The sequence below is a fragment of the Mesoplodon bidens genome (assembly GCF_964165515.1).
Source record: "Mesoplodon bidens genome assembly, chromosome: 5".
Lineage (NCBI taxonomy): Eukaryota > Metazoa > Chordata > Mammalia > Artiodactyla > Ziphiidae > Mesoplodon > Mesoplodon bidens.
In genome coordinates, this window is record NC_138161.1 from 115,714,431 (window position 1) to 115,918,826 (window position 204,396).

General features: G+C 38.8%; 1 protein-coding gene across 4 annotated transcripts; it reads right to left on the minus strand.

Moving 5' to 3' along the window:
- Window positions 1-581: 581 nt before the first annotated feature.
- ANKRD28 (ankyrin repeat domain 28) lies at window positions 582-170,703 on the minus strand. 4 transcript variants are annotated; one of them, XM_081235947.1, is made up of 28 exons: window positions 170,364-170,703; window positions 103,675-103,758; window positions 73,042-73,120; window positions 58,004-58,074; window positions 52,170-52,370; window positions 50,396-50,483; window positions 44,406-44,548; window positions 41,608-41,820; window positions 37,766-37,844; window positions 36,504-36,618; window positions 35,472-35,554; window positions 33,980-34,043; window positions 33,701-33,769; window positions 31,441-31,581; window positions 24,335-24,446; window positions 23,373-23,399; window positions 22,876-22,950; window positions 19,808-20,009; window positions 17,945-18,032; window positions 17,595-17,712; window positions 16,470-16,689; window positions 11,525-11,612; window positions 11,352-11,435; window positions 10,652-10,797; window positions 9,941-10,023; window positions 9,424-9,506; window positions 8,352-8,443; window positions 582-3,928 (listed from the first exon to the last, which is right to left on the minus strand). In XM_081235947.1, exons 1-28 carry the CDS (start codon window positions 170,388-170,390, stop codon window positions 3,642-3,644), a joined length of 3,162 nt encoding a protein of 1,053 aa, XP_081092073.1. In that variant the 5' UTR covers window positions 170,391-170,703; the 3' UTR covers window positions 582-3,641. The 4 variants fall into 4 exon arrangements, with proteins under 4 accessions (XP_081092073.1, XP_081092072.1, XP_081092074.1 ...); XM_081235946.1 differs by lacking the exon at window positions 170,364-170,703 and adding an exon at window positions 104,886-106,440; XM_081235948.1 differs by lacking the exon at window positions 103,675-103,758.
- Window positions 170,704-204,396: the final 33,693 nt, after the last annotated feature.

Genomic DNA, 204,396 nt, shown 5'->3' on the forward strand with positions numbered 1-204,396 from the left:
CACCTATTTATATCTCCTGTTCTCACTTCTAGCTAATCTCTGTACATGTTTATAATAAGCTTTTTTTTAGCTCGGGAATGCTAAGTGCTGATGTCTATTCCGTCCACCTCCCCTCCACCAACCATTTTAAGAACTGCTGATTTTGTTCTTTTCCTCCAAGATATCATTTGCCCCTTCTCCACCTGCTCAGATCATATCTGTTCCTCAATGTCCAGCCTAAACGCCACCTCTTCCAAGAAACCTGTTCTGATCACCCTTCCCAGAGTGAACTTGTTGTTCACTGACCTTCCATAGTTAGCAGTTCATCTCTACCTCAATTACACTTTCACACTTTCCACTTTTAGGTACGTACCTTTCCATGATGAAATTTGAGCTCCGAGAGGACAAGATCCCAATTTCTAGGCTCGCTTTCTGCCCATTCCCATCCCCAAGTATATAGCGGGCAAGCAGTAAGTATTTGTTGAATAACTGTATTTGAAAAGCCCATTTAGAAAGGTTCATCTAAACTGTAAAACAGCTTTATTGAAAATTCAATAAGTTTCTAAAGAAAGGTAAAAACCAGTTACAACTGAACACTAATCAGATATTTTAAGGGAAAAGAAGTTTGCACATGAAAGACATTTGATTTATTGCATTAAAAAACTTTATTTCATTTAAAAGGTCCAATATAAGCCAAATTAAACCCCAAATCGACAGCTACCCTTAGAGATATCCTGAACTAAATGGCACTGTTTTGAGTTGTGTGTCTTATTAAAGGAGATCATTTGCTATTACCACCACTGCCCTAAAAGTAGTTCTACAACAGAAGCTGGTATTATAATACATAGCAGATACTTCAGATGTCATCTTTCATGCAGAAGTTAAAAAAGCAAACAGGCTTTTCTATTCTGTGCAGGTATAAAAACCACTACAGAACAGGGCCTGAATGCCTCTGACACACAAGGTGTAACTATAAAGGAACTCACTGGCGCTGTGTCCCTTCATTCAAGCAGTCCATGTGCTTCCCCCAACAATACTAGTGCCATTAAAATACTGTTTGGGACAGTACTTTGGGATTTCCCCTCATCAGGTGCCGACCAAAGGAAGTGGTTGATCAAGCTGGGGAATAGACTATCACAAAATGGGATCACAGAGTAATGGAATAGCTTTCCTAGTGGGCAAGTGATTTGGAAGACCCACCTCACCAGTATTTCCAGTCATGGCATCATTAACGTAAAATGATGCAAGATCTAAATTCTGGTATGTGTGAGGATAAATTAAAAACAGCTTGTTACTTTATAGCTACACCTTGGGTTTCATTAGAGGCGGTAAATCTAACAGTGTGTCTAATGAGTCCTTCTGGAAATCACTTCAGCAGACAAATAGCCTGCAAAAGAGAAGACACGGCAGAGGGCATAAGTCATCCTGCCTAGGTTCTCAGCCTTCTCTTGGAGGACAGACCAGGGCCCAAGGACAGAAGTTCCCAGGAGGGAAGGAGGCTTCAGCTCCACCTAAGGAAGACCTTTCTAACAGAGCTGCTCAACAACTGAATGGACTGCTTGGTGAGGTAGAGTCACTGGAAGTATGCAAGGTGGAAAGATCACCCTTGTAGAAGAGACTCCTGTATTTGTTAAGAGGTTAGACTGGATGAACCTCAGGTCTCTTTCAATTCTGAGATTCTAGAAAATTCCCTCAGGGAATTCAGAAGAGAATTCCTAAAAGGAAAGAGAAAGCACACATATGTATACTTTTAGAATCCTCTTGAGTTTTTTCTTTTTTTCAAAAGGTACAATAGAAAATGTAGTCTGCTGTCTTCAAAATGCATATTCACCTTCCTACCACTAATAATTAGGAAGGGTCCATTATGACTTCTTTATATTATAAAGAAAAGATGGATGATTACATTTATAATTTCTGTAAATACTTTAGAAAAAAATGCTTAAAATCTAGTAGTCAATGCCCTAGAAACTTTATAGATTTTTAGGTAATATGCACAGATACAAATACATTATTAAATACAACTCACATCTGTGTTTTATTATACTCTAAAATATACAGGAATCTTGATGTACTGAAAGAGTGCAAGTAAATACAGTATTCAAGCAGTCACTATTTCTATTTACATGCTCATTAATTCTTCAAAAACCCACAAAATTATCAAATAGATCAAAATACTGTTCTGTGTTTTCACACTTTATATTCAGAAAAACCAGCTGATAATTTACAATGTCATAAAGTTTCCAGTTTCACAATACAAAAAGAATAAAATGAAATTGGGTATCATTTTGTGAAAATTTATGGAACTCTACCCAGACCTGGAAGACCCCCTACATATATGAAATCATTTTCACTGGGAAAGTGACAGTTACAGTAAAAGCAGACCCATATAAATTGTTATTTAAAAGCCTAAACATCAGCCTTTCCCCCCTCTTTTTGTTACTTAAAAGGCAGTCTTCCAATTCGGCAGGCAATTGCTTCCTTCCCTAAACAGTAGCATGTTATAAACACCCTACTTTAAATGTCAACAAGACCTAAAGGCTTTAGTATTTTAAACCTTGCCCAATATAGAAATGCCTTCCGAGAGAAACCTGATGGCGTTAACTTATGAATAACAAGGGAGTTTCTCTTTTTGATTCTTCACTAAACAATGACAACAAAAATCCCCCAATCCACTGTGGAGGCACAAGGGTGACACAGGCGATGAAGGTGTACCATCCAAAGTAGTGAGATTGAAAACTCCACTCCCCAGGACCACTTGGCTGCAATAGGGTGAAAATCATCTACTTTCTGATTTCATGAAATTTCCTTCTTCTAGGAAATTCTTTACATTTTCAAACAAAAATAGTTCAATTTTAAACCTAAACCATTCAAAACTGGGCAACAGTAGCCCGACCCCAATCTACCTCATGTCTACATCACAAATATTTTCACCCTGACTACACCCAATCAGCTGGTTTTCAATTCTAATATTATAAAAGTTGGAATTTTAAAATTTTTATGTAAAAGAAAAAAAAATGTAAAAATACATCTGCTTTCTCTCATGGTTTAATACAGTATTAGAAGGCTTTCAGATGTTTTCTTAAAAAAAATCAACATTTAAAACCAAATCTCAGCTTCATTTTCAGAAATATTGAAGTTTGGTTTAGATAATGTCTCATTTCACCCGCTCCAGCTTCCGCAAAGTGGCATTCTATTAAAACCTTTGAGTTATTTGGTCCTTTGGCAATTTGCTGTGCAATCATGCCTACTGTACCAAACTTTTATTGCCCTTAAATTTAGTTGTAGTTTTACTGATAAAACTGAAATCTAGTGTCCTTATCTCTTCTTTCACGATAGTGTTGCTTGTGTGAGCAGATTAGGGTACACAGTGTCCCAAGTAATTCCTGGCACTGCAAAACCAAATTACATAATTCCACAAAGCCATGTGCCATCAAAGTGTTTTCCTCTGGTCAAGTCTATTTCAAGTTTCTAGAAGTCTCTTTTGCAAAACTTGCCTTTAAAACTCTTCTTCCTAATGTTACCTCATTTCTTCTATTCGCCCACTCGGTCATCTTTCCTCTTAGGCTGAATTTGTACGTGAATGAGAAAGTGCCTTCTTCCTGAAAAGCACAGTCTGAAGCATCAGTGCCAGAACTCCCTCCCTGGACCTCTGGCTCAGCCGGTCAGTAGGTCTCGGAATCGGAGTCGTTGAGCTCGTCCACATCAGTGTATAAGTACTCCTGTTCCCCGCTGACGTTGTTGAAGCTGCAGTAGGAGCTGGGCTCATTCCTCATGATGGGCAAGGCTTCGAAGCTCACTGTTTTTGAGGTGTTTGTATAACGGTTAATGGCATTGAATGTCAGAGATGATAAAGGACTACTTGATGAGACAGGCATCATGGTGGCCAAAATGAGAGCGAGGCAATCAGCCACATCCTTGTTGGGAGCACAGGCCAAAGCTGGGGTATAGCCTAGAATTAAAGATAAAATTTAAAAATTACTCATCCTAAGACTCACTTCACGAATACAAGGAAATAAGCCTAAAGGCCTTCAACTTTACACATACTTTAAATTACCTAGCTTATATAATAAATTGGTTTTACTGGAATGACTCAGAACTTTCCAGTAAGTAGAGAAAGAGGAAAGTCATAGAAATTTAGGGTGGGAGGAGACCTAACAGACTACATTATAGCAGAGGAAACTGAGGCCCACGATGGATGATTCCTCCACTATCTCACAATTTATCTCTATCCATCCAGATTCATAGACAATATCAGACTAGAATAAGGGGAAAAAAACAGACTGATCAATCTTTGTTCAGAATGGTGGGAGAGTCTTACTGTTAATTTGTCGTTCTGTAAGTGCTTACAGGCTGAGAAACCTAAATGTGCACAGATTCATGAATGAGGCTCTGAGAAGGTGCTCAAAAGATGCTTGTTCAATGAATGACACATGGCCATCAATTAACTTTTCTTTTAGGGTCATAGTCCACTGAAGAAAAACAGATAAAGTAAACAGGTTTAAAGCTCCTAAGTCAAAACAAATGTTTCCTTTGTATATGTTCCCTTCTTTAGCAGAAGAAGACTGACTTTAGCCCTAAGGCACCAGAGTATCAATACAACAGAGTAAGGAAACACTTGGTTGGGTAGGGAGAGAAGATGGTGAGAACATACAGCCTAATTTAATCATCAACCTCTGTTGTTACTGGAGCAATTTATAACTGGATCATTAATTTGAAGGTTAGAATTGATTGTAAAATAAGATGGGTACTTACTATGACTTGCCAGCTTTGGACTGTGATTACTATTTAACATTGCAAAGTATGTCAGAAGACATCAGGTCACAGGCGACCTTCATTATCATCTGCTATACTATCCCTTCCATCTCTTTATAAGGAAAAGCTATATAAAACCTTGAAAATGATCAACAAAGATTGCCTACTGGCTACTGATTTAGAGCCTCACAGTGTGACCAAATATCTTATACAAGTTAGCGATTTACGCTCCTGATTTTAATCTATATAGTTGCTGTATTTCCAGAAATGTAATTTACTGATAATGAAAGTGTCTTTTATAGCTAGGAGAGTCTGAACTTATCTTAGTGGGTGATACCACTCACTTCTATGGATTTCATGACTACATTTTACTAAGGATTCCCGAATCTCTATGTCCAACCTAGATCTTGCTGACTTTGGGCTCCAGATCCATATATCTACATCCAGTTACCCACTTGGAGTTTCCAGTGAACTTTTCTCATGTCCCTAACTGAACCCAGCTCTTCCTCCTACATTCTCATCTTAAACAATGGCACTTCCCCCACACATCACCCCACGCCAGGCTGCAGGCGACTTCTTCCCTCCCCGAGTTCCATCAAAAGGGCTCTAGAAACATCAACGTCCTTTCATCTCCAATGTCTCTGCCTTAATTCTGCCCACCCCCTCCTTCCACCCCTAACCGTGAACTTGTTTCCTAGTCTAGGCTTGCTCCCCTGCAGACGAGCTGCTGACTCCCTGATACACAGATCCTTTGCCACTTGACCTGAGAGACTCTGGCGTAACTCAGTACTCAAGTTGCCTTGCGTTGTATCTCTAAATACGTCAACGCTCTCTCCTTAAAAAGTTTTCTCCCCACTTTTTACTTGTCCTTTGGATTTTGGCTCAGAACGCACTTTTGGGGGATGCCTTCCCCGATATCTCTCATGGCATTCTAGGGTTATTCTAACTGAACTGCTTCAAGGGCCTTGTGACAGCCTGTTTATATGCTCTGCCATTCAAGGAAGTAGGCTGTCTTACTCTATACTGTATCTGCAGGATTTAGCACGGTTCTCGGCACATCATCACCTAACATGTGGGGCCATTGAGCCCCACATGGCCGGGCGCTCTTCTAACTGCTTAGAGTAGATCTGTGAGTGCAGCTGACAAAGACTCCTGCCCTCATATGTTAGAAGATAAACTCTATGGAAAAAAGAATGAGGAAGGAGTAGAGCAGGTTAAACAAGAACTGAGAATGCCATGGGGGGTGTGCAGCAGGCTGCAGTATAAAAAGGGTGGTCAGGATGGGATTCACTGAACAGATGACATTTGAGTTAAGACTGGAAACAGGTGAAGGGTTTAGTCAGAGACTGTTGGGGGCAGAGTGCTCCAAGCAGAGGAAGCAGCCAGAACAAAGATGACAATGCATGTACATCCCTGGTGTGAGGCGCCGCCACAGCGGAATGCGACGACGGAGGAAGAGTAGGAGGTGAGGTGGGAGAGGTAATGGGGAGCGGGATGACCCAGTAGGGCCTTGGAGATCATTTAAGGATTCTCAGTAAACTGAGATTCAGAGGGAAGCATCTTCCCATGTATTCTAAAAGGATCCTGGCCAGGGTGGTAAATGAGGGAAAAAAGTGGGCATATTTTGAACATACTCTGGAGGTGGGTCAGTAGTACACGCTGGTGGACGGTGCCCTGGGTGTGAGAGGGGTCGAGGAGCAGCTGTAAGGATGGGACCGGCCACCAGCTGAGCCAAGGGTGGCTGTAGGCACAGCAGGCTTGGCAGAGGGGGAGAGAAAGGCCCATCAGTTCAGTTCTGGACGTGTGCATTAGACATCCACTGTCTATTAGGCAGCTGGAGACAGAAATTTAGGAATTCTCAGCACAGAGGTAGTGTTTAGAACCAAAGGACTGGATGAGGTCACCCAGGGAGTGAATGTAGGTAGGGAAAGCAAAAAGAACTGAGTACTGAGTCCGAGAGCCCTCCAATATTAACAAGCTGTGGATAGTGCAAGAAATTATAACTAGTACTGTAGGAGGAAAACTAAGAAAACGTGGAGTCCTGAAAGCCAAGTAAAGAAAGTTTATCCAGAAAAAGGGATACACCTAAAACTAATATAATACTGTATGTCAGTTATACCTCAATAAGAAATGAGTAAAATAAAAAATAAACAAAAAATTTTCAGTTCCAGTAAATATGGTTATTTAATCTAACCAACAAAGTAGTGAGTTATAAATCCTCACCCAGTTATCAATTCAAGGAACCAGGCATTTGTGAATGAAGAATGTCCTAGGGACCTCCCTGGTGGCGCAGTGTTAAGAATCTGCCTGCCAATGCAGGGGACATGGGTTCAAGCCGTGGTCTGGGAAGATCCCACATGCTGCGGAGCAACTACGGAGCCTGCGCTCTAGAGCCCGCAAGCCACAACTACTGAGACAGTGTGCCACAACTACTGAAGCCCCCGTGCCTAGAGCCCGTGCTCCGCATCAAGAGACGCCACCGCAATGAGAAGCCCACACACCACAACGAAGAGTAGCCCCCGCTCGCCGCAACTAGAGAAAGCCTGTGCACGGCAACGAAGACCCAACATAGCCAAAAATAAAATGAATAAAATAAAATAAACAAACAAACAAAAGAATATCCTAAAGAAGGATATCAAATCGTATGTATTCTCTCCGACTCTCCCTCTTATCCTGCCCTGAAGTGATCTGTACCTACTGGTCCCGGGAACAGTGTGCAGCACAATGGAAAGTATGGAGATTTCTGGGGGGAATAGTGGACACTAGCTATGGTAAACTGCAGCCTTCACATCCCTTATTCACATATGTTTTCAATTCCACATTAAAAGCCTTTTCTTATTTTTAAAGAAGGAATAATCAGTTGTGTCAAATTCTAATGTGTCAAGTGAAAGGAGAGGTGACTCTTAGCATTGCAGTGGTCACTGGTGACCTTGCTGAGAACCGTTCTGTAGTGCGGTGGGGGTAAAAGCCTGACCAGGGGGGATGCACGAGAGCAAGAAAAAGGAGAAGTGGAGAGAGGTGGAGAGCCAACTTTTGAGTAACTGCTGCAAAGGGGAACAGAGAAATATGGCAACAGCTGGTAGGAGCAGTGGGAGTAATGAAAGATTTTTTAAGATGAGAGAAATAACGTTTTTATGCTGATAGGAATAATCTAGAAAGATTCCTACAAAAAAAGTCATTATTACAGGACACGAAAGCAAAGAATCGCTAAAGTGACAGTCTCAAGTATGCAGAAGAGGATAGGACCTAGTGCATAAGTGGGAAGATTAGCTTTAGACAAAACCTGGCATTTAAGTAAGGGCCTTGATATATATTTGTTGACAGAACAAATTCTTTGAATACTAAGATAAACAAAAGTGGTATCACTAAACCAAAGTTAGTAAACCCCAACTCTGATTTAATAAATACATGAAACTCAGAAGTTCACCTGTTAGATGGACTTTTCCTGCTTCTCTTGCCCTTATTCCCTTTGCCACAAAGTATAAGTCCTAGTCAGTATTAACTTCAGCTCTTCTCTTTGACCAATAAAAAATATCCAAGTCTACTTTACTTCAAATATGGATCATCGAAAGACGAAAGCTTCTAACAGGTTAAGGAAAGAGAACACAGAAGCTACTTACCATTTTCATCTACTGCAAGCACACTTGCTCCTTTCCCCAAAAGTTCTTGAACCACCATTGTTAGCCCATTTCGGGCAGCAACATGCAGAGGTCTGGAGGGAGAAAAATATGTGTACACGTACATGTGTGCATGCCCATGTGTGTGTGTGCTCGTTCACTCTCTCCATCCTGGTTGGTGAAGACCATTTTTGCTTGGCTGTGCAGATCTAGAGATGCAAACTGGAGGCCCGTGGTCCTGACAGCAATGAAGATGGGAGCAGGGCACGGCAGAGCCAGCATGCAGTGCACTGTCAGGCCTTGTCATGCACCTGAGCTCAGCACTGGGCCCATCAACAGGTTTCCACCTTCACCAAACTCTTTTGTGAGTTTCCTTCAAAACTCAATGTTTGAAGAGATTTTACTAACTGAACTGCCTTCTTAAGTTGTTTTAAGAAATGTGGTTGGCAAACACGTATAATAGAATATACAATAAAAACTGTAAATTGCAACAGCACAAATTCCAACAGGCTCTGAAAACAGTTTACAGGTTCCATGACTCATTTTTGGACCCTTAAGGGATCTGACTGATACATGAATGGGAACCAGTATTATAAGGTTTTTCCCTTTACTAAGTCTCAAAGTAGAACAGCAAATGAAAATGGAGAGAGGACAATGGGAGACACTGATCCAGGATTTAAGGAGTCACCTGGAGGCTGGCGGTTCACAATTAGAACTTGATTATTTCTGAAATCTCTCTAGCTTACAGACACGTATAAAACTTTTTGCCTCATTTACTGCTAGTGTCAAATAATGTATTATTCCAGTTGGTTGCCATAAAACACACAGAACAGTATTACTTTCCTCCATAAAACTGGATTGAGAACACATTTCAATTCAAAAGCTTTTTTAGTAATATGCCTTTTAATTATGCTGATTTTAGAAATGAGTTTTGTCACTTATAAGAACTGTTCCTTATTTTTTAACTGATTCTGTGACAGACTGATTCCAATGGTCCCATGTTAAAAAAGAACCCCATTAATCATTTTTATAATTATAGATCACAAGGTTTACACTAGACACTGAAAGTACTCACGTTTGCAAAGCTGCATTGGTTGCATTGATGAGGTTTCTATCTGTTATCTTTTCCAGTATTAACAAGGCACTAGTTTCATGACCCTAAAATTATGGCAAATAACTCTTAAAAACTTCAGCACCATTAAAAATAAATGTATACACTCAATACACCCCAACCCTAGTCCATGTAACATACACATCACCATACATATGCCATGCATTTTCTTGGCTAATGCCTTAAATATTTGCCCGAACATGTGTTGGTGTAATGGGGTTACAGAAGAGGACAGGAATATTTAAGGTCAGAGAAAGACAATCATTACGTTTAGGCTTGTGGTCCAAAACTTACTTGGCTTACTGGAAACTTTCATATACTACGGTGCTTAACACATCAGTATTTTTTCCCAAGAAATCTGATGTCAGTGATTATTAGAGAGGTTTGGTCCCTAGCTCTGTTCATTTTAGTTAAGTGGAAAAACTTTAAATGCCACTGTTAATATTAACAATGAAAATATATCCTTAAGATGTGTACCTACCTTGCTGCAAGCCAAATGGAGGGCGGTGTTTTTACTGTTATCTTGTAAAGTCAGATCTGCACTAGCACTGCTAACCAGCATCTCTGGGAGGAAAAATTGTATCAACTCTTTTGCTTATGAACATACACCTCAGATTACTAATAACTCACTGTAGAGAAATGAAGACAGAAAGGAAAAATATCCCTCTAGCAAAATCTTAAGTGCAAAAAACACACTGTAACATAAAGGTCTATACCATATTGTTATACTGTTGTATAAGTAACAGACAAGAAAAACAGCAACTAACATTCCTTTTGTGAGGCCTTACTAAATTTCAAAGACTGTTTTAAGTGCTCTGGATTTATAGTAACTTATTTACCCCTCAAAACAACCCTACAAAGTAGATACTGTATTTTTCTCACTTTATACATGAAAAAATTGAGGCAGGAGGTTGCTTAGTTGGCAGATCTAGAACCACATTCGATCTGACTCCAGAGCCAGGGTTCTTAACTACTATCCTAACACTGCCTGCTAACGTCACTATTCAATCAGTAAGGGCAAATGGAAATACTGTGGGCCTAAATGAAAACGTGGGTGTAAGCAAGGTTTTAAATCTCAGAAGCGGTGAGATAACTAATGCAAAATTCAGTGAACTAGAGTCAGATGGGAGCTACATTATACATAAGCAATATCCACACTTAGAGTAGTAAAAGCCTTAAGCAGTTTCTTTACCAACTGTATTTGTCTGTCCGTTTTCTGCAGCCATCATGAGAGGTGTTTTCCCAGAGGAGTCCACAGAGTTAACATGAGCATTATGGCTGAGCAGCAGCTGCAAACACTCTACATGGTCTGTGAAGGCGGCCGCGTGAAGAGGAGTTCTGCACACGGAGAAATGGGAAGACTGGACTAAATCTGTGCACTGTATACTCTTAATTTATGAAAGCAGTTTTCAAGGGTTTACATACTAGGCATTGCTTGGATACAAATAGGCTTAATGGGGGGAGCTTACTAACTCCTGCCACAAAAATTTGTGTTTCTGATAATACAGAAGTCCCTTAATTAAACTAGTATAAATAAATTATGAAATTGCCCAAAAAATTACATCATTAAAGGAAATTCTGAAAGAAATAAATCCTGACCCAAATACAGACATCTATTACAAATGCTGGACTCTTCCTATTTAGAAATCTGTTAACTTTACTAAAAAGAGTCTTTGGGTAACACACATCTTTTTTAAAAAGGGAAATCTTTTAGCCAGGAAGACTGGCTAAAAGTCATGGTAGAAAAGCCTTTTATAATGAGTATGTAATTAAGGTTTTATAACAATTTATACTTGTAAATATAAAATCAACTTTTAGTTAATAATGGGGTCTCTTTAAATTCTTCCACACTAATCTAGTAGTTAAAATTTCCTACATGGTTGACTTCCTACCTTCCTTTGGAATCTGTGGCGTTCACGCTGCTGGCGCCTAACGTGTCAATTAACATCTCAGCAGCACCTTCGTTGTCGTTTATCCTGTGAAGGTAACAAGGTGATCACTCTCACAGCCATGGTGTATTTCTCAACCACTCAAACCAAATCCGATTCATTCTGCCTTTACTTACACAGCACAATGCAATGGACTGAAAGCATTTCCTTCCGTTTTCTGGAAAACGTCCTGTTCTAAAAGGAGTTCTACACATGTCTCGTGACCTAAATAAGTAAATGAGGATCAGATATTAAAATCCAAAAAGGATACTGAGGTGCCCATGCACACCAACATATCCCTACAGATAAGGCTTTACATGGACTACAAGTCATCAGTTCCCTGAACCCATTAAACATCACATTTTTAGGCACTTTGGAATTCAATGTACAACCTCAGGACCTAAAGTACAGTAGCTTCTTACAATAATTTAATATCAGTTTATTATTATTTGTGTGTGCGTGTGTGTGTGTTTTGGCTGTGTTGGGTCTTTGTTGCTGCGCATGGGCTTTCTCTAGTTGGGGCGAGCAGTGGCTACTCTTCATTGTGGTTGGTGCATGGGCTTCTCATTGCAGTGGCTTCTCTTGTTGCAGAGCACGGGCTCTAGGCTCGCTGGCTTCAGTAGTTACGGTGCATGGGCTCAGTAGTTGTGGCACATGGGCTTAGCTGCTCCATAGTATGTGGGGTCTTCCCGGACCAGGGCTCGAACCCATGTCCCCTGCACTGGCAGGTGCATTCTTAACCACTGCGCCACCAGGGAAGTCCAATATCAGTTTATTATGGACATGACAAATATTTACTTTGTGGGGAAAAAAAATTAGTCTCATTATTCTTTTCTATGGTGACCAGTTAGAGCTATTTGGGCTTTATTTTTTAAAATGTCCTATTTATATAGCATAGTATAACTTTCAAAATAATATATGTTTATGCAGCATAATTAATTTCAAAATTTGAATATTTTCTGGCTCTACTAAGGAGTTAATGGTAAAATCTTAAATTCTATCGAAGTGTTCAGAAGAAGTACATGTCCCTGTCCCCACCCCATTCCCCAGTTCCACTCTCTAGTGACCACTAGTGACCATTATTACCTTACAGTTCCAGAAAAATTTCAGGCATATACAACTGCATGCACATAAACACTTCCTTTTTAAAAAATTTTTACACAATTGGGATGTTCTGTTCTGCAACTTGTTTTTTACTTTAAAAACTATATATCTTCCCACAGTAGCATATACAGATATCCTATTGTTGAATGTTTGGAAGAACTTCACAGTATCAGAATGTATGATAAAGGATTTAATCTCTAATTATCGGTTTTGAGGTGATTGCTGGTTTTTCTTTGTGATATTATCAACAACGTTGTAAATGTTCCAGTACTTAAAAAGTATTTATTTCTAGGAACAATTTTCTAGAAATGATCTTGCTGGGTTAAAGGTCAAGTATATTGATTACTAATAGGTATCAGGCCCACAGTTTTTAATAGCAACTTTGAAAACAGGGAAAAACCTCATATTTCAAACCTCATATTTTCAAACCTGAGATTTTCAAACCTCAGATTTTCTTAATCCAATTTTCAAAGCCAGGGTTTTAGTAAAAGTACCCCCACTGCTGTATTAATGGCAGAAAATGAAATGTTGCTTCTTTTATTTCATTAGTCATTTGGGATGTGCGTTAGGAATAAATTAGATTCTTAAACAGCCTCTTTGCTTCCAGGGCTTAACATCTGACTAACAAAGTGATGCTCTATTTCTTTTCTTTTTTAATTACTCTAACATTCTCAAACAATTGTTCATCTTAATCTTTATCCTATAATTGTTTTTACAAGGAAAAGAAAGTATGTTTTAGGAAACCTATGGTTATGTTCCATCATCTGTCAGTTGTTTCATCCAGTGATTCTCAACTGGAGCAATTTTAGCCCTCAGGGGACATTTGGCCATGTCTAGAGACATTTTTGCTTGTCACAGCTGGGGACGGGGTAGGGAAGGACTATGGCATCTAGTGGGTAGAAGCCGGGGCTGCTGTTAAACCTCTTGCATGCACACGACAGTCACTCACAACGAAGGATTATCTGGCCTCAAAGGTCAACAGTGCTGAGGGTGGGAAACCCTGCTTCAATTCTCCTTCTCCAAATGTTAACTCATGGCCAAGAAGTAACCAAGGAAAGTTGTCCAGTATTGATTTGAGAGTCTCTTATTTTCCTGGGATAGCAGTTCTCAAGGTGTGGTCTGGGGAGCTGCAGGGTGATACTGCAAATTATTCTTTTCTTTAACGAGCCATCAAATAAATGTGCCACTCTATTAATATTTTTTTGAAAAATAGTTGTTTTTCATAAAAATGCTATTTTTATTAACATGTAATGGATTTATTATTATTTTAAAATAAATTAATAAATATCCTTAAATTTCTCAGTCCTAATTTCCAATACAGTAAATACTAACAGCTATAAGCCACAGGTCCTGAGACTGAAAGATGTGAGAATCACTGCGTAGACTGTGGATGGCAAAAGGGAGTCCCGGGGCTCTGGATTCAGCAGTCATTACTGGGGTCATGTCAAGCTGAAAAATTCTTCACTTTGTGTCCTGGTTTATAAAAGTACATAGGATAAAACTGGTCTCTTCATGTTTTAGAGGGATATTCTGAAGATGCTTATAGCTTCATAAAAATTGATACATTTTTAAAAGGAACACATGAGATCATGGAAGTATTCTTAGTTCTGTGACTGAATGACTATATAAACTGGAAATCTGAACTTTAAAGTTGGGTATGCATAACCAGTTCCCTTCTAAAGCTCTGTCATCATTCCATTTTAATTTTGAGAGAAAGGTTGTTTTCTATCCTGTTGGAGTGCTTCCAATTTTTTTTTTAGCTGTACAATAATTACTAGTCAAAGTAAAACTATTTTACATATTCTACTCTCAGAATGCCAAATTATAAAATAGGCTTTTGGCTGTAAATATGGTATTAATTTTACACTGCCTGTACAGTCTTTGTACATATAGCCAACACACATCTAATTCCTTTCAGCTCAATTCAGAATCATCACCAATTCTGCTACAGTCTGGAAATTAGACACATCTGTTATGATCTTTAAATGGCAACCAGGCATGTAGTTTGTGCAAAATTTTGTGTCTTGTACACAGCGTGCTCAGAGAGTCTAAATTCAGCAGTGATAGAGTACGAAACTCACTTTAGGAAAACCGTGTTCTCCGGAAAGACGTGGTAGGAATGTTATAATAAATAGCAACTCTCCAAAGAACAGTTACAGCAGTATTTTTACAACTAAATGCTCTACCTGAGGAAAAATACCTTACTGTGTGATTTTTCCAATGGTTAATTCTCACTGACTTAAAAAAAAAAAAAAGAACCAATAAAAGTCTGTTTCAAAATAGTTTTATCTGTGGATGTTTTCCTACTATTTGGTTTTCCTTATACTTGTAAGATGTCAAGTTACATTATAAAGACAAACCAATTTCAATGGCAAAATACAGTATCTTCTTTGACTTAGGATTTATCTTGGACAACTTTGCTATATTCATTAAATACCAACTTTAGTGAGTTGAAAAAGGAAGAAGAGTTGAAATCCAAAGGTTTTATAGTTTTCAAAACTATTCTGGCTAAGGATCTGAGGTAGTAAAATATGAAACTGACTAAACCAAGCTTTTGAATTAGCAATATATTTAACTATTCAAGTTTTCTATGGCACCATCAGTACTCAGAGTTGCAAAATGACCAAATGTAGCTACAGGTCAATCCTCAAGAAGAGATCAAAGCTTTCTCAGAGCAAAAGAATAGAGCTCTCAATTCTGATACAAGAATTAATATGAAAGTCAAACTACTGTATCTAGAAAATGTTTATGAAAATGTTTAAATTATAATTTTGCAAGATTCAGATTTCTCCTCTTTTACCACAACTCAACAATTATTTGTCAAAATGGCTCCCAGTAAAAGAACCACATCAAACAGTGTATTACAGAAAGATAGGAACCTCCTCTCTGGCAAGGCAGTCAGCTGAATTTTATAACAGCCACTATGCTTATTTTTTTAAGCAAGTGGATATTATATAAAGAGGCAATTTCTATCTTCTGTACATTTTGAGGGAAAGTTGTTAGAACTGTCAACTAGTTTTGTAGATGTGCTATTACAGCTAACAATAACCTGAATGCTACATTGAAATTCAAAACAAATAAAAAAACCCCTCTCATCCCTGATAAAACCCTAAGCATACACTTAGGCAGGACTGATGTTTTACACTGCATATAACGTACCCAAATGTTTTCTAAGATGATCAAATCTCAGTATGCTCTGTTACTTACATTATTTTAGTGACACTTCAAAAGCCAAATCCCATTTTTCACATCTATCCTTTAAAAATAGCTTTATACTTCTCTGATTGACCTTTAATGAGTCTACCTGTAAAAGGACTTAACTGTGATGGTTAGTCTCCAGGAAGCTAAAAGTAAGTCTGTTATAATCATGCAGCCAAGTTTACTTAACCACAAACGTGTCCAAGTTTCTAGTTTCTACTTCCGTGATTTATTCTACTAGGATTTTATTCCCTTAAAATGTTGAACATACATGTTACTGTTGATATAAGGATCTTAACTTGCAACGTGCTCAGAAAACATACACAGATTTCAGCCTAGAATATGATACATTTTCAGTTTCTCTTACTTTTGTCATTTTTTCCCTAATAACAAGTACATTTAGAAAGAAAAATATAATAAAAATACAAACATAACTATATAAAAGACATTGGAAATATTATAAAAGTATATTAATATTAATAACAAATAATATTAATATTATTAATAATGTTATAAAAGTAATATTATAAAAGTATCTTAAAAATGCAAAATACTTATTGAAGCAAAAGTCTAAAAAACTTTTAAACTTAGTGACTGCTTATCTCAAAACATCTGTGACAACCAGCATCTTGGCTTTGGCACGACAAGGCACTGGAGTAAGCCATAACTACATGGTAGGTCATTCTTAATATATCATTCTCATGAAAGTCAGAATGTGTTAGTTGTCTCTCTGTGGTACATAACGGGCAGGTAACGTGGGTCTATGTCTGTGTACTTAACCGTTGTAGCAAGCCCAGTGAAGCGCCGTGTATCCATGATTGTCAGCCATGGCTGGATTTGCATCCATAGATGCTGCTGACTGCAGAAGAGCTCCGAGAACACCGATGTGTCCACAGGCAGCTGACAAGTGTATTGGTGTCCGGCCCCTGCTATCTCGTAATAAGCACTTAGCACCATGTTGAAGCAATGCATCTACACACTCTTCATGGCCTGTGACTGCCTGAAAGAAAAATTATTTGCATGTAGCTGAATACACTAGGTTGGGCACTCCATGCTAATTATTGCTAATTACGAATTTTAAAGTCCATATTCCCCATGTCCTCCCACCAATCAAGGCATTTATCATATTTTGAGTAACCCAGTATTTTTACTGAAAGTGGCTTAAAATTTAAAGCAGTGACTTTGTCAAAATAAAAGTAAATATGAAAACCAGGAATAATGGGACTTCTAGTTCAACAAAAAAAATATTTCAAAGGTGAAAAAATTAAGACAAAAACATATAAGAAAATAGTTGTGATAATGGAAAAAAGTAAAACTGACATCAATTCTACTCAAGGCTTTAGGGTTATAAAAATTCTTTTAAATAAATAAATTAATTAATTAATTAATTTTTGGCTGCGCGGGGTCCTCTTCACGCCCTCCAGCCATGGTGAGTGAGGGTCACTCCTTGCTGCGGTGCGCGGGCTTCTCATTGAGGAAAACAAGCCCCAGGCACCCAGGCCCCAGCAGCCGCGGCACACAGGCTCAGTATTTGTGGCTCGTGGGCTCTAGAGTGCAGGCTCAGCAGTTGTGGCGCACGGGCTTAGCTGCTCTGCGGCACGTGGGATCCTCCCGGACCAGGGTTCAAACCCGTGACCCCTGCACTGGCAGGCGATTCCCAACCACAGCACCACCAGGGAAGTCCCCTAAGATTTTAAAATTCTGTTCCAACATTATTCTTCTCTGGATTAAGTTGTGTTTTGTGGTTGTTAAAAATTAGAGTTCAAAAACTAAGACAGTGAAAGAAACAGTAAAGATTATTTGGTAAAAATTAAATGAAGAAAAATATAAACACAGCCTAGTTCAGTTTTAGGTAAAATGAGGTCATAAAAACTTTCAGAAAGGAAGTGAGAACACTCTGCTTACCCCTCTGTGCAGTGCCGTCCTTCCCCATTTATCTTTGGCATCTACGTTTGCTCCTTTGTTCAGCAGTGAGTAGACACAGTCCGTGTGCCCGTTGAGCACAGACAGCATCAGAGGAGTCCTGGGTAACAAAAGGAGCAGCTCCGTCACCACCGAGACTTCGTCCATGAAAATACACTGTGCTGGCCTGCCTTCTAAACATGTCTTTCTGTGATGCAACTTTAAAGTATACTTAAAAAACTGTATTTGATGTTACTCAGTTACACACTATGACAGACTTACTAAAATAGGGAGGCAAAGGTATGAAGATTAACAAACATCCTAAAACTAATTTAAAAATTAGTAAAACTTACTGTCCATTTCCATCTTGAATATCTACTGCATTCTGTGGTTCTGCATTTCCTATTAGTAGCCGTAAGCATTCCGAATGACCATTTGTTGCTGTAAAGTGATATTCAAAAATTTCAGCAATTATATATCTATAAAATGATAAAATAGAAAATGTCCATCTTAAACCACATTTGCTAGATATAATTTTGGAATATTCACTGAATCTAACAGGCAAGAAAGAAAATGCTCATTTTATTTAGCTCTCTGGTGGTACCAATGTGGTCAGGAAGGGCTGCCTGCCTCCAGCCAAGGGATGAAATCATGATCAGACAAGTCAATCACATCAACCCCATTCTCCTTTGCCAATGATTGGTTTCAAGTTCTGCCCACTGAGATGTGAAGAAGTCTGGAGGACGTCTAGGAAATATTTTTATTCTCGATAGTGAAGGTCCTCCTTCTTTCCCGATTTTAGATGTGATCCTTGGGAATGCTTCAAGGAAATTGTTTGGTCCATCATTTTTTTTTAAACTGGATTCACAGATACTCAGTACACAGCAGCTACTGATGAGTGTTTGTATCGTCTAAGCTCAACACCCAAAGCATCAGGCATAAGATCCCTGTGGGAAAGGACTGGCTCACATCCAGAACCAATGTCCTTTCCATGATTTAAGAGTAAGATGCTCCCCAGCAGGTCTCCAAATTTCAAAGGCATCCTGGTTCTAACCAAGGCTTGCATTTATTGAAGAGGTGGGTGCTAACAGTAACCTGTAACTCTTTCAGTGGGTAGGACTTATGAATTACATGGCATTGGTCAGCCACTTCTGAGGGACGTACTAGTGTCTTGGTTCAATATTTATCTATTAAGAGTGCAAACACTCCATGAAAGCTTTAAATTAGCTCTGCAAATAACGTGCTTACAATATAATTTTTCAAGTTGCAGAATAATATACAACTTCACTCTTTTTCAGAATAAGGTAACAGAAAATGATAGCATTTTGACTTCTTATTTTTACCATATAGCAGTTTATATACATATCCTTATTAGGACTTTTAATCCATGATTAAAATTTATGTCTTTGAGCCCTGCTTGATTATCTGATAGTTCCTGAAAGGCTTCTCTGGAGCAACAGTGGGTGTTACCTATAGTCTTCTAAAATGCAAGTTTTCCAAATGACCAGAAGCAAAGTCCCAGACCTACATTCAAATGGATCCACTTTAAGGATCACCCTATAAAAACAGACTAAGTGAAATGAATCTAATCATATGAAGATGGCCTATGGGGGATGAGACAAATACTTGGCTAGGATTTCTTCACATATACCAGTCTTGAATTCATTATTTAAAATTAATACTGCCTTGTAGTAATTCCTGTAGAGAGTTGTGAATCTGCATCTGCCAGTGGCACAGCGGGTACTGAGTCATCACAGTGGCATTGTTATGTAGTTTTGCATTTTCACACATCTACAACATCACAAAACACTCCATGGAGTAGTTCTTGCATAGCAGGCACTCTGTATTCCTGTCTGATTAATGTTTAATGCAGTATTCTGGTACAGTAAGTAAAATGTTTATCAGTTATTAAATGAAAGCACATACCAATCCAAAATAATTTCCATCAAAAAGCAGTAAAAAAAAAAAATTGTATTTGTTTTTGTTGATAAAGTACTTCAGAAGTTAGACTATTATATAAATCCAATTTCTAAGGTAGATATTTTTTTAAAGTGATTATAATCTTGCTGTTGGTTTTTCCCTGACAGTAGAATCATTAGAATTGTTAAAGTCAAAATTGTTAAAACAATTACCAGGAGTATAATATACAAGAAATTGGAAAAGAAGAGCATTAGATGGAACATGGTAAATAAAATCATTCATAGTCTTTGACATACCTGCTGCATGTATAGGTGTTCTCTTCAAAATGTAATCTTTGACTAAGATTGAGGCTCCCTGATTAATGAGAACATCCACACATTCTACATGGCCCTTAAATGCTGCAAGGTCCAAGGGTGTTCTTCCACTACTGTTTCTCACATCAAGATCTAACAAAGACTGTACTAACACTTCTAGTGCTTGATGGTGACCATGATAGGCCTGGGAATAAATAAAAATATAAATTAAAAAAATACATATTTAGACTGACTTCTTAGAAACCCTAGAAAACATAAAGGGAGTAGTAAGCCAACTTGCCTTACATCATTATATTTGAGATAATCTAAAACTTCTGTATTGATAATTCAGAAAGTTACCTACAAATTTTTCTAATAATCAATTAGTAGGCTACAGTGTTAGGGAATGGGTATTCCACAAATAATAGAAGTTCAAATGACAGGTGATCTTTTCATGAGTATACAATGTCTGGTTCATGGCAGACATTCAACGACGTGTGACATGGGTTCAATGAAAGCTTTCATTCTAAGTCTATGATTCCAGAGCCCGTGTTCTTCGTCACAGTTCAGTGCCCCCACTTCACTCCCCGATAAAATGTTACTACACTTAAATCATAGAGACAGTTGCAACTGAAGTTCAGCTAGTACTTGAGTCTTCTGATTTCTCAAATTAAAATGACTACTCCATCCCATAACGTGCCATCTCAAAAATAAACGTCTTTTCAAAAATATTTAGGCTGAGCCCTGCTTGAAAAACTGCCATGTGCTACGCACTGTCCTAGCAGTACAGCAGAGCAAGAAGATTGAGAGATTTGTCTGAAACCCGACTGACTGAAATCCCCTTCTTTACACAGTCTGCTTTCCAGAGAATTCATTTCAAAAACCAACATGTCAACTGAACATCTGTTACTCTTACTGGACTAGATGCTGAGCAGGACATAAGGCAATAATGACACAGCTCTGATGGGGAAGGAATATCTCCTCTGGTTCACTCACGCCACCCCTTTTAGCTAAGGGACAAGTCATTTTCTGATACTGTTCAAATCTGCAGCTTAGCACATACAGGCAAACTGTAAATGATCACATAACTTTTCATTAGGGAATTGAAAAATACAAAATTCTACCATATTTGTGCTAAATGTCACCTGCTTCTAAAAAGAGATACTTAGCTAGAAAGAGGGCCCCACAATGTACCAAAGGGCTGTAAAACCACTTCTTGTGGGAAATGTCAGAAAGTACCAGCAGGAGGTGAAGGAAGCTGCTCTGGGCCTTACTGACCTCTTGATGTTTCTGACTCCCTCAAAGGTTAAAGTGACTGGAGATCTCTGAGCTCTACTGTCTGAGGATCACATCTAACCTTGTCCCTCAATACCAGGTCAACAAAACTATGCTATTAAAATGAACTGTGAGAGGCACAGTATATGCAGAAGGTGGTATAAAAGGCAGCAGAGGGAAAATAAGGATGGCTAGAGCCAGGGTAATCTGCCACAGGAGTCTTCCCCTCACGATGGCTCTGACTGCACTGGGACAAGAGGCTTAGAAGTCTAGTATGTGCGAAGGCAGGACCAAGGCCAGTTTCCTGAGTCCTCAAGCCAGCGTGTTTTTACTGCATCAAGTTGTCCTGGACTAGGAGAGTTTGGAAGGAGAAAAATCACTTCAGTAATTTCTGAAAAACCTCCTAGAGATGGATACAAAATGCAACAGTGGTGGTATAACCACATTTCATTGAGCCTAATTATGAAATCACAAAATTGTTTCCATTTCAGCTTAAAAACACTATTTAGCACACCCATGTTAATAACAGCACTATTCTCAATGGCCATGGAGTAAAATAACTAGTTAAAAAAACCGAAGTTTTTGAGATAATGCTTCAAAAACTTGGCAAAGTGCTTAGTCTGGCACCTAGTAAGTGTTCAAGAGATGAGGCGCTATTATTATAAGAATGATGATAATGATGCAGGAAGAACTGCCTAGTCATCTGCTCAGACGTCATTTCTTGCCACCCATAGTAAAATAGCTATTTTCTCCACGCTAGCTTTGCACTTCCAGATGACTTATTATGCAAGTCTGGGAAAGTAGATAGTATGTCCAAAGACCCAAAGGGCAAGGAGAAAGGAAGCTTCAGCATGTCTTCTTAGTTATTTAGACCATGGTAGGAAGTACTGCTGGGGAGAAAGGGGGAGAAAGACAAAGCAGAAAATTCAGTGTACATGTGTCAGTGTTAGAAAATATGCCAGGAGAATATTAAAATAAAAAATAATAGTATATGTGAGAAGAAACAATTAAGTGGATCATTGAACTTGTGATACACATTAACCTAAGTAGAGACCCTTATAAGCATTTTACTCTACTTAAAATCAGAGGTCTCACAAATAGTGACAGTACCCAATTCTCCTGATTCTCAAAGTCCCCCAGCTCCCCACAACATACTTTATTTCAAAGATAAGTTCTTCTTTCAGCACAGAAAGAACTAGATTGGGCTCTGCTTGAAATTTCCTAAGGTAATTCATTTCCATATTTGACTTAAAGAATTGTCACACTCTCTTCTAATCTCCTCCTAGTGATGGACATTAAGAGGAAAACTTCAGTGGCATCTGAAGCTAGAAGGAACATTACAGACCATGTAGCTAAATCCTATAGCATGAGTAAGTGAAGGACCAGTGAACACAAACTTAGCGCCCCAAAATCACAAAGTAAGCAAAAAGTTGTAGAAATACCACAGAAATTACAGTTCTTATATCATCTGCTTAAGGAGTCAGAAGCCATTCCACTAGGGTGGGTCATTTTAAAATTCACATCTCAGGCGTATTCTCTCCTTAGGGCAGGCCTTGGGGGAAGCTCAAACCCCCTCCCCCCTACCCCCCACCCTTTTTTTTTTTTTAAGACAAACAAACAAACGAAACAAAAGTACATTCAAGAATTCTCTGAGTTAAGAAAGTTCTTACAGTTTTAACTCCATGATGATCATTATATGGACCAAAAGTTCTGGGTACTAGTTTGAGTCAACACAAACAGGTATGAGACATTTTCAGTAAACCAGCCATCAAGTTGGCTGTGAAGGCAATACTCACAGCCAAGTGTAAAGGGCTTATTGTTGCTCTATTGTCTGAATCACTCAGCATGTCTGTTCCGGAGGTTTCCATTAACTGAGAAAGAAAAGAATTTTAAGTGTCAGAAATGGTACTTTTAGACATACCACAGCAGTTATTCCTCGTCCCCCTCCCCCAAGTTCAAATCCATTTTAGAGTATAAACTGATACTTGAATATGAATTTTAAAATTCCAGACCATTATATTATGAAAACTAAATTCAGCAACCTTATGGAATGGATTATCCTGAAAATGCGGTAAGGACCACATACTAAGAGCTTTGAAAGAGGGCTATAAACTTAAGAGTTTGAGAGAAATGCCATTTAATTACCACCAAGTAAGAACCTTCCCTCCCCATGCAAACATGATTTCTGTCACTATCTTTGTTCCCAGCAATGTGTAAGACAGGCTCCGGCTCTAGTGAGAGCAAATATGTAAATACTCAGTATTAGGGGGAAAACTGACTAATTAATACTTACAACATCTAAAGGAGTTTCACTTGCAATCTGAAATAGAATTTAAAATAAAAATACTTAGTTGAGGAAGCAGTCATATACAGTAAAGAGATAAATGTTAACTACATGTCTCTATTTACATAGGGCCTTGTTAAATTCTATTCTGAACCTGTGCTTCCTTTGCCTCCAAAAATGAAGTCTTTTAAATAAACAATTGTACAATATAATAGACCACAAATCTATACACATGGGTCTCAGATTTTAGTCTAAAGCTACCATAATAAACTAAGGAAATATTACTTCTGTAGCAGGGTTCTAAATGCTATATTAAGTATGTCAACCTCTTTTTTCTATCTTTTATACCCACCCTCCTTGAATTTTGTTTCCCCTTTAAGGGAAGCAATGTTAATATAATTTATATGTAGGTCTAAATGAAGAAACCTCTAACGTGAAGCATGTGCTACACACTTCAGAATCATTTAACTTGTCTTTTACTCTCCCTTTGGTTTGGCAAAGAGGGGTGAATGGTGTATACATTCAGGAATGAGACCACAGTTGAAATAAAAAGTTCCTTTGCAGAAGATGAATCTCCCTTGTCAGGAGAGACTGACAGAAGACTGGGTCTTTCGGAATTCCTGAATACACAGGGGGAAGCTTCCTCTCACAGGAACATGTATTTCTCACATATGACACAGTTACAGTTCTTTAAAACGTTCTGGAAAACATTTAAAGGGGCAGGAGCAGTGAATGCTACATGGACATGGGGGGCTCTAAGGGAGCCCCCTCTCCAGAGATCTAATTTCCTCCTTTCTCTATGAAAGGGAAAAGGGAATGAGAGAAAGCTTAGTGAGGCAAGTATGAATTTAGGAGGGACAGGGATTCTAAAAATGTTAAAAGGCATTTGTTTCTTGGTTCATTTATTCTGTCATTACATTATTAGAATATAAACTTACATTGGTCTTTCCACAAGAAATCAGGAATCTTACCAGCTGAAGACACAGACGGTGACCATATGCAGCTGAATAATGAACTGCATTGTATCCTTGCTTGTCCCGGATCCCTGGATTTGCATCATTTCTTAATAAGTATTCCAGGCACCTATTATAGTAAGACATATTCACATTCTAAATTCTGCATTTTAACCAATGATAAAAACAGAGACAAACTCAAAACTGGAAATTTTTCTTACATTTGAGTAATGTAAAAATCATAAACACATCTACACTACATACATTTGTCATTTAAATGATATTGACTCTAAGTATCATAAAAGCACAAACAAAACGTTCGTAAGAGAATCTTCTTTATCCACAGTCTGTCAGCAAGCTCAGTATACCTGAAGACTGTTTCGTACACAGTCTATATTTATGGCACCAGCTAGTCGACTCAAACAACGTTTGACAGGATTAAACCCTTAGTGGTGGGGAGCATCCAATCTTTCTGGAATACATAGTTAGTGTGATATCTCATTAGGAAGCTCAAGAAAGGAGGTAAAAATATCTCCCAAAACCACTGTCAGAATTCAAGGATCTTGCATTAGAGACCTGAAAAGTGTGGGAACGATGTAAAAGTGGTATGTAGGTAACACGAAAGACCTTCCCATGGGAAATACACTTCATTCCTGTGCTATTAAAATATGAGGAAAGTAATTTTAAAAGGACTGTAAGATCTTTTGATGATGGCCATTCTGACTGGTGTGAGGTGATACTTCATTGTAGAAAGAGAAAAACAAATACCGTATGCTAACACATATATATGGAATCTAAAAAAAAAAAAAATGGTTCTCATGAACCTAGGGGCAGGACAGGAATAAAGACACAGACATAGAGAATGGACTTGAGGACACGGGGAGGGGGAAGGGGAAGCTGGGACGAAGTGAGAGAGTAACACTGACATATATACACTACCAAATGTAAAACAGCTAGTGGGAAGCAGCCACTCAGCACAGGGAGATCAGCTCGGTGCTTTGCGACCACTTAGAGGGGTGGGATAGGGAGGGTGGGATAGGGAGGGTGGGAGGGAGACGCAAGAGGGAAGAGATATGGGGATATATGTATACGTATAGCTGATTCACTTTGTTATACAGCAGAAACTAACCATTGTAAAGCAATTATACTCCAATAAAGATGTTAAAAAATTTTTTTTCAATAAAAGGACTATAAGGTTCACAATTTGTTATAATTCTGATGTTACTGTAGCAAAAAAAAAAGAGTACTGAATTAGAAATTAAAAGATTTATCGCGAGAGTTAGTTTGATACCAGTGATCTTGGGCAAATCGTTTCACCTTTATGGTGAAATGGCTTCTGTTTATTCATTTGATAGATGGGAGTAGGAATTCAACTAAATAATCTAAAATCCATTCATGTTCAAATTCCAAGTCCATAATTATTCAGTGATAATTTGTCTAATACTGCAGTATGTCTAACTAACTACTAGCTCTACCACTAGGGGGGGAATCTATAATCAGATACTACTTGTCAAGTTTCCAAAAGCATACTGAAGTTATAAGAACAAGTAGAAAGGAACAATGGAGTGATGTAACTGGGAGTAACTCTATCATATATGTATGAGGACCATTCTTTGCAATGCCAACCCTTATTTCTTTAATGCTAATTGCTGAAAGTACTTTAGATCTCTTAGGAATTACTTACAGAATCTACATTTATTATAATATCCTTAATGATAGCAAATGTTCATCCTTTTAAGCGGGATTTTGATATTTATATGCAGTGAAAATTATGATGAAATGCATATCACTATGATAGAACAACAACATCACCCGAATCTGACTCTAAGGAACAAGCCTGGTGTTTCTCGGTATTCCTAAACTAGCTCTGAGGGCACTCCAGGAAGTATTTCAGGCAGTGTGTAGACTCTGTACACAGTCTGCCTAGGTACCAGCTCACAGGTCAATCTTCACTGGGATGAAGGAAAAACCTGCTGGCCTGGAAGGACAGTCTCACTGCTTTAAAGGCAGAAACATTTCACCCAAGGGCATATCTTTTTACCTTTAATCAAGTTCTCTAGATGTGAATGATAAACAGAAATAGTTCTCCCTACTGAGACCTGAATACAAGGCAGATTCTGTCAGTGGAACAAACTATTTTAAGATAACTTGCTGATACATGAGTACTGGGGGGAAAAAAAACCTGACTTATTTAAGGAAAGCAAAACAAGTAGGTAAGTTCATGTTTACTTTCTGCAGTAGGAGAGCATGTCTCAAAGCACTACTTATATTCACTAGTTGCAAGTGTACAACATTAAATGGTTTGAAATAATTCAACCATAATACATGCAGTAGTTCTTATCAAATCATTATTTCTTTGTCTACCTTCATAGTACTAGGTGATTGGTCTCCTATAACAAAACAAAGACTAAGAGTTGATTTATAATTATAAAATTACTTCTATTGCCATGCCTTTCAAATTTTGCTAAGCAATATGAATTTTCATGACTACTTTGTAAGCATTACCTTTAACAAATGAAAAAAATTACTGACATTCAGGAAAATTAAATGACTTGCTCCTAATCTTTTGGCTAGAATATGGCAAAGCAAGGACTAGGCCTTGGGTCTTTTCTTCAAGTGTTCTTTCTATGCTACAAATGCTTCAGCACAGGGGTTAATGAGTTAGTGACACTTTAACCTGGGTGTTTATAAAATTCTGAACCACAAAATTGCTTGATCTTGAAAATCTGAACCTCACTTTTGATTTGCAAATGAGGTGCAGGGGAGAGAGTCAATCCTAAGTTTTTTTTCTCATTGTAAGTTAACACGCTCATTTTATAAAACTCAGAAAATTAAGAAATGAAGATTTTCTACAATTTCTCTTATTTCCCTAAAATAAACCATGTATGCAAAATCTGGAGGAATATTTATGGCTAAATAGCTAAGTAATAAACCAAACTTACTGTTAAATATTTTGTTTTCTTCATTTGTTAGACAAATATCCTCATCCCAATTAAGCATGTAATTCAAATCAGAGTGATTTTCAAACTATTTTAAATTCTCCTACTCTTCCCCTACCACCCATGAACTCCTACCACTTTTTCTGGTGCAGGTTCAGACTGAGTCAAATCCATGTGTCCCACGGCTGGTCAGAGCCCTGGGAGAGGACCACTCGGCCCAGGGCAGAGGATGTGGCATTGTCACCAGAGGCCCTCCTAACTCTACTCTCCCCCATCACGGTATATGAGTGTCTGACTGACAAAAAAAGATATTAAGCATAGCTTTAAAAAATACAACTAATCCTTACAGGAAGATTACAATGTGTCAGGTATTGTTCTAAGCAATTCAGATATTCTGTACCACATATGGCCATGAGTTAAGGTCAGACTATTATTCCCACTTGACAGATGAAATGTGCAGAGAGGTTAAGTAACCTGCCCAAGGTCTCACAGCAAGTGGCAGAGCCAGAATCAAACCCAGTTCTGTCTTACATGCATACATAAAACAGGTTTAACAAGGCTGCTGAATGCAAAGTTGTATACAAAAGTCAAATATATTTCTCTATTTCACAACAAAGGAAATTTAAAGATAGATTTATTTTGGCAATCAAAATATCAAATACTTAGGAATAAACCTAAGGATTATAAAAGTTCCAAACAAAAGACTGTATGATTCCATTTATATAAAGTTCAAAACAGACAAAAATAAACAATGCTATTAGAAGTCAAAATATGATCCCATTTTTGTGAACATCTATCTCCATAAAAGTGTATCTTGGTGAAATATATCTATGCATTCATAAACACATGTACATATAACCCTACAAACACAGAAAAGCCTATGGACAGACATTTACCAGGTTCATAACTCTGATTACACTGTGATGGATGTGAAATGATCTACATAAACGTATAGAAACACTTCTGTTAATGGTAGTTATCACAGAAGAAAAGGCATGAGCAGGATTTCTTCCTTATATGTAATCACAATAAATAACCCCAGCCTTCCCCTTCTCTTATACACAACACACAGGCGTGGGGTAGGTCCTCACCATCATGCTTATAGCCAGTCCTATTTTTCTTCAAATGGCAAAGAGGATTTTATTTGTTAATATTTAATACATTTAGTACGTTTCTCCCGTGAAAATAACTATATATTTGTTTGCTGAGTCACGACTGTCTAGAGTGAATGTGGGCATCAGGATGATGGGGGTGACTAGCAGGATGAGTAGAATGAGTAGGAACGATTTCACGTATTTTTCCAACATTTACTGAAAGTAAAGACAGGCACACAAGGCAGAGTAGAATTGTAATTACTTATGTCACTTCTGAACAGCAGAAAACCAGTGGCAGAGTGTCAAAAATCCCAAAGTATATACAACTTACCCTGGGGATGCTGACAGGATATTATTAAACCATCATTAAAGAAACAAACCAACAAACACACATTACTGAATAACAGTATTTGAAGTCATGGGGAATTTGTTTCTTCTTTTAGAAAATATTTCACTCTGGCTTTGGCAGCAGAAAGAATTATTCCAGATTCTCTTATTATCCAACCTATTCCTGGGAATTAAATCCTTGGAGTTCAGAAAAATAAACCAACTCTTTAATTCTACTATTTAAGCCTCCAAAACAATCACTTACTGAAAGGATGCCTATGGTATCCTAAAATGGTTACTGTAGTGAATAGTTTCCAGAAGGTTCCCAGGGAACAAACCACTGAGTCAATAAATGATGGCAGGGAAGGGATGTGGGAACAGATGTATATGTATGACTGATTCACTTTGTTATAAAGCAGAAACTAATATAAATGAATGAATGAATGAATGAATGAATGAATGATGGCATCAGACAAGACCTCTGGGACTTTGATATTTCAAAGGTAAGAAAGAGGCTCCAAAAAACAGTGCTAGATTCTTTTATACACATGCCCTCAGTTTTCCCCACAATTCTAAGAAGTACGCTTCATTCTAATTTTACAGATAAAGAAGATTTTGCCTAACAATTATTTGCTCAGGCTCAAAAAGGTATAATATGAAGCCCCCATGATTTCAGCTGGGTCTTTTGGATAAAGCTCATGTTCTTTCTGGTACATCAGGTTGCTTGTGGACATACTGAGAATTAAGTGTTTAAGTAATAAATATCTCTAGACCAGCGGTCCCCAACCTTTTTGGCACCAGGAACCGGTTTTGTGAAAGACAATTTTTCCACGGATTGGGGGGCGCGTGGGTGGCGGGGATGGTCCAGGCGGTAATGCGAGCGGTGGGGAGCGGCAGATGAGTTTCACTAGCTCGCCACTCACCTCCTGCTCTGCGGCCTGGCTCCTAACAGGCCATGGACCAGTACTAGTTCACAGCCCAGGGTTTAGGGACCCCTGCTCTAGACTATTGCTCAAAACAGTTTATATTAGGTGAGAAAACTAACAATTTAATTCACTCTAGTACTAAGTATACTTCTAAAGAAAAAGTAGACTGGCTTAAAATAAAACCACAAATCTCAAACAGTATAGGTTGAACATTGTTATTCTTTTGTTCCTGCGTAAGAATTCAGATTTAATGTAATTGTATAAGGGCAGGAGGACCATGGGGTAATCTCTGTCTGTGTGTACGTGAACTCAGTGGAATTTACTTAGATCATGCTGGGCAGTACCCAATAAACAGTTTATGGGAACAGTGGTAAAGGACTTCTGATGGTGACAGTCATTTTGGGTATAATCTATTTTAGGAAAATCTATAAATCAAATCCTGAAATTATAAAATTTATAAATCAGAGGATAATCTACTTACCCAAGTTTACCAAAATATTTTCTGATTTACAAAGTCTCTATCAGAGATTTTCTTTAAAGCTCTACTATCCAAAAACATACTTCAAATAATTTAGCTCCTCCCAAAACCTATTTATATCTAACTATTCTGGTATATATGAAATTGTATGAAGTGATATATTCCTCCGAACAGAAAATACGGTCATCCTTCGGTATCTAAGGGGGACTGATTCCAAGAGTACTCGAGGATACCAAAGACCGGAGACTTGGACCCTTAAGTCCCTTATAAAAAATGAACACAGCCCTACAATGAATACAGTCGACCCTCTGAATCTGTAGATGCAAAACCAGTAGATACAAAGGGCTGAGAGTATATTTTACTAATGCTTTCAAGATTAGGGTTTTAGCCACAAATCCAACATAACAAAGTGTTACTTATAGAAATGGATTTGAAATTAGTTACAGAATTTATAATAAATTAATATTTGTGAGTAATACCATCAAATTATGCTTTTTATTTTGAAGGTAAAAAAGTAAACATTAAAAACCAAGGAAATAGTTCTGTGTTAAATGCAACTTCCTTGAAGTATATTTTATAAAATCTTTCCCCAGAAACCATTATTTGTTTTTCCTACCCTTCACTGACCCAGACTCATGGGGAATACCACAGACATTGAAGATTTCTTCTCTGTCTCTAATGAGTTCATTTCCTTCCAAGAAGGCAATATACATTAAGGTACTATAAATGGGTCTGATCAACTTTGGGTGAACATTAATTATGAAATAATTTATAAATATCTCATTCTTTTGATTTTATTAAGTCATTCTTGGATAACATTTACTCACTACTCCATTATCTATATAATTTACTTATTTAAGCACTATTTAGTACTAACTATGTGCCAGATTCTGCCAGTTCAATTATTCCCTATTTGAATACCAATTTACAGGGATCCCTTAGAAATATGAACTTTCTACCTCTGAAGAATACTGGCATTCCAATCTCCTCTCAGTCTTCTGATGGCATTGTCTGTGTACCTCCTGCCTTTCCCTTTCCCTATGATATACTCAAGACTGCTGCCTCTAAGAAGCCAGGTGGAAAAAACATGGAGGTGATAGATATTAAGATGTGTTTTTGGAAGGGAGGACAAAAAGGGACCTTGATCTTTCTTCTACCTGATTAGTTCATAACGCAGGCTACCGAGTAGAAGTAGGTGGTAAAAACTATGACTAGGAATAATTATGAAAACAACTTATTTTCCCTACTAGAGCATCAGGGAAAGATAATCAGTAATAAAAAGTACAAAAAAGGAAATATAAATTTGCTATAAAAACTGCCAGATAGAAACAATCCTTCATTCTCACCACATGATACTTACTTGCCATCTGTGTCTGATGTAGCTGCATAGTGCAAGGGTGTGCATCCTCTTTCATCAAGGTCATTCACACTTGCTCCTGAGCCCACAAGAGCAAACAGGCACTGGTAGTTGCAGTTGGCAGCAGCATAGTGCAGTGGAGATCTTTTTGCCCAAGTTAATTAAAAAAAAAAAAGTCACGGACACAAACCAGTAAACAAGAGCACAGTTGATCCACCCAGTTATAAATATTTATAGAAAGCCTGAGATTGATTTCTGCCATATACCTAAGTCTTTTGGAGGGCCAGACAGAAAGCTTGGAGGAGAAACTAAGATGGCAAAGAGCCTCTAAGAATACAAAATAAGATAGGAACACAATTAAATCATTTCATGGTCCCCAGACAGTAACAATTCCAGTCTTTTGAGTGAACTACATACATCCTTCATATTCTGCTCCAAAACTTGAAAACTTATTTTTTTTCCTCCCTAATGCCATCAGCAATTTGAGAAAACTTTCATTTAACAAAGCTTCCCCTATACTAATAGAGATGTTTCATAGGTAGCAGCTTCTGTTCCTGTCTCAGTAAAGGAATAAAGAGTAAGAAAAATACAGAAGCATTAAAAAGAATGCTGTTATATCAACTGTATGGTAGAGCTGCACAGCAATATCAGATTCCTCAAGCAAAAAATGCATAGTTTGGAAGACTGTTCATCATTTTGAAGAGTTTAGAGCACTGTTAATTTCTAGAGATGGAATATTTGTAGCTTATTTCTTCTCAGTTACTGAAATGAAAAAGAATATTACTAAATTTAGGAGTTTCTGTCTTTAGATTAAAAAACTATGATGATCCATGACCTTTCATTAAAAAAAAAAAAAAAAAACAGAAGAAGAAGAAAACAGAAAAGTGAAGGTAAATTTAGTCCAGAGTCTTCATGGTATAATTTTTTCTAAAATATTTACCTGGTGAAAGGACAGTGAAGCATTATTTTACTTTATTGGATAATAGTATAATATAGTAATAGTATTTTTGAAAATGCATTAACCCTGAATTACTTTCAAGCTTCTAAATTCAGAATGTGCCCGAATTGTAGTACAGAATGTGTCAAGTGCTACAGATTAACTAATATAGGCTGGATTAAAGTACACTTATAAAAATAAATTAGTTATAAATTGCACTCCAAAGTCAAAGAAAGTGATTTTTGATTTTGTGGGTCATTAGTTCCTTCAATTAGCAGGCTTAGAAGAACAGTCTGTTCCTCAAAATAATTATGGGGTCAGATAGTCATTTTTCCTTTTCTTTTCTTATATGCACTTCTGATTCCCTACCACATGTAATTCTACTGTGCACTGGCCCAATCCCATGCACTGACACAGATTCACACACACCCTCTCTTGTCATATACTCTGATAAAATTCTCAAACTCCTGATACACAATTTTGCTCATATTGCCACCTCTATTTTTTTTAATTGAGGTAACACTAGATTATAACATTATAAGTTTCATGTGTACATTATATTTAGATTTCTGTATACACTACAGCATGCTTGCCTCTATTTTTCAAATTGCCTTCTGTCCTTTCCTATGTGGTTCTAACAGACTCTGGGTCAATTCCTACTCTAAGTAACTTAGTAGATCATGGTGGCTTTAAGTACTGCAATCACAGATGCAAGTAACAATGAGGCCTGGGGCTGAACAGTGAGACTGCAGATTGGCTGGGTGACTACAAAGGGACTCTGCATTCACAGGTGCTTTCCTGTGGGTCACGCTCACGGTGTGTGCGGAGAGTCAGAGAAGAGGAGAAAGAAAAATTACACATAAATTTGTAACCTGTTTCCTCCCTCTTTCTAGTGCTCTGGAACCAAATATAGGCAGCAGAGTCTCTAACAAAAGAATGACTTGAAGGAATGGAGAACTACCACTGAGTTCCAGCTCTTTTGAGTTTTTTGAGGGAGCACAGGTACCATGCAGTTTTATATTTTCATGGCTATAATTATGGGAGGAGGAGGAGGAATGACATCACAAGAGGTATAGAAGTGCTTATAAAGTAAAGCTGTGGCTGGTAGCCTGAGGCTATGGCAGGGGCCCAGCTGGAAGAAGACTGTGGGTGAGAATGAATATTCAGAAGTTATCTACTTATTGGGGCCTCTCAACGAATCATGATCACAATGCAAAAGTCGTAGAATTATTCAGTTACCTCTCAGAAGCCACATTAGAAGGTCAAGAAAGTCATTAGGTAAGTAACGTTAAGTAGGCTCTATAGAGGAACTGTACTACACCCTACCTTCCAAACTTATCCTTTTTGTTGAAGTCTGCACCAGTGTTCAGCAGAAGGTTTAGGCACTCCAAATTCCTACCCAGGAAAAATACATTGAGAAGATGTAATTGTAATGAAATTGTAATTATAATGAAATCGGTAGGTTTAAATAAGTATAAAAGCATGTTTTCAAATGAGGGCAGAGTGAATAAAACGCTATGATTTATACTTTATGAAACAAACAAACAAAAACTGCCATGATCAACTACCTTTTTCTTAAAAAAAGTAAAAATTTTGTTAACATACCCTCCAGCTGCAGCTGCATGTAGACAGGTCCTGCCAAAATCATCTGGGGTATCTATATCAAATCCTACAAGAATGAATACATCTTATATAATAGTATAGGTATGTTACTTTATATTAGAGTATTACATTAAAAAAATGTAAAATCACACACCCCCAATCTTAAACAAAACTATGAATTACAAATAGGTAAAAATTAATTGAAAATAGATTAATAATGTACAGTATTTAAAAAAAATTACCACTAAAGGATTGGTGGTTTTAGAACAAATGCTAGAGTACTTGTTTAAAAGTCATAGGATACAATGGAATATTATTCAGCAATAAAAAGAAATAAAGTACTGATACATGTTTGTAACACTGGATGACCTTTCAGAACATTTCTAAGTGAAAAAAATCAGTCACAAAACCGCATCTTGGGTGATTCCATTTCTATGAAATGTCCAGAATAGGTAAATTTATAGAGGTGGAAAGTAGATTAATGACTGCTTAGGGCTGGGGGGAGGGAGGAAATGGGGAACTGACTGAAAATGAGGGGTTTTTTTTTGGGAGGGGAATGAAAATGTTCTAGAACCCATTGTAGTCATGGTTACATACCTCTGTGAATATACTTAAAAAAACCACTGAATTGTAAATTTTAAACAGGTGAATTGTATGATACATGAATTATTTCTTAATAAAACTTTTTTTTTAAACCCATAGGTGCTTTGGTACTTGCAGATTAACACTAACACTGAGAAGAGGTTTTTAGAATTCTCCTTCATAGATAAATGGGTATGTGATTACTTGTGGACACACATACACTTAAAACATTCAAAACAATTACCTCATTTAAAAGATATCATTAAGAAAAACTCAGAAGTGTCTGTCTCACAATATGTTAATTTTCACTGAAACTTTCCCATAATTCTTTTAGCAATCAAGTGTATTAATATACAAAATCTGTTCAACTTTCCTAACACGCTAATAGAATATCATTAAAAATTAAATCTTATATATTTAGTAATTCTATGCATTTAATAAGGATCATAATTTTGTAGTAATATTTATAGAAAGCTATTGATCCTGTTTTGCTTCAAACTGACTATGTGGTATTTTAAGACAGTAATTAGATATGGCATAAATAATTTCACAAACCTAGAAGATATTGTAAACTGGCCATTGGCTCTTAAAAAGGAAGCATGCAAATGAAGATATTTTACTTCTAGACACAAACGGACTGCTCTAGAAATATTCCACACCCCATTCCCCAACTAAGAGAGAGAGGAGGAAATCACTGGAAAAATAAAACCTTTCCCAGAGCTGAAGAGAAAATCAAATCTTAAAATTAAAGGGTCCAAAATCTTCTAAGAGGGGTTAATAAATGATCCACACATGGACATATCTATATGTGATTCTGGAAAAGCAGGATAAAGAGACTGTATTAAAATGGGAGATGGCGGGGGGCGGATGGGGAGGTAAAAGGGGTTAATCTGTCTGTGAAGGTTCCACTTACCAGAAGAAAGAAGTTTCCTACAGCAATCTGAAAAACCACTTAAGGCTGCCAAATGGAGGGGGAACATTCCATGTATGCCACGCCTAAAGTGAACAGGACAGTGTCCTCATCACAATGCAATCACTTAAATAAATTAAAAAGAAACTATTCAATACTTAACTTATCCAGCAACTTTCCTCTTAGCGCAGGACTTGTCAACCTCAGCACTACTGTCATTATGGATTTTCTGTGGGGCTGGGGGGCTGGGTTATCCTGTGCCTGTAGGATGTCATCAGTGCCCCCTGGTTCTACCTACACTGGATGACAGTAACACTCTCCTCCCCAAATTATGACAACGAAAAATGTCTCTAGACACTTGCCTCAGGAGCAAAACCCATTCCCCCTGCCCCGATGTTGAGAATCATGACCACAAGGCAAAATGTTTAAGAATGTTCACTGCAGTAATTTTTGTAATAGTAAAAACTTGGAAGCAACCTGTGTTTGTAAATGAGAATGAATAAACTGTGAAATCTTTACACAAGAATTAAATTTTATAAAATGAATGAACTAGAGTTATGTATAGAGGTGAGAAAAAAAAGCCCAAATTTATATCTACATGGCTAAACCAACAACTTCATGTAAAAAAAAAAAAAAGTTAAAAAGTGTACAGTAGCACACCATTTACAGAAAGTTTAATAGAAGATTTAAAACATGTTAATAAACATATAAAAAGGTAATAAAAATTTAAAAACATACATAAGAATGATAAACATCAACTTAAAAGTAGGGTGTTTCTTTCTGCAGAGCATGCAAGAGAATCCATCCTTCAAACAAAATCTTACATGGAAACTTTAATGTTACTCATAATCTAGAAAGAACTGGGGTAAAAAAATATAAAAATACCCTATGCTGGTTTACCAATGAAATCACATTAAACATTCTATTCTATTACATCGCCAATACAAAGAGGGAAAAGCTCAAGCAATTAGTACTACATTGAGGACAAAATCCACGTTTCCCTGACAAGGCATCAACACCTTGGGAAGTACTTACTTTGCAGTGTCAGCACCACTTGTAATTAGAGTGTTGATTAGCAGCTCATGGCCGTACCTCGCTGCTATGTGCAAAGGGGTGTTCCCATTCTTATCCTCACAGTCGATTACTGCTCCTGCAATAAAGGACATACTATCAGACACTGGACTATATAACGATCAAGTCAAATCTATTACATGGAAAGTGATATAAAATGCAATTCAAGCACAAACTAATGGGTATAGCAATTTAACCATAGATTTCATCCACAGCACATTTACTGGGCCAGGCACTGGGGTTACAGATTTCACACTTAAAGCAATTTTGTGAACAAGCATAAGATTTTAACAGATTTAAAAATTACAAAAGGGTTCTGCGCATCCAGTGTTTGGAATCCACTGTATTTAAACAAAATTAAACACATTTCTTTAGAGTGAGACTTTCCAAAGCTTTAATGTGCACACTCTGTGTCACCAAGAAGACAGCATGCAATATTTTATGAATTATTTGATCATGAGCTTATTTCTACCCTTTCCCTGCAAAATCAGAACAGCTATTGTCTTGAGCACTACTAATAAACAGTTCCTCAGAACATGGCTTGTGAAAACACTACTTTAATGTACCCAAAAGTTCTTTTTATTTAAAAGTTTAGCCTGTCTAGTACTAATTCAAATGCAAAAGAATACAAGTTCAGAAAATAAATGAAAATGCTAAAAACAGTTCAAGATAGTCAGAAGGGAAAAGAGAAATGCAACCGAGTTTTCTTAATATATAATACAGTTTGCAGTAGAAAGGCAGAGTTTTCTATCTAGCATGTTTTTAAAAAGCCAACACTAACTGCTAGAGAAATTATATTTATAATCTAAGGGAAACAATACAAAAATAAATGAAAAACATAATTACAAAAGATACATGGGGCTTCCCTGGTGGCGCAGTGGTTGGGAGTCCGCCTGCTGATGCAGGGGACACGGAATCGTGCCCCGGTCTGGGAGGATCCCACATGCCGCGGAGCGGCTGGGCCCGTGAGCCATGGCTGCTGGGCCTGCGCGTCTGGAGCCTGTGCTCCGCAGCGAGAGAGGCCACAGAAGTGAGAGGCCTGCGTACTGCTAAAAAAAAAAAGATACATGTACATGGCATTTAAAATTCTTCATTATCTGATTTTCATGAGCTCTGATATCAAATGTCAAAAATGTGTATACTGCTATGACAATTCCTCAATACCATTCATTATGTGGATGCTTTTACTACACTTAAGAAAAAAAACAAACAGAAATACTTTTTACCACTCTGGATAATGGTTTGTGATCTGGAGAATCTACCGTGGAGGGCAGTCATGTGCAGTGGGGTTTTTCCATCTTTGCTCTGAAATAAACACACAGGAGATTTAAAATCCTTGTTATATCTGTAACATGTAATTGTTAGTTTTATTTTGAATATCCTCTTGCAACTTTACTCTGTAGAACTATTATTCAAGCGTTAAGTTTAACTGAAGCCTGTAGCAGTAAAACAGCTGTTTGAAATTATGAACTAATTTTTTAGTACATATATCATAAAGCACAAATATACAGAAACCTCAATGCCCACAGTTTTAAAAAGGCCCAGAGTGGTGGGTATGGTGTAATCTTAATATCACTCCTATTTCAGGTGGGGGAACTGATGCACAAAGGATATTAATGATTCGACCAAGGTCACATCACTGGAAGTGGTATTGCCAGGATGTGCTGCCCAGAGTTCAAAAATTTCACACTGCTACAATTCTTTTTTTCTAAGAAATGCTGAATCCCTCCTTGACCAAGGAAAAGTGAATGTTAGAATTAACTTCAGAAACTATAATTCACTTAAAAACTTTATACATTATTTTGTTTATAGTTATTTGTAACAAATAATGTTAGCTATTTTCTCAAATTACTTAAAATAATAAACCAGACTGGCCTTGCATGTGTGTTTGATGTAGAAATTCTGAAATTCTAGAGGAATTCCAAATATGAAGAAAAACAATGCCTGAGTTAGGTGATATCTTTTATTGTGAGTTAGGTAAAGTCTTTTCTTCCCTAAAATTATTTTGTTAATCAAAACATACATGTGACCATCACAAAGGAAAGAAGTATTTGGGGTATTTTGTTTATCTGACCAAAATTTAAAGTACACGGTGGGGTGGGAAAAGGTGTGACAGCTATCTGGGTTGACAACTGGATATATTGTGAGAAATTGTATACTTCTTGCTTTCAACCTATATACAATTGGGTTCCTGTCCTCTACAGTAACTGATTATGGAATAAACACTTGAAGAGTGGGAAAAAAAAAAATCGGTAAGTGACACAATCAATGAGGCATGGTTCATAAGCAAGGTTATGAAAAAACAGAGGTATACTGCTTTTTAAAAACCATTCATTTTACGTCTATGTAGTATTCTGTAGGACAACCAATTAAAAAACTTATAAACTGAATAATTACAAACCTAAATTCACATTCCAATTCTAGTCATCCACAAGGACAGAAACATCAAAATAGAGAATGGGATGGGAGGAAAAGATGAAGGAGAAAGGTGCCTTGATAAGGAGAACTTGAGGGTCAGCAAATATAATTTTTTTCTTGCAAGGCAAATGTCAAAGCCTTAACTCCTTAGTCAACCAATAATTCGATAAGCATCAATTTGACAAATACAGGAAACATAGGTGTCAGGAATGAAGATATATTCTTGAATGAACGCACATTCTTATGCGTTGAAAACTCACTGCTATCAACAATTTTTACATAATGTCAGTTGGACGGTACCTCAGAAGTCATCAACAACTTGGGGAGTGTGTTTCATTGGAACTTGGCGGTAAGAAAACTGGGCAACTGCACATCAGCAGGATGTCATACGTCCTTAGACAAGATTAAAGCAACTTTTATGAAATCTATTTTTAAACCAGCATCATGGTCTGTTGTCTTCAAACTTAACCACTACATCTTAACTGTTTTGCTAAAACATTCCCTTGTCATGTGTAAAATCTACCACTGAATTTTCTAAATCATTAAGGAGGTAACTTCAAATAGGACCACTGCTAAGCATTATACTACAAGTGACCCTCTTGTAGAATTGATTCTCATCTCAACATTTCAAAAGAAAATACAGGCTTAAAAATAATCATAGGTACTAGAGTCAGCTACGTAGGCAATGACATGAAGCAAGTGATTAATTATCTTCAAATTATAGTAAACAGTCATGTCTAAATGGCACTGTATAAAATAGAAAGCCTAATTTTTACCCAGCCCCATATAAACTAAAAAATGCGTAATAGTTAATGATATAGGTAAGCCTCTTATTCCATGATACTTAATATTTAACAAAGATAATTTTAACTACAGCCACTTTATCATAAAGGGGTCTCACAGAGACTAAAACTACTTGATGAGATTTTTTCGTTTGAAGAATATGAAGATAATTTCAAAATTTTTATTTTGAAAAACTCTTCATTAAAAAATATTACTAGGCTTTTGAGGAAACAAGTAACAAATTTCCCACCCCCACAAGAATTCTGATACTTTTTCTAGGCACTGATTATCCAAACAGCAGGAATTCTTCAAATCAAAATAAGCAGTTTGAACTTATCAGTAAATATTTAGAAGTTATTTAAATTATTAAAAATAAAACTTTAGTTTAGTAGGTGATCTGATTGAGAACTGAAAGCTTTAAATATATATTCTTAAAAGAGACATTTTAACCAGAAAGGGGTTCTTTATGATATCTCATGCCCTTTCCTTCCATATGTATAAGCTTTGTCCTTTAGCTGGCAGGGGGGCAATTTAGAGCAATGACCTAATTATAGATGGGCTTGCTGCTGCTACAGCTGTCAGAGTGGGTCAGTGGCATCATTAAAGGATTTTCTACAGTTAGAGAGGTAAGAAAATAGACTCCTTTCTCTACCAGTCTGAAAGACACTGGCTCATCACACCTACAAAAGGAGCTGAAATTTTATGCAATGAAAGCTCTGAAAACATTTGAAGCTTAAATGTTTTTACTAATCCTAAACGGTTCAATTTTGTTTGTGGTTTTGTTTTCTTTACACCACAGACATGGTTTGGCAAGTGCTCAAAGAATGAATTAATAAATTAATACAGAAGCAATCAGTGAAAGCATCTTGGAAAATATAAAATGATGATTATACATTATGAAGTAGTTATGTTCAAAACTGTGGTTGCATGTGCATTTCCAAAGAATTATGCAGTAAAGGTACATATATTTTGGCTCCAGAATTTTCACATATTTCTAAAATTCAAATGTTCACTCTTGAAAGCAAATGACCAAGAAACCAAAAAGCAACTATTCTTATATGTAAAACACTGTATCAGTCTTCTAACTTTTCTAACACTGTGAAAAATTTCAGAACAGAAAAGTTGAAAGAATATTACAGTGAGCACCCATATACATATCACCTAGAGTCTACCACTAACATTTTACTATGTGAGCATTATCATACATCCATCTCTCTACCCACCCGTGCAATTAAGTGATGCTTTTTTTTGGGGGCGGGCACACCGCGTGGCATGCAAGACTAGGGATCAAACCCATGTCCCCTGCAGTGGAAGTGTGCGGTCTTAACCACTGGACTGCCAGGGAAGTCCCTAAATGATGCTTTTTAAAGTCAGCTGCTGATATCACTACCTATTACCTCTAAACACTTTGGTATGCGTATCATTAACTAGGGTTCAGTATTTGTTTGATTTGTAACCTACTACGGGAACATTTACATGCAATGAGACATATAAAAAATGTACCATCTGATGAGTTTTGACTAACACTTATTTATATAACACAAAGCTGTCAAAATACAGGACATTACCACCACAGAGAAAGTTCCCCCACGCCCCCTTTTCATCAATCCCTCCTCCCAGAGGCAACAACTGTTCTCTTTCCCCCCCTGCAACTATAGAGTCTGGAACCCCATATAACTGGAATTTTGTCTGTTCTAAAACCTTATATAAATGGAAATAGTGAATATATTCTTGTGTAACGCTTTCACTCAGCATAGTATTTTTAAGATTCATCTGTGTGTTATCAGTAATTCACTCCTTTTTAGTAGCTACTGATACTATGGTGAACTCCTAAATACTAGATAGGGATTCTGATCTTACTTCATACCTTCATATTGACATCGGCCCCATTGCCTACTAGAAGCTCTAAACACAATGCTCCATGTGTTGATGCAGCAGCAAAGTGCAAAGGAGTAAACCCTTTTTCATTCTTTTGATTTACATTAGCACCACAGTCTATAAGTTCATTCACGACAACATCTTGTCCATTGTAGCAGGCTACATGAAGAGGTGTATTTCCATAGGCATTTGGTTCATTCATCTATTGGAAGAAAAAAATTGTCAATCTTAAAGCAGTCTTCCTGATTATTGTTGTGAGCTATTTTAGCAACACTGTGGTTGAAATCTAATTATTAAAGTGAGAAACAAACAGGGATAAATACACAGATATGGCTTATAATTTTAAACTTCTTTAAAAATAACGAACATAACAACATTTTGGCGTCAAACGATTTTGTAGCTTCAGGGAATATAACTCATATATACAATGTCTACTTCATGACAAAACTGAATGATTCCAAGAGATATTTTAGGAAAATGAAAACAAATAATATATTTTTTAAAGCATTCTAGGTAAGGGACAATCAGAATTAATTCTAAGAATCATGAAAAATGAACACAAACGGAAAATTCTGACATATATTGAAAAACATGCATATTTTCTGCTATTTACAGTGACAAAAGATTAAAATTGGTGATTAGTAGAGAAAGATTTTTTTAAAAATGACTGACATCCTTTTCTATTTAATTCATTTCTGCAACAAACTTGGGCTTTAGATATTTTCCAGCCTACATACTGACATTTTACCAAAATGAATGTGCTCAAAAAATACAGTCAACATTGAGAAATAATTCATGTAACTGAAGTTTCTTTATCTTTCTATTTCTTAAAAAATATATTGGATGAATATTTTAAAGTTTACATAACTTTTCTGTGGTAAAGAATTGTACTTTCGCTCCTGTCTTCTGGGAGGTTAGCTATGGCACACCTGACAGCTGTGTCCTTGTCCAGGGTGGGAGCTGGCTACCCTGGACCTGAGAGTAGGAACAGGCACAGCGGGTCTTTAGGGTAGGGCCAACCACACCACATAAACCAACCATGTGATGGAGGGGAGGGGCTTCGGGTCCACTGCTATCAGTGGACTTGGAGACTGAAATCAACCATATGAGCAATTTTGATGAATCAATCATGCCTATGTAGTGGAGGGCCAATAAAACGCTGAAAACAAAGCTCAGGAGGGCTTCTCTGGTTAGCAATACTATGTGCATATGTCACGTTCAGATGCTGGGAGAGTAAGGGGTCCTAACTCTGTAAGGAGAGGCCAATGGAAGCTTTGCGTTTAGAATACTCTTAAGACCCTGCCTTGTGTGTCTCTTCCTTTGGCCGATGTTAATTTGTATCTTTTCTGCATAATAAACCATAACTGTGAGTATAATAGCTTGCAGTGAGTTTCTGGAGTCCTTGTAGTGAATCATCAAAACTGAAGTCAGTCCTGTGTGGAGACTGTGCCCTCTAACCTTGTGGTTGGCCCCAACTTATCACAACTTTATTTAACATTTTCTTTTCTCCCATCTCCGGTAACAGAAATTAGAGGAAGTGAAAAAGCAACACTTAACTTTAGTCAAGTTATCTAGATTTCATCACCAAAAGCTGGTGGACACAGAAAAGATTCTCCCTCGGAGCTTCCAAAACTTTGAGAGATTAAATTTATTGTTTTAAGTCACTCACTTCAGCTCTAGGAAACTAAGTCATGCAATTGGAGGCCACATGTCACTAAATGGCTCTAAGTCTGACCACTTTTTCTGAAGAACACTCTCACCAGAGTTTATAATTTTGCTGTCAATAACATAAGCTTTAAAAATTGCACCAGAATGGACTTGAAACAGTGATCAGAAACAAGGCTATCTCATTTATCTAGATCAAGGGTCTCTTAAGGCATTATGTCACTCTGTTGAAACAGAGCTATAGGAAGTGCTGAGTTGAAATAAAACTTTCATCTGTTTGCACTCTACAAGCTTCTACCTAACAATGTGGTTGAATTTTTGATCCCAACATTTTCAGTAACTAAGTGCTTCATAAAGTCCTTAAATTAAATTAATAGGCTATCCTGCTCCACAGTTCTGCCACGTGTTCTTTGTCCAATCAGATTACCACCTATCTTTCTGTCTTTGCAGCTGATCTAAACTACCTCCCTCTCCCCTTCTACTTGGCTGCTTTTCATCTGTGTTTTAAAGACCAGATGAGTTTGTCAGAACTGTGCCTAAAGGATGGACTGTGGGAGCTACAGGTATTCTTAGCTATCCCAGTTCCGTAATCAAATACATTCAGATGAAAGAGCAACCCCTCTAAACCAAACAGATCATACAGTAAGGAACACTTGCAGCTAATGGGCCAGAAGCCTCTAGTTTTCCTGCCTGCCTCTGGCCAATATCCTGTAATGTGAACAGCTACGGTCATTTAAAGGAAATATTAGACAAACTGGGCAAATAATACTAACAATAACCCAGCCACTTAGGAAAATAATCCAAATATGTCTGATCTGCTGGTTTCCATAGCTGAAATGAAGCTACAGGGCCTAGAATGTGATGGAAAAGAAAAACTTCTGTCAATCAACCATTCACCTTTGGAATATATTTCACCTCTTAATACATTTGACTAACTTCATGACTTGGTCAGACATCAGTGCACTGTATATTATGTAAAGGACTATAAACATAAAACTATTAAAAGACAAAAATGTTATTATAAGAAATCATCTTTTAAATTTGAAATAACTTCTGCCAACAACAAAATCATAAACACACAAAATGCTCCATTCTTCTGTACTGCTTAGTCTGTACACCTACATCAACCCCAAGATCAAGAAGGTACTTGACTATGCTGATCATCCCACTAGAGGCTGCTGCGTGGAGAGGTGTATAAGACTTCTTGTCCTTGCATGTCACTTCAGCTCCGTGTGCCACAAGTAATTTCACTACTTCAATGTGACCTGAAAATGTGTTTATGAAGAAAAAACAAGATGAGTGTATGGAAAATATGAAATACAATCCTGAATACCTTTAAAGACAGGTAAAAATATAATACAAATTAACTAGATAATGCATGACAAGTCACCAATTAATCACATTATAACCAGAGAGAGGATAGAAGAAAAAAATAAGAATTCAGGATAATTTTGATAAATGCTGATGGAGGTAACTAATAACCGAAAATAATACATTTAATTATTTTATCCAATGATAACCCTGCAATCTTCCTTTTACCTAGATCTTGTTTCCAAGGTTGTTTTAATACATTCTCCAGTTCTTAAGTTAGCTTTTCATGTCTAATGTAAGACATTAGTTTATGTTGTGGAATCTTCTTCTACGTCGAAATCTGGGAGTGACTTGGGCTTATTTTTCTTAAAAATGTCAGGTCTTTAGAACACGCAGCTAAAAACTTCTTTTCCCTTATTATTTCCACCAGATGCCTTAACAATCAGGATAGGCTAGGTCAGCAGTCCGCAAGCTTTTTGGCAACAGGGACCGGTTTCATGGGAGATAATTTTTCCACGTGGCGGGGGTGGAGCGGGAATGGTTCAGGCGGTAATGTGAGTGATGGGGGGGATGGTTCAGCCCTATGGGGGGGATGCGGAGTGGCAGATGAAACTTGGCTGGCTTGCCTGCCACTCACCTTTTGCTGTGCGGCCCGGTTCTGGGGGATGGGGACCCCTGGGCTAGGTTATACATGCTGCGGTTAACAACCAACTCCCAAATCTCAGCAGCTTAAACAATTAGTGTTTTATTTCTCATTAGCATTATGATAGCTTGGCCAGAGGGCTCTGCTTAGTCACGCAAGGATCCAGATTCATGGAGCTGACACATGATTTAAAGGCAGCTTGGTCACTGTGCCAGAAAGGGGAACAGACTACAGTCTCACACCAGCAATTAAATGCTCTGGTCCACAGGGGATGCTACTTTCATTAGGCGGAACTAGTCTCAGGCCCCACCCAACCACATAAGGAGGCCAGGAAGGGGGACATGTATCTGGAAGGTGGGAGAACCACTGTTCTCCTTTCTTATCTCCTCACTTCTTGTCACATTAGATTATACAGTGCTTTCTCCTCCTCCCAAAAGCCTTTCCACCTCTGTGCCTTTGTTCATGGGGCTGATTCCTACATTGTACAGAATGTTCTGCTTGGACATTTCTTTCTAATCGTTGTTACTAATCCTCGAAGAAGGTCATGTCAGTTCCTATCTTCCCTAGAAGTCTTTTTAAGGCTTCTAGTTGCCTAGAATTACGTGGCCAAAAGCACAATGTACCTGTAAATACTATCTAATAAGCATACATAATAATACTTTGTGATATAACTTAATCTTGAATCATTATCTAACAAACTCTTTAAATACTTTTATGTATTAAGTTCCCAAATATATATATCTTTAAAGGCAAATATCATAGGCTCTTATGTTCTACTTCTTGGTGTATTTCAAACAAAATAGGTAGCTAATAAATATGTTACATTAAACGAGTTGCTAATGATGCCATTTTTAATACCCGTAATAGGGAAGGAGTATATAAAGTAAATAACTATAAAAATGAGACTTTCAAACACAGTGCCTTGCCCCCTTGAAAAAAGGAGTCTACAAGATGCATAAAGAATCAAGTAAATATAGTTGTTCATATATATAAATTATCAATTAAAGCGGATACATTCAGCTACTTTTTTCCCCATTTCAATATGAAAAATATCTACTATATGTTTAGGAAAAAATCAAAAGAATAACTGTCAAATCATTAGGTGCCAAATTAAATGGGACTATCATATTAGAGCACTAACTGGTACAAAAGATCTCTCACTACACAGTACTCTCTGATCTATGGCTCTAGAAAGACAACTACTTGGGTTGACTGTAATGTATTAAAAACCAGGACTGATAATGCCCAGGAGGCTCACGCATAAATATAGCTTTTTTAAACCAGGCAAATGCATATTATTCACTAAATATGCCAGAAAGAAACAAATTCTCCTGACTTTTAAGACTAGAAGGCCCATTATACAAACATAATGGAAAAACTGTCCAAAACCAACACATCATTCTAAGTAAATAACTTAGATCATATTAATTATGTAGATTCCAGGAAGTGTGAACTTTTCCTGAGACAGATAAAGCCCTATTTTTAAAAGGTGCTATGCACAGGGAACAATCTTAAAATTGACAAATATTTGTTTAAGCACATTTCTGAAATATGTAAAAATTCCTTTAACGGACCACTGAAACCATGAAGAAGGGGCCTTTCCATAGCCAGTTTGGGGTGACCTATTTAAAAGAAAAAAGGGAAGAAAGTTCTAGAGTGAAATAAATGATATTGTTCTAGCAAGGCGGAACCTAGTCAGAATACATATGTGTTTTCCTTATCAATTTATAGAACGATGCTACCAAGGAGACTAGATTTCATTCAATTCATCTGGGTGTATTTTTAGAAGACAGCATCCAGCAGACATGCATGGCATACATAATTCTGTAGTCAATAACTCCTTTAAAAAAATTATATCCATGCAATGTGAATTTGATAAATGTAATCATTATCCGTTGGGAATTTGGAAAATTCCCTACATTTTTCTTTTGTTTATGAATGTATTAATAAAAGTAAAATGAGCTATGCTCACAAGTTTTTATGGAAAGGAAAGTAAGAAGAAAAAATACCATTTCACATCAACTCAAATTATGCATTGCTTTAAGAAGAAATAATGTAATGAGTTGCTTATCAAGGTAATTAATATTTATTTAGTACCCTCTATGTCAAAGTCATCACAGTAAGTAAGGTACTCTGAGGCAAAAAGTGACTGGATACTGCTAAAAGCACTGAAGGCAACAGAAAAGATGAATGAGTAAATGGATTTTTTTTTTTAAACAGATCTTTACTGGAGTATAATTGCTTCACAATACTGTGTTAGTTTCTGTTGCACAACAAAGCAAATCAGCCATATGCATACCCATGTTCCCGTATCCCCTCCCTCTTGCGTCTCCCTCCCACCCTCCCTATCCCACCCCTCTAGGTGGTCACAAAGCACCAAGCTGATCTCCCTGTGCTATGCTGCTGCTTCCCACCAGCCAACTATTTTACATTTGGTAGTGTATATATGTCGATGCTACTCTTACTTCGCCCCAGCCTCGCCCTCCCGCCCCATGTCCTCAAGTCCATTTTCTATGTCTACCTCTTTATTCCTGCCCTGCAACTAGGTTCATCAGTACCAGTAAGTGGATTCTTAATGAAGGTTCATGGTAGGAGCAAACAGGGCAGGGAGGGAAAAATGATCAGTTCATTTGGGGACAGAGGTGGGGCTGGGGAACATAAACAGAGGATTCAATCATAGCGTAGGGATAAGAGGTAGAACCTAACAGAAAAGTAAGGGTAGCCTGAACCACGGGACAGAAGGCCAGGGCAAATACAGAAGCCTGTGAGAAATAAATTACAAGAAGACATGTAATGCAATTATGTAATGTCTCTTAGGCTAATACTGGCAGATTCTCTAGAGGTGTCAATGACCTGGACTTAAGGCCTGTCTAACAGACCAGGCAATCCCTACTTTCATATACTTAGCTCCTTTTTAATCCTGAACACCTAAAACAACCGAATGGTTTTAGAAACTATGTGTCAATACTCCTCTTTTTCCAAGCTTAAAGGAAGGAAGAGACACGGAAAGGAAAATTACGAATCTCTGAATGTTTATGCTCAAAAATTAAATGGACTATGAGGTCCAAGAAATACAGAATATCTTTTACAATCCACAATCGGCCTGAAAAATGACATTTAGTAGATCAAGGAAAACAAAGCCATCCAAGGGCCTCTGAGATACACACACGCAGCTACTCTGGGAGCTCAATTACAGGCAACCCACAAAATTCCTTGGCCTTCAATTTTATGAAAACAGCTGTTTAGCCAAGTTTAATTCTTTGGAGATAAAAGGCCTGACACCCTCTGCTTAATGTGTGAACCTTTTAATATAAGGTATATAGTTTAAAATCACAGACTATCTGTTTCTGAACTGTCAAGAATAAGCTACTCCAGAATATTCAGAAAAATCCCCAAGACTTAAAATACAGAAAACCTACAGGCTGTGAGGAGGGCACTTTAGGACACCACAGGAGACTTGCTTCTGGATGTTTTACCTTCAATTAACAGAAGAAAAGTGCCCATGACATAACTAGAGGCACAAACCTTTGGTGTGAGAGAAACACCAAGAGCCCAAGAGTTATTTCCATGATGGGCAAAGGATTTTCCTGGACCTTGGGGTTACTGTCAACTGGTTTGAGTTCATTTGGTTTCTTACATTTTTGTATTTTACAATTTTATATAGTTTTAAAAATTAATAATCTTTTATCAACCTTCGAATTTTAAGTGAGAGCTAGGAAAAGACAAAAGCAAAGGCAGGGAGTAGTGAGGATAAGCTATGCCTGTGAGAAGAGGGGCTAGACTGTCTTTGTAGTCAGTATGAGAGGCACATGGGAATGAGACCAGGACTACATGGCAGGTCCGTCAGTCCATGTAATTTTTCCTAAGTCAGAGGAGCAAGAACAGCAGAAGCAGAATGGACTGTTGGGAGGAAAAGAAAAAGCCCTGAGCTCCATGGCTTCAAAGAAAGGAGTTCTTCAGCTCTATTGTAAGACGCCCCACCCACGGCTTCCTTCCAGAGGCACAGCCTAGCCCTACCGGACTTGCAAGGTTTGCAGCAGGTTGAGATCCACTTCGACCTGCGACCTGCGTGGTCTTAGCGCCCGCAGGCCAGCATCTCTGCTCTGCTCTTTCTGTGCGTTTTAAAGTATCCTGAGGAAGGCTGACCTTTCTCCTCGCTGGCTGTCCCAGTTACCTCAAAAACCCATTAATGCTTTCGTTAGTGCTCTCCTCATGGAGCTGCGTAGGTTTTAAGCAGTCTGCCCCAGGACCATTTTCCCATGAGCTCTGTTAGTTTCAAACTGCAACTGTGCACATCCTAAAACTTTTCAAGAATCCTTTTTTTTCTCTGTTTGGTCGCACTGCGCAGCTTGTGGGATCTTAGTTCCCCAACCAGGGATAGAACCCACACCCTCAGCAGTGAAAGCGAGAAGTCCTAACCACTGGACTGCCAGGGAATTCCCTCAAGAATGTTAAAAGCAGAAAAGCTGATATCTAAACCTCAGTTTCTTACTGTGAAATTACTGTGGTAGAAATCAAACGTGATATGCCTATTTAACACAGTGCTTGGCACAAGATAACAGGCTTCTTCACAACTTCTGCCTTAATATTCCCATACAAACAAGGATGGGTTCACGATGGGTATGAGAATGGGCTTTTAGTAAACACCAATCTAAACTCTGTATCCCAAACTTGTGTCTAGGACATCTCTCCCTTTAAAAGTAAACAGAATTAATTTTAAACAGCTTTCAGGAGAATTGGACCTAATGTACTCCTGTCCTGGCAAACCTCCCCGGACTGCCAGGCTGGTTCCACTTGGGCAGCAAACTCAGATATGGTGCAACTTTTCACTATCCCAAAAGACATGTTATACCAAATGCAAGAACGAAATGTCCAACTTTTCCTTAATACTTAATGTCAAAAAATAAATTTAGGGCTTCCCTGGTGGCGCAGTGGTCGAGAGTACGCCTGCTGATACAGGGGACGTGGGTTTGTACCCCGGTCCGGGAAGATCCCACATGCCACGGAGCGGTTAGGCCCGTGAGCCATGGCTGCTGAGCCTGCGCGTCCGGAGCCTGTGCTCCGCAACAGGAGAGGCCACAACAGTGAGAGGCCCGCGTACCGCAAAAAAATAAAAAATAAAAAATAAAATAAATAAATAAACTTAAAACACACATACCCATATATGCTGCCCAGTGGATAGCACGTCTATCTTTCTTGTCAAAAGCATTAATATTGGCACCTCTAGACAAGAGTAGTTTGACCATCTGGAATAAAAATAAACACAGTTTCATCAACATTCAGAAGCAGAACTGTTCACGAATATCCATCGTGAAGACTACTCATCTCAAGCTCTCTGGCACCGAATTTCTGCATTTGTAGAAAGGAAAGACAAGACTATATACTGAAGATGCTTTAACATAATTTAATAAACAACAGGACAATATACGAAAAAAGGTTTCACTATGGTGGTTACTGAAGTCAGGCATCAGCATCTTTTTAAAGATGCCACTTTGTGTCCTGGTATTTTATGAACAACTAAACACAAATCTGGAAGTCTAAAGGGAGAGTATTTAACAATAGGCTTTATTCCTTTTTATAGCCCAAAGTGTTATTAAAATTCAAAGTGCATTCTGATCCCAGAAATGTCTTAAATTTAATTCAAACACAGATGCAGTGTCCGTAATATGATTAGACCTGAAGGTCACTGCACAGTCTACTTACCTCATAATGTACCAAAAAAAGTCATTTGCATTATGTCCAAGCATATTTACAATAGTTTCCCCATTAGAAAGGGCATTCCAGATGTCAAAAAGGGACTCATCTAGTGACCTGAACTGCAGTAGAGACAAGAATTCTTTACGTTGCAAAAGCCGAGAAGAACAGTGAAAACAGCACTGCAGTGACTAGCCCTCAGCCATGGAATCTTGGGAATGTCACTTTACCTCTTTTTTAAAAAAAAAATTGAAGTATAGTTGATTTACAATGTTTCAGGTACATAGCAAAGTGATTCAGTTTTATATATACATATATTTCTTCCAGATTCTTTTCTACTACAGGAAAAGAATTGATATTGAATATAGTTCCCTCTGCTATACAGTAGGACCACCATTTTTACCTCTTTGAGTATCTGTGTCTGCAACAAAAATGAAGGACTGGACAAGCTGCCCTCAAAGGTTCTTCTAACTCTGAGTCTCATTCTTTCCTAAGTCTTCCATGTACATACACAAACCCCACTCTTTGCTATGGCACACCTAACATTAACCAATACTCCTTGTATAAGATAACTAAATACTAATTTTCTTAAATTGTTTTCTTTTGATGGTCTGTCATCGAAGAATTCTTGACTAAATGTTCAAAATAAACTATAAGAAAATGTTTTCGGGCTTCCCTGGTGGCGCAGTGGTTCAGAGTCCGCCTGCCGATGCAGGGGACACGGGTTCGTGCCCCAGTCCGGGAGGATCCCACATGCCGCGGAGAGGCTGGGCCCGTGAGCCATGGCCGCTGAGCCTGCGCGTCCGGAGCCTGTGCTCCGCAACGGGAGAGGCCACAACAGTGAGAGGCCCGCGTACCGCAAAAAAACAAAAAAAGAAAATGTTTTCTACACTCCCCTTCCTTTGCTACCATCTTTCTGGGAGAACAATGAAACTGTTCTGCCTTCTTAGACACTTTTTCCTGCAATGACAGAACATACTTTTCACATTGTATTACAGTTGGCAGTGTTGTCCTTTGTCTCCCGAGGTTGACCATGAAATTCAAGTGCAGGGGCTGTATCTGATAAATAAATTTCTAAATTTGAGAAAGTTATATCATGAATTATCATGAAAAGAAGTCTGAGGGTTTGAAAAAGGTAAAATTAGATAAAAATGAGCAAAATAGGCAAGTTCATTAATAATGGGGGGCGGGCACACACACACACACAGAGAATCACTGTCTAACTAAATACCACTTACCTCCCCGTGTCCACTGAAAGCTGCATGATGCAGTGCAGTTCTCCCTGCTCGATCGGACACGTTTACATTACTCAGCAGAGGCACCAAAGCTTCCGCACACTTTACAGCTTTATTAGCAGCCGCTATGTGTAAAGGGGTTTGCCAGTTTTTGTCTCGAGCATTAACATCTGCAGAATGCTTCAAAAGTACCTGAACTGCTTCCTAAAACATATGAAGATATACAAGACAAATGAGTTAACAGCTTTAGAAATGGTACACACATGAAGGAAATAAAATTTCTTGAGAAACTAAAAATAGTTCTGGCAGAACCTGCTATAAACAAGCCAGAAAACAAAATAGCTTGAACTAAAGGCAGTACTCAGAGCCATGCAAGATACATCAAAATAAAACATTCCCTTTCTCTATCCTCAAATTAAAGGCACAACAATCAGTCTCTATCAAAATGTACAAGAAATACTGACAAATATTCTTCAAATACATTCATTACTAATCTTGCTTTTCTAGATGGTGAGATACAATTAATTTATATTTTCAAAGCTTTAAAAAGTAGATTTATCACTTTGCCATTAAATATATAAAAATTTAAACATACTATTTCCCAAAGTATTCCACATGCTATATTTTACAAAATGAAAAATCACTAGGATCTAATTCATTAGAGAGAGAGAGAGTGAAAGAGAGGGAGGGAGGGGAGGGGAGGGGAGGGGAGGGAGGGAGGGAAGGAAGAAGGCTTTGTTGTGATGCTACCTGGTGGGAAAGTTGGTGTTAACAAGGCAAATTAAGAGTTTACTATTCAAAGGGATTGGTCTCCCAGAAGCACAAGAAAAATGTCACAAAACATCCATAAACTGGACTCATGGCAAAATCAAAAGGAATCCAGTATGCCATCAATATTAAGCAATATAATCAGAACTAAACGTAGCAAATTTTTTCTCCTTACAGTGATAATCCTATTTTTGGCAGATGAACAACAAACTACATACGAAATGAAAAGGACCAGAACCAAATCACCTCAGTTCTGTCATTTACAAGGTATAACTATTCAAGTCTAGTAAAACTGACCCTTGGTTTTCTTATCAGTAAAGAGGGGAAAGAGCACCTGTACATCACTCATCTCAAGTCTGCTATGAAGCAAAAAAACCTAATGTACATAAGATTGTTCAAAAGACTAAAATAACTGTAACTATGCAAAGTAGCAAGGAAGACCAAGCAAAACACTATTATTCATGATTTTCACATAGCCTTTGAAATAAAAAGTAATCAGAACTGCTGAAATATGGGAACCAGCACAAGGCTGGCAAAAGACTGGAGAGACGCCCATCAATCTATCGACCTGCTGAGTAGCTAAGTAAAGACATGTGGAGGCCTGCCCTGTGACCCCACAATTCCAATCCAGCTATTTACCCAAGAGAAATTTTAACAAGACCCATCTAAGAATGTTTTTATTTATTTATTTTATTTTTATTTTATTTATTCATAAGAGCCAAAAACAAGAAATGTAAGTGTCCACCTACAGGAAAATAGATAAACTGTTGTACATCCATACAGGAAACACTACTCGGCAATAAAAAGAAATGAACCACTAATGTACACAACAATATGACTGATCTCAAAAGAAGTCAAGACATTAAGAGTACATACTGTATGATTCCATTTTTATAAAATTCTAGAACAGGCAATTCTAGAACAGGCAATTGAGAGGTGCCTCTGGGGACAGGAGGGACTGACTGAAAAGGGACATGAGGGAACTTGCTGGAGTGATGGAATCTTCTAAATCTAGATCGGGAGAAAGGTTACATGGGTGTATACATTTGCCAAAACTCAACACTATACACTTAAAGTCTGTGCATTTTACTGTAAATTAATTTCAATTAAGAAAAAGGAATATAGGGAAAAAGATACACAGAGGAATATATACTCAGAATCATGGAGAACAAAGTACAAATACTGTCAGGATTCTCAATCTTTATCCTCAAGAAGGGTATTTTGTGACTTAGGGAGTAAAACTAATACCATCCTGGGAAATAGATATACTAGAAAATAATTAAAAACAAAATGAAGAATTTATAATTGGATAAACTGGGCAAATACAGCATACTATAGATGCCAGGCTTGCCTTAATTATTTCCAACTGGAATTCACAACGCATACCTTTAAGTTTCTAAAAAGTGTGTGGAATACTTACGTTCCATCAGCAAGAACAGAAAAATCAAAGCTATACTTTCGTTTCACAGAAAAACAAGAATAAATCCAGTTTATGGTTGAGGGTGGGTAAGATGGCACCTAAAGAAGGCTATAAACACAACGACTAAGACTGTTTGAACCCTGGGTCCACTGCTGGGGACACTTAATTGTGTACCCCACAATCATGTCGAAGCTCTAACCAACCCCCACCACAAAGCAGTAAAGTTAAATGAGATGATAAGGGAGAGACCCTAACCTGATCAGACTGATGGCATTCTAAGATGAGGAAGAGGGAGAGAGAGATTCCCCCCTCCCTGACCAAATGTGAGGACACAGTGAGAAGGCAGCCATCTGCAAGCCAGGAAGAGAGTCCTCATCAGAAACTGACTCTGCTGGACCTTCATCTGAGACTTCTAGCCTCCAGACTGTGAGAAAAAAACATTTCTGTTGTTTAAGCCACCCAGTCTATGGTATTTTGTTATGGCAGCCGAGCTGACTAATATATCCATCATTTACTACTCAGAATAATATACGTCAGTGCCATATCACAACAGCAGTGATCTTTGAAAACTTAGAGAAAACTAAAGAACTCTCTAAAGACAGGAGATTCAAAAACAAAAACAAAAACAAAATTTTTAAGGGTAAATTTCTGGAAATTACAAACCAATGAGCCTGATGTCTTACCCTAGTAAAATTCTAGATTTTATTAGCAACACATTACAAGCATTTAGAAAAAAAATGTAGGGATAACCAAGGATATACATAGTTTACTAATGACAGAATTACCATAGTAACCTTGATCCCAATTTTTCCATTATTAGAGGGTATGCATGTGTAAGAAATGCTGCAGGTGTGCCTTCTCTTCAAACAAACAAGTAATATCCTATGACACTGATTTAAATAAGATTAAGAAATATGGGGGTGGGGTGATAACAAAAGGTTAACTAATTATATCCAAAGAGTATTTATTTATTCATAGCTTAGGGTCAGGCACAGGGAAAAGAAGGGCTAACGCATTCCAAATAAACACAATGTTTGGGTGAACCACTAATATCTCACATGATAATATATTTTAAACTCAGTTATCCTGATAGAACTAAAATGTTAATTCCTGGAGTTAGGTTAAAAAAATAAATGCATATCCTTCAGAGGATCCAGTGTGATGTGGATGGATAGACAGATAGATAGATAAATAAATAAATAACACACACACACACACACACACACTCTCACTCACAAAGCCCTAATACTCAGAAATTGATTTATTCAGAAGAATACTCAGCATTTATGGAGAGCTAGATTATATGCTACTCTTCAAGATTGACAGTCACAAACCAGTGGTGGAGAAAAGATGAGGCAGCCAGGCAGTACGACCAGGTGCATGGAAACCATGTCCCGGAAGGAGAGTTGGGGAACTTGGTATAGTTAACCCGAAGCAGTCTTTCTACACCCAAGTTCAGTGAGGGAATTAAGCCTTAAGACATCATCCACTATCTGTGAGGAGTTAACTTCCTTACTATGCATCTTCTGCGATGCTAGTCATCTCTGTCCTTGGGAGAAGTGAGAAAACAGTCACTCTAATCATCTTCTGTAGAGCTTACTTCTCTCATGGTATCTCAAAAACATAAACCAAAAGCTACCTAAAATTTTGCCTTTTTATATACCCCTTTGTGGTTATGTTTTCTATTAAATGAAGTAAGTAATGTAAGTATAGCCTTCTTTTGCTGGTAGGATATGACAGGAATAATTAAAAGAACACCAGTGAAACTGATAATCTTGACTAGGTTTCCTAGCAGTTTTCCTAATCATGGCATTCTCCTTTTAAAAGAAAAATAATCCTTAGGGCTTGGGGTTTACAGAAGTTATATTTTTATGGAATGGTTACATTTTATAGCTGTTTCCCATACTCCTGCAGAAGAGTAGTAATACTACATAGCCTAGTAGTTTTTAGGATGAAAAGCCTAAACCTTTTTTAGGTTGACAAGATTAAACTTAAACTTATTAGGATCTGCTGCTTTCTAACCTACAGCTTGCCCTTAAGTTCAAGCCACGTACACAGTTTTAAAAAATCAGCAGTTAGGTCTCTGGGTGGAACCTGCAATCTACCTTTAACATTAATTATTTTTTTAAAGAATCTTTGGCCTGTTTTACAATCTCTACAAATATACAAAGTGTTATTTCTGATTATTTGACAAAACTCCACTAAATTTAATAGTCATATTTCCAAGAGTCATACCAAAAAATAGGTAAGTATGACTAATTTATCAATAGGTTGCCATGATGGCAATGTTTATCTTCCTTAACTGCCTTTATTTAAAGAAACTTCACTGCAAGAGGGCTAACCACAAACTTAAAAACATTACCATGAATTTCAGAGTTCAAAGTATTTTGGTTTAATAGGTCTTAGCTTTCAGAATTCCCAGATTTGCCCAAGATCACACAGCTAGAAAGTGGCAGGTGATATCTGAAGCCAGTGTCACCTGATCCAAGTCCCACAGTTCACCAGCTGTAGCCACCAAGGATCACCGTTCCCTCCCTATCCAGAGGCTTATGGTCAACAGACCGCCTCTGTCACACCGCAGCATTTACAGTACCTCCCTTCCAGCCACCTTCTCCTCCACTCCTCTTCACTCACCCAACTCTCGTTTTGGGTTCAAGGTGTACTTCGAAATGAGGAATACAAAGAAGAATGAACAGAAAGGAGCACCCCCAGTTTCTCTTGGGGAAACATCCTCCCAAGGCATGTGTTCCCCTTATCTCTCCAGAACTATCTGGCCCCATGATGGGGAGAAGCAGCAGTAGCCACCCTCCCTCGTCTCCCACAATTTGAATAACTGAAGAAAACATTAATTTATACAGTCCCACCCTTTATTTAAAAAATGTTTTCAACTATCGTAAGATAGGTAAAAGGGGTGCTTTGGGCACAATGCATTTGTAAAAAGTACCCAATCCTTTTTAGAAAGGCAGTAAAATGACAGAAAAAAAGAGGGTCCAGGTATTTGTGTCATCTCTGCTACTCAACAGCTGAGTGGTTTCTGGCAAATTATTAACTGCACAGGTCCTTAAAGTATCTATCCTACAAGGATGTTATGAGGACTAGAAGATATGACAAATATAAAAATGAACTTTCTCCAAAAATGTCAGTTATCTTGAAGGTCAAACAATACACAGGATTATAAATAAAAAGGAATTGTTCTTCCTCATAAGACACCTAACATATTTTAAGATTGTATTTAGAACTGGCAACATGTGAGATCAAGTAATGTTTCTGAAACTAATTTCAGTGTTTACCTAAACAATATTTCATTTAGTCATTACACACTGCTGAGATTATTTCTTGAGCACAACCAGCAGAACCTCTGCAACACGTCTATTAGGCTATTGTGAACCAGTCAGCAGAGAAAAGCCTTGAGGAGGAATTTGTAAGATAGAAAAACAACTGCTCTCTTGTAAGAAGTACAGAAGGAGGGTTTTCCCTGCCACTTCAGACTCTCCAACTTGGTTTGAACAAATTCCAAAGTAAAGTGACCAGTCTAGGTATTTTCAGTTGCTTTTTCCTTTTTTGAAAATACAGAATTTGAATATGGACTCATAGGCAGGCCTACTTAATGATTTTATATACAAAATATTTACTAAGAGAAATTTCATACCTCACTACAAGATGCAACTGCTCTGTGTAAAGGTGTCAACCATTTGTTGTCTTTGGCATTAACTCTAGCTCCTGCAACAAGAAGAAAAAAATAGATTGAAATATTTTGCATAAAATATTTTAAATAAATGTCCTGAAATACTAGTTACATATAGTCCAAATTGGATAAATAACAATTGAAAATGTAGTACTTCATTTTTATACTTTCTACTAATAAATCACCCTTAAATTACAAAACAAAACTATCCTTTTTAATTGATATAATTATCCAGTAAGGTATTAGCTCTTTATATTAAAAATCAAAGAAACATCATTTTATATATAGTCTAGAAAAGCCACCTTTATACAGAGCATATCCAAAATGAAAATCAGACCCCAATGTAGAATGTGTGTTAAAAACCTCAAATACTTAAATACATGAATAAGAATACTAAGACATAAAATGTAGACCATTACAAAGTCTTCATTATAATTCTTTACTAATGAATGTATCATGTTATAATGCAATACAGTAATATCAAAACAGTTCTCCAGTAATGATTACAAATGCTTTAGTATTATAAAGTTATTTTATAAATGGATACAATGGCTATAAACTTAGGGGAAAATACTGAGAAAGGAAATGAACCAACCCACATCTTTCCATGTTATACCTAAAGTTCTAAGTAGTAATACTTAAAACAAATCAACTATGTCTTTTTTAAAAGTCATTAAGTCAATGGACACAAATTTTCCTTAATAGAATGGAAATACCATTTAGTAAGACAATAAGTGTATTATGTAATTTGAGGGGAAAAAAAGTCTATCACCTATGTAAAATCCACTGATTTGGTGCTTAAATACCCACCAAACAGAAGCAGCACACCGTGGGATCGCTCTACGTAGAGAGAAACAACCCTGACTCTCAGGACTAGAGGAACTTGCAACAGGTCCTGCACTATGAGCAATCCTAGATTTACATCTAGAATAATAACCAGCTAAGTGAGAAGAGGCTTTAGGAACCTAGTCCAACCTCCATACTTTCTAGATGATGAAATGCTGGTACAAGCAAGCAGCTCACCGCCAGAGTCAACTACAGCAGAACCAAGGAGAGAACTCAGACATCCTAATGTTTACATTCTGTTTTGAGTGTGAGGTTCCAAGTAATAATCAAGCACAGTGACTCCAAGTTACAGCCCGAATAACCTCTAGCTATAGGTTCCTAACTAGCTGTATGATCCCTCTGAACCGACATTTCTTCATCTATAAACCAGATCCCCTAATACCTTGTTACAAAAATTAACAGGGGAGTTCCCTGGTGGTCCAGTGGTTAGCACTCCAAGCTTCCAATGCAGGGGGGCACGGGTTCAATCCCTGGTCAAGGAACTGAGATCTCACATGCAGCACAGCACGGTCAAAAGACAAACAAACAAACAAACAAAAACCAACAAAAAAGATTAACATACAAACCAATGTACCTAGTACATGTAGTACGGATACATTAGAGGTAGATTTTATAAGTCTGAATGTGAGAGGAAATGAATTAAAGGCAGGTGTAGGAAATCATCCACAAGTGCAGCAGTTGAAGCTGAACTCTGTGTGGGCAGGGCCAGTGAATCATGAACCAGCAGGAGAGCTTTCAAGATTGCTTAAAGCTGTGGGAGAAAGAAAGGGAGTCAGCAAAATAAAGAACCAGCCAGAGGGACTTCCCTGGTGGCACAGTGGTTAAGAATCCACCTGCCAATGTAGGGGACACGGGTTCGAGCCCTGGTCTGGGAAGATGCCACATGCCACAGAGCAACTAAGCCCGCGAGCCACAACTACTGAGCCCGCGTGCCTAGAGCCCATGCTCCACAACAAGAGAAGCCACCACAATGGGAAGCCTGCACACCGCAACAAAGAGTAGCCCCCGCTCGTCACAACTAGCGAAAGCCCACGTGCAGCAACGAAGACCCAACACAGCCAATAAAAAAAAAAAAAAAAAAACCCAGCCAGAGACAGTGATATATTCATGTAATAAGCATCTGAACAACTACTGGCCAGGTTCTGTGGAGACCAAAATGGTGAAAAGAGGCTTTTCTGACCACAATAAAGTCAGCATTTGTTTTGGGTAAGAGCACAAACACTTGAAATGTTCACGGGTCAGAAAGTTGGAGCCCTAGAGACAGTGAACAGGCTCCTTCCTTCTCCCCATTTATCACTTGGAACTTCAATGGTTCTCTATAATCCCTGTACCTCTTTCTATGATTTTGGATTTATGTGCACAGTAGGAGGGCAGGTCCTGGCATTAAGGCCTGAAGGGTAGTGACACAGACACTCAAAAGACACAAGTACCCTGGAAAGACAGAAGTAGAGAAGAATGAGGCCTGAAAATGGGCCTCCAACAAATGGGAAGGGTCAGAACTCTGATTCAAGGCATTAACCGACAAGGAAATATAATGTGGCTGTCACAAAAAAGAGGATGATCTCTACGTGCTGATAAAGATCTGAGAAATAAAAAGTAAAAATAGGGCTTCCTTAGTGGCGCAGTGGTTGAGAGTCCGCCTGCAGATGCAGGGAACGCGGGTTCATGCCCTGGTCCAGGAAGATCCCACATGCCGCGGAGCGGCTGGGCCCGTGAGCCATGGCCGCTGAGCCTGTGCTCCGCAACGGGAGAGGCCACAACAGTGAGAGGCCCGCATAACGCAAAAAAAAAAAAAAAAAAAGTAAAAACAGCAGTAAGTAAGAGCTGTATGAATAATATTATTTACTTTTACATAGAAAAAGGAAGAGTTAAGTATCTATATTTACATTTGCAAAAGGAAACCCTGGAGGAAAGCTAAGACATTAAGAACAGCGGGTGCCTATGTGTTTGCACTGGTGATGAGGGGCAATGAGAATTAGATGACGTGATGGGGAACTAGGGTAGAAAGGCAACTGCGCTGTAAGCTGTATACCTTTAAAGGTGTGTATATTTTAATTCGGAAATGAAACTGAAATAGTACATATTCAAAAAGTGAAATGTACTGAAGAGGAAATGAAAGGAGTGGTCATGAAAAAACACTCCAAGAATTTGGCTTCAAGTGCAAAGAAAAAATTGGAAAGCAGGAAGAGGGTGAAGACAGTCTGTCTTTCTTTTGGAAATGGGTTATCAGATATACAACTGAAGGAAGAAAATCTAATATTTATGGTGCATTTGGCAGCCCAAAGTAAAAAACCCTGCTTGCTTCATTCTTCCATTTTAAGTTACAATAATTAACTAATTAATTAAATCGTCTTTCTTTCTCTTTACTTTTAATAACAAAATCAAAGTTAATTTTATCAAAAACATGAGTGACTATAACAAATAATCCACTAGTGGCTTAATGAGGACACATCATGCTGCCACTTGCAACTAGCAGACAACTTGATAAAAAATTTGGCTTGCTCTTTTTAAAGATTCTAAAGATACTTAACTGCAGGAAGATCAGCACAATGGGATTTTAGACATCTAATCATATCCTATCTCAGAAGACACTCATTGTGTTAAGGCATCTTTCTTCTAGTAACACTAATCAGATATTTTAATTCCTTGGAAATTAAAGGTCAAGTATGTGAGTCATGGTTGAGCTATCTCTAAGGGCACAATACAACAAATATCTCCCCTGACCACATGGGTAAATTAGTATGTGCTTTATATATTAACAGACAAACATGGCATAGCAAGGTCCATTATAAGAGCAGCAGTTGGCTGCACAATGAAAAATGGCTTAAGAACAATAAACATGGCAGTGCACATCAGACGTCCAGGCTACCAGAGCTCATCTCATGTGAGCTCTCTGAAGGTAACCAGACTTCTGTTCCACACAGAGCTCCAAAATTAGCTACATAGTCATATACACACGACAAAGTAATTCCAGTAATGGAAAAGACATTTCCAGAGTAAAGTGACTAATCCAACAGCTGAAAACTAGCCACAAAGAAGATGAAGACAGGAAAAAGAGAAGGAGAGGGGAGGGACAGAGAGAAGGAGATGGGGAGGGGAGAGGGAGAGGGAGACAGAGGCGGGGATGGAGGGAGACAGAGAGGAGGAAGAGGGGGAGGAGAACAGACCTAGGGGGAAGGGAGAGAGTGGGAAAGGGGAAGATGGGGAGGGAGAGAAGGGAAGAGGGAGAGAGGGAGGGCAGGAAAAGAAAGAAATCCTATCCACTGAAAACACAAAATAGTTTTCCTAGAGAGAAATAAAACCAAATGTAACAGCTCCAGTGGCATCATCACAGGCTCTCTACCTGGCAGAGCAGAGTATTTGTGATTCCAAAGGAAGATCTTAAGTCACCAAGAAAAGATTAATTTCTTTACTATTTCCTAATCATTAAAACAGGAAAGAACATAAAAAAGCAGTGCCATCTCAATTGCTGCAGTCAGGCTACCGGGAGACCCTGTGCTGTGGAAGCCGAAGACAAGACAGCAATTTGAGGATGATGTCACTGATGACCACTGCAAACTGACACCCAAAGAAAGCCTCCTGAGTGCTAGCAGCATATCTAGGAAAACCCAAGGTCGTTATGCCCAACTGTATAAATCAAAGACTGTCTTTACTAGACTCCCTTTCCCCCACAAATCCATCAAATGTACATCAACTGAGCTTTCCCTTAAGAAGAACAAGCAGCCAGAACCTACGTCACATCAAATATCTGAATTTGGATTCACCTTTCCAGAACAGAGATGTGATCAGGTTTCCAATACGTTAAAAGCAAAAAGAAAACAAGCAAGCAAAAATCAACTGCAGGGTCATCCAAACAGCTTGGTTGTATCCATTTGATACCACAGTTAAATTACACAGAAAAATCCAGATAACCTTCTTCCTTTCACCCAATCTTTTCATTTACTAATTCACACATATAAAATTTATTCTGAAACAATAGTTTTTTAAAAGAAAAAACATATTTAAGGTAAAATTTCTTCCAAAATTAGATAAATGTCTACTACATTTAGAGATAAAACAGAAAGTAATTTTAAAAAATAAAAAATCTGGTTCACTTTTATCAGTCTACCCTGGGCTCTAGCCAGCAATGCAGCTAAGAGAGGTCTGGACATATGAGGAGGCAGTCAGGGGTCAGTGGACGGAGCCCAGGAGTAAGACCTGTGATCTAATAATGGCTCTGTAACCAGCAGGCTGTGTGACCTGGGACTGCTCCTCACATGCCTAGCCTTCATTTTGGTAATAATAAGCCTTGTGTGTGTGCGCCCATGTGCGTCTCTGTCTGTCTCTCTCACAAGGGAGGCTAGGCCCCAGGTTAAAACAACACAGGGAGCGCCTGTTTCTGAGCTCTACAAAGTCAGGAATCCAAATCACAAGTGTCCCACGTGACTCTAGGTCTCACTCCGCAAGAAGACTAATTCACCTGCTTTCTCCCTCATCTGATCACTCACCAAGATCTGCCAATTCTTTGATTTTTGAACCTCAGTTATCAGTAAAATAAGAGCTGTGGTAAATGATCTCTACGATCCATTTCCAGTGATAATATTCTACCCTATTTCGAAATACTCAGAATAAGTTATTTCATGCTTATTAAATAGCTTGCCTTACTTTAACATTAAATAGATAATATCTTTATAATCAATGCCAGGGATCTTCAAATTACAGCCCACAGATTGCCAGCCACCTATTTTATAAATAAAGTTTTACTGCAACAGAGCTATACCTATTCACTTACGTGTTAATTAAGTAGCTTTCGCGTTACAGGAGTAGAGATGAGTAGTGGCCAGTGTGTCTGTATGACCCTTCACATAAAGTCTATCAGCCTCTGATCTAGGCGAAGTACCTGAGAGTTGATGCTATTAAAATTATTTCTATTTTCCTATGTGTTTGTAATAATTATAGTCCCACTAATAATTTTCTAAAACTTCTGTTTGCAGAGTATAGTTTTTTTTCTCTGCTCTTAAGCCACAGAGGAGATAGTCCTTATACAGTGAGCTGGGCCAGGAGCCAAGTACTTTTAGCACTCTTCCCAAACTGGAAGTAATGCTTTCCTTTGGCTGTCTACCAAAAGCAGTGGCAAAAGCTTCAGATTCCGTTTTCAGGTTGGGAGAAGAATGAGCAAAAAGCAAGTACATTTCCACTTTTCCACCTGTGATGCTAGACCACCCCCCCTACCACCAAGCTAGTGCACTGTACCATTTAACAGGGTGTTATGGATATATAGATATTGTGGGTTGAACTGTGTCCCCACCACCAAATTCATATGCTGAAGTCCTAACCCCAGCACCTCAGGGTCTTCACAGAGGTAATTAAGTTAAAATGAGGTGTTTTGTTTTTTTTTTAGCACGGGCCCTAATGCAATATGACTGGATCCTTATAAGCAGAAGAAATTTGGACATAGACTTGTACCGATGGAAGACATAAGAAGAAGGCGGTCATCTACAAGCCAAGGAGAAAGTCCTAGAACAGATCCTTCTCTCACAGCTTTCAGAAGAAACTGACTCTGCCAACACCTTGATCTTGTACTTCCAGCTTCCAGAACTGTGAGAATATAAATTTTGTTGTTTAAGCCACTCATCTTGTAGTAATTTGTGATGGCAGCCCTAGTAAACTAATACACCAACACTGCAGTCTTTCAAAGGTCACACGCTTTAGGTCTAATTCTTAATACCAGAAACACAGTATACATATTTCCTTATTAAGAACTTTATTTTCTATAAAAGGCCAATTAAATGATTAACTAATATAACACATTATTTAACCACCTAACACATGCTAGAAACAGCCTGAGGTACTGGTAAACCTATGTTTGAAAAATATAAGCATTACATGAATAGCTCCCATAAAAATATCTATATTTAGGCAGCCAGTAAATTTAGTCCTTAAAACAGAAGTTCTTCAACAAAAGTTATTTCCTATAGAAATTTTAGTAAATGCTAAGTAGATGGGGGTGGGTAGAGTGTAGAGGGGGAGCACAGTTCAGACTGCAGCAGAGTTAAGAGTCAGACAGCCTGAACTCCACAGTCAGATAGCCTGGGTCTGACTTACTATGCTGGCTCTAGCTTTTATTAGCAGTATAACTTTCAGCCAGTTATCACATCTCCAAATGCTTTCATTTCCTTTATCTATAATAATACCTTCAGAGTTGAGGATAAAATGAGGTCATAAATGAAAAAGCTAAATTTAACACAGTACTTGAGATATAGTAAGCACTCACTGCTTCCAATTACTTCGTTCCATTCAATAATAATTGTGAGAGTAATTCTCCTAGACTCTAGTGTTACTGTATAGATTCCATGGAAGGATTCACTTGTTTGATTACATATAACATGTCAACAGTTATACCCCTCACCCATGAATCTTAAAAATGCATCATGGACATCAAGTGAAGTTTCTTCAGGAAGGCTACCAATTCGACTAAAAGAGCATGTTTGTGTGCATGTCCTTTTGCCCCCTTCTCTCCACTGTGTGTCCTAGAATCCCTATCTAACACCCTTTTAGATGATCTAGAGGTCATCCACAGGAGAATCTCCCTTTATAACACAGAAGAACAAGGTAAGGCTGTGCTACAGAAGAGATCAAGCAAGAATCTTCATTATTTATTTTTTAAAGGGTTTCTTTTTTAAGTTTATGTGTAACACAAAGTTATTTAAGTCAATGAATTTTTAAGGAATTTCGCATGTTCTGATTCTTTCCACTGCCAATCACCTTAGTTCCTCCAAACTCATAATCTTCAAGATAAAACAGCCCTTTCAAAAAGAAGCTATCATGTGAGTCAGCCCACAATTCTTTTAGTTAGGCTTCTTTGATCTCCAATGAAATATGGACACACTTCAATAATTCCCCACCTGTAATCTTTGGGATCCAATTTCCTCAAGCGATTTACTTTAGGACCATGTTTAGGGTCAGGCGATGGATCTGCCTGGTTCTGAATTTGACACCCTCTAAAAATTTATTAGGTTCAAATCACATTCACTCCTAAGCTGTCACACCCTAGAACAGTACAGATCATTGGGATATGCCAATACCTAAGATAAAAAGTTAGTTAGGCTTTTCATAGTTTACTTGGCAGCTCTGTCTTGTAGTTCTTTCCCACAGATCTAAAAGGTAGTTCTATGAGTAAAGAAAACCACACAGTTAATCTATGAGGCGTTTCCAACGATGTAGGTTTACAGAAAAAGCCCCATCGGGATAGACCTCAACAATCTTCATTATTTTTGACAGAGCTGCTGGAGATGGAGGGTAAGAGCCAATCACCATCGATCACAATCTAAGAACCTGTGATCCAAGGAGCTGCCGGGTCATCCCAACTATCTGTAGTACATCAAGAATAAAGAAAGCTATGCTACTAGGACTCAAAGAAAACACATTTGGTTTGAGAGCTATGTGAAGAAACAAACGTTAAGTGATGCTAACTTTTTGCCCCTCCCTACTCCAAGCAGATATTCTGGAAAAAGCATATTCCTCAATGATATATAATGGCAGTCCAGCGGTTAGGACTCCAAGCTTTCACTGCTAACAGCCCGGGTTCAGTCCCTGGTAGGGGAACTAAGATCCCACAAGCTGCATGGTGTGGTCAAAAAAAAAAAAAAAAAAAAAAAAAAAACCTTAAAGGATTCAGCACAGGACTAGAGCAAAAATATACCAAAGCAGAGTAAACTGAGCAAAGTACAGTTAATAGGTAAATATATTCGAAAGATATTATCCCAAGATAGGAGAGGAAGAATTTGTGAACTACTCTTTATACACAACTCCAGAGAAATTAAGTTCTGAACAGAGACCTCAAAGAAAAGCTCCAAGAAAGAGGTAAGACAATGCAAAGAGATGAGAGCTGGCAGATCAGGAAAGAGAAAAGGAAAATAAAAGCAATCAAAGATAAAAGCCTAGAAACAACAAAAAACAGAGCAGACATGTCTTACAACAGTCAAGAATTTGAAGCCACAGCCAGAGTGAATCTTTAAAAAACTAGGTCAGCCTCTGTCCCTCCACCTAAAACTCCCCATTGGTTTTCCATAACACTTTAAGGGCCAAAGCAAGTCTTTACCTGGAACACCCTCAACCTCTGCTTTACCTCCTACTGCTTTTTTCACTTGCCTCCAAACATGCTACACCTGGCAGTGTTTGTTCTTGCTAATCTCTTAATTTCCACTAAACATCTGCACCCGTATGCAAGGCTCGCTTCCTTATTTGCTTATCTCCTGCAAGGCTTGCTTCCTTATTTGCTTATCTCCTCGAATGTCACTGAATCCTTTCCTGATAACCCAACACAAAATAGCAAGTGATCCCCACCCAACATACCATTCCTTTAATTTTTCCATAGCAACTATCAACACATGACAAACTATATACTAACTTGCTACTATCTCCCCCATTAAAACATAAACTCCATAAAGGCTGGGACTTCATTTATTTTATTCACTGCTCTACCACAGCACCTAGAATGGTACCTGCTATGCAGCCAGGCTCATTAAGTTTTTGTTGAATGAATGAAGGATAGGTAAAAGGAAATAACTTAAAACTAAATGTAAAGACAAAATTACAATCAGAAAAAAGCTGATAAAGACAGATGAAGGATATCCATTTTAGTAGCAAAACACTGCAGAAAAATTTACTGATAGAAAAACACACGGAAATAAAACATGCAAAGATGCAATGAAAGATATAAATGAAATAAAAGTCCAAATTTCAAAACTAAAAGTGTACATTCACATAATGCCCTAGCAAAAAGAATCAATAGATTTAGCCTAGGAAAGTTAGCATGAATTTCAGGGCTAAAGAATTGAATCCTACAGGCATCCAGGCAGAAGAGAATGGACTATGGTGCTGGAAAGTGTAATGGGGGGATGGAATGTAAGCAGAGAGGAACTCAATTTCAAGACTTTCACTCAACGCTAGAAGACAGTGGAGTAACATCTACAACACTGAAAGGAAAAAGCATAAATTGAGAATTTTATAACTAGCTAATCTACCCTTCAGCTAAATAAAAAAAGGAAACGGTCCAAAATAAATAAGATACCACAGAATACAATATCCATGAGCTCTTACAGAAAATATAAAAACAAAAACTACTTGATGATGATGTCTATTCAACCAAGAGACATGAAAATTTTAAAACCTGGGAATAGAGAAGCTATGAATAAGGACAGAATGTGTGTGTGATAAAACAGTGGGAATTATGATTACAAAATAAACTGTAACGTCGTAATTCTTGACAATGGAAACACAAGAGTGAAACAAATTACAGAACGTTACTTCCTAATTTCTCATCATAGTAAATCAGAAAACAACCAAAACCTGAAACATAAACATCCATGAACATCAAAGTACACAGCTCTAAGGAATGATCAATTTCTTTATATTCTTCACTTTTCATTTTAGAGAAATATTTTAGGAACTATTCATTCTTTGCCATGGATACCAAAGTAGTTTTTATAATATGAAATTATAGTAATTTACTTTATTGTGTGTTCTTATTGGAGCATACCATGACTTCTGTATAATGCAAGAGCTAAATGGAGATTATTATTTCACATTGCTTTATTTTCTTAAGATTACACTAAAGTTAACCTAATTACTATTGTAACATGTCATTGGTAACTAACATGAAGGGTAAGAACAGTCTACCCAAACTTTTCAGTAACAATTGTCATTACTAATTACAAACAAATTAGCCTAATCTTGTTGTCTACTTTCCCCTTCATGTATTTAATTCTCTTCTTTAGGGAATTATCAGGTCAAACACTTAGTTTCAATTCTAATTTATAACTTATTAAAAATCCATTCAATACAATTATAAGGCTATTTTGAAATCGGGGTATGTAAATTAGTGTATAACTTGGGCCTCAACAACCATGGCATTCAAACCAAATTTAAGCAGAACCCGTGAAGCACCACTACAGAACCTCAAGAGTGTACATATACTGTTTGAAGACTACTGTTCTGGGTGAGAATTATTTTTCCCCCAGTTTTATTATATAATTGACATATAACATTATATTAGTTTAAGATGTAGAACAAAATGATATGACATATAATATAGAAATGATTACTACAATAAGTTAACATCCATCACCTCACATAGTTAAATTTTTTTTCTTGTGATGAGAACTTTTAAGCTTGCATCCCCAGAACTATCTTATAACTAGAAGTTTGTACCATTTGACCACCTTTACTCATTTCCTCCACCCCCCCAACTCGTCTACCTCTGGCAACAACCAATCTATTCTCTGTTTCTATCAATTTGGTTTGTGTAGATTCCACATATAAGTGACATCATGAATTATTTGTCTTTCTCTGACTTATTTCATTTAGCATAATGCCCTCAAGGTCCATCCATATTGCTGCAAATGGCAGGATTTGCTTCTCTTTTTACAGCCAAACAATATTTCAATGTATGCATTTACCACATCATCTTTATTCATCCATTGACAGACATTTAGGTTGTTTCCATGTCTTGGCTATTGTGAATAATGCTGCAATGAACATGCCTGTATCTCTGAGATGGTAATTTTGTTTCCTTTGCATATACACACAGAAGTGGGTTTGCTGGATCATATGGCAGTTCTATTTTTAATTTTTTGAGGAACCTCCATACTGTTTTCCACGGTGGCTATACCAATTTATATTCCCACCAACAACAGAGGTTTTCCTTTTCTCCACATCCCTGCTAATACTTGTTAATGCTTGTTTTTTTTGTTTTTTTAAATGATAGTCATTCTAACAAGTATGAGGTGGTATCTCATTGTGGTTTTGCTTTGCACTTCCCTGATGATTAGTGATGTTGAGCACTTTTTCATGTACCTTTGGCCATATCTCTGTCTTCTTTGGAAAAATGTGTATTCAGTCCCTCTGGCTGACTTTTAACCAGATTGGTTTGTCTGTTTTTTGCTACTGAGTTGTATGAGTTCTTTATATATTCTGGATATCAATCCCTTATTAGATATATAATTTGCACATTACTTTCTCCTATTCTGTAGGTTGCCTTTTCATTTTGTTGGTTTCCTTTGCTATGCAGAAAGAAGCTTTGTAGTTTGATATAGTCCCACTTGTTATATCTGATTTTGTTTTTAGTGTCAAATCTAAAATATCATCGCCAAGACTGATTCCAAGGAGCTTACCCTGTATGTTTTCTTCTATGAGTTTTATGATTTGGGGTCTTATGTTCAAGTCTTTAACCCATTTTGAGTTGATTTTTGTGTATGGTGTAAGATAGTTGCCCAGTTTTCCCACCACCATTTATTGAAGAGATGGTCCTTTCCCCATTGTCTATTCTTAGCTCCTTTGCCTTAATCGATCACAATACGCACAAGTTTATTTTGGGGCTCTCTTTTGTTCCACTAATCTCTGTGTCTGTTTTTATGCCAATACTATACTGTTTTGATTATTACAGCTCTGTAATACAGTTTAAAAATCAGGAAGTTCCAGTTTTATTGTTCTTTCTCAAGACTGCTTTGGCTACTTGGGTCTTTGTGGTTCCATATATATTTTAGGATTGTTTTATTCTACTTCTGTGAAAAATGCCACTGGAATTATGATAGGGATTACACTGAACCTGTAGATTGCTTTGGGTAGTATGGACATTTTAACAATATTAATTCTTCCAATCCACGAGCACAGAATATCTTTCCATTTCTTTGTGCCTTCCTCGATTTCTTTCATCAATGTCTTATAGTTTTCAGTGTACAGCTCTTTCACTTCCTTAGTTAAATTTATTCCTAGGTATTCTACTCTTTTTGATGCAATCATAAATGGGACTATTTCATTAATTTCTCTTTCTGATAGTTATCAGTATATACAAGCACACAGATTTTTGTATATTGATTTTGGATCCTGCAACTTTGCTAAATTTGTTTATTATTTCGAATAGTTTTTTGATGGAGTCTTTATAGTTTTCTGTATGTAATATGTCACTTGCAAAAAGAGACAGTTTACTTCTTCCTTTCCAATTTGAACACTTTTAATTTCTTTTTCTTGCCTAACTGCTATGGCTAGGACTTCTACGACTGTTGAAAAAGTGGTAAGACTGGGTATTCTCACCATGCCCCTGATTTTAGAGGAAAAGGTTTCAGCTTTTCAACTTTAAGTATGTTCGCAGTGGGCTTGCCATATATGGACTTTATTATGTTGAGGTATAGTCCCTCTATACTTTGTTCAAAGTTTTTACCATGAGTAGGTGTTGAATTTTGTCAAATGCTCTTTCTGCATCTATTGAGATGATCATATGATTTTTAGCCTCATTTTGTTAAGGCGTGTATCACATTGATTGATTTGTGGAAGCTGAACCATCCTTGCATCCCTGTAATAAATTCCACTTGATTATGGTGAATGATCCTTTTAATGTATTGTTGAATTTGGTTTACTAATATTTTATTAAAGATTTTTGCATCTATGTCCACCTGGGAAATTGGGGTATAACTTCCTTTTTTTGTAGTGTCTTTTTCTGATTTTGGTATCAGGGTAATGCTGACCTCAAATGAGGTTGGAAGCATTCCTTCCTCTTCAAATTTTTGAACAGTTTGAGAAAGATAGGTATTAACTCTTCTTTAAATGTTTGGTAGAATTCACCTGTGAAGCCATCTGGTCCTGGATATATTATTAAAGCAGAATATGCCTCAATTAAGAGGAAGCATTATTGTTCTCTTGAACCTCCTCAGTTCTTACCTCTAGTAAATTTCAGCTGAAAACTAGTGAGTTAGCATCCATAGAGGAACAGACATCTTCAAGGAAGTACGTCAGTGATAAAGTTATTCATAAAGAAACTAATATAAGAATATTAGCTTGGTCCATAAGTGACTGTAATTCTATAAGATCATGCAATTTGTTATAAAAACCACATTTAAAAAACTTTATTAATTTATAATGGCAAAATTCTATTCAGGCTACTATTTAAGAGGATTTTCACTCAAAATTTCTCTCACTGCTCCTTCTCCCAAATATCAAAGGAATGATACTATCTCTCCAATTGCATCATGCATATATCTGTGCAATCTGGCAACACAAGCACAATTCAAACACAGGCATCCTTTTTCAATAAATATCACTTACGATCATCTGGATACAACAAAAATATTTCTAAGCTCTCTTTGATTGCCTGTTTTAGGACTGCAAAAAGTCTGACCACCATAGGTGCTATTCTATAGGACACAGTTTTACCATTACTTCATACTGTAAGGTCTTGAACAGGTTAGAAGAAATTTAAAAATAAAGTACAATTTCCTCAAATATATTTTACAGACCCTCAAAAAGAATTAGACACAAGCTATTTAAAGACATAAATCTTGCTGGCATCATTTTCAAAATGTATCTACAATCACATCTTGTCTAATCCCCTCCAATGCTGTACTAGCTCCAAGCTACTACCACCTCCTCGTTGGAGAACTATTATCATCTCCCAGCAACTCTGTGGTCAATGAGGCCTTGTATGACTACTCCATATAATACCCAACTTATATAATGCTCATCCCACTCCATTACAGCTGTCCCTCAGCATTCGCAGGGGATTGGTTCCAGGACCCACTGTGGATATCAGAATCTACAGATGCTCAAAGCTCTTATATAAAATGGCATAGTATTTGCATATAACCTATGCATATTCTTCTGTATACTTTAAATTATCTCTAGATTACTTATAATACCTAATACAATGTAAATGCTATATAAATAGCTGTAAATACAATGTAATGCTATGTAAATAGTTGCCAGTGCATGGTAAATTCAAATTCTGCCTTCTGGAACATTCTGGAATTTTTTCCAAATATTTTTGATCTGTGGCTGTTTGAATCCATGGATTCAAAACCCATGAAAACAGAGGGCTGACTGTATCCTGATCTACTTTTTCATTTTTCCATAGCACTTATCTCCTTCTAACATACTATAAAATTTACTTGTATTTGTAGCCTGTTTTTCTTTAGAGTATATGCTCCACAAGGAAGTGACTTGTTTTCCATTGTACTCTAAGCACCAAAACAGTACCTGGGACATGGTATGAGATCATTACTTCTAGAATGAACAAATAAGTTTCAGGTTGTTTAACATATATGAAGAAATAGTCAATGAGGTTTAATAAATATTAAATATGACCAAAATGTGCATGATGTGCTCTTATACAGAGCTTACCATACCAGATAAAATAAGCAATTCAATGATTTCTGCATCTCCGAGATAGGCAGCAGCATGCAGTGGAGTTCTCTTTTCATTGTCCTGTGATAAGAAGGAAAGATGGAACATAAGTTTTAATATAAAGTTAATTTTAATATACTTTAAATGAAGAAAAGCCATTATTAACTACAGCTTACTACTTCCACAACTCTAGTGTAGTCTGCAAGTCCCATTATCAGAGTATTTCTCTGCAAGAAGAAAAGCCTAAAAAATATATTTTGGCCTTAAAAGAATGGTATAAAATGCAGCAAAGAATAAAAGAAAAATCTAAGATGACAAAGAAATAACTTAAGACTTTCTTTGAATAAAGATGCCTATGCTGCTTGTATACACAAGAAAATTTCCTTTACTTCATACTACTCGCCCACCACCCCCAATATATTTCCACAACTTTACATAGTTTAGAATTGTTGATCTAACTAAATAAAACAAACCCTAACAAACAAAAAAGTTTGCTTATCAAAATGTTTCCACAGGACTATAGTGGCAAAAATAGAAAATATCTCTGGGGATCTGAAATTATCCCTTAAAATAATCCTAAGCTTTTTCTTAAAGGTCCTGCCAATTTCGTTTTTAGCTCTAAAATATATTCCTATCCTATGCATAGTCTTCTAAATCTTCCTCCAGGAAGAGAAGCTACATCTAAGTACATGGCTGTGTGTACTTCCCCCCTCAAACAACAATGTCCTCCAGTTTGAGAAGCAAGATCTTAGAGTAATGTCACATTCAGGGATTCAATTCACATTACACTTCATCTAAAGTTACAACAGAGTGTTGCTGACTTGGCTGTATCTGAGAAAGCTATTCATTTAGAAATATTTAGTTTGAAATTTACATCCAATTTTTTAGATACTGGCTTTTGAGCCAGATTATTAGTTGTTTTCCATTATCCATTTTCCCCTTTGTCCATAGGAATAAAGTTTTACCTGATTATTTACCCACCAGCAAGAGAATAGACTCCTAGAATGTCTTGAAGTTTTGTTACTTAGTGTGGACCAGTGGTACGTGAGTGGAAGTAAAGGCACAACTTTCAGGGCATCTTCAACCTAAAAGACACCAATCCAGAGCTAGACTGAAACTTTCCCACTGCCCTCAGGCTAGAAGGCACATGTGCAACTGTACCGGCTTTGACCATGCAGAGGCAGGCCAATATCCTACAAGTCTGTTAAGCAAAACATACTGAATCATCTTGTAGAGCACAGTTGCCCCACCAACAAAGAGCTGGACCACTAACTTCTAGACTATTAAGAGAAATAAAATTCTTATTTAAATAGGTATTGTATTTTGGGGTCTCTTGTATTAAGATAACATTATAACTTTCAAGATTAAAAAAATGAAAAATTTCACATCATAATAATTTTCCAGTTTGTCAATCAAAACCCCATTTATGCAAAGAAAAGATAGTTAGGCCAATGAGAATAAATTAGGAAAAAAACTGCTAGTCAAAAGAGGGGTTAGGGCTTCCCTGGTGGCGCAGTGGTTGAGAGTCCGCCTGCCGAAGCAGGGGACATGGGTTCGTGCCCCGGTCCGGGAGGATCCCACATGCCGCAGAGTGGCTAGGCCCATGAGCCATGGCCGCTAGGCCTGCGCGTCTGGAGCCTGTGCTCCGCAACAGGAGAGGACCGCGTACCGCAAAAAAAAAAAAAAAAAAAAAAAAGAGGGGTTAAAAATATTCATAGGCAATTCCAAAAAGGTTTAGCTGTAGTATATAAAGGAAATAGAAAGATGTGTGTAACACAATTATAATTGGCTCTACATACATTTCTTCATATAATTTTAATATATTTGAGATACGGTTTTTGTTCTTAAAATAGTTGGTATACTGGTTATTAATGTTTTTAATAAGCGAAGAGTTCCTGTCTCTCAAACCCCAATTAATTTCCACAAGACCATGTTTTTTATTCCAATACATACCCCATCAAACAAATGGTTTGCATTGAAATTACTGAACAAACTGTCATTGAAACAGTTAACACAGAACCACTAAAATATCAGGCTTTATTCAAAGCTGAGTCCTAACTTAGTCAATTTAATAAAAAGATCCTTGGCTTAAGGCTTTTCACTGTTAATCACTAACACATCAAACTTCCCTAGTGTTTAAATATGAACAGACCCACTCAAACTGAGGAACACATCTATTTCACAGTATAAACCACATACACGGCACACACAGAAAGTGAATCATTTATGTGTGAGAGATGTCTGGAATTCTATGACTCAATGCCTTAAATCCTATTTATGTATTATTTTATGACTCATGAACTTTCTTTTTTCTTTAATTTGATTTGGAGAGAGGAAAAACTAAGGAATAAATTGGTCTTTTTTTTTTTTTTTTTTTTTTTTTTTTTTTCGGTACGCGGGCCTCTCACTATTGTGGCCTCTCCCATTGCGGAGCACAGGCTCCGGACGCGCAGGCTCAGCAGCCATGGCTCACGGGCCCAGCCGCTCCGCGGCATGTGGGATCTTCCCGGATTGGGGCACGAACCCGTGTCCCCTGCATCGGCAGGCGGACTCTCAACCACTGCGCCACCAGGGAAGCCCCAAATTGGTTAATTTTAAAAGAAAAAATTTTACCTATCATATTTTACTTTACTACAATTCAATATTGAAAATCATGCAATAAAACATTTAAGATTCCCTTTAACAAAACTTATTAGAATGAAAAAATGACTATTCCCTTATACACATTGAATTCCACTTCAAGGAATTTTTTTTTAAGATAAAGGTATTGCTATGTGTGTGCAAACAAAACTTAAGTATATTTACTGATCATATAGGAAGCAAAATGCCAAAAATAATTTCAATGCCCATCAATAAGGAAGTGGTTATTTAAAATTATGAAACACAAGCAGCTCTTAACCAACCCTCATTTAACTGAATCACATGATTAATCTTATATTCTGTTTCCTGAGTAAAACAGACGGTGACTTTGGCACACCATGTGTTTTGACTAATAGACCACCACAACCAAGACACTGCATGCTTGCTCCTACCACTGGGTATATGTTTACCAGGGTAAGACGTGTTTGTTACCACAACTGCTTGTGCCATCTGCACCTGCAATAATTTATGTAATTTTAAAAAATATTATTTAAACTGATGAAACAGGAATGAAAAAAGCAAATTGTTTCTATGATCACTATGGTTGAATACTATATAAAGACTCAATAAAGGCAAGCTACGAAAAAAAGTACTGTTGAATTGGGTGTGGCCAAGACAATTGAAACACTAAGGCAAACAGTTAAAATATGGAGAAGTTTTGCCCTCAGTTTGATTCTTAGGTATCTAAATTCTCACATCACTTAAAGAAACCCAAAATGGGAATTAAAGATAACGCACTGTGGGCATGGTCTATGCAAGGAAGGTAACATTGAACTGTCAGTGGACTCCAAAAAGCCTTGGCCCAGTATTTTTTTTAATGGCTGGAAAATACACATTGTTGCAGTAAAATGCTTAAAGATCATTTAAAATGCTTCCTTCTGTCAGACTTTGATCAGCTTATCACTACCAGGTATGAACGTTTTTCAGATGAGAGGTCTTTGAGCTGCACATCCACATAGTGAAATACTATGTAAGGGCTCTGAATCCAATTCCAACGTGGTGGTGGGGGGTTTCCCCACACATCCAAGCAATGCTCCAACATCAGCTGGTCGTCCTACAACTCAACACAATTCTGACACCACCTACCAGGGGACAGCATCAGGTGCCACAAGTTAAGTGTTCAGTCCTACAAGACAGGGGCCCCACCCCACCTCAGAGGTCAAGAGCAAGTCCAGGTTGTTACTGGTCCTCTGACTGACTGGCTACAAATCCAGGTTCCCCGGACCACCTCCCTGGGTTTGATTAATTTGCTAGAGTGGCTCACAGGACCCAGGAAAGCAGTTTACTCACTAGATTATTACAGATTATTACGGAGGATACTGGAAGATATGAATCAAAAAGTGCCTTTTTTAAGTGTTTAAGTAAAAATAAAAGACACTTTTTCACTTTCACCAAGAACTTTATTGAACAATGATTCACCCTTCTCTTCCACTACCTTCTGCCATTTTTCAGGCAACTTTGTAATTCCATCTTCCCAAAACTTTTTATCTTTTTGACCAAAGAACTGTTCCAGGTGCCTTTTACAGTCTTCCAGGGAATTGAAATTTTTTCCATTAAGAGAACTGGTAAACACCGAAATAAATGGAAATCGGACGGTGCAATGTCTGGTGAATACGGTGGATGAATCAGAACTTCCCAGCCAAGCTGTAACAGTTTTTGCCTGGTCATCAAAGAAACGTGCGGTCTTGCGATATCCTGATGGAAGATTATGCGTTTTCTGTTGACTAATTCTGGACGCTTTTTGTCAAGTGCTGCTTTCAGCTGGTCTAACTGGGGGCAGTACTTTTTGGAATTAATCATTTGGTTTTCCGGAAGGAGCTCATGGTAGAGGACTCCCTTCCGATCCCACCATATACACATCACCTTCTTTGGATGAAGACCGGCCTTTGGTGTGGTTGGTGGTGGTTCATTTCACTTGCCCCACAATCTCCTCCGTTCCACATTGTTGTACGGTACCCGCTTTTCATCGCCCATCACAGTTTGTTTTAAAAATGGAATGTTTTTATTACGTTTCGGTAGAGAATCGCATACGGAAATGTGGTCAAGAAGGTTTTTTTCACTTAACTTATGTGTGGAACCCAAGCATTAAAGCAATTCACACAACCAAGCTGGTGCAAATGATGATTGCAACGCTTGGTTTGGATATTCTGAGTATGTTAGCTATCTCCCGCGTGGTATAATGTTGATTGTTCTCAATTATTGTTTCGATTTGATCACTATCAACTTCAACTGGTCTACCCGACCATGGAGCATCATCCAGCGAGAAATCTCCAGCACGAAACTTTGCAAACCACTTTTGACATGTTCAATCCATCATAGCACCTTCACCATACCCTGCACAAATCTTTTTGTGCATTTCAGTTGCAGTTTTACATTTCTTGAAATAATAAAGTGTTATATGCTGAAATGTTGCTTTCTTTCTTCCATCTTCAATATTAAAATGGCTACACAAAAATTCATCAATTTTGCTAAGCCTTTTTCTGAATGCACGCTGATATGACAGCTGTCACGTACAATCTAACGAAACTATTTTGAATGAAGTTAAAGACAACTAAGTGCTACTAGAGCCATCTTATGGAAAAAAACAAATGAACCTTTTCGCCAACCCAACATCACACTATGCTTTCAATTTAAAATAACAAGCAGACCCCCATGTTCCTTATCAATGGAACATCTCTAAAGCACAGTGTTAAATGAAAAACGCAGCCTCGAAACAATTATATGCTAAAGGTTCTACACGCTCCTAGGATTGAATATGCATAAAACACCTTCCGAAGGATACTCAAGGATATCTTGTATACTCAAGATACAGTGATTGCCTCTGGGTAAAGAACTCTGACGCTAGAGTCTGAAGTGTGAGAGAGTTCTTCTTCACCATTTGTGGCTTTTGGTACCGTACGGAGTTATTACCATGTACATGTTTCAAAAAGTAAAATTAAAAAATTAAAAATAACATTTCAATCAGCTGAAAAGCATTTCAGTAATTTACCATACCAGGCATTTCACAAGTCCAGGTGCCCATTAAAGAAAATGTTTCTTAGATATTAAGTCGGTTTTTAAAGAAACCATACCTCCATGTTGTATTCTAAAACAATCCCAACTAGAATTATGAAATACACACAACAGACTCAAACAAAAAATTTAACTCATTTGATCACACAGCTTTTGATTATATCCACTGAAATAAATATTTTTCTTACAGTTCTTATGTGGTGCCCTGAAAAGATATTTTGTGCATATGATTAGGACTACAAAAAATTATTCACCCTCCTCAAATTAAAGCAAACTGAAAAATAGCTTTTGTGCTTATAAGTGATTATCCTGAAAGATAGGAAAAGGACACATATTAAAGGAGACCAGTGATTGCTAACCACTTTGGGGTTGGGCCCCATGCTAACGGTAGACTGGTGCATTGCACACAAGTGACTGAAACATGAGGGAGTTCGCTGGTGGTGATGCAATAGCTCTGCATCTTGAACATGTTGGCGGTTATACAAATCTACACATATAACAAAATGTCAAAGAATTATACACAGAGATGTTACCATCACTCCTCTCCTCCTCCCCCATATGAGTGCATGCAAGAACTGGTGAAAACCAAGAAAGGTATGTGGTCTAATTAGTTGTACTATGCCAGTATCAACTTCCTGTTTTTGATAGTGCACTGTAAGATGTCATCACAGGAGGAATCTGGTTGATAGAAACACAAGATCCTCTCTGTACCATTTCTGTAATTCTGCAGTATCTATAATTTCTTCAAAATAAAGTTTTTAAAAAGTGTTCAGAAACATCCTGAATTATACTTTAGTTTTTATGTTGTACTATGGCGAACTCCAGAAACAGTCAGCAAAACAGAGTCAAGCAAGGTTAGACAACCTAGGGAATGAGTCTGTGAGAAAGAAGGGCATCTATGGTATATCCCAAGCACAGCCCAGGAAAAGGGGTATTAGGTCTAACAGGAAGTGCCTTACGTCAAACCTGGGAATTCAAACTGCACTTACACATTCTCAACATTTTCTGTGGAAGCTTTAACTTAAAGCAGATTTTAGGATCAGGTTGGAATAAGAGGAAGCCTATAAGGTAGGAAAACAGAGAGGTGAAAAGTTAGAAATGATAAATTGAAAGAGAGAACATCTGTACAAGAAGAAATAGTTAGAGAGTCTAAGAATTCATCTATGTATACGGATTCAACTACAACCTTCGCAACAATGACTCAATTCCACAATTCTGCCCTACTCCAGGTACTGAAGCATTCATGTATATTAGCTGTAACCAGGAAGAATAGTAACACCAATATCACAGAGCTTGCTTTATGCTACGACTGCTCTGAGCACTTTACCTCGCAAGGTTAAGGAAGTGAATACATATAAGGAAATCAAGTCACAGAAAAGTTTAAGGAATTTACTCAAGATCATGTGGAATTGGCAGAATCAGGACTGAAGCACTGGCAGTTGAGCTTTAGGTGTGTGATGTTAACTTATTATACAGACTCTATTTACAAGGCTCCACTATCTATTTAACCGCTGTCTGCTTAAAACTAATCACTCTCCCTCAAAACATTCTGTGGCCTGACTTCACTTTTTCTTATCAATTTCTTACCATAATTTTCTAAGTAGTTTTTTTTTCTTTTCTCTATTTTCCCCACTTACTTTCCCATAATGGTCACTCTCTTTTCTGCCCCATCATTTTTACTTTTTCTTTTATTTCTACTGCTATCAGACTGAAACTTCCCTGTTGAGTATCTGGGTATCATCTTTCAGTGCTCAGCTTCTGGTCCATAGAACTCAGCTGAACTTAGCTAGGATTTATCAGATCCATTCTTGCCTTGACCCCTTCATAAAGTAAGTTATGATGGCTGGTTGTCCTCAACACCCTGCACTCAGAGAAGCCCCACGGTGAACCTTGGCTTTGGGGATATAGTTCTGTAGGGTGTTGGTGGATGTCTGAGATGCTTCAAATAAGAGAACCCTAGCTTACTTTGGCATGGAAGTGACACTCTGTACACTTACAGCTATCTGGAAAAATCCTTAGATTGTGCTTTTAGTTTTTCTTTTTAAATTCACTACTATCCTCCAAACTTATCCTCTCATCCTCAAATCACAGAGATCCAACTGGTTTACGTACTAGCAGATCAAACTTGAAGGCAATTTCACATTCATTAAATCAAAAGCTCAATCACTTTTAGTGGCTGACACCATCACCAATCAACTCCACCCTCCCTCGTTAACCTGATGTTCAGAAGTACTAACCTATAGCTGAAACCAGTTAATCTCTACTAATAGAATGAATAATAGCACATTTTCATCTTTCACCTTTCTTCCCTTTACCCAGAATGCCTTTCCCCTGCCCAAATCCCTGCTACTCTTCATGGTCCAGCTCAAATTTCATCTCCGTCTCAAAGTCTTAAGGAGCACGTCAGCACACCGGGGTCTCTCTATCCTGTGCTTCTATTACAACATTATCATTTGTACCATACAGATGGCATTCTTGTTATTGCTCAACTTTGGGCTTATGTCATGGTTTCATAATTAGGTAATAAGTATCTGGAGGAAGCAAAGTGTCAATTTTATACCCACATAGCAGCTGGCTTAAAGTTACATACCACACAGGCAATACAGAGGTTTACACAAATTTAAATGTTAATGAAGAAAACCCGCCCTGAATCAATAATATTCTAAAGTACTGTATAGCTCGTAGAAGACTCCAATATTGATTTTGGGGTCCCAGAACACCGTACATTCTAGAATAGCCTCTGACAGACAACTACCCAAATCTCTGGGTACAGACAACTATACATAAATGCACTAAAAACCAGTTCTAAAATGTTTGCTACGAGTCTTTTCCAAGGAGTACTTTGAGAACCTCTGTGGAACCTTAAAGTTCCAGATTATAACATGAAAAATCATCTGCATTTAGCAGAGGAATGTAACTGTAAGTAAAGTAAAAAGTATTTCGGGGGACTTCCCTGGTGGTCCAGTGGTAAAGAATCCACCTTCCAATGCAGGGGACGCGGGTTCAATCTCTGGTCGGGGAACTAAGATCCCACATGCCACAGGGCAACTAAGCCCGTGCTCCACAACTACTGAGCTCGTGCGCCTCAACCAGAGAGCTGACGTGCCACAAACTACAGAGCCCATGCGCCACAACTACAGAAGGGAAAACCCACACGCCACAACTAGAGAGAGGCCTGTGCCACAACAAAGAGTCTGTCCCCAATGAAGGATCCCGCATGCCACAACTAAGACCCCACACAGCCAAAAATAAATAAATAAATAAAAATTTTAAAAGTATTTTGACTAGTAAACAGTCTCTGTTTCTCTCACTGTCCTTAAGAGTTACTATTTATTGAACACATACCTTAGATGGCATTACTGGGTGCAAGCAAAATAAATCTAAATTGAACCAATTTAGGTAAAATGGACTTATCAGAAGGACACCAGAATACCTCATGGAACTGAGCACCAACAACTACAACTTAGGTCAGGAAGGCATGTGGCAAGGCCACAAGAGCACGTGAAACATTCAGGACTCTGTCTACTTCTCAGTTTCTTCAGCATCAGCTGCTTTTCTTTGCCTTCGCCAACAACACTTTTCCTCACATTAGGAAACAAAGCATTAGAGATCCCAGGATTTACTTTAAAAACTTCAGCAGACCAAAGAGAAGTCTTTTAATTCTAAACCTCAGAACAGTATTCTGATCGACTCAACTTTGGTTAGTTGCTCACCTGTGTACAAATCAAGTGAGAATAGCTGAAGAAGTCAGGTTTTATTAACACAGCAGTTCCTAGAGTAACCATGTGGAATGAGGAGTTTCTCAGAAAAGGAGTGCAACCCACAGATCTTTATTTTGCAGTAGGCACTGCATAAAGCACTTGACACATCTGTTTTACTTTGCAAAATTACTGTACCGTTGAGCATGCATTATTCTTTTTTTTTTTTTTTTTTTTGCGGTATGCGGGCCTCTCCCATTGCGGAGCACAGGCTCCGGATGCGCAGGCTCAGCGGCCATGGCTCACAGGCCCAGCCACTCCACGGCATGTGGGATCTTCCCGGACCGGGGCACGAACCCGTATCTCCTGCATTGGCAGGCGGACTCTCAACCACTGTGCCACCAGGGAAGCCCCTGCATTATTCTTAATAGATGAGGAAATTGCTTTCAAACAGGCTCTTCACCAAAACGTTATACTGACAACTGACCAATTAAAAGTATTTATCAAAGCTTGGCCAGTTGTGGCTTCTCCTGGGAATCTTGAAAAAAAAGCAAAACTGCAGCAAGTACACTGCTTAGCTATTTGGGCTAGAGGCTGAGCTTCCCCACACTTAAGGATACTGAAATCTAGCTTATTCCTTCTATGCACAGAACTATTATTAGCCTATAAACGATGCCCCTCTATATTCCCTTTCTGTATTCCACAGGAAGCAAAAGGAGCGGCTGAGGAATAACTGGGTAATAAGCATGCTATCTCTCCTTTTACTGCTTTAGAAAAGCTGCACTAGCCAGAGATCCAGGACTGTATATACAGTTGAGCCTTGAACAACATGGGTTTGAACTGCGTGGGGTCCATGTGTATGCCGATTTTTTTCAATAAATATATTGGGAAAAATTTTGGAAATCTGTGACAATTTGAAAAACTAGCAGATGAGCCATGTAGTCTACATATACTGAAAAAACTAAGAAAAAGTTAGGTATGTCATGAATGCATAAAAGATATGTACATAATAGTCTATCCTTACTCAGGCACATAAGGTGAGTGATATTTAATATAAATGATGTTAGTTTTTTTTTTACTGTTTTATAACTTTGCTTTCAAAGAATTAAATTACCATACAGTATACCCTCCCTTTCCCCGTCCCACCCCCCCTTGTAATTGGAGAAAATGTGTTATCAGCCTGTCAACACAGATAAATGGTTTTTATAATGATTCATTCATTAGTGTACAAGCTAGGCTACTAGGAAACAACTGATTACACCACGCTACCATAAAGCAATCATATTGTTGCTGCTTCAGTATCAGTGCATGAATTGTTATACCTGCACATAAGTATGAATTTCTTTTTCATATTATCTTTTCTTTTTTGATGTCTAGTATTAGTAATACATATAACATCTAGTGTTTTGTATCATACTGTACAATACTGATGTAGGTAGTGAGAGAGATGATTCATCTTATAAACAGATGATGTAAACACAGTATTGATAAATACAGTAAAGTACTGTAAATGTATTTTCTCTTCCTATGATTTTTTAAAATATATTTATTTATTTTTGGCCGTGTTGGGTCTTCGGTGCTGTGCACGGGCTTTCTCTAGTTGCAGTGAGCGGGGGCTACCCTTCGTTGCAGTGCGCAGGCTTCTCATTGCACTGGCTTCTTTTGTTGCGGAGCATGGTGGGCTCTAGGCCCGCGGACTTCAGTAGTTGTGGCACGCAGGATCAATAGTTGTGGCTCGCGGGCTCTAGAGCACAGGCTCAGTAGTTGTGGCACACGGGCTTAGTTGCTCTACAGCACGTGGGATCATCCTGGACCAGGGCTCGAACCCATGGCCCCTGCACTGGCAGGCAGATTCTTAACCACTGTGCCACCAGCGAAGTCCCCCTATGATTTTCTTAATAACATTCTTTTTTTCTAGTTTACTATAATACAGTATATAATAAAAATAACATATATTATCTGTGTTAATCGACTCTTCATGTTATCGGTAAGGGTTCTGGTCAACAGTAGGCTATCAGTATTAAGTTTTAGGTGAGTCAAAAGTGATACATGGGGGCTTCCCTGGTGGCGCGGTAGTTGAGAATCTGCCTGCTAATGCAGGGGACATGGGTTCAAGCCCTGGTCTGGGAGGATCCCACATGCCGCGGAGCAACTAGGCCCGTGAGCCACAACTACTGAGCCTGCGCGTCTGGAGCCTGTGCTCCGCAACAGGAGAGGCCCGCGCACCGCGATGAAGAGTGGCCCCCGCTTGCCACAACTAGAGAAAGCCCTTGCACAGAAACGAAGACCCAGCATAGCAAAAATAAATAAATAAATAAATAAACAAACAAACAAACTCCTACCCCCAACATCTTCTTTAAAAAAAAAAAAAACAACATGGATTTTCAGCTGCATGGGTTGGGTGGGGTGTTGGTGCCCCTTATCCCCACATTGTTCAAGGGTCAACCGTATTTAAGTACCAGGGACAGTGCATAGGTATGAATGTCTACACTCTAAAAACTTCTAAAAACACTTAAGAAAAAGTATACCCAACAATTCACTAATTAATATACAACAATAGTCAGCTATATTCAAAATAATATAACGACCTAATTGTGCTGGCTAAACTAAAAAGCCAAAACAAAAACACTTCATCTCAAATAACATACCTTACACATGGCAGAGGATGCTTTACAAATCCTAATCTTCAGTACAACAAATTCAATCCAAACTAAAAAAGTTCAGAGCAATAAAATGGATGCTCAATAAATATTTGCTGGCTTGAATTTATCAAACTCACAGGCAAAACTTGTAAGACAGATAAGAATTAAAGAGTAGAAGAAATCAAAACCTAAAGGAACTTGACATGTTTAGCTTTTGACAGTAACAAACACTCTGGACGACAGTAGACAAGAAGATTTTACACGACCTCTCAATCATCCTTGTAAAAGGAAACAGTCATGAATATACTGTAGGGAAGTTGGGGAAGGGGGAAAGAAAGGTAGAGAAGAGGGAGAAATTTTATTCTCTTAGTTCAACATGATATTAATGAGATGTTAAAAGCAGCACAATCTTTTAGGACAAACAATGTTTACAGTTAGTTCTTTAATTGTATCCTATGTTATTTTTCAAGTACAGAAAAACACCAATTAAAAATGCCTTTAAAATAAAGAAGATCTGGGCTTCCCTGGTGGCGCAGTGGTTGAGAGTCTGCCTGCCGATGCAGGGGACACAGGTTCATGCCCCGGTCCGGGAGGATCCCACATGCCACGGAGCGGCTGGGCCCGTGAGCCATGGCCGCTGAGCCTGCGCGTCCGGAGCCTGTGCTCCACAATGGGAGAGGCCACGGCAGTGAGAGGCCCGCGTACTGCAAAAAAAAAAAAAAAAAAAAAAAAAAAAAGAAGATCTACTCTCATAAAGGGTAGAGGGACAAAGCTGGTTGATCCAGAAGCTCAATGACATCATCCAGATGTCTCTCAGAAATTCTACCTTTCCACTGTGCCCAACTACAACTATATGTTATAACCAGTGTAAAGGCTCATCTCAAGCTAGTTCACCCCAAACAACATCTGGCAACAGGAGAGAAGCCATCTTTTCCTGTGTATCTATTTTAATTAATTAGTTAATTAATGAAATTGTAAAAGAGCAGCTTTAGGTTCACAGCAAAACTGAGGGTATAGAGACTTCCCATACACCTTCTACCCCCCACACATGCACAGCCCCCAGCATTACCAACACTCCCCAACAGAGTGACACATCTGCTACACTAATGAACCTACAACAACGCATCATAATCACTCCAAGTCCAGAACCTTAGGGTTCACTCTTGGTGGTGTAAATTCTATGGGTTTGGACCAATGTTTAATGACATGTATACATCATTATGGTATCAGGGTATTTTCACTGCCCTAAAAATCCTATGTGCTCTGCCTATTCATTCCCACCCGCCACCAACCCCTCATATTTATTTATTTGCATATTCATTCATTCATGCGTTCATTTAGCTGCGGCACGTGGGATCTTAGTTCCCTGGCCAGGGATGGAACCCTCGCCCCCTGCAGTGGAGGCGTGGAGCCTTAACCACCAGACCACCAGGTAAGTCCCAACCCCTCATATTTATACTGTCTCCAAAGTTTTAACTTTTCCAGGTCATATAGTTGGAATCATACAGTATGTAGCCTTTTCAGATTGGCTTCTTCCACTACGTAGCATTTAAGGTTTCTCCATGTCTTTTTTTTTACGATCAGAATTTATTTATTTATTTATTTATTTATTTATTTATTCATTCATTCATTCATTCATTTGGCTGTGCCAGGTCTTAACTTGTGGCATGCAAGATCTTCACTGCACCATGCGGGATCTTTAGTTGCATCATGTGGAATCTTTAGTTGCCGCACGTGGGATCTTCTTTTTAGTTGCAGCATACGGGATCTTTAATTGCAGCACGCAGGATCTAGTTCCCTGACCAGGGATCGAACCCGGGCCCCCTGCACTGGGAGAATGGAGTCTTAACCACTGGACCACCAGGGAAGTCCCTCTCCATGTCTTTTCATGGCTTGATAGCTCATTTCTTTTTAGTGCTGTATAATATTCGATTATCTGGATGCACCACAGTTTATTTATCCATTCACCTACTGAAGGACTTCTTGGTTGCTTCCAAGTTTTAGAACTTACGAATGAGGCAGCTATAAACATCCACGTGCAGGTATTTGTGTGGACATAAGTTTTCAACTCATTTGGGTAAATATGATGACTGGATCATATGCTAAGAGTATGCTTAGTTTTTTATGAAACTGCCAAACTGTTTTCTGAAGTGGCTGTACCACACTGCATTCCAACCAGCAATGAGTAAGAGTTCCCACTGTTCCACGTCCTCGCCAGAAGGTTCTTTGGTCAATTCTTTTAGATTTTCTACCTAGATGATGATGACATCTATGAACACAGAGAGTTTTATATCTGCCTTCTCAATTTGTATACCATTTATTTCCTTTCCCTGTATTTTTGCATTAGCTAGAACTTCCAGAATTATGCTGAAAAGGAGTTGTAAAAAAGAACACTCTTGTCTTATACCCAGTCTTAGTGGGAAAGCTTTGAGTTTCTCACCATTAAAATATAATGTTAGGGCTTCCCTGGTGGCACAGTGGTTGAGAGTCCGCCTGCCAATGCAGGGGACACGGGTTTGTGCCCCGGTCCGGGAAGATCCCACATGCCGTGGAGCGGCTGGGCCCGTGAGCCATGGCCGCTGAGCCTGCGCGTCCAGAGTCTGTGCTCCACAACAGGAGAGGCCACAACAGTGAGAGGCCCGAGTACCGCAAAAAAAAAGAAGAGAGGCCCGAGTACCGCAAAAAAAAAAAAAAAAAAAAAAAAAAAAAGAGACAGACACTTGGAAAATCCCCAAGTATTTGAAAATCAAAGTATATACTTTAATAGTAAAGTAGAATAAAAGAAGAAAACTAATTCTAAATAACCCATGTAAAGAGGAAATCTCAAGGGACATTAGAAAATATTTTGAACTGAATGAAAATGAAAATATATCAAAATCTGTGATATGAAGTTAAAGCAGTATTCAGAGGAAAATTTAAATAGTAAATGTTCCTAGACTTCCTTGGTGGCACAGTGGTTAAGAATCTGCCTGCCAATGCAGGGGACAGGGGTTCGAGTGCTGGTCTGGGAAAATCCCACATGCCGCAGAGCAACAAAGCCTGTGCGCCGTAACTACTGAGCCTGTGCCCTAGAGCCCGCGAGCCACAACTACTGACCCCACGCACCCTAGAGCCCGTGCTCCACAAGAGAAGCCACTGCAATGAGAAGCCCGCGCACCGCAACGAAGAGCAGCCCCCACTTGCTGCAACTAGAGAAAGTCCGCGCACATCAGCGAAGACCTAATGCAGCCAAAGAATAAATAAAATTTAAAAAACCCGAAACTGTAGAAGTAATATTTTTTTAAAAATCATGATCATCACATTTTAAAAAACAACATCCTTTCATGATTTTAAAAAAACTCTCAGCCGACTAGGAATAAAAAGGAACTTCCTTAATTTGATAAAGGTAATTTACAAAAATTACAGCTAATATCCTATTTAATGGCAAAAGACTGAATGCTTTCCTTCTAAGATCAGGAACAAGGCAAGTTTGCCTATTTTCATCACTTCTATTCATTCTCATACTTGAAGTTCTAGTTGGTAACATAAAACGCATATAGATTGGGAAAGAAGAAATGAAACTGTCTCTGTTCATATTCTATATAGGGGGTATTCTATATAGAGAAAATCCCAAGGAATCTATTTAAAAAATCCTAGAATGAGTTTAGAAAAATTACAGAATGCAAGGTAAACATACAAAAAGCAACTGTATTTCTATATACTAGCAATTAACAACTGGAAATCAAAATTTTTAAAACTCTACATTTACAATATGCAAGAATGAAAGAAAGAAAAAAGAAAAAGAGAAATGCTTAGGTATGAATCTGACAAAAATTTGTAAGATTTATATGCTGAAAACTACAAACCATTCATGAAAGAAATAAAGAAAACCTAAATAGAGAAAAATACCATGTTCATGGATTGGAAGACTCATTATTGTTAAGATGTCAATTTGATCTATATAGATTCAATACAATCCTAATCAAAATCCCAGCAGGACTCATAGTAGATATAACAGCCTAAAATTTATGTGGAAAGGCAAAGATATTAAAATAGTCAAAGCAATTTTGATAGGAAAGAACATGGTTGGGGGTCTTACACTATGTGATTTCAATAATTACTATAAAGCTGCAGTAATCACGGCAGTGTGGTATCAAAAGGGAAAGAGATAACCAGAATAAAGAGTCCAAATATCAACCCACACAAATATGATCAACTGATTTTTGGCAAAAGTAAAAAAGCAACCGAATGGATATATAATATTTTCAACAAATGGTCCTGGATATCCACATGTCAAAAAAATAACATCAGTCTATACTTAACACCTAACACAAATATTAACTCAAAAAGAATCATAGACCTAACTGCCACATCTAAAATTTTAAAACTTCTAGAAGAAAAGATAGGGGAAAACAAGTAGGTTAAGCAAAGAGTTCTTGGATGTGAAACCAAAAGCACAATCCATGAAACTGATACATTAAATCCATGAAACTGATACGTTCAACTTCATCAAAATGAAAAACTTTTGCTCTCAGGAAGATACAGTTAAGAGGATAAAAAGACAAGACATACACTGGGAGAAAACATTTGTAAATCACATATCTGACAGAGAACTTGCATTCATATAATATACAAAGGACTTTCAAAATTCAACAGTTAGAAAACAGTCCAACAAAATATGGGCAATTAAATTGTGCTGGGACAATTCAGTATCCAGTTGGAAAGGGGGGAAAAAACTCCCCACTACCTCACATTATATGCCTAATTTAACTGCAAGTATATCATAAAGCTAAATTTAAAGAGCATTATGATAAAACTCTGAGAAACAAATGTATTACCTTTATGACTCAGGTTAAGGAAAAGACTTCTTAAGGTAGCAAAAACTCAAAAGCATTAATAATAAAGGAAAATACTGAAAAACCTGACTACATTAAAATTAAGACCTCACGTTCAATGACACACTAAAGAATGAAAAGGCAAATTGGAATGGGAGAAGATATCTGCAAAACTCACAAAGGGTTCATATCCAGAATATATAAAGGACTACTGTAAATTAATAAGGAAAGAGAGAAATCAAAAGAAAAATGGGCAAGAGATTTAACAGGCACTCCATAAAAGAGGTTATATGAATGTCTAATAAACATAAAAAGGCACGTGACACTGTCATCAAAAAAAAAAAACTCCTCAAACTTTACAAATAATGAGATACTACCACATACCACAGAATGGCTAAATAAATAAAACAAAAAGCAAGAATATGGTCCAAGAATGTGGGCCACCAAAAATTCTCATATAGTGCTAATGGGAGTGTATACTGTTTAAGAATATAGCATTCTCTAAGTTGAATATACACATAGCCTTATATGCCAGAAATTCTATGCCTAGGGGTATATGTCTTATAGAAATGCACAGTAATGTGCAACAGAAGACATGCTTATGAATAGCTGCATTGTTTACAACAGGCAAAACCTGGAAACAAACCAACTGTCCATCAACAGCAGAATATGGATAAACTGTGGTATATGCATTCAGTGGAATACTATGAATAATCTTTAGCAACACATAACACAGGTAAATTTTTAAAATGAGATAGTTTGTGCACAAGAACCCAGATCCAAAAGAATATATGTTGTATGACTCATTTAATTAAACATGCAAAATTATACTGCTTTAGGGAGGAATAATTAGGTGGCAAAATTATAAAAGAAAACTAAGAAAGAGACTATAATAAAAGTCAGGGCTTCCCAGGTGGCACAGTGGTTGAGAGTCCGCCCGCCGATGCGGGGGACACGGGTTCGTGCCCCGGTCTGGGAAGATCCCACATGCCGCGGAGCGGCTGGGCCCGTGAGCCATGGCCGCTGAGCCTGCGCGTCCGGAGCCTGTGCTCCGCAACGGGAGAGGCCACAGCAGTGAGAGGCCAGCATACCGCAAAAAAAAAAAAAAAAAAAAAAAAGTCAGATTACTGGTTCCATTGTGGGGTGGGAGGAAACAGTTCTAATCACAAAGTGAGCACAAAGGGCACTTGCGAGATGCTAGCAGTGTTCTGTTTCTTGATCTGGGTCGTGGTTACATTTAAATAATTCATCATATTCTATATTTGTCCTACATATTTTAAATGAGTTATATTTCATAATTTTTAAAAGGTTACAGGAAAGGAGAAAAATATCAGACATGAGTGCTTCAATATTCTTTCAAAATATCAATTAAAACACATTTGAACTAAGAGGAAACATGCATCAAAAAATTGGGGGACGGACTTCCCTGCTGGCGCAGTGGTTAAGAATCCGCCTGCCAATGCAGGGGACACGGGTTCGATTCCTGATCCGGGAAGATCCACATGCTGCGAGGCAACTAAGCCCATGCACCACAACTACTGAAGCCCACGGGCCACAACTACTGAGCCCACATGCTGCAACTACTGAAGCCCGCGCGCCTAGAGCCTATGCTCTGCAACAAGGGAAGCCGCCGCAATGAGAAGCCCACCACACCACAATGAAGAGTAGCCCCCACTCGCTTCAACTAGAGAAAGCCTGCGCGCAGCAACGAAGACCCAACGCCGCCAAAAATAAATAAATAAATGCATACATACACACATACATACACACATACAACTTTTTTAAAAAAAGAAAATCCTTAAAAAAAATTGGCAGAAAACACAGGCTCTGAAACAATATTTCAGCTTAAGAAAAGTAGCTTCCTTTGTTGGTTTGTCAAGATTCATTCTCCTGAACTAATGTTCAAAATGAAAATGAAAGTCTCCTGAATATTGGAAAAGAAAACTACTCACCCTTACACCCGTGCCCTTCCCCCAACCACCATTTGGATCTACAAGGGAATTAAGAATAAAAATAGAAATTTTATTACCAGAAATTTGTGCAACACAATCTGAAAACACTCAAACAAAATAATCTAGTTTCTATGTAAACAAAACACCAAAACCCTCACTGTACATATCTATCTTCCAAACTAATGATAAAAATGCTTGACATACAGCATTTTGTAACTAACTGTTTTCTCATACGAAGACAAATATATTCTAAAATGAATAAATTATTATTTTTTGCACTTGTACAAGAAAACATGCTTCAAATCACTTGGGTAAGTAATATTCAAATCATTGATTCTCTAGAAAAACTACTGAGAGAAAAAAATGATACATTATTAATTTAAAATATTTATGTAATTTACATGTTTTCCTCAACAATTATGCTAAGATACAAAAAAACTCAAGGTTTTATCATTGTTATTTTACGAAAAATGTATATTTAGTAATTAATCGACTCAAACCACCCACTTTCACAGTAGATAATCTAAAACTATCATCTAAAATATTTTATATTTTATTTGTCAATACATGATTTGGGATGGGATGGGACAAGAAGTTTCCTTTCCCAAATCTGACTCTGGCTATTACAGGTACTTTGGTTTACATAAAATTACCAATGTATTAGCTATTTAGACTTGTTTATATGTGCCACTGTTTTGGCAGCATGATCTGAATGAAAACTGAACCCCATGTTATCAAAAAACTATACACTTGGCTTTATTAGGCAGTTCTTAACACTGAATGACATCTCTGAATCCCCTCTTCACCTGCAACGTTTCTATTATTTCCTGTGTTGCTTTTGTGCCATGCTCAGCAATCCTGCAAACTTTACTTCTATTTACTGAGTATGATTTAGACTTGTAATACAACAGTAAAGCCGCTTTCAAGGCTGTCAGGGAAATGTAAATGCTAAAAACTTTATTAAATGCCATCCCTAAGAACCAACTTCTGTTCCTGTGCATTGAGGGAAGATGGGATTTAGTCCCCTCGGCAGAGAATAGGGTGGACCAGGTGTACCTCCAGCTGCCCCTCTAAAGTCAGTGCTCTGATAGACCATCAGCAGAATGGTGCAAATGATAAATTTATTTTTCACGAGAGCCTTTGCTTGCCTGCATTTCAAGTGCACATGTTTTTTTGGTTTCTTTTGTTTTGCTTTTTTAAAGAATTCACCCTTCCTATGTCAAAGTGATGTGAATTGTCTAAACAAGTACTGATGGGAATGCAAGGCAAAAAGACTGTGGAAAGAAGCCTGTTTAGCTTAATTGCACTTGGGCAACTGACAGTAGACGGCCCCCACCCACCAAACCCAAAACCCACACACCCCTGACACAAACAAGAAAACACCTACAAACAATACAGCCAAACACTTTAGATTATAAACTTGCTAAAGTCAGAGACTATGCCTTATTTTTATTCACTCATTTCTAACACTTTTTAAATGGCTACTACTTACAGTCGGCCTTCTGTATCTATGGATCAAAACTACTTGGAAAACAAAATTCCAGAAAGTTCCAAAAATCAAAACTTGAATTTGTCCCAGGCCAGCAACTACTGACATAGCATTTACTGCTATTTACATACTATTTACATTATATTAGATATTGTAAGTCATGTAGAGATGACTTAAAGTATACAGGAAGATGGGAGGATGTGCGTACGGTATACAAATGGCAAATACTACACCATTTTATACAAGGGTCTTGTTGAGCATCCACAGATTTTGGTTGTCTGGCGGAGATGGGGGAGGGTGTTGTGGAATCAATCCTCCATGGATGCTGAGCGATGACTATACTGGGTATAAATACAGAACTCAAACAAGGTCTGTATCTCCAGAGAGTTACTGAACATGACACAAATAAATTGAGTGTTACAAAGGAGAAGTTCAGAGTGCTACAGCCATCTAGTAGGCTGACATACTACTACCTGGGGGACCAGGAAAGGTGTTCCAGAAAAAGAGATACTTAAGTCTTGTATTAGTTTTCTATTGCTGCATAACAAATTACCGTAAGTACAGCAGCTTAAAGCAACACTCATTTATTAGTTCACCGGTCTGTAGGGCAGAAGTCCAAGTATGGTATTGGCTGGGTTCTCTGCTCAGGGTAGCTCATAAAGTGGAAACCAAGGTGTCAACGGGCTGTGTTCTCAAAAGGAGGCCTGACTAAGGGAAAAGTTCACTTCTATGCTCATTCAGGCAAAATTTGGTTCCTTGTAGTTGAGAGACTTGAGGTTCCAATTTTCCTTCCTGACTGTCAGCCAGAAGGATCCCTCTGCTCCCACAGTCCCACAGTCTTTGGCATGTGGCCCCCTCCATCTTCAAAGTCAGCAGCAGAGAATCTGCTTCATATCACATTCCTTACTCCCTTTGTTTCTGACTCTAGATCCAGATTTAAAGAGTTCATGTCATTAGGTCTGGCCCATCCAGCTAATCTCACTTTCCTAAAGCCAACTGTGCCAGATGTCATAAAGTCATCACAGAAGTGCCATCCTACCATATTTACAGTACAGGAGATGTACACCAGGGAATGAGAACTTTGTAGGCCATCGTAGAGTTCTGCCTGTCATAAGCTGCAATCTGCAGAATGAACAGAAATTGAAGACGAGGTAAAGGGAGGTGGAGACAATGTGGGCACAACTGATATCCTAAGTCGGGAAAGAGCATGAACAACAGGGGAAAAAAGTATATATGACTGGTCTCCCCAATACCCAGCATGGTAAATGGCACATATTCGTCAAGGGAATGAACCAACATACCAAATTAAATCAAATTAGGCTATCAAGTATTTACTAAGGGCTTATATACTTACAGCTACAAGAGAAAAGCTAAGAACTTTGCTGTAATAGTAACCCACTGGGCAGAAATGAGGGGTGACAAGCCAGGGGAGACAACATGGGCAGAAAACTGAACTGGACTTTAACAAAACCAGGCTCTTAAGCTATTTCTGCTAAATGGAAGTGACCAAATAAACTCCACGGGTCTTATTTTTGCCTCATCTATAACAGATGATGTAATTACTAGATCTCCAAAATCCCTTTCCAGTGCTATCTGTCTTACACAGTGGAAGGCATGATTCTTGCCCTGGGGCAAATTCTATTTAGGAAGTTTTGGATCTAGTATTAATTCATGTTGTAATCTAGATATTGCCCTATCAGTAGTAATATTAAAAAGACAAGTCCACAGAGCATCCTATTCTAAATACTTAATTTATTCTCTTCTACAAATTTAGCAGTAATCAGATACTCCTAGGCTAACTAAGGCTTACTTGCTTTTCATAAAAAAAATAAAACGCCAAAATTACATATCAATACCAGGTCTTACAAGAGTAAGAGGGAGCAGAGGTGATGCCATCTATGATTGGGCAATTTTGGTTTTGGGTTTTTTTTTTTTTTTTTTTTTTTTGGCCACACCTTGCAGCATGTTGGATCTTAGTTCCCTGACCAGGGATCGAACCCATGCCCCCTGCAGTGGAAGTGCAGATTCTTAACCACTAGACCACCAGGGAAGACCCTGATTGGGGAATTTTAATTATCAAATGCAACACCAGTGTTTTGAAAACTAATGTACAGAATTTCTTTTTAAAAAATACTGCTGGACGACAATAAAAAATTGCCCTTTCACAAAATATGTAAGGTGTAAGTGTGAAAACATTCAGTGGAATGTCAGTCAGCTGTTTCAATCAATAAAATGCTTCTCAATGGCTTTTCCAGAGCTATGTATATTTTTAATAGGCATATTTCCCTGAGTTGAAGAGACAGAGTTGACAGTCTGGGGAGAAAACCAGGATTAGAATTCTCAGGACAGAGTAACAGAGAGGAGAGGATGGTACACGAGAGAATCTCTGAGACCTGCAGGATATCCCTTACCACTGAGTACTGAGCAGCACGTGACGTGTGTAAGAATACCACTGAAGACTCATGAAAAGAAGCATCCAAAATAATTAAAGCAGTGTTTCTCAACCTTTTTTTCCCTTATCACCCTGACCCAAGAGCCTTTTTAGATTTTTTTTTCCCTAACTGTCCCCATGAAATTTTAACACCACTGTATACCTAATTTATACACTTCGGCCCTTTAGAGGGCCACAAATCATTGTACTATGTAAGATTTTTCACACACACATGCATTCCAACAAAAAACACAATTTTTGCCAAGCTGGAGGTGATATCATCATCAATGAGAATGCACGCATTAGACGGAACAGTGCCTGGTTCGCACACAGGAAACAGTGTCCTGTTCCTACCAGCCAAACCAGAAAAACTCATCACTCCCAGAACCTTGGATAAAGTACTCAGGAAAAATTATCTCAGGAGTGGAGAATAATCAGCCTATTTTGAAATTAAATAACATTTATAGTAGGAACTAAATTTATAAAATATGGATAAATCTGCAAAAGATGTAAATGTAGAATTACAAAATTTGCTGAGGGAAATTAAAAATGACCTAAATAAATGGAGAAATATAACTTCTTCATAGGTAAGGAGAACCAATATTGCTAAAATGTTGATTTTTGCCAATTTCATCTATAGATCAACACAATTCCAATTTCCTTTTTCCCCAAAAGACTGACAAACTGATTCTAAAAAATTCACATTGAAATGCAAAGGACCTAGAATAGTCAAAACAATTTTGAAAAAGAAAAAAGTTGGTTTCAAGACTTATTATAAAACTATAGTATCATAATGGTGTGGTACTGGCGTTGAGCTACACAAATACATCAATGGAACATAACAGAGTCCATAAATAGATCTACACATATATCGACAATTGACTTCTGATAAAAATGCAAAGGCAATTCAGTGAAGAAAGTATAATCTTTTCAACAAAAAATTGTTTTTTGACCACGCCTTGCGGCTTGTGGGATTCTCAGTTCCTCGACGAGGGACTGAACCCAGGCCGTGGCAGTGAAAGCCCAGAATCCTAACCACTAGGCCACCAGGGAACTCCCCTTTGCAACAAATATTTTAACAACTGGATATATCCATATGTAAAAAAGTGAACTTTGACATACACCTTGTACCACATGCAATTATTAACTTGAAATAGGCTGTAGATCTAAATGTAAAATTTAAAACTACAAACTTCTAGAAGATATGAAAAAAATCTATGTGACACCAAGAGAGACTTTTTTAGATACATCACCAAAACAAAAATCCATAAAAGAATAAATTGATAAATTGGACATCATCAAATTTTTAAACTTCTGCTCTCCAAAAACACTCATGAGAGTGAAAATAAAGCCACAGATTGAGGACTTGTGTCCAGAACATATAAAACTCAAAAGTAAGAAAACTATCCAATAAGGAAAAAAACAAGCAAAAACATTTGAAAAGACATTTCACCACGGATACAAAGATTGCCAACAAGCAATGAAAAGATGCTCAACATCATCAGTTATCTCAGAAATGCAAATTAAAGCCACAGTGAGATACTCATCTATTAGAATGTTTAAGATTAGAAAAGACTAATCATACCAAATATTGGCAGGATGTGGAAAAAACTGTAGTTCTCATATCCCGTTGGTGGGAATGTATAATGGTATAACCAGTTCGGAAACAGCTGGCAGTTTCTTAAAAAGTTAAACATACACCTACCATATGGTTTGACCATTCCACCACCATATATTTACCCAAGAGAAAGGAAAGCATATGTTCATACAAAGACTTGTAGACATGCCTTCACAGTAGCTTTATTTGTAATAGATGAAAAAGAAAAACAACTCAAACTCTATCAACAGGTGAGTGGATAAACAAATTGTGTATATTGATACAACTGAATACTATTCAGCAACAGAAAGTAATGAACTGTTAACACATGCCTCAACACGGATGAATCTCAAAATAATTATGCTGAGTGAAAAGAGCTAGATAAAAGGAGGACATATCGTATAAAGCTCTGGAAAATTCAAATTAATCTATAGTGATGCAAAGCAGATCAGAGGTCAGGGGCAAATGGAATCCTTTGGGAGATGGGAATGTTAACTATCTTGATTGTGGTGATGGCTTCACAGGCATATACCCACCCATGTCAAAACTTATGAAATTATACACTTTAAATATATGCAATTTATTGCATGTCAATTATACCTCAATTAAACTTAAATAAAAATAGGCTGAGGTGCTAGATGAGACTTAGCAGACCAATCAGTAATTTCAGCTCAGGCTGAAATTTAGGACACAATCTATGACATTTTTACTATGCTATATAACTATCATTATTTACTGACCACCAATTTATACAAACATGTCCACTAAAATTGCTTCAAATAAAGAACTTAGAGGACATTTAGTCTATTTGGGAAGTTGATAATATATTTAAATAATTCATAATAAATCCCAACATTCTAAGTTTTGCTTACATGCTCTCACCTTCTGAGTCGGCCTACACTCTGTTTATGGAGTGTGTAGCCCTCTAAATAAACCTTTTACTTTAAAAAAAAATAAAGTTTTGCTTGCCCACCAGAAGGTCTGTTTACTTGGTGAATTTATCTCATTTATTACCAATTAGCAATAAAGACTAAAAATAACCCAAATGCCCTCCAAGACGGGGACTGGTTAAATAAATTGTTATAAACACCTAAGTGTAGAGCTATGTGATTATAAAGAATAAGGAAGCTCTCTCTAGACTGGTATGGACTGATTCCCCAAATATACGGGATGAAAAAAAGGAAAATGAAGAAACATATATGCTAAATAAAAAACAATGAATGGAATACAAAGATAACTCACCACCAGTTTCTAGCTGAAAAAACAGCTGGTTTCATTAGACAAAACCGCCTTTGTTTCAGGACCAGTATAACAGCCATTTAGTCACAATGACATGGAACATATACTCGTTTATGGATCTTGGAGGAAACAAGAACATTGGTAAAGAAAATTTTAAAATCTGAGGCTGAAATCTAGAAGCACTGGCAAGAACAGAGGAGAGGTGCAGTTTCTAGGGATGGAGAAACTACAGGGCAACCCTCTCCAGGGTGGAAGCCGAGCTGGTTCTTCTCTCTTCACTACCTCCCCGTTTCACTCCATGCTTCGTGGAAGCCAGCTGGGAACTGGGTGGGTACACGTGAGATGGGGCTGGAGGTTTGCAGGCCACAATACTAATTACTGTAACTACAGAAGACCATGTACACACATACAGTTTTGGGACAGAGAGTTCATATAACCTCAAGTAACTGAGTGAGAAGGTTTTTAAGAACCTCTCCAGAAACATCAACAGCTTGGTGTACTGACAGCCAGCAGAAGCGACTTATGGTCACAAGAAAGATTTATTAAAGATTAGAGCACTTCTCGCTAATTTCCAGAAAAGACTAGAGAACACTGTGAAGAATGAGGGTGGGTGGAATTCAGGCAACCTGTGTAAACTTATGGTTTACTACTTTGTGTAAACTGCCAACTACCTCATTACAATAATAATGAAAACAAATGATCTGCTTGTGTGATGTACATACACACATAAACATACATGAACAGGTATGTATTTGCCAAACACTTTATCTGACAAAGTAAAAGCAACATCATTTCAATGATCCCAGAAAGTATTTTTGAAAGCTTAGAAGATGTTAATAATTTTGAAGACTACTTTGGCAAAATCAATCCCAAAATATTCTGAATAAAAAAGTACATCTAAATTCAGAAAACAATATGTAAAATATACAAGGTAGCATTTTCAAAATTATCAAGTTTATATGATACAGGCAAGATCTACTGACTAGCTCTTAAATCAATTCTTTTGAGTTTAAAAAGGGTCACAGTCACAGAAGTCATAATCTAAAACCTCCTGTTTTAAACACTAAAAATGGCGTTGGCTAGATTATAATTACCCCCAGTCTGACACTACTTCGAATGACATTTTTAACCAGCCAAAAAACATGGCACTAAGGGAGGCTTTATTCACTCATTTGCAATGCTAAAATTTAATAGCACTTGACTATGAAAATCAGAATCACATTTGTATTACAGTTTAAAAGGTAGGAGTCCACACAGAATGTGGACATAACTTATAGGGGGAAAAATCCATTTTTTAACAATTATTGCTTTATGGCACTATTTGGCAAAAGAAAAAATATTTCTCTCCAATTTACTTTTTTATTTCCAGGCTTCTGTCAAATCTACATAGGTTCAAATGTCTGTTCTGCTATATACTTTCTAAGTTTTAGTTCTGTCACCTATTGGTGGGATGGAAATGTTAACCTACCAACTTTACAAGATTGCTGTGTGAGTTAAAGCAGGTACCAGAAAAATGTTTAGGCACATCACTGTCTCTGAAATAAAGTCTATAATTAACACCAATTTCTATCACTGTGGATTAAGAAACACAATTTCTGCTTGTAGAAAATTTTCTTATAAAGTCATACCTTTCCTCTGAAATGTGTTATTAATATTTCAAATTAAATTATTTGGGCTCCACAACATGGTATGGCATTAAGTTCTGGTAAATTCTAGGGAAAGGCATTTATTATTATTATTATTATTATTATTATTATTATTATTATTATTTTGGCCACATAAACCTGAAAATGCAAATGAAACCTTCTGGGCAAAAGCAGGAGGTCATTCAAGGTCGCTTGGAATTTTTAGAGCATCCCAAATTTGGGGTGTGAAAAAAACATGAAGCCCATTAATGTAATCCCACACATTTTACAAAAGAAAAGTGAGTCCTAATAAGTGAAATGGATTTGTTCATGTAGCATAAGGGTAAGAAGACAGAAGCACTTAGGTCTTACAGCTTATGTTCCAACTGTTCTTTACATTATGTATACCAATCTGTCTTTAAATTTTTTTGACCGTTTCACCTGTTTGTTTTACAGTGCTTCTTCCATATCCAAGTGACTTATTCTTCTAAAAGTTTGCTATTTCAACTATTTTTATGCAATAAAAAATCTTCTTCTACTAGATTACCTATCCAAACAACTATTTCCCTTTTATTCCTTCATGAAAATGCTGATTTTTTCCAGATACGGAGTGCAATATAATCACTGATGATAAGCCTCTCACCCTAGGGGATGAACCAGGTGATGAACAATGACTGATCTAAGCAAAAAGTTAATCCCCTTCTACCTCTGCTGGTGGACTGGTTCACAGTGGGCTTGTAACGGAGGAAACTCAGCGGGAGTTTTGTGGGGATTCTGGAAAAGATCTTTTTGCTTTTGATTAAAAAAGAAAAAAAGGAAATGTACAGGGAGAATTTCCTTTCCACTTTCTCTGGCTGTTTGTCTTGAGTGCAGGATACAGCAATCATTTCTCTACCAGGAGGAGAAAGCCAAGAGTCTCACAGAGAAGCTCACTCAGAGATATGACATTACTGTCTTAACCAACGCCCCACCAATCACCTTGCTCTGGATTAAATTACTATATAAGCAATAAACCTATATTTACTCAGTCAACTACCTGTGGCCCAAAGCCTCCAAATATAAAACTCCAGTATTTTCTAGTGAAATCATCTCAGCTAGCTTCTACAATAAAAGACTTCCTTCTCAGACCAAATAATATGAATGTGTAAAATTTTATATTAGTTTTTAAAAAATCAATTAGGTGTGTTACTAAGAAAGATGCTATTTAGTGGTCTACAGTATTCAGAACTTCAGGATATGACTCAAGAAGCTAACCTAAAATAATTAACAATGTTTACTTAACAGTATACGACCAAATGTGAGCTCTTTTACCCACTCTAAAATTTTATAAAAATAACTGCAAAAAATGTAAATTTCAAAAAGTCAGCTGTTATTCTCAAATACTCATTTAAATAAATCTATTTTAGAAAAACACCACTGTCGCACTGACATAAAACTTAAAATATTTTATTACCTGTCAAGAGTGAGTGGGTTTTATATTACAAAACAGTGTAAGTTTTATTACACACACCAGCACATACACAAACATACATACCTGCCTCTTAAAACTCTATGCGATTCCTTATCATAGAGGACAAAAATAGAAAAAACAAAAACAAACTACCATCCTAAATCAGAACAATTGCCAAAGACTTAACACATCTGATAATTATGACTATACTCTCAACTGTGAAGAGTCACACGAGAAAAGCAACTGTAAAAAAATTTGTCAAAAACCCATGAATCACTGAAGACACAGTCACTCTCAAGAAGGGTCTACTGATTTGAAGCACTAACCAGACTTTTAGTTCTAAGCTTGGTCCCCAAGTTTCAGAGCAAGAGAACAAGCTAGGAGATGTTAAGAAACGATGTTTTAAAAGTAAGCAAGGAAAGGAATCTATAAGGAGAAAAGCAGAAGCTAAAAGTCATAAAAGTTAGGGGGTCACACACTAGTTATGGATAACACAATACCTCCCAAGGACATCACAGCAGAATAAACTGATGCTCAAAAATGATTTTTTGAGCATAAAATTTTAAAAACTTAAGATAATTTGATTATTATGGCAGAAAAGCAGTTGGCTATAATGAGACTTTGTAATGATGGAGAAATTAACCATGGTAAGTAGGATTATAGTCCAAACTTTCTCACCAAGATGAGATTTGTTAGTTCTATTTAAAACAAACGAACAAAAAATACTAGAGTTAAACAGAACAGAAAGCCTTTTTCTTCTTTTCCTTAGTCTATACCCCTATAGTTATTTTGTCTTAGGGAAAGTAGACTCTCTAGAACACCCCAATTACGTAAAGTGACCAGCGCTCCGTTTAAAATAAATCCTGAACTAGGTGCATGTTTCCAATAAATGTAAACTTAAATGCAATGCACTTAGGAATGTTTAAGGAAAAAAATGTAATGATGAACCATTTTAGTTAAAGATTCAAATCTATTCAGTTAATTCAACCTTTAAAAATAACATAAATACCTTTTATATCTACTTAACATCAAGTGGTCACAATAGTACTGTCCAAAAGAACAAGGGAAAAAATGAGGGTTGGAGCTGAGCTGGCAGAGCACAGCTTTCTTAGAACCGGCCACTCAATTCCAGGTCATCTGTTTTGCTGTTGCTATAGGGACCTTAGGAATCATGACCTCTCCCCACTCTCCATCATTCAGAGAACTGAATTATGTATGAAAAAGATACTGAAAACATTCACTTCCAGTAAAAATATATACATTAATAAATTTGATCTTATTATAGTTAATTATATATTTTCAGCCTCAATTTAGTAAATTAAAAAACGTTTGGCCACTGGAGAAACATATATGGAAGGAAATTATCCATATGCCCACTCTTTCTAAAACTGTCCGTCATGTCACTCCTGAATGTTAAATCCACTGTATCTTTAAAAGTCTGAGGAATTTTCAAACAATATGTCTTTATTTACTGCGAGACCCCAAACAGATGAGTCTTTGTGTATAATGTTATTCACAGAAAGCAAATTTGATCTCACAATCAAGTTAGATATATTATAAATTTTATAGACATGTCTCTTCAAGTTCACAAAAAAAGAACCCTCATCTGAAATGCACACAAGTATTTAACAGTGAAGTGTCATAATGTCTATAACTTACTTTCAAATAGGATTCAGCAAAAGAAAGAAAAAAATATATGTGTAGTATAAATATAATCTGTGTAAATATGGGAGAGAAAGCAAATGTGGTAAATGTTATCAATGCTAGATATAAGTGGAGGTTATATGGGTATTCAAAGTCTTTTTTCAACTATTCTGTGAAAATTTTCAAAGTACGAAGTTGGGGGAACAAAAAACCCTCATTGGCTCCTAGTTCTCCTGTGTTTTAGTCATTACCCTGAATATATGTCCAGTCCCTTCCTGTTTGCTTCAAGACCTTTCTACCCTCGTTTAAAACAGCTGTTACAGAATTGTGTTATGCCTTTTAACAAAAATCATAACTCTAGGAAAGTAGGTTTCAAGGCTGGTATCAGTGAAACTGTTTTACCTGAAAGTTAACATCTTCTTTCTTAAATATTAGTGCTCGAACTTCATCAGGATCTCCATTAAATATAGCTTGCACCAGTGATGGCTAAAATACAAGAGAGTAATAAAAACATTAATCACACCACATGGATGATTCTAAAGCTATTTCCACATAACTTTTAAATCTAAAAACTTTCTTCCCTATCGTAATAATCACTTGGCTTTTGACATGAACCAAGTTTCATGAAGTCAAATCATATGAAAGTACAGGATTCCTCCTTGGGAAAAAAAAAGGCCTAATTAAAAAAAAAATCAATACCGTATGACCAAAATTAGGTAGCATAATAAGCATAATTAGATTTTATTTTATATGAGTGGAGGCCTTTTGAATATACATACGGTAAAAAGAAAGTCTCTTCCAAATACAAGTGTGACATCTCAACATCTACTTGTGGGATACAACTTGTCAAACAAGTAGTTCCTAGCCCATGTGGAGGCCCACGAAGGCCTTCTTGAAAAGTTCTGTTTGGGGCACCAAAACAATTTGCATGGGTTAGTATTACATGTATAAAGATAAAAACCTAAAGAAAGAAAATCTGGCAGTTGATGAAAATCACTACTATTTAAAGACCAAAAATTACTGTAAACCTGAATAACATGAAGAGGCAGACACACAAACATCTAAATATATAACAAGTTCTTAATCAACGACACAGCCTCCCTGATAAGGTATCATATACTACTCAAACAAGAAGTCAATTAATTGACAACAGCATTAAAAATAATATTAAAGATGAAGTCTGACTCTTTTTCATATAACAGCCTTGCATGTAAATACATACAATTCATTGCAGAAAAGGCTGTGCCTCGGTGTTGCTGGCAGTAGTCAACCTTTCCTAAAACATACAGTTCCTCATTCTTGTTACATCGGTTTTTAAAACCACTAAGTGAAAACAGAAATGTGGTTGCTATAACTACTATCCTCAAATTATTTTTAAAAGTCTTTTTAAGAGATTAAGAGATAAAGTCTGAACTGTTATCTAAACATCTGAAAAAGTGAAAATCAGAAATGTGTGCATTCATATACAAGTAATATTGCATCATATTCACACACCTATACTGCTTTAATTTGGGTTTTTAATGAAACTAGTACAAATTACATTTATTCTTAAAAAATAAAATTTACCCTACTAGTTCAGTAGAATACAGTAAACATAAACTCTCATATCTTACCAATACACTTCCCGAAGGTGGAGAATGTAGGGACTTATTTTCCTGTGGCAAGTTAGAAATGAATGCAGGAGACTCATCTTCTACCTCCTCCAAAACAACAATACACACTCGACTCATTCGCTCTTTTAAAAAACTGAATTCTAAGCTATGTGATAAAAGTCACAGTTGGAAGAACACAAGTAGTTTTTCCTCCTCTTCTGTACAACACTTAGAATCATTCTCTGAACAGCGCAGCTGGTTTTTTAAAGTTAATAAATACTATCGGAAAAAGTGAAGTTTAAAATTATAACTACATACTTGTAACTTACTAAGAAAACAATTCTGTTATTTTCTGTTGGGTTACTGTAAAACTCAAAAGAAATTTGACATCAACATGTCAATAACTAAAACTGAGTCCAGGACAAGCTCATTTAAAAATATTTTTCCCCTACCAAAACAGTCATATCCCTCTGTTTCACAGAAATTTACTTGCATAAAAAGATCACTGTCTGGGTGACATCAACACACGCTGCAGAATAAGATGAGAAACAACTGCTGTGACAGAGAAGATCGCAGCTGTACCCGCTCTTGCCTGCAAGGTCATATAGTTACCAGTAGCTGGCTTGCTTATAATTGAAAATAAAAAATAAAATCTCATTGTTCTGTTTCCACTTCTAATTTGTCTTCATTTCTTCAGCTTCACTGGTTTAATGCTGATACTATCCAGAAAAAAAATACATCTAGAGCTCAATACAAATTCTCAAAATGTTGCTCAGAGGTTGACAATTCTTTCTGTGTTTGAGAAAGAAAAAAAAAACAAACAACACTGCATTAATAGCAAAGCTGCAGTACATTTACATGCGATGAGTCAGACCACAAGAGACAATAGGACTCTTGGTACTAGAATATGGCTTGATTAATCCAGACTTTCCACATAAGAAACACAGTTAGCTTTATTCCCATCGACAGCATAGGCAAGGCAGAGCGTTCATTCTTCCTCCATCAGGCAGTGGTCTGTAGCTGCTCCAGCAAAAGGACACAGGCACCAGGCAGAAATGGTGTTAGCGGAGAATCCGAATGGAACAGGCAGGCTGCGAAGGAATTCGAAGGCATCTGAGCTCAAATTACTGCTTCAGGCTTTTTCATTTTTAAAAAAGAGAAGGGAAAAAAAACCCCAGTAGTTTATCATTCTAGTGTTTTCTTTGATCTCCACATGAATACAGCTTCCATTAAAGAGTCTTCATTCAGAGGAAGAAACAGCAGACTGTGCATCTTCTTTGAGCCAACTACTTTATTCAATCATCTGCCTCTGTGCCAGTATAGTTTCCTTCCACTGTGAAAACCGCTACAGTTACCCTTTTCAGTCGATTTCAGATGCTTTCCTTTTCCTCAGATGATCTTGCAAAATGTCACTGACACCTCCAAATGAGTAGGTCCTTAAAAAATAGAGAACCTCAGGATCCGCGCCACAGTAGCATTTCAACTGAGCAACAGTCTGAAGAGCAAAGACTGCAGAACCGCAGAATGAAATGCCTAGTAATGCTCACATGTTACACTTACCAAAGAGCTGAGCTACTGCTCAGGATGCAACTTCCTCTAGCAGGAGAAAAAAAATAGCGCGTTTGGACAGCCTTCACAATGAGAAGGTTCATGCCAGTTCTGTGACTAATCCAGATCAAACTAAAAAACTCTGTAACTGAAAAATGAGTGCGCTTTTAACATTTTCCACGAAAAGCCACAAGGAAGTCTGGTGTACTGCCTCTGCTGACTAACACTGGTTTCAGCAAGTAAACAATTCCAAACAGCTTAACTGCCTTCATATGTTACAAAATAGCAAATGTTTAACCCTATAGAGACAGCTGCAGTGATAATGTCTGCAGTGAATCCATAAAAGAGAACTAGAGATAAAGAAGCATTTTATGAGAATATAAATACCATGAACCCAACGTTTTCTTTTTCTTATTTTACCAAGACCATTTTTAATCTACTAGATGTTATTTTCAAGAATGCACAAAGTTTAAACAAATTTAAGATTTACTAACAATTTCTAAGTTGTTGAATCAACCAAGTCATATTTTGAAAGGGGAAAAAATAAAATTTTCATATTTTAGAAATTATAATTGTAAAATTCTATAGATCACTTGAATTTCACAAAAGAAATAATTCTATCTTCCCATCTGTATGTGGAATAAAGCCTTAAATCTGTTAAATAGCTATGTATAACTACTGTTTCAGGTCCTTGGTAGTGAAAAGGCACAGGGTAACCAAAGCAAAGAATCTTCTCCCTTCCTATAAAATTAATTATCCCAAGCTACAAATAACTGTCAAAACAACCAATTTGGGCTTCCCTGGTGGCGCAGTGGTTGAGAGTCCACCTGCCAATGCAGGGGACACGGGTTCGTGCCCCGGTCCGGGAGGGCCCGTGCCACGGAGCGGCTGGGCCCGTGAGCCATGGCCGCTGAGCCTGCGCTCCGCAGCAGGAGAGGCCACAACAGTGAGAGGCCCACATACCGCAAAACAAACAAACAAAAAAACAAAAAAACAATTTATTGTTGGCTTTCTCTGTTTCCTCCCTGCTTCTCTGCTTACTCAAGGATGGGGATATTTCCCCATAGGAAAACTACAAAGAAAATACCATGACCTCCTCAACCTTTGTTCCTTCTTCTATCAACCAGCATTCTTATTAATAAACATAATATTCTTGAACATTTGTGATGTGCTAGGTGCTATACATTCTCATTTAATAGTCACAGTGACCTTGCTACACTGCCATAGTATAGAAGAAAAAAAGACTTAGAAATTAAATATTATATCCAAAGTTAGGCAAATTAATAAAGTTGTACCTAATTACAAACACACGCTCTTTCTAATCTACTCTGCTTCCACTGATTGTACGCACACACTCCCCTGAGAGCTTTGCAACCTATAATTGCAAAATAGACTATAAAAGTGATTTTAAAAGACAAACAATGTATAATGATTGCAAAAAGTTTAGGTAACAAAGGAACATACTATTTACTGCGATAATATTCCCAAACAAGTTATTTTTAAATAGGTACTTCAGGGCTAGTGTTACCTCACACGTTTAAGCCAGTTGACTTAACAACAACAACAAAAAAGACCATCATGATATAGATAAATAAGAGTGCCAGAATTTAACAACAAAAGCCATTAAGTATCAGTTTATGAAAAAACCTGTAAGCCTAACATAACTGTACCAAGATACTATGCTAAAAATTCGGTTATTTTAAAATATATAAATGGTTTTAAGCCAAGTTAAAGACATGCAAAAATGACGTTAACTGTCACCACAGGGCTAAATAAAAACTATCACCTTGATGTCCGAAGTATCTGAAAACGAAACCACTATAGTAACAATATCCTATATTCTACTGTCTCTGTCAGGGTTCTGCCCCGCCCTCCCCCCAAACAAAATCTCTTTTTATATGGACAATTTTAACTTGTTCTAAAGTATCCAGATAAGTTCACCTACTTAGACTTAGGCAGGTACATCCTGTTTTCCTGTTCTAGGTCAACTTCCATACTTAGGTTTTTCCCAACCAGAAAGCAAGTTCTTTGAAGGCAGGGGCTGTGTTATACACATATTTTTTCCTTCCAATTTTTTCCATCTGTAAATAATTTCATTGAAATAAATTATATTATGTCACAAGAACTCTGGAATAGAGTAGCAAAATTACAAAAGACAATGGGGGGAGGATTCATATGCTTTAACCTGTAAACATGGGAGGCTTTAAAGTGCAACAGAATGAGTTTCGTGCCTCTAGTGGGAGAGCAACTTAAATGTATTCAACATAAGTTGACAGCATATAAAACAATGATGCTGAATGACAGCTAACACTACAGGCTCAGGAGTCAGCCTACCTGGAGTTCAAATTCTGATTCCATTATTTATTAGCTGTGTCCTTGGGCAAACTACTTAAATTCCCTGAGTCTAAATTTCTTAGACTTCCAAGAATAATAATCTCCAGAGATTTTTACCTAGGAGACATACTGTAACAGCACAGTGTTGGAGAAGATAGACTTTGTGGCCAAACTAATCTAATCGGGCTTCCCTAACAAATCTAACTGTGTGACCTTGAGCAAGTTATTTAACCTTCCCGTGAATCATTTCAACATCTATTAAAGAACTGAACAGAATCAACTTTATAGTGTTATTAATAGTGAAGTTTAATAATATTATTACAAATTATTATTATTACAAACATTTAGGAGAGTTGAAAGATATCCTTTGTGAAATCACAGACTATAAAAAAGGGCTACTGACAACCTCCCCCTACTGGTGAGGTGATTCAGACTGGTGTCTGGAGATCCCATTCAGTTACTAAGTCCCCCCACCCTTTTCAGGCCTCTAGAGAGACTTTAGAGGCTTGTCTTTACACTCCAGTGTTTATGAAGTGTTACTGGGGGAGGGTGCAGTAAACTTAGGCAAGAAGTAAGACTATAGAGTTTTGCATTCCTCCACATTCATTGTATTTTACAGTCTAGGGAAAGAGAAGGGTAAAAAGGACTGGCCCATAATATATTAAATTATTAAAAATACTGAAATATCATATATATAAGTTAACAGCACCATATAACACTGTTTTATATCTCCTCCTGAATAAGACAGGCCCCCTAGTTTCAAGGAACTCACATCTTAAAGGAAAAGGACACAGGTAAATAAGTATTTAAGAGGCTTCCCTGGTGCGCAGTGGTTGAGAGTCCGCCTGCCAATGCAGGGGACGCGGGTTCGTGCCCCGGTCCAGGAAGATCCCACATGCCGCGGAGCGGCTGGGCCCGTGAGCCATGGCCGCTGAGCCTGCGCATCGGGAGCCTGTGCTCCGCAACGGGAGAGGCCACCACAGTGAGAGGCCCGCGTACCGCAAAAAAAAAAAAAAAGTATTTTAAGAAATTAGTAATGGAGAAAGTGGAGAAAGTACTCGTGATGAAAAATTATTGACAATAATTTTGCAAATTTAAATTCACACAACTTTTTGTTGTTGTTACTTCTTTTTTCAGCTGAACAATGGCAAGGGGATGTGGTTTTTTCTTGAGGCATTTACTTTTTAGGCCAAATTAGATTAATTTTTTAATAGGCCAACAATTTCAACCCTGACAACTTGATAATCCTTCCATTCTTTATGCTAAAATGTACCCTATCAAAAGCTTACTCCTACTCTTCACACAAAGTCTTTTAATGGAAAAGCTGGTTTAAAACCTTCATTTTACTGATAAAAAACATCCTGAAAGATTACTTTTAGGTTCCCAATTTTGTTACAACAGAATTTCTTTTTTTGACACACATGATTTTTCCTTTCTGCATAGAGAGTCAACCCAAAGCTCGTCTTATCTCTTACAAATCTGTGAACTCCAGATTGATTACTATAGAATAAAATATCTTATTTAGGGTATGCTAAGTGGTTACTCTGTGCCAAACTAGTCTCTGAGTATTAAAAAATAAAAAGCTTGTGGGATAAGTGAGTTCAAATCATGTTTCACAAACATATCTCATAGTTCAAGGATCCTGAACAATCCTGAGTTACATGCCTCATCAGTCCATATACTTTAGAAAAAGTCTTATGAACAGATTTTAAAGCAAAAGGGGGTGCAAGGAAAGGGGGGGGATCAAGAAACAGCTGCACTCTAGGCTACTGGTCAGATTTCCTTGTGATTAGTACAGCCACTGCAAAAATGTCACTATATGTTTTTAAAATGATGAATTAAAATCCTTATAAGAGATCAGATTTAATTCTCTATGTGTAATATATTTATCAACTAGATCATTTTTTTAATGTTTACCGATCATACTTCCAAAATGACCATCAATGTTACCTTAAGATCTCAATTGGTTTCACCCTACCAGCATAATGATAAATTGTTAACCCTTTCATTATTATATTACTATATACTACATAGTGTTAACACATTAACATATTATTAATGTGATGTGTTCTTTGCAAAGACCTATATTCTGCATCCATTCTTGCCATTTTCCATTCAACTAGAACATTCAAGTTTTTAGGTAAGTACAGAGTCCCACAGGACAAAGACAATATTTCCCAGCCTCCCTCGCAGCGAGGAGCCACAGGACAAAGTTCTAACCAGCATTTTAAGTAGAGGTGTTATGTGGCTTCCAGAAAACTTCCTAAAAGGACAAATGGCATATCCATTCTGCTTCCTGGAACATGGATGACTGGCCACCATCTTAAACCAAATAAGGACCAGAGTCTAGGCTAGAGGGGATCTGGGTCCCTGAGGACTTTGTGGAACAGAACTGCCATGAAAGTCCTGGACTGCCTACTTCCTGACTTTTATGTTAGAGAGAAATAAATAAGTTCTGCCTCATTTAAGTTACTGTGATTTTCAGTCTCTTTTCACATGGAGCTGAACCTAACTCTAAGTGAGAATGTTGCTCTTCCTTTAATCATCAATCAGTGGGCATATACCCTTCCAGCCCTGTTCTCCTACTATTCATACTCTAGTACAATATAGCCACTTACATTTTCAATAAATGAAATGAATTATAAATGCTAGCCACAATAAATTTAATAGAAACAATAACTGACCAGGAAACAGCTTGAAGAACAATCCACTATTACCCTGGGTAAGCAAAGGAAAATCAACAGAGGGAAAAGGAAACAAATATTTATCACACATATTCTCGCTGAATCCTCAATCACTACTGGTGGGTACTACTCTACAATTTATACACGGGAAACGGAGGCTCGGTAACACCCAGTCAGTCAATGACTCAGCCATTCATCTGTATTTATTCATCATCTACTATGTGCCAGGCTTTCTGCTAGGTCGAGGAGACAAAATTATGAACAGTCAATCCTTGTTCTAATGAAGCTCACACACAAATAAATATTACATAACTGCAAACTGTGAGAAACTGTAGAAGGAAAAGAAATTTGGGAGGGTAAAGAACTAAAGGAAGGTCCACGTGGCTGGAGCAAGCAATCATGAGGGACAATGGCAGATGCAGCTAGAGGAACAGCAAACTCAGATGACACAGGGCTTTGTCAACCAAGTTATAAAGTTTTTTTTACTGGTACGCGGGCCTCTCACTGTTGTGGCCTCTCCCGTTGCGGAGCACAGGCTCCGGACACGCAGGCTCAGCGGCCATGGCTCACGGGCCCAGCCGCTCCGCGGCATGTGGGATCCTCCCGAACCGGGGCACGAACCCGTGTCCCCTGCATCGGCAGGCGGACTCTCAACCACTGCGCCACCAGGGAAGCCCTAAAGTTTGTATTTTTGATTAAGTGATGGAAAAGTCATTAAAACTTTTAAAACAAGGTAGTCATCATGAATTGCTTTAAAAAGATTATGTGGCTTCAGTGTAGTGAATGGAATGAAGTAGAAGAATGGAAGCCAAAGGACTAGTTAGGGGACCACTGCAGTAAACCAAAAGAATGAGTAATCTGAGCTAGGATGCTGGGCATGTAAATGCAGAGACAGATCTATTTTAGAAATAGGATTTATAGGACATGCTAACAAACTGGATGCAGGAGTGAGGGAGAAGGTGGTAATCACAACAACTACCAGGTTTCTGAGTTAGGAAACTAGTGCTTACTAGAGTTCAAGCAATTTGAGCCTCCTTCAGTTTCCAAATTTATAAAATGGGGAATATGATTTGTTGTATCTTATCTAAGGTCCCTTCAAGCTCAAAGTTGGTTTCAAACCTTAATCCAAAGTCTGTATCTTAGCATATACCCTCATGATTTGAAAATGAAGTGTTAACAATCCCAAAGCTGCCTAATTCTAGGTGAGTATAAAAAAGTTCCTAAAGAATAATAAGATTTGGTTCAATCCTTCTCCAGTACATTGAAATAAGCTAAAACCTTTTGCAAGAATACCTTATTCTTGGGCTTCCCTGGTGGCGCAGTGGTTGAGAGTCCGCCTGTCGAGGCAGAGGACACGGGTTCGTGCCCAGGTCTGGGAAGATCCCACGTGCCGCGCAGCGGCTGGACCTGTGAGCCGCTGAGCCTGTGCGTCCAGAGCCTGTGCTCCGCAACGGGAGAGGCCACAGCAGTGAGAGGCCCGCGTACCGCAAAAAAAAAAAAAAAAAAAAGAATACCTTATTCTTAAAGCGTGCACCAAAATTACAATAGCAACTGATTCAACAAATACTTAATATTACTATTTCCACTCCACTATGCACACCACACCAAGAGATCACAAAATGTCATATACCACCTTCACCTTCAAAGACCTTATGCAACCTAGTGATTTTTTGGATATGACACCAAAAACACAGGCAACAAAAGCAAAGAAAAACAAGTAGAACTACATCAAACTAAGAAGCTTCTGTACAGCAAAGCAAACCATCAGCAAACTGAAAAGACAACCTACGGAATGGGAGAAAATATCTGCAATCCATATATCTGATAAGGGGTTAATATCCAAGATATATAAGGACTCATACAACTCAACAGCAAAAACATAAACAAACAAAAACACCCACAAAAAAACCCAAAAACCAAATAACCTGATTTCTTAAATGGGCAAAAACCTAAGTAGGTATTTTTCTAAAGAAGACATATGAATGACCAATAGGTACATGACAACAACAAAAGGTACTCAACATCACTAATCTTTACGGTAATGCAAAGGAAAATCAAAATGAGATTTCACTTCATACCATTTAGGACAGCTAGCATCAAAAAGATGGGACAACAAGTGTTGGTGAGTACATGGAGAAAAGGAAACCCTTGTACGCTGTTGGTGGGAATGGAGATTGGTACAGCTACTATGAAAACCAGTATGGAGGTTCCTCAAAAAATTAAATATAAAACTACCACAAGATCCCGCAATCTCACTTCTAGGTATGTATCCAAAGGAAATTAAGCCAGTATCTCAAAGAGATGTCTGTATTCCTGTGTTCATTGCATCATTATTCACAAAGCCAAGATATGGAAACAACCTAAGTGTCTACTGACAGATGAATGGATAAACAAAATGTGGTGTGTATATATATATATGTATGTATATATATATATATGTGTGTGTGTGTGTATATATATATACACATACACACACATACATACAATGGAATATTATTCAGTTACAAAAATGAAGGAAACTGTGCCATTTCCAACAACATGGATGAATCTGAAGGATATTACTGTAAGTGAAATAAGGCAGACACAGAAAAATATTTTATGATTCCATTTATATGTGAAATCTTTAAAAGTTGAATTCATAGAAGCAGAGGGTAGAATGGAGGTTGCCAGGGGCTTGAGGGTGGGGGAAAAGGGGAGATGTTAGTCAAAGGGTACAAACTTTCAGTTTTAAGATGAATAAATTCTGGGGATCTAACATACAGCATGGAGACTATAGTTAACAACACTGTATGTATATTTTGAATTTGCCAGAGTAGATCTTGTGTTCCTATCACAAAAGAAAAACATGATGACTATGTGAAGTGATGGATTTGCTAATTAACGTGTTTAGTTTGATTGTAGTAACCATTTCATAAGATATATGTATATCAAATTATCATGCTGTACACCTTAAATATACACAATCTTTACTTGTCAATTATACCTAAATAAAGTTGGGGGGAAAAAAGGCCTTCTGTGGCTTAAATGAGGTACTACATCATACACAAAAAAAACTAACAAGTACAAGGTAAGAATACAAAAGACAATAAAAGGCAATATATATAGAAGACCTAAATAAGAGATATAGACTATACCTGCCACTAATCAGTCACTGGTAAGAGTGCAGCATATGAATTTATTAATTGTAATTGGTATGTAAAGATACTGTCTAATTGTCCACTCCATAAAAAAAATGATGTCCTTTATAAAGCTATCTATAAACTTCATTGTTGCTATTTTTTCCACCTTTAATTTACTGGAAGGGTGCTTTCTCAAAGAAACAAATGGCCTACTAGCTAGAACATTTAACATCAAAATTTATTCTCGATCACATTTGTGAGAAAAATGTTGAAACGCTAAAACTATTTAACAGTAAAACTATTTATAATGCAAGAATAAGTTTAGCTACCCAAAGTGTAAATAAGTGCCATCTAATAGAAAAAGAAATATAAAGTGAGCCACATAGGTAACTTAAATTTTCTAGTAAACACATTTTAAAATGGTGAAACTGGTAAAATTAATTATAATAATACTTTGTGTTATCAAATATATCCAAAATATTGCATCAGCTTGTAATCAACGTAGTTATCTGATATTTTACTTTTAAAATTAAGTCTTCAAATTTTGTTGTGTATTTTATAGTTACAGCATATCTCAATGCAAACATTAAATTTTCATTGGAAATAACTGATTTCTATTAAGGTTTCATAAAATTTACAATACATGTGCTCAAGTTGTTCCAAACGTACTTAAAAAGTTTTCCAATAGCTAAGACAATTAGACAAAATTAAGAATTAAGTTCCTCAGTTACAGTAGCCAGCCACATTCAGCTAGTGACTATCATGTTGTACAACACTGGCTTAAATTTATAAGGACTGACTTAAATATGCTATCTACATTACTGTCTAAAGGAAAAGAACATAGTTTAGATTTTTATGGTGGTTCAGAGTCACTAATATGAATATACGTTGTTAGACTGTTCTACAGTAAAATAACCACATTAGGAGATAATGGCCTTAGTTGATGTTTCCTAAATATTTCTGTCTTAACTTGAATGGCTCAATAGTTCTTTCTTTTTTTCTTTGTCTCTTCTCTCAAAACATATAAACACCTCCCTAATTTTATCACAGTATTAACCCTGGCTTGAAGGCAGTAACATATTTTCTTGTGAACAAAGTACATGAACTTTAGAGGTGCCATTTTCTTCATTATGCAGAGGCCTTTTCACATACATTAGGGTTCCACACAGAGTTCATAAGTTTAAGTTAACAAAAACTGGCTGTCAGCATATTACTTTCTTTATTTAGGTACCTTTATTTTACTATCAAAGGAAATGGAACTGATCAAATATTTTTTATAGTTGTTTTCAGTTCTAACATTTTATGAGTTTGTGTCCCTTTTCTGATAACAGTAGGCTGATCCATGAAAGGGAAGTACCAAAAGTGGTGGTAGCAACCACTGATTATATTTTTTTCAATAAGTTTGAGAGAAAAATAAATAAATTAGGCAATATTTAACCCAAAAACGGTTAAGGGAAAAAGGTAAAGATCAAGATAAACATGGTGAAGGTTAAAGAACTTGATTTTCAAAAAAGAAAGACATAGGGAAAGTGATCAGCAAGCTGGTGAACAAGAAGCCATGGACAAGCTAATTCACCAAAAATACATGGACTTGTTCCCTTTGTGAAATCCAGAAACCAGCGGAGGGGCTTCCACACCCCAGAACTGTGCAAAACCAACCACACTGAAGCCGGTAGTAAAATCTGAGACACCCTTTCGCTATAATTCCTACCCCTGGTGCAGTGCCATACAATCGGCAATAAACCCCCAGCAACAAACTTCTCCCTGGGGAGGGGAGTAAAGGACTAAACTGTACGTTTAACATCCAACCTTGGGGTTGCTGCGGGAGGAAATGGCATCTTGTCTTGGCTGTCTCAGAGTGCTGATGGGTTCTGACATACTCTAGATACCTGGTGGCAGCTAAGAACAAACAAGGCAGTTTGGAAGCATTCACCAGAGCCCCTCCCCCGAGCTCAGCGCAGTGTAAGCAGATGCAAAAAACCCAGGTCCCAGTTTTCCCTTTGGGAGGGTAAGAGCTGGACCATGTGGCTAATGTTCCAACTTTTCTGGGGGCTGACAAAGGACATGGCTTCTGTCTCTTAGAGCACTGATAGGACCTGACATACTCCAGCTGCTTGGGGGCCACTGAGAACAAAGACAGTAGTTTGGATTAGCATGCAAGGACTCACCATTACCTCCTACCACCCTCCACACCAGCTCAGCACAGAATAAGTGAGGGAAAACCCACAGATCCCAGCTTCTCCCTGGAGAGGGAAATAATTGGACTGTGTGCCCAATGTTCCAACTTTTCCAGGTGCCATCAGAGGGACTGGCTTCTGTCTCAACTGTCTCAGAGTGCTGACAAGATCCTGCACACTGTAGTTGCCTGGGGGTTGCTAAGAATAAAGATGGCAGTTTTGGACTAGTATAAAGGTTTGAGACAGCCCCAGAATCTCTGGCCAGGCTGAGTGGTTGGGATCTTCCCCTGTATGAAACCAGTCCATGAAGACTGGGTGAGGTGTCTGTTTTTTCTATAACTATAGATACCAACACAAGGAGTCAAAGAAAATGAAGAAATTGGGAAACATGATCCAAACAAAAGAACAAGATAAAGCTCCAGTAAGTGACCCAAATGAAAGGGAGGTATATGAATTACCTCACAAGGAATCCAAAATAATGGTAATAAAAATGCTCACTGAGATCAAGAGAACAATATGTGGACAAAGTAAAAATTTCAACAAATAGAAAAATTTTAAAAGAACCCAATGGAAATCTTGAAAGTGAAGAATACAATAAGTGAACTGAAAAATTCAAGAGGGATTCAACATCAGAGTAGGTCACACAGAAGAAAGAATCAGTGAACTCAAAAACAGATTATTTGAAATTATCCAGTGGAACAAAAAGAAAAAAGAATGAAAAGCATGAAGAAAGCTTACGGAACTGATGGGACACCATAAAACAGACCAATATACACACTATGGGAGTCCCAGGAAAAGACAGAGAAAAGGGCCAGAAAACTTACTCAAAGAAATAATAGCCAAAAACTCCCCAAATCTAGGTTAGGAAATAAGACATCCAGATCCAGGAAGCCCAACAGGGTCCCCAAAAAATGAGCTCAAAGAAATCCACACCAAGACACATTAAAATCAAACTGTCAACAGTTAGAGCAGCAAGAGAAAAGTGACTTGTCATATACAAGGGAATCCCCGTAAGACTGCATGGGATAGCTCAGCAGAAACTTTGCAGGCCCGAAGGGAGTGGGATGGTATATTCAAAGTGGTGAAAGACAAAAACTGCCAACCAAGAATAATACAGGTGGCAAAACTGTCCTTCAAAAATGAAGGAGAGATAAGGACTTTCCCAGATAAACAAAAGCTGAAGGAATTCATCAACACTAGACCTGCTTCACAAGAAATGCTACAGGCTTTTCTTCAAGTTGGAATGAATGGATGCTAAAAAGCAACATGAACACAGATGAAAGTATAAAATGTGCTGGTAAAAGTAAATATATAAACAAATACAGAATACTGTCATACTGTAATGGCAGTACATAAGTAAGTTTTAATTCTAGTATAGAAAACAAAATTATTAAAAACAACTAACTATAAAATGTTAATGATTCACAATGTATAAATTGTGACATCAATAACAAAGTGTAGGTGCAAAGAAGTGTATAGTTTTTGCACGAGATTAAAGTCATCGGCTTAAAATAGACTGTTATAAACCTAACCCAGGGGTCCCCAACCCCTGAGCTGCAGCCTGGTATCGGTCCGCGGCCCGGTATTGGTCTATGGCCTGTTAGGAACCAGGCAGCACAGCAGGAGGTGAGTGGTGGGCAAGCAAATGAAGCTCATCTGCCACTCCCCGTGGCTCGCATTACCAAGTGAACCATCCCACCTGCCCCGGGTCCATGGAAAAACTGTCTTCCGCGAATCCAGTCTCTGGTGCCAAAATGGTTGGTGACCACCGACCTAACAGACATATACAGAACATTCCACCCAACAGCAGCATTATATACTTTCTTCTCAAACAAACACAGAACATTCTCCAGGACAGATGACATTTTAGTCCACAAAGTAAATTTTAACATATTTAAGAAGAAACTAATAATCCACAGCAGAAGGGAATGCTGGAAAATGTGTGTGTGGGGGGAATTTTTTTTACTTTATTTGTTTGCATTTGTTTGTTTATTTATGGCTGCATTGGGTCTTCATTGCTGAGTATGGGCTTTCTCTAGTTGTGGCGAGCGGGGCCTACTCTTCACTGCAGTGTGTGGGCTTCTCATTGTAGTGGCTTCTCTCGTTGCGGAGCACAGGCTCTAGGTGCGCGGGCTTCAGTAGTTGTGGTGCGCAGGCTCTAGAGCAAAGGCTCAGTAGTTGCAGCACACGGGTTTAGTTGCTCTGCAGCATGTGGGATGTTCCCGGACCAGGGATTGAACCCCTGTCCCCTGCACTAGCAGGTGGATTCTTAACCACTGCACCACCAGGGAAGTCATGAAAATGTGGAAGTTAAACACATTCCTGAACAACCAGTGGGTCAAAGAAGGTATCAAAAGGGAAATCAGAAAGTATCTTGAGACAAAAATGAAAACAAAACATACCAGAACTCATGAGATGTAGCAAAAGCATGAAGAGAGAAGTTTCTAGCAATGAACCTACATTAAAAAGGAAAGATCTCAAAACAACCCAAATTTGCATCTAAAGAACTAGAAAAAGAACAGAGAAAAGCCAAAGGTAGCAAAAGGAAGGAAGTAATGTAGGATTAGAGCAGAAATAAAATAGAGAACATAAAAACAATAGAAATAAAATCAACAAAACTAAGACTCGGTTTTTTGAAAAGATAAAACTGACATATCTTCAGCAAGACTAAGAAAAAAAGAGAACTCAAATAAGTAAAATCAGAAATGGAAGAGGAAATATTACAACTGATGTCACAGGAGAAAAAAAGAATATAAGACTACTATAAACAATTATATGCCAACAAATTGGGCAACTCAGAATAAATGGATGAATACTTAGAAACACACTACCAACCAAGACTGAATCATGAATAGGAAATCTGAGCAGACCTATAACTAGTGAAGAGACTGAATCAGTAATCAAAACCTCCCAATAAAAAAACCCAGGACCAGAGGGCTCTACTGGTGAATTCTACCAAACATTTAAAGAATTAATGCCAGTCCTTCTCAAACTCCTCCCAAAAAAATCACAGGAAGAATAATTTCCAAACTCACTTTATGAGCAAGAATTACTCTGATACCAAAGCCAGATAAAGACACTACAAGAAAATTACATGTCAATATTCCTGATGAACACAGATGCAAAAGTCCTCAACAAAATAGAAGCAAACCAAATTCAACAGCACATTAATAGAATCATGCACCATAACCAAGTGGGACTTAACTCTGGCATGTCATCATGGTTCATCACACAAAATTCAATTAATGTGATGCACAACATTAACTCAATGAAGGATTTTTTAAAAATCATAATCATGTTGATAGATACAGAAAAAACATTTGACAAAATTCAACACCCTTTCATGATAAAAACTTGCAACCAACTAGGAATAGAAGGAAATTACCTTAACATAATACAGGCCATATATGAAAAGCCCATAAACTCAATGGTGAAAAGATTCAATGCTTTTCCTCTAAGATCAGGAATATGGCAAGAATGCTCACTCTTACTACTTCTATTTAACACAGTACTGGAATTCCTAGCCAGATCAGTTAGGCAAGAAAAAGAAATAAATAGCATCCAAATCAGAAAGGAAGAAGTAAAACTATTCCTGTTTGCAGATCTTATGTTGCTTGATCTTAAAACCCTTAAGACTCCACAAAAAAAAACTGTTAGAATTAATGAATTCAGTAAAAGTGCAGGATACAGGGCCTCCCTGGTGGCGCAGTGGTTGAGAGTCCGCCTGCCGATGCAGGGGATACGGGTTCGTGCCCCGGTCTGGGAGGATCCCATATGCCGCGGAGCGGCTGGGCCCGTGAGCCATGGCCGCTGGGCCTGCGCGTCCGGAGCCTGTGCTCCGCAGCGGGAGAGGCCACAAGAGTGAGAGGCCCGCATACCGCAAAAAGAAAAAAAAAAAAAAAAAAGTGCAGGATACAAACTGAACAAAAGTCAGTGGCATTTCTGTACATGAAGAATTTACCATCTGAAAAGGAAACTTCATAAACAATAAAATACTTAGAAATAAACTAAGGAGGTAAAAGACTTGTAAACTGAAAATCACAAAACAGAGATAAAAGAAATTAAAAATGACATAATCGGGGACTTCCCTGGTGGCGCAGTGGTTAAGAATCCGCCTGCCAACCCAGGGGACACGGATTCAAGCCCTGGTCCGGGAAGATCCCACATGCTGCAGAGCAACAAAGCCCATGCACCACAACTACTGAGCCCACATGCCTAGAGCCCGTGCTCCGCAACAAGAGAAGCCACTGCAGTGAGAAGCCCACACACCACAACGCAGAGTAGCCCCCACTCGTCACAACTAGAGAAAGCCTGTGCAGCAATGAAGATCCAACGCAGCCAAATAAATAAATAATCTTTAAAAAAAAAGACATAATAAATGAAAATATATCCTATGTTCATGGTTTGGAAGATAATATTGTAAAAAAAGAGGGAAAAAAAGATAGGGAATAACTGAAAAAGAATAGTGATGAAGGGACTTTCCTGGTGGCACAGTGGTTAAGAATCCACCTGCCAATGTAGGGGACAGGGGTTCAATTCCTGGTCCGGGAAGATCCCACATGCCACAGAGCAACTAAGGTGTGTGCCACAACTACTGAGCCTGCACTCTAGAGCCCATGAGGTATAACAACTGAGCCCATGTGCCACAACTACGGAGCCCACGTGCCTAGAGCCTGTGCTCTGCAACAAGAGAAGCCACCTCAATGAGAAGCCCATGCACCACAACAAAGAGTAGCCACCGCTCACCGAAGCTAGAGAAAGCCTGCACGCAGCAACAGAGAACCAACACAGCCACAAAAAAAAAAAAAAAAAAAACTTATTAAAAAAAAAGGAATAGTAGTGAAAGAAGATCGTACAGATGCAGAAAAAGAAGGGAAGATCTAGAATGGAAGTGGAAAAATTATCTGAGTCATGAAGAGGGCATCTTTACCTTCTCAAACAGGAGGAAAGGATCAATGTAGGTAAGTTAATAAGTGGCAGAGAAAAGATAATGTTGAAAAGGAGTAGCAGTAAGTGTTTAGCAGTTGAAATGGGTCATGGATTCTAAGCTGGATAACAAAAATACAGAAATAAAGGTAGTTTCAGTACACGAGACACGTTGTGGGGTGTGTTCACTGCAGTACATAGTTAGAGCTAAGGGTAGAGGATCACTAATGCTGAACTGTGAAGTAGAATGTTCAAAATGTCATCTACAAAGAAATCAAATCACCTAGATGATGGGAAAACAGCTACAGCCCAGAGGTGCTGGGGAGTGAGATTTGACAGACAACAGCAATGTTCTAAAAATAGAAGAATTACCTACCAGATGGCATGCGCCTCAAAATAAGGAAGGTTTTTATAGGTAGGTAGACTAGTAACATTTTCCCAAGATAAACTGGCTGTGAGAAAAGGAACAGCTACACTTAAGAAGACCTCTGGAGAAGGACGTACTTATGAAAACACTGAGTTTCAGCGAAGACAGGACATGGAATGGGTTTTCTGGGAAGAGTGTAGATTCAAGAGTTATACATGATGAAGATGGCGGAAGAGTAAGACGCGGAGATCACCTTCCTCCCCACGGATACACCAGAAATACAGCTACACGTGGAACAACTCCTACAGAACACCTACTGAATGCTGGCAGAAGACCCCAGACCTCCCAAAAGGCAAGAAACTCCCCACATACCTGGGTAGGGCAAAGCGGAGAGATTCCCGCACAGAGGATCGGTGCCGAGCGGCACTCACCAGCCCGAGAGGCTTGTCTGCTCGCCCACCAGGGCGGGCGGCGCTGGAAGCTGAGGCTCGGGCTTCGGTCAGAGCGCAGGGAGAGGACTGGGGCTGGCGGCGAGAACTCAGCCTGAAGGGGGCTAATGTGCCACAGCTAGCCGTCAGGGAGTCCGGGAAAACTCTGGAGCTGCCGAAGAGGCAAGAGACTTTTTCTTCCCTCTTGGTTTCCTGGTGCGCGAGGAGAGGGGATTAAGAGCGCTGCTTAAAGGGGCTCCACAGACAAGCGCGAGTCACGACTGAAAGCGCGGAGCCCAGTGACGGGCGTGGGACGCTGGGGCTGCTGCTGCCGCCGCCAAGAAGCCTGTGTGCGAGCGCAGGTCACTGTCCACACCGCCCTTCCGGGAGCCTGTGAAGCCCGCCACTGCCGGGGTCCCGGGATCCAGGGGCGGCTTCCCTGGGAGAACGCACAGCGCGCCTCGGGCTGGTGCAACGTCACGCCGAACTCTGCCGCTGCAGGCTCGCCCCGCACTCCGTGCCCCTCCCTCCCGCCCGGCCTGAGTGAGCCAGAGTCCCCGAAGAGGCTGCTCCTTTAACCCTGTCCTGTCTGAGCGAAGAACAGACGCCCTCAGGCGACCTACACGCAGAGGCGGGGCCAAATCCAAAGCTGAGACCCAGGAGCTGTGAGAACAAAGAAGAGAAAGGGAAACCTCTCCCAGCAGCCCCAGAAGCAGCGGATTAAAGCTCCACAATCAACTTGATGGACCCTGCATCTGTGGAATACATGAATAGACAACAAATCATCCCAAATTGAGGAGCCAGGAGTCAGTGCTGTGCCTCTGAGGTGGGAGAACCAACTTCACGACACTGGTCCACAAGAGACTTCCCAGCTCCACATAATATCAAACGGCGAAAATCTTCCAGAGATCTCCATCTCAACACCAGCACCCAGCTTCACTCAACGACCAGCAAGCTACAGTGCTGGACACCCTATGCCAAACAACTAGCAAGACAGGAACACAACGCCACCCATTAGCAGAGAGGCGGCCTAAAATCATAAAAAGTCTGCAGACACCCCAAAACACACCACCAGACGTGGACCTGCCCACCAGAAAGACAAGATCCAGCCTCATCCACCAGAACACAGGCACTAGTCCCCTCCACCAGGAAGCCTACACAACCCACTAAACCAACCTTAGCCACTGGGGACAGACACCAAAAACAACGGGAACTACGAATCTGCAGCCTGCAAAAAGGAGACCCCAAACACAGTAACATAAGCAAAATGAGAAGACAGAAAAACACACAGCAGGAGAAGGAGCAAGATAAAAACCCACCAGACCTAACAAATGAAGAGGTAATAGGCAGTCTACCTGAAAAAGAATTCAGAATAATGATGGTAAAGATGATCCAAGATTCTATTTCCCAGATCCAAAATCTTGGAAATAGAATAGACAAAATGCAAGAAACAGTTAACAAGGACCTAGAAGAACTAAAGATGAATCAAGCATCGATTAAAAACACAATACATGAAACAAAAAATACTCTAGATGGGATCAATAGCAGAATAACTGAGGCAGAAGAATGGATAAGTGAGGTGGAAGATAAAATAGTGGAAATAACTGCTGCAGAGCAAAATAAAGAAAAAAGAATGAAAAGAACAGAGGACAGTCTCAGAGACCTCTGGGACAACATTAAATGCACCAACATTCGAATTATAGGGGTTCCAGAAGAAGAAGAGAAAAAGAAAGGGACTGAGAAAATATTTGAAGAGATTATAGTTGAAAACTTCCCTAATATGGGAAAGGAAATAGTTAAACAAGTCCAGGAGGCACAGAGAGACCCATACAGAATAAATCCAAGGAGAAATACGCCAAGACACATATTAATCAAACTGTCAAAAATTAAACACAAAGAAATCATATTAAAAGCAGCAAGGCAAAAACAACAAATAACACACAAGGGAATCCCCATCAGGATAACAGCTGATCTCTCAGCAGAAACTCTACAAGCCAGAAGGGAGTGGCAGGACATAATTAAAGTGATGAAAGAGAAAAACCTGCAACCAAGATTACTCTACCCAGCAAGGATCTCATTCAGATTTGATGGAGAAATTAAAACGTTTACAGACAAGCAAAAGCTGAGAGAGTTCAGCACCACCAAACCAGCTTTACAACAAATGCTAAAGGAACTTCTCTAGACAAGAAACACAACGAAGGAAAAGACCTACAATAACGAACCCAAAACAATTAAGAAAATGGGAATAGGAACATATATATGGATAATTACCTTAAATGTAAATGGACTAAATGCTCCCACCAAAAGACACAGATTGGCTGAATGGATACAAAAACAAGACCCATATATATGCTGTCTACAAGAGACCCACTTCAGACCTAGAGACACATACAGACTGAAAGTAAGGGGATGGAAAAAGATATTCCATGCAAATGGAAACCAAAAGAAAGCTGGAGTAGCAATTCTCATATCAGACAAAATAGACTTTAAAATAAAGACTACTAGAAGAGACAAAGAAGGACACTACATAATGATCAAGGGATCGATCCAAGAAGAAGATATAACAATTGTAAATATTTATGCACCAAACATAGGAGCACCTCAATACATAAGGCAAATACTAACAGCCATAAAAGGAGAAATCGACAGTAACACAATCATAGTAGGGGACTTTAACACCCCACTTTCACCAATGGACAGATCTTCCAAAATGAAAATAAATAAGGAAACACAAGCTTTAAATGATACATTAAACAAGATGGACTTAATTGATATTTATAGGACATTCCATCCAAAAACAACAGAATACACATTTTTCTCAAGTGCTCATGGAACATTCTCCAGGATAGATCATATCTTGGGTCACAAATCAAGCCTTGGTAAATTTAAGAAAATTGAAATTGTATCAAGTATCTTTTCTGACCACAATGCTATGAGACTAGATATCAATTACAGGAAAAGAGCTGTAAAAAATACAAACACATGGAGGCTAAACAATACACTACTTAATAACGAAGTGATCACTGAAGAAATCAAAGAGGAAATTAAAAAATACCTAGAAACAAATGACAATGGAGACACGATGACCCAAAACCTATGGGATGCAGCAAAAGCAGTTCTAAGAGGGAAGTTTATAGCAATACAATCCCACCTTAAGAAACAGGAAACATCTCGAATAAACAACCTAACCTTGCACCTAAAGCAATTAGAGAAAGAAGAACAAAAACATCCCAAAGTTAGCAGAAGGAAAGAAATCATAAAAATCAGATCAGAAATAAATGAAAAAGAAATGAAGGAAACGATAGCAAAGATCAATAAAACTAAAAGCTGGTTCTTTGAGAAGATAAACAAAATTGATAAACCATTAGCCAGACTCAACAAGAAAAGAAGGGAGAAGACTCAAATCAATAGAATTAGAAATGAAAAAGGAGAAGTAACAACTGACACTGCAGAAATACAAAAGATCATGAGAGATTACTATAAGCAACTCTATGCCCATAAAATGGACAACCTGGAAGAGATGGACAAATTCTTAGAAATGCACAAACTGCCAAGACTGACTCAGGAACTAATAGAAAATATGAATAGACCTATCACAAGCACTGAAATTGAAACTGTGATTAAAAATCTTCCATCAAACAAAAGCCCAAGACCAGATGGCTTCACAGGCAAATTCTATCAAACATTTAGAGAAGAGCTAACACCCATCCTTCTCAAACTCTTCCAAACAATATCAGAGGAAGGAACACTCCCAAACTCATTCTACGAGGCCACCATCACCTTGATACCAAAACCAGGCAAGGATGTCACAAAGAAAGAAAACTACAGGCCAATATCACTGATGAACATAGATGCAAAAATCCTCAACAAAATACTAGCAAACAGAATCCAACAGCACATTAAAAGGATCATACACCATGATCAAGTGGGGTTTATTCCAGGAATGCAAGGATCCTTCAATATACGCAAATCAATCAATGTGATACACCATATTAACAAGTTGAAGGAGAAAAACCATATGATCATCTCAATAGATGCAGAGAAAGCTTTCGACAAAATTCAACACCCATTTATGATAAAAACCTTGCAGAAAGTAGGCATAGAGGGAACTTTCCTCAACATCATAAAGGCCATATATGACAAACCCACAGCCAACATTGTCCTCAATGGTGAAAAACTGAAACCATTTCCACTAAGATCAGGAACAAGACAAGGCTGCCCACTCTCACCACTCTTATTCAACATAGTTTTGGAAGTTTTAGCCACAGCAATCAGAGAAGAAAAGGAAATAAAAGGAATCCAAATTGGAAAAGAAGAAGTAAAGCTGTCACTGTTTGCAGATGACATGATACTATACATAGAGAATCCTAAAGATGCTACCGAAAAACTACTAGAGCTAATCAATGAATTTGGTAAAGTAGCAGGATACAAAATTAATTCACAGAAATCTCTTGCATTCCTGTACACTAATGATGAAAAACCTGAAAATGAAATCAAGAAAACACTCCCATTTACCATCGCAACAAAAAGAATAAAATATCTAGGAATAAACCTACCTAAGGAGACAAAAGACCTGTATGCAGAAAATTATAAGACACTGATGAAAGAAATTAAAGATGATACAAATAGATGGAGAGAGATACCATGCTCCTGGATTGGAAGAATCAATATTGTGAAAATGACTCTACTACCCAAAGCAATCTACAGATTCAATGCAATCCCTATCAAACTACCACTGGCATTTTTCACAGAACTAGAACAAAAAATTTCAAAATTGGTTTGGAAAAACAAGAGACCCCGAATAGCCAAAGCAATCTTGAGAACGAAAAACGGAGCTGGAGGAATCAGGCTCCCTGACTTCAGACTATACTACAAAGCTACAGTAATCAAGACAGTGTGGTACTGGCATAAAAACAGAAAGATAGATCAGTGGATCAGGATAGAAAGCCCAGAGATAAACCCACGCACATATGGCCAACTTATCTTTGATAAAGGAGGCAGGAATGTACAGTGGAGAAAGGACAGCCTCTTCAATAAGTGGTGCTGGGAAAACTGGACAGGGACATGTAAAAGTTTGAGATTAGATCATTCCCTAACACCATACACAAAAATAAGCTCAAAATGGATTAAAGACTTAAATGTAAGGCCAGAAACTATCAAACTCTTAGAGGAAAACATAGGTAGAACACTCTATGACATAAATCACAGCAAGATCCTTTTGGACCCACCTCCTAGAGAAATGGAAATAAAAACAAAGATAAACAAATGGGACCTAATGAAACTTCAAAGCTTTTGCACAGCAAATGAAACCATAAACAAGACCAAAAGACAACCCTCAGAATGGGAGAAAATATTTGCAAATGAAGCAACTGACAAAGGATTAATCTCCAAAATTTATAAACAGCTCATGCAGCTCAATAGCAAAAAAACAAACAACCCAATCCAAAAATGGGCAGAAGACTTAAATAGGCATTTCTCCAAAGAAGATATACAGACTGCCAACAAACACATGAAAGAATGCTCAACATCATTAATCATTAGACAAATGCAAATCAAAACTACAATGAGATATCATCTCACACCAGTCAGAATGGCCATCATCAAGAAATCTAGAAACAATAAATGCTGGAGAGGGTGTGGAGAAAAGGGAACACTCTTGCACTGCTGATGGGAATGTGAATTGGTACAGCCACTATGGAGAACAGTATGGAGGTTCCTTAAAAAACTAAAAATCGAACTACCATATGACCCAGCAATCCCACTACTAGGCATATACCCTGAGAAAACCATAATTCCAAAAGAGACATGTACCAAAATGTTCATTGCAGCTCTATTCACAATAGCCCGGAGCTGGAAACAACCTAAGTGTCCATCATCGGATGAATGGATAAAGAAGATGTGGCACATATATACAATGGAATATTACTCAGCCATAAAAAGAAACGAAACTGAGCTATTTGTAATGAGGTGGATAGACCTAGAGTCTGTCATACAGAGTGAAGTAAGTCAGAAAGAGAAAGACAAATACCGTATGCTAACACATATATACGGAATTTAAAAAAAAAATGTCATGAAGAACCTAGGGGTAAAACGGGAATAAAGACACAGACCTACTTGAGAATGGACTTGTGGATATGGGGAGGGGGAAGGGTTAGCTGTGACAAAGCGAAAGAGAGGCATGGACATATATACACTACCAAACGTAAGGTAGATAGCTAGTGGGAAGCAGCCGCAGAGCACAGGGAGATCAGCTCGGTGCTTTGTGACCGCCTGGAGGGGTGGGATGGGGAGGGTGGGAGGGAGGGAGATGCATGAGGGAAGGGATGTGGGAACAGATGTATATGTATGACTGATTCACTTTGTTATAAAGCAGAAACTAATTTAAAAAAAAGAGTTATACATGAGAACATAAGGTCTAAATCAATATTTAGATGACTATTTTCAGACTTCAGTCTTGAGAAAAATAACTACTTCCTTTGAAAAGTATGCAAGAAAAAAATTTCAACGAGCTAAATATAACAATACAGGTAGTTTTCTAGAACATACCCAATATGCCAAAACTAAGGAAGAAAGGAGAAGAAGTATATAGTACTGTATTTAAGCAGTATTTTTAAAGTTAGATTATTTTCTTCATAATTTTGATTACCTCAGCAAGTAGTTTAAAGTTAAGCAAAAGTTTCATCATTCAGACTGGACTGAAGGCCAGACTGAATTAAAGTTTTTTACGTCGTGTTATTTGGGAATATATCCTATTTGATCTCTTATGAGTATAGTTTTTGTCTGGAATTTATGTTGACTAGCAGCATGTCTGGCATATGACTTATGTTTACCAGACCCACGATAAACACATTTTCTGAAATATAATTCATATTGTTTGCATAATTAATAATCTTTCAGCAACTGTTCTGAAAACAACTTAGGCCCAATATTTCAAAGTTTTAGAGTATAAAATTTTTATTTTAAATAGGCTGACCTTCTGCCTTTCTTTAAAAAAGACTGAAGAAAGGGTAGCTGCAATTCATTCTGGTTTCTACAATGTGGTGACACTGGGGTAAAAGTAGCATTAAGTTACTGTACTTTACAAGCTGAAGGGAGAAAATTTTCAGTTTAAAAGTAAGTTGCTATGGTTACCCAATGTTTACCTTTATGAGCAATAACTATGTGAGCCATCGAGGGATTTCCCACAAGTGCAGTAGGATCAGCAGCTGAAGTGCACACTAGTTGTTTCACACACAAATTGGGGCTGCATACGCCACTTCCATTTCAAAGTAGCTATCGTTGGGAAATACTAAGAAAGATGATTCACATCTTTCTAAACCACAGAAGAGTGGGTGGAGACAAAAACACTAGAAGTAACTATTTTAAAATCCAAGTGATGACTCAGATAGTTTTCAACATTTTTCATATTCTTTAGTTTCCTTTATTAAAGAGTGCTATCTAAAATTTTACAAAGCAGCTTCTATTGTTGAAAGAAGGAAAGGGTGTTTCTAACGTGTTTCACTCATGGAATATTTTGCATAAATAGATGTTCATGCTCTTGATAAATCTGTAAAACGTCATGCTTATAACTTAATATTACCTCAGTACTTCAGAATAAAACAATGCCGATTCCTTTAGATGTAGTCAATCTTTAACCTCCTGAGTGGGAAGAAGAGGGTCCCTGTCAGAATTGATGATAAGCTCATTCTTGAAAAACTGGTAGTTAAACCTGCTATCAGTTACTGTATTATAGAACTTTTTTTGTATATTTTGTTCACAATTAGAACACTCAGTAATGCAAGAATACTTATGAAACTTTGACCCCAATATAGTTCTAATGTGATCTTAAAATTATGAGACCCATTATATCTTAATGGGCCTTCCACAAAGTATCTAATTTTCTGCACAACAGATTTATCAAACATGCTTGTTCTTTAGTATCAGGGCTATCCTTAATTAAAATAAAATATCATGTTACACCAAACTAGTTTAAACAATAGAGTCTTATTATCATAAACAAAAAGAAGTGAAATAAGGGGGCTCCAAGGTGACTGATCTGGTTACTCAATGCTATCACGTAAGACACCTGGGCTCCTTCCAGCTTTTCTGTCAGACTCAGCATAGACCTTAGGATAATTACCTTCACAGTCACAAAATAATAATACCTGCCATACTTCAAGGCATCATATCAGACACATACTGCTGTCCAGCAGAAGGGGGAGTTTTCTTCTGTGTCTCCTTTTTTAGGTACAAAGAAGACTCCCCCAGAAGCTGTTGGGTTGGCTAAAAAGTTCATTCGGGTTTACCCGTAAGATGTTATAGAAAAACACGAACGAACTTTTTGGTGAACCCAATAGCTAAACTGACTTTCCCTGATATGTGACCAGACTTTGCTCACTACCACTACTAAGCAGAGCAGGATCACCATGATTAGCCTACACTATCAGGGACTTCTCCAAGTCATGTGAGATAGAGGTGGGCAACCAAACAAAACTGGGGGCTTGCAAGGAAGGAAGTGGGTAATGGCCAGTGAGTAGGCAACTAACAGTATACTATTTACTATATAGAAAAAATAAATCTTGGCATTTTATTTCAATAGTTTAGTTTTCCCCCCATTATGAGACACTCTGAGAACTTTGGAGATTTATTTTTAAAAGGGAAAAAAAATCAGTCACCAATAATTTATCTTAAGACAGATGAAAGGGCTTCCCTGGTGGTGCAGTGGTTGAGAGTCCGCCTGCCGATGCAGGGGACATGGGTTAGTGCCCCGGTCCGGGAGGATCCCGCATGCCGCGGAGCGGCTGGGCCCGTGAGCCATGGCCGCTGAGCCTGTGCGTCCGGAGCCTGTGCTCCGCAACGGGAGAGGCCACAACAGTGAGAGGCCAGCGTACCACAAAAAAAAAAAAAAGACAGATGAAAGGCAATCATTTTATGAATACTATTGACAAAAGAGAATAGTATACTTTAGAATATATAATTGTAAAATTACACTTTAATTCTGATCAATTAAAATGAAAGTTTTATGTCAAAAATGTTTCCTGTTAATCTCACTTTTCTCTTCTAGGAAAAGTAAGGCTAACACTACTAGACATAGGTCAAACCGCACCTAGAGTAATGAGACCAGAACACATTCAAAGAAGGCAGCCAGGAATAATCATGGATCAGTGAAGCTGAGGGGTTTGGAGACTGGGAGAATATGCCAGCTTTAAAATATCTGAAGTGCTGTCATTGCGAAGAGATACCAAACTGCATAGGTCTGGAAAGAAGAACTAGGATCAATGAACAGTAACAAGAAGGAAGATAAAATCTGGTTCAATATAAGACAGTACTTTTTTACCTAGCATTTTATCTGAAGATGGAACAGGTTGGCTGCTCATATGGGGCAGGGACGAATATCCCAGGTCACCTGAATACCTAGATTCTAGGCGCTTAATGTGTACTTAACTTGTAACAACATGCCTGCAAAATACACTCCATTTCACAGATAAATTCTGAGCTAGACAAGTTAAAAGTGGAAATCACACAGCTAAGAAGTGGAGAAAACTGGAATCTTACCCTGGCCCATCTGTCTCCAAAGCCTGGCTCTTCCCACACATCACACACCTAAAAGAAGTTAAATCAGTTGTTAAGGAAGCAAATGGGATTTCTGAGTTGGTGAGAACTGTCATCTGACTCCAAGTCCCTTTCAAAACTAAGATGCCAGAAATGAAAAGTAATACTCCCTTCCACTTGTACCAGCACTTCACAACTGTTCTCACAGCAGTGATGTAATAAGGTAAGTAAGCTAGGGAAGCATTCATTCTGTTGGCATTCTACCTCAGAGAATAAGAGGACAACAAAGATGGATTCCTTCAACTTTCTTCTGGTTTACCCCCCAAATATCTATTTTCCATTTTTTCCCTCTGATCTTTCATTCATTCAGTACTCATTTACTAAACACTTCTTACATGCCAGATACCAAACCTCAATGACTCTGCAGTCTGATGGGAAGAACCTGTAGGCACAGAGGGCAAAAAAAGTACATTTAAAAAAAAATTTCCGTCTCCTTAACAGATCTTACTCTAACAATTTTAACTCCTTTCTTATATCACTTTGATTTATTCCTCACTGCTGTCCCTGTTCCTTTTTCTTAGCCTACAGAAAACTTTGCCCCCCTATACTACTCCATTTTTTACTTGTTTCTCCCTACTGCAGCCAGACTCCATTCTCAACCACCACTCAACTGATATTGCTCTAAGCTCACCAATGATAACCAACTGCAAAATCTTCATTTTTCTCAACTAGTCTACAATACTGGACACCACTGATCTTTATTAAACTCTCTTCTTGCTACTTCCATAAAGTTTTCATCTGTTTTTCAAACCTTTTTTGTAGTCCCTTTCATTTGGCTTTTCTTCCACTCCCTATACCTAAATATTGGCTTTCCTTTCAGTCCACTTTTCTTCCTCCTGGTCTACAATCTCTTCCTGGACAATCTCATCTATTTCTATAATATGAGTCATCATTTATGTGATATTTCCAAGACTTTATCTCCACACCTAACCCCCAGACACAACTTCCAAATGCTCAATGGGCCCTTTTACCTGCATGTTCTGTATTATCTCAGACTCGGCATATCAAAATTCAACATACCATCTCTAGTCCAGTTCCCTACATGGTTCTTTTGCTGAAATTCCCAGGTTGGTTAACAGCATTGACACTGTCATATATGCAGTAGCCCAGAACACAAAAAGAATTATCTATAAGACTTCCCTTACTTTATCTCCCCATTCTAGTTAGTTGCCAAGTTCTAAGCATTCTACCTAAAATCTTCCTAAACTCTCTTCACCCACAGGGACCTAGTTCAGACCACTTCAGTCGTCATCTGAATTGTCAAAACCACCTCCTAACTGGTCTCTCAACTCTTGTCTCTCCTTTTTCCAGTTCTATCCATCCTTGTAGCAGACATGGGTTCTTTCACAAGAATCCCTTGCTTTAGGGAGTGCATCTGGTCCAAAGATATACAAGAGACCGAGGACTGGCCAGAGCACCCCTTACTCCTAGTCACATGTTTAGGTCAGGGATGAACATAGAATCAAATCCAGGCAGGATTTTCCTCAAGGTTTTAGTTTCCTGCTGAGGATATCAGGGAAAAATACTCTCTTTTTCTTTTGGGACTGTAAGGAAATGTAAGCTGAACTGCCTGGCTAATCAGTTTTCTTTTGCATTTAAGCCACTTTGAGTTGGGATTTCTGCCATTTGTAACCAAGAGTCCTGATTAACAATTCTCTATACCACAAGTCACTTCTCTAAATCACAGATAAAATGTTATTTGCCTGCTTTTATCTAGTCAACTAAATTTTACTAAAACATTAACACTGAAGGCACCCACCACTACCCTGTCTTTAAGTTTCACAAATGCAAATATACCTGTTACAATTGTAATACACCATATCATTTCACGCAGCTGTGCCACTGTCTACACTGTTCCCTCTGCCTAGAATGCTCCCTTTCTACCTGCTTATCCACAAAATATATAGTAGGGTTGCATAAAATAAGGCTGGAAAATTAGGCAGGGGCCAAACCATGAAGGACCTTAAATGCCACACTGACATACACACATTATAACTGCAGAATGGTGGGGAGACCACCAAAAAATTGTAAGTCAAAAAGTGACGTAATCAGATTTGTATCTTAGAGGCCTCAATGCGGACGTAGCATGAAGGATGACCTAAAAATGACGTGATACTAAAGACAGAGAAAACAATAGTAGGCTACTGAAATAGTCTAAGCCAGAGGCTACAAAGGATGGTAAGAGGAATAAATTGGGACATTTCTGGGGAAATAAATTTTGCCAATTGCTGTCAAATAACACTGATAAATCTATGAAAGTTTTTAAACTATCGTTTCGACTTGCAAGAAAGTAGACATAAGGAAGTAATGTGAAGCCTATAAAATTTACATATCAAGATTTTACTGAAGGAGCATTGATAAGAAAACATTAACAACCTAAGTGTTAAAAAATAATTTAAAATTTAGAATATATCATACAGTGAAACTGAATGATATTTAGAAACCGATTTTTTTAAAGCATGAGACAATACCCATAAATGTTAACTGGAACACACCACTGCACACAATATGATTCTAAATTATGTTAAATAATGAAGATCAGAAGGATTTTTTTTAAAAAAAGCAACAACAGTATCGAGAGATTAGTTAGATGAGTAGTAGGATTATGGATAATTTGTTCTTTCCTTCATATGTTCACACATTTGGTTTTTTCTGAGTAACACTATTCCTTAGTCATGATTTGCTAAACTCAACCACTATTTAACGGTAAAGAAAAATAAGTCCTAGAGGGGTTAAATGACAAAAATTCACATTAATAAGTGCTGGAACCAAAACCTGAACACTGCCTGGGTGGAAGGCTTGCTGTTAAGAAGCAGACCCATGAAGGCAGAGCCATCACCCGCAGCTCTGGAGAACCTGCAACAGCTGGGCACTGAGCTCAGACCAAGGCTGTTGAGGCTTGAAGCTGGCCTCTAAATCCGCACCTCAAAGGCATCAAATCGCTAGTGAAGAGGAGACTATAAGAAGGCGTAATTTAAATGCTTTTTTTTTTTTTTGCGGTACACGGGCCTCTCACTGTTGTGGCCTCTCCGTTATGGAGCACAGGCTCCGGATGCGCAGGCTCAGAGGCCATGGCTCACGGGCCCAGCCGCTCCGCGGCATGTGGGATCTTCCCGGACCGGGGCATGAACCCGTGTCCCCTGCATCGGCAGGCGGACTCTCAACCACTGCGCCACCACGGAAGCTCTAAATGCTTATTTTTATAACTTTATTTTTATATAAAAAAATCTTTCAAGGAACAGAAAAGGAAATAGTAATGACAGACTAGACAGAAGAAAGAAGGCCTCAGAGAAAGGTGTTTGGAGGCACTGATGTTCTACTGTCTGTACCTACTTTGTTTTTTAAAATACATGAATGCTTTTAACGTGAGACTATTATTTCCTTGAAGTGAGATTTCCACAACCTTGTTACAATCCCAAAGAAACTCTACAGACCCAAGCATTCAATTTAGTCAAGCAGGATAACGATCAAAAAGTCCTTGGATAACTAACAAAACAGAATTTGAATATAATATTTGTGAAATAAAAGGCTTCAATGAAGAAGTTTGGGTGGCTACTGGATAGGAGAAAAAGACAAAACGATCAAGGACAATTTTTAAAGCCTGAGCTATCTGAATTTTTTCTAACATTACAAATTAAGAAACTGTGTTTTATTTAGATGTCACTTAAATTACAGTACCACCTAAAAAATCAAAACATCTAAGATGGTTCTAAGGTAGTAGACTGAAGATTATATTTAAAACTCTAGTCAGGTATAGCTCTTAACCATTTCATACACAAGGACTTACTGTCTTTTTCTAAAAATTAAACTGAGTATTAGATCACAAATGATTAAAACTATGTTTCACTAGTTTTAATTTACCTACCTATAAGAGCAATTATACAGCTATCTTAATTTCACTGGTTCTTTACGAAGAATTAAAAAATGATTCCCTATGTAAATTTTGAAAATTTGCAGAAACCAATGCAAAAGCACCATCCAGTGGTAAAAGATGAAAATTACAACTTATAAATTTGTGACTCTACATGGTCTCCAGTACACATTGCCAGGAAAGAAAAAATAAATGGGCTAAATGATGTTGATGGTGTCTGCTATTTGTTACCATTTTCCCAATCAAATCTTATCTTACTATCTTAAGTTTGACATTTTTCCCTTTTCTGACTCTCCCACCCATTACCCAAATGCTTGACTAAATTCAAGACTCACCCAGAGCCTTTATTGAGCCAGAGGTTAGAAAACAGTTCCTAAAGAACAGAAATAAGGTGTGTGAGGGATGAATTTCCAATGGAATTCTACTCAGCAAGGGCCATTCCAGGTAACAACAAATGAGAGGCATCCTATGTTTCATTTTTATTTAAATGATAAGTTGGTAGATAATCTTGAAAACCCAGGTAAAGATTTACAATTGGTTAATGCATTCAGAATTCCTAAAGAGAATCTGAATATTTGACATCATCAAAATTATTCCAAGTTGAAGAATACAACCTAATAATGCTTTCCCAATAATCACCTCCCCATCTACCAGAATATAGATGGATAAAAATTTTCAGCTTCCAATAATACCTCTCTGATCACCCTCTTCTAAAAAAAAAAAAATTAAAAATTTAACTAAGAATAAATTACTAACAAAAAAGTAAAAAGCTAATAAGGATGATTTTTTTTGTTTTGAAACAACGTTGCATTAAGTCTACTTAATATCAAGTGGTATTACCATTTGATAATCACCATAAACTATTTATCACAAAGTAAGGCAGGCTGCCACTTGGTAATGGTAAAGAAGCCAATGACTGGGCTATAGTTTCTTCCTTTCTACACAATCTTTCAATATGTATGAATTTCAAATAAGAAGCCTAACAAACCATACCAATGATATCAAACTAGCTTATATTGTCTTCACTAGTGCCTTCAGTTTGACACCTGCAGATTTTTAAACTACTTTCACTAACAACACAAGCGTCACTCTCATAGTGAGGCTCCCTGGGGATGACAGGCTGACATGTCTACAGTGAATGGCTGACATGTCTACAGTGTGCATCATAAACATGGAACACACAGGAAAATGAGCTAAGAGCAGGGAGACACCAGTCAGACAAGAGAAGGAAGAACATGTCCAGTACTACGTCAGTGTTTCAGCATAAAATAAAACTAACTGCAGTGCCATCATCAGCTATTTAATATTCTCTTCTCCAAGCTCCAACAGAGAGAGAGCTTATTAGATTCTTAAGCCCCCTCCACTGAAAATCTATTTGAATTATTAAATAAGTTGCTATACTAAGTTTCGCACGAATACAGGGCCCACCACACTTATAAACAGAATGTCTACAACACAGGATTTGCATTGACACTAAGTATTTATTCACATATCTTATATATAAAAGCAAAGTTTAAGTTACCAGGAGGCGTAAAGAGCAACAAACTAACAAATTACAAGAGTTGCCTCTATTACTGCAGAGAGACTATGGGAAAACCACCTAGGCATAATAGGAATTCCCACACTATTTCCTCTGGTGGAAGCAGTAGTGGTACTGTTTCAATTCCAGCATCAGGCCTGTAGCAGAAAACAAATATCAAAAGCAAGAATATGCTGACCCTAGAAATGAAGGGCTACAATATAAAAAAAAACTAGTACTTTGAATTACTAGATCACATTCAAAAATCTTCCTAATTCAGAACTTAGTTTTACCCTTCTATCAAGAAAGAAAATTATTATTATTATTATTTTTTTTTTTGCGGTACGCGGGCCTCTCACTGTTGTGGCCTCTCCCGTTGCAGAGCACAGGCTCCGGACATACGCAAGCTCAGCGGCCATGGCTCACGGGCCCAGCCGCTCCGCGGCATGTGGGATCCTCCTGGACCGGGGCACGAACCCGTGTCCCCTGCATTGGCAGGCAGACTCTCAACCACTGTGCCACCAGGGAAGCCCAGAAAATTATTTTTAAAAAGAGAAAGAAAGTTATTAATCTGTGTAATGAGACAGAGTTTTTAAAAGGTTTTCTTTATATATGAACCATTTCTTGCTGGATTCTCTGAAGAGACTCAAAAAGTGGGGTTAGATTCTCAGAACTGCTAGCAACAAGACATTCTCATTAATTAAAAAAACAAAAAACTATCCAAATATATTTACTATAACATTTATCAAATAATTTCATGGGGATATCTTAATCTAAGAAACTGTCTATAAAGTATAAAATATTCAATCTACATAATTTCTGAATATTAAAAACATGTTCATTTTAGAAATACATAAATTTAAGAAATAATATCTCCCAAAGATAAACACTGATAATTATTTTCTATATATGTACTAAAAATTTGTGATAATATACTGTTTAGTAACTTGCTTCTCTCCATTTTCTTCCACTTGACAATGTGGACCTTACTCGTGTTCTTGAATATTCCACTAAAACACCTTCAATGACTATGTAACATAACATTCAAAAGTACTATCATCTGTATTATATTTAACCAATTTCCTAAGACTGAACATTGGAGTTACTCCTATTTTTATTTATATATAATAATTTTTTGAGGCTCATATCACAACAGTTATTTTTTGTGAAATGGCTTGTCTTCAAATAAATAAAATTAGGCCTAAAATATTCTGGAGCCTTAATTCTCAGGTGCACTGACTTAGAAAAATCAAATGTCAGAATTAAGTTCTCTGTATAAAAGTATTCTGTCAACGATATTTATTATTAGTCTGAATCATCAGTTTTATCATTGCTGTCATAGTGATTATTGCTATGTTCTAATATGCCTTTCCAGTATGTTAGAAGAAGACAGAAACCATCCTATCCACCTGGCAGAAGAAGGTTAACTACAGTTCTAAACATATTAAAAATTGTTATTTCTCCTCTTGTCAAAACTCTTTATGAAAAAATTAACCCTGTCAAAAAAATATTCAAGGGGCATTACTTTTACTATGTCTTCTACCGTATTAATGTAACAGACATAGTAGTAATATTAACTTGCCATTTGGTGGCAGCAAACACAAAAGGAAGTAATTTCCTGAGTACACCTATCGTATTATTACCAATTCAAAGGTAGTCTTCCCTGAATCTCGAATTTTTAAACAAGAGTTTCAAATGAAAGATAGTGTTTTACAGGTTTTAATAGTTATGTTTTAATCCTGTTAACAGTCAAGTTCAAAACAGTATTACAAGAGAATTTGTGATTAATATTAATAGCCTTCTGTTACTATAGCATTTACCAATACAATTTAATAGCCTCAAAAACTATGGAAATCTTTTGATGCTTATCAAGCAACAAGTAACTGCAATAACTTTCATCTGTACTAATATTTATATATCTCACGTAAAAATTACGTTTTTTTACTCTAACCAAATCCAGCTAGCCTAGCCTCGTAAGCCACAAACACTTATTCAATAATCATTTGTTAATAACTTCATACGTGCTAAGTACAAGGAATACAGCAGTGAACAAAAGAAATTGTTTCTGGCTTCATGAAGCTTACACATCCTTTTCCCACACTTGTAAAATGGTGTAGTAAAAGGCCAGCTTGACAGTCTAAATAGTATACAAATATACATAAAATACAAAAATATTGTTTCGCTCTACATACAATTTACAATAAAAAAACTACACAAAAAAATTAGAGTAAGGAAATGCAACAGAGTTTTACTTTTGTATTACGATTCCCTTAATGGCTTCCTCTTCTTTTGAAATATCAAGTTATTTCGAAAGGGAAAATGTTTGGTGCCCTTAATTTACTACTCTTCTTTACTCAACCCACAAGATGCTAAGTGATTGAAATATTAAGCTGTATCAAACTGAAAAAATGTACACAGAGTATCTTTTCACACAAAATAATCACACAGCAAAGTTTGTCAAACTTTGCAGTAACTTATTTGGAGAAATCACTGCCAAAATGTCTTGTAATCCAAGACACTGAGAAGCATGAGTCTAGGATCACGAGTGGATTCACAATGAGGCTATATGATGCACATAAGAACAGATGAACCATTGAGTTACACACCCCGTCCTCACAGCACAGCAGCTCCTCCAGGGCGAGGCCGTATGCCACTCACATCAGTATACCCCTATATGACTCTGCACACAACAGTCATGAACAATTTGCTATGCATGGATATTTATTTCTCATACTGACGACTGGATCTTGTTAGCAGAAGAGAAATTTCATTTTCTTTTTTCTGTTTTTGTCCCAAGTAGATACAAGATTCTACAGGTTAAAAATTAACATTGGCAATTTCACATGGGCCAACCTAATACCAATTATTCACGACATAAGTTCCTTGAGGGTAGGCACCATTTCCTATCCCCCTCAAAATGTCTGTCTTCTAGTGAGGGAAAGAGATAAGTAAAAAGTAAACTGCAAAGCAGTACAATAAGTGCTTTGACAGAAGTTCAAACTTCTGTTTGTGTGTGTGTGAGAGAGAGATGTACGTACATATAATGCATTAGGAATCACAAGGTGTACAAGTCAGTGAATGATATCAGGAAAAGTGGAAGCCACCTGGAAAATAAAACTAGAAAATAAAATTAACTAGGACTCAAAAAGATTAAGTGATCCCTATTTTGAGCTGTATGTGTTTAAAGAAATATAAAAGTACTGGGAAACTACCGACTGATTTCTCTCTGAGATGGGAAAGCAAGTCAGGGATGCCTGCCCTCACCACTCCTATTCAATTTATCATATTGGAACCCCTAGCCACTGCGATAGCACTATAAGAAGAAATAAAGGGCATACAATTAGGAAAGAAAGAAAACTACCTGTATTAGCAGACAACATGAGTGTCTATGTAGAAAATCTCATGAACATGTCTAAAAAAGTTTCCAGAACTAGTAAGTTTAGCAAAGTCATAGAATACAATTATATTCCTACATACTACCAATGAACTAAAAATTAAAAACTTTTTAAGCAGTACCATTTATAATAGCACCCCAAATTAGAAATACTAAGGTATAATTTAACAAAATATATGCAGAATCTGCATGCTAAAACTATAAAATATTGATAAAGGAAATCAAAGACCTAAATAAATGAAGATACCACATTCATGCACTTGGAAGACTCATTATTGTTAAGATGTCAATTTTTCCTCATTTAATATATAGACTCCGTGCAATCCCAATCGAAGTCCCGGTGGTATTTGTAGAAATGAATAAGCAGATTCAAAAATTTATATGGAAAGGCAATGGAACTACAAGATCCAAAACAAATTTTATGAAGAATGAAGTTGCAGGATTCACACTACTAGAAGGCTACAGTAATCAAGACAGTGTGACACTGGACAAAGGACAGACATATAGATCTGATGGGCTGGAATGGAAGTGTCTGGAAATATATCCATACATACGTCGTCAACTGACTTCTGACAAAGATGCAAAAGGCAGCCCAACAGAGAAAAAATAATCTTTCCAACAAATAGTCTGGAACAATTTGATAATTCATTTGCCAAAACAACAACAACAGCAGCAAAACCTTAGACCTCTACCTGATACTACATACAATTAACTTACAATGCATCACAGGCCTAAATGTACAACCTGAAACTATAAAATTTCTAAAAGAAAATATAGGAGGAAATATTTGTGACGATGGTGAAGGCAAAGATTTCTTAGAGATGATATCAAAAGTACAACCCAAAATAAAAATACTGATTTCTTGGGCTTCCCTGGTGGTGCAGTGGTTGAGAGTCTGCCTGATGATGCAGGGGACGCGGGTTCGTGCCCCGGTCCGGGAAGATCCCACATGCCGCGGAGTGGCTGGGCCCGTGAGCCATGGCCGCTGAGCCTGCGCGTCCGGAGCCTGTGCTCCACAACAGGAGAGGCCACAACAGTGAAAAGCCCGTGTACCGCAAAAATAAATAAATAAATAAATACTGATTTCTTAAAATTCATCAAAACAAAGAATTTCTACTCTTTGAAAGACATCATTAAAAGAATGAAAACACAGGCCACAGACTGAAAGAAAGTGCTTGCAAATTAGATATATGACAAAGGAATTATGTCCAAAATAAATGAAGAACTCCTATAACTCAATAATAGGATAGTCCAATTTTTTAAATGGGCAAAAGATGTAAACAATTTGACACTTCACCAAAGAAGATATACAGACATGAAAAATATATAGACATTAATCATTAGAAAAACACAAAATAAAATACAATGAGATACTATTACACACCTACTAGAACGTCCTTTTTTAAAAAAAATTGACAGTACCAAATGCATTATGCTAAGTGAAAGGCTGTATACTGAATGAGGTGACTCAAGGCAGGCCTCTAGACTGTTCCAGATTAGGGTTGACCATGCTGAAAGAACCATCGTGTGATAAAAGGACTGGGGCTGTGAGCCATGTGATATTAGCCTGACCTCCTGAACTCCAGGGAGAGGAGGCGGCTAGAGATTGAGTTTAATCATGTGGCCAATGATTCAACCCATCATACCTATGAACTGAACCCCCCCCAAATAAATAATCTTTACACTGAAGTACCAACAAGCTAGGAGGGTGATCTGTCTGAGACAGGCTGGGACCTGGGACCTGGGACCCTCTGTCGCAGTGCTTACACCTGGACAAACGTCTCTTCAAGCAACAGAGTACAAAGAAACTATGAGGGACTAAAAATAACTACATGCATGTGCAGTTGGGGCAAATTACAAACAACAAAATACAACGAGACCAAAAGCCCAACTGCCACTTCTAAGGTGTTAGGAAAAAAAGCAGGGTAACATGCATGATCCCTGCACTCACCACCACCAAGGGGGTGGGCAGACCACCTAAGCCACGCCTCCGTCCCTATCCACCGAGCTGCCCCTACCGTAAACCCCATTTAAGGGACCAGCTCACACACACCCTCACTCCCACCCCCCGCCCACCTCAGGGAGCAAGCAAAGGCACCTCTTGCTTGTTCTTGCTCCCTCCTGCTACAGCTCGAGCCCCAGTAAAGCCTTGCCTGAATTTCTCATCTGGCCTCTTATCAATTTCTATTGATTTGAGTCCAAGGACCCAGATAACACATCCTGAAGACTCAGAAAACGAGTGTGGGACCCTCTCAGGTCTATGTGTCTCCCCCTTTTGCTAGTTCAGCTCTCTATCTTTTTGCTCTAATAAAACTGTAATCATAAGTATAGCATTTTCCTGAGTTCTGGAAGTCATTCTAGCAAATTATCAAGCCTGAGGGGGTAGTGGGAAGCCCCAAATTTATAGCCAGTAGGTAGGAAGCGAGGGTGGCGTGGGAACCCCAGAGCCGCAGTTGGTGTCTGAAGTGAGGGCAGTCTTTCTGAGGACCAAACCCTTAACCTGTGATGTCTACAGAACTGCCCTGTAGTAGGTCGTTATTCATTGTAGCCTTGTTTGCATTAGCAAGAAAAACAACCTATATATCAATAGGGAACTGGGTATATATAAATAAGAAAATACTAAGCAGCCATAAGTAATTTAAAAAAACTCTTTTAAGTATTGATAGGGAATGATCCTGGAGGTAGAGAGAGGAAATAAGACGCACAACAGTGTGTGATATACTCTCCACTGTGTAAAAGGCAGTAGTAACCGATATTTGTTTATATAATGATAAAATCTCTAGGCATAAAAAAAAAATCCTATTGGTTGGCTACAGTAAGGGAAACCAAACAACCTGGGGGTGAGTGGATCGAAGTATAAGGAAATATTTTTACATTATATCCTTTCATTCCTTTTAAATGGTGAACCGTATGACTGCCTGTTAAAATTAAATTTTAAAAGCTACATAGATGAATCAGATGCATACCAATGGTAATAATTATTTAGAACAATGGTTCACTCAACACTGGAAATGTAATCTACTCCTTTGAAGAATAATTCAATTATTTAAATATCTAAAGGGCAAAATGATAAATCAACGTGATGTTATATGATGCAACCATTAAAAATCATAATTTGGAAGATTACGTAGCAACTAAGTGAAGCGTGACACTAAAATGAGATGAAGCTGGGTTTCAACCCAAATTATATATAGGAGCCCCACAATTAATAATGTGTCCTTGACAAAACATTTTTTTATGAAATAGAGGTTACTTACATGGTTGCTGTGAGGAGTCATATTAATATATAAAAAGCATCTAGTGCAATATATTTTGCTAAATGAAAAGGTTATAAAACTGCATATACCCTCTGTTTAGAATTATGTATCACTCATTCATTCCAAGAGTTACTGAGCTGTTACTATGTGCTCTGGGCTGGTAACAAAGAGTACGGCATTGTTCTGAAGGAGCTATAGTTTAGTAGAAGAGACAAGCACACACACAATGTGCTTATGACAGAAGGATACACACTGATAATTAAGAATGCCCAGGCCTAAAAAGGGGCAGAAAGAAAATGCCTGTAAGTATTAATGAAATGAATTAATTAATGCTTATAAGTACTAAATTGATGAAAATGCTTATAAGTACTAAATTTTGCAATCATAGAGAAAGCAAAACTAATCCAATCTCAAGAAGTAGAACTGAGTATGTGTGCGTGTGCGTGTGTCAGGTATCACTTCTGCTAGGATGACTTGGTCTTGAAACAAGCTGCCCAAATAAAGGTAAAAAGGCATTTATAATAAGGAGGGCAGGGTGTAAAACAATAGAAAGCAACACACTACAGATAGAAATATAAATTAATATAGTCTCTGTATATTACAAATGTATGTCCTGCTGAAAAAGACCTCTGAAATATATCAATTGGGAGGAAAACGTACACAACAATCAAGTAAACCCCTTGTGCGTTGAAGTCTGCAACTACATTTCCCAGAATCCCTTTTCTCGAATGACTCAAGGATAGCGTTTCTCTGCCAATGAGGGTTACTGCAAGATTTACAGAAGGGAACGCTATTATTGTCTGATGGCAACTGTGAGTAAACACATGGGCAGGCAACAGGCATGAGGTTTGAACTGGCTGCTGCATGAGAATCATCTGCTTTTTCCAGACACAATATTGTACAATGTCAATTTTCCAAATTAAATCCATCATTTCAATGGAATAACCATTAAATTCAAGTTTCCATGGCAATTTGAAATTTTTTTCAATGTGCATAAAAAATCAGAGTAAGGAAGAGTCAATTTTGAAGAAAAATGTGAACTTCTCAGCATATACAAAAATAAAATTCCAGGTGGGTCAAAAAACTAAGTGGGTAAAGAAACTGCAAATTTTTAGAAGAAACAGTATTTTTAGGAACTTGATGGTTTCTTACACAAGGAAGGAAAAAACATAAAAGATCGGTAAGTATGATTACACTATAATTTAAAGTTTCTGAACAAGACTCCATAAATAAAGTGAAAAGACTAGCAACATATTGAGATGTATATAACAAAACCACCACCAACAAAGAAATCATAGTATGCACACACACACACACACACACGACTGCATTGTAAGGAGGGAAAAAAAATGAACAACAGGCAACTCACGCAAAAAATTCCAGTTGGTCAAAACATATGAAAATATATTCAATCTCAGTATAATCTGAGAAATACAAATTAAAATGAGATACTACTTCATACCCATCAGACTGTAAAAACTGAAATCAAACTAAAACAATTACCAACAAGTTTAAGAGTAAAGAGGCAATATAAATTGGTACAACCACTTTGGAGAAAATTAAAATTACACAGTAAAGGTGAACGTGTATAACTGCTATGACCCAGAAAGCCTACTTGCACATGTTAACCTCACAGAAACTTGGGCATGTACACAAGGAGACACACCAGGATATCTACTGCACACTCTCTGTAACAGCTCAAAACTGGAAACTACCTAACTGCAGTATGTTAGGGGAATAAACTGCATTTATTTGTATGAGATACATAGCAATTACAACAAATGTACCACCATGAATAAATTTTTAAAACAGTGTTGCAAAAGACACATATAGTATACCATTTAAAAGTTTAGAAAACACAAAAATAATAGTTCATATTGTTTATGATATTGTTTACGATATTGTTTATGGATATAGAAATACAGTGTAAGTGCAAAAAACAGAATGATGTAAGTCAATTTTCAAGGTGGTTACCTAGGGAAGGATGGAAACAGGGCTCTAGCTGTATATATAACTATTTTACTCTTTTAAGAGACAACGCAAATAGGGCAAAGTATTAACATCTGTTTATTCCTGGTACTAGGTATGTAGGTTTCTACTGAATTTTACTTTATCCTGTGTGTCTGAAAATCTCAATCTGATTTTAAAATATTTTTCAAGAAAGATCATTCTGCTTGGCTTCAGCAAAGAACCTAAACTGAAATGGGCAAGCCTGTGGAAGGGCAGACTGGTGAAGAGGCTCTGTCGATCCCAGCGAGAGGCAGAGCAGCATGAAGCCAGAGCAAGGAAGTAGGAGGACAGAGACCTGTCCCTTACACACACGGATTAGGACTAGAGAGTTCCTCATACACTCATGCAATCCTTGGATGCTGGGAGCCATTCTTTCAGGATCTCCCGTATTGTTGAAATATTTGCGCATATATGATAATTCAAAAAAAAGGCTCTCCAATGTCAGCTTGATTTGGGATTTGTCTTACAAAATTCAAGTGCAATTACATCAGCTTCTAGATACAGAACTTATGCTGCCTTTCTACAGAACTACTTAATAAAAATCAAAGCTTGAGGAGCCTCTGTCCAGAAACTCTGCACTACTATTATTAAATCTGATTCATGGTATTATCATCACGTCTGTATTACTAACACAATGTAACAAAGACACATCCTTGTCAATCTGCACCAAAACTTGTCGCTTTCACTATTTGTGTATCACATGAAAGATGGCAGCTTAAACAAAGTCTAAAACTCATCATCTCTAATCATCATGTGAAAATAATTCTACAGACATAGGTCTCAAGAGTCATTAACATCAGATCCAAACAGAATTATAGGCAAAAACATTGCAAATTCCGGAAAGACACGTAAGAACACTTAGATAATGAGTCAGCCCCACTGAACAACGTCCTGATACACAGGTACAATTTGAACCTAAGAGCACGCTTTCATCAACATTAATATTTCAGATGATTCTATCTCATATAAGTGTGCATGCATGTGCATGCACACACATTCATGAGAATGACATGGTGGTCCAAATGGACCCAGCTCTGCTTAAGAAGAATGTAGGCCCAGAGGTCCAGCAGGTCACCACGGACCCAGCTCTGCTTAAGAAGAACGTAGGCCCAAAGGTCCAGCAGGTCACCATTCCTATCACAAAGCACTGCAGTAAGACAGTAGGATCCTTATGAAAAGTACTGCTATCAGACAACTACCAAAAATATGTTAAGCCCCGGAAGCCATCGTGTGTAGTTTTCCTTGCTTAAATATTGAGGTAATGCAACTTTTAGAACTGAACACTAGTTTCTTTCAAAGTTGTCTGCTTATCAGCATAAACCACCTAAGAGAGACAGAACAGGACAGTAAAGGAGGTGTATTAGCTCCATCTTCTGCTCTACTTGTGCTTACACACAGCTGCTTTTCAGCTTGTAATGCGAAGGTCACATCACCCTTCAGAAACTCCACACATCTTTTTATTACACTTGCAAAAAGGAAAAATAATTTGTTTCTGTTAACTCGGAAGTCGACAAAAAATTCTCTAGTCTTTTGAGAATCATTTTTAGAGGCAAAGATAGAAGTATTATAACTTGGGCTGTCTGACTGATACAGCACTCTGTTCAGTGTTGCGACAGAGATATACTTTTTCTGGGCACTGGTATCACAATATAGTTCAATTAGTTATTAATATTGACCTACCATCATTTTTGTGTTTCTTCTCTTTTTAGTCCTTTATAGAATCATTTTTCCTCTTTTGTTCCTTCACTGAATCTTTGCCCTGACTTTGTGTTTTATTAGATGAAGTCAGATGCAGCTAAGTCTGATCTCTGACTTATACATACATGACCTACTGCACAGATAATCACTCTCTAGTAGTTACATGAAATGGCCATGTTTTAGAGCTCGAACAGATCTAGGATTAGACCTGTGACTTTGATAAAGTTAACTTCTCTGAACCTGAATCTCCTTAACTTTAATAAGAACAATGCCACTTACCTCAAATTCATATAAAGTACCCAGTACACTTTAAGGACTCAATAAACGTAAATCTCTTGCCCATCTTTCTCCTCCTTTCCTCCACCCGTCCCCAGAGTAGCTGCTCTGTCTCTTGTGTTTAATGACAAAGACAGGAGAGGAAGTTAAAAAAAAATCTTTCTAGCTAACATCAGGGTACCTCAGGTAGTAACCAAGAAGGGAAAGAAAAGGGGATGAAGAGGCCAGGGCTCCAAACACTACTCAACCAGAAGGGCTCTGACTCTGTCATAAGATACTGTCATAAGATACACACCACAGGCCACATTTGGTAAAATGGACCCAGTGGCTTTTAAAAAATAAAATCCTTACTTGACCAGTTAACCAGAATAAACCTTGGGCAAGCTATTATCTCTGAATTAGCTTCCTCGTGTATAAAATGAGACTAACGTAAGATTTAGAAAAAAAAAAAATTCATAAAGTTCCTAGCAGAGTTCTAGTACTTAACAGGTATAAAGATAAAAATGTTTTATTAGATCACTAATTCATTATATCTCACTTCTTTCACCAGTGAAGTTAGAAATAATCACATAAATGTTTACATACTCATATTAAGTGTTTATGAAAGTTCTTGCATTCTTCTGTCATTCAAAGTCATAGAATTTCAGGGGAATCAACCTGATGCCTGATTATTTCCAGGAAGAAGTATTCTACACCACCTCTAAACTAGCAGCTTGTCTGGAGCCTGTGCTCCGCAACAAGAGAGGCCGTGATAGAGGCCCGCGCACCGTGATGAAGAGTGGCCCCCGCTTGCCACAACTAGAGAAAGCCCTTGCACAGAAACGAAGACCCAACACAGCCATAAATAAATAAATAAATAAAGTGGAAGCCTGTCTAAACATTAAAAATAATAAAAAAGAAAATAAACTAGCAGCTTGCTTTCGAACTGAGCTTAAATCACTTCCTATAGTTTTCATCCACTAGTTTCTTAGTGTGACATATGATAAAAGTCCATTCCTGCTTCCCCTTGGCAGGCCTCCAAATATTTGAGGCAGCCATGATGCCTCCCACTCCCCTGCCCAGGTGAATTTTCCCAGCTGCACATCCTTATTTGCCTCAGTCATCCACATCCCATGATTTCAAGTGTATCTCCCATCTGAACAAGCACCTATATCCAGAAATGTGGTAAGGTGGGCATATGGAGTAAGTCAGAATCGAGGCCTCCTTGTCATTTCCCCTGCACCAACCACTACACTTCTTTGTGCCACATGTGTTGATAAAGCTAGCAAGCTGCACCCCTCAGCCCCTTCCATCAACAGTATTCTATTGGGATTAGTTTTGGGAAGGAAGGACAGGCTCTTACAATTCTCCCTCTTCACTTTCCCTTTGTCTGATTCAGCTGATCACATCAGCCTACAAAGCTCAATCCTCTTAGCTCCTTAACCTGTCATCCAAAGTGCTCACTATCTCAGCAAGTCAACACTGATGTTCAGTGATACTTCTGGGTCCCTTCCTTCCAAATTATGGTAGGATTATACTTCCCTACCCCACAAACACCCGGGCTGGGTGTGGTCACCCCGCTTTGATCAGTTAAAAGTGAGCTGCAGTGATGTGTGACGGAAGCTTTGAAGCCTGATATGTCATTCATCATGTTCCCTCTCTGGTACCACAAGTACAAGCAACATTCCAGAAGGCAGAAACTCCAGACGGGGTTCCTGCATGAGAACAACACAAAGCAGGGAACCCTGCTGACCTGAGAACAGACATGTGATATAAGCAATAAATAAATCTCTTTTACTTTTTCAGCCACTGAGATTTAGAGGTTATCACTACAGCAAAATCTAGCCCATCCCAGCTAACACACCATCCCTCCTGTATCTGTGCCATCTGCAAATGTGATGAGTAATCTGTAAATCTCGTGCAATTCACTGAAGATAGGAGGTTTCATGCACAAAAAGAAAAGTTAGGCTGTTTTGGTTTGTTTTTAATGAATTCAGGCTAATTCTTTTTTTTTTTTTTTTTTTTTTTTTTGCGGTACGCGGGTCTCTCTCTGCTGTGGCCTCTCCCGTTGCGGAGCACAGGCTCCGGACGCGCAGGCTTAGCGACCATGGCTCACAGGCCCAGCCGCTCCGCGGCACGTGGGATCTTCCCGGACCGGGGCACGAACCCGCGTCCCCTGCATCGGCAGGCAGACTCTCAACCACTGCGCCACCAGGGAAGCCCCAGGCTAATTCTTAATGTTTAGTACTTCATCTCTCCTGGAAACAAGTAATTCTTTAAATAATCTACTCTAGAATCTCACCTGAGAGCCACATCAAGCTCTACAATCTTCCTTCTTCCCCTTTCTAAAAAATGGAGTAAACTTTCCCTGCCTCAAGTCTTCAGGTGCCTCTCTCCTTAACGCCACCAGGCCTGAAAACATAAAAAGTTACTTAGAGAATTCATTTTCAAGATATAATTAATTTAAGTCAAGAACAAATAGTTCCTATCTTTAATCATCTCTCTGGATTTCATTTCCCTCATTCTGTTCTTTAACCCAAAGACTGACCTTTACTGACCATGGCCAGTCAGAGGAATCTTTTCTTTCAGATGTAATATTCATGTCTTCTCACACTGGGCTAGGCTCACTATCCTGTGCCATTCACTCACTACTTAAAATTTATTCAACATTTACCAAATATTTGCTATGTATCAGGCAACTGCTTGGTCTGGGACATGATATCTGCCTTCAAGGAATTTACAGTTAAAAATGTCAACTGAACACAAGAGAAGTGGATAGGAGCAACAACACAAGGAGTCTTGAATGCCTTACTTAAGTAGTAATAACATAGTGCCTAGGAACATAAACTTTGAAATTACACAGTACTGGTCTCAATTTCCTCATCTATAAAACTGGGATAATTAACAGCAAAGAACCGTTCAAAGTATTAAATCAGACAACCCAATGGACTTAGCTATAATTAATGCTAATATTACCCTGAAGATAATGGTTAATAACTGAAAAAACTAACACACTGATATAACTGTTCATATTTCAGAAGTATTATGCTTTGGATCCAGTAGCAAGAACAGACTGAAGGATGAGTCTAAAGTCCATAAAGACAATTAAAAGGCTGTTGCAGTAATCAATGATTCAAGTAGACAGAAAGAATGAGAAAAAAAATTACCAAAGTGGTTTAGTCCTGACTCTGATAATAACTGTATAACCTTGTACAAGTTAACATCCTCTCCAGGCCTCAGTTCTCTCATCTTAAGATCTGACCTAAATGATTAAAGTTTATTTCCAGAGTACCACCTGTTTTTAACGACTTTACATTTTATATATCTATAATGTCAGTTACAGGCATCTCTTATACAAATATCTATAACAACAAACACCAAAACTCCAAAGAATAATTAAATGCTAACAACTACCTTCAAAAGCAAGCAGAAAAAAACAAAAAGCATGCACAATGTCAAGGACTAGAAGAAAACTGCATCTGTGATTAGCCTTTCTGAGATAGCAAAAAACAAAAACAAACAAACAAAACCCTATTATAAATCTAGAAGCTGTGAGTTAAATTTTCTTTGCAATGCAGACTATCTTTATCACTTAAGTTCCCCAGTTTCCATGGAATAGCATGAAAAACTTTCAAGATATATTTTCCATAGTAAAGCCTCAGATAAACAGATTTCTAAATCATCTAATACCATTTCCTATTTTATCTCTCCATCTATTAAAACTAATAGGCAAGAAAAAGAAAACATATCCAAACTGGAAAGGAAGAAGTAAAATTACCTTTGTTCACAGATAACATAATCTTATACGTAGAAAACCCTAAAGAGTCCACAAACAAAAAGAATATTAGAACTAATAAATGAATTCAGCAAAGCTGCAGAATACAGAATCAACGCACAAAAATCAGGGTTTTTTAATACACTAACAAACTGAAAAGGGAATTAAGAAGACAATTCCATTTACAACAGCATTAAGAATGAAATACCTGGGAACAAACTTAACCAAGGAGGCAAAAGACTTGTATGCTGAAAACTAAAAAACACTGCTGAAAGAAATTAAAGAAGAAACAAAGAAATGGAAAGATATGGATTGGAAGACTTAATATTGTTAAAATGTCCACACTACACACAGTAATCTACAGATTCAATATAATCCCTATCAAAATCCCAACAATGTTTTTTTACAGATTAAAAATTCATCCTAAAATTCATATGGAATCTCAAGGAACTCTGAATAGCCAAAACAATCTTGAAAAAAAAAGAACAAACTTGGAGGTTTCACATTTCCCTACTTTAAAACTTACTACAGGGACTTCCCTGGTGGTGCAATGGTTAAGAATCCACCTGCCAACACAGGGGACATGGGTTCAAGCCCTGGTCCGGGAAGATCCCACATGCCGTGGAGCAACTAAACCCATGTGCCACAATTACTGAGCCTGAGCTCTAGAGCCTGTGCGCCACAATTACTGAGCCCACATGCCGCAACTACCAAAGCCTGCAGCCTAGAGCCTGTGCTCCACAACAAGAGAAGCCACCGCAATGAGAAGCCCACACACCAAAATGAAGAGTAGCCCTTGCTCACCACAACTAGAGAAAGCCCGCATGCAACAATGAAGACCCCATGCAGCGAAAAACAAATAAATTAAGAAAAAAACAGGCCTTCCCTGGTGGCGCAGTGGTTAAGAATCCACCTGCCAATGCAGGAGCCACGGGGTCAAGCCCTGGTCCAGGAAGATCCCACATGCTGCGGAGCAACTAAGCCCGTGGGCCACAACTACTGAGCCTGTGTGCCACAACTACTGAAGCTCGCGCAGCTAGAGCCCGTGCTCCACAACAAGAGAAGCCACCACAATGAGAAGGCTGTGCACCACAATGAAGAGTAGCCCCTGCTCGCCGCATCCAGAGAAAAGCCTGCGTGCAGCAACGAAGACACAACACAGCCAAAAATAAAATAAATAAAATTTTTAAAAAAAGAAAAAGAAAAAACCAAAACTTACTACAAAGCTACAGTAATCAAAGCAGTGTGGAGCTGCCATAAAGACAAACATATAGACCAATGAAACAGAACAAAGCCCAGAAATAAACCCTCACATATATATGGTCCACAGATTTCAACAAGGGTCCCAAGACCATTCAATAGGAGAAAGGACAGTCTTTTCAACAAATGGTTTTGGAAAAACTGGGTATCCACGTGCAAAAAAATGAAGTGGGACCCTTACCTAACACCATATACAAAAATCAGCTCAAAATGGATGAAAGACCTAAACGCAAGAGCTAAAATTATAAAACTATTAGAAGAAAATGGGAAAAGCTTCACGACACTGAATTTACCGATGATTTCTTGGACATGACACCAAAAGCACAGGCAACAAAAGAAAAAGTAGATAAACTGAACTTAATAAAAACTAAAAGCTTTTGTACATGAAAGGACACTATAAACGCAGTGAAAAGGTAACCTACAGAATGGGAGAAAATATTTGGAAATCATGTGTCTGATGAAGGATTAATATCCAGAACAGATAAGACCTACAAACCAGTAACAAATGAAAACAACCCAATTAAAAAATGGACATTTCCCCAAAGATATACAAATGGCAATAAGCACATGAAAAGATGCTTAATATCATTAATCATTGAGAAAATACAAATCAAAACTGCAAAATAACACAACACATATCAGAATGGCTATTATAAAGAAAACAGAAAAACAGGCAGAAAATAACAAATGTTGGTGAGGCGCAGAGGAATTGAAACTCTTATGTGTTGTTGGTGAGAATGTAAAATGGTACAGCCATCAATGCACAATTACAATATGGCATTTCCTCAAAAAATTAAACACAGAATTACCATATGATCCAGCAATTCCACGTCTGGGGATATATCCAAACGAACTGAAAGTAGGGTCTCAAACAGGTATGTACATACCCATGTTCACAGCACCATTACTCACGAGAGCCTAATGGACACTTAGAAAGCAATCCAACTGTCTGTGGATGGATTAATGAATTTTTTAAATGTGGCATATACATACAATGGAATATTATTCAGCCTTAAAAAAGATATTTTGCCACAGGCTACAACATGGATGAAACTTGAAGATATTATGCTAAGTAAAATACGTCAGTCACAAAAGAACAAATATTGTATGATCCACTTATAGGAAGCAGAATGATATCTGGTGTTTGTTAAGAGGTTGGGGGATAAACGGTATAGGGAATTAATGTTTAATACATACAGAGTTTCAGTGTGTGTAGATAAAAAAAGTTCTGGAGATGGGTGGTGGTGACAGTTGCACAACAATGTGAATGTATTTAGTGTCACTGCATCACACACCTTAAAATGATTAAAATGACAAATTTCATGTATGTTAATTTTACCATAATGAAAAATAAATAGAAAAATAATTTTTTGCTTTTATATAAATGAATGGGAGTTTAGAGTAATATATTTTTTTGTTTGATTAATTTTGGAATGAGAAATTTTTTTTAACACCAGTGGTAAAATAGTATTCTGATGAATTCTATCACACACAAAAAAACATTTATGAAGACCTATGCCCCTAAATATATCATGTTATTGTTCAGATAAAATAGGAATATAAGTTTAAATCATTTGATCTAAAAAAATATTTAACATGGAATTTTAAAAGGTAACTATATCTACTTAAACGTTTCAAAAAAAGTACCTTGGTGATGAGGAAAAAACTTTTTCAAGGGAAGTTTTTAAAGACAGAACTTCCTCACATTTAACTAGTGAAAATTAAGTATATAAGTATTAATGCTAAAGTATTATTTGTATTAGAATTTGAGGAAAAACAAATTGTGGTCTTTCCTAACAATCTAGTTCCTAATCCCCACTATGAAATGACTATGGGTCACTTCAAAGGATTACAAGCCTCCTAGGGATTAAAATGCTATACAGAAAAATAACATTTACAAAATCGGGTTAACCAAAATATTAATATCTAGGGGGAAAAGATCACTGTCTTTAAGCTGTTAACTCAACTCTTGACAAGTTTTTCTCCCTGATTTCTTCTGGATCTTCCACAGCTTTGCACACCACGTAACACTTATTCATTGACCCCAAAGATACTGTTTAGGTCACAAGCCAAACTTACCCTTTACAAGGCTTAACTAAGACCAGGCTTCTAATAAATCAGGGTAATGCTAATTATTTTATATAGATAAGAAAATATCTATGGAAAGTCTCTTTTCCTCTAAATCACTTCCAGTGTGGTTCTCCTAAATGCTGCCTTAAACATAGTAACCTACCAACAATTCACTCAAACCTACAGAGCTTAGTTTCAGTGTTTAAGGAAACAGAAAGCCTATTATTTCTTTATGGTTAGATAAAGCTCTAGTGTGTGTGTTAATAATTAAAACGCTCCTATCACATCCCCTTTTTTACGGGGATGCAGTCTCTTATACTTAAGGTGTTTGCTAAACCTATTCATAATTTTTCTCTAAGACTCTCATAAAATGACACTTTTTCCACAATCATTTGTCTATTGTAACCTTTCCAAAATAATTTACCATTTCCTGTGATTCTTTTTGTCATTCTTCCAGATATAATTCTCCACTCATCTAATCTACAAGTAATGCTTTTGTAGCCCTATGAACTCAAAATTTAACCTTTGAAAATTCTGCTATATATTTTATACATTAAAAACATACTCAGGTCAAAATAAAAAGCCAGAACTTTCTATCAAAGCCCAAGGAATTTAAATCTTCTAGTCTATGGAAGCCTAAACCAACAAAAGACACAAACATAGATTCAACAGTGTCTGAGGAACCAATCTCAGGACACCATCTGTTCAAAAATATTTTGGCCTAAGGACCCCTTCACACCTTTAAATTATTGAGGACCTCAAAGAGTTTTGTTTATGGGGGTTATTTATGTTGGTGCATTATTCAAAATTAAAAGTGAAAAACTGTATATATACTTTCAATATTTCAAGCTTCACAGCTTCTTCACCAGGAGATTTCATCTCAAAAAACCACTTTCTCTGCTCACCCATAAATAGTAAGTAACTCATCTGTTAAAAGTTTTATCATGAGGTTACAGCAATTCAGCCACATCTTCAGGCTCCACGTCTAATTCTCGTTCTCTTGCTGTTTCCACCACCATCTGCAGTTGTTTCCTCTACTGGAGTGTTGAACCCCTCAAAGTCATCCATGAGGGTTGGAACCAACTTCTTCCAAACTTCTGTCTATGCTGATATTTTGACCTCTTCCCCTGAATCATGAATGTTCTTAACGTCACCTAGAATGGTGAATCCTTTTCAGAAGGTTTTCAATTGACTTTGCTCACAGGCATCAGAGGAATCACTCTCTGTGGCACCTATAGCCTTACAAAATGTATTTCTTAAATAATAAGACCTGAAAGTCAAAATTATTCCTTGAGCTACAGAATGGATGTTGTGTTAGCAAGTATGGAAACAACATGAATCTCACTGTATTGATACATTTCCCTCAGAGCGCTTGGGTGACTAGGTGCATTGTCAATGAGCAGTCATCTTGAATCTTTTCTTCTGAGGAACAGGTCTCAACAGTGGGTTTAAAATATTCAGTAAGCCATGTTTTAAACAGATGTGCTGTCATCCAGGCTTTGTTGTTCCATTTACGGAGGACAGGCAGAGTAGAGAGCATAATTCTTAAGGGTCCCAGGATTTTCAGAATCCGAGTATTGGCTTCAATGTTAGCTGCATTGTTAACTGCAATGTTAGCCCCTAACAACAGAGTCAGCCTATCCTTTGAGGGTCTGAAGCCAGGCATTGACTTCTCATCTCCAGCTATGAAGTCCTAGATGGCATCTTCTTCCAACTGAATGCTGCTCACCTACATCAAAAATCTATTGTTTAGTGTAGCTTCCTTCATTATCTTAGCTAAATCTTCTAGATAATTTGTGGCAGCTTCTTTGTGAGCACTCACTGCTTCACCTTGCACTTTCATGTTATGGAGATGGCTTCTTGCCTTAAACCTCATGAACCAACCTCTGCTAAGCTTCAAACTTTTCTTTTGCAGCTTCCTCACCTCTCTCAGCCTTCACAGAACTGAAGAGAGTTAGGGCCTTGCTCTGGATTAGACTTTGGTTTAAGGGAATGTGGTGGCTGGTTTGATCTCCCATCCAGACCACTAAAACTTTCTCTATGTCAAGAAGTACAAACTACTATAAATAAAATAAATAAGCTACAAGCATATATTGTACAACACAGGGACTATAACCAATATTTTATAATTACTGTAAAATAGAGTATAACCTTTAAAAATCGTGAATCACTATGTTGATTGAAACTTATACTGTATATCAACTATACCTCAATTCAAAAAAAAAAAACTTTCTCCATATGAACAATAAGACTGTTTGCTTTCTTAACATTCATGTGTTCACTGGAGTAGCACTTTTAATTTCCCTCAAGAACTTTTCCTTTGCATTCATTCACAACTTGGCTAATTGCTTCAAAGGGCCTAGCTTTCGGCCTATCTGGGCTGTTGACATGCCTTCCTCACTAAGCTTAATCATTTCTAGCTTTTGACTTAAAGTGAGAGTTGTGTGACTCTTCATTTCAAGAAGTACTTAGAGACCATTAGTAGGGCTATTTATTAATTGGCCTAATTTCAGTATTGTTGTGTCTCAGGGAATAAGGAGGCCAGAGAAGAGGAAGAGAGAGCAGTCGGAACACACACATTTATGGATTAAGTTCACCGTCTGATACGGGCACGGTTCATGGCACCCCAAAACATTACAATAACATTAAAGATCACTGATGACAGATAACCATCACAAATAATGAAAAAGCTTGAAATATTGCAAGAATTACCAAAATGTGACCCTGAGACACCAAGTGAACAAATGCTGTTGGAAAAATAGCACCAACAGACTTGCCTGACACAGGGTTGCCACAAACCTTCAAGGTGCAGAAAACGGAATATATGCGAAGCGCAGTAAAGCAAAGAAAAGCACAATAAAACAAGGTCTTCCTGTACACACATACAGGTTTCTCTGCACAGACATTCAGTTTTGCCCAGGGCCAAAAACGGGTATGTGTGCGTGCGCGCGCACACACACAGACACACACACAGGCTCCATGCATTCATAATTGCCAAACTCAACAGTAACTACTAATGCTTTCTCCAAGCGGCTTGTTTAAAGCAGGGTTTCTCAACCTCTGCAATACTGACACTGTAGAGCAGGTGGTTCTTTGTTGGGGGTGGATGTCTTCTTGTTCACTGTAGAATGTTTAGCACCACCCCGGCCTCTATCCAATAGATGCCAGTAGTATCCTTTCCCCCTCCCCAGTTATGACAATCAAAAATGTCCCCAGGGCTTCCCTGGTGGCGCAGTGGTTGAGAGTCCGCCTGCCGATGCAGGGGACATGGGTTTGTGCCCCGGTCTGGGAAGATCCCACATGCCGTGGAGCGGCTGGGCCCGTGAGCCATGGCCGCTGAGCCTGCGCGTCCGGAGCCTGTGCTCCGCAACGGGAGAGGCCACAACAGTGAGAGGCCCGCGTACCTCAAAAAAAAAAAATGTCCCCAGTCATTAGAGAAATCCCATCCCCCACCACTGAAAATCACTGTTTTGGAGAAGTCATCTAGGAAGCCTGACCTTGCCTTTTGTTGTTGTTAAAAATGGGGGGTGGGAGGGTAATAAATTCCATTCTAGCTTTCTTCTCACCACTCCTAAATTTAAGTATCTGATGGTGGAAAGCAACTGTCCATTCTGAGTCTTATCTGCAAACAATACTTGGAAAACAATACTGAATTAAACTCTTCTTTCTAGGGAACTCAGTCAGGTTTTCCCAATTTCAAGAGTGGAGAAAGCCTCTAATAATGATCTTTCAGTAAGGATACACATATACATATGTATCTTCTGTACCTTATGCACATTACTGCATGTCAGAGAAGGAAAATAGCCCAGTGGTTCTCAGCCTTGGAAGTGCATATCGAAATAACTTGAGATGCTTTTTAAAAAACATATAGGTATCAGGGTCCCATCTCAGATACACCTAATCAGAATTCTTTACTCATCCAGCAATTATCTGAATGTCCACTATATGCAAAGCATTACTGTAGGTGATGGGGATACAGAAGTAAAAAACAGACACGGTCCCTGCCCTCTTAGAGTTCACATCCCAGTAGAGGGAGACAGACCATAAATATAGTCATATAAAGAGAATTATTTCAGATAGAACCACAAGGAAATAAAACAGTGTAATGGAACCAATTTCCTGCATTCTCACCAATATCAGTAAATAGTATCAAATTATTGAATGCGGTAGGTGAAAATGTTTCTTTTGCATTTCAGTATTCAGGAAGACTATGATATAAATTACACACCTAAATTTCTTGTTCCGTGTTTAGTACTGGGCAAAACTGTGGCCCTTACTCTTTGGGAAATTATAAGCTCAAGACTAAATAGGTAAATTCTCTCACAGCTTCAATTCCAACTTCCATGAGTTCAATAAAAACACTACGTCAAACTTTTGAAAATGGTTCAGTTTAATGATTTTATAAATGGAGGGGAAAGATCCTGCACTCCTAAATGCAAACGCAGGCAATAACAGAGAATAGTCCAAAAAAAAGGTTGCCTCCTGCAGAAGTTATTCAAAGGAAAAAAAAACATCCACTGACAAGTTGACAGTCACAAGGATTGTTCACGACAAAATCTGGCAAGACTGAGGGAGAGGACTTCTCTTCCTCTCATTTTATACTTCTGTGAAAAACTGGTACCAAAAACCTAGAATAAGTAAGTTTTCTGCTCTTCAATTTTTCCTAAGAAGCAAAAACAAACAAACAAAAAGAACAACCCCCCCCCAAAACAACAATCAAAACAAAAACCTCTTATATATCCTTTCTATGGTTAAAAAAAAGGTGTATGAAGAAAAGGGAACCCTCTTACACTGTTGGTGGGAATGTAAATTGGTACAGCCACTATGGAGAAGAGTATGGAGAGTCCTTAAAAAACTAAAACTAGGGGCTTCCCTGGTGGCACAGTGGTTGAGAGTCCGCCTGCCGATGCAGGGGACACAGGTTCGTGCCCCGGTCCGGGAAGATCCCACATGCCGCGGAGCGGCTAGGCCCGTGAGCCATGGCTGCTGGGCCTGCGCGTCCGGAGCCTGTGCTCCACAACGGGAGAGGCCACAACAGTGAGAGGCCCGCGTACCGCAAAAAAAAAATTAGCAAGCCAAACCCAGCAACACACAAAAGGGATTACATAGCTTGGCTGTTCTTAAAACATTAAACAGAATACAATTCAGCAACTCATACGAATCTTCCCAAGCGAAATTAAAACACACATCTACACAAATTGAAGATTTGTGGCAACCCTGCATTGTCAAATGATGGTTCACATTTTTAAGCAATAAAGTATTTTTTAATTAAGGTATGTACATTGTTTTTTTTTTAAAACATAATGCTGTTGCACACTTAATACACTACAGTACAGTGTAAACATAACTTTTACATGCACTGGGAAACCAAACAATTCACGTGACTTGTTTTATTGCAATATTTGCTTTATTGCAGTGGTCTGGAACCAAACCTGCAATGTCTCTGAGGTATACCTGTAAATTAGTGGTTGCCTAAGGTTAAGAGAAAGGAGGGGAGGTTAGGAGTAATGGGAGTAACTGCTCATTGGCACAGGGCTTCTTTTTGAGGTGATAAATATTCCAAAATTAGATTGTGGTTGATAGTTGCACAACCCTGAGAGTTTACTAAAAACAAAACAAAACAACACATTGAATTGTACATTATTTAATTTATACATTATTAAATTATTTTAATGTACAGGTTTTGTGAATTATATCTCAAAAAAGATGTTAAAAACAAATTCCAGCTCAGATTTAGTTTCTTTGCCCAAGGTCATACAGTAAGAAAGTGGAAGAGCTAAGTCCCAAGCCAAAGTATTTCAATACAATAGTGGCTGCCATTTATCAAGTGCCAACTATGTGCCAGGGGTTTTACACACTCTCATTTAATTCAACAATTCAGCGAGCTAGACACAACTACCACCCTTTTCTAGGCGAGGAAACACAAACTTAAGTGAAATAACTTGCCCAAGGTCACAGAGGGAATAAATAAATGAGCCAGAATTAAAAGTATATGTTCCAGCATTCCAGACATTCAATTAAGACTACCATAATTGTTTTCCATATCTATGAATGACATCTACTAATATTTACTTAACCTTTTCTTTAAGTCATTTGCTTCTTTTGCCCAACAAAGCCACAGGATAGAATGAAGGCATAACCTGAGAGGGTAACACTGGGGCTACAGACAAGAGTAGAAAAGGTAGAGGATAAGAATGTAAGACTGACATTAACAGCGCCAACGGGAGGAACTGTGGGTAAAGTGCCCACCGAGACTCAAGGCCTGCTGAGAAGACAGCACAGCCTGAGAAGGGGTGGGAACGCAAAGGAAGGACAAATTCCAAGAGGCAGCAGACCGAGATGAAGGGGAAGAGACTGAGGTGTGTGTAAGTTAGGAACTGAGGGTGGCAAAGGATTAAGAAAGGAGCTGAGGTGGAAAAACAGAGATGAAAGCTGAGTAGGGATGGTTAATACGAAAGGGTACAATGAAGTGAGCTGGGAAACCCTCAAACAGGCCAGAGGAAAGTGAGACTGAAGCAGGACACCAGGCTATGGTCTTGAGTAAACTAGAAGCAAGGAAATGTGGGTCAACACCTGGAAGTCCAAGTAGACAGGTCACCCCGTAAAATCTCAAGAAACACACCAGTAGGAAAAGCTGTCCCACACTTCAGAAAACACTACCCTAGCCAATACTGCTTGAATTAAGAGCTCAAGACTTCTCAAGAGGTCAGTTTGTGGCCAAATTGAACTTAACCAACTAGGTGAAGTAGGTTCCAAAACAGCAAAGCTCAACTTCATTGTGGGTAAAAAGACGGGACAACCAACGATGAAAGAAGTTATGGTCAGAGAAAAGGAATTCCAAGTTCAAAACTGTGGCTCCAAGACTTTGAGGAAACTAGAAAGTGAGCCGGTAAGGAGTTCTTTTGAGTATAATAGAATCTGGAGTCATAGGTAGGTGGAACATTGCTAGTAAGGAAAGAAAATACACACAGGTTGATTAGCAACATTTTAAAAGCAATAATTCAATAGCCAAAACACAGAAGGTTCTAAACCAGTAATACATCAGAACATACAAAATAATCCATGTATTGCTGATCATTTGTAATAGTTACACAATCAAGTCGGTACATCTAAATTTATGTGAAAATGATATACAGAGATTCAGCTTTATGATAAAAGATTAAAAATAAGTTGTTTTATTAAGAAGCTATTTAAAATAATTCACAGTTTCTTTAAAATAGCAAGGTGGATTAACCATTATTTAACATATACACAATCTTCCAAAGCATTTCTATAATACACCTGTGTCGTCTTTCCATTTACAATTGCGGACTAGTTTCTAAGTTGGGAAATACTCCCACCACGTTCCCTCTGTTGTCCCCGCTACAGTATCAAATGAGAATGTCTGCAAGGTTACAGCCCCCAGCCCTCGTCTACTAAAGTCTCTTGATTCCAGACCTATTTGAATCATTCAACTAACAGACGTGCTGGTTGCTAACTACCTGCCTATACCTTGGATTAGGCTACTTACTGGCTCTGTGTGACTAATACTACACCTGCTGTTCCAATCTGTTCAGCTGGCTTCAACTCCACTGCCCACCCTTCATGCTGCAGTTTGCTTTTACATCCCTTAAAAGCCAGCTGTTGTTAACTCTGAAGTCCAACTAACTCCATTTCTCCAGGATGTGAATGTCACTTGCCTTGCTGTTTATAAAGTTCTCCCAGGGACACTATTCTCACTCTTGGCATGACCCAATCTGGCACTCTTGGAACTATACACCACCTAGCATATAAGCTGTCAAAAAGTGGGGGAAACCTCTCACCATTCAGAGAACTATCCAACATAGATGCCTTTTGTTTACCCATCTACATACACATCCACACTACACACATATATAAAATCTTTCAAAGTCCTGTTTGAATTATCTGATTTTATCCTAATTAATTTAGACCAATAAAAATACAATGCTAAAGATAGCTAAGTAGGCCCTTTCTGACTTTCATCATTTTTAATCCAAGAGTTCCCTCAAAAGGAAAAGAGTGGACTTCCCTGGTGGCACAGTGGTTAAGAATCCACCTGCCAATGCAGGGGACACGGGTTTGAGCCCTGGTCCGGGAAGATCCCACATGCCGTGGAGCAGCTAAGCCCGTGCGCCACAACTACTGAGCCTGCGCTCTAGAGCCCTTAAGCCACAACTACTGGAGCCCACGTGCCGCAACTACTGAAGCCCGTGAGCCTAGAGCCTGTGCTCCGCAACGAGAAGCCACTGCAATGAGAAGCCCGCGCACGGCAACGAAGAGCAGCCCCCGCTCACCACAACTAGAGAAAGCCAGCACATACCAAAAAAGATCCAATGCAGCCAAAAATAAATAATTTATTTTTTTTAAATGTAGTGTTCAACTGTAATAACTTGCATTCTAGGCTTCCAGAACAAGCATTTGTGTCAGAAACAACTGCTTCCTAATTTCCCTTTTTAAACATCTTGTCCTGTGCTGCATGCTTTAATATTATCTGTGACCTTAAATCCGCAAGAATAGAAAAGACATAACCTTTAACTTTATAATAAATCAAAGATGAAACCATCACCAATTAAGAATCTGAACTTAAATTTACTGCGCAAAAGTGAACTTTAGCTGTGGGAGTAGTAATTCTATCTGGAGTTTGCTTTGTATGACAACCAGTATACACAAAGAATCCTGGCAACTTTTCTTAAAATCAGTATCACATAAGGAAGGTAGATGAATCCCTTAATAGTATAACAAAGAACTGGGGCTAGGGACAGGAGTAGAAATCAAACCTAAGTACTTGAGAACTTTAATCATCGTGTACAATATACTGTAACACTTTAAAACATTATTGGTTTAAATAACTGGAGATTTCATTAATTTTCATTTTAAATTAGAAGTATTACTCAGTGATTGGCTTGATGTGAACTGTCCACAGGATACATTATCCAGAACAAAAAGGCTTAATCCTAACCTATTTTTTCCAGGCACAGAACACCTTCCAGGGGCATCTCAGTCTAGCCCAGGTATATGAATTTTACATTAGACTAGAAAAACGAAAAGGAAATAAAATGCCGAAAAACCTAATACAACCCAAACCTAACTACTTGGATTATCTGCTTTTTTTTCACTACCATAATCAATGTTCAATTGCATTTTAATGTGTGATTGACCCTAGTGGGACTATGCAACAAAAAAATTATCAGTTGTTATATGAATATAAGACATAATTGTATGCATAAGTGAGTCATTATTACAGTTATAAGGATCCTTTAAAGATGTACTCATTTCCAGTCAAACTTTGGCTTAGTAATTAATATACTCCGTTTATATTAAATTAAAAGGTTTTACATATGTTCTGAATTACAGCAGTAGCCACCTAACCAGTCTTGGGCGTCCCTATTTGTCTTTTATAATCTACTCTTCTAAAACCTGTAATGTAGCGGTTATTTAACTTTGGGGTGTCATGGGCCCCTCAGAAGATCTAATAAAACTATGAACCCTCTTGAGAAAAGTACATATATGCACATTCTCCCTGAAGCTCTTCACAGCCTAGCTTAGACTTCCCATCACCTACCGATCCATCCAAACTTCTTGTATTCCAAGTACTTCATAATGTAGTCACTGTTAATTCAACTAATCTATCTCCAGTCCTTTCCAACTACACCCACCAATCGGGTCTATCTCCTAACTATCTCAACAGAAATATACCATGCTCTTTTTCTGGCTTGCCTTCTGGGTTCCCTCTTGTTGCTTTCCTGCCCAAATGTTTGCTCTCAACAAACCCTTTCTGTGGACCTAAAATACCTCCCTTGCCATGAGGGTTTCCCTCTGCCTACAATCAGATCATCTGATCCTTTCTGAATTCGGAATCATGTTATCTCCATCTCTTATGGAGCACTCCATGTTCTACACTGTATTATACAAAGTATTCAAAAAAAAGTCAAGAAACATAGAACACACTTATTTCTGAATTATATATTAGCTACATTTCCAAAGAATATGCTCCATGTTTTTCCTCAACTTCTATAAACCTTTTCATGTGAAGTATCTCAGACGCTGTGCATTTATTAATGCATGTCTTTGCTCATTTTCTAGCCAATAAGATTCTTAGGAGCAGAGATGGTAGCTACTGCACCCTGTGTCCCCCACAATCTCCAACACAAAGCAAAGAGACATTCGATATGGAATACCTGAACATATGGGCATCAGTGTTTTTCGGGCATTTCATACATTCTGTATCCCCAATTATAAGATTTTTCAAGGATCATCTAGTTTTTTTTCCTACTGAAAAGTCAAATAATGCTCTACCCTTACTTAGTGAATGCTTGACAAGTGAGAACTTACTATCTGAAACAGTGATTTATTCTCATCCACACAATATCTACTCGTTGATATGCCAACTTTGTTCAAAAAAAAAAAAACCATGGGTTTCCCTGGTGGCGCAGTGGTTGAGAGTCCGCCTGCCAATGCAGGGGACACGGGTTCATGCCCTGGTCCGGGAAGATCCCACATGCCGCGGAGCAGCTGGGCCCGTGAGCCATGGCCGCTGAGCCTGCGCGTCCGGAGCCTGTGCTCCGAAACAGGAAAGGCCACAACAGTGAGAGGCCCACGTACCGCAAAAAACAAAACAACAACAACAACAAAAAACCCAAAAACAACAAACCTTCAATATATCAAGAATTCTTACCTAATGACCATTAACCCAGGAGGGAACACAAAGATGCTCCAACACAAAAATAATCCAAATGTGAAAACTATTACCCTTTAGCACTACTGCAAACAAAGTTTAACTTGAGTTATAAAACCAACTCAGAAAACAGAAAAGAACAACATCCAGACTATACATATGCACACTACCAGAGGCAATAAAACAGCATAAAAGTATAGAAACTTTTTTAGAAAGTCTTAAACATGATATAAAATTTCTAATTGATTCATGCTAAAAGTATTATGCCAAGTGAAATAAGTCAGACATAAAAGGCCACATATTGTATGATTTCATTTATATGAAATATAACAGGCAAATTCATAGAGATAGAAAGTAGATTAGTGACTGCCAGGAGGTAGGAGGAGGGGAGAACAAGGAGTGACTGCTAATGGCTTTTTTAAAGACTTTTTCTTTTTATTTTTTAATTTATTCTTGGCTGCACTGGGTCTTCAGTGCTGCGCGCGGGCTTCTCATTGCGGTGGCTTCTCTTGTTGCGGAGTGTGGGCTCTAGAGCACAGGCTCCGTAGTTGTGGCGCACGGCTTAGTTCCTCTAGGGCATGTGGGATCTTCCCGGACCAGGGCTCGAACCTGGGTCCCCTGCATTGACAGGTGGATTCTTAACCACTGCGCCACCAGGGAAGTCTGGCTAATGGCTTTTTGGAGCGATGAAAATATTCTGGAATTAGACAGTGGTAATGGTTGTACAATTTTGTGAATATACTAAAAACTACTGAACATTTTAAAAGGGTGAATTTCATGGTATGCAAATTATATCTCAATTTTTTTTAAGTTTATGACCATTTTGGCTATTTTATCTCAGAGAAAACTGTTTTTTAATAGGAATCTAATTTTATAATAGTTTGTTTCCTCAAGCTGATCTAAACTAGTGGTTATAAACTGGTCCCCCTTTTTAAAACCACAGCTTTGAATTTTTCTCAATGTTATCTACCAACCTGCCAACACTTATAAATAGAAATTTTTCATAAGAATCTGTGTTTCTGGCTTCCTACAAAAAACTGGAGTTCTAAAAATACTAGGCACACCTGCACAGAAACAATGGCCTGGAGCGAGCAGCAGCTAACATACCTGCTATTTGCCATGATCCCCATCACTCCCTATTGTGTCCTAGATACTGAAGCCAAGTATCAGCTGCCATTTAGCTCCCCAGTTGTGAGTTTGTTACCCCTGAACCAAACAAAGACCATCTACCTTTCTTAGTAGGGCATACTATGAATCACTGCTGATAAAATGTAAGCCTGTAATTGGTCTAAGGGTACAAATTTCCAGCTATAAAATGAGTAGATCTGGGGATCTAATGTACAGCATGGTGACTATAACTAACAATGCTCTATTATATATACATAATTGAAAGCTGCTAAGAGAAGTAGATCTTAAATGTTATCTCCACACACATACACACACACACGAATGGTAATTACATGAGGGGATGGAAGTGTTAACTTACTGTGGTAAGCATTTCACAATATATACATGTATAAAATCAAAGCTATACACCTTAAACTTACATATGTTATATATCAATAATATCTCAATAAAGCCGGAAAATAAATTTTAAATGTAACCATGTATGATTACATTTTTAGTAACTGCAAAGAGAAAAAACCTGACAGTGACACCTGTTGAATAAAACCCTGCAACTGTTACAGATTCGTGCTCTTATAAAACACTTTTATGTGGGGGGAAAAAAATCCAGGGATGTTTCCTACAAACGGGAAACAAATTCTTTTCATTTCATTTACAATTGAAAGTTATTTTCACCTACTAACAGAAAATAGCACAGTAGTAACTTCTTACCCCCATACTGGTGTTGGCACAAAATGAGGGAAAGCTATCTTACTCATTGTCATTGATTGGATATGAAAACAAACTGCTTTATTTACTCACTGATTTTATGTTTAAACCATCTAGAACCCCCCTGATGCTTATGTGCACAAAGAAAAGCAACCCCTACCCACGTTTAGCTTCTACGCAATAGACTGTATTTACAAAGATGGAAAAAAGCAAAATACAAGGTGTACATGGAAATAACACAGAAAAGTAGATTCTACTACCTCCTAGCTCAAGTGTAAATGAGGACTGAACTAAATGCTATGTCAACTACCTTTCAGCTTTAAAATTCTGTGTACTTAAACAGATCTCCTTTCCTCCAAATAAAATAATTCGTCTAGCTGAACTGCCTGTCCTGTAGATGGGAAGGTTAAAATAGTATTTGCATTCCATTTCATTTGTACCATCGCTTTTAACAGCTAATAAAATATCAACACATAAAATGACTTCTAAAAGCAGCTATTCTCTTCCAGGCAAAAACAAACTCATTTCTACATGTCTTCCAAAAGAAAGACCAAATGAGCCAATTCCTTAGTACTTTATTAGAGGTAAACCCCAAGGTTCTTTCCCCACCCCGCACCCCCAGCCATGCCACTTCATTAACTTGCCCAAATACCTTCAAGTTTACAGGTGACATTTTACATACCATCTTTACCACCAAGTATTAGTAGATATTATATAAAACTGGAGTAGCATCACAATTGTTTCACAACTGCAATTCCTAAATACACAAATGCAAAGGTGCAATTGTTTTTTATGTCCAACTGAAAATACAATCCTGTTTCTGTTTAAACCTGATGGTGAATAAAATGAGATGCTCTCCCAAAAGTTCACCAAATTTCTAGCACACATAATCCAAATAACTTTCTTCAAAAGTGTAAGACGAGAAACAAAACAAAAACTGTTACCTCAACTATAAGTTATGGAACCCCAAGGTGCCATGAGATTGGTAAAGATTAGTGGAGACCCTGGATCTTGAGTTACACACCATTAAGAGTACAACGTGCGTTAACTGTACAGGAATTGGTTTATGCTTTACCTGTTATTCTTTAATAGTGCTGCCCCACAGAAGTTTCTGATGATACATATGCTCCACACCTGTATTGTCCAATACCATAATCAAGAGCCACGTGGGGCTACGGAGCACCTGAAATGTGGCTAGCAGGAATGAAGAACTGAATTTATTTTATTTAAAATTAAAGTTAATTAGGGACTTCCCTGGTGGTGCAGTGGTTAAGAATCCGCCTGCCAATGCAGGGGACACGGGTTCGAGCCCTGGTCCGGGAAGATCCCACATGCCAAGGAGCAACTCAGCCCGTGCACAACTACTGAGCATGTGCTCTAGAACCCAAGAGCCACAACTACTGAAGCCCGCACACCTAGAGCCCGTGCTCCGCAACAAAAAAAAGCCACTGCAATGAGAAGCCCGTGCACCGCAATGAAGAGCAGCCCCCGCTCGCCGCAACTAGAAAAGCAGGCACACAGCAACAGAGACACAACGCAGCCAAAAATAAATAAATAATAAAATTAAAGTTGATTTAAATTTAAGTTGCCACATGTGGCTAGTGGCTATCATACTGGACAATGCAGTTCCACAATTTGAAATACAAAGTATAAACTTGACTAAACACTAGAGTTTTTCAAAGTATCATGTCCTGATGATGTTAACACCAACTAAAAACTTCCTGATACCAAATGATACACAAGTTCAGCCATCAGCCTAAACAGAAAAGCCACTTATGAAATGACACTACTTAGATTCAGAATTTAAGGTACAATATTCACTAAGAGACAACATTGAAAAATATACCTCAAGTTTTAACCCCACTGTTTTTCAAAAGGGGTACTCACTTTCGGAATAGTTTCCCAATACATGCAATTACCTTCCCTTCAAATCTGTTCACTATCTTCTGTTCAGAAAAACAAATGGCAAGGATAAATTCTCAGCACTAAGGAGTCTACTGCGATTCGGTATATTTCACACGTTAACTTCCCTTTTCCTTCAAGGAGAGATTCAGGTGTTTGGAAACCTTTGCATCTCCTGAAAGCCTTGTTGCCCATCGTTCCACGTTTTCAGGTGTACAAGTAATTCTGATACAGTTGCGATTTCGTTCCTAGACACAAAATATTTCCTCAATCCAAGAGTCATGACAGTTTACCGCACTTCAGGTATTCTTGTATCAGCTCTTCCTGAGTCAAGAAAAGTAACCAAGATGGTGCACAAGATGTCAGAAGAAAACAAGTGTGGGAACTTGCACGTTGAATAACTACTCCCTGAGCAAAATCTCCTTTGACCCAGAGAGTCGGCCTCGAACTAGCCGGCGACGCCAACAAGCCAGCAAGGTCGTGACCCTCGGTCACGGCCGCCGGCAGCGCCCCGCCTGGCTGCGGGAAGCCACCTGTTAGGCCCCGGCCTCACCTGGAGAGGAGGCGCGGACCCGGACGCGGGCGCCCGGCGCGAGCACGGACCCGCCCCTCCGGCGGCGGCGGCCGGAGGCGGCACGTGGGATCCCCCGGCCAGGCTGCGCTGACAGGCGGGCCGCCGCGACCCCCGAGGTGCCCCCGCCTCCCTCGCACCGCCCAGCCGAGCGGGCGCCCAGCGGCCCACACCGCCGGCCCCCCCCTTCCTCCCGCCTTCCCTCCCACCCCCGGGCCTGCCGCCCCTCGCCTACCTGGTCGCGGAGTTTGAGGAACGCCATGGCGGTCGGCGCCGCCCTGCCACCGCTCCCGCCCCAGGAGCTTCGCCTGCGCCCGGAGGCGACGGGTCGGCGGCAGTGAGCTAAGGAGTCCGCGGGCAGGGGGCGGCGCCGCCTCCCTGCCGCCCTCCGCTGCCGAGAGGTGAGGAACCGGAGGATCCCACCTCCTCCTCGAGGACTCCCCGCCCTCCTCCTTCCTTTTTCCCTCCGCTGTCTCCGCAGCCGCTGCCGCCTCACGCCCCCTTCCCGAGACAGCCGGGCAGCCCCCGCGGCCGCCCCGCTCCAGCCCGCGGCAGCCGCGGCATCCAAACTCCACTCCACAATATTACCACCACCGCCCGCCGCGATTGGCGGCCGCGCGGGGGAGAGGCCAGAGTAAGAAGAGCGCCCATTGGCCACGCCGCCGCGCTCGCTCGGGTCCCGCCTCCCGGATGGGCAAGGGCGGGGGAGGAAGCGGTGAGGGTGGGCGCGGAGCCGGGCGCACTGGGCGGGGGCGAGCGAGGGAGTGGAGCCGGGGGAGGGGCGGCCAGGTGCCCTGGGCGCGCGCCCTGGGCGAGGTGGGAGGAGCCCGGGCTTGAGGTGCGGGTCCTGGGAAGAGACGGGTAACTGCCAGGGGCTCGCACGTGGAGGGAGCGTGCAGAACGTTCCCCAAAGCCGGAGGAGACTGCAGGGGCTGGGTGAGGGGCCGGAAAGGGGGTGAGAGGTGGGCACCTGGGGGCTGCTGCCTTCCTGGGAGCGGCGAGGGGAGGGTGGCGAACAGGACTTGCACGTGGAGGGGGAGTGAGGATTCGCCCCTGGGCTTCCGCAGGATGCAAGAGCCAAGGGAGTGGGGTGAGAGATGGTCACCGGGAAGCGGCTGTCCTCCCGGGGGTTGGGGGGCGGGCAGGAGGGCAGGGCCGGAGGGAGGGGGAGGGGGAGCGTGAACTGGCGGAGTCTGGCACGTTGTCTAAGGAGAAAGAGCGCCTCTTTTCTCTCTGGCACGCGCCCCTCCGGACCTGAGGAGGTTAGAGGGGACGTCTGGGGGGGGGGCCGTCCTCCCGCGGGCAGCAGCCGTGGGGGAGGAGGGCGATGCTGGCATTCTGGGCAGGAAGGCAGCACCTTCGCAGCCAAACTGGCGTGGACGCCTGAGCCTTTCTCTACCCGCGGTTCCAAACCGAAGCAAGGCTGTGGTTCTCTCCCCAAATCCTCCTGCCTGGCTTGCATTTTCCCCCCTTTCTTCATTTGCATCTGAAGGGTTTTGCCTCCCACTCGAGAGAAATCAATTTTTAAAAAAAAAAAGATGTGTTGGATTGCCAATAAATAGCATCCTTGGATGGAGGAGGAGAGGAATGACTCCCCTGCTACACACGCCCCCACGCCACCCCACAGCTCTGAAACGGCTTTTCTTTCTTAGGCAGCAGCACACTGTTGCCATTCCAGGCTTGTGTGGGAGAAGACTGCTGTGCGCCTGTGTCTGTCCGCCCGGGCGACTCCAGCCCTTGGTTAATAAAAGGTACAGATGGTTAGAACACGAATGTGTGACGTCAGGCTTGGTTTTAAAAAGTTCCCCATTCCCTACATCAATTGTGTCTCTTGGGACAGACTTTATTTAGAGGATCGATTTGGGTCTAATGGCAGTCGGGAGAAAAGGGGACCTATGCCAGGACTGTCAGTGTCTTATAGTGCTGCACTTATAACAAAAAGCTTCTTTTAGCCCCATAAAAAATGAAAATATCAGAGTGCAACATGAAAAACACTGCTGACTAATAGCATGATCCTTCCAATATTCTTTGGCATACCAAAGACTTGATTCTATAGAAACAATTATCTAAAATGACATTCATCATAAATTGTATTTTCAAATTAAAATGGATTCTCGCAGCTGTGAGGTAACACTCATGATGAAGCCAGACTGCTCTTGCTTTGCATCCTCAGTACCTCTCTCCCCTTTACTTCATCAACTCCTGCACATAAAATAGGAATACTGTTTCCCACCCCGCCTCTCCTGTCAGTTCAGTGAGGGTGAAGGAGTTAATATTGTGAAAACACTTGAGTTCTCTGCAACAGAGGTGTTGTGATAGTATTGCTAGAGTACTTTTTGATCACAAGTCACCTTTGTAAACAATTACCCAGGTGCTATGTCCAATACACTGTTCTTAGTCCAGGAGTGTAAGAATTTACCCTCATTCATACACAAGCCTATTAAGCACTGTGGATGTCTAGCCAGGAATTAAAACATCCCCCTCTTTCCCCAACCCACCCCCAAAAATCTCTCCTCTGAGTTAAAAGTTCTAGAATTTAAAAGCATAACAGGAACTTGATTAGGAAGAAGGGGAAGATTCACTTTGGGGAGAACAAGTGCATTTGAGAGTATGAATGTAAATTGTGGACCAAGTATGCATTTTAATAGGTTTTAGGATTGAGCTAATGAAAGTTTTCAGGGCTCTTTCTAATTAACATTAATTAAAGTATTTTTTACAAGCCACCATCCCTGACAACTTGCAGATAGAAGGTTCCAAGCTCCCAATAGATAATGCTTAATATCCAGCTTGATTCTCACCCTCCTCCACCCTGAACACCATTTAATTTGCATCTTAATTTCACTATCTGTAAAAACTAAGCATAACATTACCTGGCCTACTCATCTCACACAATCAAATAAGATAATGATATGAAACGCTGTGGGAACTCTGCAGAACCATTCAAATTTAATGTTATTATTACCAACTACATTTCCATAGCTGGAGAGAGGGTAACAATCATTCTGAAAAATAGGAATAAGAAATCTATGTCATTGAGCAATAAAATGAAATAAGATTCATATTCAAATTCTGATACTATTTTTTAAATCTTTATTATAAGGTTATTCTGGCATATAAATATTTTATATATATATATATATATATAATATTTAAATATTAAAGGAATCTGTAGTATTGAAAAGTCCCATGTCATCAAAGCTGATGACGCCAGGAACTTGAATGGTATTGGTAATCTCGCTGTCCCACCCTTATCGCCCCACCCTTTTCTAAATGTCACTTTCATTCTCCCTTACTGCAGCCAGCAGCTCAACTCACATCTTAAGTACTGTGCAGTCATGAAGGAAACATCAAATTTTAAAAGTCTCAAGGAATGACTAATCAGGCTAGACTCATGTGCCCATGCCTCAGCCAATCACTACAACCAAGGAAGCAAGGTCGGAGAATTGATGACAGCTTCCGTTCAGAATTCATGTTTAAAACAGTGGGAGGAAAGATGTCATGTAGATGTGACCACCAGGGTAATTGCTGTGAGCTAGGCAGCCACACCGAAGTTTACTTACTGTGCTACAACCCTGGTGGGCATTTGCCAGCACCTTATATGCATTACATCATTTAAGATTTTCAGTAACCTTTTTGGGTTAGGAAACGGGTCCAAAGAAGGGGTGTGCCCATTGTTACCCAACTAATCAATGACGGGGCCTGGATGCATGAGGACCTGGAAAGCCAAAAGAGCAGCTTATGTGATAGGAAGTAGACAACTATTGATGACTTTTGAACCAGATAATCCTTATATTATAAAATGGTTTTTATGATGAGCCTGAAATACATGGAAAATGCATATAATAAACTGCCAAAGCAGCAAAGATATGTTCAGAGACCTAGAGCATAGAATTGGAAAACCTCATATACATATAAAAGAGTTTCTGGAGGGGAGGAAATAGAGTATGAAGGAGAAGCAATCTCCATTGAAATGATGCGTGAGAATTTGTCAGACTGGAAGAAAAATGAGTTTTCAGATCAAAGGAAGATGCTAAGGCTCAAGCAGAGTATGTTTTTTAAATTGAGACCCATACATAAGTGAAATTAGAGAATACCAAACACAATAAAATGTTCAGAGTTACCACTGAGGAAAGTCAAGTTATCTTAAAAGAAATGACAGTCAACCTGTTAGCAGGTTTATTAGCAACAATAGGCTATGGAAGACAATGGGAAATATCTTCAGTGTATTGAGAGTCCATCCTGAGAAACTAGAATTCTATTCCTGGCTAAACCATCTTTCAAGAGGAAGAATAAAATAAACACATTTTTAAAATTTAGGACTCACAGATGGTTGTTGAAAAAGATACGAAAGAATATACTCCAACAAGAAAAAAGTTGAACCCAAAAGGAATAAGTGAGTGGGAGAAGGAAGAATAAACAGATAAATCAGTGAATATCTTGGTTAATCTAAATCAGTAGTATTTTTTTAAGTACCCGTATTTTGGAATTTTAAAACCAGGTGAAATTAAGTTATTAGCCCTTAAAAATGTGGTAGATAATGACAGAAAGGAGTTCTGACTTAAAGACAACTTTTTTTATTCAGAAGAAGTGAGGTAGTCTTAAATTTTAGACTTTGACAAGCTATCACGTTGGTTAAAGTTTTTTGTTGCAAACAACAAAATCCAAGCAAGAATTTCTTAAATCGATCTTCAACAGCTCCCAGAGTCACTGGGAGAGCTGAAAAAACAAGCGTGGGCTGAGCTTCTAGAAAAAGTGCCCTAAACCATGTAATAGAGCTGGTGTGATAAAGAAACTGCTGCTGCTCCCATCAAACACCAAATGCCAGGAGCTCAACTTCTCTTCATCTGTTCCCGCCATCAGCATCAATGCCAATTCTGTGTCAGAAAATCAGTCTTGCGGCCACTGCCACCTCCACAAACTGGATATTGGCCTCTACCTGCACCAGGACAGTGGGAGCCACGTGCAGAGCTTGTATCCTCACATCCTCACATTTCCACTCGTGCTTCTGGTTAGCAGAGCCAGTGTCCTAGGCCTGCATCCTAGCTGCAAGGTAGGCAGGGAATTTGAGTTCTCAGTTTTACACAGGGGAAGAGGGATCTGTGACCAGGGAATTATCCCAAATATAGAAAGGCTATTTAAAAGATTATGACAGGGCTTCCCTGGTGGCGCAGTGGTTGAGGGTCCGCCTGCCGATGCAGGGGACACGGGTTCGTGCCCCGGTCTGGGAAGATCCCACATGCCGTGGAGCATTCAGGCCCGTGAACCATGGCCGCTGAGCCTGTGCATCCGGAGCCTGTGCTCCGCAAGAGGAGAGGCCACAACAGTGAGAGGCCCGCGTACCGCAAAAAAAAAAAAAAAAAAAAAGATTATGACAGCCTAGAACATGACAGAGTCCCTTAGTGGTATATATATTAGACATAGGAGACTCGCCAAAATAAGAGAAATAGAATCTGTGACTTCCAAACCTATGGAGAGAGAAAAAAAAAAATGACCTAGAGAAGAGTTAGTTACCAGATTAGCAGGCAAGAAAGAAGAAAAGGAAAAACAAACTAAAATTATGATAAATAGGAAACTCAAATAAGATTGTATAAAGAAGTCCAAGTATATTATTAATCACAATAAATATACATGGTTTAGGCCTGTCTATTAAAAAGCAACAACAACACAACAAATACATTCAGACTGGATTTTTAAAAAAAGAAATCCAACTATGTGCTGTTTGTAAGATATATGGTTAGAAAATATCACCAAAAAGTTTGGGGAAAGGCAACTAAAGAAAACTATATACCAAGAAAATACTAACCCCCAAATTGTTTGTCTAATAACATTAATATCAGGCATAAGAATTTAAGGCCAGAAGGACTGATAGAGATAAAGAGGTGATTTGTAGGAATCATAAAAGAAACTATCCCCCATGAAGATATACAGTCACGATACATTCATGAATTTGTGTGCACTTAACCACATAAAGCAAAATTTGATGGAACTATGTAGAGAAGTTGGCAACTGCACCATCAGAAACTAACAGACAAGCAGACAAAACGTTAGAATACCATAAAATCAATAAGCTTGATACCATGTGAGATTTATACATGAACACACATGTACACACACATAATCAACAGTAAAAAATATATAGTTCAGGGCTTCCCTGGTGGCGCAGTGGTTGAGAGTCCGCCTGCCAATGCAGGGGACACGGGTTCGTGCCCCGGTCCAGGAGGATCCCACGTGCCGCGGAGCGGCTGGGCCCGTGAGCTGTGGCCGCTGGGCGTGCGCGTCCAGAGACCGTGCTCCACAGCGGGAGAGGCCACAACAGTGAGAGGCCCGCGTACCGCAAAAAAAAAAAAAAAAAAAAAATATATATATATATATATATATATATATATATATATAGTTCATACCACTTCTCCAAGACACTAAATCCAGCCATTTTACTGGTGATTTTTACCAAACATACAGGAGACAATGCCTTTCCTCTGTTATATTTCACAAAGTAAGAAACTAAGAACCAAGTATAACTGAGACTCATGATGCAACAGGTGCTGCTCAGACATCTTGTCTTCCAAAGCAACCCTTGGACCTGTCCAGTTCTTTGACAAGGGCACTTATTTCAACAACAGGGCCCTCAGAACCATTTCATTGAGTCAAAAGCTCTTCTAAGGGGGTCTCTGCTTAACTGCTTCAATTATCTCTCTGCTGATGACTGCTCCTCTGTAGTTGAAACACATGGAAAATGCATATAATAGACTGCCTGAGATAAAAATATGCAATTGTATGAATGGTATGATATAAGCTCTTTTAAAAATCAAGCAAGCAAATATCTGAATAGAAAAAAAAATTTAACTCTGGAAGAAAATATACTGCAACATTAAATAAAGTTATGTCTGAGTGACAGATGTATGAGTCCTTCTGTTTTTCTGTATTTCACATATTTTATTTAGCAAGAAATTAAGTAGTTTACAAATACACTGGCACTTCATGATTTCATTACTTCCTTGGAATAAAAAAGACATGAGACATATAGAAAACAACTATCAAAATAGCTAAAGAAATTCTAACTATATCAATAAGTACATTAAATGTGATTGGACTAAACACCCTACTCAAAAGGCAGATTTTATCAGACTGAATAGAACAGCAAGCTCCAACTCTGTGTTACAGGTCAGCAAGAGACACACCTGGGATTCAAAGATATAAGTAGATTGAAAGTAAAGGATGGAAAAGATACAGCATGCAAAAAATAACTGAAAGAGAGTGTAAGTTGTTACCACTGCTATAGGAAACAGTATGGAGGTTCCTCAGAAAACTAAAAATAAAATTACCATATGATCCAACAATCCCACTCCTGGGCATATATCCAGATAAAATGGTAATTCAAAAAGATACGTGCACCGCTATGTTCATAGCAGCACTATTCACAATAGCCAAGACATAGAAGCAACCTAAATGTCCATCGACAGATGAATGGATAAAGAAGATATGGTACATATATACAATGGAATACTACTCAGCCATAAAAGAGAATGAAATAATGCCATTTGCAGCAACATGGATGGACCTAGAGATTATTATACTAAGTGAAGTAAGTCAGAAAGAGGAAGACAAATACCATATGATATCACTTATATGTGGAATCGAAAATATGACACAAATGAACCTATCTACAAGACAGAAACAGACTCACAGACATAGAGGACAAAATTGTGGTTGCCAGGGGGGAGGGGGTTGGGGGAAGGATGGAGTAGGAGGTTGGAGTTAGCAGATGTAAGCTATTACATATGGACTGGATAGACAACAAGGACCTACTTTATACCACAGAGAACTATATTCATTATCCTGTGATAAACCATAATGGAAAAGAATATTAAATAAACAGAATGTATATATATATGTATAACTGAATCACTTTGCTGTACTGAAGAAGTTAACACAACGTTGTAAATCAACTATACTTCAATTTTTAAAAAATAAGAAAAAAAAGTAACCACAAGAGACCTAGAGTGGCTATATTAATATCAAACAAAATTAAGACAAATATTACTGGAGACATTTTTGATAAAAGGTCAAAACATCTAGATGATATAACAATTATAAATATATAGGGACTTCCCTGGTGGTCCAGTGGTAAAAAATCCACCTTACAATGCAAGGGATGTGGTTTCAATCCCTCGTCAGGGAACTAAGATCCCACATGCCGTGGGGCAACTAAGCCCATGCTCCACAACTCCTGAGCTCACGCACCTCAACTAGAGCCTGCGTGCTGCAAACTACACAGCCCATGTGCTCTGGAGCCTGCATGCCACAACTAGAGAAGAGAAAAAAAAAGCCCGCACGCCACAATTAGAGAGAAGCCCACACACTGCAATGAAGAGCCTGTGCACCACCGAGAAATATCCCGCATGCCACAACTAAGACCCAACACAGCCAATAATAAAAAATTAAATAAATAAATAATATTTTTAAATAAATAAATATATATGTGTATATATGTGTGTGTGTGTATATATATACATACATACAGCTAGGAACCAAACCCCAAAATGTATGAAACAAAATCCAGCAGAAATGAAAGGAGAAATAGACAATCAATAATATAGATTTTAACACCCTACATTAAATAATTAATAGAACAACTAGAGAAGACTTTAACAACACTATCAACCAACTTGTCTTAACTACTATTTATAGAACACTCCACTCAATAACTGCAACATATACATTTCTTTTCAAGTGCTCATGAAACATTTTCTAGGATAGACCATATGCTGAAGACCAAAATAAGTACAAGTAAAATAAAGAATATTGAAATTATACAAAGTATGTCCTCTGATCACAATGAAATTAAATTAGAGATCCATAACAAATAAATCTGAGAAAACACCACATATTCGGAAATTAAACAACAAACTTCTAGATAACCCATAAGTCAAAGAAGAAATTGCAAGGGAATTTAAATAAGTTGGGCTGAATGAAAAATATACAACATATCAAAAGTTATGGGATGTATCTAAAGCAGTGGTTAGAAATGTATAACTTTAGATGCCTATATCAGAAAAGGAAAAAGGTCTCAAATCAAAAATCTAAGCTTCCATCTGAAGCAACTAGGAAACAAAGAGCAAACTAAACCCAAAGCAAGCAGAAGGAATGAAATAATAAATGTTATAGCAGAAAAACAATAGAGAAAAAAATTTTAATTTGCTTCTTTGAAGGGATCAACAAAATTGACAAACCCTTAACTAGACTGACTAAGAAAACAAGAGAAGGCACTAATTATCAAAATCAGGAAAGAAAATAGGATACTACTACCTACCCTATAGAAATTAAAAGGATTATAAGGGAATGTTATTGACAGCTTAATGCCAACAAATTAGAAGACTTGGATGAAATGGACAAATTTCTAGAAGTACACAAACAAAACCAATTCTAGAAGATATAAAGTATTTGACTAAACCTACAAGTAAAGATACTGAATTAGGAATTTAAAATCTCACAAACAAAATCCCTGGCACAGATGGCTTTACTGATGAATTCTGTCAAATGTTTAAAGAAGAAATAGGGCTTCCCTGGTGGCGCAGTGGTTAAGAATCTGCCTGCCAATGCAGTGGACACGGGTTCGAGCCCTGGTCCAGAAAGATCCCACATGCTGTGGAGCAACTAAGCCCGTGTGCCACAACTACTAAGCCTGCGCTCTAGAGCCCAAAAGCCACAACTACTGAACCTGCGCGCCACAACTACTGAAGCCCGAGCACCTAGAACCCCTGCTCCGCAACAAGAGAAGCCACTGCAATGAGAAGCCTGTGCACTGCAGCAAATGGTAGCCCCTGCTCACCACAACTAGAGAAAGCCCGCACACAGCAACAAAGAGCCAACACAGCCAAAAATAAAAATAAATTAAATAAATTAAAGAAGAAATAATACCAGTCTTTCATAAACGCTTTCAGAAGACAAAAAAGAGCACTTCCCAACTTATTTTATGAGGCCAGTGTTACCCTGATACCATAGCAGACAAATCTGTCACAAGAAAAAAGAAAAGAAAAAAAAAAAAAAACTACAGACGGATCTTTCATGGACAAAGATTCAAAAATCCTTAACAAAATATCAAATCGAGTTCAACATTCAAAAAAATTATATACCATGACCAAGTTGGATTTACTTCAGGAATGCAAGGTTAGTTTAACATCTGAAAATCAATTAATGTAATATACTGTATTAATGGAATGAAGAACAAAGATCACATAACCTCAGTACAGTAGGAAGAGCCAGCAAAAGAGATTGAGTGGGATAAGAAAACACACATCAAAACAATGTATTTCAGGTAAGAGAGTAGTCACCTGGTTGAGTGCTGCTAAGTCCAATAAAAAGAGAAATGAGAATTGACCATTGGATTAGACTCTCTGGAGTTGGCTGACAGCCTTAGGAAGGGTTTCAGCAAACTTGTGTCATTGAAAATCTGAAGGGAATGAGAAGTGAAGAAGTGGGGGAAAAGAGTACAGACAATTTTTTTCAAGTAGTCTTGTTTTAAAAGGCAGCAGAGAAGTGGGGCAGTAAATGGAGAGGAATGAGAAGCCAAAGGGAAGTTGTTTTTGTCTTTTAAGATGGGAGTTATTACCTGTGTATAGGCTGAGGAGGGACACAGTCGAAAGGGGGAAATTGACCAGGCGAAGGAGAGAGCAGATGCCTGCGGGAGCAAAGTCTTTGAGAAGGCACGGGGGGATGAGATGTGGTTCAGAGGATGCATCAGAACATGTCAAGAACTCTGAAGTGTCTGAGACTTTACCCTACTTGCATGCTAACAAGTTAGCCTGTCACAATTTCATGGATGCTGGCAGAAAATATGAGACTCCTGGGTCAGAGACAAAGGACTTCATTTCTCACAGCGAGAGTGGTAACCAGAGTATCAGAATTTTCTTGCGTCAGTTTCCTGAACCTCAGTTCCCACAGAGCAGTGTGAAGAGAGCCAGGTGACACCTGCACACTCAGTGGGTTGCATTACAAGTAAGGAAATCTGAACTCAGCAAACCTCGGTCTTTCATATGGGGCAGTAAACATGCCTGTCCTTTGCTCCAGACAGAGACATTATTTTTATTACACTGGACAGTAAGCATCCCTGATGTTGGTTCCAAAGGGAGACACTATCTCTATCTCCAAGGCCGTTCACTCTGCAAACATCCTTGATAAGATAGCCTGAAACAAAAGAAATGTGAGACACGTGGAGAATTGTCTCAACAGAAAATTTAGCCTTAATTAAGAGCACAGACACCTCATCCATCTTAAGGCGTGGAGGCTGGGAGAGTAGAGAAGATAAGGTTATGGACAAGATGCTATTAGCTCTCTTTTGTTTTGTTTTGTTTTCTTCCCAGAGTATCAGTAGGTGAGAGTATCAGGTAAGACTGAGGACTGGGCATCTGGAAGAGTGAGAGAGGGTAGACTAAGGACATGAAGAGTTACCAGGCACTGCCTAGGGCCCTCCTATAATTTATGATCATAAGTTTAAACAGCAAGTTATGACTGTTTTAACCAGGTTTGTTCCACTGCTTGGGTGTAAGGACAAAGTATAGAGTTCTTTAACCAGGACTGGAGTTTTTCCGGGCAAGCATGATAGAGAAAGAAAATGGCAAGGGCGTTGTGGATGTACACGAAGAAGTGATGACAGTGGTGGACCAGGGAGTCTAGCAGGATGAAGAAGAGAGTGAGGAGAGGAAGGACAGTGAAAAATGGATGGGGCCAAAGGATCAGAGCTCCTGATGGGGTTGGAGAGTGGCTGGAGTGCGGGTATTAAAATAAGTGAACTAGGAGACAGGAAGCAATGGTCGAATAATGGAGTGCTTAAAATCAAGGTTTTGAGTTATACGAGCATGGGAATGGATACCTAATGTGGGGTGGAGGAAAAGATCATTGGAGGTGAGGAGTTTAGGAAACTGAGTGGCCAGAGTTGTCAGGTGGACCATTTATGAGCTTGTCAAAGTTACCAAGAAAAGCTGGTCACATGGAGAGAAAGGCAGGTGCAGATGAATGAGGGGAGATAACTGGAAAGTTGCTGGCGATTACAACAGGGAGGGGTGGCGGGTATTGTGGACTGATGGCAGACTATTCCTTCATTTAATACATTTTTTAATATTTATTTATTTGGCTGCACCAGATCTTAGTTGCAGCAATCAGGATCTTCATTGCCGCTTGCGGGATCTTTTAGTTGCGGCATGCAGGATCTAGTTCCCTGACCAAGGATCGAACCCAGGCCCCCTGCATTGGGAGCATGGAGTCTTCACCGCCAGACCACCAGGGAAGTCCCAATAAGTATTTATTTATATGTGACCAATTAAGCACTGTGGGAGAGAGGACTTATTATCACTGTCCTCAAGAGTTGTATGAGCTAAATTGAGGATAATGCATACACCTGTAAGAAGCTAAACAGCAGGGCAAACGTTTCAGTATGGTGAGGCAGAAAGAACACTAACCTGAGGTTCCTGAGATCTGAGCTCTATTTCCAGCCCTGCCAATAATTAGCTGTGAGCTTGGGTCAATCACTTAACCTCACCTGGCCTCAGTTTCCACATTTGGATATGGATTAAATGATTCCCAAGAGACCTCAGCGCCTAATATTGTGATACAAAATAATACACCTATCACAAGGAAGTCAGGAAGAATAAGCATGATTATCTAGATGTTACAGAAAGAGGAAATTCTTTCTGTAATGAAGGACAAAATAGTTTGTTCAGCATCAGACTGTTAAATCAGGTTCATTGTTGTTTGTCTTAGTCCATATAGGGTGCAGAGAAGGTGCCCTAATCTGTGTTTGTTTTCCTCCACTTACACAAAGTTGTGTTTGTCTTTCCATTATGTCTCTTTGGTTCTGGCTAGGTCATGACTGCTCATGTCAAAGACCAAAGAAAATGCCATTAGAACCCATCACTGGAATATCTACATTTAACACCACCCTGAAAGCATACTTTTTACGGGAAGCAAAGAGGTATGTTGCCCTCTAGGAAGTGTATGTCACCTTAGGGTAATTAGGCTGATGTCCATTCCCCTGATGGCAAATGTAATGAATGCGCCCAATAACCCTTGACATCAACATAATGTTGGGGTGGGATTGGAGGTCAAGGTTTAGAAGGATATAATTGAGGTGAAGAGTATATAAACAGCTTTTCATCTATAACAGATTCTTCCTTTGTAACTGTAATTTACTCCTATATTTTTTAATATATGCAAGCACATTCACTCATATAGTTAACTATATTCACTCATATAGTTCATTGAGATCCAGCTGTATGCTAGGCCCCATTATAAGGGCTAGAAGTACCGTACAGAGCAAGATAGCTAAGAGTCCTGTCCTATCTCCCTTTGCCAATGTATACTGAACCAGGGAGATGGACGTAATAAAAAAATGAGTAAGTAAGATATTTTTCAGAGTACAATCAATGCTATGAAGGCTGTAAAGCAGGGTAACAGGGTGTACCTTACCAGGTTCTGATTCCCTCAATTTAGAATGTAAGTACCACAAGAGCTTGTCATCACTGTACCCTTTTGCCCTGCTTAGTGAATTTTAACTATGGGCTCCTTTAGATACAGTTGTCCGGAAAGTGAGACCTAAAAAAAGAGTTTTCAGCCATGCAGAGATGGAGGGGAACGAGCAATGTTCCAAGGAGGCAGTAAGTTAAGCATGTTTAAGACACATAAAGAAGGCCATTGTGGCTGGAGTGTTGCAAGGACAGGAAAGTGTAATATAAGGTGAGGTTGAAGCCCAAGTCAGGGACTAGAATAATCTGGGCCTTGTAAGCCAAATGAGAGGTTAGGAGTTTGAATTTTCATTTGATTGCTGTGGTAAGCCATTGGAGGGTTTTAATGAGGGATATTCTGTGACCTTATTTTTAGTTTTAAAAGTTTCCTCTGGCAGTTGGGTAGGGAATAGACCAAGGGGAGCATGAGAGGAAGCGGGAGATCTGTTAGAAGGTGAGAGGTGATGGAGGCTTGGTGCAGGGGAAGAAGTGTTGGGAAGTGGTTGAATCTGAGATCTCTTCTGATCTCTTCTGAAGGTAGAACAACAGGGCCAGCTGATCGGCTGCGTGTGGGGTGTTAGAAAAAGAGAGGAGTCAAGAAAGTCTCCAGTGTTTTGGCTCCAGTAACTTGGTGCTGGAGGTGCCACTCACTGACAGGGAAGGTGGGGGAGGAGTAGACTTTTTGCAGGAAAAATCAAGGATTCCATTTTGGCCATGGGACGCTTATGGTGCTTATTAGGCTTCCGAGTGGTATATAGGGTTTTTTTTTTTTTTTGAAGTGTAGTTGATTTACAATGTTGTGTTAATTTCTGCTATACAGCAAAGTGACTCAGTTATACACATATATACATTCTTTTTTTATATTCTTTTCCATTATGGCTTATCCCAGGAGATTGGCTACAGTTCCCTGTGCTGTACGATTAATGGTTGATATGTAAGTATGGCAAGATGCCGGCGTTGAAGATCTTTTGTGTGTCACTGGCATTTAGATGCTCTGGAAAGCCGCAGACTGAGTGAGATCACCCAGGGAGAGCATGTGGAGGTGAGAGCCAGAGACCAAGCCTTGAACACCTGTCAGGGGACTCCAGTTTTGACCTTCGAACAGTATGATATTTTACATGGAACGGCACTACCTCCCAGGTCAATCCGTCAGTCTTAAGTCCCCATTTTGTCTTTCTCCCTCTCTCAACAAGTAGTGGGAGCCCACCTTAGGGGGAAACCATCTTGGTGAGAACCTTTAATCACACAGGTCCCCCTGGGACCCACCAATATGGCGTCAGGTACCCAGGCAGAGGCTGGTCCCCACCGTGCGTCTCTCCCATCTGCAGAATTCCCCAACTCCCCCAGCCACAGTGCTCCCTCCCTTCCTCTCTTTTCCTCTGAACTGCTGTCTTCCTCATTACTGTCCATACCTCTGCAGACATTCTTGCTGGTGTTGTAGCTCCTTATGCAGAGCAGGTGCCCTAATCTGGGCTTCCCTCTGCTCATACAAAGCTGTGTTTGTCTTTCCATTATCTCTACTTGGTTCTAGCTAGGTCACCATTGCTTACCCCTACTTTCAGCTACATTGTATCTTCCTCAAGGGCAGGATATTCTCTTATTTATCTTTCTATCCCTGATCGTGTTCTGCGTTGCCCCATTTAGAATGTAAGTAAGTACCATAAGAGCTGGGACCTTGTCCGTTGTGTTCACCGCTGTGCTCTTGGAGCATGGAACAGTGTTCTTGAATAAACACAGACAGAGTGAATGACTACAATAGCTGTTGATAGGTTTACGTTCTAGATAGGTGGTCAAGTGCCCTGCCTCAAAGGAGGACTTTCTCCCTTTTGCGTGACAGATGTTATCTCCACTTTGGGCCCCCTGTAGAGCTTTCCCACTACACACACTGAACGCTGCAGTATAAAGAGGTGTTTCACTTCTCACCACCTTTATGGACCCTTTCCACAGTCTGCTGATGCTGAAGTAGATAAGAACAGGGCATGCGTTTGTGGTCTGTGTAACACATATGTGCAGTTGGGGTCTGTGGTAAATTGTCTGCAAAGGTGGCCGTCAACAATTTCTTTCATCTCTGTACGTATATCATCTACACATACATCATCCTCCCAACAAGAGATGGAGTTTGTTCCCCTCCCCCTTGAATCTGGTGGCCTTGAGACGTGCTCAGTAGGAGTCAAAGTAACGTCATATGACTTTGGGGCCTGGGCCTTAAGAGTCCTTGCAACTTCCAGTTTTACTGCCTTGGGATCTAGACACCATGTTTAAGAAGCTTGGAATTCTGGACAATATGAAACCACATGGAGAGAGAGAAGCCCAGCCAGCATCCAGCCATCCCAGCCACTGCAGCTGAGGTGTAAAACATGAATAAAGCCACCTTGGATTCTCCAGCCCAGCCAAGCTGTCCCAGCCAACCAGATGCAGCAGAGACAAACCATCCCAGAGGAACCCCACCCAAACTGCACAATCATGAGAAAATAATAAATGGGGCTGTTTTAAGCCACTACTTTTGTGGGTTAGTTGTTATTTAGCAACAGATAACTAAAATAGGATCTGTTCCAGAATTCCTTTTATGACAAAACTTCTAGAAACACATTACGTTTAAAAGCAAAGTGCCTGCAATTTCTAGCAAAGCTACAGATGCAATTATCCCTTGTCTCAGCTGTGTCCCTTCTAGGAATCTATTCCAAAGATATCCTGGCAAAAATACAAAGAGATATATTGGCTGTTCACTGCAGCACTATTTGTAATAGCAACAAACTTCAAACAGCCCAAATGTCTATCAGTAGGGGACTGGATGAATAAGCTATGTAGCATCCATGTGGTGGAGTACTATGCAGCTGTAAAAAAGGAATGTGGACCACCTCTGTTAACTGCTGTGGAGGGATCACCAGGATATAAGGTTGAGTGAAAAAAGCAAGGCAGAGAAAAGTGCATGTACTATGGTATGTTACTATTTAACTTTTTTTAACTTTTTATTTTTTTGACCTTGCTGCACGGCATGTGGGATCTTAGTTCCCCAACCAGGAATTGAACCTGTGCCCCCTGCAGTGGAAGCACAGAGTCTTAACCACTGGACCGCCACGGAAGTCCCTTAATTTATTTTTTTAGTGAAAGGATAAAATATAATACTTTCAAAAGAAATTTATTTCCTATAGGGGGAGGGAGGGGATAGGGTAAATGATACCACAGGAATATAATCCACAAACTGCAGACTGTGGGAAACATTATAAAATAACCAATCCAGTTTCTTCAACAAATAAAAATTTTTTAAAGGGGATAGAATGGGAACCTAGTGATTAAAAAGAGGGACTTAAGAGCATATGAACCGATTGCAGTTTTTGAACCTGTTTGTATTCTGATTTGAACAAATAAACTGAAAAAGGTTATGAGACAATGGGGAAATGTAAACATGGGTTGAATATTCAATGATATTAAGGATTTGTTATTTAAGTGTGATAATGATAGTGTTATCTTCTTAAAAGAATCGTCATATATTTGAGATACACACTGACATTTTTTATGGTTGAAATGGTATGACAGTGGAAGTCGCTTCAAAAGAATTACATGGATTGGTGAGGTGGATGAAGTTATAGATTAAACCAAATTGGCCATGAGTTGAAAATTATTGATTCTGGACAGTTGATTCATGAAGGTTCATTATGTTGTCCTCTTTACTTTTGTATATATTTGAAATTTTCCAAAATGTTCCCATAAGACCCCGTGTTTTAAGGGCACTGAATCCATTCTCTTCATAATAGCACAGCTTAGGTCCATCATCCCTAAGTCACGGCATCTATGTCAAATGGAAATCATGTCTGTGAACCATGATGGGTATTTTGAACTCTGGGTGATTGACACCATGTAAGTGATTTTAAAGTTACAGTGAGTTCTCAGGAGGTCCAGGTGTTTTCGTTGTTCTGTTTTTTAAGAATTTCCTGTGCAACAAAGACCTACTGTATAACACAGGGAGCTATACTCAACATTTTATAATAACCATAAGGGAAAAGAATCTGGAAAAGAATATATGTAACTGAATCACTTTCCCGTACACCTGAAACTAACACAATATTGTAAATCAACTATACTTCAATAAAAATTTTAATTTAATTTAGTTAAAAAAAGAATTTCCTGTGTCCTTGTTATCTCTTACACTGAGGGGAAGTTTTAACAAACATGTAAATAGTCCCCTTCTTCTCTTCCAAACACGTGCCATTCATTCACTCGATCATTCAGCACTCTTTGTTCGAGTGACTGCCATGAGAGGTTCTGGCGTTAGGGAGATGGTGCTGCCAGCCGAAAGACTGTCAACATGCATGCCCAGATGCTTACCGCACCATGGCACAGTAGAGGGCTGTGGTCGAGGTCTGTGCCAGGACAGAGGAGGGACCTGGGTGCTCTGCCTGTAGCAGGAGGCTGGGGGAGAAATTTTAGAAGAGGGGGTGTTGGAGCATGCTAAGATGCTGGTTCTGGGGAAAGAATAACGAAGAATTGGGATTGGCTTATTTTGGAGGAAAGGTGTAACCTGATGCTTTCCACTTTACAAAATTCTTTTACTTTCAAATACCAAAGTGTCTCATCTCCTTCCTCCAACGAAACAAATGATATGTATCAGTGGTTCTCAAAGTGTGGTCCCTGGACCAGCAAATTGCGGTCCCTTGGGAACTCTTAGCAGTGCCAATGCACCAGCCCCAGCCCAGGCGTACTGAATCTGAAAACTATAGATTCGCTTCCATAAATGCAGCTTTATGAAGAAGAAAGAAACCTGTCTTTTTGTCCAACTTTTAAAAAATACACGATTATAGTGGACATTTTGGGAGACTCCAAAGTAGAAAAACAGTTTAGGTTGACTGAGAGCCTGCCAGAGCAGTGCTTGTGGAGAGACCAGTGCTCCACAAAGAGAGCCACAAACACCAGGCTGGGCAGCTCCTGTCAGCCACCCAGGGGCAAGTGCAGACTAGGGAGATTAAGCCTTGAGGGGACCAGGGCCCCGGTCTCCTTCTCTGAGATAACAATCCTTAGCCAAAGATACCTGAGGCCAACAGCTAAATAAAAAGATTATCCTCTAATGAGAGTATGTAGGACAAGGTATAATTGGTAATAAAACTATATAATAAAATTTTTGTGAAAACATAAAAACTTTTAATTTTTTTCCTGTGACTACTAGAAAATGTTAAATAGCCTATGTAGCTCACCTTTCCGGCTTGCGTTATATTTCTGTTAGCACAGGTGGTATGTAAGATGTATATAAAATGGAGGGTAGGCAGGAGACAAAATTTGACCATCTTTTCCTATAGCTCTGAGCAGGACAGTGGGTATCCAGAGGCACATGTCATCATTTCTTATTCATGTGTCATTTGTGTTTGTTTGGTGAAGATAGCTTGATGATACTAGCCATAAAAATCCTGCAGCAAGCATCTTTTATATCCATATTCAAAAAGCAATTTTTTTTTCAAAAGGCAATTTTTAATTCTAGAAACTAGGCTTTCCTATCGGAAGAGAATACATGGATTAGTAAAAACTAGAACATACAGCAATATATACCAAAAATAGCCACCCCCGCTCCCCCCACCTTGACTGCTTCAGACATGGTTAATTAATCAGGACATTTTTTTCCTCTGGTCTCAGACACAGCGTCTATGTCCTTATCAACAGAGTGGTCTGAGAAGCTATGTAGCTGGTGAGAAATGCAGCCATGGTGCAAAGCTCGGTGGGCCTGACTCCAAAGACCGAGTTTCTTCATTAGGCCACGCAGAGTCCAACTTCAAAACAGGTGCACACTTATATTTCTAGTTTAAGTCAATAAAATGTCCTCCTGATTTATAAATCACTGTCTTATGAATTTGGTTGCGCCAGTCCCCCCCTCCCCCCCGCACCCTGATCAAATATCTTTTGATCTGCTGGCAAACGTGAATATCTGATCTTTCAACTAAGAACCAGGCTCCAGGCCAGGAATGACCGGTACAGAGCACGTGTGCTCACTCTCTTCTCCTTTAACCCTGACAGACATTGCCAATCAATCTCAGTGCTCTTTTTTGTCGAACCTAGACATAGCCTCAAAGTCCTATTCAACACGGTGCTCCAGGAAGCCACTGCCACCTGCCCAGTGAGACTCTATTGATTTGCTGGCCTGGATGATAGTGACCTAACAAAACTGTTCCATGTCCAGCTGGCTTTTCCCGAAACTCTGACCTTGTGCCCCTCTTTTCTTTTTCCTAGAAGGGTAGACAGGTTCTAGTGCCAATCCAGAAGGTTTGTGGTGCATAGGGGAACCGGGAGAAAAACACTGGCATTTTAGGTAGTCGATATTCCATAAAACTGTCTTCAGTATTCAATATCTTCAATAGAATGGGCACATTCATACAACACGATTTTCTATTTTTCCAGAGGCAAGCGCCAGAGGTTTCCATACAGTTCTCTTCAAATTCTACTACTGTGTCTGATTTAGAACTCACCAGGTAGTTTTTGGATGGAATTTACAACAGTGATAGTAATAGTTGTTCCTGTATCAGGATTATTTTGGCTGCAATAATATATATATTTCTATATTGAGAATGTTGACATTGCTGCTATTCAAGAAAGTTTATGCTGGATGTCCCTGGCAGTCCAGTGGTTAAGACTCCGCACTTCCACTGCAGGGGACACGGGTTCGATCCCTGGTCAAGGACTAAGATTGCACATGCTGCATGGTGCGGCCAATAAAAAAAAAAGAGTTTATGCAGCCAGTAAGCAAATTTATCAACATAAATGATGGGTGTGGCCAAAAGGGTGATGTCCCAGAGGAAGTACACTGCAAAAATTTCACATTAAAGAAACTCTCAAGGATATTTGACTGAAAGTGCAAAGGATAAAATATTGGAAGCTGATCTAAACTTAGAAAGGGTGTGACATTTGCTAAGGCATAGAAAAGATGCTCTGAAGGGGAGCACTATTCAAACTACTCTTGATAAAATTTTTACAAAGAGAAAAAACATTTTGTCAATGTTTCTGTTTTAAATAATAATCTATTAAATATTAGTTTTGCTGTTTTTTAAAAATGTATTTTATCGAAGTACAGTTGATTTACAATGTTGTGTTAATTTCTGCTGTACAGCAAAGTGATTCAGTTTTATATATATTCTTTTTCATATTCTTTTCCATTTTGGTTTATCATAGGATATTGAATATAGTTCCCTGTACTATACAGTAGGACCTTGTTGTTTATCCATTCTATATATAATAGTTTGCATCTGCTAATCCCAAACTCCCAATCCATCCCTCCCCCACCCCAACCCCTTGGCAACCACAGATATGTTCTCTATATCTGTGAGTCTGTTTCTGTTTCATAGATATGTTCATTTGTGTCTACATATAAGTGATATCATATGGTATTTGTCTTTCTCTTTCTGAGTTACTTCACTTAGTATGATAATCTCTAGGTCCATCCATGTTGCTGCAAATGGCATTATTTCATTCTCTTTTATGACTGAGCAGTATTCCATTGTGTACATGTACACACATCTTCTTTATCCACTCATCTGTCGATGGACATTTAGGTTGTTTCCATGTCTTGGCTATTGTAAGTAGTGCTGCTATGAACATAGGGGGTGCATGTGTCTTTTCGAAATGTAGTTTTGTCTGGATATATGCCCAGGAGTGGAATTGCTGGATCATGTGGCAACTCTGTTTTTAATTTTTTTAAGGAAACTCCATACTGTTTTGCATAGTGGCTGCACCAATTTACATCCCCACCAGCAGTATGAGAGGGTTCCCTTTTCTCCACACCCTCTCCAGCACTTGTTATTTGTAGACTTTTTAGTGATGGCCATTCTGATCAGTGTGAGGTCCTACCTCACTGTAGTTCTGATTTGCATTCCTCTAATAATTAGTGACGTTGAGCATCTTTTCATGTGTTTGTTGGCCATCTATATGTCTTCTTTGGAGAAATGTCTGTGTACATCTTCTGCCCACTTTTCTATTGGGTTGTTTGTTTTTTTGATACTGGTTGTATGAGCTGTTTGTATATTTTGGAAATTAAGCCCTTGTCAGTTGCATCATCTGCAAATATTTTCTCCCAGTCCATAGGTTGTCTTTATTTCATTTATGGTTTCCTTTGCTGTGCAAAAGCTTATAAGTTTAATTAGGTCCCATTTGCTTATTGTTGCTTTTATTTCTATTGCCTTGGGAGACTGACCTAAGAAAACCTTGGTACGATTTTTGTCAGAGAATATTTTGCCTATGTTCTATTCTAGAAGTTTTATAATGTCATGTCTTATATTTAAGTCTTTAAGCCATTTTGAATTTATTATTGTGTATGGTGTGAAGGTGTGTTCTAACTTCATTAATTTCCAGTTTTGCTATTTTTAAACTATCCCTGTACATTTACCAATCAAAGTAAAAGGTTTTAATATTTCGGCAAAATTTTTAATGGAACAGTTGTAATTTGTCCTATTGATTATTAAGATTGCTTTGCTCCCTTTCAGCTTGCATGGTCATTTTTATGCTCCTGAACTACCATGCAACGTGAGGACCACCTGTATGTTGGTAAAACAAGAAGAAATTCAAAATGATAGAATTGTACTAATGCTTTGGCAATGTAAGTGTATTTTAAAGTGCAATTGGGATTAGAAAAAAGATAAAAGATGCAATAATATTATAGACACATCTGCCAGTGCAAACCTATAACTCATATAGCTATTTCAAAGGTGTGTGATGCGTCTGAGGCACAGGTGATCTGGGTATTCCTTTGCCTGAAGGATGGGAATATAAAAAGTTAAGGATGGAGAACAGGTGTGAATCACTGTATAACGTCACATCCCCGGAAAACATGGTGGTCAATGTCAAGCCATCTTCACATTTGCTTCCTAAGGGCTGAGTATGCACCAATTAAAAGGCCACTGGCTGCAAGTTCATCAGGACTCCAGCTCCTCTTGCTGGGCACTTCTGCCTTCTGCTTGCACATTGGCTCTATTTCAGGCTGGAAGCAAATCAGGGCAGCTTCCCAGGCATTGCATCCAAATGCCATGTCATCCAGAGGCAGATAGAGGATGTTTCTTCCAGAGTCTCCTTCTCAGGAGTAAGGAGAAGCCCTCCAGCCTATTGGCCAGAACTGGACCACATGGCCACTGTATCAGTCAGGGTTCAGGATGGACAACTAAAGCCATTCTATGCATTCTCGATATAAAGGACTTAATACAGAATTAGGGGCATACATGACTTCTGGGAGAGCTGGGGGAGCAGAGTTCAGAAACTCTCCTAGAAGATCAGAGGAGTTGACCCTGATAGATCTTAGCCTGAAACACCTAAGTGTGTAATTCCTCAAGTTTGTGCCAGGAAGCTGCTGACAATCTCTCACCTGCCCACCTATACAGCTCCAGCCATCCCTAGAGGAATAACACCATCCTCTTTGTAAATCTTGCCCTGAATTCCTCTTGGAAGCAGTCATCTGGAACAGGCTGAGACAGTGACTCTGGGAAGCATGCTTCCTAGACTCAGAAGGGAATGTGGTAGAACCACACAGCTGGCCGCAGACCACACCCACACACCCACCCCGAACCCAGCCCTAGCACAGCAGAACGGCCACTGCGATTGGATTAGGTCGTCAGGATTTCCCTTTGATCCTGGGAGTAGGGTAAAGTCAGTCTCAACTGTCACATGGGGGAGGATTGACACCCATCCCCCCTCCCAAATCAGTGCTTGACTAGCAAGGAAACCGGGGAAAAGCTGTTGGTGAGACAAGCAGCAGCTCCTGCTACATGCTGTTCACACCATAATCGGAATTTTCTTTGCAAATAAACATATTTGTTACCAAAGTAGCTAGCTATATATTTCAAAGAAATGTGCTCTATAACAGTCACCACGCATACCTGTTATTACGCACACGGTACAGTCTCCTGCAAGAGGCTCAAATCCCATGCTAAATTGTAAAATTCCAGTCAGCTGATTGGTAATTTATAGTGTTACTGTATTCAGTAAAAAGTTAAAGCTCCTTTTAGAAAATTCCTCCATTAGCTCTTCTCCTCCAGGTAAGCAGCCAGATTTATTTGTCTGCTGCTTCTTTATATGCCTTACCAGCATCCTGAGCACATCCTTGATTTAATGAACTGACTTGTACGGCCATCCCCCTTCCTGCCGCTCATCTTCCTGATCGCCATTTGGCTGTTATTTTACATCCCATTCAATGCCTTTCCAGGTTCTTCAGACTGTGGGACCAGTTTTCCTCTGGGAAAAGGAAAGCAGATGGCTGGGAATCCATTTGGAGGCCCAAGGAAAGAATGCAAATGTCAAGGATACTAACTGCTGATTTTCTTACCAGGGCTGTTTACAGTAAATTCTTTCTATAAGAAAGCCCTGAAGACGAGCCTTTCTGGGGGGGGGGGGCGGGGGGGGCGGGAATCAGGAAAGTTATGTATGTGCAGGTGCCAGGGAGCGGCTTCTGTTCTAGAAGGGCCTCAGCGTTTCCTCCCACAGGCCTCCTTGAGTATGCAAGCTGCATATGTATTTATAACTCTGCAGTAAAAAAGTGAACTTTATTAGCAGAGATAACTGTCATAATTCAAACAATTGCACTCTGTATAGCAACCAGAGACTATAGGCAGCAGGGTAATATATGTTCTGCCAAATCATGTGCAAGTACAGGCAAATTAGGAGTCACCAACTGGGCACAAACAAGGAAGAGGAAGGACAAGACTTGACTGCCCCTGTGGGGGACCCTAGGGGCCTGCAGAATGTGTCCAAATGCTTCTTCCAGGGAGCTGGTTTTTCCTTGAGGTCAGTGACTTCATCATGCATTTTTGCATCCACGCATCCTAGTAGCAGCCCTCAGTAAATGTTTGTTGAGTGAATGAGTGAATAAAGTGTTGACCCTAGGACGTGCAGTGGCTCCTGAATTGTTCTCTGTATGTGTGTGTACTCCTCCCCGTCCTATTCAAACATTTATTCTAAATCAGCGGAGCCACAGCTGTGCACTTGAAGAGGCCCACTCGCAAACACTGTGGCCAAGTGAGGCTCTCAATCTAGGGTGCACGTTAACATCACTTGGGGATGTTTGGAAACCCCAGTGCTCACGCCTTAACCTCAGACCAGCTGAAATCCGAATCTCCAGAGCCGAGGCCTAGGGATCGGAACCCTGCCACTTAAAACCACAGCTCCAAGCGGGCATGAAGGCCGCTCTGGCTTAGGGACTGGAGGACCCAGGAGACATCCCTCAGTCCAAAACTTTTCGAAGTTTAGATCAGCTTCCAATATTTTATCCTTTGAGCTTTCAGTCAAATATCCCTGAGAGTTCCTTTAATGTGAAATTTTTGCAATGCCACCTTTATTGGGGCCCAAGGTGCAGATAGAAAGGAAGTACTTCTGATAGGACTTAGGAATTTGTACTCCTCTGGACTCTGGGCAGGGGAGGGCGTGTCACATGTCTCGGGAACATACAGCACCAGAAGCAACAAAATGAAGCCATGCTGTGGAGCCATTGCATCTCCATCCTGCCCAGGCTAGTGACCCCTCTCCAGCCTCCTGGCCACTGGCACATGTCCACCTGGAGCTCTCTGCCCACTGCCTGGCAGCTGCAGTCCACGGCCTTCCCCCAGGTCTCTCCAGCGACCTCCTAGTCCTCTTGGGGAAGGTTGGGGGAAGGTGGGTCACAGTTGTTTTGTTTTGTAGACATCTTTGGGGTGGGGGACGGCTGAGCGGTGTCTCGGGAAACTCTAAGTCGCTACAAGCTGCAGCAAGTGTGTGTCAGTGGGAGGTAAGAAGATCAAACAGGGCTGAAAACTGTGCCAGGAACCTGCCTGGTAGATAATCAAAACTGGCCTATAAATAACTAATGGAACAACGAACATGCTGTTGAAGTTATTTTCCAAAGCAGCGTAGAGGCAAAACAAGTGCTTCCCTTGAGCAAATCCTCAAGCTGTTCCAGGAGGCCAAGGAAAAACACAGAACACCTATCTGGTGGTGGTGCCTTTGCATAAACAATTTCTCCAGATAACTGAAAGACACCCTCACTGATGACAAGAAACCCCACCTCTTAATTGTGTAAGGGAACTTTTTCTCAAACGGGTTGTATTCTCCCCAGAGGAGGTGAACAGAGTGCATAGTCATTTATTGGCTTTTGGGGGTCCAGAAAGCAGAACCTAGATTTCTCTTGAATCACTCTTCTCTTACAGCCTCCGGCCGGGCCCCAGGAGTGGAGCATGGGACCCAGGCTGAAGGCCATCAGAGTGGCTTGCTTCCCCTGGGTACGGGCCAGGGACTCTAGTGCACAGGCTTTGTGACAACTATTCCCCTTGCTTTGAGCCCTTTCTGGCTGCCATATGCTCAGATATGTTTTGAATAGATACAATCACAGCAAGTCTGGCCTCTGTATAAGTAGAGAGTACTAAAATGAATGCATTATTATTTCTTCTAGTGTTCTTAAAATTTACTTTGTTTTTTTGAACATCTTCAAAAAGACTCATAAAACTTCCTGTTCCATGACTTGAGAGTACACTATGGAGAAACAGCTCAGGAAAGTAATCTAAAATAATCCATACCCAATTTCAGTCTCATTTCTGAAACTATTTTGTGCACAGTCCTATTCTGCCTTGGGACCCTAGCCATGGCAATACTGATGTATTGAGTGGCACAATTAAAGTAAAATAAAACATTATACCATTTATCCCACAATCAGCTTTTATGAGACTTGCATCATCATAGACCTTTAAGAAAAAAAACTGTGTGTTGTGGAAAATTTTGTACAAAACCCTCTGTACCTGACTCAGTTGTGAAACTCCCCCAGGCCTAATAGTTTAGAATTGTGGGTGAAATTAAGCCCACTTATGGATTAAGTTCCTATACTTGGTTCATTGCTGAGCTAGTGAAGGGAGGTGGGATGCTGTCAGAAGCCACCATATCAAGATGTGACAAGGAGAGAGGAAGCAGCAAATCACTCCCAGCTGCAGAGCCATGCAGGGTGGAGAAGACAGCCTTGTAAGCCTCACCAGGCCCTCTTCTGAGGGCCCCACTGTTATTACCCAGAATGACAAATGCGGTTCACAATTACAATTTTGTGTCATTAAGAAAAGTCTACAGTTATGGCCACATGGCTTTTTTTCCCCAAGGCAGGGAAGTGCGTAATGCATTGCAGAAAGCTTTACATCAAAGAATGGTTAGGTCTGGACATTTAAAATGGCAAATTTGAATTATCTGGGAAAGTCACTTATGCAGATTCCCCAATTCCAGTGAATAGGATAGAAAATTAAAAAGAGAAGAGACCAAGCTTTTAGTTCCAGTTGTGTTATTAACTAGCTATGTGGTCTGGGAGCTCAGTTTTCATACCTTTAAACTGGAAAGGCCTAGATTTACACTGTTTAGTATGGTGCTACATACAACTACTTACATTTAAATTAATTAAAAATAAATAAGATTTAAAAATTCAGTTCTCCAGACACATTTCAAGTGCTCAGTAGCTTACAAGATGTGACTGGCTGTCATATGGGAGAGTGCAGATTGGAACACTTCCATTATCACCCAAAGTCCTATTGGGCTACCCTGATCTAGATCCCGAGCATAAAATATGTTTCATCTCTGTGCCACTGCCTATTGATGGATAATGGTAATGGAAAACGTCCCAGGCTGTCTGCTCAGCCTGTGAGCCATCCCTGCCCTCTCTGAGAACTGCTCCCTGGTCCACAGGAATGGGCACTGCATAGCTACTTTAAGAGCTGTCACTTCCTTTTAGACAATGGCTGATTGGGCCAGCAGTGGTCACCTGACCCAAGCACACTCACTCAGACTCTCTTCCTTGGGAATTTGATGCTGAGATTCAGATATAGTCTCTAAACATGGGTGCTTTGAGTGGCCACATGATCTCAAGAAGATTGGAGATGCAGTGAAGGCCTAACTGCAGACAGAAACAGTGAGACAAGCAGGCAGAAACATGCAGAGATAAGGGACAGAATCCTGATGGCTTTCCAGTTCCTGATTGCTGAGGCCTAGCTGCATTCTTGCACTTGAATTTTGGGAGACACCTTTGTATGTTTGTATGATATTTCTCCCTATTTGGCTCAAGGTGGCTCAAATTGGTTTCTATTACTTGTAACTGAAGAATCTACTATCTAAATCAAGAATAGTTTCTAAAACTGTCACTGTTTGCAAATGACATGATACTATACATAGAAAATCCTAAAGATGCTATCAGGAAACTACTAGGGCTAATCAATGAATTTGGTAAAGTTGCAGGATACAAAATTAATACACAGAAATCTGTTGCATTCCTATACACTAGCAATGAAAGATCAGAAAGAGAAATTAAGGAAACAATCCCATTTACCATGGCAACAAAAAGACTAAAATACCTAGGAATAAACCTACCTAAGGAGGCAAAAGACCTGTACTCAGAAAACTATAAGATACTCATAAAAGAAATCAAAGACAACACAAACAGATGGAAAGACATACCATGTTCTTGGATCAAAAGAATCAATATTATGAAAATGACTATACTACCCAAAGCAATCTACAGATTCAATGCAATCCCTATCAAATTACCAATGGCATTTTTCACAGAATTAGAACAAAAAATTTTACAATTTGTGTGGAAACACAAAAGAACCCGAATAGCCAAATCAATCTTGAGAAAGAAAAACGGAGCTGGAGGAATCAGGCTCTCTGACTTCAGACTATGCTACAAAGCTATAGTAATCAAGACAGTATGGTCCTGGCATGAAAACAAAAATATAGATCAATGGAACAGGATGGAAAGCCCAGAGATAAACCCACACACCTGTGGTCACCTAATCTATGACAAAGGAGGCAAGAATATATCAATACAATGGAGAAAAGACAATGTCTTCAATAAGCAGTGCTGGGAAAACTGGACAGGTACATGTAAAAGAATGAAATTAGCACACTCCCTAATACCATACACAAAAATAAACTCAAAATGGATTAAAGACCTAAATGTAAGGCCGGACCCTATAAAACTCTTAGAGGAAAATATAGGCAGAACACTCTTTGACATAAATCACAGCAAGATCTTTTTTGATCCACCTCCTAGAGTAATGAAAATAAAAACAAAAATTAAAAAATGGGATCTGGGCTTCCCTGGTGGCGCAGTGGTTGAGAGTCCGCCTGCCGATGCAGGGGACACAGGTTCGTGCCCCGGTCCGGGAGGATCCCACATGCCGCGGAGCGGCTAGGCCCGTGAGCCATGGCCGCTGAGCCTGCGTGTCCGGAGCCTGTGCTCCGCAACGGGAGAGGCCACAACAGTGAGAGGCCCGCGTACCACAAAAAAAAAAAGAAAAAAAATAAAAAATAAAAAATAAAAAATAAAAAATGGGATCTAATTAAACTTAAAAGCTTTTGCACAACAAAGGAAACCATAAACAAAGCAAAATGACAACCCTCCGAATCAGAGAAAATATTTGCAAATGAAGAAACTGACAAAGGATTAATCTCCAAAATATACAAAATATACATGCAGGTCAATATCAAAAAACAAATAACCCAATCAAAAAATGGGGGGAAGATCTAAATAGACTTTTCTCCAAAGAAGACATACAGATAACCAACAAACACATGAAAAGATGCTCCTCATTGCTAATTATTAGAGAAATGCAAATCAAAACCACAATGAGGTATCACCTCACCCCAGTCAGAATAGCCATCATTAAAAAGTCTACAAATAACAAATGCTGGAGAGGGCGTGGAGAAAAGGGAACCCTCCTATACTGTTGGTGGAAATGTAAATTTGTGCAGCCATTATGGAAAACGGTATGGAGCTTTAAGGAAGCTAAAAACTAAAAATAGAGTTGCCATATGATCCAGCAATCCCACTCCTGGGCATATATTTTGAGAAAATTATAATCCGAAAAGATACATGCAGCCCAGTGTGCCAATAGCAGCACTATTTACAGTAGCCAAGACATGGAAGCAACCTAAATGTCCATCAACAGATGAATGGATAAAGAAGATATGTGTATATATACACTGTGGAATACTAATCAGCCATAAAAAAATGAAGTAATGCCATTTGCAGGAACATGAATGGACCTAGAGATTATCATACTAAGTGAAGTAAGTTCGACAGAGAAAGACAAATAGCATATGATATCACTTACATGTGGAATCTAAAATATGACACAAATCTTCCCTGGAGGAGTGTATCTGGACCAGCAATCTTATGTTCTCTCCCCAGTTTATTTTACGATTTCCAGACTGTCCTCTGGAGAGTTTCCTCTCAGGTCACCATAAATTCACGAGAACCAGCCAGTAAGGGTTCCATTCTCTCTACCCAGCTACAAATGAAGCAGTTCTTTTATTTGTGTTATATATTGGGCTTCCCAAGAACACTGTCTTAGGTCAGGTTCCCCGGAAGCAGAGCTGAAGCAGTTTTAGGTACACACAGTTTATTGAGGGATGCCCTGGAAAGGAGTCTGTAAGGGAGTAAAGGAAGCAGGATGTGATCTCAGGTAAATTCTAGCCTTGGTCTGATCCATGGTCACTCTAGATTGTAAGTTGCACTACAGAGTTGTTCCACCTTGAGACTAGGGGACCAGGATTTGTGCCCCTGTATCCATCAGTCATTGGCTGCTTGGGGTGACACATCTAAAAATTTTCTGGGTGGGACAGCTCATCCAAAGAAGGATGTGTCCAGAGAAGGTCACAGGCAGACGCATTTAGCCATAGGACTTGCAGCAGCTGGGAAGTACTGCCTAGTGAGGGAGATTGGACAGGACACCATCAGCCTCCGATGACCTAAGTGGAGAAGACAAGGCCAGGACCAGAATACTTAATTACCATCTGGCATTTTGGCCTCAAGCATCAGTGTGGAATCACAGTGAGTAGGGCTGGACCCTGAGGAGCCACAGGGGCTCCCGTTCAGAGGGGCTTGGGGTCTAGAATCCTAATAGGTCAGGCATTCTCACTGGTCCTTTCTTCCTGGGTCGACATTAAGTCTCAGCCTTCTGCATCACAATTTTGGATGGCTAAGAAAAGTGAGAAAAAGGAAAAACAAAGAGACCAAATCTCCAAATGGAGATATAAACCCTAATACTGTGGCTTAGTATGAAGCAAACCCTTGTTCTTCATGCACTGTCTTAAGGCAGATTTAGTTGAGTGCTTACACCGGGCCCAGCACCCTGTGAGGATGTGAAAGCAAATTCCAAGGAGCAGTTCCAAGGCCATTTGAGCAATGGCGTCTTGACTAAAGTAAATGCTGCTGTAGGCTATTTGGTGTCCACAAGAAGGGACAGGCCAAGAGAGGTGGGGCTTAGGAAGAGTCTAGGTCAGCGGGGAGTGCTGAGAAGTATAGCAACAGCCTCCAGCGAGCCTGCCAGGGACTCCAAGGAAAGAGCTGAGGTCAGCCAAGTGGCAGTATCTGAGGAAGCCAGTTAAGGTCAGTGTTCAGAAGCCCAGGCCAGGGAGCTGGGCTCAGGCAGAGGGAGCTGGCATAGAGGCATGGCAGGGCCAGGTGCTGGGTGAAGGAAGATGAGAATAACTTACTTAGCACCTACTACTTGCCAAGAACTTTGAATACATTTAATCCTCACAATAACCTTGCAGGATAACTATGAGATTCAGAAAGATGAAAACAGTGCTTCTCAAGCTTTAATGAGCATATGAATCACCTGGGATTGTGTTAAAATGCAGATTCTCATTCAGTGGATCTGGGGTGGGCCCAAGATTGGTAATGCTACACTGCTGGTCCACAGACGGTCCTCTGAGTTTCAAGAGGTTAAAACCCTCACCACAAAGTCAATGTCTTTATTATTATGAAGGAAAGGTACAGAATGAATGGCAAGAAAAAAAAACAGTCTGGTTTGAGAGTCTACTCTTCCAGACAGAGTCATGGCCATGGACTCTGGACCGTGGCTGTCTGCTGTCCTGGGTGTGGGCAGGAATGGGTAGGTGTGGGCATGGAGGTGTGCTGCCCTGAAGAGGGGAGTGGCCCACTCTGGATGCTTGGGAGATGGGGGGGGTGGCTCTGACAGTTCTCTGGGGTGACTTACTCATTTCGAAGCATCTGACCCAGTGTACTTTAGTCACTGCTCATCGTTGGTTTAATGATCAGTTAATTTGGATAAGATATTATGGTAGAAATTACTTTTCAGCAGCGACTTTCAAATTGTCAGCCTCAGAATGAAGCGGAATCCACTTCTCAGAAGTTCTCTTGATCTTTCTTTAAAAAATGGTTTGTTCTTTATCTAAGACCTTCTCATGGGACTTATTATTAAATTTTCTCCTCTATCTCATTATAAATATTGGTACGTAAGCTTATTGAAACATTTATCAGGGCCCCCTGCTAGTTTTTAAATTGTGATAGTTATTATTATGTATGTTTTAAAAGACCTTGCATTCATAATATGCTCTACAGTTTCTAGAACGCTTTCATTGACATTTTCTTCCTTTTGATCTTCACACAGGAGATCACTGACCCAGGAGGTCAGTGTTATTTTCTCAGTATATAGAGAAGGAAATGGAGGTACAGAAAGGTGAAGTAAACCGTTAAGGTCCTGTGGCTACATAAGGGTGGAGATATTAACATTTTTTGAGTATTTGCCGGTGTCAGCCACTGTGCTAAGCTTTACGTGTAGTAGGTCACTTAGTTCTTGCCCCAACTCCATTATTATCCCCATTTTGCAGATGAGAATGCTGAGGCCTAGAAGGATTACCTATTTATTCAAGGTTACATGGCTAGCAAGAGGAAGAGCCAGGGTCAGAACTGAGGCATTGGTGCATGTAACTTCTACACTAGAAAGGGCCTGTTGCAATGTCTGTGGCCATAGCAGAAGAAAAAGCACTTGTGAGGATTTCTCTAGCCCTGTCCTAGCATAAATGGCATCCTGGCCAGCCACAGGGAAGACCTCTGGAGGCTTGGAAATGTCACTGTCATATAGGAGGAGGGGTTCCGCCAGACTACCAAAACAGGTAGATGGTAAGTAAAGCCTCTTAAAATCATGTGTGGGACCCAGACAGCACCACCTCTGGAGGGTATCTGACACTTACACTTCGGTGCAGGGCCAGCTCTAAACCAACCCACCCCGGTCTGCTCCTCACTAGGTCTTCTGACTTCCCCTTGCTCAGCCCACGTGCATCACTTTGGCACCCGAATCAGAGTTCCAGCATGAAACTAAGTTCACCCAGAAGGTACAATGAAAAGACTTTAATAAACGAATCGCTTATAGAGGGGTGATCCGGGTCAAGGGAGCAAACGGGGGCTTGAGGCACCAAGGGACCAGCAGCAGCGGGAAGCTGTCACCACCCTTTCCGTCTTGGAAGGAATAGAGAGGGGAAGAGATGTTCTGTTTTCTCTCTCCTCCCACCTTCCAGTTTCCTGCCAGTGCCTCTCATTGCTGGGTCTGCTCAGAAGCCAGCTGGCCAGGGAGCATGGCTGATGCAGTCCCCTGGGATCAGCCTCCTTGAGCACAGAGCAGGGCAGAGAAAGGTGGAGAGTGCGTGCAGGAGGGCAGAGTCAGGCACTGAAGAGCCAGTGCAGCATCACTAGGCAGTCTCTTCTCTCCCCCCCTCCTCCACCTTCCACTCCACGTGCTGGGCAGCAATCTCCAATTCTGCATCATTCACCCAAAGAGCTCTTTTCCAAAGAGGCTTCCCTGCTACAAGGAATATGGAAGACTGGCCAGCAGGTGGGTCCTGTGTGTTTAAGAGTCAACCATCTGGATGTGTGAACTGGGTTTCTGGAATTTGTGTTGCTCTGGTGTGGAACTGGGTGTGAAGCATGCTGGCTGATGGGGGATGAGAAGTTACAGGCTGAACAAGGCAGTGGAAGCCAGATGTTACGTCATGGCACCAGGGCCCCCTGAGGAACAGTGGTCTGTGGGGTCCACACCTTGGGCACCTGAATGTCAAAGGACGCCCTAAGCATGTGAAACCTTGGACATTGTGAGAACAGACTCTGGAGCCAGATTGCTTGGATTCAAATCTAGACACCATCACTCACTGGCTGGGTGACCTTGGGCAAGTTATTCCTCTTCTCTGCCCTCATTTTTCTCATCTAAAAAATGCGGATAATAACAGTACCTACCTGAGTGGGTTTTTGCGAGAATTAACAGAGTTAATCCACAAAGTGGATTTTAGAATCCCATATACAGTAATCACCATCTAAAACCTAAATTTAAAAACCTGCAGGGCTAGTGTCCAATCAAATAAGGATTTTTACCAAAAATTGGTGAAAATGTGTCAAAGTAGAAGGAGGTGTAGGCAGGTAGTGGGAACCCAAACAAATAAAAAGGGAATATACTGAATCAGGTTCAAGGGCAGTGTATCCATCTGCATGTATTTTGCATTTCAGTCTCACCAGGAATCAAACTGCCGTGTTGGGACTTGATATGACTAAGTTGGCGAGTATTTATTGACGACCCTTTCTAGCTCTCCTAGGGAGACTCTCTCGTTATGTAATGTCCCACCCAATTCCCATGTAAAGCTCTTCCCAAAGAGAATTGAATTCACTTGGCATTTGACTAAATATTTGAGAAGATGTTTTAAAAAACCAGTTTAAGAAGATCTCCTAAAATCTTATTTTCTCCATTGTCAAAATTAGGAAACAACATTCCTGCGTGACAAGCTTGTTCTGAAGAACAAAGTGTCTGGCGCATGGTGCTCCTTAAACACAAGCTCTCAGTATCATGTTTCATGATTTTACCTTTGAAAAACTTGACAGGGTTGTACAAGAAAATATACTCTGTATTTTGACTATTTTGAGGAATTGATTTCTGTATTTGGATAATTAAACTATAAGACTTTCAATAAACATGAGATTAATTTATATAAAGTCATATTAGAGATGGAGGTATACAGTTCTAC

Excerpts from the sequence above, each read along its gene's own strand:
- ANKRD28 (XM_081235946.1), bottom strand. The coding sequence starts at position 105,002 with ATGAGTCGAGTGTGTATTGTTGTTTTGGAGGAGGTAGAAGATGAGTCT. Across the intron at positions 35,555-36,503 it reads AGTGGTGCTGACACTGCAAA|GCGTGGCATACATGGAATGT; the intron begins GTAAGTACTTCC and ends TGTTCACTTTAG. Across the intron at positions 34,044-35,471 it reads TAGGAAACTTCTTTCTTCTG|GATTTGATATAGATACCCCA; the intron begins GTAAGTGGAACC and ends TCATTCTTGTAG.